This window comes from Bos mutus, chromosome 16 (assembly GCF_027580195.1).
Source record: "Bos mutus isolate GX-2022 chromosome 16, NWIPB_WYAK_1.1, whole genome shotgun sequence".
In the NCBI taxonomy this organism is placed as follows: Eukaryota; Metazoa; Chordata; class Mammalia; order Artiodactyla; family Bovidae; genus Bos; species Bos mutus.
The window spans coordinates 61,935,321-62,223,678 of NC_091632.1; the positions used below are offsets into that span (position 1 = coordinate 61,935,321).

The 288,358-nt window shown below is 40.0% G+C and overlaps 2 protein-coding genes across 8 annotated transcripts; both read right to left on the minus strand.

Annotated features, from left to right (window-relative positions):
- Positions 1 to 1,197: 1,197 nt before the first annotated feature.
- On the minus strand, positions 1,198 to 13,777 carry C16H1orf115 (chromosome 16 C1orf115 homolog). Its single transcript, XM_005905557.3, has 2 exons — positions 13,388 to 13,777; positions 1,198 to 3,667 (listed from the first exon to the last, which is right to left on the minus strand). The coding sequence occupies exons 1-2, from the start codon at positions 13,682 to 13,684 to the stop codon at positions 3,548 to 3,550; spliced, it is 417 nt and encodes a 138-aa protein (XP_005905619.2). The 5' UTR covers positions 13,685 to 13,777; the 3' UTR covers positions 1,198 to 3,547.
- A 21,203-nt stretch (positions 13,778 to 34,980) lies between these two features.
- MARK1 (microtubule affinity regulating kinase 1) lies at positions 34,981 to 175,073 on the minus strand. 7 transcript variants are annotated; one of them, XM_070385495.1, is made up of 18 exons: positions 174,671 to 174,990; positions 93,240 to 93,443; positions 91,929 to 91,982; positions 79,554 to 79,602; positions 78,386 to 78,451; positions 74,585 to 74,655; positions 69,965 to 70,021; positions 63,878 to 64,114; positions 63,671 to 63,790; positions 58,354 to 58,453; positions 57,206 to 57,318; positions 54,046 to 54,199; positions 53,547 to 53,740; positions 49,946 to 50,046; positions 48,326 to 48,490; positions 45,614 to 45,868; positions 39,456 to 39,500; positions 34,981 to 35,628 (listed from the first exon to the last, which is right to left on the minus strand). In XM_070385495.1, the coding sequence occupies exons 1-18, from the start codon at positions 174,719 to 174,721 to the stop codon at positions 35,274 to 35,276; spliced, it is 2,391 nt and encodes a 796-aa protein (XP_070241596.1). In that variant the 5' UTR covers positions 174,722 to 174,990; the 3' UTR covers positions 34,981 to 35,273. The 7 variants fall into 7 exon arrangements, 6 of the variants coding, with proteins under 6 accessions (XP_070241596.1, XP_070241597.1, XP_070241598.1 ...); XM_070385496.1 differs by having other exon boundaries at positions 45,614 to 45,865; positions 174,671 to 174,989; XM_070385497.1 differs by lacking the exon at positions 39,456 to 39,500 and having other exon boundaries at positions 174,671 to 174,993.
- Between the last annotated feature and the right edge of the window lie 113,285 nt (positions 175,074 to 288,358).

A 288,358-nucleotide genomic window follows, 5' to 3' on the forward strand; every position in this document is an offset into this window, starting at 1 on the left:
TTGTTGGGCCACGCATTATTAATTTTTCCCCATTTCCACCATGAGTGATCAGGGAGTTTGAGCTTTTCTTATTCAGGAACCATCTAGGCTTTTGGCAAAATCATGGAGCCTCTCAGATGCAGCCTATACAAGGATGCTGAGGGCATTTGTTTTAACTCTGTGTATAATTTGTATTGGGCTTTCCCGGTGTCTCAGCAATAAAGAATCCACCTGCAATGTGGGAGCTGCAGGAGACACTGGTTTGAATCCCTGGGTCGGGAAGATCCCCTGGAGGAGGGCATGGCATTATGAAATAAACTTACAGGAACATCTATAACCGTTTCACAACATTTTGGGGGATGATGGCATCACAAAGTTAAATTCAGTTCATCTCTGCTCTTGTAGAAGGATGGGGGAGGCATGGCAGGTGCAAAACCTGTCACAGCAGCTGCCTGAATCTAAAATTGCACTGATGGCTTCCCAGCCCCACAACCGCTTTCTGCTGAGGGCACTGCATGCCCAGGAATATTGGTGAATGCACAGGGAGGTGTGAGTTCAAATCCTGCTTCCGGGTGCTTCTTGGTCAGACACCAGTTGGAGCTTCTCCAACAAAGCACAGGTGGTGGGCAAGGGGCCAGTGTGGGTGATTCCAAGGCAACGGAGGACCTCTGGGATCTGGCTTCTGCTTTGTCCTAAGCCTCAGGGTGGGTTGACATGCGTGGCCCCTACCCTGCCTGGAAGTGTAATGACAGCTCGTCCGGATGCTCCGGTAGGGCTGAATGAGTATGCATGTTTCATGGGCTCATCAAGCACTGACACCTGGCTGACCCCAGGTTCCATTTTGGAGCCCACTGGCCCATGCAACCTGCAGCTGTCCCTGGCACCAGCATCTCCCAGTTCAGGCAGGTCAGTGACTACTTCAGAATCTTCTAGACTGTGGTAGAAAATGCAGATTCCTGGCCCCACTCTAGACTCTCTAAATCCAAATCGGAGGTTCTGGAAATCATTTTTAACCAACACATGAGCTGAGGCCCCTACATAGACACCTCTTCTACTGAGCTTCTGGAGAACTCACTCCCCCCAACCTTGAGTCCAGGGAGTCAGAGTCCCTATCCCTTCCCTTGGTCTTGGGGAGAAGCCTTGGGCTCCTGGTGGGGGCCCCAGGGACGTGTCCCTCACTCTCTGGGGTGGAGGAGAAAAACTTCACACGCAGAAACATTAGACAAATCAGGTCTTTTATTTACAGACTATGATGAAGAAAACATACAAAAGAAGCCTCTTGGTCAATCATGTAAAGGGAAAGCTCTAAAATTCAATTTTTAGTAGAGTGTGGATGCTGATATTAAAAAAAAAACAAAAACTGAAGAGAAAGAAAAGGCAGAAAAGTAAGCTGCAGCATGGGTACCCTGTCTTGGAGGAAATGACAACTCAGCTGAGTGCTTAGAACGGTTCATTTTCTGTGCACAGACCTTCACAGGGATGGTCCTGGAAAGTTTCAACTTTTGCAATTTCTGGGTTAATTCTTAACCAGAATTCCAAAACGTAGGGGCCAAATGTGTTTGGCCTTACAGTGTCTCTAACTTGGGGCTGGAGTGGGAAGCTCGCCCTTGGATGGGCCTTGGCCGCTCTTGTCCCTCCCAGGCCACACTTGAGGTCCCCCGAGAAACTCAACAGGGTTCTCTGGGTCAAGTCTGCAGCGCTGAGCCACCAGGAAGGTGTGCTCCCAACCCACGCAGGCTCCTTCCCCCATCTGCCTTTCCTGTGATCAGCAGTCCTGACTCTCTTCCCCACTAAACGAAGCTCTGCTTTTCTTTCCCCTGATGTCTCCTTTTCCCTGACTCCCAGTGTGGCAGGGCATGCTATAATTATCTTACATGTGTGAAAATGTGCCATTGGTGCTAACACAGGGCCATTTCTATTCTCTTTTCCTCACAAATATGAATGATGCAGGAATTAGGTCCCAGCTCACCTTCAATGATGAGCCTCCAGGATGTGAAGCAGAATCTAGCTTCACAGCTACAACAATCTCCCCTCCACTCATTCCTCTTTCTATCCATCTGTCTGTCTGTCTTCCAACTTTCTCCACTTCCTGGCTAGGTTTGATGGGTGAAGCGTGAGCAACTGAGCCTTCATTCCCCAGGAAAACTTCACAGGGCAACAAGTAGGTGTCATCACCGAACCTGCAGACTGGTTCATAATAACTATTTTGAACTGGAAATTATTATTCTGGAAACCAGGTCAGAACAGGGGCGTGTTATGGGGGTTGGCAGTGGGCACCTCCCTATCCAATGACTCAGTGGCAGTCCACAGATCATCCTCCAGGTCGAGGACTCTCACCCACCCCATCTTTTTGAATCCAGCTGAGATGATGTCAAATTGGGCAGCACAGGAGAGGAAAGTCTACTCCAAGGGCAGCCAATGTGAGCTCACGGGCCTCAGAGGGTCTGGAAGCATCAGCGTGGCACCACTGACCACGTAGCCTCCCCTCGCCCACATCCAGAGCCTAAGACTTTTCAACACTGATAACCCAGAGCTGGTCCCCGTGCTTCTACTTCTCTCATCCAGCATCCTCCTTCTGCTTCCTTCATACCCTCTCCTACTTTCTGGTTCCTTTTCTAAATCATACACTTCCTTTCTAGGTGTTTTTCTCTCAAGACAGAGCACCCGCTGTCGGTTTGATGCCAAGGATGACGGGGCTGATGGTACCTGGCAGCTGGGTCAGGAAGCCCATGACCTCAGCTGGCTATCTGCCTGCAGGCGGGTCTGGCCAGCCCCACACGCGGCCAGGCTGGAATGGTCTGGACTGGGCCTGGCCGCCCTTAGGAGCCCTCCCTCCCTCAAACAACCTGCACTTGAACTTGCTGATCCTCCTTCCCCCATCACCACCTGCACACTCATGTCAGAGAAGGTGAAAGTGACAAGCTTTCATCTACTTGAAACAGTCATGACACAGTGTCAGCATGGTTTTCAAAGCATCGGCGCCTTCAAAGAGATTTTTCTTTCCTCCTTCTTCTCAAGCCTGTAATTAAACTTCTGGTGGCAAAGGAGTGCAAAAAGGAGATGGGGGGATGACTTTAGGAACAAACAGTTCCTTGGGTACTCTCAGAACCGAGGCAGGCACGGCCTGGGAGCTCTGTCAGCCTGAGAACTTTCAGAATCGAGCAAATTGGCTCACTCCAAATCAAAATCCCCCACCTCCCACCCCATCCCTATTCACCACTCTGCTGCCCACCCAGAGCACTGGCTCCGGCCAAGTGTTTGCCTCTCAGCCACCCCCTGCCATCTTTCATGGGGAGCTCCGGTTTTAGCAAACTCTTGCTAATCCCAAACCCAACCTCAGCCTAATTCTCTGCAGGATTGTCCAGTAGGGCCACCTGTGTCCAAGAGATGTGGAAGCTCAGCAGATGGATGGGGATGACTCATCCATGACATTCATCCAGTTCAACCAAGACAGTTTTTTCTCTTCCGAGTATTCTGTGGGTTCAAGTCTGAAATGCTCCTGGGTTTGGACTGTTCCCAGAACAGAGGCTTCCGATTATTTTTGCAGGGTCCACCCAGGCAGCTCCCACTAGCGGACGAACGACACCACGCTGGTGGCCACGCCGAATGGGGCAGAGTAGGCGGCGGCGAATCCCTGCAGGCCGACCACGATGTAGCGGCATCCTTTGGTGATAACCTTCCCAACATTCTATTTTTTAGGAACAGAGGAGAAAAGCAAAGGGTTAGATGAGGCAACTTTGTGATCTTTCATGCATAATGGTGCCATACATACAGAGTCATCTCGCCTCACTTCCCCAGGGCAAATGAGCAAGTCAGCAATTTCCCACCTCTCTGGCACCCCACATGGAACCCCATCAGAAGAACACGCGGGGGATCAGAACAGACCTCAGCACCTTGACAAGGGCTTGCCAGCCCCACAAGTTTCCAGGTAATTCAAAGATCTTCTTGGAGACAACTGTGAAGCTGCTAGTTCTAAAACCAAACCAGGGGACTTCCCTAGTGATCCAGTGGCAGAGACTCCATGCTCCCAATGCTGGAGGCCTGGGTTCAGTCCCTGGTCAGGGAACTAGATCTCACATGTCACGACTAAGACCTGGCACAGCCTAATAAATATTTGTAAAATTTTAAACCAAACCGATAGTGTTGTATTATTTGAAACAAAGCCTACTGTCCTCTGTTACTGGATCGGAGGAGGGCTGGGTCAAGTCTTCCTTCATTCACCTGAGCTGAAAGCCACCCAGTCCTCCGTCTCAGCCCAGGACACGCCCCGTCTGACCCACATGTTGTGTCTCTAAAGTCTCCCGCAGCTCTGTCATTGTGCCCATGGTTTGGGGTTCCTGATACAACTCTACACTCCTTAATGGTAAGGGCTGGGCCTTACTTTCTTGGTATCCACTCTACCTCTTCCTTGTCTTCAAGGCTTGGTGCCAGTCAGAGGGTATCCAAGGGATTCAAGTGCAGTCGCAACAAAGGAATGAAGACCACCACCACCAGCTAATACTGACAGTGCTGCTGCCCCTCCCCCTTTCTCTCCCCACCCCCAACTTCTGTCTCCATGACGACGGCATTTGTGGAGGTGACCTGGATGTCACCATACATCTTGTCTGTCCGTCCTCAATGCTTCCAGCTCCAATGACCACTTAAAATCCCTGGTCACAATTGCAAGCCTCACTCTGACACCAACACCGCCTGACCAGCCTGGTCCATTGGTCCAGTAGGCTGACTGTCCCTCTCTCCCAGGTAGGATTTCTTACGTCTTCCTTTCTCCACAAGCCCCCAGGACACACGAACGCACACTGTGTCCATACCTTCATTAGATGATCCCACTTTATCTCTCACTGAAAGTCTCAGAAGTCACTGGGGAACCCAGTCATGCTCTACCACTGTCTACACCTGCCCTAACTTCTCCTCCCACCTAGCCATGTCCCAGGGGGAAAAAGTACCCCTACAGCCATTCCTTTGCTACTTGCTTTTAGTACCCTCTTCCCCTTCCCTCCAGCTTTCCCTTCTCCAACATCATCACCCTCTTCCTCCCCATTGGATCACCCCCCTTAGCTCACACATATGCTCAGCTGTCCCCTTAATTCCACGGCCTTCTCTAGGTCCTGCCCACATCACGCCAAACCAATGGAAAGAGTCATCTGCACACACTGCCTCTACTTCCCCCCTCCTTATTCTTTCGTCCTCTACTCTGACCCATCCAGGACGGATTGGCCATGGCCATCTGCCACCACCATGTTGTCTGAGCCAACGAGCACCTTTCTGTCTTCCCCCTGACTCTTGGCCGCTTTGGATACTTCATCAAACAGTCATTTTGATTTTTCCCTTACCTCACACGAAGCCCTTCTTCAGCTTTCTTTTCTATTTTTTAACATTTTTAAAATTGAAGTATAGTTGATTTACAGTGTTTCAGATATACAGCTGCTGCTGCTGCTAAGTCACTTCAGTCGTGTCTGACTCTGTGCGACCCCATAGACAGCAGCTCACCAGGCTCCCCCATCCCTGGGATTCTCCAGGGAAGAACACTGGAATGAGTTGCCATTTCCTTCTCCAGTGCATGAAAGTGAAAAGTGAAAGTGAAGCCACTCAGTTGTGTCTGACTCTTCATGACCCCATGGACTGCAGCCTACCAGGCTCCTCCGCCCATGGGATTTTCCAGGCAAGAGGACTGGAGTGGGGTAAATATATCTGTATATGTGTGTGCTGTGCTTAGTCACTTAGTTGTGTCCAATTCTTTGTGACCCCACAGACTGTAGTCTGCCAGGCTCTTCTGTCCATGGGGATTCTCCAGGCAATATATATATATATATGACAGGATCATTTGCTGTATGTCTGAAACATTGTAAAAAGGATATATTATATATCCATCTATATGTAGAGACTTTTTCAGATTTTTTCCATTATAGGTCATTATAAGATATTGAATATGGTTCCCTGTGTTATAGGGTAGGTTCTTGTTGTTTATCTATTTTATGTACAGTGGTGTATATGCTAATTCAAAATTTCTAACTTATCCCTCCTCCCCCTCTGGTAACCATAAGCTTGTTTTCTATGCCTGTGAGTTTATTTCTGTTTTGTAAATAAGTTCATTTGTTATCCCTCTTTTTTTTTTTTTTGGTTTCCACATATGAAAGTGAAAGTTGCTCAGTCGTGTCTGACTCTTTGCAACCCCATGGACTACACAGTCCATGGAATTCTCCAGACCAGAATACTGGAGTGGGTAGCCTTTCCCTTCTACAGGGGATGTTCCCAACCCGGGGATTGAACCCAGGTCTCCTGAATTGCAGGCGGATTCTTTACCAGCTGAGCCACAAAGGAAGGCCCACACATAAGTGGCATCATATGATATTTGACTCTGACTTATTTCACTTAGTATGATGATCTCTACATCCACACATGTTGCTGCAAATGGCATTATTTTGTTCTTTTTTTAATGGCCCTCCTCAGGTTTCTTCACTGGATTATTCCTTCAATCAAACTTTAAAATGTTATTCTTCAGTACTGTTCCTTATTTTTTATTTTAAAACATGTTTTGGCCTAGAATTTCTCCACAGGTGATGTCATCCATTTCCAATGACTTTGAGTATTTCCTGTATGCTGATAAATCCCAAATTTATATCTTTGGCTCCTACTCAAATATCTACCTCTCTATTTGAGGTCTCTACTTTTTGAGGACTCATGATTCCTCTGGCAAACACTCTTCCTTGCTGCAACAAATAGACAAATCTAACTTCGACTGGCTACTCGTATGTTCCTAGAGGCCTTTGGTTATTAGGCTTCAACAAGAGGGAAGCACCAGGGAGTTAAGTTTATTTGTGATTATACAGCTGGTAAGAGGCAGAGCTGAACTTCAATCCCAAAGAAATCTCATCTCAGGATCTGTGTCCTTCACTCCCACATACACTTCCCTTCTTTCACGAAGGCAGATGTAACCTTGCAGTTGCTTGTAGCTTGGGCATAAAGTCCACCCCCCGTCACTTACTTAACTTTCCTTGGCCTCAGTGTCTTCACCTATATAATATTTGGTGACCACCTCACTGGATAAAGAGGATTAAATGGGTTTATGCAAGGAAAGTACTTAGAACAGTTTTTTTAGTTGCTAAGTTGTGTCTGACTCTTCTGAGACCCTCATGGACTACAGCCCACCAGGCTTCTCTGTTCATGCGATTTCCCAGACAAGAATACTGGAGTGGGTAGCCATTTCCTTCTCCAGGAGATTTTCCCTACCCAGAGATTGAACCCTTATCTCTTGCATTGGCAGGCGGGTTCTTTACGAGCGAAGCCCACTAGAACACTGCCTGGCACCAAATCCGGCAGTACTGGAAAATAACCTCTGCTTCTTTTTACTTTATGGTAGTTTCGGTTTGTGGTAGTAATTTTAAAATCTAAGATATTTTGTTGTCTGTTCAGGGAAGTTTCTTAAGACTGTACTTTCCTATGATTTCTGGCTTATTTTGGCTTTCATCGACCTTGGGATAACAGAATGAGGTCCTGCTCGATACTGTATGCCCAGCATCCAGAAAGGGCCTGAGTGTTTCCTTTGGTTGATCTCAGGCCAAAGGAGGAGTTCTGAGAGATGAAAGTAATTTTGATGGCATTTTTAGACACTGATTCCTGGGACACTGTGTCATCAACTTCTCAGTGGGGTATTAGGGTGTGTGTCCGGGATAGAGAGGTGATGCTACTCAAAGATACATCTCTATAAATGTGTGATAAGATTCAGAGAATTTTACTTATCTGTTTGAAATAACCACAAAAGTTGTCCTCTAACAGTCCAGAGCACCCTTTATAAGGAAAGCACCTAGAATCACGGACTGCCTTCATTAAACTTGACATTATGGGTATTTGTACATCCACTTCCTTCTGCCTGCTATTTTTAAAAAAACTGCTTGTCACTTATCTTTGCCGTGAGAAAAAGATGTTACTAAAATAGCTCATTAGCTAGAACATAGTCAAAACACAGAACTTGAGAAATGTGATGCAAAGAAATGCAAAATATTACCATCGACCAATTCAGTGTCACTGGAGGGAGCGATTTTGCAATCTTTGATCTGAGTAGAGTTTTTTCAAACCAAATGATGTCTCAGAAGGGCAAAGGGGCCTGGGGGATCACAGGACAGTGTGGAGGGTTGGATAATGCCTTCTTCCGAGAGTCCGAATCCCCAGAATCTGTGTATAGGCCAACTCATTTGGCAAAAGGGACTTTGCAGACATCAGTTAATGAAGGATCTTGAATTGGAGGGACTACCATGGATTGTGGATTATCTAGGGGAGCCCGATCATTATAAGGATTCTTATATCTTTATTAATGTAAGGATCCAAATAAGAACAGCCAGTCTTATAAAAGTGATTCTGGAGGACTCAGAGAGAAGGCAATGCAGTGACAGAAGCAAAGGGACAGAGAGAAAGAGATCTGCAGATGCTATGCCAGTGGCCTTGGACGTGGAGCAGGGTGGCGGGGAGGGGGGCACCTCTAGAACCTGAAAAGAACAAAGAAACGGTTTTCCCCTGGAGCCTCCTGAAGGAATCAGCTTGCTGACGGAAGCTCAGAAAGGCCAATTTTGGACTTCTGGTCTCCAGAACTGTAGGAAAGCAAGTTTGTGTCGTCTTAAATCACTGTATTTGTGGTAATCTGTTACAGGGAATCTAATACAGGGAATGTGGCTTTTCTAGGGGTTCCCAGGCATTCAACTAATCCCCAAGGATGTCGGGGTCCAGTTTCCAAAAGGAAACCAGTTCTCAACAAAGGGCCTTTTCCCCGGAATATAAAATCCAGTCTTCACACCCCAGGCACAAAGCTGAGGTGGCTGGTCAGCTAAGTGTTAGTCGCTCAGTCATATCCAACTCTTTGCGATCCCATGGACTGACTGTATGTAGCCCATCAGGCTCCACTGTCCATGGGATTCTCCAGGCAAGAATACTGGAGTGGGTTGCCGTTTCCTTCTCCAGGGAGCTGATTTTTTTCCCCCTGAGATACAGCTCATTAAACAAAATCAGAAAAGAACCAGTCGTATGCGGCCTCTCCTCCATCTCTTAGAAAACAGTCAGCAGCAGTCATAGAACTGTCATCACATTCCAGGTGCACTCTGAGACCTCTGCGTGGATGAACTCATTCACTCCTTACCACAGCCCATGTGACAGAGAAACCAAGGCAGAAAGGAGAGCAGAGCCCAAGGGCACACAACCAGCAGGAGGCTGAGCACAGCTTGTACCTGGCAGTCCGGCTCCAGGCCCGTGTCCTAACCCCACATAGACATGGGGCCAATACCTTCTTGAGCTCAAGGTCATTCCACACCCTGTGTTTCCCCTCTCCTAACTCCCTTCAAGCAGCCCGATTAACAAAATTTAGTAACTTTTTAAACCTACACCTCTTCCTGTGGCTCCCAGAGGTGCCTGGGAAAGATGACCTCCTATTTGAACCTACGTTTGGGGTTTGGTGCCCTTAACCCGCTCCTGCCTCCATCCTAACTGCTTCTGCATAGGCAGAGGCCAGGAGAGGGTCCTGATGCCCAGCTCGGCTTCTCTCAAGCTGTGCAGCCTTGAACAAAGAGCTTAACTTCCTGAAACTCCAGTTTCCTTCACTGCATAATGGGAGTCTGTGGGCTTTCCAAGGTCGTTAAGAGGAGTCAGAGCTATGGCACGTTGTGTGTGCAATGGAGCACCCGGCAGACTGTAAGACCAAAGAAGTACTTCCGCCTCCTTCACTCAAAAAACAGGCACTTTCCCAGCAACCCAGGCTCCATCTGAATATTCTAGTACTTCAAAATCAACTGGGGCCCCTGACCACCAAGAGTCCTGGGCACCCAGCCTTCAGAGCCCAGAGCTTCCTGCCAGACACTGGACCCAGAACAGCCCTGGGGTGACCCTACTCAGGGCCACGGGTTAGCAGAGGGTAGGGGGCCTATCCTAGGACAGTTCACAAAAGCCAAACACCTTTCTGTACATAGAAGCAGGAGGGCTTCCTTGGTGGTCCAGTGCTTAAGAATCCGCCTTGCAATGCAGGGGAAACCGGTTCGATCCCTGGTCTAGGAAGATAACACACGCTGCGGAGTAAATAAGCCAGTACACCACAACTCCTGAAGCCCAACTGCCTTAGAGCCCATGCTCTGCAACAAGAGAAGTTACTGCAGTGAGAAGGTTTCAGATCACGACGAGAGAGGAGCTCCTTCTCACCAAATCTAGAGAGAAGCCTGAGCACAGCAACAAAGACCCAACACAGCCAAAAATAAAATTTTTTTTTTCCAAAAAAGAGAAGCAGGAAAGCACCTGCATGAAGGATTTGAGTGGCTAAAAGATAGAAAGGAACTTTCTTCGCCCTTCCATGGAACTATCTGCAGATCTCTTCTTACTCCCCTGACCGAAGTGAGATAAAATTTTGCCTGGTGACGAAAGCTGGCAAAATGTCACCTCCCAACATTTCTAGCTGAGCCTTGGCTAATGTCATGGATTTTCAACAAAGAGGGGTGGCTCATTTGCACCCTGGGAACTGAAGGGCAGAAAGGGCACATCCACCTCTAACGTGACAGTGTCCTCACCTGGCTTCCTGGTCTACTGAACCAGCGTGTGACCCTGCAAAGCTGTCACTGCCTCGATTCTGCTAGCGCTCTGCCCTGTACCCCATCCTTTTTCTATCTGGTGGAATTCTTTCTTGTTTGTTTGTTTGTTTTAGGTGAGGTGAAATTCACATAATGTAAAAATTAACCATTGTCAAGCAAACAACTCAGTGGCATTGAGCCCATTCAAAACGGTATGCAACCACCACTTCTATCTACTTCTAAATATTTTCATCAACCCCAAAGGCAAAGCCATACACATTAAGCAAGCAGTCACTCTGCATTTCTCCTTCCCTCCAGTCCCTGGCAAGCAACCATCTGCCTTCTGTCTCTCTTGATTTACCCATTCTGGATATTTTATATAAATGGAATCATATGCATGATATGTGACCCTGTATGTCTGGCTGCTTTCAACTAGCACCATGTTTTATCCATGTTGTAGCATGTACTTGATTCCTTTTCATGGCTGAATAATATTCCACCGTGTGTGTGTACTACATGTTGTTTACCCGCTTATCAATTGATGGACATTCGAGTTGTTGCCACTCTTTGGCTATTGCGATGCTGCTCTGAACACGTATACGTATATATCTGTTTGAGTACCTATTTTCAGTTCTTTTTTGGGTATACAGCTAGGAGTGGAATTACTGGAACTACCATTACATATGGTGCATGCATGCTCAGTTGTGTTCAACTCTTTGTAACTCCACGGACTTGTAGCCTGCCAGCCTCCTCTGTCTATAGAATTTTCCAGGCAAGAATACTGGAGCAGGTTGCCATTTCCTCCTCCAGGGGAACTTCCCAACCCAGGGATCGAATCCAAGTCTCCTTCATCTCTCGCATTGGCAGGCAGATTCTTTAGCACTGTGCCACCAACATACATATTCCTTTTCGGATTGTTTTTCATTAAAGAGCATTACAAGATATTGACTCTAGTTCCCTGTGCTTTATACAGTAGGTCCTTGTTGTGTATTTATACACTAGCCATATGTTAGTTCTGTGTTTAATTTTTTGAGGAAATGCTAAATTGTTTTCCACAGCAGCTGCCCCATTTTACATTTCCGCCAGCAACACACAAGAATTCTAATTTTCCACCTCCTTGCCAACACTTGCAATTTTCTGTTTGTTTTTCTAATAATCACGCTAGTGAATGTGAACTAGAACCTCATCATTAACCTGTGAAGTCCTGACTCATCCTTCTGTGCCCAGTTTCCATGTCACCATTGATCTGAAAAACTTGACTTTACAACCTTGTTCCTGAAGATAAAATGCCCAGGCTCTTTCCATGTAGCTCCAGGGCAGTGACCCATATGCCAGCATCTCCCCAGGAAGACTCTGCTAGGGCACAACTACATCATACCCATTTTAGATCTCTAGTGCTCAGCACAACGTCTGGCACATTGTTAGAACTCCCAAAGCATCTTCAGCTCAGCCAGCCTCTGAGCTGGGATTCACACATTTATCAGTTCACCAACTGAGGCAAACAATGATTTTTTTGGTGCTCAACTGGGAAAAAAAGGAAAAAGGATGATTCATCCTCTCATGACTCTAAGCCTGAAAGTCCCAATTTTATACTTTTTACTAATATAGATTTATTAATATACTTTGCCACTGCCTACTTGTTTACTGGTCCCAGAGCTGCTGACACACCTTTAAAGAAGATGACAAAGCTCAGTTGCTAGGTGTGGAGACTGGTCAGTTTCATGTACGATAAGAGATTGCTGGAGGACACAGATAACTGGAGGGACAAAAATGAGGTGGAGCCCTGCCCTTTGGCCAAGACAGAGTGAGCTCCTGTTGCCTCGTCCGGCTCCAGGGGCCTGAGGCAGCAGGAGCTTTAAGGGTTTACAGGCAGAAGAACTTGGGAACTGCTTTGGGGCTTTGATCATTGAGAAAGAAACTGCCATTGTATCCCATATTCATATTCTCTGTCTCTCCCCCTCCCCACCCCCACCCCCAGGCAAGTGACGGTGTGTTTGCAGAGAAACACACTGGGAGAAAAGTAGATTCAACGAGTGAATACTTAGGGACTGTTGCGCTCCCAGGCCCTGGAAATCACCTTGAGAATATTTAGGGGAATGCTGCTGCTAAGTCGCTTCAGTAGTGTCCGACTCCGTGCGCCCCATAGACGGCAGCCCACCAGGCTTCCCCGTCCCTGGGATTCCCCAGGCAAGAACACTGGAGTGGGTTGCCATTTCCTTCTCCAATGCATGGAAGTGAAAAGTGAAAGTGAAGCCGCTCAGTTGTGTCCAACTCCTAGCGACCCCATGGACTGCAGCCTACCAGGCTCCTCCGTCCATGGGATTTTCCAGGCAAGAGTACTACGCCAACAATTCTCAGCTAATGGGATGTCCTTGAGAGGATGTTGCTGGAAAACAGATAAACTGGGTTGTAACTCCTTGCTTTCCAACTGGGCTGTCTTCTACAAGTCACCAAAACACGCTAATTCCTCAGTGTTCCCATCTGTAAAATAGGGACACTGATTCCTGTCCTCCCGACTACACAGGGGAGTGGGAAGACACCCCTAGGACAAGAACCACCTGGTAATTGACCCTTGGGAATGTTATTCACCCGCCAGCATGGGGGAAGCCGGGGACCTGTGCGCAGGGAAACCTCTCGTTTAGTTCGATCCCTCTCCGCAGTCACTTTCGCCCCACTGCCCAGTTCACGGAGCCGTTTCGGGGCTCCAGGAAAGAATAGCGGGGGGCGGGAGGGCGGTGGCGGGCGCGGGAGCAGAAGGGGCGCAGGGCAGGGCAGAGAGGCTGAGAGCGTCAGGCTTGCAGGGATCGGACTCCAGCTCTCTGGCAGACGTCTGGGTGCCCAACCCAGGGCACTGGGGGCGGTGGAATGCCTACCTTGCCATACTTCTTCAGCTTCTTCCGGTACCTCTTCTTGGGCTTCTCGCTTGGCACCTGCTCCTCCAGCGGCTCGTAGCGCTCTGGGAGGACGGCGAGGTGCACCCTCCGTGCGCCCCGGGACCCCGGGCGCCGGGCGCTCGCCTCGCTCTCCGCCGCCTCCGCCCCGTTCTCCAGATGCTCCAGGATAGCGGCTGCCTCCTCGTCCCCCTCCGTCCGCCCTCGCCCCCGGGTCAGGGGCCCACAACGCGGGAGGCTGCTCGCCGCCTTGCTTCGGAGCCTGGCTCCCACCGTCATGATGCCGCGGGCCCTCCGGCTGAGGTCGGGGACACCAACCTTTGCTCCCAGCCCGCACCTCCAGCCGCGCCGCCCACCCCTGCCCAGCGAGACCAGGCCCAGCCCAGCCGGGCCAACCCGGACGGGGCGGGAGGACTTGGCATCGCAGCGCCCCCTGGCCGTGGGGCCTGGGATGGCGGTGGCTCCATCGAGCCTGGCCTTCGGCTGATCGGGTCCCAGCGGCCAGGATCCCAGCCACTGGGTGAGGGCTATCTCTAAAGGTTAATGGACAATTAACATGCAAAGCAAGTTCAACCGCACTTAACGAAAGAAGTGAACCCCAACTAGTGAGACTTCCTTTGCCCACGTGCAGACTGGCAGAGATGATGATAATGGTGATGATGATGGAAAAGATGATAGTAATAAAGATCGTGCGCGGGCTTCCCTGGTGGCTCAGACGGTAGAGTCCGCCTGCAATGCAGGACACCTGGGTTCGATCCCTGGGTCGGGAAGATCCCCTGGAGAAGGAAATGGCAACCCACTCCAGTATTCCTGCCTGGGAAATCCCATGGACAGAGGAGCCTGGCGAGCTACAGTCCATGGGGTCGCAAAGAGTCCGACACGACTGAGCGATATTCAGTGGTGGTGAGGATATGGTGAAAGGATGGTTATAATACAGTATTCAATGGAATGCAAACTAGAGATAGGCTATTGGAAAGGCAATCAGAAAATATTTATTGAGTTCTGAAAAACAGTTGTAACTCTCCAGGTGCCTATGCTAAGGAAACATTCAGAAGCACAAAGCAGTCGTGGATGGTGCTCATCACAGTCTGACGCCGGTGAAAAAGGGAAGCAAACCGACAGGGCTGGAAAAGTTAATTCTGGCGCAAGCATTTGACATCATATGAAGTAATCTTTAAAATCACAATTTTCAAGAATATCACTCTGGTAGACATGCATTCTCAGATTACTGTGCATCTCAATCTGTTTGGGATATCTTACTTTCTTATGTAGGTGAATACCTGTTAATTCTTGGAAATTTAGCAGTAAGTATAAAAACAATGTATTATCATTTCATTAATATTTTAATACTATCAAAATGTGTGATATGTTTAAGAACTGTTTGGATATACTGCTGCTGCTGCTGCTGCCTCACTTCAGTCGTGTCCGACTCTGTGCGACCCCACAGACAGCAGCCAACCAGGCTCCCCCTCCCTGGGATTCTCCAGGCAAGAACACTGGAGTGGGTTGCCATTTCCTTCTCCAATGCATGAAAGTGAAAAGTGAAAGTGAAGTCGCTCAGTGGATATACTGCTATAAGTATATAAAATAGTCATAATTTAACAAAGTAGAATATAAAAAATTAGTTTTGTGATTTCAACTTAAATTGTAAAATCAAATAATTTTAGACTGATAAGTTTAACTTGAAAGGAATATAAAAATAAATTAATTTACTATATTTATGAGTTACATAGTCCTGTACAAAGTTGAAGGACTTGAAAAGAAAATCACGTATATTAAGTTTATAAAAGTCACTTAAAATGTTTAAGATAATTAAATGAAGTGAATGATGAAAACCCATTACAGTGACTGTTAAATTTTACTAGGTTTGTAAATGAAATAAAACAGTACTGGAGGTTAAAAGATTATGGGAAGCTTGATCTATGGATTTGTAACTTAACTAAGATAACTATCAATTTATAAACAAAAACAGACTCTAATCGTCCCTTTTCTATGTGAAAAATGGGCTTCAGAGACCCTCCAACTCCCAACTACATAACAAATGGAGACATAGGAGAAATGTCCATGGAATGTGTTTTGTTTGTTTCCTGTGGGTTTTTTTTCTTTTCTTTTTTTTGCTGTACTGGGTCTCTGCTGCAGTACAGGAGCTTCTCTTGTTGCCTCACAGCATGTGGGATCTTCGTTCCCAGACCAGGGATCAAACCCACAACCCCTGCACTGGAAAGTGGAATCTTAGCCACTGGACCACCAGGGAAGTCCCCATATGGTGTGTTTTTGTCCAAACAAAATAATTTTCAAATATCACAACCACATTTAGCTTACCTGTTAAAACACTAGAGCAAATTTAAAAGTGATCCCCAGATTAAGTCTCTATAATCAGTGAGCAAACAGGACTCAAGGAGATGTAGTCAGAACCCATGTTATGTTGCTCACTATCATCTCTTTAGAAGTTATTCATAGTGGGGTGTGCTTCCCTTGTTTCTACATCCCTTGTTTCTACATGACAGTCTTATATATGTATACATATTTTTTTTCTAATCTCATAATCAAAATCCAAAGTTGCAAATATGTTCTCAATTTATATAATTTTAAATCTTACAATATCCAATTCCATGAAATACCCAGGGACTTGAATTTGATTTAAAATTAATCCTCTCTCCTCCCTCAGAGAAATTCAACACCTGCAGGGCTATACTTACTAGCAGAAGCAGCAAAAACAGCAGAAACAGGGCTTTCACCCTAATCTGCCTTTCAAAACTCTCAGGAGTGCCCCTGATTATAAGTTAACTTGTTAAATTCCTGCCAGTACTCAAAGGACTATGGAGGATGCCCATCTCCTAGCCTCTGCTCCCAGGAAAGGGAGTGGAAAGGGCTGAGAGCCCATCCTTAGGAATCTTTCCTTCCTGGTAATAATTCGGAACCTGCTAATAATTAGCCCAAGGGATAGCATGTTCCCAGGCAAGAATACTGGAGTGGGTAGCCATTCCCTTCTCCAGGGGACCTTCCCGACCCAGGGATTGAACCTGGGTCTCCTGAGTTGCAGGCAGATTCGTGAAAATGTATCATCGGTTATTGAGTTAAAATAAAAAATGCTTAAGCTATCTCAGAGTCTTAAAAACAATTGTTTATTTGAATTAACTTGCCTAAGATAGTTACAGATATTTAATTGAAAATCAAGTTTCCATATGTAGACCTATAAAGGTTTTATATCTTTTGTTTTGCAATAAATATATGAGTTTGGAAAGAAAGAGGGGCTTCCCTGGTGGCTCAGATAGTAAAAAATCTACCTGCAACAAGGGAGACCTGGGTTTGATCCCTGGGTGGGGAAGATCCCCTGGAGGAGGAAATGGCTACCCACTCCAGTATTCTTACCTGGGAAATCCCGCAGACAGAGGAGCCTGGTGGGCTACAGTTCATGGGGTCGCAAAGAGTCAGGCACGACTGAGCGAGTGAACAGCAACAATAACACTTCTGATTAGCCCAAACCTCAACTTCTGGGTCACCAGCGTCAAGAGGCCAAGGTGTTTGATCTTATAGGCACTGGGGCTGGAAGGGAACTGGCGCACAGCGTCAGCATTTGTTCACCCCTGGCTTCAACTCCAGCAAGGCTCTGGCATCCACCACGGTTGGAAAGTTTGAGAAAGTCCACGTGCTTCCCAGTGCAGCCCCTTTGCTGCTTTCTCAGCACAATTCTGGGGATAAGGGAACCATCACAGGGCCAAGTGACTTGTTTATTTTCTATTTGGGGCATTTCCAGATTCCAGTCTAGCTTGCCAGCCCCAGGTAACTAAAAGCTTGACTCTTTCCTCCTCACCCGCAGGCATCACTTCTCAGTGCCAAGCAGGCCCCTGTCTCTGGTCCCCCACACAGCTCAGTGACTTGCCCAGAAAATGCAGGCTGCACGCCTGCCTGCCCATCCGTGAGAGCTTGTCACTCTCTGGAGTTCCATTCACCAAGACTCCCCTGTATCCACCACCAGTGCATCATTCTACATCAGAATTCACCTGTGGACAAAGACTTAAAGTAGAACATGTAATAGTCAAAATCATCCTTCAACACTGTAATAAAATTGCATCTTATTTGGTTGGATTTATTCAAAAGCCACTGATGACTTGGAAAACTCCCAAGCTATTTGCACTGAATATTGATAACAGAAAAATGTATGTGTAGAGAAAAAAGTCAAAATTATGACCTTATGACTTAGAAGAATATTTCTGACTAAACCTGAAAAACCTGCACTGATATGCATTCTCCTTTGCCAACAGTGCATCATTCGAATATTTATATATAAATATAATATGCATAATACAAATATATGTATATACATTCTAATATAATAAATAACACCATTTTTCCTGGATGTGTATTAAAATATCTTAATAACTGGTACTGTATTTAGAAAACAGCAACACAGAAAACTATTTTGGCTTGTCTATAGTAAAACCAAATAATTAGTTTGATATAATAATACTTAGAACAAATGATGCATTTATTAGAAAGGAGGAAGAGGGAAGAAACACGAATATGGTAGGTGTAGGGAGCAGAGAAGATTATTAAAAAACTCTATTAGGATAGAATTTAGTACAATGAAAATTTAACTAGAGACATGAAACTGTAGATTCTAAACATATTAAGAGAAATTGAATAGGATGAATTTGTCATCATGGGCTTGTCTGGGTTTGTCCAGAATGTACATATATAAATCTTATACCTATAGCTGTGCCTAGAGTCATTGTAGGTGAGCCATAAAATGACTAAATGAAATTCTTGGTCAATACTCAGAAGACTGAAATAGTATGATTATTTCTATTTGTTTTAATGATATGAAGTTTTAAAACTGACTTATTTTTTGCCAGTGGCTGAATATAGCCCAAAGTAAAAAGCAGGAACTAAAATATTAAAAATTCAGAAATGTCAAATGCTGACCCTTTCAAACCGAAAAGAAATGGAAACATTTGGACAGAACTTCGCTAAACCCCAGAATGAGGAATTATTTCAGAGTTCTCTAAACCAAAGTAATTTTACTCTATAACCTCTGGTGTACTCTAAGTACAAAAGCAAGTACAAATACAAATTTTACTTTCATTTAGCAGTTTAATAATTACTATTCATACTGTATCACTATTTTGGATCTTTTTCCTTTTATTGGCAAGTAAAATAAATTAGTAATTCTGTTAGCTTTGTTATAAATCAAGAGCTTCACAGTGACAATTATATGTGTCCTTTATGATAAAAGAAAAGAAGGCATAATTATAGTTTAAATATAGAATTAAAATTTTAAATACTATGGTTGTGAAGTAATATAAGGACTAAACTAAAAATGCCTATGAATGTATTACACACGTGTGTGTCTGGAGAGATAGATTGGGAGGTGGACATTTTTTTCCATCTCTGTCTACTGAAATGGCCTATAGGTCATATCATCCTAGTAGCATAAAATCAGATAAGCACCTCTCGTGCCAATAGTTTGGTCTCAAATCAATTTCCATGGAAAGGTAATGGGGTTTAGGAAAAACTGGCTGATTGCATGCCTGGGATGAGGAAGGTGTAAGATGGGCTAGGGATATCTGCTAACTAGAAAGCAAAGACACATTTAAAAATTGTGCATTTTGGCTGGTGGCTCTGTGGATAAGAATCTGCCTGCCCGCTAGTGCAGGAGACACGGGTTCATTCCCTGATCCAGGAAGACCCCATATGCCACAGGCCTGTGCTCCACAATACGAGAAGCCACAGCGATGAGAGGCCTGCACAGCACAACTAGAGTAGGCCCCACTTGCTGCAAGTAAAGACCGTGAAACAACAAAGACCCAGTACAGCCAATATTAAGTAAATATTATTTTTAAAATTGTGCATTTTAGGTTACATGGGCTAGTAGGCTGCAAAGCCAGACTGCTTTTTAATCTCAACATGCACACACACACAAAACTAATGACCACAAATAAGTGAAAACAACTGAGTCAGTGAAAAACCATTGGCTCATCACAGTAGTCTAAGAGGAAAAATATGTGCAGTATAAAAGAATGTAGTTATAAAAGATATGGGGAGGGAGGTGGGAAGGGGATTCAGGATGGGGAACATGTGTACACCTGTGGCGGATTCATGTTGATGTATGGCAAAACCAATACAATATTGTAAAGTAATTAGCCTCCAATTAAAATAAATAAATTTAAAAAAAGATATGGGTTTTAAAAAAAATGGTATTTTAATATTCCTAGGGGTTTGACCCTGTTAGACTCACAAAATGTGAAAAGAATGCAGAATTCTATCAAGTTCCAGAAAATTTATGAAAGCATTACATTTTGATATGAAAGATCCAATGGAAGGTAACTGAGGTGTCTTTGCAGCCAGATTAAACAACCTGAGTGAATCAAAGGGCAAAATTCAACCGAAGCAGCAAAGGACTTTAGCCTCAAATCCATGAGAAGGCAGAAGAAATAAATATGCTCTTCGTTAAATCTAGAGAATGTGGGCCACGAGAACAAGCACTTTTCAGGGGCAATGGGATATCTGTTCTGCAGGCAGGTCCCTAGGATTCCAACCACTGTGGGTTGTAGGGCACAAGCACTGCATCCCAGACAGGGGGTTTCTCTGCCCTCTAGTGGTTCTCTCTGGTAATAACTGGAAAGTGAAAGTGAAAGTCGTGTCCGACTCTTTGCCACTCCATGGAGTGTATGCTGCTGCTAAATCCCTCTAGTCGTGTCCGACTCTGTGCGACCCCACAGACGGCAGCCCACCAGGCTCCCCCGTCCCTGGGATTCTCCAGGCAAGAACACTGGAGTGGGTAACTTATCCCTTCTCCAGTGGATCTTCCCAACCCAGGAATCGAACCGGGGTCTCCTGCATTGCAGGCGGATTCTTCACCAGCTGAGCTGTGAGAGAAGCCCAAATAACTGGAGCTAACAACAATTTCAATACGTCAAAATTTTTAAGGAAACGGTCTGGCATTTCTGTGCTTTGGTCTGGGAATATCCATTTAATATGGGGGCAGGGGTTATATCACCCTGACCTGAATCTTTGACTGACAAATGCATTATTACTCTGATGCAGCTCAATAGAACAAACTTATAAAGTTGGTTCCACAAATATAAAGGAATTCCTTTATATTCCTTTATAGAGAAATATAAAGAGGGACTACAGTCCGTGGGGTCGCAAAGAATTGGACACAATGGAGTGACTAACTTTATTCGGGTTTCCTTGCTGGCTCAGATGGTAAAGAATTGGTCTGCAATGCAGGAGACCTGGGTTTGATCCCTGGTTGGGGAATATCACCTGGAGAAGAGAATGGCTACCCACTGCAGTATTTTTGCCTGGAGAATTCCATGGACAGGGGAGCTTGGTGGGTTACAGTCCAAAAGAGTAGGACACAACTGAAGTGACTAACACTTTCACTTTTTTCAACTTTGTTGGTGAAGAATTTAGAAAACACTGGCAAAACAATAAGTTGGGATTCCAGAGCCCAGAGTGCTAAACCTTTCTGACCAGATTGGATGAAACCACTTACAACAACATCTTTGATCTCTGTTTCCTCATCAGAGAAATGAGGGTGTGAATGGAATGATTTCTCAGGCCACATCTGTCCATGATATTCTGGGAATACAATGTTTCAGTTCAGTTCAGTTCAGTTCAGTCGCTCAGTCATGTCCGACTCTTTGTGACACCATGAATCGCAGCACACCAGGCCTCCCTGTCCATCACCAACTCCCGGAGTTTACATAAATTCATGTCCATCGAGTCGGTTATGCCATCCAGCCATCTCATCCTCTGTCGTCCCCTTCTCCTCCTGCCCCCAATCCCTCCCAGCATCAGAGTCTTTTCCAATGAGTCAACTCTTCGCATGAGGTGGCCGAAGTACTGGAGTTTCAGCTTCAGCATCAGTCCTTCCAAAGAACACCCAGGACCTGTCTCCTTTAGGATGGACTGGTTGGATCTCCTTGCACTCCAAGGGACTCTCAAGAGTCTTCTCCAACACCACAGCTCAAAAGCATCAATTCTTTGGCGCTCAGCTTTCTGCACAGTCCAACTCTCACATCCATACACGACCACTGGAAAAACCATAGCCTTGACTAGGCGGACCTTTGTTGGCAAAGTAATGTCTCTGCTTTTGAATATGCTATCTAGGTTAGTCATAACTTTCCTTCCAAGGAGTAAGCGTCTTTTAATTTCACGGCTGCAGTGACCATCTGCAGTAATTTTGGAGCCCCCCAAAATAAAGTCTGACACTGTTTCCACTGTTTCCCCATCTATTTCCCATGAAGTGATGGGACCAGATGCCATGATCTTAGTTTTCTGAATGCTGAGCTTTAAGCCAACTTTTCCACTCTCCTCTTTCACTTTCATCAGGAGGCTTTTGAGTTCCTCTTCACTTTCTGCCATAAGGGTGGTGTCATCTGCATATCTGAGGTTATTGATATTTCTCCCAGCAATCTTGATTCCAGCTTGTGTTTCTTCTAGCCCAGTGTTTCTCATGATGTACTCTGGATAGAAGTTAAATAAAGCAGGGTGACAATATACAGCCTTGACGTACTCCTTTTCTATTTGGAACCAGTCTGTTGTTCCATGTCCAGTTCTAACTGTTGCCTCCTGACCTGCATATAGGTTTCTCAAGAGGCAGGTCAGGTGGTCTGGTATTCCCAACTCTTTCAGAATTTTCCACAGTTTATTGTGATCCACACAGTCAAAGGCTTTGGCATAGTCAATAAAGCAGAAATAGATGTTTTTCTGGAACTCTCTTGCTTTTTTGATGATCCAGTGGATGTTGGCCATTTGACCTCTGGTTCCTCTGCCTTTTCTAAAACCAGCTTGAACATCTGTAAGTTCACGGTTCACGTATTGCTGAAGCCTGACTTGGAGAATTTTGAGCATTACTTTACTAGCATGTGAGATGAGTGCAATTGTGTGGTAGTTTGAGCATTCTTTGGCATTGCTTTTCTTTGGGATTGGAATGAAAACGGACCTTTTCCAGTCCTGTGGCCACTGCTGAGTTTTCCAAATTTTCTGGCATATTGAGTGTAGCACTTTCACGGCATCATCTTTCAGGATTTGAAATAGCTCAACTGGAACTCCATCACCTCCACTAGCTTTGTTCGTAGTGATGCTTTCTAAGGCCCACTTGACTTCACATTCCAGGATGTCTGGCTCTAGGTGAATGATCACACCATTGTGATTATCTGAGTCGTGAAGATCTTTTTTGTACAGTTCTTCTGCGTATTCTTGCCTCCTCTTCTTAATATCTTCTGCTTCTGTTAGGTCCATACCATTTCTGTCCTTTATCGAGCTCATCTTTGCATGAAATGTTCCCTTGGTATCTCTAATTTTCTTGAAGAGATCTCTAGTCTTTCCCATTCTGTTGTTTTCCTCTATTTCTTTGCATTGATCGCTGAGGAAAATGGCTGTCTGAGGAGGCCTTACAAATTCAATGTTTACAAGAGTTTAAAAATCTGAACCAATTTCTGAGTCTGGATTTTTTAATAATTGCAAGAAAATAAACGTTTATTAAATCTCTGGATTGGAGATTTTTTTATGGTTGAATGATGAAAGCAATTGTAAAGGATAGGCTAGTAATTCAGAAGATAGCAGAAGGAAAGTAAAAGGCAAACAGCAAACTGAGAAATACTGGCAACAAATTAGAAAAATAATGACAGCAAACTTTCATTGTGTCTAAGATTTATTAGGGTCTTACAAAGAGCCAGGCATATTCTAAGAGCTCTATTTGGAAGGTGAATTTTCAATCACTGGATCACCAGGAAAGTACTGGGGGAATGCCTTTTTTAAAAAAAATTTTTAATTGAAGGATAATTGCTTTACAGGTTTTCTGTCATACATCAACAAGAATTGGTGCTGTCTTTTTAAAGAGAGAACAGAAACCATTTAGATGCTAGTAAATTTGAAAATGCCATTAGGGAAGAATCTCTAGCATCATGTTTTCTAGTTCTTGCCAGGTATTCTTGCCACAAATCAGTACACTTAAAGAAGAGGCAAAAGGTGATTTTAAGATGCAAAGTTACCTGAAAGTATACAATATGGAATTACCTGTCTTGAAAGGAAACACTGGAAGAGGCCTGCTAAATGAAGCCAATGGCATTAAATTATATATTCTGACTTTGGAAAACAATAATAATTAAGAACATGTAAGCCTACATGTTTTCCAAGGCAAACCATTCAATATCACAGTAATCCAAGTCTATGCCCCAACCAGTAACGCTGAAGAAGCTGAACGGTTCTATGAAGACCTACAAGACTTTTAGAAATAACACCCAAAAAAGATGTCCTTTGCATTATAAGGGACTGGAATGCAAAAGTAGGAAGTCAAGAAACACCTGGAGTAACAGGCAAATTTGGCCTTGGAATACGGAATGAAGCAGGCCAAAGGCTGATAGAGTTTTGCCAAGAGAACGCACTGGTCATGGCAAACACCCTCTTCCAACAACACAAGAGAAGACTCTACACATGGACATCACCAGATGGTCAACACTGAAATCAGATTGATTATATTCTTTGCAGCCAAAAATGGAGAAGCTCTATACAGTCAGCAAAAACAAGACTGGGAGCTGACTGTGGCTCAGATCATGAATTCCTTATTGCCAAATTCAGACTGAAATTGAAGAAAGTAGGGAAAACCACTAGATCACTCACGTATGACCTAAATCAAATGCCTTATGATTATACAGTGGAAGTGACAAATAGATTTAAGGGACTAGATCTGATAGACAGAGTGCCTGATGAACTATGGACAGAGGTTCATGACATTGTACAGGAGACAGGGATGAAGACCATCCCCAGGAAAAAAAGTGCAAAAAAGCAAAATGGCTGTCTGGAGAGGCCTTACAAATAGCTGTGAAAAGAAGAGAAGTGAAAAGCAAAGGAGAAAAGGAAAGATATAAGCATCTGAATGCAGAGTTCCAAAGAATAGCAAGAAGAGATAAGAAAGCCTTACTCAGAGAACAATGCAAAGAAACAGAGGAAAACAACAGAATGGGAAAGACTAGAGATCTCTTCAAGAAAATTAGAGATACCAAGGGAACATTTCATGCAAAGATGAGCTCGATAAAGGACAGAAATGGTATGGAACTAAGAGAGGCAGAAGATATTAAGAAGAGGTGGCAGGAATACACAGAAGAACTGTACAAAAAGATCTTCACGACACAGATAATCACGATGGTGTGATCACTGACCTAGAGCCAGACATCCTGGAATGTGAAGTCAAGTGGGCCTTAGAAAGCATCACTACGAACAAAGCTAGTGGAGGTGATGGAGTTCCAGTTGAGCTATTTCAAATCCTGAAAGATGATGCCGTGAAAGTGCTACACTCAATATGCCAGAAAATTTGGAAAACTCAGCAGTGGCCACAGGACTGGAAAAGGTCCGTTTTCATTCCAATCCCAAAGAAAGGCAATGCCAAAGAATGCTCAAACTACCACACAATTGCACTCATCTCACATGCTAGTAAAGTAATGCTCAAAATTCTCCAAGTCAGGCTTCAGCAATACGTGAACCGTGAACTTACAGATGTTCAAGCTGGTTTTAGAAAAGGCAGAGGAACCAGAGGTCAAATGGCCAACATCCACTGGATCATCAAAAAAGCAAGAGAGTTCCAGAAAAACATCTATTTCTGCTTTATTGACTATGCCAAAGCCTTTGACTGTGTGGATCACAATAAACTGTGGAAAATTCTGAAAGAGTTGGGAATACCAGACCACCTGACCTGCCTCTTGAGAAACCTATATGCAGGTCAGGAGGCAACAGTTAGAACTGGACATGGAACAACAGACTGGTTCCAAATAGAAAAAGGAGTACGTCAAGGCTGTATATTGTCACCCTGCTTATTTAACTTCTATCCAGAGTACATCATGAGAAACACTGGGCTAGAAGAAACACAAGCTGGAATCAAGATTGCTGGGAGAAATATCAATAACCTCAGATATGCAGATGACACCACCCTTATGGCAGAAAGTGAAGAGGAACTCAAAAGCCTCCTGATGAAAGTGAAAGAGGAGAGTGGAAAAGTTGGCTTAAAGCTCAGCATTCAGAAAACTAAGATCATGGCATCTGGTCCCATCACTTCATGGGAAATAGATGGGGAAACAGTGGAAACAGTGTCAGACTTTATTTTGGGGGGCTCCAAAATTACTGCAGATGGTCACTGCAGCCGTGAAATTAAAAGACGCTTACTCCTTGGAAGGAAAGTTATGACTAACCTAGATAGCATATTCAAAAGCAGAGACATTACTTTGCCAACAAAGGTCCGCCTAGTCAAGGCTATGGTTTTTCCAGTGGTCATGTATGGATGTGAGAGTTGGACTGTGAAGAAAGCTGAGCGCCAAAGAATTGATGCTTTTGAGCTGTGGTGTTGGAGAAGACTCTTGAGAGTCCTTTGGAGTGCAAGGAGATCCAACCAGTCCATTCTAAAGGAGATGGGTCCTGGGTGTTCTTTGGAAGGAATGATGCTAAAGCTAAAACTCCAGTACTTTGGGCACCTCATGCGAAGATTTGACTCATTGGAAAAGACTCTGATGCTAGGAGGGACTGGGGGCAGGAGGAGAAGGGGACGACAGAGGATGAGATGGCTAGATGGCATCACTGACTCGATGCACATGAGTCTGAGTGAACTCCGGGAGTTGCTGATGGACAGGGAGGCCTGGCGTGCTGCAATTCATGGGGTCGCAAAGAGTCGGACACGACTGAGGGACTGAACTGAACTGAAGCCTACAATGAAGACATGACTCCTATGAGCTAGGTTTATTTCTGCCCTTTCTGTTGTTGCTGCTCTTCTTTTTGCTTAATTGTAGTAAGATATTCATATACATGGAGAAGGTAATGGCAGTCCACTCCAGGACTCTTGCCTGGGAAATCTCATGGATACAGGAGCCCAGTAGGCTACAGTCAATGGGGTCATGACACGACTGAGCGACTTCACTTTCACTTTTCACTTTCATGCACTGGAGGAGGAAATGGCAACCCACTCCAGTGTTCTTGCCTGGAGAATCCCAGGGATGGGAGCCTGGTGGGCTGCCGTCTATGGGGTCGCAGAGTTGGACAGGACTGATGTGACTCAGCAGCAGCAGCAGCATGCATATACAACTGACCCTCTCAATCATTTATAGTCTAGAGTTCAATGTTGTTGAGTATATTCACGTTGCTGTGCAACCCAATCTCCAGAATTACTTTCATCTTACAGAAGTGAAACTTTATACCCATTAAGCAAGTCTCCACTTCCCCTTCCCCAGCCCCAATCACAATTTCATTTTCTGTCCCTATGAAGTTGACAGTGAACTGCATCACATAAGTGGAATCAAGCAGTATTTGTCTTTTTGGGACTGGCTTATTTCACTTTAGAGCATACTGCCTGTGTTTTCTTCTGGGAGTTTTATGGTTTCAGGTCTTAGCATTTAAATCTTTCATCAATTTTGAATTTATTTTTGTATATAGTATTAAGTAGTCCAGTTTGATTCTTTTGCATGTAGCTGTACAATTTTCCCAACACCATTAATGGAAGAGGCTGTTTTTTACCCATTGGTATGCCTCCTTAGTCATAAATTGACCACAAATATGTGGCTTTATTTCTGGGCTTTCTATTCTGTTCCATTGAGCCGAGTGCTTGTTCTTGTGGCAATACCATACTATTTTGATTACTGTAGATCTATAATATAGTTTGAAATCAGGGCACATGATACATCTAGTTTTGTTCTTCTTTCTCAAGATTGTTTTGGCTATTTAGGGTCTTTTGTGTCCCCATACAGATTTTGGAATTATTTGTTCCAGTTATGTGAAAAATGCCATTAGTATTTTGATAGGGATTGCACTGAATCTGTAGATTGCCTTGGATAGTATGGTCATTTTAGCAACATTAATTCTGCCAATTCATGAGCACAGTACATCTTGCCATTTGTTTGAGTCATCTTCTGTTTCTTTCTGCAAGGTCTTAAATGTCTTTACCTTCTTGCTTAATTTATTCCTATTTTATTCTTTCTGATGTAATTGTGAATGGGATAGTTTTCCTAATTTCTCTGATAGTTTGCTGTTAGTGTATAGGAATGCAAAAAATTTATGTATGTTAATTTTGTACCCTGCAACTTTATTGAATTCATTTATTAGTTAAAATCGTTTTTGGTGGCATTTTAAGGATTTTCTACGTATAGTATAATGCCATTTGCAAACAGTGCAAGGGGGCTTCCTTTCTCGTTCCTTAGAGAAAAAAAGTCAGGTTTTCACTGTAAAGTATGGTGTTAACTGTGGGCTTGTCATATATCACCTTTATTGTGTTGAGGTATGTCTCCCTCTGCGCACTTTCAGGAGAAATTTTACCATAAATGGAGGTTGAATTTTGTCAAAAGCATTTTCTTCATATACTGAGCACATGAGTTTTGTTCTTCAGTTTGTTAATATGGTATATCACATTGATTGATTTGTGGATATCAAACTATTCTTGCATCCTTGGGACAAAACTCACTTCATCATGGTGTATGAGCCCTTTAATGTATGGTTGAACTCACTTTGCTAATATTTTATTGAGGATTTTTGCATCTATGTTAATCATTGATTCATGCCTGTACTTTTTTTCTGTGGTGTTTTGTCTGGGTTTGGTATCAGGGTGATGCTGGGTTTATAGAATGAGTTCTGAAAATATTCCTTCCTCTTTGGTACATTGGAATGGTTTGAGAAGGATAGGTGTTAACTATTCTTGAAATGTTTGCTAGAATTCACTCGTGAAGCCCTCTTGTCCTGGACCTTCATTTATTGGGAGGTATTTTTTTAAATTATTGATTCAGTTTCAACACTGGTAATTGATCTGTTCATATTTCTATTTCTTCCTGATTCAGTCTTGGGAGATGGTGTTTCTAAAAATTCATCCTTTTTTATTCTAGGTTGTACATTTTTATTGGCATATATTTGTAGTAATTTTAGGATATTTTGTGTTTCTGTAGTGTTGGTTATAACTTCTTTCTCATTTCTGATTTTATTCAGGCCTTAATTTTTCTTGATGAGTCTGGTGAAAGGCTTATCAATTTTGTCTTTTCAAAGAACCAGCTCTTAGTTTCATTCTTTCCTATTTTTTTTTTTTTTTTTTTTTAGCCTCTGTTTGATTTCTTGTTCTTATTTTTCCCTTTTACTGTCTTTGGGGGTTGTTGTTGTTCAATGTTTTCTAGTTCTTTTAGGTGTAAGGTTCAGTTCAGTTTAGTCACTCACTCAGTCGTGTCCGACTCTTTGCGACCCTGTGGACTGCAGCACACCAGGCCTCCCTGTCCATCACCAACTCCCGGAGTTTACTTAAACTCCTGTCCATTGAGTTGGTGATGCCATCCAACCATCACATCCTCTGTCGTCCCCTTCTCCTCCTGCCCTCAATCTTTCCCAGCATCAGGGTCTTTTCCAATGAGTCAACTCTTTGCATCAGGTGGCCAAAGTATTGGAGTTTCAGCTTCACCATCAGTCCTTCCAATGATTGGTTGAAATTTTTCCTATTCCCTGAGGTAGGCCATTAACCTCCCTCTTAGAACTGTTTTGGCTGTGCTCCATAGATTTTGGATTGTTATGTTTCCATTTTTGTCTCCAGTTATTTTTAAATTTCCATTTTCATTTCTTCAGTGACCCATTGATTACTTAGTAGCATTTTTTTAGCCTCCACACATCTCTGTCTTTTGCAGTTTTTTTCTTGTAGTTGATTTCCAGTTTGACAGTGTTGTGGTTCAAAAAGACCACCTATATTTTCTTCTAGAAGTTTTATCATTTCAGGCCTGAGGTTCAATCTCTTTGCTCCTCAGGAGTAGCTAGGAGTTCAATAATGCTTGATTATGATTCACAGAGCCATGGAGTGGGACTTATTGGGGGTTGGTTACATATTTAGTTGTAGATTCAGTGTATCATTGGAAGTAGCCAAGTTCAGGATCCTCCCAGATCACCATCTTGAACAAGAACCAGCTTATCTATACTTTCTAAAATTTTGAACACATGCTGCTTTTGTAAGAATAAAAGTCTACTAACAGGATAGTGTATATGACTATTTTTATTGCTATTAAAAATTATTTTATAACTCCCAGATGGGGAAGTAACATTCAAGGGGACAGAAACAGTTCAACAGGTGAGATTTCCAAATTGCTATAAATGTCCTTTGCAAAACTGAGCCAAGAAATAACTGAGGCACCAAGACACTACCAAAACAGGTAAATGTTGGTCTCTAGAAAAATCTTTTGAGTAATGTAGGAAGTAATTACATTAAGAAGGAAAATGAAAGATAATTATTAGCAATTAGCATGGGTTCCCTAAGAAAACCTTGTACCAGATAACCTTTCCCTTCTTCCTTTTGTGCTTTTGTTATTATTATTAATGCATGTCATGGGAAGTACGTCTAAATTTAAGCTAAACATTTTGGAAAATCAAAACATGAGTAAGCCGAATAATAGATTACTCATAATTGGTTAAATGAAATACATGCATATTCATTTCTCCATGTGCTTGTGCTTCAAGCCCTTCCCAGCAAAGGATGTAGCTGGGAGAGATGAGAATGGGAAAGAAGGGTGTGCTTTGGGACATGGTCTTTTTTGTGCTTTGCATCTGGCCCTGCAAATATTTAGAGTTGGGGAGCCTCGTGGGCTGCCATCTATGGGGTTGCACAGAGTCAGACACGACTGAAGCGACTTAGCAGCAGCAGTAGGCTTGTCTTTGCAGCAGCAGTAGTAGCATGACCAGTTTTGGGGGACAGCTTAGCGTAGATTCAGCACTGTAAGAGTCTTTCAATCCATGATATTTTGATCCTTTGACCAAGTTTATTATTAGTTAATCTAGACATGGTAATAATTTCCTACACAAATTTCCATTAGAGTTGAAAATTTTGTATCAAGTGTGTATGGTGATATCAAATTTTAAAATATCTCACACAGAATAAATTAGCTACTGATGGCATAAAGAGAAAACAATAAACCCAATATAACTCAGGTTCCACCTTAATAAAATTAACATTTTGAGAATCCATAGTTAACTTTAGTTGGTTTTGTTTATATGTAAGTAGACATGGGCTGGACATTCTATATTTTAATTTTTTTGATTTCTCACAATAAACAGGTGTTAATTGATGGTTTTCTATTGTTTTACTTGCTTTACTATTTCTGTGACATCATCTAAGTTAAAACATGACTTACCTACAGATGATCTGAGATTAGTCTTCCTCAGCTTTTTTCAGTTTCATATTTTGAAGTGAATATCACTAAAATTTGACATTTTTTTCCCTTAGAAAATTAAGATCAAGATTGAAATGTCATTTCCATACATTTGGTCTATATTATCAAATGTAGTACTATCAAACCACTAAGGGTAAGCTAAGCAAGCAGCAATTATTTAGGAAATTTTACAGAACATGTCTATTTGCAATGATAATACAGTACAGCAGCAGTTATCTAAGTTTCTTTTTCTTAAAGACGATGTCGCTTACATACGATATTCCATATCTACAAATAGTTTTGGGGGATTTATTTCCAAAACATATAGTATATGCCAAGAGCACTGAAAAAAACTGAAATATGCACTGGCTGTACTATAATTTTTTCAGATAATTCCTCATCATATACCCTTTTACACATCTCTTGCTTTATACTCATGAACATGTACTGTTCTGTTGCATATACAGAAAATACAATGATGTTACAGATCAATGAGATGAATGAAAAAATTTTAATTTTTAACCATGCTGGCTTTAAAAAAATTAAAATGTGATGTAGACAGGTTTCTACATAAATGTGTCATCTAATTTTTTAAAAATAGTTCGGTTAGAACATTAATATTTGCATGCAGGAAAACTTTCGAGTGGAGGCTAGATATTATGACTATTACCATGTCAGGTGATTCTTGAGCTCTGTTCTGGAACATAGTTACTTAGAAATAGTTCTTCTGGACATTGCTTGCTAAACTTTGTTAAGCCAGGAACAACACTATTTAATCCGGGGTTAACTGGTTTCCACCGCTGAGGCAGTGACCCAGGAATGACAAGGTTTTTCACTACGGCTGGTTGGAGCAGGCACTACTTCTGTATGAGGTTTGAGGATCGTTCCAGTATTTCAGGTGGTCCTTTCATTGGTTTCGTGTAGTTTTCTCCACGTGTGTGCTGATCTCTGCTTATCTCTGGAGTTTTGGTATAGCTGTCTCCCTTCAGACTTTAGCTGCCTCAGTCTCCCTGGTCTCCCAGCTCTGACTCCTTAATGAGGGTGTACACCAGGTTCCACGTGGGCTTCCCCTCCCTGTATCACAGCCTGGAAACTCTCTCCAGGCAGACAGCTGGGTCAGTCACAAGGTTCATTTCACTTGTTTCCTCTTAGGGATCACTGTCCTTCATTGGCTGAAAATATGTCTTGAAAACACTCCATCAAAATGAAAACACCATCCGAATCGGTTGTTTCATGTTTTGTCTTTGTTTGTTTTCTTGTTTTAGGTGGAAGGATAACTCTAGTACTTATCCATGTTGGATGAATCATAAGCAAGCTGACAACTTGAATCATTATGCCAGGAAGCTCTCCCTGCACTCCACTCAGTAGAATATGGGCCACATTCTACTCATGCTATCCTGTTGATACAGCTTTAGAAATGTCTCTCAAATATACCCTCCTTTCAATGCTATGTTAACCATCTCTATCTAGACTATTTCATCCACGCTTTACAGCTAATAGCCTCTGCAAAGATCTTCCTGGCTCTATCTAGCCTTCAATCATCCCACAGATTTCTATTAGATACAGTTTTTTTTTTTTTTTAACTGCTGTTACCCCGGAACCTAGAATCTGATGTATATTGGTACTTGAAAAAATTGCCGAATTAATGAATTGCTCATTAATAGCTCAGGTATTTCCTGGGCTTCAAAAGCCCAAATTGCTTCCCTCTAATCATAGGTTCAAGCTGAGGCTGCCAATCAATGCTTTACATAATCTTCTATCCATCAACCTAGGTAAACCCTGTCACACCATAAAATAAGTGGTTCATTTCTAAAATGTGTCTTATAGTCTTACTAACTTAAAGCCTTTTCTCACATGTTCCTTCCATTCTTCTTGAATTTTATCCATCCTCAAATCCCTCAAATGCCCTTCTTTTCTCATGCTGATACAGAACCCACCCTTCTCTGAATTCTTACAGCATCTATTCTTTGTGCTTATTTGAGCACTTTCACTGTTTTCTATTTGGGCGTGTATTTTTGGTTTGGGTGTGTTTATATTTTGTCTTCCCAAATGGACCAAAATCTTGCAGAAGTAGGAAACCCCCTTTTACAACTCCTTTATACATTTTAAAGGAGTTAAATATCTATTGATCAATAGATATTTTTAAAGTGAAAGCAGAGATCCTGATGGACAGACACATAAAGTCACTTATTTACAGTAAATTGGTATCTCACTCCATCACATGTCCTTTTTGTTACCCACATTGTGAAATGGTACTGTTGGTGAAAATCACTTCACAATAAAGTATTTTGGGTTTTAAATCAAATCCCTTCTTGGATTATATTATCGAGTCAGGATTCTGAAGCATATTTCATCTTACTATTTATCAAATTATAAAATAATTTAATATTATTAAATTATTTTATAAAATATAAAAATTTTTATATTTAAAATATATAAAAATATATTTTTATCTCTATAAAATAATTTAATATTAGCAATGTTATATCAAATAATATTTAAACAGAAATGAAGGAAATCCTGATATCACATAGCCAGTGAACATAATCTGGTATTTATTTATGCAAACATACTATAAAACTCCTCTAAATCTTCAAAAAAAGTTATGTTGCCATATAAAATGGAAAAACCTAAAGTGAATATTAAGATTTCATTTTTAGCTCATTAAAAAGTACTGAAGTAAAATTCCTTGCTACAAACACAGAAGAGATAACCAGAGTGAGAAAATGTAAAAAAAAAAAAAATCAGTTTCTACTTTGGAGAAAGCATGTCTATTTTTCAAAAAATGTTTTAATTGATAGGAATTCCAATAAAAAGATTAAATTTTTTCTTGTCATGTCATAATGACATCTCAAAAACCTACATAGATTTTACCCTGTTAATTAAATTTAGCACACACAAAAGAAACTCCCCATACAGAAGACTTTTGCACTAGAAAACAGGTAATTCACATTCTGATAAAGAGCAAAAGACAAGTGCTTTATTATGAGAACTGTTCAAGTAAAATTTCAGTGTGCACCAGTGAAAGTGAATAAAGATTTGCATTTTTTTTTTTTGAATGAACATTAGGTTAAAAGGGGGCTACACAGTTGTTTTTTGTTTTTTTTGTTTCCAAACACCATCCTCTGCTAAGGCAAAAATACACTTCATTTTAGAACACAGCTGTTACAGAAGAAAGCTACATCACAGTACAGTACAGGTCACCCTAGTCTGGAAGCCATCATGGAATGGCACATCACCTACGCCTAGAGCTTTCTAATGCAGGCTAGAAGTACAGTATTTTGTCACAGCTTTATTTCTCTTTAAACTGATGAAATTGGAATACACTTTCTATTTCTCAGGAGTGTGCAGATGGGGCCCATATGCTGATATTACAGTAATTACAACATTAAATAACATTGCACAGTCAACCTCCAAGGCTAGTTCAGTAGAAAATAACAAGTATTAAAATGTACCTTTACTAGTGGTTTTACATCGCACTAATTATGAAAGAAAAGTAGGCAAATGCCCAATTACAAAGTTGCACATTATAGGCATAATGATGTGGAATAAATACAAGAAATCTGGCAAAATACTAAAACAGGTCACATGGGAACCAACTGAACAACCACATAAGCGTAAATCAATAATATACTATTATAAATAGCATGTTTTGCTCCAAAGTCTCTTATGTAATGACAGATAGTACTAAGTCAGGGGTGGATGGAGAGGCTTGGAGGGAGCATGAGGCAAACATTCCCAATGCCCATTAATTCCTGAGGTGGCATTATTTCTTAACTGATGCATTGTTCAACACTGTAAAGATGAGTTTGTGCTACGAAACAGTCCCAATATTATTATATTATACTTTCACAATTAATGTCATGGGATTTGGAAGGCAGCAAACCTAAGTGACACTTTACATGATAATAGCCAGGTAAAATATTGACTCTCTTTAATTTTGCCGCTCCAATTAGTAGTGGGCCAGGAAACACTTTCAAATTCAAAAGAAATTTTATGTAGATTTAACTCCTTCCCCAGGACTTCTTAGTTAGCTCAAGCAAAGCTATTATTATCTTCATGTACTTTATTTTAAAACCTCTAAGTGCCAACACTGTAAACATTTTGTATCTTCTCAACTAAATCTTGTCTGATAACAAGGATAAGAGCAAAGATAAGCAGAAGTAATTCTGTGTATAACAAAGCTGATCTATTTATCAGCTTCTGGTTCAAATTTAAATATGGTTTAAAAATAACTTTTAAAAGTCCATGCTACAATTGTAAAGACTAGTTTTCTGTGCACTTTTTAAACTCTGGACACAATTTTCAAAATTGCATGATGGAGATAAGAATTTTAAAAACCCACCAGAATGTAAATAACAGAAAGAACATTTTCAACTCAAAGCATCAAACGTACATTTACGTGCAGAAATCTAGACAACTATACAAGTTTTAAGCAATCATCTGTTTTATTATACAACTCTATAAACAGAAGATGAACAGAAATACACAATATACTTACCTGTACATGTGAACCTACTTTTTTAGCTACAGATATTTATTATAGTTCATACTGACTTTAATTTTATAGTTCATAACTATGTATAACCTTATTGCAATAAGGGCAAATTCTACATGGGGAGATTCACAGGCCAATCACATTAGGCATCACCAGTACATTCAAAAACTGTACCTCATATACGGGTGTATCTTCCCTGATCCTGTAAATTCGAGTGTCTTTACAGCTTAAGCTCATTTGCTATTTTAGATGCAATGTTTTTAAAGGCAATAGACGTCCCGGATATTCGCTTGAAGCGGACCCCGTTGAGGGACAGTCGTGGCAACTTGCAGACTTCCATCTCCCACTGCACGAGGCTATCCTGCCTGGCATCACCATGGACGCAGAAAAGCAAAAACCTCTCTTTCTGTTCATAATCACAGTTATTTGCATCTAACACTTTGCGGATTTCTCTCATCATGTCATTGGGGTCCATTGAACTAGTGGTCTTCATGCTCCACGTGAACCGCAGAGAACGTGGCTTGGAATCTTTACCCTCCTCCTTTTCTCTTTCTTTTGGTTCCCCTGTTGTACTTCTGGAATAAGAGGACAGAGCGGGGAGGGGGGAAAATGAAGACAAAAATTCCTGTCAGCAAAGACATCAAAACACACACAAAATATAAGCAGTCACAACCCAGTGACTAATAAAATGACCCAGTTTGTAGACTACCTTCAAGTAGATACAAAGATCTGTATCATCTTGCTATTACAAAAATCAGATTCCAGGATGCCATCTGTTTTGACTCATATTAATATCTTCCATTTAAAACAGCTTATTTTCTTAAATATATTTGTTTGTGGGAAATGTTTGCATCCGAAAGCAAACAACTTGATATTTTTCCTCCATATTTGTTTGAAAATGCAGATTCTCCATTTTCTATACATTTATACAAAATGGAGACCACAAGCAAGTTGTTTATAAACACACAGTTTTGAAATATAAAGAATAATTTTCCTTTTTTTTTTTTTTTTTTTTTTTTTTGCATAGGAGGTCTGGGGACCAGAAGAGTAGTAATGGCTACTGTGGGATTATTTGTACCTGATGATGTGGAGAAAGAATGTGGTTCTGCAGTGGGGTAACACGCAGGAGTGCAGACATCAGATTTCAATGTTCTGCTAAACATATCCTTAAAATAGTCTACAGGGCTCCAAGTGGCCTATTACACTCCAACTCCCACCCCTAACCCTCCATCTATTATTTTCCTCCTTACTGGCTTCCATACTGTTCTCTGAACATACGGGGTATGTTTTTGCCTTAAGGCTTTTACACAGGCTGTTCCCTCTGCCATAAATGCTTTTCCCTCAGATGGCTGCTCACTTTCTCCATGTGGTCTATAACAACTATGCCTACTCTGGCGCAGCCAATTATATACTATTTAGTTCATTTATTATATGTATCGTCTGTCTTCATCACTAGACTGTAAATTCCAATAGGGCAAGTTTTGTTGGTTTTGTTCACTGATGTATCTCATACATCTAGAACTGTGCTAAGCAAATAGCAAGAGACTGACTTAAATGAGTCAGCCTTACTGGATTTTCCTTATCGGAGGTCTCCCCCAATAAATAATACAGTATCAGAAAATCTACTTCAAATAATCAAAGAAAGGTAAAATTAATAATTATTTATGATTCAGAAGATGCTGTAATTAAATTTGTTGAGCAGTTTTGTTACAATTTTAAATTGCTAATCTAACTAACTTGTGTGTGATTTAAAGAAAAAAAGGATACAATTTTAAAGGAATTTATGTCCTACTATATAAATATTTTATGTCTGTATATAATTTTACATCAATATTATCACATAATATATATTCATGTATACCTTTATATTTATACATTTTTATGTATTCATTTACATATGTTTTCCTCCTCATTCTTAGATATTTCAACAGACAAACCTCTGCCAACTATGCCAACTTGAGAAAACTGGGAAAAGATTAAGTGTAGAATATAAATTTCCAAAGACTATCAAGCAACTATGGAGAGCATATCTCAGTGTCTTCTCTATTAATCTCTTTTATTTGTTCACTAAATCTAAGCTATGACATCACAGGTCTCTGGGTGTGTGTGCAGATCCAACCAGTCATTCACCAGGACCATATGCACAACATGGGCCATGGGATCAGTGTGCCAGGGTGGGGACATACCCAGGAGATCATGTGATTGGACACTCATTTTAAAAACAGAACTGACAACTGGGAAACTTAAATCACTTCTCCATGGTGAAAAGCGAAGACTAGAAATCAGATGTTTTACTCCAAGTCTAGTTTTCTTTCCATTCCATCAAGGAAACCTGGTGACCTTAAGACAATAGGCACATACAAGGTATTTTTCTACCTTTATCTCAAATGCATCACCACCGTTGTAACATTAACTGTACAAAGTGCCTGGACATACTAACATCAACAGTAATAGCTAACACCGACTTAGGAGGAGTACTTACTGTGAAGTGAAGTGAAAGTTGCTCAGTCATGTCTGACTCTTTGCGACCCCATGGACTATACAGTCCGTGGAATTCTCCAGGCCAGAATACTGGAGTGGGTAGCCTTTCCCTTCTCCAGGGGATCGTCCCAACCCAGGGATTGAACCAAAGTCTTCTGGATTGCAAGTGGATTCTTTACCACTGCTGAGCCACAAGGGAAGCCTAGGTACCAGGAATTGTTCTAGGTGCCTAATGTGTGTTAATAACTCATTTACCCCTTACAACAACCCTAGGAGGCAGTCAGAGTGAGGAAGCATGGGTGCCAAGAGTTAAAGTAACTTTCTTAAAGGTATACAGCGAGGTAAGTGGCACAGCATAGCTCACACCCATGAGGTCTGGCTCCAAGCCAGCGCTATTCACCACCATGAATAGGACAGAACCTCACTGTAACAGGTTGGGTCCCACCAGTGCTCCTTACTGCTTCTTCAACTGTAAAATGTCTACCTTTCACTGGGTTGTCATGAGGATTAAATGACCAGCTGGTACCTTACAGATAGTAGGTATCTAATAAGTTTGTTCAAAAGAAAAAAAAAAAAAAAGAGAGAGATAGAGATAGACATGTAGCCACATTAAAAAGATAAATGCATGCAGATTTAAATGCAGCATCAGTAGCCACTTGTGACCTTACATGCCATTAAATGTCTCAAGAGGAAAATCGAGTAGAGAGACAGGATGAGTTGCAAGAAGGGGGCTCAAGACTAAGTGACTCAGCGAGGGCAGGGCTAACCACAAGTCTGTATTTATTTAATAGGCAAAAGGAGGCTGAAAATTGTTCTGCCTCCCTCTGGCTCCCTATTAAGGTGACTTGGGTACCTAATCCCAAAAAAGAAACATTTCAACTATTATGACTAAACACATACACAGCACAGTTTGTAAAAAAGACTACATAGGGATGCTCAATAAAGCTTTTCCAAAGCTGATGGTGGTTTCTGATTTTGGCTGCATGGCACGTGGGATCTTAGTTCCCCAACCAGGGATTGAGCCTGCGAGATGTGCACTGGAAGTGCAGTATTAACTACTGAACCATCAGGGTTTCCAAAGCTCATGGTGCCTTGTTTTTCTAGTAATTTTAAAAGAAGAAATTAAATTGAGACTTGTAGCTGGTCAAATATAATCCCTGAATGAAGCCAGGCCTCTGTCCTACTGAGGAACTGCTTGTCAAGGTTCTAAGGTTTATGCGTTTACCCCTTCATGCTGGTGTACATTCAAAATAATCACACGTCTTCGTTTCTTAAACTTCCCATTTATAAATACAACACAAGCACTAACATGTCACTACCGTGGTCCACACCAGTGGCGCCAGTGCCCCTCCCTGCCAATCACAAGCCCTGGGGGTAGGGCCCAGCCACCCGTTTCATCCAGCCCTCCACCCTATTCTGACTGTGTGCAAGTCTGTGATGCATCACCAAAATGAATACACAAGCAGTATCAAGTGTCAAAAAAGCCATGAAATATGGCAGGGTGAGAGTTTTGAAATGTGGTCCACCAATGAATAGTCCCCTAAAATATATTTCTAGTATCACAGCTTCCTATGTATTTGGTTACCTCAATGTTCTGGGTTATTTGATTAATTTTATTTACATCATTTTTGTGAGAAAAGGATCGGTACATTTTAATCTATTAATTCTTCTGCATGTTTAAGACATGTTTTTTAATAGGACAGAAAGGCATACAGTTCAAAATAATGTTTAGGAAACACAAACAAAGTTAATAATAAATACTAGGCAACATTAGGAAAACCCATACCAATATAAAAACTATAAATGCACATTCTATCTAGTTATTAGTTCTCTCCATGTTTATTAAGTGCTGTTAAGTATTTCAAAAGAACGTCTTCACACACAGGGACCTAGCAGCGAAGTATTAATAGTGGCTCCTCACCTTGAGGTGTCGGCTCTGCCACTGGCTTCGCCTTCACTTGGATCCCTCAAAACAAAGTGAAGGTTGAGATTTAATGATAAAAGTGAAAAAAATTACCAAGAAAACCTGTATCTAAAATGATTTTAAAATTAACTTGTTGAGCAAATTTCTAGCATGAAAGATCTCTATTACTAGTCAGTCTAATATCACTTATGTTTTTCATCATAACCACACTTGACTATCATTTATTGAGCGTCTACTGGGTATTGTCAGAGAGGACATGCTAAGTGATGGTTTAGGATTTTTACGTAATCTTCCAATTTCCAGCTGTGACTTTAAAGTCATAATTTATCTTTTCACTTTTAGTTCAATCTAAAGTTAAAACTATTTAATATTTATCAGCAGCAAGATTTAACTTCATAATGGTTATTACCCATAACTGGAGTAGTCGCTCAATTCAGAAAAATATAAATTAACCTTGTAGTGAGAAATAAAGCTCAGCATATAAGTATTTCTGAAAATAAATACTAGTTTTTAAATATGCAAGTAACTTATTTCAGAAGTTATGCTAATGATTCATGCACATGATAAAATATTACAGCACACCAAACAGCCTATCCAAGCAGATGAGTCTAAAAACATGAATTCAATCTTAAAAGAAACACTGATCTTACCTGGATATCCACCTGTGAAATAAAACCAGAAAAACTCCACTAACTGTTCTTTTGTTGAATGTAATTTGTCATATTCAAAGGTAATTATCTACACAGGAGTATCAAGTTATAAACCAGCTGAAATATACTGAGATGACTTGTGATAGCAAAACAGTAAATAGCTGGGAAAAATCAACAACTTGAACCCTTAAGTTAACATTTTCTTAATGTTTTAACCATTCCAGAAACATTATTTATGTAAAATGAATGCAACAGGAATAAAATCAGTACCACTTTCCTCATCCCTCAAATTAGTAACAATGTCGTGTATCAGTACAACAAGCTCTAAAACTTCAACTGGTTAAAATATGAATGCCTTATATACTTCTCAGGGTCTTTAACTATAGGAATTTCGTGACAGATGTATTAGGTAAAAACCATTTTCCTATCTGAATTAAAAAGGATAATAAGATGTACTCTCACATTCAAACAGGTTTTCTTAAATTTCTATTTTTAATAACTGGCATCTTCCTTGGGAAGTATAACAAAAGTTCAAAGCTATTTACACAAACCTATTTTTACTACAGCACACTGAAATACAACACATTTTTGAGGAGGCCCAAATGAAGTGTGCAGTTTGAGTTACATGTAGATATACTGATAGATACTGAGGGGCAGTCTTTCAACTGGGCAAGAAAGATAATAATGCTGCTGATTCCTGCTGCTAAGATAAAATTCCTTTAACAGGAAGGGATCTATGTTGCACTGGACTTTTCTACGGCTGGCAGACTGCTGCCCAACTGTAAGCATTAGGAATGAAACACACCTTAGGCCCTACTTCCCTTGCAGCTAACTATTTGCAACTGACTCGTCACATCATTCCCCATATCCTGTTCGTGCCTGCCTGGATGCCACAAAGACATTGACTGGAAGAACTTCTGCTAGTTGGCAATGGTTTCAAATAGTGCATAAGTCAGCTCCAAGCAGCCATGGAGGGAGGCACCTGGGGATAGAGAAGTGCAGCTGGCTGTAACAGCACATGCGGTGTGTGTGGCATGGTTCTCCAATATTTAGAAGTTTAAACAAGCCACATACCTTATATATAATCAGCTGAACTAATCAGGTTATTCCCTATATAAGAACTATGAGGTTTGATATAATCTCCAGTCTATACAATAGGTATACAGAACTCCTTCAAAACAAATCATTCTAAACACTTGGAAATAGAACGTCTACGTCCTCCCCTGATGGATTATTCTAGTGTAAATCACTTTACTTAGAAAGTTCTTTCTTAAGCCCAGAAAACAACTCTTTCATGTGGTCATTCTGGTGTCCAGCTTCTTACTGGCCAAGGAGAACTACTAGCTGGCTTCTTCTTTGTGATAATGGTTTTAAAATACATGAATGATTAACTCTGAACTATTCTGTATCCTTCTTTTCTTAAAGCTTAATAATCCAAATTCCTTTACTTTTTCCCTATAACATCCTATTTTTATCCCCCATCTTTTGAAGGCTTTAGTAGCACATCGACTGAGTTGGTTCCTGAACCTGTGAGGTGTCTTGGCTTGTGAGTTGGGCATGTGCCAGCCCTGCCCCCAGCACATGGGGTGTGGTGTGGATCCCACGGAGGTGTCAGCGTGTCGCTCCATTTCTTCCAGCTTTAGGTAGAGTGAGGTGAGGAAGCCAAAGGGAACACAGAGAAAGGCCGGGCTTGAGCCCAGGACAAGCTTAAGAAGACAAGTGGGAAGGATGATAACTTGACAGTTGAGTTGAGAATATTAAATAAGCCACTGAAAAAGTTATCTAGTTTATCGCCAAGCCTTCAACACCCAAAGCTCAACAGGCTGCAAATGCATAAAGATCAGCTGCATGTCCAGTCTGTCTGTTGCTAAAGAGCTCAGTGGGTTCATCCCTGGGATGGAAATTCATTCTTGCCTGTCTTCCTGCATTAAGTCATCTGAAGCAGAATTAGATGGCCCCACCTTGAGCCACAAAATGCTACCCTTATGGCACTGTTGTGAACACAAATATATTTGTAAAGCCAAAACTGTTCATAGGGTGACAAGTGACCTCAGAGCAGAACTGAGCATTTTTTCTCTTCTCTAACCAAATCTGGAATTAATTAAAATATGTTAAAAGTCAAGACATTAAAAAACCCTATTGGACTTCCCTGGTGGTAAGTGGATAAAAATCCACTTGCCAATGCAAGGGACATGGGCTCAGTCCCCGGCCTGAAATTTCACATGCCTTGGAGCAACTAAGCTGTTGCACCACAACTAACAAGCCCCAACTCTACAGCCCACGAGCCACAGCTATTGAGCCCACTTGCTGCAACTACTGAAGCCCAGGTGCCCTAGAGCCTGTGCTCTGCAACAAGAGAAGCCACTGCAGGGAGAAGCCCGCACACCGCAAAGAAGAGTCTTCCCCGCTAGCCCCAACTAGAGAAAGCCTGCACAAAGGACCCAGCGTAGCAGAAAAAAACACAACACCCTCTAATTTCTGACAAACAACAGCAAACAACCTCCTCCCTCGCTTCTTTCTCTCTGCCCCCTCAAAGCCTCTACTAAATGACATTGTTCAAATGGGGATAAGGGCATGGTGGAACCTGAGAAACTTTCACACTAGCACCCCCCGCAGGCTGGCTCTGAGCACTCTTATTCCCTCAACCTTGTCCTCTCTTTCAGGACCTGTTTCCTTCAGAGCACTTATCAGAATGTTTAATAACTTTCTTTACTTTTTAAACTGTCTTCCACATTATTCATCTACTCATGCGATAAACATCTACTGAATGCTACACCACACGTCAGAGGAAGCATTCACTCTTCGGCAGGAGATTCAGCGTAGAACAGAGCAAACCAACCACAAGCCCCTGTTCTCACAGAGAGTGTCTTCTTAGGAGAGACACATGACAAACAATTAAGTCAAGGAAATCCACTATTTCACGTAGTATCAAGTGCTGTGGAGAAAAATAAAGCAGGAAGAGGGAGTGACAGCCCAGTAAAGACCTGAATGAGGTGTAGAAGCCAGCCACGCAGGTGTCAGGGGAGTACGAAATCCTGAACGGGTATGCCTGGTGCGCTCAAGGACAGTTGGGGGCCCTGAAAGGCTGGCGGGGAAAGGGGAGGAGTGGAGAAGATGGAGTCAGAGCAGGAAAGGGTGGCCAGACTACGGAGGCCACTGGGAGGGCTCTAAATTGTATTCTGAATGAGACAAAAAGCAAGCTGAGGATTTTACATCACGGACTTACATTGCTGAGGACAGAATAGGACAAGGGCAGAAGCTAGGGCACCTGTGAGGAGGTGGAAGACATACAGTGACTGAGACCGTGGAGGCAGTGCTGGGAGGGCTGGACGCCGCTAAATCCTGGAAATGCTGTGAAGACAGCGCCAAAACAACTGCTCACGGAATGACGTGTGGGATGAAGAGAGGAGGAGGAGGCAAGGATAATCCAGGCTCAGGGTCCGCAGTAACCGGAAGGACAGTGTCGCCATGACCTAAAACGGCACAGGCTGAGGGAGGCACAGGTTTGGGGAAGAGAAGCAAGAGCTGAATCCTGGACAGGTTCTGTTGGAGAGTCTATTTCACAACCAGGTGGAAAGGCCGAATAGACAACTGGATACAAGACTGTCCTTCAGAAGAGCGGTCTGGCTTAAAAATATAAACTGAGACTGTTAACATATGATGGAATTTAATGGCATGGGCCTGAATGAGATCACCAAGAGTAAGGAGAACCAGGTAAGACAATGGGTCCAAAAATCACGCCCTGAGGCAGGCAGGTCAGGGAAGGGCAGGGGGACCTAAAAGAACCAGCAAAGAGCCTCAGAAAGGACAGGGGGCCCAAGAAGGCAGAAGGCCAAGGGAGGAAAAGGTTTCAGCAGTATGGGGGGGTCATAAGACAATCAGGAACTGCCAGGAAAGGAGGGGCTGTAGCAACAGCACCTGGATGAGAGCCTGGCCCACGGGAGGTGTCCACCTTTGCTGAACGCCTACATGACAATCTCCATCCTAACTTCCCAATGATGATCTCTAAGGCATGTTCTGGCTCTGACAGCTGGTCCTGACTTCTTGTCCAGTGTTCCTTAGTATGTTTCTCTCTCTGATCTAAATTTTATTGCAAATAGAAATATTTTGCATGATACTTAATGTATAATTAGTAATCAAGCATTAAACTCAAAATCTATTTTCCTTCACTTTAAAATCAATTCTGGCTTAACCATAAGAACAAGTACTGTTTTTAAAAATGGATTTAAATTGCCAAATGCCAACTACTGATAATCTAACTGGTGCCCCACAGAGGGTCACCCAGCACTTTCCACGGTCGTGGTGACTGCTGGGGAGCTTTCAGGTCTTTATCACTGTGGTGTCGTAACCGCCCAAATGGTACAAAATCACTGTCTGATATGGTTAGAAACTGACTTTGCATAAGGGTATTTAAAATTACAAATGCAGCTGCGTGATCTTGGGCAAACCAATCCATGAATAGAGTCTATATACAGTTCCACAAAAAGGGAAGAGACTATAGACACTGCTTCTCTTTTCTACACCCGCTCTCTGAAACCCTAGGAACACTAAAAACATTGAAAATTAAGTATTTAAGTAATATTTTTTATAATAAGTATAATACTTTCTTACCCATAACTTCTTATTTGCTCAAATAGCTACCCAGTATGGAGATTTAACTTCTTCCCTAGTGGGAGCCATCAGGGCCTCGCCCACACGTCTCTTTCCATTCCCAGCTCATTCTGTACTGTGGCCGGTGGCAGACAGTCTGGTCCTTTTGGGGCTGAATCTTGAGGGCACAGATGCTGTCTCTTCATTTTTGAAACTTGCTCAGCACTGAGCACAGAGCTTTGTACATACGGGACTTTCGTGGGCCTTTAGCAGGACCTGATGGTGGACTAACTTACATCAACCTGCACTACGTGTGGCGCTCGTAGAATCACCGGTATTATATACTTACGTTACTTTTTAGAAAGGAGTACAATTTCACAATATTACTGAATTAGATTACTACACTTGTATTCCTTGTGTGTTTACTGTGCTGATGTTAAGATTTTACGATGTTAAATTACATAAGTAATATCTATGACTCCAGCACATTATAGGCTTTCTATAAGTCAGAATAAAAGGGGGACTACATGTGTATGTGTGTCATTAGTAAGCGATTTAAAAGTATTCTTAAGTACCATTTGAAGGACAAATGTAGTCACATTTAATTCCTTTTTCTAAACAGAGGCTTTTAACTAGGGAACATTTTTTGTTAGAACACACATTTTTTTATGTCAAGTTATGTTTCTCCTGCTCTATTTTACAGAATTTTTAAATTCTCATTTTGTTTTTTTTTTTCCTTAAGGAAAAAGACTATGTCCTCCATGATCTTTTTCTTCAAGTTTCTGTAAAAAGAGCATGTCTTAATGAAATGTTATAAACCCATTTTGGAAAAAAATCACTGTAGAGGTGAAAGAAAAAAAAAAAGCAAACATCCGTTACTCCCTAAAGGAAACAAAACTGTGCGTTGGTACTGACCTGCGGACGAATTTGGACGTTATTTTGCTTATTATACCAGTGGACGTGCCCCTCCTGGCGTGCGCGAAGGCCCCCGGCTCGTGAGACGGGGAGGCGGGCGGCCCGTTGTAGGCGGCGCTGCGGCGCTCGCGCAGCTGCTCCCCGTGGAAGGTGCTGCGGCTGGAGCTGCCGCGGGGGAAGCGGGTGCGGTCGGGCGTCGAGGCGCTAATACTGTGAGCAGATGGCGACGCAGCGGGCACGCGCTGGGTTGTGCTGCTGAGACACAGAAGATGCGTTACACAGGGTAACCACGGAGAACAGTTTTGCTGATGCTAAAAACTGTTAGAAAGTTGCCATGGCTACTTTTAATCGGCCCTGTTCTAGTCGTTCTGGTGACAGATGTGATGCATGTGTTCACTGTAATTACTGAGACACTATCATTTCAGACTAAATGCCTTTTATAAAAATTTCGTTACTGAAGATTAAGAAAGTACTGAAGCAATTTCTCCATCTTTTTTTTGATGTTCTTTCTCAAGCCTTCATCAAGCATAGTAGAAAAGCTTTTGCATACCTATATAAAAATAATATGTATGATACATATATTTAAAAAAACCTATTGAATTTTTGCCTAACTAAAAAATTTATGATATTTTGATTCAATTTGTTTGACTTGGTATGAATAGAATGCTAGATTTCTAATTTAAAAAATAGATAACACAACAAGCAACAAACATTTATTGAATAGCAGAAGAAACTATAGTATCTTGTAATAACCTATAATGGAAAATAATTTCAAAATTAATATGTGTATATGGATCACACTAAACTGTGGAAAATTCTGAAAGAGATGGGAATACCAGACCACCTGACCTGCCTCTTGAGAAACCTATAGGCAGTAAGGAAGCAACAGTTAGAACTGGACATGGAACAACAGACTGGTTTCAAACAGGAAAAGGAGTATGTCAAGGCTGTATATTGTCACCCTGCTTATTTAACTTCTATGCAGAGTACATCATGAGAAACGCTGGGCTGGAAGAAGCACAAGCTGGAATCAAGATTGTTGGGAGAAATATCAATAACCTCAGATATGCAGATGGCACCACCCTTATGGCAGAAAGTGAAGACGAATTAAAAAGCCTCTTGAAAGTGAAAGAGGAGAGTGAAAAAGTTGGCTTACAGCTCAACATTCAGAAAACGAAGATCATGGCATCTGGTCCCATCACTTCATGGGAAATAGATGGGGAAACATGGGGAAACAGTGGAAACAGTGTCAGACTTTATTTTTTGGGGCTCTAAAAATCACTGCAGACGGTGATTGCAGCCATGAAATTAAAAGATGGTTACTCCTTGGAAAGTTATGACCAATCTAGATAGCATATTGAAAAGCAGAGACATTACTTTGCCAACAAAGGTCCGTCTAGTCAAGGCTATGGTTTTTCCAGTGGTCATGTATGGATGTGAGAGTTGGACTGTGCAGAAAGCTGAGTGCCGAAGAATTGATGCTTTTGAACTGTGGTGTTGGAGAAGACTCCTGAGAGTCCCTTGGACTATCCAACCAGTCTATCCTAAAGGAGATCAGTCCTGGGTGTTCTTTGGAAGGACTGATGCTAAAGCTGAAACTCCAGTACTTTGGCCACCTCATGCGAAGAGCTGACTCATTGGAAAAGACTCTGATGCTGGGAGGGATTGAGGGCAGGAGGAGAAGGGGACGACAGAGGATGAGATGGCTGGATGGCATCACCGACTTGATGCACATGAGTTTGAGTGAACTCCGGGAGTTGGTGATGGACAGGGAGGCCTGGCGTGCTTTGATTCATGGGGTCGCAAAGAGTCAGACATGACTGAGCGACTGAAATGAACTGAACTGAACTGATGTATAACTGAATCACCTTGCTGTGCACCTGAAACATTTTAAGTCAACTATACTTCAATAAAATATATGTATTAAGAAAAAAAAAATTACTGAAACAGGGATATAAAGACATATATCATATATATATATATATTCCTGATACTGGAATTCAGTATCAGGAATACCAAACAAGGGGCATTGCATGCAATTTTTTGTCCCTCCACTGTTCTCTTAAACCAGTCAGCAATGTGGAACACAAATTTTATTGTTTATCAAAAGGCTTTGAATTGAGGCCTTATTTCCTATTTACAATTCACTCCTTTGTGACAGTAAATGCTACCAGATACCAACAATATGATTAACAAAGCTATCAAACATGTTTTTGAATTTGAGAATTCTTAACATGCAGAAATACCAGAAAATAATTTAGCTTTATAACTGAAAGGGATCTTCGAGATTATTTGTTTCACTGATAGGAAAATTAAAAGTTCTTCTTAAGTACCAGTGACTGGCTGGGGCCAAGAAGATTAATCAGGTCTCAACCCCCAGTCTTGTGGGTTGGAATGTTTCTGTTTGTTTTTAAACCATAAAAATTCATTTTATTTAAATGATAAATTAGGAACAACCCTTTATTTCATGGATGGGTTTAAAACAAAATCCTTGAAGAAAATTCCTCTAGAAAATGACTTAAATTATAAGCAACATTTCTGATAACAGCTGGAGGATGTAGCAAGTTTATGTTACAATTAACTTTACCTCTGCCCTATACACTGAGTCTTTTCAAAAAAGCTCTTAAAATGTGATGGCTATCAGGTATTTTTATATGGTGCTATATTTTTTAAAAACTCTTAATGACAAACGAAATGCAACCAGGATGTTACCCAGGCCTGTAAGCTTCAGAGCTGTCTTTAATGGTTGGCAGTGTGACTTTAATAGGATGGCCGGAAGCGGACATGGACTTCTGGTGGCGGGGTCGTGCTGAGGGCACAGCGGAGGCCACGGCGGAGCCTGCAGAGGACATGCTGCTCGCGGACATCTCTGTAAGGCTTTCAACGTAAGCCGGTTGAGAAGACCATGGAGATATAAAAAGAAAAGCTGTAGTTTACTAAAATTTAAGAATTAGATTTTTAAAAGTCTAATATCTTTCATGACAAACACTTAAATCAACAACAATGGTATTATTACTGACTAACAACAATATTTTTAAAAGTGTACAGGGTGAATTTATCACCACCTTCCATGGAAAAGATTTCACACACTCTTGTTCTCTATATGTGAATCTGATACCTATAACATTATTTTTATGGGTAAAATAATTATGACCAGAGACACCTCACACTTTCCAAAAAAAAAAAAAAGCACAGTTTGGAGTGATGTGTTGATGTGGCTCACTGCGCCCACTATTCAATAAGAATTCATAACTGTAGCAAAAATCCCCTCTCTTGAAACATCATCAAAATGCTTTTAGCTCAGTTTTAGGTTAAACTGCTACAGATTAAAGGAGCTGCAGATTAAGATTTAGTAAAGGGAAAAGAGTAAAATAGAAATCAATTCCTGACAACCTCTCTAGCCTAAAGGCTCTTATGTCCAAGGAAGATTCATTTACCTTTGTATGCCTCATAGTAACGATTACTTTAAGTGCCTATTAACTGAGAGGAAACAAGTGTAAGAATGGTCTGTCAAGTCTACTAAAATGACTAGGGATGGAACTAAACAGAATTTATTACAATAAACTCTGTCATTTTGTGATCTACTGATGAGCAGTCCTTACAACTCACGATGAAAAGAAGTCAAATTTTTTAAATAATAAAACATGATTTATCATTATTTGGAATAAAACACTCTGAGATCTGAGAACAGTGGGGTCTCAATGATCAGTTGAGATGGCCACATTTCTTTAGAGGAAAGGAAACATAGTCTTCTGTATTCATGTATAATGATTCATATATAATTCGTATATAATTCCTGTATTTGTACAGGGTGAGTGGGAAGGGAGAAGGTAAGAAGGAAGCAGCAGAGGTATAATAGAGTAAGAGTCAGGACTTCCCTGGTGATCCAGTGGCTAAAATTCCAAGCTCCCAATGCTGGGATCTCAGGTTCGATCCTTGGTCAGGGAACTAAGATCCCACATGCCACAACTAGGACCCGGTATAGTCAAATAAGTAAATAAAAATAAATACTTTTTATAAAAGAACAAGATTCAAGTAATGAAGATAAGATTGGGACACTGTGATAGGTTTTGCTATAGGGAACTATTTACTATTGGATTTTATTTAGAAAATCGTAGATTAAGAGAGTTACCTCCTATTTTCCCTAAATATTCTTTCATTGCTCCATTCTGCTAAACATGAGGAGGTGCCTTAGGAAGCATGGCTGGCTGCCATCTAACTAGCGATTCTGTTTCCTTTCCTCTTCACATGTTCAGCTACAGGAGTTGTACCAAGAGCACTACTAACGCAAAGCGATGACAACGGCAGTCCTACCTGCATGGTGACAGTTACCTGCTGTCTTTCCCGTTTTGCAACGCTGTGTATCGATCTGTGGTTCTTTCACAGACATACGTATTCCTTCTTGCCATGCTACCTCCAGGATACACATTGTTCTTTAAGGAGGGGAAAAAAAAAGACACACATTAAAAAATTTTAGCTGCAGCTGTGGAAAGTCAAAGAAATGAATTCAAACGGCAAGTAACTCCAGAAAAATCCATGGTGGAATTTTAACTTATCAGAATCTTATATTAATAAGCTCTACCTCCCACCTCTCTCTTGAAGGAGTAAAAGGCAGAGCATGGCAAGTGCCTCACCATATTTTAGCTGACTGTCCTGCAGAAGCAGTTGTTTGGAAGCAACAAAAGAGCTGGGCTTTATTCATGCCTCTGTATGCTGGTGATGGGGGTGGTGCACAGGTAGCTTGAGGGGACATGCACCAGCAACAGCCCTGCACTAAGTGTCACTTAGCTCCACACTAAGTTATCATCCCAAACAGGAACCCTGGGGCCCTGACAGTGGAAGGCCACTCGGAAGCCTGTGGGTGTCCATTCTGCACCTGCTTGGGAAACCCTCATAGCCACTGGCCATGTGAAGAGACCAAAACGTGTGCTGTGCCACCCAGGGGAATATTTCCTCTTTCCAACTACATAGATATACAGTGTTTTCTTTTAACTAATAAATCCCTAATTTTTGAACATGTAATTATTCCTTACTTTGCTTTTAGAGACTACTGAGGAGGTTTAACTGAAGATTAAAATTTAAGAGGAAATTAACTGGAAATTAAAAATTTAGAGGAAAAATCCTGGAAATAATAGAAAGGAGGAAAAAAATCCTGGGAAACTATAAAACTATAAAGAGATTACTAGAAGTCTGTAAAATTATCCCATGGGAACCAAATGTAGCAACTTAAGAATCCATCTTTGATCATTTCACTGTCTTGGCTGAATTGTCACACGAGTAACCTAATTTTAAACAAAAATCTAATGTTGAATAAACTCATTGTTGGATATGCTACCATACCTCCCCTTTAGAGACCTCCTAAATGTTTCTGGCTGTCTTCAGTTAACACTGCTTTCCTTCTCAAAGTGTGACAGGTGAAGCACTTCTTCAAAACTCAGCCTTCTGAGTCTGTGCTGCCACAGGCTCCTTCCCTGGGCTTGTCCCTTTCATGCCATTGATGCTAATACTAAGTGGCCACGAGAAAAATTTCTCAATCAGAATCTTTTGGCTTATGTTAAAAAAAAATAAGTGTGGCATAGTAAATCTGAATTTAAGCCAATGCCTTCTTTAAATGAAAAAAATTGTGCTCTGGACACCCACTATGCACGTGACCACTAGTGATTCTGAGGAAGCAAGTGTGCTGGTATATAACAGGACATAAATGTGGGGAAACAACAGTGAACAATGCAAGGCAGCATTTAACTAAGAGCTACATAATGTGGTCCGGTGATCAGAAAGGCTGATAAGGTAATTTTAGAGTATTCAGTTACAGGAGGCTCCAGGCGGAAGGCAGGACTCGAGATGATCTACAGAAATGCGATTTTCATAATGTGAGGAGGAACTTTAAGCAAGAGCACCACATAGAGACGGGTGGAAATCGCTGAGTATATTTATGGAAAATGAGACCAAGCTGAGTTGAAATGACAGGTACACAGCAGAACAGCATGCAATAAAAGGTGAAATTATTTCTTTCTGTTATATGATGTGATGACACTCTGGCAACCGTCTTCTAGTTGATATGTAAGTAAGAGGAAGTGATTTATCTGAAAAACTGCTTATAAAAATATATTAAACCCTATTGTAGTTACATCATTTCCAAACAGATCAGCTGGAATGTAAGTGGCTATATCCATTAATTCTTAAAGTGGTTATATATAGCTATTTCATAGACCAAAGGTAATGATCACACCACATATTTTTAAAACATATGGTTTCCATTACATGTATAAAACAATAGGTACTGGGGAGTTTAACCCATTTACAATTACGATTATGTTAGGCTTTCTGGTACCTTATTTCATGTTTCTATTTAAATCGCTTTTTTCTTTTTTCTCTCCTTCCCTACTTTCCATAAGCTAAATCACTTTTTTTTTCTTCTATTGGCTTAAAAGTTATACATTTTTTGTTCTTATATTTTTTGTCCTTATGTTTCTGAACTCATTTTTGCTTACTGCTACAGGTGTCCCTTGTTATTCAATGGGGATTAGCTCCAGGACCCTTGCAGATTCCATGATCTGTGGAAGCTCAAGTCTTTCATATAAAATGACTGAGTATAGTCAGCCCTCTGTGTATCCACAGGTCCCCTGTCCACAGATTCAACCAGTCACAGATGGAAATCAAGGGCTGACTGTACTGATTTCCTAAACCTCCCTCCCATCTTCCCTTTTAAGGCATATGCTTTTTCCTTTAATTTCTATCCCTATCTTCACTTCCTGGTATTGTCCAAAATTTTGATTCTGAATTTTCATTATTGTTTTCTTCTTTTTTGTGTATGTTATCACGATACATACTGTAATAAGTTAGCCGATTGCTTTCAACTTCCATATATTTTACAGAGTATTGTAGATACCTTTCTCTTCCTATAAGAATACTTGCTCAGACAGCAATGTTTTCAAGTGGGTCATTGTATCACAAGAGTTGAAATACTTTAGTCATGAGAATATTCTTCTTTACATATGGGGTTGCAAAGAGTCAGACACGACTGAGCAACTGAACTGAAATGACTGACATTTATATGACAGTTTGGTTGGGTATAAAATTCTGGGTTCAATGTGCTTTTGATACTTTAGAAAAAAAAATATTTTTTATCCATTTATCTCCTGCATCCATGTTGAGAAATCTGATGTCAGTGTGCATCTTGTTCCTTTTTAGGTCACCTCCTGTCTCATTCTGAAACCTTTAAAGTTTTTCCTCTTTGTTTTTGGTATCCATATATCCCACTTTAATGAGCCCAGGAATAAGTTTTCCTTCTGTCTTCTGTATGCCTTTTGAGTCCTTTTAATATGAAGTTTTCCATCACTTTTTTTAGTTATTATTTCTTCAAATATTTCTTCCCCTTCATTTTGCCCCTTTTCCTTTCTAAACTCACACCTCCTAAATGATACTAATTCTACTTCTATCCTTTGTACATCTTGGCTTTCCTTTATATTTTCTCTTCATTCTTTGCTGCTAAGGTAAGATCTTAAGGTAGATGTCTCAATCTATCTTCCAGCTCTCATTATCTAATTTCTATAGTTTTCTGTTTTAAGTAGATAATGTGAATTAACTCTGTAAATTAATTATTGCTATAGTCTGCCTTCACTGAACAGCTTATTTGTAAACGTAAAATTAAATGCACCAATGAAATATACTATCAAGTAAATATTACAAACATGAAAACTGAGGCAGGAAAGTTTAATGTACTTTCCTTGTGATAAGGTAAATGTTATTTAAAGAATTCATATTTTTTCGTTCTTAAACTACATTTATTAGAAGCTTGGCCCCCTTTGCATGTTCTTTAAATGTATGATTCACTTTAAATTTTGAAACTTGAAAAAAAATTTTAACCTTTAAATAAAAAATTTCAACAATAAATAACTACAGCATATTGCAATATGCCAGAATAATTACTCACACTTGGAATAGTTGAAGACTTTTTTCTTTCTGGCCCTACAAGAGGGCTTGCAGTCATTTCACTTTTTGATCCAACTGTTGTGCTGCCAAGTTTACGAGCCACATCTTTGTCCCAATCCTCTTTCTGTTCACTTTCCACGCTGTTAGCCTGAGGCCTTTTGGTGTATGATACAGCAGGAGGAATGGATGGACCAGCTGTAATTTTTAAAAAAGCAAAATTAACTGAAAAACAACTGACATATTTTCTTCTCACAAACAGAAACTTTTGTATTAAAAATAATCTTTGTTTGCATACTTTACACTTTGAGCTAAGATTAAACTTGATTACAAAAATTAGGTCAGCCCCTGAAAACAGGATTATATTAATCATTCAGTAATATAAATCTGTGATAACTGGGGATGACACAAGGACATAAACAAGTGAACTGTATAATGCTTAACAAAAAACGCAAGTTTGGGCAGACTTGGTTTGTCTTTGCACTTATTTGACTCTCCCCCACCATGATCACTAAAGCGTCGTTGCTTCTGGTTTGCCGAGATGCTCCGCTGGACCTTCAGGTGAGCAGGGGACTGCAGGGTGCTGTTGTTTAAGTCACTGCTGGGCCGGGACCTCTGACACAAGTTTCCACTGGATAACGATTCACCCCCTTCAAACTATATGAAGAAGAAAGACGACCAGCATTTTAAAACAAAACAAGTTCATAGAAACAAAATACACTCTTGATTTTCCAATTTATTCCAAGTCATACAAGGAGCAATCAGAAATAAGAAAATAAAGTTTGGATACAGAACTGAAACTTGGCAAACAGGAAGGGAGAGGACCAGCTAGAACATCCTTCCACAAGAACATGTCATCTTCTGTTATCTTGATCAATGGCTTTGGGTCCTTCTGGGTCCAAATAACAGCTACCAATTCTTGAATGGTTATTATATACTAGCTGCCATGCTGGAGGACTTCCCTGGTGGACTTCCCTGTAGGCTGTAGGGTCTGCCTACAATACGGGAGACTGGGCTCGATCCCTGGGTCGGGAAGATCCCCTGGAGAAGGAAATGGCAACCCACTCCAGTACTCTTGCCTGGAGGAGCCTGGTAGGCTACAGTCCATGCTGTCGCAAAGAGTCGGACACGACTGAGTGACTTCACTCAGCTGCCATGCTAAAGTTTCTGTATGTGTTACTTTCTTTAATCATTACAGCAAGCCTATGATCTATTAACCTGCACTTTTTAGATGTAAAAATTGAGGTTAAGAGATTCAAGAGACATCTTTGGGATTCAAACTCAGGTATAGTTGGGATTCAAACTTAGGGTGAAATCTAAAATTTTTACTTCATACACACATATATTTTTTGTTTTGTTTGGCTTTCTCCACCACATTCACAGAACAAAAAATGTGGTTTATTGGCTGTGACTCAGAAATTTCTTAGAACTAAGCATGGTAAACTGGGGATTGATACACTATCCTTCTCTCTATAACACCAAAGTATTTTGTTGCCAGTAACTTCTGACTGAATCACTGGCTTTCCAATGGGAAATCTAATATGCAAAGCTGCTAATGATAAAGAGCAGAGTAATACTGATAATGAAAATTTTAAAAGACGACAGCTAACACAAAGGACATAGTAATGTGCCAGAAAGTGTTCTGAGGACTTGAGAAGTATTAATTCATCTAAACTCTTTCAGTGATGCTAAGACACAGGTACCATTCAGTTCAGTCGCTCAGTCGTGTCTGACTCTGTGTGACCCCATGAACTGCAGCACGCCAGGCCTCCCTGTCCATCACCAACTCCCGGAGTCCACCCAAACCCATGTCCTTTGAAACGGTGATGCCATCCAACCATCTCATCCTCTGTCGTCCCCTTCTCCTCCTGCCTTCAATCTTTCCCAGCATCAGGGTCTTTTCAAATGAGTCAGCTCTTTGCATTAGGTGGCCAAAGTACTGGAGTTTCAACTTCAGCATCAGTCCTACCAATGAACACCCAGGACTGATCTCCTTTAGGATGCCATTACATCCTCATTTTATAGACCAGGAAACTGAAGCACAGAGAAATTAAGTAAATTGCCTAAGTCACACAGCTTGATAGTGGCTGTGCTAGGGTAGGAGATGGGTAGGAGTTCAAACCCAATGACCCTGGTTCCAAAGCTAAGGCTCTTGCTACTTATAGTAGGTTTACTAATTTATATCAATGCAATTCAAACTTCATTTTAATTCATGCACGGGCTAGGTTGTATGCTTATAAAACTTACATTAATAGGAAAATTAAAGATCTCAGGAGTAAAATCTAAAATCCAAGTAAAAACAGGTTGAAGTCTTTAGAAATAATTATTTATATTTCCCACTTCTTAAAATTCTCTTGGCTTGGCTTCTCTGACACCACTGCCTCAGCTCTTAGCATTTCTACTGAAGATCCCTTTCCTCTGCTGTAACAGTACCTACCTGAGAGGATTAGATGAATTTAAAAAGTCAAGTCCTTAAAACAGTTCCTGGCACATTACTAAGTGGTCCTCTGATGACAACTCACAAATCTATTAATGCTATTCAACTCATTCCCTTCAGATCCAGATCTTTATATCCAAATGACTACTGAACAGCTCCAACCAACAGGAAGTTCAAATTCAACCACCCCGAACTGAACAAGCCTCCCATCTTCCCCCTGAGATTCACTCTTTTCCTATCTTGACAAATACGTCTAACAAAACCAGTCACCTACACTACAAGTCTCAGGGTCCCTTCTCTCTCATTTCCAACAGGTTATCAAACACTGTAAATTCTGCCTTGGCTTGCTGTGGGTGTCTGTCCTCTTACATCCCAGAGTTTCCTGTGCAACCTCTCCTCAGAGCATATCCCACACCGTACCACACTATGGACTGATTCCCTCCCCTCCACACTGAGAGCAACCAGAGATCACAGACCTTCTAATCTTTCTATTCCAGTATGTGGCATAATTTCTGGAACGGAGCAGGTACAATAAATATCAGCTGAATGTACTGATTCACTAATAGTTACTATCTACTTATAAATAATTTAATCCTATTCTACAAAATGCCTCCCACCAACTGTCAAAGCTCTGGGCTATTCTTGATTCTCAATTTATACCTTTATATTTGCTGACCCAAAGGATCATTTGCTTTTATGGTTCAATAACCACTGGCATAGTGACTTCTTTACTCTCTCTCTCCCTAAGATAGATCTCGACTGGTCCTGAGACTTCCCGATTGATGTATAAAAACACTTGACCCACTACAAGGCAAAACATATCACAAGATGACTTTTTCCTGGGTTCCCACCTATATTTCATTTTAAATGCTGTATGTCCCTTTGTTTCAGTTACTGTGTATTCTGTGCACCTGGAATAACCATGTTGCCTTTGGAAGGGCTCTTGCATTTGGGGGATGCTGTTCTCAAGGACCTGACTGAACGGGGCCTCTCAGAGCTAAGCAAGATACTATGCCTACTCTTTCGAAACAATCTCTTCGTGTTTAGAAATAAGATTAGTTCATAACTTAGCACTGTGAATTTTGAATTCTAATAGATAAGATTGTTAGTGTTTTTATATTTTTTTCATACCACCTAGAATATATTTGCTGATATTATATCTATGCTTAAGCTGTAACTTAGCTTAAAAAATAATTCACATTAATGTGAAAAGGTGAAAAACTTACTTCAGGTGGTTTTCTACCTAAAAGAATATAAGTAGCCATGACTTCATCATATTTCTGATTTATTAAGGCATCATTTATCTCATCTCGTACAAAACCCATGGTGATCATGATATCTAGAAATAAAAAACAAAATGCAAAATTTCGAAAAACAAGTTTTAGTAAACAAACCAACAAAAATGGGCAAGTTTGTCCACATTAGATATGAAAACTAAGTTCTAACATTTTAAAGTGTAACTATAATATAAAAACTTCTGGACTACTAATATACAGACTCTGTGTAGTTAGATACTGCACATCCCCAATTTTTCAGGCAGAAACACTCTCATGAGCCAATATACTCCCGAGCCTACTCCATTTCTCTCTGCCTAGCACATTACTGAGCTGAGTTCCTTTGTCCAGATAGACATACTATCTGTCTGTGACATACACAGAATATCTTCTCTCTCTTGCAACACATACTCAGCCACTCATGGAGCAGTTTCTCTCATTGCTTGACAAATTTGTTTTCTGAACTGTAGGCAGGTTGATTCTTTGGAAGGCTTGAATTCCACAGTTCTGATCAGATTTCTAACTCCCTCAAATGCTCCTCCTTTGCCATTTTGCCCTCAAGCAAGACAGGAGCATGGCTGAGGTGACTCAGTTATGAGTTTCTGATGGCTTTGAGAAGGAAGAGGGAGGAGGTTCGAAGCGGACACTGACTGGGTGTGGAGGATGGACCCTGCTGAGTTAGTGGAAACCAAGAGGGGACCAAAGTGCTCCTCCTGCTAACTCAGTGCCTCTGTATTTTTGGTTAAAATACGTGCTATATTTTGCTGACATTTATCAGTCTGAACAGTGCTGATTCTTAAATCAGTCATTCCTCTTGTTAGGAACTGTTGAAAGAAAAGAATGAGGCTTATTTACATTGTTTCCATTTTTATATCACTGTTGCCAACAAATGTTTTAGATTATAATGTATGAGAACAAACTAAGGAACTTGAATTTTTCAATGTTTAGCATATATCTGCAGAAAGAAAAGATGACAACGTAAGCTTTTTTCAAATAAAAACTCCTTCCCATTTACATTTGAAACGCAATTTTGGTAGACTAAAGGACTCTGACTTTTAGCCTAGGGAGGACAGCACCTCTCACAATACTTAAATGCTTACCTATTCTTTTTGTGTCATTGAAATCTGGTTCAGGCTCAGCATATGGCTTTAGTTCTTCTTCTTCATGACCAACATTCATCCACCGATCTTTCATTATTTGCTAGGAAATAAACTCTACATTATGTTTGGCCAATCAGGACATTCAACCACTTATATTAGCTCATATTTTAGTAAATGTGAAATTTGCTAGTTTGATCAACAAGAATCATGTGACATTTTCAAACTAAAGTTACTGTTTCTAGTTTAATTAGCAGGCCAACAGAAGGTATAGGCCTGAGACATACTTGTATTAATGTATCTTATGACAACTATACCCATCATCCTGCACACTCACCAAATGAACTGACTCAAAATACACTGCCTGCTGCCTATGTTCCTCTAAAAGGAGTATTTTCACATTTGAAAATTTTAACATAAAAACCTACGGATTTTAACTTCTGCTTTGTATTTTTATAGTTAAGAATAATGAAGAGATTTTTCTCCTGGTCTTCTACCAAATATCTACCGTGCTGATTTTAAAATCATCTGCTATATTTTAAAATCCTCACTAAAACATTAGGAAAGAAGAGATCATAGGAGATGGAAATCAGGGTTAGTCAATGATGATAGCTTAGAGAATATGGGAAGAAAGGACAGTTAAGATTTAAACCTAGAACTAGGAATTATTAAGAATCAGTGTGAAAACAGGCACTGGTGTGCATTACCAGAGTCAAATTTAAGCCAACACTCAAACAACAGTCACCCCTGGGCTGTTAAAAAGCAACCTGGGAGAGGCAGTCTATGGAACGAGGAAACTATTGGCAAACTATATATCACATAAGGGGTTAATACTCAGAATATATAAACAACTTCTACAACTCAATAACAACAAAAAATTGCACAAAATAAAAAATGGGCAAAGGACCTGTATAGGTATATCTCCAAAGAATATATATAAGTAGCCAATAAGCATGTGATAAGAGGCTCAACATTACTGATCATCAGGGGAATCAAAATCACAGTGAGATATCACCTCATATCTGTTAGGATGACAACTGTCAAAAAAAAAAAAAGAAAAAAAAAGAAAATAACAAGTGTTGGTGAGAATATGAAGAAACTGAAACTGTTGTGCACTGTTGGTGTGACTGTAAAATGGTATTGTTACTATGGTAAATAGTATGGAGGCTCCTTAATATACTAAAAACGGAACAACTATCTGACCCAGCAATCCCACTTCTAGGTATATATCCAAAGTAACTGAAAACAGGATCTTGAAGAGCTATTTCATACCCATGTTCATTGCAACATTATTCACAACAGCCAAGATGTAGAAAGAGTCTAAATGTCTGATGGATGGATAAAGAAAATGAGATATGCACATACAGTGAAGTGTTACCCTTAGAAAAAAAGGACCTCTGAGGACACTGTTAAGAAAAATTAGCCAATCACAGGAAAACAAACACTGGATGATTCTACTTATATAAAGGATCCTTTAAGTAGATCCTTTATATAAGTAGAATCATGTTTTATTTAAAGGATTTTAATCCTTTATTTAAAGGATCTACTTATATAAAGGATGGTTTTAAATAAAACTCATAGAAACAGGAAGTAGAATGCTGTCTGCCTGCGTTAGGAGGAAGGAGCAATAGGGAGCTATTGTTCAATGGCCAATACACTGCACTAGACCAGGTGAACAAACTAATCCATTTCAGATTTCATTTCAGATACCTCAACACAAGAAACAAGAGGACAAACAAGACTCCGAAACTGAAGAAAGTTTACTTTAGCCATCACTGCCAGTGAACGGAGACGACTACTTGCTGAGAAACTCTAGCAAAATAATGGACACAGAATTATGAAGAATTAAACAAATTAAAAAAAAAAAAACCCCTACACAGAGGTCCACACATTAAAAGACTATGGACTTTAGATTGGCCAGATGAAAATAATATTTCTTAAATCGTTTTAGCCTTTGTAAAGTATACCCCATATGCATCCGAATTTGTACTCAGAAATTTTCATTTCAAAAATGGTTTTTATTATTGTTTTTTTGCTTTACTACCACTTGTACTAGGCAGACACAAGCAAGATTTTTAAAATTATCTTAGCTGAAAAAAATGTTAAAAGTAGAAAAATACTTCTTGAGGACTAAAAATGACAGAGAAAAAGCAGTAAGGAAGCGCTTTGCTTTAGGCTCAAACTGTTATTATTTTAAACATTTTGGTTAAGGGCTGGAAAAATTAAAGAAAATATACAAAGATGAGACAGCAGAAGAGTTTTTCATCTTCTTTCTAAAAAAAAAATTCAGACATACCAATATTCTAATAAATAGGGGAAAAAAAGTATACAGCATGAAACACAAATTCTTTTAAAATCATGTGTGATCCTGTCTCTCCCATTATGATCCCAATTAGGAAGAGCTGAAAGCATTCATATACACAGCCTAAGAAAGCTATATAACTATTTAGATCTAGAAACAATCAAAGGTCAAGCAAGGATAATATGAAATCAATTTCATTAATCTTGTTCTCATGGAGGATTAAGGCACATAACTTATAAGGCCCTAAGAAATACATAGTCACATCTAAGAAGCAACAGGAAGGTGTGTAAGTTAAATAAGAAGTTTAATAAGACAATAAGCAGATTATTTGAATCAAGATTCTTTAAATCAAATTTTAATATTAGCAAATTATATAGTCAGGAAAGACTAGCGTTTACTCAGTAATTCACGATACTCAAATAACACTGAAAAATAATACATCAAGTTCCATTTAAAAAAAAAATGGGAATTGGGAAATATTTCATATCAAAATGTACAAAGTTGATATAAGTCTATAAAGCTGATTAACCAGACTCCCTCAGTCAAGCAGTTAAAGGGATACAGAGAGCTTAGACATGAAGAAGCACCCTTAACCTATTCATTAAAAACACTGAGTATCATCTCTAATGAAAGAAACACAAATTAAGGTGATTATGACTGTATTACTACCATAAAGACACCAATTACTAGAAATTATTCTATCCAATACAGAAACAAGCTGTGGGGAACAGATACCCTCAAGTGCTTTAGGTCACATGCAATCTTTTGGCAATGCTACACAGGACCTAGCAAACTGCTTATTACCTTCTGACTCAGAAACTATGGGCATAGAGTATTTATCTAAGCATATATCCCGAAGGAAAAAAGTTTATCACATTAATTTTAGCAAAAACAATGAAAACAGTTCAAATATGCAACAAACAAGAAAACAGTTTAACTTTGATACATAAAGGGAAGGAGATCATTCTCATGATAAAGCAAAGAGTACAAACTATAAACGTTTAAGTTAAAAAAAAAAAAGAAGGCAATATGACATGAAAACATTACTGTATAAAAATTTGTTTACATACTGCAGACTGGTGTTTTGAAAATGGCTGTTTTTAAAAGTTCATAGATCTATTTTAATTGCAAAGTTGACAATAAAGTTCATCTGAAAATAAAAGTGAAGACTAATACAATTTTTAACATCATTGTTATTTCTAAGGGAGTTTCTTAGGATTTGGGAAAAGAAATCTTTTATTTAAATTGGTATCAGGTTTCTCTGGAAAGTCAGTTCTGGGAATTGTGAAACAGAACAGCCTTTGTATAGTGATATCTGCAATATTATGGTAGCATTTCCAATGTAGACTCATGGTTCCATAGCTGGAAAATGCAGTTTTGATAAGCTGAAACAGGAGGTTTCAGACTATACTCAAATACATCAAGTTGAACTTCTGATGAGCAAATGTTTTCATAATAATAATTTGGATTTTTAATTCTACTCAGAGAATTCTAATACTGTAATCCTTCACATTTTAATGTTAAGGATAAAAGAGTTAAATATTTGGCCATTACTGTAAATGAATCATCGTTAAGACACCAAGTACATCTTATCAACTGTACACAGAGATTTTAACATCTATTCCCCTTAAATAATTTTTGTTGGTCTTTTTGCTCTGCTGATTAGCTGAGCTGATGCCTCAACTCTGGAGATTTTTTTTATTAAGTGACATGCATATAAATTTGACTCCAGTGATAAAAATGGGTCACAAAGCAGGATTAAGAGAAGTTTTTTGTCCCTATAAAATTTTAGAACTGATGAGTGTCCACAATTTTAACTATTTCACTTAATTTTCTATTATAATGGTTGAAAGTAAGTTTAGAAGAGCAGTAATATGAAAGTGGGCTTTTTTACTGCATAGATTTATCTATTAAAACATTATTAACATGTTGCTTGACCCCCAAAGGAAAAAAAAAAAAAACAGAAAAAAATTATAGGAAGGAACTAATCACATTTAAACAAATAATTCAGTAAAAAACATCTGATGACTGATTCACTGATATAAAGCATTTAACTTCCCAGTGGAAGCCACCATCCCTTAACTTCCATCCAAACATACTGTATCTTTCAGTGAAAAGTACTGTGGTAATAAAGTTACAAAGCCCAAACTAACCTGAGAGCTCTGTACACACGGATGGCTCACTATAAGGCTGTCTCCTAACCAGCATGGAGTCCGTGTCAGAAAGCCCCATTGCTACACTAAAAAAGTACAGTTTAAATGAGGTTAATTCTCTGAATTTTCTACCCTATCTATTAAGGCAAATAAATGAAGACAAAAAAGTACTAGAGAACAATACATGCTGAATCTCTGAAATTACTTTAGTACAGGTGAAAATATTCTTGAAAACAGATGGGCAAAATACTTAATAAGTTGTTCAGATTACAGCACCAGAAGGAGAAAATATTAGATCTTTTTGGTTACATGAGCCTCTGACATCAGTGGGTGCAACATACTTAATACTTTTATAATAGCACCTACTATTATAAATATCTCACATATATGGAATGTATTAGGCAACAAAACAGTGTGGTAAGAAATGAAATACCTGTTTCCAACATGCTCTAGTTATTAAATATATCAAATTTTTCGTACTGATGTTGAGAGGGTTATACTGAATATTTTACTATCAGATACAGTCATGGAGTATTCACTGGATTCAAATTTCACTATCTTCTTTCATCCTTGAAATATTTGTACTTCCTAAATACAAGGTTAGGTTTTCCTTCTTCTTCAACTACGTCAATCTTATCCCTATTTTGATGTTGTTCGAATACTTCATTGCAGGATGAAGAAGAAATGAGAATCTCTAGAGAAACCCACTGCACAACTTTTGAGTAGTGAAAGCATCATGTGACTTTCTCTAGCTTGAACAAAAGACAAATGAGATGATCCGGCAATTTTACTAAAAACACACGGGTCACTTCCTCGAATATTTTAATTGTCAAACTTTAAATATAGGGTGGAAAAAATTACTTACTTCTAAGCTGCCTCTCTTAATTGGATTCAGCACTAATAATTTCTTCAAAAGGTTTTCACAGTCTGTGGACATATAGAAGGGAATACGGTACTTCCCTCGTAAGACCCGCTCCCGCAGTTCCTTAGAAAGAAAAAGAAAGCCTTTACTGCTGGCTGATGAAATCAAGGTGATTGGGGATAGAACATTAATATCGAATTTAGCCAATACCTTTAAATTCTGGCCGTCAAAAGGCAAGGAGCCACTGACTAACGTGTAGAGAATGACGCCGAGGCTCCACACGTCCACTTCAGGCCCATCATACTTCTTCCCTTGGAAAAGCTCAGGAGCGGCATAAGGTGGGCTTCCACAAAATGTGTCCAACTTGTTCCCGACTGTAAATTCATTACTAAAACCAAAGTCAGCAATTTTAATATTCATATCAGCATCAAGGAGAAGGTTTTCAGCCTAAGAAGAAAATAATAAAAAGGACAATGTAAAGAGCCTACATAAAATAAAATGTTCATTATAATTGTTCAGATCTTAAACATGTATTCTTGTCTCTCTTTTTAAGATTATGTGAATTTTTTATTATTTAAAAACTTTTCCAAGCTTCAATGAGGTATGATTGACAAATAAAAATTGAATATATTTAGGCTTTACAGCATTACTTTTTAAAAGGGTATACAAAGCAATAATTTAATAAACCTAAACATTGTGAAATGATTACCATAATCTAGTTAATTAACACATCTATTTTCTCACAGTTACTTTTTAAAAATTTGTTATTAATTCTTATTGGAGTTTAGTTGCTTTACAGTTCTGTGTTAGCTTCTGCTGTACAGCAAAGTGAATCATTTATACGCATACATATATCTGCTCTTTTCTGGATTTCTGTCCCATTTAGGTCAGCACAGCACACTGAGTAGGGTTCTCTGTGCTATATAGTAGGTTCTCTTTAGTTATCTATTTTACACATAATAGTGTATATATGTCGGTCTCAATCGCCTAATTTCTTGTCTTACATTTTTAATATAACATCAAACTGAGAAGCCCAGTAGAGTACTTCAATATCTAACTGTTCAGAATTACATCTATATAGGACTGAATTTTAACACTATCATTTCATGGCAATCAGATGGTGTATAAACATGGAACAGTGACAGACTTTATTTTCCTGGACTGCAAACACTGCAGATGGTGACTGCAGCCATGAAAGTAAAACGCACCTGGAAGAAAAGCTATGACAAACCTAGAGAGTGTATTAAAAAGCAGAGACGTCACTTTGCCAATAAAGGTCCATATAATCAAAGCTATGGTTTTTCCAGTAATCTTGGACGTGAGATTTGGACCACAGAGAAGGCTGAGTGCTGAAGAACTGATGCTTTCAAACTGTGGTGCTGGAGAAGACTCTTGAGAGTCCCTTGGACTGCAAGGAGATCCAACCAGTCAATCCTAAAGGAAATCAACCCTGAATATTCACTGGAAGGACTGATGCTAAAGCTGAAATTCCAATACTTTGGCCACCTGACCCAAAGAACTGACTCACTGGAAAAGACCCTGATGCTTGAAAGACTGAAGACAGGAGGAGAAGGGGACGACAGAGGATGAGATGGTTGAATAGCATCGCTGACTCTGATGGTCATGAGTTTGAGTAAGCTCCAGGAGTTGGTGATGGACAAGAAGCCTGGCATGCTGCAGTTCATGGGGTTGCAAAGAGTCAGACAGGACTGAACGACTGAACAACAACGACAAAGACTGAATTTTAGCACTCTATAGGAAGGTTTTATTTATATGCATATATGTAACTGTTTGGGCTTCACAGGTATTGCTAGTTGTAAAGAATCCACTTGCCAATGTAGGAGATGTAAGAGACGCAGGTTCAATCCCTGGGTCGGGAAGATCCCCTGGAGGAGGGCATCTGGTCCCGTCACTTCATGGCAAATAGATGGGGAAACAGTGGCTGACTTTATTTTTCTGGGCTCCAAAATCACTGCAGATGGTGACTGCAGCCATGAAATTAAAAGACGCTTACTCCTTGGAAGGAAAGTTATGACCAACCTAGCTAACATATTCAAAAGCAGAGACATTACTTTGCCAACAAAGGTCCATCTAGTCAAGGCTATGGTTTTTCCAGTGGTCATGTATGGATGTGAGAGTTGAACTATAAAGAAAGCTGAGCACCAAAGAATTGATGCTTTTGAACTGTGGTGTTGGAGAAGACTCTTGAGAGTCCCTTGGACTGCAAGGAGATCCAACCAGTCCATCCTAAAGGAGATCAGTCCTGGGTGTTCATTGGTAGGACTGATGCTGAAGCTGAAACTCCAATACTTGGCCACCTGATGCAAAGAGCTGACTCACTGGAAAAGACCCTGATGCTGGGAAAGATTGAGGGCAGGAGGAGAAGGGGATGACAGAGGATGAGATGGTAGGATGGCATCACCGATTCAAAGGACATGGATTTGGGTGAACTCTGGGAGTTGGTGATGGACAGGGAGGCCTGGCGTGCTGCAATTCATGGGGTCGCAAAGAGTCGGACACGACTGAGCGAGTGAACTGAACTGAACATGATAATTTGATATACATACACACAGTGAAATGATTACTAAAGTTAATTAACATATTTTCTCACATTTACCTTTTTTTTGGGTATTAATGATGGGAACACCTGAAATCTACTCTCTAAGCAAACTTCCAGTACTTAATACAGTATTACTAACTTTTGGGGGGTGGGGCCATACTGCACGGCATGTGAGATCTTAGTTCCCTGACTAGGCATCCAACCTGTGCCCCTCGCATTGGAACCTTGGAGTTTTAACCACTGGACCACCAAGGAAGTTACCAATTATTAAGTTTTTGGATTATATATCAAAAGCTCAGGCAACCAAAGCAAACATAAACAAGTGAGACTATATCAAACTAAAAAGCTTCTGCACAGCAAAGGAAACCATCAACAAAATGAAAAGAAAACATACAGAATGGGAGAAAATATTTGCAAACCACATATCTGAAAGGGGTTAATATTTAAAATATGTAAGAAACTCATGTGACTCAATAACCAAAAAACCAAACCACCAGATTAAAAAATTGGCAAAACATCTACATAGACATTTTACCAAAGAAGACATACAAACAGTCAACAGGTATATGAAAAGTTGCTCAACATCACTAATCATCAGAGAAATGCAAATCAAAATGCAAATCAAAACAATGAGGTATTATCTCACAACTTGATAGCTATATGAAAAAAATAAAAGATAAGTGTCATCAATAATGTGAGGAACTAGAACACTGTGTTCTGCTGGGAGGGCTGTAAATCGGTAAAGCCATTCTACAAAACAGTACAGAGGTTCTTCAAAAGCTGAAACTAGAACTACCCCATGATCCAGCCATCTGCCTTCTCAGTCTACCTAAAGAAAATGAAATCAGTTCCTCCAAGAGGTATCTGCCCTCCCATGTTCATTGCCACCATCATTTCTTGACTAACACACATAACTTAGTCTTAAGTATGCTGCTGCTGCTGCTGCTGCTGCTAAGTCGCTTCAGTCGTGTCCGACTCTGTGCGACCCCATAGACGGCCTCCTACCAGGCTCCTCTGTCTCTGGGATTCTCCAGGCAAGAACACTGGAGTGGGTTGCCATTTCCCTCTCCAATGCATGAAAGTGAAAAGTGAAAGTGAAGTCGCTCAGTCGTGTCCGACTCTTAGCGACCTCATGGACCGCAGCCTACCAGGCTCCTCTGTCCATGGGATTTTCCAGGCAAGAGTACTGGAGTGGGATGCCATTCACATGCATTTGATATTCCTAGTAGTAATAGTGTTAGTCGCTTAGTTGTGTCCAACTCTTTTGAGACTGCGTGCACTGTAGTCTGCCAAAGTCCTCTGTCCATGGGATTCTGGACAAGAATACTGGAGCAGGTAGTCACTGCCTTCTCCAGGTGATCTTCCCAAATGAGGGATCACACTCAGGTCCTCCTGCATTGCAGGTGTATTCTTTACCAACTGAGCCAACAGGGATTCATAAAAACATTAAAATTTTCCTAATATTCTCTGAATTCCAATGTAACGATGAGCACTGGCTCTAACATCAGACAAACCTGGATTTGTACCCTGACCTTGCTTCTGATGGAATGGGGCCTCTGGCATTTTTAATTAGGGACAAAGTTACATATTTATGTATTAAGAGAAGCTAATTAACAGAATCAAATCCTCTTACCCTTTAATGCTAGATAACCTCTCATTCACATTTTCTTCATTTGCTCAGTGAAAATACTTTAAGAAAATATTCCTATGATTTATGTCAGAGTGTTTTGCCTTGGTTCTCTTCTAGGAGTTTTATGGTGTCATGCCTTGTATTTAGATCTTTAAACCATTTGGAGTTTGTATTTGTATACGGTGTGAGACAGTGGTCTAATTTCACTGACTTAAATGTAGCTGTCAAGCTTTCCCAACACCACTTGATGAAGAGACTGCCTTTTCTCCACTGTATACTCTTGCCTCCTCTGTCTTTGCCATAGATTAATTGTAGGTGTGTGGGTTTGTTTCTGGGCTCTTGATTCTGTTCCACTGATCTATGTGTCTGCTTTTATGCCAATACTAAGCTGTTTTGATTACTGTAACTGTGTGGTATCATCTGAAGTCTGGGAGGGCTATCCCTCCAGCTTTGTTCTGTATTCTCAAGATTGCTTTGGCAATTCTAGGTCTTCTGTGGTCCTATATAAATTTGAGGATTATTTGTTCTAGTTCTGTGAAAACTGTCATGGAAGTTTTCATAGGAATTACGTTACATTTGTAGATTGCTTTGAGGAATGTGGCATTTTACCAATATTAATTCTTCCAATCCAAGAGTATGTGGTTATCTTTCCATTTCTTTGGATCATCTTCAATTTTCTTTATCAATATTTTACAGTTTGCAGTGTTATAGATGCATATAGGTCTTTTACCTCCTTAGTTAAGTTTATTCCCCCAGGCAAAAGATATAAAAGCAAAAATAAATAAAATAAATGGGATCTAATCAAACTTCAAAGCTTTTGCACAGCAAAGGAAACCATGAACAAAACAAAAAGAGAATCAAGGAATGGGATAAACTATTTGCAATTTTTTTAACTTTTTATTAACAAGGGGTTACTATTCAAAATATATCAACAGCTCATACAACTCAATAGTACAAAAAACCAACAGGCCAATCAAAAAATGGGCAGACAACCTAAATAGTCACTTCTCCAAAGAAGACACACACAATGGCCAACAGGCACATGAAAAGATGCTCAACACTGCTAATTATTAGGAAAATGTATACAAATGTGTATCAAAAGCACAATGAGGTTATCACTTCACTGTGGGCAGAATGGCTATCATCAAAAAGACTACAATTAATAAACGCTTTAAAGGGTGTGAAGAAAAGAGAACCCTCCTACACTGTTGGTGGGAATGTAAACTGGCGCATCGGCTGTGGAGAAGAGTAAGGAGGTTCCTTAAAAAACTAAAAAATAGAGCTACCACATTACCCAGCAATCCCACTCTTGGGCATATATCCAGAAAACACAAAAACTCAATTTGAAAAGATACATGCAAACCAATGTTCATAACAGCACTACTTACAACAGCCAAGATACAGAAACAACCCATGTGTCCATCAACAGATAACTGGCTTAAGAAGATGCAGGTGTGTGTGTGTGTGTGTGTGTGTGTGTGTGTGTACTTACACAATGGAATATTACTTCACCATAAAAAGGACTGAAATAATGCCATGGCAGCAATATGGATGGACTAGAGAATACCATACTAAGTGAAGTAAGTCAGACAAAGAAACACAAATATTATATAATATCATTTATATGTGGAATCTAAAAATAATACAAATGAATCTATATACAAAATAGAAACAGACTCATAGATACAGAAAACAAACTTATGGTTACCAAAGGGAAAAGGAAGAGAGGAGGGATAAATTAGGAGTATGGGATTACCAGATACAAAATACCATACATAAAATAGATAAGCAAAAAGGATTTACTGTATAGCACAGGGAACTACATTCAATACCTATAATGGAAAAGAACCTGAAAAAAAAAAATATGTATAATATATAACTGAATCACTGTACACTTGAAACTAACATAACACTGTAAGCCAACTATACTTCAATTTTTAAAAAAGAAAGAAAATATACTGCCTTTTATAAAAAGCTGCTGTAAAAATTAAATAAAAACTACTTTTCTTCTATAATGTTTGGCACAATCATGCAATCCAAAAAATAGCTCTAACTATCAAATATCTGTTAATAATAAGAAATTTTTGTTATTAAACCAGTTGCTTACCTTAAGATCACGGTGAACAATACACTTTTGATGACAATACTGTACAGCAGATACAATCTGAAATAAATATTTGGATAAAAGATTCAAAATTATAGTAAAAGCATCCATTTTTCCCAATTATTATTCCAATTAGAAAGTTAATACTTGGATTTCAAAGTTACATTTAGTAATTTCACTGTTCCTTTAGTTCAGAAAACCATATGTACTAAAGTGATGAAATTCTCACTTTTAAATTCAGACAATGTGGAAAAGTAGTGTTCTTTTGCTAAAATATACTAAATATTTATCAGAGTGCATGCAGATTTTTCCTATAGGTTGTCACATTTCTCTGTTTACGCAATCAAATGCATCCTTCACAGACTTGGGTCAAATGGTTCACTCCACTGTTGGAATAAGAATCTTGGCACACATGAGTCAGCATTTCAAGACAGTTGGCTCAAGTTCAAAATGCAAACCTCTATTTTAGGAATTCCATTAAATGTACTCAAGGCATGTTTCTCAGGGAGGTCAACTGACTTCAGAATTTATCAACAGGGCATTTAGCAATACTGTATTTTTGTCTGTTCATATATTACAAAGCAAAGGGAAAATTTTTGAGCCTTAAAAGGAAACCTAATTTTCAAAAGAAAAGGGATAAAAACGAAATATAATTTTAAACCTGTCACTAATTCAGCTGGGCAAAGTATTCTACCCTTGTAACCAGATTCTGTATGCAGTCTTAATTTCTATTACCTAGGGCTCTTTGGGGATAAGTGCTAAACAGGAAAGAATCCAATGGCTTAAGGGCCAAAGATACAAGTGAGAAATAGGTTATAAGCAAATCTATAATAGTTATATACTTTATTACATAAAATACAGAAATGAAAACTATCTGATAGCAATCAGGTAAGAGCTACTTTGTACATATATGTATGGCCATTTTAGCACAGCAGAACATTCAGGTCTGTGGAGTCAGTTAAATGTAAACACAGTCTGAATGTTGAGTATTGGTTAGGCATTTACAAATGGGGACAGAAATGAGATTTTTAAAAGTCTAAAGGTGATGTGAGGTATGATCACGCTAATAGGATACTGGTTAGGGAAAAAAAAAAAAAACTTCGAAGTAGTACAAGTGAAGCTGATATTTCAGTATTATAAAATTATTCTAATGTATATTAAAATGGTTCAAAGACAGAGAAGACATGAATTCAAAACAAAATCAACATACAATGAGTAAGATGTAATTCTATTAAAGTCAGTTTGATCCAACAGTTTATTGAGTACCTGCTATGTGCAAGAAAATGTGCTAGTTGCAAGGGGAACACAAAAATGAACAATACATGTGCACCCTGTCCTTAAGGAGTTTACAGTCTGATTAGGAGGAAAAAATATGTATATGAGTAACTATATATATAACAAGGCAGAATCATAGAAGCAGATGTACAAAGAAGAGAAGGAATCATAAAAATAAAGAATAATTTCCAGTTGGTAGGTGATACTAACATTTGACCTAAGCCAACATGAAGGACAGAAATATTTTAAAATGTGGAGGCTTGGGGATGGGGATGTAAGGGGTAAGGGGGTGAAATGCCTACTGTGAAGGCAACACAGTGTATCTGGAAAGTAGGTTGGAAAATGGTAATACTGGGAGTTAAACCTGGATAGACAAGTTGGTAAAAGTCTCTAAATTCCAAACTAAGCAGGTGCTACAGAACCATGATATGTTTTTGAGCAGAACAACTGTGAATGATTATAATCAATTTGAAGTGTGAGTCCCCCCAAAACAGCAGGACCCTACAAGTAATATGTAGGTTCATTTTCTTAAGCAATATACCTCAAACTGTAATATCTAATTTTCACCAAAATATGTTCATTAGTTAAGAGATATACATTTACATGTAAATATTAATTCAACTTACTGAATACATTATATAGGCCATAGGACGTTCATACTATAAAGCTATTTTTGTATCATAGATGACAGAACTTTGCTGATAACATTATGTTTTTCAAGTCACCTTCTCTTGATACAGTAAAGAAGGCATGCTACAGGTAATGATTTGGTTACCAAACATGAACTTCACCTTAGACAGGATAGTTTCTATGAAAGCAGTTCTATAGGCACTTCTGGAATAAAAATCTCCTGCGTCTTAAAGACTTAAGAAGGGAAAGATAATTTATAATACCACCACACTGATCTAGTAGGATACAATTTCTACAATGAAAGAAGCTCTGGCTTCTGACTCACTCACTGTAAGAATCCCCATCCACAAATCCAAGTTTTACTGCATTAATCTATGGCCAGACCCTCCCATCTCAAACCTTCTGTACCTCCACAAATGCAATGTATGAACTTCTTTATGATCCTTTAGTTACGGATCTCAAAAACATGATTGACAATCAGTCCCGCACTGACCCTAAGACAAGACATGTCAATATTTTGCCATGAGGTGCAATTGTGGGGTTTGCTTTGCAATTATTTATAAGTGAGTCAGGAATTCCCAAGCTTCAAGTCATAGCCTTGATATTGAGAGGGCTGAATCAACATTATGATTTTCTTGCAGGCCTTCAAATCTTAAGGGAATGCAGAGGTACTGTAGGAGCAATAGCTGCTAAATTGGTCCTAAATTGTCGTAGTGTCTTTGCTATACTTCATGGTAGAGTCAAGGACATACATGGATAGGTGTGTATATACCCTTAATAATATAGTATATTCCCCTTCACTGTTAAACTCTTAAAAGTAATTGCATGACATACAGACCAAATAAAAATAAAATAAATATACATTAACTAGAGTTTTAATTAAACCTATAAAGAAAAATAAACTTAGCAAAAATAAATATAAAAACAAAAACAACTTTTTGACAAATAACTACAAAATTGTGTGTGTTTTCATTGTTTTTAAAAATGTGAGTTGGTTATCTATTTAATTTGGGGGGAACACATATAGATAGTAAAATACATTTAATATTTATAATAGAGAATTATTCTTTAAACTTCCATTGTTTTACATTTTAAATAGAATTCATTTCATATTCAACCTCTGATCTCATTTTAAAGTAATCCAGATTTCACTTAAAAAAAAAAGAGCCACTTAATAATTACTTGGATCTTTATGAAAATATCTATATCCCAGCCTCCTATCCTGCTCATACCTGTCAATAAAGATGAGTAAGCTCTTTAAAACAGCAGGCATTTTCACATTCTCTAATTCCATATAGTACCCAGCACAATTTTCAACCACAGTATGTTTTTAATAGTAAATAAATAAAACCAACCAACTAAAAAGAAGAGTGAGCAGTGACAGTCCTTCAAATACCGATTTAGATTTCAATGGAAATATCTAATGTCAATTGGAATTTTCTTCCTAGTTGGCTACTAAAGCTAGAGTTGATGGAGAGAACGACGACATTTGAAGTGATGATTGTAGTTCCTTACTTAAGTAAACCTGGACTTGCAACCCAGCGTAGCAAAGAATTTAACAGTATGTGGCTGATCGCTGTCCAGCTTCTTAAGGTTGCGTCCTCATTACCAGCTGTCTTTAGATTCAGCTATTTTAAGTCAAATGCTTATAAGATCCATTTCAAATATAATGAATGGCTGTGTATATCTTTGGTCTAAAGTATTTTATATATTGTGTTCCAAAAAATAATGATTCTGTGAGATATTAATAATAGATGTTTCCCAAAATAAGCTCACTCCATGATTAATTCGGAGAGTGCTCGGAGAGTCAAAAAGGTATTTTCCTCCCATCTTCCTCAGGACTGCTATACTTGTTTATATGTTAACATATATGTAAAAATCTCACAGTGGAACATTTCATATTAGTATGACCCACTCTTACTGATTATAGGATCACTTTAATTGCAGAATCATGCTTACGGAAGAGATACTGAACTATTTTTAAGTGAGTATTTTAAATTCACTAAGGCAAAGTTTGGATATAGTAAGCTATCTGTTGACACTTCAGTAAATTTTATGAACAATTTACAATTTATTAATCTGGCATTGCTACAGTGATTTTTAAAGTATGTTAATTTTAATTACTTCATTCCTAAAAATTAGAAACAAAAGCTTAGATGAACTTAAATTGCTTTTTCTTATTTTATCATTTATGTAACAAATCATAATCAAGTCGACCTGGAAATACCAATATCTTACCATATTCTTCACACTGGCAAGGTTCCTTCCCTACTCGACTAAATAAAATTGATCATAGTCTTTAAACCTACAAAAATAGGAGTTCCAAAAGCAAGATATCTTTAATTACTTAAAAAAATACAAAAACCTTCTTAAACAGTACACAGTTATGTTGTACACATAAAGGTAATAATACTTAATAATAATTCCTGGATAAATGTTTAAGTATTTATTTTCTATCTCACTCTAGGTCTCTACTTCCAAGACTATCAAAGAGTTATTAATAAGAGTCTCAACTATAAACATTTTACTATTTATATGATCTAAAAATAACCAAATATAACTATTTTACAAGTTTATTTTTCAGTTTTCCATCTTAAAAAAGAAAGTATGAATTTTTCTTTTTAAAGTACCATGTACTCTGAATTCTGGTTTGTGATACTGTCCATTGTACATCACTAAAAATATCAGCAAAACAAAGTTGAAAACTACTTTCCATACCTGCCTAAATTTTGCACGGGCCTCTTTTTCTTTCATTCTTCCATGGGCAACTAAGTAATCAAATACTTCACCTGAATCAGAAAGGTAAAGCAGGCAGTAAAATATACATAGATTTTCAGTTAACAATATATGCATCGTCAAGTTTTTGCCTTGTTTTTAAAGAAGCTTTTGGCCCACACTTTTCTGATAGTTCTATATAAATTATAACTATTACATGATAGAAAAAAAGGGGAAAAGACATATAAAACCGAATATTGGTAGCAGCTTATGAATCAGCAAAACTCCTTTAATTAAAAAATCATAAAAACATTAAGAAAACTTTCTTCTTTCCAGTACTATGTGAAAATACAGTCAACTCTTTATTATCCATTCAAATAAAGGGAAGCCACAGCACGGGCAACCAAAAATTACATTTGGCTCTGTATTTGGGGCTTACATTTCAAATAAAATACCAAAAGTCATATTATGTTGGCTCACTCTCTTAAAGTCTACTGATCATTTAATCTTGGTCAAATTCCACCTCTATCTCCATCCACACTGATTTCATTCTTATCCTTCATATTTTGATCATGTTCATTCTCATGATACTCATTTCACCTGCACTGGTACTTAACTCCTTACTATACAGAATGAAACCATCCTTGTCTGCATCTCCTATTACCCTAGAGGAGCTGCAACCTTCTTGAATGCTGTCATCACACCCATACTTTACCTGCATGCCCATCCCCATGACAGGACACAAAGTGGATAGACATTACAAATTTGTTGAAAGAATTTAAAGATACTAGAAACTGTAAAAATTTTCTAATAGATTCTTTACATGTAAGTTTTTTTTCATTTTTCTCTAATTAATAATAATAAACCTAATGTTCAGTTACATTATGAAAGATAAAATACCTCAGTATAAGGGATAAAAATTTTATATCCTTATAATTTGTACCATATAGACATATATGTATATTAAAAACTCACCAAGTGTCTTGCAGAGTTCTTATAAAGTACAGCAAAGTGGTTAAAAACTCAGGTTTTAGAATCAGACTAATTTTGGTATGAATCCTGATTTAGCCCTAAGTTGCTATGGGGAGATATTAGGAAGATTTCTTAACTATGTTAAGACCCCGTTTCTCCCTATTGTCTATCTCACATGGCTATTGTAAGGATTAATGAAATAATGCACGTGCTTAGCACAGTGACTGGCATATAGTAAGCACTCAATAAATTATATATTTGTATCTAGGTATACAGATATATTACATATACATATATGCAATATCAATCCTAGGACATAAGTAAAATGTTAAAAATCAAAATGCAACGATGTATGTATGTCAGATGAAACTAATACATCTACAATGTTAGCAGATTATATAAAGCATACTTAAATGATTAAATGGGATGATAAAAACAGAGAAATGAATAGATGCTCTAGTTGACCCATCATAGCAGTTAACTCTAGATATGTGAATTTAGGCTGGGAAAGATAAAATATATACAGCAGGGGTTCAAAAATCTGGACTGCCCTCAAGTTCTGCCTGGAATGTCCATACCCCAGATGTTTACATGACCCAGTCTTTTACTGATTATATATTACATGTTTATGATACGCTTCCCCAACTAGAATGTCATCTTTTTGATGGCAATGACGTTGCATCTGTTCATCCACGTGTTGTTCTCACCTTGAATATCACCTAGTACATAGTAAACATTTAATAAATAACGTTTGCATGAACAACAGGAGAAATACACATACCATTGTGGATTAGCCCTGATGCCTACTTTTAATAGGTTCCTTTGAACAAAACATGGTTCATATAGGAGTTCCCTGCCCTTCTAATCACTGAAGATCTTTTGCCCCATGAATGAACCAGAGTCAAGAGATGTACTCCTCAAAGAGGCCGTTTTTCATGCTAAGTTTCTAGTGTGCATGTCAGATTCAATCCTAAAATATCTATAAATTTTAGAGGAAACATATTGTTTTATTTTCCAGAGTCATCTTGTCATTTATAGGTTTAAAAGGCAAGAGGTCGATTCTAGATTTACTGCTACAGAACTGAGATGGTTTTGTTACAGTACCACTGACTGGCAAGACTCAAAGGAAACCTATCATCAGGAATAAGAATTAAGTAAGAGACCACCTGGTTTGGGATGAGCTGAAGTACATACCCCTCTATCCTACACTATACCCCACTGCCCTCCAGTGCTACTGAAGGAGAGCAGTGAGGACCCCAGGTGCTGCCTATTACTCCAGCCATTGCTCCTCTTCATTAGCACCAATAGAGAGTTGACTGTACTTACCATTAATTGTTAGAGCAGTACGCACATTAGTATTAACCCAGCCTTGTGGTGGACCTTCATAAAAATTGAACAATGCCCATCTATCTTTAGCTGTCTGTAAGTTCTCGTATCAAAGCCATGTCTAGCCCTTCTCTTGAGACTAGATCACTAAAAAAAGTTTAACTGAACTATAAACACACAGGGTTCCCATACTGATGAACTGTTAATTTACATCTAACTAAAGAAGAGTTTAGTGAAGAAAGAATTCATTATGTGGTATTTGAAGGTTCATTAATTTTATTATAGACTAACATTTTATGCAAGTTTGCATGACAATTAATATTTTTAAAAATCCTATGATAATAAAAAACATTAATGATTCAGGTTTTTGGTTTATGTAAAAAACTTACATGAAGTATTTTTAGGGTTTTAAAAAAGTGATGCAAAAACCCAAATCTATTAAAAAACTAAAAAGTAATTAAAATATTTAGTATTTGTAGTAAATTTTTTAAAAATCTAACAGACACTATAAAAATACATAGTCTAAATGTTGTAGATTAAAATAAATCGTCTTTATTCAAGTTACAGAAAATCAGATCATAAAAATCTACATCCTTTTTTAGCTAAAAGGATTCAAAACTAGACTCAACACTGTTTTCCTACTAATTAGCAAAAAAAGGTTAATTAGACAAGTTGGTTTAAATAATTTCCAATGCCCTCCTTCTTTAATTGTTTAAATTCTATGATTCCTTAAAACCTTCAAGATCCTCTTTTTACTTATTAAATTATTTAACTCCATAAATTTTAAACCTGTTTCTGAGAAAGTTAAGGCTTATGCCTAAAAGAACAGTGATTCTACGGCAATGTATCTCTCATTTGAGGAAAGTGCAGGAAATGAAAATGATTTTCTAATAATCAGTGTTTATTTTGATGCTAGACAGTCAAAATAAACATTGTATTCTACTAGAAGTATATCTTACCATTCCCCTGTCAACTCAGTATTCTAATTTATAAAATACATAGATCAATATTTGTTTAAATTGAAACATTTTATAGATTATCTTGAAGATGTATGTATATTGAGAATCTGTGATATGCGATCAGTTAAACAAAAATGTGACCTAGAACAGGCTTTTACTATAAACATTACTAAAAACATTTGGGTTTGAGATTTCCTATTTATAGCCAAGAGAAAACAGTATTAGAAAATAATAATAATAATATAATATTAAGATGAATGTTTCATAGATTACATTCATAGATAACATTCATAGATAACAATGCAAATTTAATTTTGAAAAATATCCCTAAGTAATTTTTAAATAAGCCAAAGTCCAATTTTTAAATGTAGGATCAATAGGTCTTAAAATCAAACAATGAATTTTCCTAAAGACACCAATGAAAGGCATTTTAATAAAACTACAGATTCATTAACAAAATAAAGACATAGATATTATAATGAGCTTTCAGGTATTAATAATTCAACATGTCTCATCAAAGGTAACTTTTCAATCCTCTCATCCTTACCCCCACTCGCGTATTCCATGACTAAATAGAGAGTCTTCTCTGTTTCAATAACTTCAAACAATTTTACTGAAAAAAGAAATTAGAGATATAACTCTGTAATTGTGAGCATACTAGATATATTTTAAGAAAATTTAAAGTAACACTAAACCAAAGGAAAAGTTGAGCATTTACTAAATATTACTACTTACAATTTAAAGTTTAAAAGTTTTCCCAAGGATTATTACTACCATGGTAGATAACTATCACAAAATGATTTGGAACCAACTGCTGGGTCAAAAGAGAGTTAAGTTTCTAGGATTAAAAAGCTTATCCCCTTTCAAATTAGAATAAGGTAATAAAAAGGAAAATCTTAAAATCAGAATAATAAAATTTAGTGAATGCTTAAAAAGATACTATTATCATAACGATTCAATCAAAAATGTTAAATAATCTTTGGTACAGAAATAAAAAATTTTATAATTATGTGATATTTTAAAGTTTCTGATTAAAATCTACTAAATTATCAGACTTATGTAGTTGAAATTATATACCAAAGGGAACTGCATTTGTATCTCTAATTAAACATAAGATTTTTTTAGTGAGCAAGAAACACACTTCAAGAATAAACAGATTAAAAGAATAATTGCTTTTTACTTCTTATAATCCAATGACTTTGAGTAATATGTTGTAAATTAATTTACAAATAAATTTGTCTGTAAATATGCGGGGAAAATAGAATTTATGGAAATAAGTTCACTAAAATTGAAATAAAATCTTTATTTTCTTTAAAATTCAAACTAGTTATTTTGCCTATGGACTATGAACAAACCCAAGTCCAAACTGCCAAAATATCTGGAATTACTTCTTATCCATATCTAAATGGCATGCAATCTTTAGAGAGATTTAGTAAGGAGACATAAGAAACACCTGTATACAGCAACTCCAAGTCATATGTATTATTTTAGTGAACAGTAGAAGATAGCAAGGTAGTAGAAAAATACAATTTGTAGCCTTCAGTTAACTTCTTTATAATATTTTTACCCAAAGTAACACTTTCTGAGATTATTACTTAGGTTATCACTTTTCTTCTTTTTATACAGAACATCCTTAAAACTGTATCATTTTAAATAGCCTCAATAGTATTTAAGGAAAATATTTTATCATTAATTGTGGAATATAAATTTCATACCTATGTTAGGGTGATTCAATATCTTCATTATTCGTACTTCTCGAAACAACTGTGAAAGGAAACAGGAAACATTTCTGCTAAAAAAGAATACTCAACAGAGAACCAATCAAAACATCTATTTGAAGAAATTTATCTTCTTGTAAGACACTATAGGATTTATTTCACAATTCCAACTCTACTAAGACTTGGCTTCCAGGACAACGTTAACTAATTGAACTCAAATGGTTCTGTGTGTGTGTGTGAATATACCATATACAATAAAAAAAATTCAAATACTCATTACTAGGAATAAAAGAAAAATACTATGGAAATGAAACTAAATGTACATTCTTATGACTTTTATCCAAAAACAACGTTCTTAGGAGGTGGGGGGGCCTGACTCTTTATCTCTACTGGTTGATCACACTATAAGCAATTATGAATAAAGGTATATAAACCATTAAGCTTTTGTGTGGACATAAATTTTCAATTCACTTGGGTAAATATCAAAGAAGATGATTGCTGGGTGGTATAGTGGAGTAGGTTTAGTTTTATAAGAATCCAACAAACTACCCTCCAAACTGGCTGCACCATTTTGCATTCCCATCAGCAGCTGAGAGCTCCTGTTGTTTCACATCCTTGCCACCATTCAGTGTTGTCACTGTTCTGGATTTTCACCATTTTATAGGTGTGCAGGAAGCCCCAATAGCTCAAGAGGCAAATAATCCACCTGCAATGCAGGAGATGCAGGAGACTTTGGTTTGATCTGAGTCAGGAAGATCCCCTGGAGAAGGAAACAGCAACTCACTCCAGTATTCTTGTCTGGGAAATCCCATGGACAGAGGAGCCTGGCAGGTTATAGCTCATAGGGTCGCAGAGCTGGATGTGCCTGAGCACACACATGCAATGCAATGGGTGTGAAGTGATATCTGTTGTTTTAATTTATTCTAGTTAAAGCAATAATATACAGCCATCGGGTTCCTACATCTCAAAGATGTCTAGAATATATTGTTCTATGGATAGTTTCCTCTTCTTCAGGTGGATTTCTTTTTAAATTTATTGAAATATGGTTAATTTAAAAAGTCGTATTAGTTTCAGGTGTTCAGCAAAGTGATTCATATATGAACATATCCATATATGTTCATTTTTAGACTCTTTTCCATTATAGGTTATTACAGGATATTGACTACAGTCCCTGTGTTATACAGTCGGTCCTCGTTGGTTACCTATTTTATCCTTTAATAGTTTTTGACAAGGAGTGAGAAAAAAACAAAAACAAGCAACAGCATAAATGTGTGTATAAGCTGGGTATGTGCTGGCTTAAAGTGACAGGCAGCTATGGACAGAAGAGCAGCTGCTGCTGGAAGAAGTAATGATGGGGGTTTTAAGTGCTTAATTGACTTGGAACAATGAAGTGCCAGAATCATGCCCTGCCAATCACCCTTATTTCTAAAGAAACACTTAAATTGTCACCAGATTTGTCATTAACCTTCCAAACCTAGAGAATTTGGGTCAACTTAACAGGAGTAGCACATGGATTCAGTAAAGGTTTATGATGCTCTTCTTCATGATTCCCCATAATCCCTTCTTAAACTCTAATATTCCAGTTGGTTGCACAGAAGAGAGACTGGACAATGTCGAAGTCTTCTGCACCAGTCACTTGAGTCAAAGGGAGCAGAAGAGGGAGAGACAGTGAGTTCCTTACACATATGTGATTTTTTCACTCAGAACACATCCTTATTAGCAAAGACGCCAATCTTATCCATGCTTGCTCTTCCTTAGTAAAGGGGGAGAGAGAGAGGTGAGGGAGAAAGGAGAGCTGAACATTTAGACCAAGTTAAGAAGGTTACCCTGAGATGGAGAAATGTTGTAAAAATCACTGCACGCCTGTGTACTACAAGAGACACAGGAGATGTGGGTTCAATCCCTGGGTTGGGAAGAACCCCTGGAAAAGGAAATGGCAACCCACTAGTCAAAACTATGGTTTTTCCAGTAGTCATGTACAGATGTGATAGCTGGACCATAAAGAAGGCTGAGAACTGAAAAATTGATGCTTCTGAATGGTGGTGCTGGAGAAGACTCTTGAGAGTCCCTTGGACTGCAAGGAGATCCAACCAGTCCATTCTAAAGGAAATCAGTCCTAGGTGTTCATTGAAAGGACTGACGCTGAAGCAGAAGCACCAATACTTTGGCCACCTGATGTGAAGAACTGACTCATTGGAAGAGACCCTGATGCTGGGCAAGATTGAAGGTGGGAGGAGAAGGGAGCGACAGAGGATGAGATGGTTGGATGGAATTGCCGACTCGATGGACATGAGTTTGAACAAACTCCAGGAGACAGTTAAGGACGGGAAGGCCTAGCATGCTGCAGTACACGGGGTCTCAAAGAGTCAGACACGACAGAGTGACTGAACAACAACAACCAGTATTCTTGCCTGCAAAACGCCATGGACAGAGGAGTCTGGTGGGCTATACAGTCCATGAAGTTGCCAAGAGTCAAGATATGACTGAGCGAACTAAGCATCATATATCCAGGCCAAGTAAGGACAACAGAAGTCTGCCATTGTTTTAGACCAGCATTTATATGAGCTTTCCCACCTTTAAAAATTTCAGTGTGATTAAAACGCACATGAGAATTAACCAGGAAAAAAACAGAAGTTCATGAACATATTAAATAGTCCCACATTACTATTTGAGTTTCTGATTCTAATTTCTAGTCCTAATTTTCCTCTTGAAACTGTGACATCATGATGTTCCTAACATATACAAATTTAGCAGGAGAGCTCTGGATTCACTAATACCTTTCAAACTATTGGTTCAGCTTTTCTGTCGGCAGAGAACTAAGGCCAGGGTTTTAAGACTGTGTGTTGAATTAGAGAAGTAAGTGCTGAGCGAGGCTTGAGACGGATGGGTCTTCCATGACGGAAGGGCAGGCACTTCACTGTCTGGACTTTGTGACAGTTGTTCTAGTTGTTCAGAGGCTTCTGTGGTTTCCTCCTGGGTTCTTGACTGTTTTAGATAACGGAAGTTAGTGAACAAGCCTCAGTTCTGTGCAGAGGTATTCACTTTTCAGTTCAGTCCTTCCTGGTTAGAGGTAAGGATCAGGATTAGGCAAACTCCATTAGTGTTAATCAATACATATTTGTCTTATTTATTTCTTCTCTCAACTACTCTGTTCCTTCCAACCTCTTCCATTCCTTCTGCTTATTATTACTTTTTTTTTTTTTTTCCGAGAGACAAAATTTAATATATGCACACGGTTTTATATGGGGATGGTGGAAAAGTCTATTCTATTTATTAGTAGTCAAGTGGACATGGCTAAGACAATGGTCATCCTATTTATTCTCAAAGCATCATAGTCAGGGACCAGTCAAACTGCCATCATCATCTCTACCAGACCTGCTCACTGTGCTGTCCTGGGACCTGTCAATGTCAAAGGACTTCTTCATCATCTCTGTATTCTTGGGCAGATAGAGAAGAACTCTGGCCACGGAGAAATTGACAAAGGCAGTGGTCAACCTTGTTCCCCCCAAGGAGAGCTCTTCCAGGCTGTCATCAGAGTCACAGTATGCTGGGCTCATAAGAGGAGGCTGACATGCATATCTTCTTGGCCTTTTAACACAGCTTTCTTGGCCTTTCAGGTATTTTGCTCTGATTTGGGTTTGAGGAGGGGCAGAAGCCCTTCTTTGCCTTTACCTCAAACCTTGTAAAAATTCAACTGTATCTTTCACAGCAGTTTACTGGCCTATTAACGTGAAGTGTGGGTGCTGCTGTACCCTGTAGGTGATGTTCAGATCTAAGGGAAAGGGCTTTGTATACACCTTCTCAGAGACACCAGTCATTGAGGGATTTTATATACAATGTGCCTATATTAACAGAACCCTACAGATTAAACTCTCAGCTTTTTAATTTCTAGCATTACCATTTCATTCCTCTTTTACTTCAGACATTATTATTAGGACATCAAATATCTTATGAAGTTATTCCTAGTACCAGTATTAAAACACAGGCTAACTTAAGCTCTCCCCATGAAATACTTCAGAAAAAGAAATCTGAATATACTTAAATTAGTATATATTAGATGATTTCTAAATAAAAAACACAAAATGCTTAGTATTACTTCTAAACTTGACAACTTGTCATCAATTATTAAATGCAAAATAATAGGCTCTGCCACTTTGCCTAAATTTTACCTTCATATATGAATGATAACTTTTCTTTTTATGAACTGGTACTAATTTTATAGTGCTATAGTCTTTCCCAAGGGCTTGTATGGATACAACTGTGGGCTCAAGTTGCTGTTAAGTAAATACAATTATTTGAGACATCAAATCAAATAATTTCATAGAGAAGATACTAAACATTAAATAGATTAAATCTGAAAAAATGTCCAATCTCACTAGGCAGAAATCATGAAAATCAAAAGAAGATACCTTCCACGAGATTGGCAAAAATTAAGAAATCTGATAATATAAAGTGCTGACAACAATGTGGAGCAAAAGTAAATCTCATACAAAGTTAGCAGAAGTAGATATTGGTGTAGCCACTTAAGAGCAATTTGACATTATTTAATAAATTTGAGGATATGCATGCCCTTTAACCTTGCAATTCTACTTGGAGAGATATATACCCTTCTTTACTTCTTTAGAAAAATAAGTACACAACAATAAACATTGCTGCATTGTCTGTAACAGCAAAAACAAAAAGCTAACTAGGAAAAAAAAAAAAGGAAACACTAAAACAACAGGAACAATCTAAATATAAACAGAAAGATGGACTAACTGGTAGATATCTACTAAGAGAATGGGTAAACCAGCTTATTTGTACAATGGCATTAGTAACAGTGAAAATAAGTGAGCTAGACTATACACACTAACATGGATAAAACTGTAAGACAAGCTAAATGGAAACAAGTAAGCTGCAGAAGAATAAAAAGCTTAAAATAAATAATATATAGTATTTTATGTAAAGATACACATGTGAAAAATTTTTAAACAAATGAATGGGAATAAGAAAGACCAAATTCAGAATAGAAGTTATTTCTAGGTAGAAGGACAGGAATAGAGCCAAGAAATGACACACAGGGCTTCAACTGTATCTCTAGTTTTATCTTATAAAAAAAGATCAGAAAAAAAAAAAAAAGATCAGAAATGAAACATTTCAGCCCAATAAATAAATATCATGAGAAAGCAACTTTTTTTAAAATGGTAAAGATGTTTTGAAGTCTCCATCCAAAAATTAAAGATAGACTAGTGTACTATATCAACAAACTTCCCAACTTAGAAAAGCCAGGAGTATGACTCTTAAAATAACTGTGAAAATATTACATAGTTCTTGAGAATACAGAAATAGATGTACACTTTTCAGCCAAAAAAGTCTGAGAAATTAGAACAGAGGTCTTCAGAATCAGAGGCAGAAATACACGCATCAAAAGCAAAATCCAAATAGTACTATTCAAGCAAAACTAAAGCGATGTTTTATGAATAACTCTTGGTTCTGGGTGCTTAATTTTAAGAAGGGCAGGAGGATTTAACACCTGTTGTGGAGATAGGAAAGGTTTCCCTGAAGAAATTACTCTTAAGGCTGAAATGTGAGAAGTGAGCAAGAAGTGGAGATAGGAAAGGTTTCCCTGAAGAAATTACTCTTAAGGCTGAAGTGTGAGAAGTGAGCAAGAATTAAGTGAAGTGAAAATCGCTCCGTTGTATCTGACTCTTTGCAATCCCATGGACTGTAGTCCATGGAATTCTCCAGAACAGAATACTGGAGTGGGTAGCCTTTCCTAACCTCCAGGGATCCAACCCAGGGATCAAACCCAGGTCTCCAACATTGCAGGCAGATTCTTTACCAACTGAGCTATCAGGGAAGCCCAAAGGGAGTGGTAAAAGCTTAAGAACAGGGTGGGTGAAAAGCTGCAAAGGCCTGATGGCTGAAACAGTATGAATAGCACCAGATGAAAGAAAGGCAGCAGAATCAGAGGAGGAGGGGATGAGAAGAGTGGGGAGAAGCTAGGGAGAGTTGGGGGACCATGAGATGAAAAAAGAAGGTAGGATCTGAACACCATGTTAATGAACTTGATTTCCAAACTACAAAAAATGGAATGCCATCTAAAAGTTTAAACAGAAAGACAATATAATCAGACAGGTTCTGCATCCTTGATGACTTTTTAAAGGGTTTATATATGTGTGAGTGAGTGACTGAGTGTGTGTGGGGGAGGGTAGGGGGTGTTGGGGGGGATGCAAAGTGCAGAAAACCTAGGTGGAAAGCTACTGGGGTAGTCCAAGGAAGAGATAACAGCAGCGGTGTCGAGAGGATCGGGATGAGAAAGACATTTAAGAAATAAAATCAGATGTCCATCAGCCAATGAATAGATAAGAAAGCTATGGTACATATACACAATGGAGTATTACTCAGCCATTAAAAAGAATACATTTGAATCAGTTCTAATCAGGTGGATGAAACTGGAGCCTATTATACAAAGTGAAGTAAGCCAGAAGGAAAAACACCAATACAGTATACTAACGCATATATATGGAATTTAGAAAGATGGTAACAATAACCCTGTGTACGAGACAGCAAAAGAGACACTGATGTATAGAACAGTCTTATGGACTCTGTGGGAGAGGGAGAGGGTGGGAAGATTTGGGAGAATGGCATTGAAACATGTAAAATATCATGTATGAAACGAGATGCCAGTCCAGGTTCAATGCACGATACTGGATGCTTGGGGCTAGTGCACTGGGATGACCCAGAGGGATGGTATGGGGAGGGAGGAGGGAGGAGGGCTCAGGATGGGGAACACATGTATACCTGTGGTGGATTCATTTTGATATTTGGCAAAACTAATACACCTATGTAAAGTTTAAAAATAAAATAAAATTAAAAAAAAAAAAAGAAATAAAATCAGAACAATTCAAGGACTGAGATGGTGAGGAGGAGGGAGAGGGAGGAGCCAAGGATAGTTCTGAGGCTTCTGGCCTGCACAATTTGGGGACAGTGTCACTCACTGAGACAGGACACTGGAAGAGCAACAGGAGGGCAACATACTGAGCAGGCGGGGGGAGGTCATGAGTTCAGCTTTGGATATAAGTTTGGGTTATCTTTGAGGGATTACAAGCAAATGTAGGAGGGGTTCTGAGTTGAAGAAATAAATCTGTGTTTGCTTATAGGTGACCATTTAAACCAGAGTCACCCTTGAGACAGCCTTGGAAGAGAACACTGAGAGTCCTAGGACCATGCCTTGTGAAACTCCAACACTGAGCGGCAAACAAAAAGGAATATGACTCCATTTAAAGGAAAGAGAAAAGGGGGAGCCAAAAACACAGAGGAAAACATAAGGGAAATATAATCTTCATTCAATACATATTTGCTATATTAAGAATTAATTAATTAACACATGTATTGGACTCAATGACATGCAGCTTTAATCGTAAGGCAGTTTCCATTTCTAGCTTTACTTTTTTTTCCCCCTTATTTCTATTAAGTTTAAAAAATCCTAAATTATAATCACAGATTGACCAGTGAAAGGAACAAAGGAAATACTGGGAGGTATGTCAGAGACATTCAGATTAATTAGAGTACCCAACCTTACAAAAGCAGTTCTTTACAAAGCTTATGTACTGCTCTCAGACAGATTCTAGGCTATTGATCTAATCATACTAAAAAGTCAGAAGACTAGAAATTTCAATCTGAAGGATAATAGCAAATGGTTCTTAATATACTCTTTGGATATGCTTACTCTGGAAAGTAGTCTTCATATCTGGATGTAACATTTGTACGTTAAACCTGCCTATAATATGTTATTGAACTCTTTGTCCAATAACTGAAGGCTAAAACAGGGTTTAGAAAAGTCAGAGTTTTGGTCAGTGAACTCCCTGAAATACAGTTTGGTCTTTCCAAAAAGGAGTCGCCCCAGTGGTTCAGCAGTCAAGAATCCGCCTGCAAGGCAGGAGATGTGGGAGATGCGGGTCTGATCCCTGGATCACAAAGATCCCCTGGAGAAGGAAATGGCAACCCACTCCAATATTCTTGCCTAGGAAATTCCAGGGACAGAGAAGCCATCCAGGGGGTCGCCAAAGAGTTAGATACAACTTAGCGATTAAACAAGAGCAACTCTCCAAAAAATCTGGTTATCTTTAACATTTCAACTGTTGATATTTTAGTTAGACATTAACATTATTAGTATCACCTTTTAAAAGAAACTTGTTTAGAAACTAACACAATATTGTAAAGTAATTATCCTTCAATTAAAAATAAATTTAAAAAGAAACTTGTTTCAGTGTGAAAGATACACTTCCCAATTCACACTGTGGGCTACACAGACATCTCCCAATAGCCAAGATTTTATGATAGTCCCTGTTTCCAGCATTCCTTTAAAATCAAATCAAGGTCAGAGATATGTTACCAACCAAAAATTTCATGGAGAATGAAGCAGTGAGTGACTCGGCATTAGGTATGATCCTATGTATTCACACAGCAGTATCACTCCTTGCAGGTGTTTGAACTTATATATATAAATTCAGTAATGATTCAAAGACAACTTTTGCAGTCTACAACCAGCTTACTAAACACTAATTCTTCTCTTATGACTTAGGTTTTCATTTATCCACGAAAGAACTGGTCAAGACTTTTTCTTCAAATCATCTACACACATGGAAAGAACTGTACACAAGAAGTACTCAGCACGTAAGTGGTTTTTGCAGCTACGAAGTGACATATGTGAGAGAGCAAGCATATGTGAGAGTAATTGGTTTTCAGCCTATGTTCAACAGGGAGATTTGTTAAGGAGTATTGCCAAGGAGCTTCTGCTTTCTTCTTGATCCAAAATATTTGTCAATAATTATAGGATTGCCTTTAAAAGTTTGGTTTTTTGATTTGTTAAAAGAAATATAATTCTGAATTGCTCCCATGATTCTGTCTTCCTCTCTACTTTTACTGACCAAATTCATCAACATGATACAGATTATTTTGAAGATATTCTGGAAAACTTAACTACCTTACCAGAGAGGTCTCTGGGCTTCATCTGAAAACTCACTGAAGTATAAATGGCTTAGGTTACCATTTGACAATGTTTTTACACAACAGATAACACACTAGCAGTAAATGAATTATTCATTCAATAAGTTTGACTCCTAGATGTTAATTATCGAAACTTTTTATACTTGCCCTGCTTGTGCAGAATCACTGTCATAAGGATTCCTATTCTATGTAACTGGGATGCAGCACTTCTCATTATTAATGAGTTTTAGTAGTCTTGTTTCTGTTTTCATTGCAGGTTTTACTACTCAGCAGATGACTTCTGAACCACTGTGCTATTTTTGTGATTTTGAAATATAATAAAACACAGTAAAACAATAAAAGATGCAAATTAATCAGTAATATACAGAAGATAAACTGCACCCTGATGATTGTGAGCTGAGACAAACTAACAAAAACTTTGTCAATCTGTTATAAATTAATATGTCCAAGTTTCAAAACTTGGTGGAATTTCAGAGAAAACAACTAATCTTGCATTTCAAGTAAGTGAACTATGAATAAAACTGCTTCATCGTTCTGCTTTTTCTCCATCAGTTACAGGCTGCTTAAAAGATCCCCAGGGAATCACTAGTGTAGTTCATAGACCCTACTCTAAAAAACCACTAATACGTGAGGCGGGAGTCATACTTCAAAGAGGAACAAGTAAATATAACATCTATGCTAAACAGTCTTAAACTATGAAAACGTATTAAACTGGATTCCATTAACTTAAAATATGTAATACAAATAATACAAGATATTACGTGAGCAATGTTGAAACTAAAGATGCTAACAATTCCAAAGACCAAACTGTTTTTAAGAACTCTATATTTCAGAAGTTTGGAACAGGTAGGGTATCAAATGTAGATTACTTTCATCTATCACCAATGTTGGCAAAGGAAAGTAATATTCCCTATTAATATGCTATACAAAAAGGAATAAACAAGAAGGACCAGCTTAAATTCACATCAAGTTCAGAACAAGACTTAACCAAATACTTTTGGGTTGAGATGAGATTAAAATGAATCCTTACTGCAAATATGTGCTGTCATAATCTGCCTTTTAAGAAGCACACCTAAGGCACGGAAAGCCATTTTGCTATTTTTTTACTATTACTTGACTGTCAGTGCTAAGGGGGAAAAAATGATTAATTTTAATTCCGTGTTTTATATTTTTATTTCTTAGATATGACTGACTGGCATATGAGGTGCTCCTAGCATTCACTGAGTAAGGCCAAATGTTGAATATTCTACAATGCATGAAAACAAAGCAAGCCTTGATCTGTTCTTTCCTAAATCTTTTAACAAAAAGCGAAGCTATGAACATAAATAAAAATTATTCTGAGAACAACAAAATACACATGGTGTACTGGCTACATTTAGTAAATTTCAATCTTTGCTTTTATTTTCACAGATTTAAGAAAACAAAATTGCCATCATTTTTTATATGCCCGTTTGGAAAAGCAACCCTTTATCAGCAAGATTAGCAGAATTTAGCAGAATCTATAACAGAAATTACATCACCAAGTATATTTTTAATCTGAATAACAGTTCAGCTTCACGTCTGCATGTCTGCTGCATGTTTCAACAAGGGTGACTTTGGTTCCACAACTTTCTCTGGGCCCCTCTGGGAAAGACAGAGTGGGGGTCACACTGCCCTGCATCCAACAAGCACAACAGGCCTGGACTAGTTCTACATGTCACTCAAAATCACATAATTTACCAGAGTATCACACAGAGTAACCTCGGAAAAGAGAAAAGGCTAGCTGGGCCATGAACAGGGCCTCTGGGCTGTTATGCAGTCTCTGTGTTTTAAAGGGATTCCCAGGAGAGGGGTGGGCAAAAATTTGCCCCACTGTGGCTCTAACACAGGAAGAAACAGCATCTTTGGATAATTTGTCTGCCCAAGGAAGATGCCTTTTTATAACTCATACCACTAAGTCATGATTAGCTGAGAGACAGGTACTGGAAGTTTCTCCCAAAAAACATCCAACAAGGTATATATCACCTCACTCTCACAGAGAAAAAAAAAAATCCAGCAAACCTTTCATGTTCATACAGATGAGAAATACCAATACTATGAAAAGCTATACTGGTTGGCAAATTTAAAAGGAATCTCAGTAAGTAAAAAGACAGATCCAAATCTCTTAAGTAGAAATATATAAAATAAACTGAGTTATCTGGTACTGAGACAAGTGGAAAGTCTTGATTATCACTGACTCAAATTTTTCATTTAATGTTAGAATCACAACAGGTATAGTTATACACACCACACTAAAACTTTCTTATAGAATTCTGTTTTAGAAATCCAGTTATTTACACCACACTTACATATGTGACCACGATCCCATTATATTCTCATAAAAATAATAATGTACTTTATACATAATCACACATATATACCTTATATACTACACAGTGAGCTATATATAAACAACATATATGGCACAAATGCTAAAATATTTGCTTCATTTTCAAAGTACTAAAATGTGTATCTGAGAAAGTTTTCCCAAATAATTAATGAAGCAACATGAACCAGCTTTACTAAATTTACCAGGTCAATTCCCATTCTACTTGCTTTTTTTGGTCCCTATGCTGTTTTATGGAGAAGGAGATGGCACCCCACTCCAGTACTCTTGCCTGGAAAATCCCATGGATGGAGGAGCCTGGTAGGCTGTAGTCCGTGGGGTCGCTAAGAGTTGGACACGACTGAGCGACTTCATTTTCACTTTTCACTTTCTTGCATTGGAGAAGGAAATGGCTACTCACTCCAGTGTTCTTGCCTGGAGAATCCCAGGGACGGGGGAGCCTGGTGGGCTGCTGTCTATGGGGTCGCACAGAGTCGGACACAACTGAAGCGACTTAGCAGCAGCAGCAGCAGCATGCTGTTTTATATGTTCACCCTTTGAAGAAATGTTCATATCTTCTACTGTAAGTTAGCTTATAGTAACTTCTACTCTAAGTTAGCTTACAGTAACTTCTACAGTAATCTTCTACTGTAGTTTTTGTGGAGGAAGGAAGAGAAGCAACTGAAGCAATAGCAAACCCACCTATTGACAACAGTATCTCATAAGTTGATTAGAATGAAGCAGAATCCTAAGTACTTCAAAATATCTGATACAAAAAGTTTTATCCTACTGTATTAAAAGACATAAGTTCCTTTGACACGGTAAATGCATTTGAGGAGTAGATATTTTTCAAACATTTGATAAATACTTAAATACTAACAAATGTATATATTATGTTGATATCAAGTCTTTTCTTCATATACTGATGAAATGTAGAATTGTACCTAATGGGAAATTTAGAATAACTGATTCTACAAGTATCATATATTGATTATAAACCCATATTATAATTACTTACTATTAAAATAATTAAATACCTTTTGTAGACTGGTAGGATTTAGCTGAGTTTTGTCTATTATTTTCACAGCAACCTGAAAAAGAGAATTATTAAATTTTAATTAGAGAATACATACCTTAAAGAATAAAATTTATAAAGAAAACATCTTTTGTTTCATCCTAATTAGATATAGCTATACTGGGGGTTAACATAATTGGATGGTAAAGTTTTGATAACTAGACAGCCTTAGAATATATTCTATTGACCCAAGTCTGTAACCTATTTGATTCTAAGTCAGTGAAATTACACCTTTGTTAAGTTCTTCCAAGGTTCCCCTTTTAAAGTAAAAATCATTTGTACTTTAATATTTGACTCATGATCTTGATAAGTCATAATTATCAGAAGAGAGAGGCTTATAAACTTTTAGTAAGTTAAGTAATATGTGGGGAGAGAGACTGGACACCCAAACTTACAGCAAACTAACGAAACAGGTTTAAACATCCTCTAAATCTTTGTCTAATATAACCTGTGTCCTAATAGCTCCTGGAGTCAAAATAGAGAAGACTAAATTTAACCATAAGTGACAATAATATTATGTATAAAACAAAATGGAAACTTAGCAAAAATGTTTTATGACACATTTTTCATAATGTCCTAATTGGATCCAATCATGTAATGTAGAGTGTTAGATGTTTAACTATTTTGAGTCTTTAATATACAAATTATTAAATATATTATTATTAAACATATATTTTACTATGTAAATATACCTACTTTGAAACACACAGGATTTTAGAAACCTGATTCTCTTATTATCTGAGAAAAACATCTATAACACTTGCTCAATATAATCTCTAAATAGATTAAAAATTAGTGGCTAATTTCCTATGCATTTATACCTAATTTACTTCAAGTAGTAGTTTTTAGAATTTATTTTTTATTCAGGTAACAATGGCTTTTAACACTATGTAAGTTTCATGTGTACAACCTCAGATTTCTATTCCTATATACAGTACAGCTTAAGTAGTAATTAATAAGAAGTTATCCTAGCCCTGTTCCTGGGGTTGGGTAGCAAGGGTAATCTGAAATGTTTATGGAAATCATATAATGAAAAGACAGAAGGCTAAGAAAACCTCATGTGCAGCACATCTGATTTATAAGAGATGCTAATACGTATGGACAATTTTTCTGTGCTAGGTATAACTCTACCTATGTACATTTCATTCACACATACCCCAATGTTTACTATATTACAACTGTTAATTTATTTCCAGAATCAACTATAGGAAAGCTTTTTAGTAAGACTCTGGAGAGGTCCAAGTAAGTATTAAAAGGCATCGTGAAAACTTACCTCTCTACCGGTTAGTACATGCCTTGCCAATTTCACTTTGGCAAAATTTCCCTTCCCTATTGTCTTTTGTAAACGGTAATTTCCAATGTGAGGCTGTTCGTCTGTTGCTGACGTAATGGAGTTTCTACACCGAGGGATGTTCTGTCTGCTACTTGATTTGGTTGGCTGGATATGGGGTTCAGTATATCCATCCACAGATGTATGCTAAGAAAAAGGTTAGAAGATTTCATCATTAATTAAACTATATAATTAAAGGACAGTTCAAATAACACTACAAACAATTTTCATTAATAATTCATAACCTAGAGGGGTAGGATGGGGTAGGAGGTGGGAGGCAGGCTCCAAACAGAGGGGACATATATAAACCTATGGCTGATACATGTTGATGTATGGCAGAAACCAGCACAGTATTGTAATTATTCTTCAATTAAAAATAAAGAGGAAAAAATTAATTCATCTCTAATGAAAACAGATCGCACTACACCATTTCTGGGCATTCTGTTTGCAATTTCTACTTGACTTTAGTTCCCTTTGCCAGGGGGAATATAATCATTTAAAATGAAACGTTCTGCATAGCTTTAGACATATGCTTTTGCTTTTAAAAAGATATAAATGGTGAGATGGCCAGGAGCCCCACAGATGATTACTCTCCTAAGGGTGTTACCCGTGTAGGCTGAGATGCCAATCCAGATCCAGATTGCTTCCTTACAATGGTAGAATGTCTTCAGTACCAAGACAACTTCACGAGTACAGCTCTGTTTCTCTAAACCAGTCCAGCTACTTGTCCTGGTCACTCTTTCATTTGCTGGGCACATAACTTTGGCCACCTAACCAAGCCGTTTCCCACGACAGGTACACCTTTAATCAACTCCCTCTCAGCCCCTCACCCAGTTTCCCATGCCCAAGAAGGAGCCATCGACAGCCCTGCTGGATCCATGCCTTTACATCCACTGCCTTCTTCCTCCTTGCCGTTCTCAAGGCAGAGACGTCACTTTGTCTCAGCGTCTCACGCTGGCTCACAATCACAGTAATTGACCGTGTTACCCTGGGGCTCAGCACCTCAAGTCCCAGGTAAGGCTGCCTAAGGAACCCTGTTACCCCAGCTCTGAGTGTCCCTGCTCTTGGCTAGTTTTGTCTGTTTTCCGAAGTAAATGAAATTTGTAGCATTTTCTGTAAAAATGTAGAATTATGCATGACAAACATAACATCATTATCTGACATCTTAAAAATAGCTGAAGATGAGTACAACAAATTAACAAAAGAAGTGGGCAGCTTTATTTGCAAAGTAATTCAGACATACATGTTGTCCAAACTATACCACCAAAAGCATGTCTAAAAAATTATGATCAGAAATTTCTTAAAGGCAACTTTGAAGACGACTCCATTTACTAATTTCATCCAAAGCAGGACTCAAGATCATTTTTCTATTAGTTTTTACTTTTGATATTTTTTAAAAACTTGGCTCAGGAGTAAAGGATTTTCTGTGTCTCACACACACTTGCAGCCATTTTGAGTTAAGAGTCACGCTGGGGTATCTTCACAGCAAACTGTACTTCCATGTGATTCGATCCACTGCATTGTCATACACTCACTTCTTTGTGTCTGCCACCTTACCATGAGCAACTTGAGGACAGGCATGTTTTCTTCCCACTTTTATACACTTACCACACTGCAGAGTGCCAGAATATAGGAAAAGTTCAATGAACCAATAGTTCTCAAAGTGCTGTCCTTGGGCTAGCAACATCAGCATCATCTGGGAACATGCTAGAAATGCAAATTCTCTGACCCTGTTCCAGACCTACTGAACAGGAAACTCTGGGGGTGGAACCCAGTAAGGAGTATTTTAGCCAGTCCTCCAGGTGATTCTGATGCAGGCAAATTTGAAAACTACTGCAATAAATAATGTAAGTAGGCAGTAATCACAAAGTCACTGGTTCTTAGCGACTTTTCTATTATCTGAGCATAAACAAGAGATTTTAATTAAAATCATTTTCTCAGAGTCAACAGATCACTATAGTAATTCCTACTATTCCTAAATAGTACTTCTGTACCTGAACTTGTCCAGCAGGGACTATGGACTTCTTTATCATTCAAAATTGAGTTTTATCTCCTCCTCAACAAAGTGCTCTGTCTTTCACAAAGCAGAACTGATTACCCCTCTTTTTTGTTGCTATCTTTATATCCAGGAAAAATTTCTACTATTGGACTATCACACCATCTTCTTAAGTATTGGTCTATGGTCAATGTTCATTGTTAGACCTAAATCTCCCTAAACTCTAGAAATTAATATGGATTGCTAGTTAGTGTGTGCTCAGTCGTGTCCAACTCTTTGCGACCCCATGGACTGCACCATGCCAGAATTCTCTGTCCATCACCAACGCCTGGAGCTTACTCAAACTCATGTCCATCAAGTCAGTGATGCCATCCAACAATCCCATCCTCTGTCATCCCCTCCTCCTACCGCCTTCAATCTTTTCCAGCATCAGGGTCTTTTCAAATCAAATCAGTTCTTCACATCAGGTGGCCAAAGGATTAGAGTTTCAGCTTTAGCATCAGTCCTTCCAATGAATATTCAGGACTGATTTCCTTTAGGATTGACTGGTTGGATCTCCTTGCAGGCCAAGGGACTCTCAAGAGTCTTCTTCAACACCACAGTTCAAAAGCATCAAATCTTCGGCACTCAGCTTTCTTTATAGTCCAACTCTCACATCCATATATGACTACTGGAAAAACCAAAGCTTTGACTAGATACCCTTGGTTGGCAAAGTAATGTCTCTGCTTTTGAATATGCTGTCTAGGTTGGTCATAACTTTTCTTCCCAGGAGCAAGCGTCTTTGAATTTCATGGCTGCAGTCACCATCTGCAGTGATTTTGGAGCCCCCAAAACATAAAGTCTGACACTGTTTCCACTGTTTCCCCATCTATTTGCCATGAAGTGATGGAACTAGATGCCATGATCTTCATTTTCTGAATGTTGAGTTTTAAGCCAATTTTTTCACTCTCCTCTTTCAATTTCATCAAGAGGCTCTTTAGTTCTTCTTCACTTTCTGCCATAAGGGTGGTGTCATCGGCATATCTGAGGTTATTGATATTTATCCCAGCAATCTTGATTCCAGCTTGTGCTTCATCCAGTCCAGCATTTCTTTTGAGGTACTCTGGATATAAGTTAAATAAGCAGAGTGACAATATACAGCCTCAACGTACTCCTTTTCCTATCTGGAACCAGTCTGCTGTTCCATGTCCAGTTCTAACTGCTGCTTCTTAACTTGCATACAGATTTCTCAGCAGGCAGGTCAGGTGGTCTGGTATGCCCATCTCTTTCAGAATTCTCCACAGTTTGTTGTGATCCACACAGTCAAAGGCTTTGGCATAATCAACAAAGCAGAAATAGATGTTTTTCTGGAACTCTCTTGCTTTTTTGATGATCCACTGGATGTTGGCCATTTGATCTCTGGTTCCTCTGCTTTTTCTAAAACCAGCTTGAACATCTGGAGGTTGGTGGTACTACTGAAGCCTGGCTTGGAGAATTTTGGGCATTACTTTGCTGGCATGTGAGATGAGTGCAATTGTGTGGCAGTTTGAGCGTTCTTTGGCATTGCCTTTCTTTGGGAGTGGAATAAAAACTGATTATTTTTCAGTCTTGTGGCACTGCTGAGTTTTCCAAATTTGCTGACATATTGAGTGCAGCACTTTCACAGCATCATCTTTGAGGATCTGGAACAGCTCAACTGGAATTCTATCACCTCTAGTAGCTCTGTAGTGATGCTTCCTAAGGCCCACTTGACTTCTCATTCCAGGATGTCTGGCTTCTAGGTGAGTGATCACATCATCGTGGTTATCTGGGTCATGAAGATCTTTTTTGTACAGTTCTTCTGTGTATTCTTGTCACCTCTTCTTAGTATCTTCTGCTTCTGTTAGGTCCATCCCATTTCTGTTTTATCGAGCCCATCTTTGCATGAAATGTTCCCTTGGTATCTCTCATTTTCTTGAGGAGATCTCTAGTCTTTCCCATTTTGTTGTTTTCCTCTATTTCTTTGCACTGATTGCTGAGGAAGGCTTTCTTATCTCTCCTTGCTATTCTTTGGAATTTGGCATTCAAATAGGTAAATTCTTCCTTTTCTCCTTTGCCTTTTGCTTCTCTTCTATTCACAGCTAATTTGTAAGGCCTCCTCAGACAACTATTTTGCCTTTTTGCTTTTCTTTTTCTTGGGGATGATCTTGATTACTGCCTCCTGTACAATGTCACGAACCTCTGTCCATAATTCTTCAGGCAGTCTATCAGATCTAATCCCTTGAATCCATTCGTCACTTCCATTGTATAATTATAAGGGGTTAGATTTAGGTTATACTTGAATGGTCTAGTGGTTTTCCCTACTTTCTTCTAAGTCTGAATTTGGCAATGCACTCTCAAAAATGACAGATCTCTGTTCATTTCCAAGGCAAACCATTCAATATCCAGTAATCCAAGTCTATGTCCCAACCTGTAATGCTGAAGAAGTTGAAGTTGAACAGTTCTATGAAGACCTACAAGATCTAGAACTACTATCCAAAAAAATGTCCTTTTCATTATAGGGGACTGGAATACAAAAGTAAGAAGTCAAGAAACACCTGGAGTAACAAGCAAATTTGGCCTTGGAGTACAGAATGAAGCAGGGCAAAGGCTAATATAGTTTTGCCAAGAGAACATGCTGGTCACAGCAAACACCCTCTTCCAACAATATAAGAGAAGACTCTACAGATGGACATCACTAAATGGTCAATACCAAATATGGTGTTAGGCACAAAAAAAGACAAAACAAATACAAATCAGCCAAGTAAAGAAACTTATGTTCCCTGTGCTCCTGACACCTATACTTGGGATGACTTAAGAGGAATGATGTCTTGCTGTCCAGATCTCTTAACAGCAGAATGAGTTAAGATATTTGAGTTATATCTCAATGCTGGTTGCAGAGCATATTCTGACTATAAACCAAACTGGTAGACTGAATTATTAGCTCCAAATTTTGACATCCTTTGCCATGTAACTTTCCAATGTCCTCCTACTGAGGGCAGAATATAGTTTTACACTCTTTGGGCATCCAGTCATATGATTTGCTTTGGCCAATAAAATGAGTTCAAAATGGTGGTATAAGCCAGTCCCATATTAGTCATCAAGAGGCTCTGCTGTGTTTCAACTTGCTCTCTCACATTTCTGCCATCTCCATGAGAAGGGCATGTCCAGGTTGAACCAGAAGGAAGACGAGAAACACACTGAGCAGAGCCACTCCCAGCTGAGGTCAGATTAACTCAACAGATCCCCAGATAACCCCGTGACTCATAAGAAACAACATATGCTTGTGAGTTTGAACCACTGGGTGTTGGGATGACTTGTTACCGAGCAATACAATAGCTGATACATAAGAGCTACTTTCTAATTAAGAGGTCATAAAGGAAAAATGAATAATTAGGAGATTCTTATCAGACATGTTCAACTTTTAGCTAAGCTACCAACAAAAGAGAGGGCAGTATAATCAGTTCCCTAAGGAGAAACTCTCGATCAGGTAACTTATCAATATTTAGGGGCAGCATTCTTGACTGTTCTGTATATCCTCAACAAGAATGGTGAGACACAGAGGTCAGCAAAGTTTTCTATAAAAAGCTAGACAATAAATATTTCAGGTTTTGCAGACTCCACTGTCCCTGTTGGGTATTCATTTTTAAAGAAAATTTCTTAGCGCAGGGCCATATAAAAACATATCCAAAAGCTGCATTTGGCCTATAGGATGCAGTTGGCCAACCGCTACTGTAAAACGTCATGGTTTGAAAAGCAGGACTAAATTGCTTCTGGCCAATGCTACCAACAGAGAAGGAGATTCTAGGAAAATATAGGTATGGCAGTGTCTGTACTTAGAGAGGAGAGGAGGGGAGAGAGGGATCTTACAAAAATACTATTCTTTCTTATCCCACTCCTAGAATTGGAAAAGGTAATATATTCTCCAAAATCCTTTTTAAAAATGAGATCTCCTAACTTTCAACATTAAGCATGACCCTTTTTAGGAGCCATCCAACTTTCTCAGAATGCATTTAGAGGAGTCTTAAATTAGAAATTATAATGGAATATAAAGCACATTTTTTATATTATGATGCTAATTATAAAACACCCACCTAAACAAATATTCCTTCCCTCAAACCCCCATTTTTCCTTAGGAGTGCCATAGCACCACTCAGCAGCAGAATCTTTCCTTAAAGGAACTTTCTGAAGAGTAATTTGAGATAACTGATCTCACTCCATGCTGATCAATATATTAACTCTCAAACAGGAGGCCTAGAAAAAAATGTTTATCCAGCATGGGCTGAAGTCATGCTGTGCTGTGTGTGCTTAGTCACTCAACTGTGTCCAACTCTGATCCCATGGACTGTAGCCTGCCAGGATCCTCTGTCCACTGGGATTCTTCAGGCAAGAATACTGGAGTGGGCTGCCATGCCCTCGTCGGGCTGAAGTCATAGTTAAGTTTAATTAAGAACTGTCTCAGCTGTACAAGATATTATGCAAGCTCAATAATATAATGGCTATAAATTCTAGTCCCTCATCTTTAGCTGAAAATACAAATTCAGATTTTATTTTCTTTCTTCAAGTTGTCCACTCAATCCAGTAGACACTGAATTCCTTCATTTTTCTGCAGCAGTGGCAACATGAACCTAAATCTGGGCTTGAGATGTACTGTATTCAAAGTAATTACAGGTAGCGATTTCATTAGCTCTTCAAGAAACTAATCCCATGGATTATCAGACTTAGAATTCCTGAATAATAATAGAATTTTCCCTGCTTTCAATACCAACTGAAATGAAATTTTTCTACTCACTAGCTATGCATCCTTGGGCAAGTTGTTTAATCTTTATGTGCATGTTTCCTCCTCTATTAAAGGAACTAATAATAAAGCCTGCTGCTGCTGCTAAGTCACTTCAGTCATGTCTGACTCTGTTCGATCCCAGAGACGGCAGCCCACCAGGCTCCCCCGTCCCTGGGATTCTCCAGGCAAGAACACTGGAGTGGGTTGCCATTTCCTTCTCCAATGCATGAAAGTGAAAAGTGAAAGTGAAGTCGCTCATGTCGTGTCTGACTCCCAGCGACCCCATGGACTGCAACCTACCAGGCTCCTCCGTCCATGGGATTTTCCTACCTCATAGCTATTCTGAGCATTACATAAAATAATTTCTGTAAAGGTGCTCAGAATAGCACATAGTAAGAACCATACAAGTGCTTGTTGATTCAGTTCAGTTCAGTCGTTCAGTCGTGTCCAACTCTTTGTGACCCCATGAACCACAGCACAACAGGCCTCCCTGTCCATCACCAACTCCTGGAGTCCACCCAAACCCATGTCCATCGAGTCAATGATGCCATCCAACCATCTCATCCTCTGTTGTCCCCTTCTCCTCCTGCCCTCAATCTTCCCCAGCATCAGGGTCCTTTCCAACGAGTCAGCTCTTCACATCAGATGGCCAAAGTATTCAAGTTTCAGCTTCAACATCAGTCCTTCCAATGAACACCCAGGACTGATCTCCTTTAGGATGGATTGGTTGGATCTCCTTGCAGTCCAAGGGACTCTCAAGAGTCTTCTCCAACACCACACTTCAAAAGCATCCATTCTTCAGTGCTCAGCTTTCTTTATAGTCCAACTCTCACATCCATACATGACTACTGGAAAAACCACAGCCTTGACTAGACGGACCTTTGTTAGCAAAGTAATGTCTCTGCTTTTTAATATGCTGTCTAGGTTGGTCATAACCAAAGAAACAAAAAAACCCCATCTCCTAGGCCAGAAAACCAATCCCAAATTTCTGCCATTTCCCTGAGTGTTTGTTGCCTGCAGTGACTTCTGGTTGCAGGCAGTCAGGTTGCCTGTAACCTGACTGTGTAGAAACTGTACTAGTTTCGGTACAGTCAGGTTTCTTGTCTCTTAAGCAACAGAAACCAACTTAGGCTAAGTTAAAAAAAAAAAAAAAGGAATTTTTCTTAAGTCTATTGGTAGCCTGAAAAAAAATTCTGAAGGATAAAACTTGTGTTCAAGTGGAAGAAGACAAGACTATGCAAATAGCCAAAATAAAATAACTATACTTGGTAATATGGGGTAAAAAGGAAATAAAATGAGGAGATGTGACAAGAGTGTCTAGGGAGGGAGTTGGGGTGAATGCTACTAATGGACTAGATGTAATAAATGATGTTTGAGCTGGACCCAACAGATGGCAATGAGCTAGAGAAACAGGAGAAGAGTATTTCAGGCAGTGAAATGAATAAACAGAAAAACCCCAAGGTGAGAGTACACTTTGTAACGTCAAAGAAGAAAGGTACCTAAGAAAATGGTATATTAAATGGAGGATCTTTTTCAAAGGCCTACACGTTGAAAATTCAGTTGTCCAACTGAATACTACTGGAATTCAAACTGTTAAAGTTATGGATATAGAGCCCCTGCACACTGAATCATACCAGTGTCAGATTTAGAGGGCAAAAGATGGTGTAGCTTGGCTAACCTATTAGGTAATGAATGAATACATGAATACATGAATGAATCAATTGACAAATACATGATAAAGAAAGAATATTCCTGAGAAGTTATATATCATATATTAGACCTGAAGCTGGGGATGTCACAACTCACTTCCCAGGACTCTAGAACATGCCACTTTGCACACCATAACTACTCTTTAGTCAGTTGATATTAGCAGCAATACAGGCCACAACAATTTAGAAACAATAACCAAATTTCTATTTCTCAAAGTCATTTTTAAAAAAAAGTAGGGAAGTTATGGTTCTAATAATGGATGAATAGTTGTATCTGATTAATCTACCAGTAAATAAGAATACAATCTCCAGACAAAATATTAAAAACAACTGTTTGGTGGCCCTGAAGAGCTACAGAAAGAAGCCAAAAACTGGAAGGAGACTGATCTTTGTAAAAAGGGAACCACATAGGGTGAAATTTTTAGTTTCCACCTGGGGGGCAAACTCTGATCCACCAAGCTCCCAGTGACTGAAATTCAAGCAGAGCAACAGTCTTACTGGCTTAAGGAGTCAGAGGATGGAGCTGATGGCTAAAAAAAAGAATTGATCTAAGAGTGAAAAAGGAAACTCTGATGAAAATAAAGCTATGGAGAATAAAACTCTAAAGTCCTCACACAAACTACAGGTCCCTTGCTGAGCCCTAAACCAAATGTGAGCAAGAGAAACTCCAAAAAACATGTCAGAAGGAGACAGATAGAAGGTTAGGGAAACTGTAGATTTGCCTATTGAGCGCTACTGGAAAGGCTGAATTTGAAGACTGAGTTAAGCCAAATTAACTTCCTGTCAAATCAACACTTTTCAGAGGAAGATAAATAAATCCAGAGACTCTGTTTAGTACTATCAACAATATCCTATATACAATCAAAATTTACTAAGTACATGATGGAACAGAAAAATGAGACTGTCAAGAGAAACAGCAGTCAACAGAAATAGACACCAAGATGTTCTAGAAGTTGGACTCAACAGGCAAGAACTTTAAAGCAGTTATGATAACTGTTTCTAAAAGTAAAGGATAATATGATTAGAAGAAACAAACATGGGAAATATCAGAAGAGAAATGGAAACTATAGTTAAAAAGAAGTAAATGGAAATTCTAGAACTGAATTGTATAAGTTTTTAAAAACTCAATTCACTGGGCAGGTGTATAGCAGACTGCAAAAGAGAAAGGGTCAACAAACTTGAAGACAGATGAATAAAAATTAGACAATCTGAAGAAGTGAGAATATCAATTAGTCAATCTAAAGAACTAGGGAGATTAAACAAAAATGCAGAGAGCCCCATGATCTGTGGGTCAATAACACACACTAACTCATGTGTAAATGGGGTACTAGAGAAGGAATAAGAAGGAAAGAAGGGAGAAAAAATTACTACATGCAATAATGGTCATGTAATTCCCCCAAACTATGAACACCAAGTCAGATAAGTTTGAAGAAAAACAAAAGGAGGTACATCACAAAGTCTAACTACTAAAAAAATATGTATAGATGGGTGAAGTGGGGTGGGGAACCTTAAGAGGAGTTAGGGGAAAACAACAATACATACAAAGGAGTGACAGCGCAAATGGTAGCTCACTTCTTGGAGAAGGCAATGGCACCCCACTCCAGTACTCTTGCCTGGAACATCCCATGGACAGAGGAGCCTGCTGGGCTGCAGTCCATGGGGTTGCTAAGAGTTGGACACGACTGACTGACTTCATTTTCACTTTTAACCTTCATGCATTGGAGAAGGAAATGGCAACCCACTTCAATGTTCTTGCCTGGAGAATCCCAGGGACGGGGGAGCCTGGTGGGCTGCCATCTATGGGGTCGCACAGAGTCAGACACGACTGAAGCGACTCAGCAGCAGCAGCTCACTTCTTATCAGAAACAATGGCCGTCAGGTGACAATGAAAGATTTTTGATGTACTGCAGAAAAAAATAAACGCAACCCAAAATCCTTTACACGATGAAAATATTCTTTTAAAAAAGACAATTACTGTAAATCAATAATACCTGAATAAAAATTGTAATAAAAAATGAAGACAAAATAAAGATGAACGAGAACTGAAAGAATCTGCTGCCAGAAGACATATGCTATATGAAATGCTAAGGATAATTTTTCCAGCTAAAAGAAAGTAAACATAGATAGTAATCTAAACCTACAGAAAGGAAAAAAGAGCTCTTGAAATGATAAATATGTGAGAAATATAAATAATACATATTTTTTCATCTTTCTTTAAAAGAAATATGACTATATAAAGCAAAAAAGGTAATACCATATTGTGGAGTTTATGAGAAGTAATGTATGTGAAAAAAAAAAGCACAAAGATCAGGGAAATTAAAAGATTCTTTTAAGAGTCTTAATTTTATCTGAACTGTTGCAATATCACCCTATGTGGATTGCAGTAATATATGGGTGCATTCTGTAATCTCTAGAACAACCAATGGGGAGAAAAGGCATTGAAAAAGATACAGAAGAATAGGTAAATCAACAGAGGAATTAGAATGAAATACTAGGGCTTCCCTGGTGGCTCAGTGGTAAAGAATCCACCTGCCAATACACAAGACAGAGGTTCCATCCCTGGTCCACAAAGATCCCACATGCCGCAAAGCCCATGCATCACAACTATTGAGCCTGTGCTCCAGAGTCAGGGAACCACAACTACTGAAGCCCACGAGCTCTAGAGCCTGTGCTTGGCAACAAGAGCAGCCACTGCAACGAGAAGCCCACACTGCAAGGAAGAGGGGTCCCTACTCACCGCAACTAGAGAAAAGCCTGCTCAGCAATAAAATAAATAAATAAAATTATTTTTTAAATGGAATACTAAAACTTAACTGATTGATTCAAAAGCAGAGAAGAACAAAAGAAGAGAGGAACACCACCAAAGATAACAACAAAAGAAAAAAATTAAAGACTTACCAAACATTAATAATTATATTTAATGTAAACAAGAATTTCAATTCAAAGACGGGATTAAATGAGCTTTTAAATTAAAAGATGTACTTTAATTATGAATATACAGATAGGTTGAAACTAAAACTATGAGAAAAGAAATACTAATGCAAACAGTAATAAGCAAAAGAGAGCTAAAGAAGCTATAATAATGTCAGACAAAGACTTCAAAACAAGCAGTACTAACAAAATAAAGACACACAGTTGATAATGATAAAAGGATCAACTCTAAGGAAGACATAACTATCCTAAATATGTATGTGCCTAATAACTGAGTTTCAGTGAACAGAAACTAATAGCAAAGGGCAAAAATCCACAAATCCACAACTATGACTGGAGGTTTTAACAACACTCTCTCAACAGTTTAAAGAACTTCACTCAAAACCGAGGATGAGTAAGGAAGATTTGAACACACTATTAATTTGAGGTAGATTACAGATTTCTTAAACCACATGAATCACAGTCTCCAAGGCAAGAACCCTACTCCAGATTTTTTAAGCTTTAAGTATCAAATTACCTTCCTGGAAAACTGCATATAGACATTAACAACTGTGGCTTGTCAAAGAACGACTTAAAGAACAGCTACATGTCATACAAAAGCATGACTGAAAATATCATTAATAATGACGATGCCTATTTCACAAGGATCAGGCAATAAATGAGTTTAATTGTCAGAAAAATTCTCTCAAATGGTACGCTTCCTTTATTGTATTATCACATAATGACGCCTCCCTCCTTCCACAATTTTAGTGTTTCAAGATGAAATTTCTTTTTTAAATAGCACAATGGTGAGTTGCTTCAGGGAAAGCAGTAGTTTTAAGTGTCAAAAAACTTACACATCAGAAAAAGAATACTTACTACAAATGGAAGGTTGTGCATTCTCTTCCTATAGCACGTGAGAGACATACCTCAGAGACACTATGGGTTCGGTCCCAGCCAAGTACAATAAAGTACTGCAATGAAGCAAGCCAGCATCCTCCAAACTCTATCTTTTTGCTGGTGAAGGGTTTGAAAGAGTTCAAGAATTAATAAAATGTGAAACAGAGACAGGACGTAAGCAAATGCTACTGGAAAAATGACGCCATTGGTCTTGCTTGATTCAAGAGTTGCCACAAACCTTCTATGTGTTAAAAAACACATTATCTGTGAAGCAAAATAAAGCAAAGTACAATGAGAGAGATATGCCTGTACATTCTTCTAGACAACAATTACTTTACGACACAATAGCCTTTTCTTTGGAAACTATCTCCTTTTAAGCTGTGATCTTCAAAGTCACCAAGCATGGTTTCTTTTACATTTATCATTCAAATAGTGGGTGTTGCATGAATAGACCCACTAAACATGTTACAGTTTACATATCTCACCTAAAATATAAATTTAAAAACTCAACTTTATCTTATACATTAAAGATGTACATTTCTTTTATACATCGCATTATTGCAATGAGATGACAGATCTGACAAAATAGTCATGTATCAATTTTTAGAAAGATAAACCACAAAAATGAAAACCAACAAAGATAACCAAATAGTTATTAAATTATCACCAAAACTTTCCAGTAGCTACCAAGCTATGCACTGCATGAACCCAGAGGGCAAAAGGTGCACAGCGTAGTGATCCTACCTGTCTGTAACAAGTAACTGTATAATTTTACAAACTTTCTTACTGTAAGAGACCTCTGATCTTTTTTTAGGAACCGGAAGTTGGTTTGACTTTTAAATACCTCAAATGTACGGTGCTGATGAAGAAAGGCGGCCAATACAGTCACAGGCACGCCTTGTTTCCCTGTGCTCTGTTTACTGTGCTTCATGAATCCTATGATTTTTTAAAAAATTGAAGCTTTGTGGTAACTTTGCATTGAGTAAGTCTACTGACACCATTTTTTCCCTCCCAGTATGTGCTCACAGTGTGTCTCTGTGTCACACTTTGGTAATTCTAGCAATATGTCAAACTTCATCATTATTATTATATTGACTGTACTGATCTGTGACAGTGATCTTTGATGTTATTACCACAAGAAAATTACGAACTCGCTGAAAGCTGAGAGTTAGTATATCTTAGTAATGAAATATTTTTTAAATAAGGTATGCACAATTTTTAAAGACATAATGCCATTGCACACTTAAAAGACTACAGTGTAGTATAAACATAACTTTATATGCACTGGGAAACCAAAATATTCATGTGCTTGCTTAACTGCAGTGGCCTGGAACCAAACCTTCAATATCTCTGAGGTCTGCCTGTACTATACAGAGGTCCAAGAAACCTAAAGAAAATCTTCACCACTATTCAACAACATACTAAAGAACTATCATTACAGTCATTTAGGTATATGACCTAAAAAGGCAAACTTAATTCTATATAAGAAAAACATTACAACTTACCACTTCAATTTGAAAAACAGAGTAACTCTGAGTGATAATCCATAAAAACACAAACAAGACAAGAGCTCATGAAAAACTCAACATTAGAGTAGTGCTAGATAGACCAGTAGTGCTTTTGAAGAAGAAAAACAAAGCGGAAAGATTTACTTGTATCATTTTTCCACTGTTGACCTGAATATAAACCTAGAAAATGCAAGTAAATAATAAAATACCTTCTGGAAGTACTACTTGAGTTCAAAAAAGTTACAAGAGAGAAAGCATCCTTAACAATCAATTAGATTCTGAGTCATTCGGTGAACTCTGAACTCATCCTTTTATATTCAGCTTATGCATTTCCTCCCAGGAAAAGCCATACACCATATCAGAACTTCTATTCCAAACCCCTCTACTTAGCTGAGTTCTGTGCCCATTTTGGTCTTTCTACAGTTATTTCTAGCAGTGCATTGCCCTAAATTTTAAAGTCAATTTTCACTAAAATGATACATGATGCTTCACCAGTAGCTCAGCTGGTAAAGAATCCAACTGCCAATGCAGGAGATGTAAGAGATATGGGTTCAATATATGGGTCGGGAAGATTCCCCTGGAGAAAGAAATGGCAACCTGGTCCAGTATTCCTGCCTAGAAAATTTCACAGACAGAGAAGCCTGGAGGGCTACAGTCCATGAGTTGCAGAGTCGGGCGCAAGTGAGCATGTAAGCAAAATGATACATGCATATGGTCAAAAATGTCAACTAACTCTAACAGGTTATGAACAAAAAATATCAGTGCCCTGTACCACCCTTTAAGATGTCAAGCCTGCTCCCCAGAACCCTCTCTTTTTGCTTTTTCTTCTAAAATTGGCTTAAATGTTTCTAAACAAAATGCTTTCATTGCTAATTCAAGGAGTTCATCATTAGAAACCAAGTAGTATACTATGATGTTTCTACCAAACTTTCTGTCAGCTTCATTGTGGAATAAGTAACACACAATGAAATTCACCAAATTTAAGCATACGACTTGTGACAAACAGGTAAAGTCATGAAACACAGTAACAAATATGTAAAACATCTCATCAAAATAAAAACATCCCTGTGCCCCTTTGCTGTCAAAGCCCTCCTCTCACTGATCTGCTTTCTAATACTATACTCTTAATGTTTTTAGAATGCTAGACAAATAGATGATATCATACAGAGGTTTTTGTTTGTTTTACTTTTTAAAAATTTATGGGTAAAAGTCAAGGTGTAGTGAACTGGCAGAAGGTAGAAAGTGAGGAATGGAGGCTGCTAGGGCAGTTAATGACGCTGATAAGTCTGTCTGTGAATCAGAGGCAGGAGGATGACAAATGGAAAAGGAAAAAAGGTGTGGAAATAAAGGATGTTATTGTTCATTTGCTTGTTCTACGATGGAGGAGACTTGAGCATGTTTAAATCCCAAAGGAAGGACCCAGTGGAGAGGGAGGCACTGATGAGACAAGAGACGGAAAAGATAAGGAAAGTTCCCGGGGAGGTGGACAGTGAGAAGATTCAGGGCACATATGGAGAGATTGCCCTTATGCAGGAAGAAAGACATCACTTCTCCCGTAAAAAGTAGAAAGGAAGAGAAGTTAGATCTAGATGTAGAAAGGTGCACACATTCGATGGTAGGAAGCTAAGGGAGTTCAAATCTGATAGCGCTTCCTTTCTCTAGGTGATTGGAGGCAAGGTCACCTTCTAAGAGTGAAGAGAGGTTTGCAGAGAGTAAAAAAAGATTGGAAATACTCCATTTAGAAAAACGAAAAATGAGTTAACCAAAGCAACCTGGTAGGGCTGCTGGGCAATACCGACAGACTGCTTGGTATCGACGACCATGAATGTATTATGGCTCTCATCTGTCCAGTTTTGTCATTTTTTTCCCCAGCAGTACTCAACGGCCCACACACAGATTACTGAGGAAGCAGATCAATGAGTTAACTCTGGCCTGGAGGTTGTCAAACAAGTACCATCAAAGAGAAAGTAGCAAGACAAGACAAGTTAGGTTACTGCAAGTTACTGAGATGATGGGTCAAAAATCTAAGCTGGATAAAGAAGAAACAGAAGACAAAAACAAACAACCACTGTTGGATAGGGAGTAGTAGCCAATATAGCAGAGGGCCCAATGAGATCAGAGAATAAATGCGCCAAGACTAGCTGAGAAAACCATTAGATGGCCAAGCACTTGTAGTCAGAAACCCAGGTGATTAGACTGGTGATAACTGGAAGGACCGGAGAAGACAATGGCAACCCACTCCAGTGTTCTTGCCTGGAGAATCCCAGGGACAAGGGAGCCTGGTGGGCTGCCGTCTATGGGGTCACACAGAGTCGGATACAACTGAAGTGACACAGCAGCAGCAGCAGCAGCAACTGGAAGGACAGTAACCAGATGCCTTAAGTATAGAATGCCTTGTAAAAGAAGGCATCACCAAGAACTATTTTGCGTATTTTTCATTCTTTTTTTAACATGTGCCTATTCCATTTTTTAAAATGTTTTAGAGAACTGCATTAAATATAACAGCTTCATTATTAGAAATTATTTTTAATTACCTATAATCATTACTGGTTACATTATTCATGGTAGTTTCTTACATCCTACAATTCCCTTTCTTTGGTTCACTTTTTCTAGTTGGTGAATGTTTTTTCAGATAGGTGTGTAGGTGATACACTTTCTAAATTATTATGGCTAATTTTCTTTGATTTCTATAAATCATAACTCACTTGGATACAGAATAAGATACAAAGAAACATTTTCCCACTTATTTCTGGATTGTTCCAGAAGGCTATATTTTATAGAATTATGACTTACTAACAACCAGAAAATTATTACAATTAAATGGTGACCCATGAATGACAAAATAAAAGTGACAAAATGTTTACAAAATTTTATCTAAGGAACACATTAAAATCCAAAGAAGTTGTGAGATGCCAACATCAATGTTCAGTTCAATTCAGTCACTCAATCGTGTCCAACTCTTTGCAACCCCATGGACTACAGCACGCCAGGCTTCCCTGTCCGTCACCAACTCCTGGAGCTTACTCAAACTCATGTCCATTGAGTCAGTGATGCTATTCAACCATTTCATCCTCTGATGTTCCTTTCTCTTCCTGTCTTCAATCTTTCCCAGCATCAGGGTCTTTTCAAATGAGTCAGTTCTTTGCATCAGGTGGACAAAGTATTGGAGCTTCAGCTTCAGCATCAGTCCTTCCAATGAATATTCAGAACTGATTTCCTTTAGGATGGACTGGTTGGATCTCCTTGCTGTCCAAGGGATTCTCAAGAGTCTTCTCCAACACCACAGATCAAAAGCATCAATTCTTTGGTGCTCAGCTTTCTTTATGGTCCAACTCTCACATCCATACATGACTACTGGAAAAACCATAGTTTTGATTAGACAGACCTTTGTCAGCAAAGTGATGTCTCTGCTTTTTAATATGCTATCTAGTTTTGTCATAGCTTTTCTTCCAAGGAGCAAGCAATTTTTCATTTTATGGCTGCAGTCACCATCTGCAGTGATTTTGGAGCCCCCCAAAAGAGTCTGACGCTGTTTCCACTGTTTCCCCATCTATTTGCCATGAAGTGATGGGACCAGATGCCATGATCTTTGTTTCCTGAATGTTGAGTTTTAAGCCAGCTTTTTCACTCTCCTCTTTCACTTTCATCAAGAGGCTCTATAGTTCCTCTTTGTTTTCTGCCATATGAGTGGTATCGTCTGCATGTCTGAGGTTTGATATTTCTCCTGGCAATCTTGATTCCAGCTTGTACTTCATCCAGTCCAGCATTTCACATGACATATTTTGCATATAAGTTAAATAAGCAAGGTGACAATGTACAGCCTTGACCTACACCTTACCCAATTTGGAACCAGTGTGTTGTTCCATGTCTGGTTCTAACTGTTGCTTCTTGACCTACATACAGATTTCTCAGGAGGGAGATAGGATGTTCTGATATTCCCAGCTCTTTAAGAGTCCTCAACAGCTTGTTGTGATCCACACAGTGAAAGGCTTTAGCACAGTTGATGAAACAGATGTGTTTCTGGAATTCCCTTGCTTTGTTTCCCCTCCCCGCCCCCCATCTCTGGTTCCTCTGCCTTTTCTAAATTCAGCTTGTACATCTGGAAGTTCTCGGTTCATGTACTGTTGAAGCTAGCATGTGAAATGACTGCAATTGTGTGGTAGTTTGAATATTCTTTGGTATTGCCCTTCTTCAGGATTGGAATGAAAGCTGAACTTTTCCAGTCCTGTGGCCACTGCTGAGTTTTCCAAATTTGCTGGTATATTAGGTGCAGCACTTTCACAGCATAGTCTTTTAGGATTTGAAATAGCTCAACTGGAATTCCATCTCTACTAGCTTTGTTTGTAATGATACTTCCTAAAGCCCATTTTACTTCACACTCCAGGATGTCTAGCTCTAGAGGAGTGATCACACCATCGTGGTTATCTGCGTCATTAAGATTTTTTTTCTATGGTTCTTCTGTGTTTTCTTGTCACCTCTTTTTAATATCTTCTGCTTCTCTTAGGTCCATAAGGTTTCTGTCCTTTATTGTACCTATCTTTGCATGAAATGTTCCTTGGTATCTCTAATTTTCTTGAAGAGATCTCTAGTCTTTCCCATTCTATTGTTTTCCTTTATTTCTTTACACTGTTCACTAAGGAAGGCTTTCTTATCTCTCCTTGCTAATCTTGGAATTCTGCACTTCAGATCAGATCAGATCAGATCAGTTGCTCAGTCCTGTCCAACTATTTGCGACCCCATGAATCCCAGCACGCCAGGCCTCCCTGCTGCCGCTGAGTCACTTCAGTCATGTCTGACTCTGTGCGACCCCATAGACGGCAGCCCAACAGGCTCCTCCGTCCCTGGGATTCTCCAGGCAAGAACACGGGAGTGGGTTGCCATTTCCTTCTCCAATGCATGAAAGTGAAAAGTGAAAGTGAAGTCGCTCAGTCCTGTCTGACCCTCAGCGACCCCATGGACTGCAGCCTACGAGGCTCCTCCGTCCATGGGATTTTCCAGGCAAGAGTACTGGAGTGGGGTACCACTGCCTTCTCCGCAGGCCTCCCTGTCCATCACCAACTCCCGGAGTTCACCCAGACTCACATCCATCGAGTCATTGATGCCATCCAGCCATCTCATCCTCTGTCGTCCCCTTCTCCTCTTGCCCCCAATCCCTCCCAGCATCAGAGTCTTTTCCAATGAATCACCTCTTCGCATGAGGTGGCCAAAGTATTGGAGTTTCAGCTTTAGCATCATTGCTTCCAAAGAAATCCCAGGACTGATCTTCAGAATGGACTGGTTGGATCCCCTTGCAGTCCAAGGGACTCGCAAGAGTCTTCTCCAACACCACAGTTCAAAAGCATCAATTCTTCGGCGCTCAGCCTTCTTCACAGTCCAACTCTCACATCCATACATGACCACAGGAAAAACCATACCTTGACTAGACAGACCTTTGTTGGCAAAGTAATGTCTCTGCTTTTGAATATGCTATCTAGGCTGGTTATAACTTTCCTTCCAAGGAGTAAGTGTCTTTTAATTTCATGGCTGCAGTCACTATCTGCAGTGATTTTGGAGCCCAGAAAAATAAAGTCTGACACTGTTTCCACTGTTTCCCCATCTATTTCCCATGAAGTGATGGGACCAGATGCCATGATCTTAGTTTTCTGAATGCTGAGCTTTAAGCCAACTTTTTCACTCTCCTCCTTCACTTTCATCAAGAGGCTTTTGAGTTCCTCTTCACTTTCTGCCATAAGGGTGGTGTCATCTGCATATCTGAGGTGATTGATATTTCTCCTGCCAATCTTGATTCCAGCTTGTGTTTCTTCCAGTCCAGTGTTTCTCACGATGTACCCTGCATATAAGTTAAATAAGCAGAGTGACAATATACAGCCTTGACGTACTCCTTTTCCTATTTGGAACCAGTCTGTTGTTCCATGTCCAGTTCTAACTGTTGCTTCCTGACCTGCATACAGGTTTCTCAAGAGGCAGATCAGGTGGTCTCGTATTCCCATCTCTTTCAGAATTTTCCACAGTTTATTGTGATGCACACAGTCAAAGGCTTTGGCATAGTCAAGAAAACAGAAATAGATGTTTTTCTGGAACTCTCTTGCTTTTTCCATGATCCAGCAGATGTTGGCAAGTTGATCTCTGGTTCCTCTGCCTTTTCTAAAACCAGCTTGAACATCAGGAATTTCACGGTTCACATATTGCTGAAGCCTGACTTGGAGAATTTTGAGCATTACTTTACTAGCGTGTGAGATGAGTGCAATTGTGCGGTAGTTTGAGCACTCTTTGGCATTGCCTTTCTTTGGGATTGGAATGAAAACTGACCTTTTCCAGTCCTGTGGCCACTGCTGAGTTTTCCGAATTTGCTGGCATACTGAGTGCAGCACTTTCACGGCATCATCTTTCAGGATTTGGAATAGCTCAACTGGAACTCCATCACCTCCACTAGCTTTGTTCATAGTGATGCTTTCTAAGGCTCACTTGACTTCACATTCCAGGATGTCTGGCTCTAGGTCAGTGATCACACCATCATGATTATCTGGGTCGTGAAGATCTTTTTTATACAGTTCTTATGTGTATTCTTGCCATCTCTTCTTAATGTCTTCTGCTTCTGTTAGGTCCATACTATTTCTGTCCTTTAGCGAGCCCATCTTTGCATGAAATGTTCCTTTGGTATCTCTGATTTTCTGGAAGAAATCTCTAGTCTTTCCCATTCTGTTGTTTTCCTCTATTTCTTTGCATTCATTGCTGAAGAAGGCTTTCTTATCTCTTCTTGCTATTCTTTGGAACTATGCATTCAGATGCTTATACCTTTCCTTTTCTCCTTTGCTTTTCGCTTCTCTTCTTTTCACAGCTATTTGTATCTGACAGAATGTGGTCCACTGGAGAAGGGAATGGCAAACCACTTCAGTATTCTTGCCTTGAGAACCCCACGAACAGTATGAAAAGGCAAAATGATAGGATACTGAAAGAGGAACTCCCCAGGTCAGTAGGTGCCCAATATGCTATTGGAGATCAGTGGAGAAATAACTCCAGAAAGAATGAAGGGATGGAGCCAAAGCAAAAACAATACCCAGCTGTGGATGTGACTGGTGATAGAAGCAAGGTCTGATGCTGTAAAGAGCAATATTGCATAGGAACCTGGAATGTCAGGTCCATGAATCAAGGCAAATTGGAAGTAGTCAAACAAGAGATGGCAAGAGTGAATGTCGACATTCTAGGAATCAGCGAACTGAAATGGACTGGAATGGGTGAATTTAACTCAGATGACCATTATATCTACTACTGCGGGCAGGAATCCCTCAGAAGAAATGGAGTGGCCATCATGGTCAACAAAAGAGTCCGAAATGCAGTACTTGGATGCAATCTCAAAAATGACAGAATGATCTCTGTTCGTTTCCAAGGCAAATCATTCAATATCACAGTAATCCAAGTCTATGCCCCAACCAGTAACGCTGAAGAAGCTGAATTTGATCGGTTCTATGAAGACCTACAAGACCTTTTAGAACTAACATCCAAAAAAGATGTCCTTTTCATTATAGGGGACTGGAATGCAAAAGTAGGAAGTCAAGAAACACCTGGAGTAACAGGCAAATTTGGCCTTGGAATATGGAATGAAGCAGGGCATAGACTAATAGAGTTTTGCCAAGAAAATGCACTGGTCATAGCAAACATCCTCTTCCAACAACACAAGAGAAGTCTCTATACATGGACATCACCAGATGGTCAATACCGAAATCAGATTGATTATATTCTTTGCAGCCAAAGATGGAGAAGCTCTATACAGTCAGCAAAAACAAGACCAGGAGCTGACTGTGGCTCAGACCATGAACTCCTTATTGCCAAATTCAGACTGAAATTGAAGAAAGTAGGGAAAACCACTAGACCATTCAGGTATGACCTAAATCAAATCCCTTATGATTATACAGTGGAAGTGAGAAATAGATTTAAGGGCCTAGATCTGATACACAGAGTGCCTGATGAACTATGGAATGAGGTTCGTGACATTGTACAGGAGACAAGGATCAAGACCATCCCCATGGAAAAGAAATTCTGCATTTAGATGGGTATATCTTTCCTTTTCTCCTTTGCCTTCTGCTTCTCTTCTTTTCTCAGCTATTTGTAAGGCCTCCTCAGACAACCATTTTGTCTTTTTGCATTTCTTTTTTCTTAGGGATGGTTTTGATTACCACCTCCTATACAAAGTTATGAACCTCTGTCCCTAGTCCTTCAGGGACTCTACCAGATCTGATCCCTTGAATCTATTTGTGTAATCAATCGTAAAGGATTTGATTTAGGTTACACCAGAATGGGCCAGTGGTTTTCCCTACTTTCTTCAATTTAATTCTGAATTTTGAAATAAGGAGTTCATGTTCTGAGCCACATTGAGCTCCTGGTCTTGTTTTTGCTACTCTATAGAGCATCTCCACCTTCAGCTGCAAATATAATCAATCTGATTTCGGTACTGACCATCTGGTGATGTTCACGTGTAGAGTTGTTTCTTGTGTTGTTGGAAGAGGGTATTTGCTATGACCAGCGCATTCTCTTGGAAAAACTCTGGTTTTTTGTGTGTGTTTATTGCTCAGTCGTGTCCAACTCTTTGTGACCCCATGGACTGTGTAGCCTGTCAGGCTTCTCTGTCCATGGAATTCTCCAGGCAAGAATACTAGAGTAGGTAGCCATTTCTTTTTCCAGGGGATCTTCCTGATTCAGGGATTGAACCTGGGTCTCCTGCATTATAGGCAGATTCTTTACTGTCTGAGCCACCAGGGAAGCCAAGTGGTCTTGGAGGGCACTCACCAAGACGCAGAGGATAGAAGCAGTGACCCCACAGAGACTGAATTAAAACCACCTGCTAGTGCTAGAGAGCGTACTGTGGAGGCATAGGTCGGCAGGGTCTCACCAGGAGACTGGGACACTGGCAGCAGCAGGTGGGGAAGGTCCCCCTGGCTCTTGGAGCTCACTATTAATCCTGCCATAGAGCCTGTAGAGTCCAGGGCTGGGTCACCTCAGGCCAAACAACTCCCAGGGAGGGAGTACAGCCCCACCCATCAGCAGATAATTGGATTAAAGCTTCACCAAGCAAGGCCCTGCTCACCAGAGCAAGACCCAGTTTTCCTTCAGTCCCTTCCATAAGTAAGCTTACACAAGCCTCTTAGCCTCATCTGTCAGGGGGCAAACAGAAGAAGCAAAAAGAAGCACATTCCCATAGGTTAAAACAAAAATCACATTATAGAAAGTTAATCAGGATGAAAAAGCAGAAAGTTATGTCCCAGATGAAGGGACAAGATAAAATCACAGGAAAACAACAAAATGAAGTGGAGATAGGCCACCTTCCAGAAAAAGAATTCACAATAATGTTCGTGAAGATGATCCAGGATCTCAGGAAAAACATGGAAAAGATGCAACAAATGTTTACCAGTGACCTACAAGAACTAAAGAACAAACAAACAGATATGAATAATACACTAGAAGGAATCAACAGCAGAAGAACTGAGGCAGAAGAACAGATAAATGACCTGGAGGACAGAATAGTAGAAATCACTGTCACAGAACAGAGTATAAAAAACGAATGAAAAGAAATGAAGACAGTCTAAGAGACCTCTGGGACAACATTAAACACACCAACATTCTCATTATAAGGATCCCAGAAGGAGAAGAGAGAGAAAGGGCTGGAAAAAATGTTTGAAGAGGGAATAGCTGGAAATTTCCTGAACATGGGAAAGGAAATAGTCAACCAAGTCCAGGAAGTTTATCCCAAATAGGATAAACCCAAGGAGGAACACACCAAGACACAGTCATCAAACTGACCAAAATTAAAGACAAAGATAAAATACTGAAAGCAACAAAGGAAAAATGACAAATAACATACAAGGGAACTCCCATCAGGCTATTGGCTGATTTCTCAACAGAAACTCTACAAGCCAGAAGGGAATGGCATGATACATTTTAAGTGATGAAAGGAAAGAACCTTCAACCAAGAATACTCTATCCAGCAATAATAGTCTCATTCAGATGGAGAAATCAAAAGCTTTCCAGACAAGTGAAAGTTAAGAAAATTCAGCACCATCAAACCAGCTTTATGACAAATACTAAAGGAACTTCTCTAGGCGGAAAACACATGAAAAGGAGAAGACCTACAGAAAATAAACCCCAAACAAGTAAGAAAATGGTAATAGGATCATACATATCAATAATTACCTTAAATATAAACAGATTATCACCAACCAAAAGACACAGACTGGCTGGGCAAATGAAAACATGTGCATGCATGCACTTCCACTTACTACACCACTCTGCTTGACCACTCCACCAAATTGTATATAATTATTTTATATTGTTAGGTTAATCATGTTCACATTATGGCTTGCAATTATAATTATCTTTTATTTTTTGTCTGGTTATTGATTGTGAAAACGGATAAACATCTATTACTATCGTGATTATGCAAGTATTACTCACTTAATACCATTGTATCATGACTGGTCAGCAGAAAAATAATAGAACTCTGTATCACCAAAGCTACAATTTAATAGAAAAACTTGTAATCACTTTTTAAAATCCAGATGCCTAACAGAATTATCTTGAAATTTTTTGAAAAATACAAATGCTTAGGTATTGCTTTTCTCGTCTGGAGCTTCAAATATGTTTCTAATGAGCATTCATGTTTAAAAACTGGACTATATGATGATCTTTTACTTTTATCTGGTTTGTTTCACTTTTTCCATTTCATATTCAGTGCTCCCATTTCATTTAGTTCATGTTTTCCAATGTCCCCATCTCTCTTTTTTTTTTTTTATGTTTTCTCAAGCTCTTATCAAATGTAGTAGAAATGCTTTTGTATACATATACATAGTGAATTTGCTGAGTCGTGTCTGACTCTGTGATCCCATGGACTGTAGCCTACCAAGCTCCTCTGTCCATGGAATTTTCCAGGCAAGAGTACTGCAGTGGGTTGCCATTTCCTTCTCCAGAGGATCTTCCTGACCCAGGTATCAAACCCAGGTCTCCTACATTGCAGGCAGACACTTTACCATCTGAGCCACCAGGGAATTTCCCATATATACATAAATGATATGTATAATGTATATATTTTAGAAAACAGGAATTTTTGCCTAACTAAAAAATTTATGACATTTTGATTCCACTTGTTAGACTTAGTATGAATAGAATGCTACATTCCTAATTACAGTAAACAAAGGTTTACTGTCTAGCACAGGGAACTACAGTCAATATCTTGTGATAATCTATGATGGAAAATCGTTTCAAAAATAACATACGTGTATGTGTATAACTGACTTACTATGCTGTGCACCTGAAACACTGTAAGTCAACTATACTTCAATAAAATATATATATTAATAAAAATAAATAAAGCTACCACTAAAAAAAGATATTCTGCATTTGCAGATTGGACAAATTAACACTGTTAAAATGCCTATGTTACTGAAAGCAATCTACAGATTCAATGAAATTCTATCAAAATTCCAAGGACATTTTTCACATAACTAGTATAAAATGTTCTAAAATCTATATGGAATCTCAAAAGACCCCAAAGAGCCAAAGCAAACCTAAGAAAAAGAACAAAGTTGGAGGTATTGCACTGCCTGATCTCACACTATATTACAAAATCATAGTAATCAAAACAGCTTGGTGTTGGCAGAGAAGGAAATACAGAGATCAAAGTAACAGAAGAAAAACCAGAAATAAACCCACACATATATGAACATTAATTTATGACAATGAAGCATAGAACATAGAGAAAGGACAGTCTCTGCAATAAGTGGTGCTGGGAAAATCGGGAGAGCCACATGCAAAGAAAATGAAACTAGCCCATTAGTGTACACCATACACACAAAGCAACTCAAAATGGATTAAAGACTTGAATTTAAGACCTAAAACCATAATACTCCTAGAAGAAAATATAGGCAGTATGTTCTTTGACACTGGTCTTAGCAATATGTTTCTAGATATACCTCCTCAGGCAAGGAAAACAAAAGCAAAAATAAACAAATGAGGATTACATCAAACTAAAAGCTTCTGAACAGTAAAGGAAACCGCCCACAAAACAAAAGACAACCTAATGAATGGGAGAAAATATCTGCAAACAATATATTCAATAATGGGTTATATCCAAAATATACAAAGAAATCACACACAAAAACAACCCCATTAAGAAATGGGCAGAGGAGTTGAACATTTTTCCAAAGAAGACATATAGATTGTCAACAGGCACTTGGAAAGATGGTCAAAATCACTAATTATCAGGAAAATGCAAAACAATATAATGAACTATCACCTCATGTCTGTCAGGATGGCTATTACCAAAAAGGCAAGAAATAGCAAGCACTGATAGGGATGTGGAGAAAAGGGAACCTTTGAACCCTATTGGTGGGGATATAAACTGGTGCAGCTACTGTGGAAAACATGGAGATGCCTTTCAAAAATTAAAAACAGTACTACATGATCCAGCAACCCCACTCCTGGGAATATATCCAAAGAAACAAAAACACGAACTCAAAACGATATGTGCACTCCCATGTTTGTAACAGGATTATTTATAAGAGCCAAGGCATGGAAACACCCTACGAGTCCATCAGTAGATGAATGGATAAAGAAACTGCAGTTTCTATACGCAGTGGGATAAGTGTTCAGTCATAGAAAAGAATGAAATCTTGCCATTTGTGGCAACATGGATGGATCTTGAGAGTATCGTGAAATTGAAAGATAAATACAGTATGATTTTCACTTAAATGTGAAATATAAAAAATAAAATGAACAAACAGAACCAAACAAAAACAGATACATAGACACAGAGAAGAGAGTAGCTGTTACCAGAGGGGAAGGATGGGAAGGCGGGGAGAAAGTGGGTAAAGGGGATCAACTGTATGGTGACAGACAGAAACCAAACTTTTAGTGGTGAGCATGTGTGTGCTATACAGAAGCAGATGTATAACACTGTACACGTGAAACCTACATGTTATAAACCAGAATCACCTCAATAAAAAAGTAATCTAAAATTAAAAAACAAAAAACCCTCTCCTCAAACCCAAGTAAAAAGAGAAATAATAAACCAAGAAGATACTTGTAACATGGGCAGGCAAATGGTTCATTTTTTAAATACTAAAACCTCTGGCAAATCATTAAAAAAAAAATTCAAAGAGAAAATGAAAATAAACAAAGGATAGGTACAAACAGTTCATGGAAAGGACAAATACATCATTTTTGAATGTGTTAATATTTTTCATATAAAATTCATAACAAGTCAAATACAAATTTGTTAAGCTACAATGAAACACTATTCCTCATTTCTCAGATTAGAATTTGACAGCATTAGCTGCTAAAGCTATAGTAGAAATAGGCACACTTATATAGCACAGATGAATGAAAACTAATACAGTCTCTATATAAAGGAACTTGGTCATACCTATCAAAGAAATTCCTACAATTAGACTAGAAATCTTACTTCTAGTAATTTATTCCATACACATGATCACTAATGAGTCAGAAAGACGAGAGCAAAGTAATGTATTACAGCACTTTCTGTAACAGCAAAAGCTAAAACAAGCATCAGTGTTCATCAATAGGGAACTGGTTATGTATGTATGTATGGTAGGTCTGTTTTTATATGTGTGTGTACCCATGTACAACCATCCCCAAGCTTTGATAAGAAAAGAAGATCTCCAGGAGATTACATACGTGACCTAAATGTAAGTAGTTCTTACTTCAGGTAGAAACTAGGGTATCAGGAAAAAGAAATAGAGGGACCACTTTCTTTTTCTAATGTATCTTTTAAAATACTTGAAAAGTTATTTTATAATATTATGTAAATACATTAACTCTTCAATATAATGAAACAAGTTATTTTTTTAAGTTTATCTAAGAGAATGGGCCAGGAATGGGGGAACCAGCATTTACTGAATGTCCACTAGGTACCACACATTCAGTTCAGTTCAGTTCAGTCACTCAGTTGTGTCCGACTCTTTGTGACCCCATGAACTGCAGCATGCCAGGCCTCCCTGTCCATCACCAACTCCTGGAGTTCACTCAAATTCACATCCATCAAGTCGGTGATGCCATCCAGTTAACTGGTTGAATAATTTACCTAAATTCAATCCAATAACAAATTCCATTATTGGGATTAAAAACTCAGGTGCAATAAACTATAAATTAGTAGACAGAGAGACATTTTTTAAAATTATAATTTGAAGTAAAGCTTTTGGGGGCAAATGGTAAGTAACAGTACTTTGTATAACTTCTTCAGTATAACCCCTTGGTAGAAAATATGAAAGAACCAAGTTAGAGTATAATAATGTAACCACAGCCCCATTCCTCAAACTTTAGATTAAAAAATGGTAAGTGAATAGTTTCAGAAGGGCCTTATTAATAATCTCTAACTAGGAGGGCTGATGATCAGATGCATAGGCAGACCACAGAAGAAATGGCAGGTGTAGTTGATATTGAAAAGAACCATGTGGTAAGATCATTTTAACTTTCTCCAACTCAGCTTCCTCACTAGCAAAAAGGGTTTTAAATCTGCTCATTCAGGACAGAATGACCAAAATCAATGGAGTATTCCTTACAGGTTACATATGACTCTAAAACCCCTAAAATTCAGTAAAACTGTCCTAAAAAAATACACCTTAACTGGGCAATAGCACCCCACTCCAGTACTCTTGCCTGGAAAATCCCATGGACGGAGGAGCCTGGTAGGCTGCAGTCCATGGGGCCGCTAAGAGTCGGACAAGACTGAGCGACTTCATTTTGACTTTTCACTTTCATGCATTGGAGAAGGAAATGGCAACCCACTCCAGTGCTCTTGCCTAGAGAATCCCAGGGATGGGGGAGCCTGGTGGGCTGCCGTCTATGGGGTCGCACAGTCGGACAAGACTGAAGTGACTCAGTAGTAGCAGAGGTTACCTGACCCCACTTGCCCCAACCTCCACCCACAATCTTAATCCCCTTACCACTCATCACTTCTCTCAAGCTACTAAGAACTAAAAAGAGAATATGAACCCATGTATACTTAAACCTAGCTGTCAGATCAAGTGCTACTTCCACTAAAGGGGGAAATAAGTCAAGGAGGATCCACATACATCATTCTTGGGCAAATAGCAAGCCTAGATAAAATTCCCCATTTGGAGGATGAACTATTAAGTAAAAGATTCCTGCACTGTCCCTATGCTTAGATACTGGAGGAAGGCGGGGGTGGGGGAACTATGAAGAAATCATGAAGAATTACTCTAGGACACAGGAAAGGAGAAAAAAAAAACACCAAACACTTTAATTAAACCTTCTCTACAACATATATACACATTTGCTTATATTTGCAAAAGAACACTAAGATAAACTGAAAATTAAGGAAAATGGTTACCTATAGGGGAGGGAGGGAACAAGAATGAGAGGAAGTAAGACGGTGCTGAATATACCTTGCTGCTGCTGCTGCTGCTAAGTCACTTCAGTCGTGTCTGACTCTGTGCGACCCCATAGATGGCAGCCCACCAGGCTCCTCTGTCCCTGGAATTCTCCAGGCAAGAACACTGGAGTGGGTTGCCATTTCCTTCTCCAATGCAGGAAAGTGAAAAGTGAAGTCACTGAGTCATGCCCGACTCTTAGAGACCCCATGGATTGCAGCCCACCAGGCTCCTCCATCCATGGGATTCTCCAGACAAGAGTACACAGCTTCAATTTAGAAACCACGTGAATATTTTAAACACTGGACAAACAAAATCAACACTAAAAGTAAAAAGTAATCTTGAAATATTTAAAACAAAACAAACGAACTTAACAATATGTCAAATTGGTAAAACAAAATGAAAAACATTATTTTAAGGACTTTAGAACTCTGTTTTGACTATGTTCTTCGTGGAATAACATTTTTAGGCAAAGAACAGTTAAATACCATTTAGTAGTCTGATGAACAGTGATATTTTTTGGAGACTATATTTTATATATGAACATACGCATATATAAAGCAAGTAAGTAATTACGTATTCATGTTATTTAAAAATGTCATCATAAAATCAATGTAAAATCATGTAATATTAAATCTGAAGTGCTAATATCAGTATGAACTCATGCTTTTTTACTTTAGCAAAATGCCTACTTCCTGATAACACAGATAACCGAGTTACAATGGCACTCTCATTTAAAAAAATTGGCTGATTTCAGGTCTGGGTGGGGCGGGCAGGAGATTTACAAGATAAACCCCGGACATCTTGTGCCAGTAGCAAAAAAGCTGGCAATTATTAAAATGAAGTTGTATCAAAAGGACACAGGAGCCAGTCTGATCAGGCTCCCAGTGTCCCTCAGCGGTCTATTACAAAGCAGAGCTGAAAGTGAAACCCAGGGAGTGTACCTCCAGGAGTCACATTCTTAACCACTATTCTACACCACCTCTCACACAAGAAAAATCCAATGAAGAGGGGAGGGGGAAATGAGATAAAAACCAGAGACCAGAACAGAGAGAAAATATCTTGCCTCACATACCTCTTGAAAGAGTTGATCCCTCCTTCCTTCCCCCTTAAGTTCCTTCTTTACTTGGTTTTCACGTATTCCTCCCGCCTGACTGCACCTTTTCAGAGTTTGCTGTTTGCTTCTCTTCTCCTCCACTTCCTAATACTGAAAGCCCCTGGAATTCAGATCTTAGTATTCCTGTCTTCTCTGTCCACACTATACTAACTCCCTTGGTGATCCTATTCAGCCTCATAGCTTGAAATAACTAGTATATGCAGACAGCTCCTAAGTTTCTATCTCCATTTATCTCTCCCAACTCTAGACTGCCACCTCGACATGTCCATATAGATGTTTATTGGTATTCCAGCCTCAGCTTGTCCCAAATTGACCTCTATCCCCCATACAAAACCTGCCCCAACACAGCCTTCTTCATCCCAGTGAAGACAAATCCACCCTTTCTGGTGCTCAGACCCAAACTCTAGGGTCATCTTAGCTTGGACCTTTCCAACCCTACCCAACTCTCTCATCCTACATTCATTGTCAGGAAATCCTATTGGTTCTACCTTAAAATATATCCAGAATCCAGCCACTCCCACCATCCCTACTGCAACCACTCAAGTCTGAAGCTACCTAGATTACTGCATTAGCTTCCTAACAGGTCACTGTTTCCAAATTTACCCCATTCTACTCAGAGTAAAACTCCAAGTCCTTATAACAGCCCTACAAATTCTGGCCCCTTATTACCTCTCTGAATTCACTTGCTACCACCCCTCCTTTTCCACTCCCCTTGCTCAGCCAGTGTGGGCTCACAGCTGCTCCTCAAACATGGGGGCACACATGTTTAGGATGACCTTTGGTCTAGCTATTCCCTTTGCCCAGAACATTCTTCTCTCAGACACCTGTCTGGTCAACTTCCTTAGCAATCTTTCCCCAAATCTCACCCTCTCAGGGAGGCTCATTCAGATCTATCTGATACCACATTTCCCCTGCTGTACTTACTTATTAATGTATTAGCTTTCCCTCCACCCCCCTCCACCCACTGTAAGAAGACAGGTATTAGTCTAGTTTGTTCACTATTGTATCTAAAGTGCCTGACAATGTACAACATCAAGCAGCACTAAGCAGGTTCAAATAAAATAATTTAACAAAGCTAAATCTATCATATCATCAGAGCATAAGTGGGTTATTTAAAATTATTCAAAAGAAAGACTTTTACACTGGGGGAGCGTTAGTCACTCAGTTGTGTCCAACTCTGTGACTCCATGGACTGTAGCCTACCAGACTCCTTTGTCCATGGGATTCTCCAAAGGTACGCCTAAATTCACCTCTACGCTGCCTGTAAGAGACACTTTTAACACAAATGGAGTAAAAAAGTTAAAAGTAACAGAATGTACCAAAACACCAGGTAAACACAAACTGAAAGAAAGTAGGAGTCATGTGGGCATTAAGAAAACAAGCTTCAAAACTAGACAGACCTAGGATCTAAGTGTCGTTACAACACTTAACAGCTCTGTGACCTTTGGGAAGTTACTTCACTAAGCCTCAGCTGAGTCATCTATAAAATGGCAGTATTACCTATACCTCAAAGGGTTTTTAATGAGAATTACATGAAACAAAGCATTTAACATGTTGTCTGGCATATAATCAACACTGGAACATGCTGTAATGACCTTGTTATATACTAAAATGGAACAAATATCTTTCAGTGTTTCTATAAAAAAATAACAGTCTTGGTAAGAGTTGTTTTAAAACAGGAGGAAACACCAGAGCAACAATTCTAGCTTTTAGGCAGCTATTCAGGTTTCTGAAGAGGCCTAAAGAAGCATTCAATACTAAAAGGCTTACTTTACAAGAGCCTACCCTAACTATCCTTCCTTCTCTCTCAAGTAAAGCACAAATATTTATTATGCCCTGTTAGAGGCTTCTTACAAACTTTACGAGGTAGCAACCCTACACTACTCAAAAAAACTTAGCATACAAATAAACTCCCAAATGTGAGAAACGCAAGGTGACATTTATAAGACAGACTTACTGCAACAAAACATTTATAATAATAAAAGGCCAGAAACAACTTAAATAGCCATCAGTAGGAAACATGGTTAAACATATCTATATAGTAGAGTACTAAGCAATTTTATAAAGCAGACCTTTATGTAGTGATATGGGATAACCTCCAGGATATAGTCTTAAAACAAATCAAGGGCTGCCCCGTGTGTAAAGTCTGGTGGGAGGACATGTATTTTTGCTCATATTAATAAAATATCTCTAGAAAAAACTTATGAGGACGAGGGACTAGACAAGCAAAAGGCATACTTTTTTGAACTTTTAAAAATTTTCACTCATTTGAATGCATCACCTGTCATTAAAAATATTTAAGTAAAAAGACTATTGAATAAGTTAGTTTCTATCAGTGACAAGCAAGGTAAATTCTGCCTGAATATTCATAACATTAACTGAATACATCCTACATGTTGATGTTTTTACCTTCAATTTTAGGATCTGATATCAAAAGCAAAGGCAACAAAGCAAAAACAAACAAACTGGACTACATCAAACTAAAAACCATATTTACTGAGCATGGCAAGCACAGTGCATTTATCAATATAACACTCGTATCACTTCCTCTTTCAAAACGAAATAAAATAAATCCCTAGCAATGGTTTGCAAGGAGTAACATGCTTGATCAGTAACAGTTTTAAGCACAACTAGTTGGTGTACAGATGAAGATCCAGACTAGAAAATGCTAGTGGTTAGAGCTATCGTGAAATGGTGTGCTCAAGATTATCCATTAACAGACCAATGAAGAATAAACAGCTTACATTTATGTTTTCAATGGTGGTTCTCTCCTCTGGCTGCTCCTCACTCTTTTTGTCCTAACTCTACTATGACCAGAATACATTGGCATCTACTCATAATCCCTGAAAACAGGAATAACATTACTACCAGTTCAATAATAGAAACAGTAGCCATCATTTATTTAATATTGACCATGTCCTCTGTGATGAGTGCTTAATTAGACATGATTTTATTTAGTCCTTAGGGTAAACTTGAGAAGTGGATTACATGACCCACTTTATAGATAAGAAACTAGAAACTTAGCAAGCAAAACAAACCGGTGGGCCACACACCTAGCAAATGGCAGCTGCAGGATTCAAGGCCAGGTCCAGCTCACACTAAAGCCTATGCTCTCCACTAGAAGGCTAAGTTACCTCCCTAAATGTTCCTCCTATCCCAACATTAACTGTATCTGAAAATAGCAAAAGCAGTCCTTCTGAACCCTTTCAGAGGTGAGCACTTAGAACACACATCCTTATCAGCTTTCATTCATCTGCAGGGCAGGCTCTGCCAGAGGCCTATGATTGTCCAGTCTTGCCAATAGTTAAAAACAAGACAGGGAGAGGAAGAGAGCAAAGAATGAGAATTCTTAAGGGTGTGGACAACGAGAAATCCCATTTGTACTGCTCACTGGCCACAAGACCTGGGCCGTTTCCTTGACCGGAGCTTCTGGGCTGGGGAGGCCTTCCCTCCACCCACTCCCAGTATAATCTGTTGCTCCAAATGCCCGTCTTTGCAGCAGACACAAGACCAAGGTCTCCCCATGTACCCCGCCCTCACAGAATAATGCAAGTAAAAGCACACTTTCATCTTTCAGCATTTCCGTCTATACCTACAAAACCCTGAGGAAAGCGTCAACAAACTGAGATCATGGACCAGTTTACCAAAGAGGGTATCAAAGTAGTGCTCTCAACTTCATCATCAGAATTTTGGTGGCTCCCAGAATAACTTCTCTATTGTGGCACCACCGGAAATCAGTCATTAGCTAATCAAAGATATTCACAGGCTCCAAGTGATGGTTACGGCTAAGAAAACTGATCATCTATTTTACAGTTTAAATGCTCAGTTAGAGAGGAATGGGAAAATATCTGACAGATGTGATTAAAATGTAGTAATTTAATTTCCCCCTTAAATTCCAGTCATTTTTCACGTCAACTATTCTATTCAAGAACTGCTGTAAACAATGTCTTACTGAGATATAAAAGTAGAATGGTACACACTTGGAATTTCATAATCTTTTACATAAAATAGGTTATCTTTGTACCGGCCTAAATTATAATAAGGAATGTTCCTCCCTCAAAAAATACAGAAGGAGAAAAAAAGAGAGGTAATCTTGTAAAGAAGAGAATGACAATTAAGAAAATAAAGAGGAAATTATTTTGGAGGATTCCCCTTTTAGAATTTGAATAAACTCTTCTTAAAAATGAAAAAAATAGTATGACTTCAAGATGAAAAAAAAACAGTATGACAGGACGAAATCTGTAAACCACAACATTACATTGTTGAGTTTAACGAACATTAATCGAGAACCTACAACTGCTGAAGAAACATGACTATAAGTGAACTGAAGTCAAAGTCGCTCAGTCGTATCCAACTCTTTGCGACCCCATACAGTCCATGGAATCGTTCAGGCTAGAATACTGGAGTGGGTTGCCAGTCCCTTCTCCAGGGGATCTTCCCAGCCCAGGGATGGAACCCAGGTCTCCTGCTTGGCAGGCAGATTCTTTAAAACTGGGAAGCCACCTGAGAAGCCCCCATGATTATAAGAAATGACTCTAAATATAAGAAGTTAGCGGGAAAAATACAAACAGTTTTGATATGAGACAGCAATTAATTAGTAACAGGTATACACAGGGTACCATTTTTCTACCCACTAGAGCTGTTTCCCAGCATCAGACAGTTATTCTCAGTAAATCTTCTTTCATCCCTCTTGTACCATATGAGACCTATTCAGAAAGTATATACAGGAAATAATTTGCATATACATCTGGTCTTTCACCTTTCTAGCAATTATCACTATAATTAATTAATTGTACATCTCCAAGGAGATGCTGATAGGCTTCTCTCTGATCCAGCAAAATATCTTGTACAAGGTATCTGGCCTACTTTCACGTGTGAAATGAACAAGCAAACATCCAAAAATATAAGACCTGAGACGGGGCTTCCTGCATGCAGTCTCTGATCCTCGTTAGATTACACACAGCCTTCAGTTAAACAGAGTTTCAAACTCTACACCACAAAAAGAAGTTACAGGCCAAGGAATCATAAACGAAAAGACTCTAAAGCACTTGTATTAAATTAAAATTACAGAGAACAGAGAGAAATTAAATCCACAGGCTACTTAAAGGCCATTTAATGCAATAGTTTCTACTCTGTCCCTCAGCAAACTAATGTTTTTAATGAATAAGCATGTAATCCATTTTCATTTGGCAGCCCTTCTCTTTTCTACTGCTGTCCTCAAACAGAAGTGCTGATTTACAATGAAATGGCCCAAAGGAAGACAGTGCGTGAAGGAGGAGAGCAGTAAGTCTGGAGAAAGAGGGTTATCAGTTTTTAAAGCAAAAAAATGGCTGAGTTCAAAGAAAATATTTCCACGGAAAACATGATTGATGATTCAGGTCCACAAACTCTAGCACAGTGATTAAGGGAAATGGGTCTGGAGTGGGGCTGCCTGGCTTGAATCCTGGCCCTGGGACTTACCAGCTGTGCCACCTTGGGCAAGTACTTGCCTTGGGAAATAGGGTGATAACAGGACCTGTTTCAAAGCGCCATGTTCAACCATCTCCCACCAGCACTGAGGGCCTTCTCCAACCACCAGGTCTGAGATTCTCCCACCAGTTTCTCCCCATTCTTTAACTCTCCATTATTACCTTCATATCACTTACTACTATCTAAAATCATTTTAAAAGTTACTTGTTTTCAATATGACCTCCCCATTAAAAGTATAAAAAGAAATCTTGTCTGTCTTACTTCCACAGCCCTGGTGCCTAGAAGCAGTGCACAATACACACAAGTAGAAACCTGATAAATATCTGCTGAGTCAATGGACGAATAACACACAACACAGGAGATGTATGTTGTAAGCATTCAATAAATGGCTTCCAACATTATCTAGGTAATGAATTCAGGTAAATAATTCAGGCTTTGGTGTTATATCTTGAAATAATTATCCTCGTAGTCTTTGCAGATCTTATTTACTATTCACCAAAACCAAGAATTATACTAATTTACAGCTTGAAAGGATTTTTCCCTTCCACTATTAGGTGCTGCCTTTGGAGTAGATTACTTTATGAAATTCATCTCAGACATTTATTGAGCAATATGCTATGACCTGCATTCCATAGATACAGCAATGAAAGACAGTCCTACCCAGTCAAGAAGTTGATATCTTAGTTTTGCGCCTATCTCTGGCCTGCTTAAATGCAGTATGAGGAGGAGACGAGGATTTGTGCAGAAAGTAATTGGACTGGGCTAAGTGGGAGTCTGTAAAGGTCCCAACCATTTAATGGAAATCATCAGATGATTCTAATGTGGAACTTCAAATTCCTTAATTCATTATGCTAAAATTCTCCCTTAGCTACCGTTTTTGTTGATAACAGTATCACCAAGAGACAAACTAGGTTACTGCCGAGGTCCTCAAATGAGCAAGGCAGGTGTTTCTGAAATACTCCCCAACAGATGGAAGTTTACATAGGTCCTCAGCAAACTAAGGACTGCATATTTGTGTATGTATGTGAATGAATATACATTGTCGGTGTAAGACTGCCAAACGCTCTCTCTTAAAAGGACTATTCTCTATTTTGAGGCTCTGCCCTTCTACTTATTTATAGTTAGCTGTCCTTTCTTTTAAGTAATTATGTTGGTAACTCATGGTGAGTTTTTTTCCCATTTACTTGACAAATAAAAAAGTTCTTATTTTTGCTTATTTAAAAAAAAAATTATCAGTGAAATTCTGAAATCTAGAACATTTAGAAGCAAACAGAACCCAATTAACAGCTGCCTGGCCAAACTCCAAATGCAGAATGCTGGATCTTTTATTTGTTAACACACTGTCTCTTCACTCACCCAAGCCCAGTTTTCTTTAACCAGTTGTCTATAACCATTGCCTATAGTTTGTCTAAGGACTTTCCAGGTGACACTAATGGTAAAGAACCAACCCATTGCCAATGTAAGAGATGTAAGAGACACAGGTTCCATCCCTGGGTCAGGATGATCCCATGGAAAAGGGAATGGCAACCCACTATAGTATTCTTGCCTGGGGAATCCCATGGATAGAGGAGCCTGGTGGGCTACAGTCCATAGGGTCACAAAGAGTTGGACACGAATGAAGCAACTTGGCACACAAAGCACATACCTTCTATATTTTCAGGGTAAATAGAGGGGGAAAAAAATGGAAAATCACTGCAGATGGTGACTGTGGCCATGAAATTGAAAGACGCTTGCTCCTTGAAAGGAAAGCTATGATAAACCTAGACAGCAGATTAAAAAGCAAAGACATCACTCTGCAGACAAAGGTCTGTACAATCAAAGCTACGGTTTTTCCAGTAGTCATGTATGAATGTGAGAGTTGAACCAAAAAGAAGGTTGAGTGCCAAAGAATTGATGCTTTCGAACTGTGGTGCTGGAGAAGACTCTTTTGAGAGTCCCTTGGACTGCAAAGGAGATCAAACCAGTCAATCCTAAAGGAAATCAAACCTCACTATTCATTGGAAGGACTGATGCTAAAGTTGAAGCTCCAATACTTTGGCAACTTGACTCACTGGAAAAGACCCTGATGCTGGGAAAGATTGAAGCCAAAAAGAAAAGAGGGTGGTAGAGGATGAGATGGTTAGAAAACATCACCAACTCAATGGACATGAGTTTCAGTAGACTCTGGGAGATAGTGAAGGACAAGGAGACCTGGCATACTGCGATTCATTGGGTCGCAAAACAGTGGACACAATTTAGCAAATGAGCAACAACATTGTCTATACTATTTGAGCAGATCTAAATTATAACTCAATTTATAAACAACTTATAGACAATTTATAAACAATTTATAGACAATATAAACACAATTTTCCTCATCATTTACGTGTCTAAGAGTAGAATGGCATGGACCTTCCCAGAAAATTCTTAGATCTTATGATGCACTGATATAAACACTATACTCAAACTATATTCTTGACTTTGTGACTTTTTAATTTTTCATGTATCCTAAGTCTTGTAATAGATGTGTTGAGAGCATTTAGAGCATTGATTTGAAATAATTAGCTCTTGTCCCCAGAATATTCAAATAGTCTTGTGCTGGAATATTCAGTTTTCTTCAACCTCAAAACCTCTAGTCCACTGACCTTTCCTCATTCACCACCATACATCCCGGTCATGTCTTCATGTATCTCCTCACTCAGGCAATATGCTATGATTCTCTACTGTACCTGCTCCTTTACAAAATTCCTTGACTCCTCTGCTTTTCAGTACCTCTTTCACATTTGCCTGGCAAACCCTCATTGCTGTGAAACTCAATCATGCTCCAACTCAATACCCGCTCAACGTCATTCAACATCGTTAAGAGACACATTTACAAGTGGTATACCCAATTCACTTACATTTTTGGCCACAAATCCCAAATGAGGACTCAATATCATCTGACAATCCTTTATACTTTGAGAACACTAATTTTACCCTTTAAAACCCTCATTTCACACCTTCTCCTCCCTCCTCTTATATCCCCACTCACCAAAGGATGTTTTGTTTTATAGTTCATTAATAATACAGAGACAATTCGAGAGCTACTCAGTGTTTTACCCACATCAAAACTACGACCTATCCACAACTTTTGTGAAATGTCCTTCCTGTTGCCAGAAAACCAACTCACCTTCCATACTGCTGCTGCTGCTAAGTTGCTTCAGTCGTGTCCGACTCTGTGCGACCCCATAGATGGCATCCCACCAGGCTCCCCCGTCCCTGAGATTTTCCAGGCAAGAACACTGGAGTGGGTTGCTATTTCCTTCTCCAATGCATGAAAGTGAAAAGTGAGAGTGAAGTCGCTCAGCCGTGTCTGACCCTCAGCGACCCCATGGACTGCAGCCTACCAGGCCCCTCCGTCCATGGGATTTTCCAGGCAAGACTACTGGAGTGGGTTGCCATTGTCTTCTCCGACCTTCCATACTATGGGTCCCATTTAACGTTACCTTTTCAGAGGTTTTGTTCCTAAACTTACTCTTGTTCACCTGAGTCATCAGTTTTCAAACAGACTGTCCAATATCACATAAACATATTCCTGCATCTGATTTTAAAAGAGGAAATTGTCCTGTAACTATATGCCCCTTCTAACTCTACTTCCTATACATAAAAATGTTAAGTCATTCAGCTGTGTCTGACTCTTTGCAATCCCATGGACTGTAGCCATCAGGCTCCTCTGTCCATGGAATTCTCCATCAAGAATACTAGAGCGGGTAGTCATTCCCTTCTCTCTGGGATCTTTGTGACCCAGGGATCAAACCCAGATCTCTTACATTACAGGGAGGCTCTTCACTATCTGAGCCACCAGGGAAGCCCTCTCTACACATAAAAATAGTTATCAAAAGAAGCTTTTGTGACGGCTGGTAAATTACTGCTGTCACTTCCCAATCTTTGCTTCAACCCACTCCAAGCAGAATTGTCTTCACCATTTCACTGGGACTAGTTTTGTCAATGGTACTCGTCACTTCTATGTTGAAAAACCCAACAGCTGCATTTGACACAGCTGCCTGCTCTTTCTTTATTCTCTTGGCTTCTGCAACACAACTCCAGATTTTCTGCCTAGCCTACTAACAGTTACTTCAGTGCCCTTTGTTCCTCTTCTCATGTACCACGGCCCTGTCCTAAACATATTCTATTCATCTTTTCAAAGAACCAGTTTTTGGTGTCACTGATGTTTCCTGTTTTTGTTTTTCCATTTCCTTACATGCTGTGATTCATGGGGTTGCAAAGAGTCTGACATGACTGAGCGACTGATCTGATCTGATCACCTGCTCTAATTTTCATTATTTTCTTCCTTCTACGTTCCTTATGTTTACCTGTTAAATTTAAGTTGTAAAATTCAACTTACATCGGGGTTTTTTTCCTAATTAATTCTTAGTCCCTTGTTTTCTATTATGTGTATTCAAAGCAGCAAATTTACATCTTAACTGTACTTTAGCTGAACTACTCTCAGTTCAGTTCAGTCGCTCAGTCATGTCTGACTCTGCGACCCCGTGAATCGCAGCATGCCAGGCCTCCCTGTCCATCACCAACTCCTGGAGTTCACTCAGACTCATGTCCATCCAGTCAGTGATGCCATCCAGCCATCTCATCCTCTGTCATCCCCTTCTCCTCCTGCCCCCAATTCTGCTCAGCATCAGAGTCTTTTCCAATGAGTCAGCTCTTCGCATGAGGGGGCCAAAGTACTGGAGTTTCAGCTTTAGCATCATTCCTTCCAAAGAAATCCCAGGGCTGATCTCTTTCAGAATGGACTGGTTGGATCTCCTTGCAGTCCAAGGGACTCTCAAGAGTCTTCTCCAATACCACACTTTAAAAGCATCAATTCTTCAGGGCTCAGCCTTCTTCACAGTCCAACTCTCACATCCATACATGACCACAGGAAAAACCATAGCCTTGACTAGACGGACCTTTGTTGGCAAAGTAATGTCTCTGCTTTTGAATATGCTATCTAGATTGGTCATAACTTTCCTTCCAAGGAGTAAGCGTCTTTTAATTTCACAGCTGCAGTCACCATCTGCAGTGATTTTGGAGCCCAGAAAAATAAAGTCTGACACTGTTTCCACTGTTTCCCCATCTATTTCCCATAAAGTGATGGGACCAGATGCCATGATCTTCATTTTCTGAATGTTGAGCTTTAAGCCAACTTTTTCACTCTCCAGTTTCACTTTCACCAAGAGGCTTTTTAGTTCCTCTTCACTTTCTGCCATAAGGGGGGTGTCATCTGCATATCTGAGGTTATTGATATTTCTCCTGGCAATCTTGATTCCAGCTTGTGTTTCTTCCAGTCCAGCAATACGTTCAAAAACAGGATATTCTGTTTTGAGTATACATTCTGTACATGTCCACTGAATAAAACTTATTTTACTTGTTCCAATATTCCTTATCTTTATTTTTTAATTTTACTTATTTTATTATTTACTTATTATTCTTAACAGAGAAGCCAACACTGCTTCCAGTTGAGAGGAGCCTATGCTCATGCAGGCATGCTCAGTCACTGTCATGTTGGACTCTTGAGACCCCATGAGCTGTATACTGTCAGGCTTCTCTGTCCATGGAATTCTCCAGGCAAGAATACTGGAGTGGGTAGCCATTCCCTTCTCCAGGGGATCTTCCTGACCCAGGGATCAAATCTATGTCTCCTGCATTGTAGGTGGATTATTTACCATTCGAACCATGAGGTTCATCTTTAATTTGCCAGTTTAATTACCTTTTTCAACATTTTATTCACATTAAACTTTAAAATTTTTCACTTTTTAATTGCTGGAGTTAGATTTTATTATTTTTTATATAAGAAGAGAAAAAACTATATATATATTTTAAATGGGGAGCTTAATCCCCTTATATCTATCCTAGGATCATTCTATCAATTTTTTTCTTTTTCTTTCTTCTATTGGATTTAGTTTAATTTCCTTCCCACTACAAGCTAGTATACATTCCATTTCTTTTATTTAAAATTTAAAATGCACAATATGCCTTAAATTTTTAAATAATCCATTTTACATCCTCCTCCCCAGTAAACCAAGGTCTCAGAAGTTTTCACTCCAATTTCCCCTGTTATTCTTATCTAGCATTTTTGTTCATTTTTTCCCAGCATCCTAAAATAAACAATTACCCTTTGTTTGTGTTATAGTCCATATTTGTATTGATCAACCTGAAATTGTTTGCTTATTGTAATTTCTTACATTTGCTGAGAAAGACAACATACTTCTGTTAAATCTGTTGAGATATGTTTTGTGGACTAGTGTGTGATCTACCCTAGAGAACTCATCCATGTGCACTTGAAAAGAATCTGTATTCTGCTGATCTGGGATGTTATATCCTGTAGATATCTATCAAGTCCAACTGGTCCACTGTGTCATTTAAGATCACTGTTTTCCTACCAGTTTTCTGCCTGGATGATCTCTCCCCCTTGATGTATGTGTGATGTTAAAGTCTCACTATTATTGTATTATTATTAGTTTTCCCCTTTATGTCTGTTAGTATTTGCTTTATATATTTAGGTGCTTGTGTACTGGGTGCATATACGTTAGTAAGTGTAACATCCTCTTCTTGTACTGAGTGCTGTGCTGTGCCTATGTTCTTTTCTAGGAGTTTTATAATTTCAGGCCATACAATTAGGTCTTTACCCCATTTTTAGTTTATTTTTATATAGAGTAGGAGGTGATGTTCTTTTTCATGTAGCTGTCCAGTATTCCCAGCACCACTTATTGAAGAGATTCCATTTTCGCCATTGAATATTCTTGTCTCCTTTGTCACAGATTAACTGTCATAGATTAACATACAAGCATGGGTTTATTTCTGGGGGCTCTAGTCTGTTCCATTTATCTCTACATCGGGTTTTGTGCCAGTCAAAACATATGGGTAGAAAAATCTGTCTTTATTTGTCTGAAAATACCTTTATTTTGTCCTTGCTCTTAAAGGACTGTCTAAGAAGATAATTTGTGGTTTATGATTATTCTGTCATATTAAAGAGATTATATCAATTTTATATATTTCCCAGGTGGCTCAGAGGTTAAAGCGTCTGCCCCCAATGCGGGAGACCTGGTTCGATCCCTGGGTCAGGAAGATCCCCTGGAGAAGGAAATGGTAACCCACTCCAGTATTCTTGCCTGGAGAATCCCATGGACAGAGAAGCCTGGTAGGCTACAGTCCATGGGGTAGCAAAGAGTCAGATACGACTGAGCGACTTCACTGCTGATGAAAAACTTACTGTTCATTTAAGTAACAACTTCAGAAATCATGTTTCCTCTTGACTGCTATTCAGATTCTCTATTTTCAGTTAGCAATTCCACTGGGTATGGATTTCTCTATTCTGGTAGGTATTCAGTGTGTACCAATCTAAAGACACGTTATGTCCTCAACTGTGGATCACTCTCAACCATCATCTTTTCAAAAACAGCTTCTCAAGGATTTCCTTATCTCCTTCTCAAGTGTCTATTAAAGGTACAGTGTACTTTTTCATTCTATGCTCCATATTTGTTAATCACTCTTCAGTACTCTCAATGTCCATTTCTTCATGTTTCACTCTAAATCATCTCCTCAGATGTATATATGAGTCTTCAAGGCTATTTTCAATTAGGTATATTTTGCTGCTTTTTTAAACTGAAGTTTAGCTGATTTACAATATTATATAGTTTCAGGTGTACAGCAAAGTGATTCAGTATTTTTACACATTACACTCCATTAAAAGTTATTACAACATAATAGCTATAAATCCCTGCACTATACAATATATCCTTGTTGCTTATCTATTTTATACGTAGTAGCTTGTACCTTATAACCCCCTACTCCTAATCTGCCCCTCCCCCTTCCCTCTCCCCTCCAGCAACCACTAGTTCGTTTTCTGAGAGTCTATTTCTGTTTTCCTAAATATATGTGTTTGTATCATATTTTAGATTTCATATATAAGTGACATCACATAGTACTTGTCTTTGTCTGTTTGACTTATTTCACTAACTGTAATATTCTCAAGGTCTAACCATGCTGTTGCAAACAGAATTTCCTTCTTTTTTAAGGCTGAGTAACACTGACTACATATATGCTACATTTTCTTTATTCAGTCATCTCTTGATGGACACTAACTAAGGTTACTTCTATATCTTGGCTACTGTAAATAGTGCTGCTATGAACACTGGTGTATATGTCTCTTTTTGAATTAGTGTTTTCTTTTTTTCTGGATATACATACAGGAATGGAATTACTGGGTCATACTGTAGCTCTATTTTTAGTTTTTTTGACTAATCTCCATACTGTTCCAAAGTGGCTACATCAATTTACATTCCCACCATTAAGCGTACAAAGGTTTTCTTTTCTCTACATCCTCTCCAACATTTATTATTTGTTGGCTTTTTGATGAAAATCACTCTGACAGGTGTGAGGTGAGGTGATAATTCATTGTTTTGATTTGCATTACTCTAACAATGAGCAATGTTAAACATCTTTTCATGTGCCTGTTAGCCATGTAAATTCTTCTTTGGTAAAATGTCTATTCAGGTCTTTTGACCATTTTATAATTGGTTTGCTTTTGAGATATTGAGTTGTATGAGCTATTTATATATTTTGACCTATCAGACATATCAAGAGCAAATATTTTTTCCCATCCAACAGATTGTCCTTTTTATTGGTGGTTTCCTTTGTTGTGCAAAACTCTTAAGTTTAATTAGGCCTCATTTGTTTACTTTTGGTTTTCTTTTCCTTTGGGAGCCAAATCCAAATAAAATTGCTATAATTTATGTCACAGAGTGCTGTTACTATGTTTTCTTCTAGGAGCTTTACAATTTCAGGTTGCACAGTTAGGTCTTTAATCCATTTTGAGTTTACTTTTATATAGAGTGGGAGGTGATGTTCTGATCTTTCACATGTAGCTGTCCTGTATTCCCAGCACCACTTATTGAAGAGATTCCATTTTTGCCATTGTATATTCTTGTCTCCTTTGTCATAGATTAACATATGTGTATGGGTTTAATTCCATTGATCTCTAAGTCTGGTTTTGTGCCAGTACCAAGCTGTTTTGATTACTGTAGCTTTATAGTATAGTTTGAAATCTGAAAGCGCGGTACCTCCAACTTTGCTCTTTCTTCTCAAGACTGCTTTAGCAATTCATGGCCTTTGTGGTTCCATATGAATTCTAGGATTATCTGTTTAGTTCTGTGAAAAATGTCATGGGTACTTTTACAGAGACTGCATTAAATCTGAAAACTGCTTTGAGTAGTGTGGTCATTTAACAATATTAATTCTTATAATTCAAAAGCATGGGGTATCTTTCCACTTCTTTGTATCATCTTCAATTACCTTTATGAATGTTTCATACTTCCCAGAAGATAGGTCTTTCATCTCCTTGGTTAAGCTTATTATCTCCTAGGTATTTTATTCTTTTTGATGCGATTTTTAAGCAGGATTGCTCTCTACTTTCTCTCTTTGATAGCTTGCTATTAATGTATAGAACAGCAGCATATTTCTGTATATCAATATTGCATCCTTCAACTTTGTTGAATTCACTTATTAGTTCTAATAGTTTTAGGGTAGATACTTTAGAGTTTCCTATATATAGTTATCATATCATTGCAAATAGTGAATTTTACTTCTTCCCAATCTTTTTTTTTTTCCTCATGTGACTGCTGTAGCGAGTTCTACCATTTAAATAGAACTGGCAAGAGTGAGCATCCCCATCTTGTTCCTGAATTTAGAGGAAAGGCTTTCAGCTTTTCACTGTTGAGTATAACATTGGCTATGACCTTTATTATGTTGAGATATGTCCCCTCTATACCCACTTTGATGTGAGTTTTTTATCATAAATGGATGTTGAATTTTGTCAAATGGTTTTTCTGCATCTATTGAGAGGATCATGTGGCTTTTTACCATTCCTTTTGTTAATGGTGTATTACACTTATGACTTGCAAATATTGAACTATCCTTGCATCTCTGGAGTAAAGCCACCTAGATCATGGCATATGATACTTTTTTTGTACATTGGTGAACTAATATTATGTATTTTTATATCAATGGCCTATAATTTTCTTTTTTTGTAGTGTTTTTGTCTGGTTTTGGTATCAGGTAATGGTGGTCTCATAAAATCAATTTGGGAGTATTTCCTCCTCTGCAGTGATTTTGGAATATTTTGAGAAGGATTGGTATTAACCCTTCTTTATACATTTGGGAGAATTTTCCAGTGAAGCCATCCAGTCATGGACCTTAGTTAGCTGGTAGTTTTTTTTTTTTTTTTAATTACAAATTCTATTTTACTAGTAGTGATCATTCTCTTCAAATTGTCTGTTTCTTCTTGATTCAGTCTTGGCAAGCTGTATGTTTCTAGAAACGTGTACATTTCTTCTAGGTTGTCCAACTTATTGGCATATAACTGTTCATAGTATTCTCTTACAATATTTTGTATCTCTGTGGTATCAGTTGTTAGCTTTCCTCTCTTATTTCTTATTATGTTTACTTGGGTCCCCTATCTTTCATTCTTGATTAGCCTGGCTAAAGGTTTATCAATTTTGTTTATCTTTTCAAAAAATCAACTCTTGGTTTCACTGATGTTTCCTGGTTGTTGTTTTTTTTTTAATCTCTACCTAACTTTTTTTCCTCTTTGATTTATTATTGCCTCCTTTCTGCTGACTTTGGGTTTTGTTTAATTCTTCTTTTTCTAATTCTTTTAGGTAGTAGTTTAGGTCATTTGGGATTTTTTTCTTGTTTTTTTAGGAAGACCTATATCACTATAAATTTCCCTCTTAGAACTGCTTTTGCTGTATCCCACAGATTTGGAGTGCTGTGTCTTCAAGTCAAGTCATTTATCTTGAGATATTTCTGACTTCCTTCCTGATTTCTTTTTTACCTTTTTAGTAACATGCTGTTCAGTCTCCATGTGTTTGTGCTTCTCTCATTTTCCTTTAACTGCAATTGATTTGTGGTTTCATCCTGCTGTGGTTGGAAAAAATGTTTCATCTAATTTCTATCCTCTTAAATTTGTTGAGATTTGCTTTGTGGCCTAGCATGTGATCTACCCTAGAGAACTCATCCATGTACACTTGAAAAGAATTTATATTCTGCTGATTTGGGATGTTATATCCTACAGATATCTATCAAGTCCAACTGGTCCACTATATCATTTAAGATCACCGTTTCCTACCAGTTTTCTGCCTGGATGATCTCTCCCTTGGTGTAAGTGGGATGTCGAAGTCTCACTATTATTGTATTATTGTCAGCTTTTCCTTTTATGTCTGTTAGTATTTGCTTTATATATTTAGGTGCTTATGTACTGGGTGCATATATGTTAGTAAGTGTAATATCCTCTTCTTGTATTGACTCCTTTATCATTATATAAAGGCCTTCTCTGTCTTTTGTTATAGCCTTTTTTTTAAAAGTCTATTTTGTCTGATACGAACATTGCTATCCCTGCTTTCTTGTCAATTCTGTTTGCATGAAGTAACATTTTTCATCCCATCACTTTCAGCCTGTATATGTATTTGGCCTAAAGTAGATCACTTGTAGGAAGCATATTGAAGTTTATTGTTTTTTCATCCAATCAGTCACCCTATGCCTTTTGTTTGGAGCACTTAATCCAGTAACATTTAAAGTAATTAGTAACAAATATGTGCCATCTTTTAACTTGTTTTCCAATTGTTTGTATAGATTTTATCTGTTCATTTACTATTCAAAAATGAACAGCAGTTCGTTTATATATTAGTTCATTTACTAAACAAAAACTATTTTGTTTCTTCCCTTGTGATTTGGTGACTTTGTTTGTGTTCTATCTCCTATCCATATAAAGGTGCTGGAATCACATTTCACAATGTGTACACATTAAGGGCTGTCATGCTGTCAATTTGTGCTTTCCTTTTGGCTTTTATTTTCATTCCTTCCTCCTTTAAAGCTCAGTAGTAAATATACTTAAAAAGTTATATTTAAGCCAATTCATGTTTTTGTAGCAAGAAGGAAGGAACCATGTCAATTCCTTCTACCAGAATATTGGTACTCCCCGTATTCACGTTTATGGGCTTCCTTGGTAGCTCAGATGGTAAAGAATCTGCTTGCAATGAAGGAGACGTGGCTTCAGAAAATCCCCTGGAAGAAGAAATGGCAACCTAACCCCAGTATACTTGCCTGGAGAATTCCATGGACAGAGGAGCCTGGTGGGCTACAGTCCATGGGGTCACAAAGAGTCAGACACAACTGAGAGACTAACACTTTCTTTCTTCACTTTCTACACATTTTCCCTAGGCGAATTTACTGTCCTGTGACTTTCAATATTAGCTATACCACATGACTCCCAAACTTTTATCTCCAACAGTTCCCCTTTGAATTTTAGACATATTTTCTGACAAAGAACTTCTACAGAATACATTATTTTTTAAAAACTCCTATAAATCAAAACAAAAACACAATTGACCCAATTTTTTAAATAATCAAAAGACTTGTACATACACATCATAAAAAAAATATACAAATGGACAATAAGAACACTAAAAAAGTATACATCATTGTTATAATGAATTGTAAATTGAAAATCATAAGGAGATTCTATTAAACATCCACCAGAATGCCTAAAATAAAAATGACTGACAACATCAAATGTTGGTGAAAAATCATCAGAACTCACACATTGCTGGTAAGAGTGTAAAATGGTACAATCATTTTGGAAAATATCTTGTCAATTTCTTAAAAAGTTAAAAATATACCTTTGCTACAATTTAACAATTCCAATCATATGTTCTCCCCCAGAAAAAATAAAAATATAAGTTAAAAAAAGATGTGTACAAGACAGCTCATAAGAGCTTTGTTTTTAATAAGCCCACGTGGAAACAATCCAAATGCTTGTCAGTAGTGGAACGGATGAACACATAGTGGTAGTTTTACACCAAAGAATACTATTCTGCAATGAAAAGGAATTACTGGCTGATATGCACACAACATGGATAAATCTCACAGACAAACGAATGAAATAAGGAAACCTGGGGAACAAAAAAAGAATCACTGTTTGATTCACTTAAGTTCTGGAACAGGCAAACCAAATCTATAATAATAAAGAGGAGAGTGTGCTGATTAGAAAAAAGCTGAAGTGAAATTTCTGGAATAATGGAAATGTTCTTTATCTTGATTGAGCTGGTTTATACTTTTATCAAAATTCACTAAACTCTACCCCCAAAAATCTGTGTATTTGTGTTTGCAAATATTAACTTAAACAACTACCCATCATCCTTTTACTTAACTATAACTTAAATGCCTGGTTTTCACTTGATCATTAGATGCTTATTCATTAATGAGAGCTAAAACACACCACAAAGTTGAATATTGAATATACATACCAAGTTGTTCTAAGTAAACATATACTAAAATATTTAGATTTTCAGCCATGTTTTAGAAGGGGGGAAACTTTTTCAGAAGCATCTCACTTGCCAAAGCTACCATTCTGAATACTGTCCAAAATTTATAGAGTAAAACATCTCTTACGGGTTTTCTAAATAAACTGCATACTCTCACTTTCTTGCAAGTATAGTCATCAAAAGCCACAATCTATCAAAAGCTATCACCAATTAACATTCTGATCAAAAAAAGCTCAAACCATCAGAAGCTTTGTCGGTCACACACAAAGCCACACACTAACCCTGGCCAGGGTGCTGAGCTGCACAAAGTCAGGGCACAACTTTCATATTCCAGTCCATGTCAATGGTACCTCTGGACTTGTACACAGCCACCCTCAATAGCTCTGATGTCAGCTATTCCAAATAGGTAAATAAACTGAGGCAACAATAGATATCACTATATGCAAGCAATATACATCAGCCCAAGGTCAATATCAGTAATAACAACTTTTCTGTACTCAACTTGTGGTGGTTTTGTACCATCATTTTAACTAAGCTGTGATGTTTCCCACAAATTCCCTTCCCTCTATGTTTCTGAGTTATTATTGGCCATGAGAAACTTGTACAAGATTTGTAAAGCCAAAGTGTTACATTCTGGTTCTAAGTCAGGTGCTTTTGTAGCTCACATTGTGACTTGAATTAAAATATAGTTACAGCTTTCAAACAATTCCCAGACTTGAGTGCTTTCAAGACCTAAAGCCCCTCGAATGAAGGGAAAGATAGGTCTACAAGAAAGACAATATTACTTATCCCCAAATGCATACTGTAAATCCTCCTCCTAGCTTTCCCCCAAATGGAGCTGTGTCAGTATGACACAGCTAGTTTACTAGTATGACTATGAACTGGTGATGTGGAGTTAAAAAAAAAAAAAAATACAAACTGTCTCCAAATTAACAATAACTCCTCAAAACCTAAAACTCCACTGTGTTCTACCAGTCAGAGCTGGGGCTTAAGGAAATCAGATGATCAATGACCTTTAGAACTGGGCTCACTTCACAGAAGAACCAGGTCCCCAGATGGGTCCTGTGGTTATTTCCCCAGTTCTGGGATACACAGTTGGAATACACAAACTCAGCACCTGCCAGAACCTAAACACTGGCTCCCAGGCCTGTGAATTAATATGAGGGCCATTAGTCTGAGGAAGGGCAAGTGGAAATTATTAGAATTATGCAGTCTTATCAAAACAGTAAACCAAAGCAATCCTGGCTCCTTGAAGGACTGCAGAGATTAGTGACAGCACAGAGATGCAGGGATAGTAATCCCCCAACACATCCATTCCCACCCCATCTTCATTCAACTCAGTTATTTGGTCTCAGCAAAACACAGATACATTCTGAAAAATGACTAAGTTATCAAAACTTAATTGGTTGGTAATTCCAATTCCAATCACTATTCTAGAAGTGATTTCCCTGCTGAATCGATCAACATACCCTCTGGTACTGAGCGTGCAGCTACTGAGCTGATGAATGCTTTTTTTCTCTATACATCTTAGAATATTTGAAGCAGCTTGTTGCTCCATTCACTATGCTACTTTGGAGATATTTCAAACCTCCAGCCTTATCTCGTAATCTAGTCCACACTTTCTCAATCTTGGCACTACAGACATTTGGGGCCAGATCATTCTTTGCTGTAGGGGACTGTCCTGTGCATCACAGGACGCTTAACAGCATCCCTGGGTCTCTACTCACTAGATGACTAGCAGCTCCCCCCGCCACACACACACACACACACACACACACACTTATGACAACCAAAAATGCCTGCAGGCATGGCTGAATGTCCTCTGCCAACTGCCCACAATTGAGAATCACTGATCTAGTCCATAGGGACCTTATCTTTCTTTCCAAAGGATATCTCACTGGTCTGTTACATGGATGATGTCATGCTGACTGGATCTGGTAAGCAGGAATTAACTACTCTGATACTTTGATTAAGGTATGTGTAAGCCAGAGAAAATAAATTCCACAAAAATCCAAGGGCCTGTCTCCTCAGTGAAACTTCTAACAGTTTAATCATCTGGGATGTGTCGAGATACCTTCTTCAGAGTAAAGAACAAATTGCTGCACCTGGCCTCCCCAATTTTTAAGAAAGGGAAGCCATGGACATGGAATGAAGGCAACACATATACTTCATTTTCATTACAGGCAGTCCAAAAGCTTGCCAGTTGTGTACTGGGGCCAGAAAAGCAGGACTTTGTAGGAGATATAAGGCTGTTGTCAACCTGCCCTGCCACTGGAACTCAGAAGACTCACCAGTACAAGAAGCATCTGTGACCAAGAGAGGTCAAGTACTGAGTGTCTGGCAGGCCCCTACATGTGAATCACGGTGCAGACTTTCAAGACTTTGAAGCAAAACTATGCCACCCTCTGCAAATAACTATTCTCTTTGGGGGAAACTGCTTCTGACTTGATACTGGGCCCCAGGAGAGACTGAATAGTTGATCATTCAACATGAGCTTCCCATTATGACTTGGGTATTGTCCAACTCATCAAGCCGAAAATTTGGGCATGTACAGCAACATTCCACTATTAGATGGAAGCAGTGTATATTAAATAAGGCTTGAGCGGATACTGAATACACAAGCTGCATCCACATAGCTGAAGTGTCCCTGGCCCATACTCCGGATTCCCTGCTTATTCTCTATATTTATTCTAAACCCACACCTATGGCCTCACGGGACACTTCCTATGGCCACTTGATAGAGGAAGAAAAATAAATCCACATCCAGTTCACACTCGTTTCTGCACAATATTCTGGTACCACCCAAAAGTGGACAGCTGTAGCACTACAGCCACTTTGTGATGGCACTAAAGGAAGAGTAGCAAAAAGAAAATTCCCCATGGGTGGAACTTTAAGCAGGGAACCTGGTTGCTTCCGCTGCCTAGAAAGAGAGTGTGTAGATTCTACAGAGATTCGCACACTGGTGCTCGTTGTTTGGCTGAATAATCAAGGACCTGGAAGGAACATGATTTGAAAATTAATGACAAGGAAGAAGTATGCTAATAGATACCCCTAAATGAGCACAGCATGTGGAGAGTTGTACCATGTGAAAGCTCACCAAGGATTACTCATGTGATTGGTATCAGTCAGCCTCTTTCTCTAGTCAACCATCTTCCTGGCAACACAGACTAACATTCACCAAGGCTAATCTGCCAAGTGCAAAGAGTAACACTGAGGTCCTCAAATGACACCACAATTCCCAGAAGGATCAAGTACAGGTAGCCTGGTAGCAGGTTGATTATATGGCTGATTATCATATACTATACGATTATACTTTCATCATAGAAGGGGGCAGTGCTTTGCTCTCACTAGAATAAATATTTGTTGTAGATATGAATTTGCCTTTCTTGTCCATAATGTTTATGCTAAAACCTCCATGAGGAGGTTTACAGAATCTATTTTTTGCCATCATGGTATATTCCACACAGCACTGCTTCTAAGCAAAGAACTTGTTTTATAGCAAATGAAGCAAGACAGTGGGCTCAAGTTTGAAGAATTCACTGGTCTTATTATGTTCCCAATATCCTGAAGCAGCTGGCTTGATAAACCAGTGGAATGGCCTTTTTTAAAGATTCTCTTATGATGCCAGATGGGTGACACTTCGCAGAGCTAGGGTAACATCTTCCAGGATGCAATATGTACTCTGAATCAGTGACTATTATATGGTGCTATTTACTCCATAGTCAAGAGTTCACAGGTCCAGGAATCAAGAGACAGAAATGAGAGGAGCTCTTCTTTCAATTACCCTTAGTGATCCACCTGTGAATTTCTTTCTTTCTTGTCTCTACAACTTTGGGTTCTGCTACCAGAGAAGTCTTAGCACCTAAGGGAGGAATGCTTCCACCAGATGTCATAGTAATGATCCATTAAACTGCAAGTTGAGACTGCTTCGTGGCAGTGAATCAGTAGGCAAAGAAGGTTATTATACTAGCTAGGGCGACTGATCCTGACTACCAAGGGGAAACTGGGTTGCTATTATGCAAAGGCTTGAAGAGGAGTATATCCAAATGCAGAAGCTCCTCTGGGGCACCTCTTATTACTCTCATGTCCTGAGATTAAGTCAATGGAAAATTACAATAACCCAATACAAGTAAGGCTTCTGATGGCCCAGACTCTTCAGAAATGAAGTCCTGGGTTACCTCACCAGGCAAGAAATTGTAATCAACTGAAGTGTTTACTGAGGGCAAAGGGAATATGGAATTAGTAGTAGAAGAAAGTAATTATAAACACCACCTATCTCCACGTGACTAGCTATAAAACAAGGACTGTAATACTTATGAATATTTCTTCCTTATTTTACTATAAATATATCTGCCTATATATCAACCAATTATTTCTTCCTTTTTATTCCCCTTCCCCATTCCCCTAGCTTTTTATATGAATACTGAAGTTACAAGGTATAAAAGGAGAATGTGACTCAGAAGAGAAGTGAACACTACCCAAAGAGGGATAAAGATACTTCATGTCTATCTTCTTTTAAAGAGAGGGTTAACATGTTTTGGTCTACCTATGAGAGCTGTGTCATATTAGGCAAAAGCATAATTTGCTACTATCTTGGCTTCCCTGGTGGCTCAGAGGTTAAAGCGTCTGCCTGGAATGTGGGAGACCGGGGTTCAATCCCTGGGTCGGGAAGATCCCCTGGAGAAGGAAATGGCAATCCACTCCAATACTCTTGCCTGGAGAATCCCGTGGAGGGAGGAGCCTGGTAGGCTATAGTCCATGGGGTCGCAAAGAGTCGGACACAACTGAGTGACTTCACTTTCACTTTATTTGGAAGTTAAGTATGGCTAAGATTGGTGTGGCCACATCCCATACTTAAAAGGGATGTCCAAGGTGACATGGGACAGGCTGTGGTGGCTTCTGGTATGTGAACTTAGCTAGGTTAGAGTTATATTTCCCTTCCCTCTATGGTCCTGGGTTAGTGTTCCTAGTGTTTAGTTGCTAAGTCATGTCCGACTCTTTATAACCGTTAGCCCACCTGGCTCCTCTGTCCATGGGATTTCCCAGGCAAGAATACCGGAGTGGGTTGCCATTTCCTTCTCCAGGGGATCTTCCCAACCTAGGGATCAAACTCACGTCTCCTGTATGTCCTGCATTGCAGGCGGATTCTTTACACACTGAGCCATGATCTGGGTTAGTACTGGCACATTTATTTGCTCTGAAGGTCCCTGTAGGGCCTTCAGACACAGCTGTGAGAGAATCTGCTGGCCTGCCTGTGGGCATGGAACAGCAGCCAGGCTTTCGCAGCTCCTTCAGCCCCAGGACCACGCTCTTCAGCTGCTCTGAGTACTGAGCCAGGTGGCTGTGCAGCTCTACATGAAGGGTGTCAGCTCCCTGCAGGCCACCCTCCTTAGAGGCTGGAAGGCAGTGAGAGACACACAAGCTCCAGTCTGTCCTCAGAGACGCCAACATGTCTTGTTCTCCCCTACTTTCACATTCGTCTTTCCTTCCTGACTGGAAAGCCTTGTAATTTCAGCCTCTTAATACCAGACTCCAAAGCAGCAACCATATATAAAACACTTAGCCAGTTCTCACAACTCCGTAATTTTAATGCCATAGCAAAAGCCTTGGAGAAGACAATGGCAACCCATTCCAGTACTCTTGCCTGGAAAATCCCATGGACAGAGGAGCCTGGTGGGCTGCAGTCCATGGGGTCGCTAAGAGTTGGACACGACTGAACGACTTCACTCTCACTTTTCACTTTCCTGCATTGGAGAAGGAAATGACAACCCACTCCAGTGTTCTTGTCTGGAGAATCCCAGGGACGGGGGAGCCTGGTGGGCTGCAGTCCATGGGGTCGCACAGAGTCGGACATGACTAAAGTGACTTAGCAGCAGCAGTAGCAGCAAAAGCCTTAATCTGTATCATTCATAGGATCCTGCTTCCCAGATTGAATTCAGATGTAATAATATAGGTAAGATTGGCATAGTCTTACTTGTGAAAGGCAGTCAAACATGGACATATATTCCTTAATTTAAGTCACTATTATGTAAACTTCACAAAGGTGAAATTAATTCCTCTGAAGAGAAAATAGCTATCAAGCATTACTTTTAGAAAGATAAATGTTATTTCCTTAAAAGAGAAGGAAGACAATACAGAATGAGAAGAAGAACTCAGAACTTCACCAAAATCTTGCTCATCACGCCATTACCCATCATTTCTAAGGGCCAAAATATAAGTATCACAATTCAAAAAAGACAATGGAAGAACATTATATTCCAGCATACATGATGTCACCATCAAAATTATCTTCAACTTGTAAATGCCTGACTTAAAACCTGCCTTTAAATTTGGGTTCAGTAAAATCAATGCAGTCTCAAAAGAGAGATTCCATTAGCATGTTTAAAGCAGTAAGCAATGTGAGGATATTTGCACTCAGTCTGCAGAATGAGTGGATTGACATGAAGAAAATGGTAAGCATGGGAAAAAGGGAAGCCCAAACACCAGTAAGTTTAATTGTGTATCTTCAACACTGTGGGGTAGAAGAAAGAATACATCCTGATGAGCAACTGTGACTCTTCTTGTCACCTTGGTTTTGTTTCTTTGGTACCATTACTGAACACCTAACTATTGCCAAGTACGTAATGTGTATCTAATAACTTAAACCTGACAATCTAATCAATAGATAAGCATTTTATTCATTTTACAGATAAGGAAATATGCCTAATATTATACACCTTTGTTGTTCAGTCGCTAAGTCATGTCCGACTCTGCAACTCCATGGACTGCAGCACGCCAGGCTTCCCTGTCCTTCACTATCTCCCAGATTTTGCTCAAACTCAAGTCCACCGAGTTGGTGATGCCATGCAACACCTTATAAATGACTAAGCTGGAGATAAGCCACCCCAAGGATGTCTTGTCTACAGAATGTATGCTCTTAAGCATTACACGTATCACAGGTGTGTCCACTGCCACTGAGAACACTGATGTCAGCACACGCCTATCCTTCTCTGTGCCCTGCTCCAATTCCTTGTTTACCAGCTACCTGCACATAATTCAGACTTCCATCTGGCTTTCTTATACTTAATAGAAGCATTTCAATGAGCCAGAACGTTATCCTTCACACTGTAAATTTAATGTATTAAAATTTACCACAATTATTACTTTTTTGGTATAAAAAGGAATAAATCCATGACCTAAAATACAGAAATTCTAGTTGAAATCATGTATAATCCAGTAGTTAAGGTAAGCACTTAAAACTTTGGCATACTCACTTCCTTTACCTAAATGTCATAGTAGTAGTAGTAATGGTGGTAGTAGTAGCAGCTACATTACACAGCTTCTACTAAATGCTTGGCACTGTTCTAAGGGCATGATATACATCCAATCATTTAAACCTCACAACAACCCTAGAAGATGGTCACTATTGTTATTCTATTTTACAGATAAAGAAACTGAAACATAAAGAAATGAAGTGTCTTCCCAAGGTCACAGAGCTAGTAAATGGCAAAGCTTGGATTTGAATATGCCCTAAATTCTGGAATGACATTGCTTTTGTATCTGAGCTGGGGTATACAGAGGTGATTTCCCCCTCTTCAGAAGGTGGATGGGGGAGGGGGGGGGTTGGGAGTGGGGCGGGGGGTGTTGGCCTGGCCTGTGTCTTATTTCCAGAGACACTCCTCCCTGAGACACTCCCCTAAACCCCAGGACACTCCCCTGGGAGGGTTTTCACTATAACTTGCCAGAAGACCTTACAAGCTGACACAACTGAATCACCAGGGGATACAAGAAAACATGGGCCTAAATTATATCTAAAAATACAGTATACTGTTTTAGAAACTTCCTAGTTCTTTCAAGTCCCCCAAGTACAAAAATCATACAGCAAACTCATGTCAGAAATGACAATGGATGTTTGTTCTTTAAAACATTAAAATACTCCAGTAGTCAATGCTTTAGTCTAAGACTTTCAGTTTAGATATATTTACTAAGCTAACAAAATTCCATAATTTTCCTGAATATAATAAGCTAATAATCATATCAACTTAAATGTCAATACACTTTCTGAATAAACCTTTTAAATTATAGCAAAATTTTAACTGATGACTTATGAACATGAACATGAAGGGTAGGGAGAAATAATCTTCAAAACACCTCAGAAATTCATTTTTAAAATGACCAGAATTTAAAAGGCAAATACCTTATCTACAGAGCACCGCCTCAGATTCTTAAAGTACTTCATCATTTTCCAGAGTGCCATCAAGTAGCTACTAGGTGTACAGGACTATGTGCCAAAGGACTTCTGGACAGGGTGTATTTTGCTGACATATTCTTGCTATTTAATATGACACAGCAACAATTCTGAAAGGTTCTGAAAGCCAACTATACCAGCACCACTGCCTGACTGATACGGTAATCGGGAGTGGGGATCTCAGTCTCTAGGAGTTTGTAGCACTGCATACAGAACAGACTTAAAGAAATCTCAGTACAGTGTGAAAGGGCTGTCCTTTAAGGGCACACAAGGGAGAATCCACGGCGTGATACTCAACTTCACCAGAAGAGAGGGCACTGTCTCCTGCCTGACACACTCTTCCCTCCTTGGTTCTACCCCTCCTGGAGAGGAAGGGAAGGTAGAAGAAAAAGGTGGAAGTACTCAACCAAGGTGGCAGCAACCTTTTCAAGGCTTTCCTCCTTAGCATGTTTTTTGGCCACTGGTCTTTAAGAACTTACTGAAGAATCAATCCCCATGTTTAAACATGTGGCCACTGTCACAGAACTTATTTCCCTCTAGCTTTGGTATTTAAGCAGCAAACAGAAAGAATCTAGAGTGGCCAGAAGGACCAATGGCATGACTTAGTAGTGCTATTCAGTCAACAAATAATTTCTGTAGTGAAAAAGGAAGTACCAAAATTCACGTGTGTGCTCAGTCGCTAAGTCATGTCCAGCTCTTGGAAACCCCACCAGGCCACCTCTATCCATGGGATTCCCCAGGCAAGAATACTGGAATGGGTTGCCATACCCTCCTTCAGGGGATCTTCCTGGTATACCAACGAGTGCCAGCAGAAAGGGTAAATGACTTACCCAAGATAACTAGCTAGTGACTCATTAGAAGCTAAACAATGTTCCCCTTTAGGTCAACTCTATTCACTACTAATAAAAATCACAGACAGGGTGTCATGAACAGATAATGAGTTACCTACCTCAAGCATTTGCTAAATCCTTGTCCTAAGCCCTTTACATCACCCTATTCTTCTGCCCTAAGTCTAGAGAGGCTCTACTTTCTGACCTACTCATTTTTTTAAGGCGACTCTGGGATTCTTTAACCTTATTCTCAATACCTACTACCATAGTGAAATGTGTATGGGATTTCACTATAAAATGTGAGTCTTTTCTTAACTAGTGTCAAAGAAATAACTATCTCAATACTTGTTATAACAGCAGGAAGAGTTCATTGAAGATTACTGTACAGGGATATTACAACAGGGGAGGGAGATCACCTCTGAATGCAGCAAAGACATCTGGAGATTTACAGCCAAGGGGCACAGGGAGGGTGCCAGTGGCAAAAAAATTACTACAAGGAAACATCAAGGGTAGGGGGATTCTTGCTAAACTAGCCTAACAGGATTCTTACAGGTCAAGAACTTGGACATCAAACATAGGGGATAAGAAATTTGATTAGATACCAGGGTGGTCAGATAGCAAGAGTTGGGGATTCTCACTTAACTGACGTCACTGAACTCTGCTGAGACTGGGCTGTGCAGGCTCTGCAAGGATAGGACAGACAGGGAGGCTGAGTTGAAAAGAAGGTTCAAAGGAGCCTAACTGAAGTTTGATCAAGGACCAAGATGGACTGGCATTTCTCCTTTACCAAACTCTTCTCCCAGTAGGCCAAATTAAGTCTCCTATTATAAACTTTTTATAAGTCCCCTATTAAAAGCTCTTTCAAGAGCCATGAGAAGGCAGGGCATGCAATTTAAAAACTGGAATGTTTCTAAAACACGCCAGCATACCCAGAATACAAATCTAATCATGCTGACCCTTTACTTGCATCACCCAAGGGCCAGCAGTGTCCCCAGGACCACTTCCTGCTGACGCAGGCTGCAGGGCTCTCACTAAATGTGGCCATTTCCGGGCTACTGTTTGCCTCCTCTGACTCCACGTACATAATGCTCCTTCAGCCCAATATTCTCTTCCTCCCATCAACTCAATCTTCCACAGAGCTGGCTGTTAGCAAAGGATGACTTACCTTCGAGCCTTTGTTCAAAGGCTATTAACTTTCCTTAAGTACTGCCTCCCGCTTTCCCCCACCCTCTTTCAGTCTGTGTTCTGACCACTCAGACGACAAGGAGCTGTAACTTCCTACTGCACTTGTTTGTCTCTATGACTCTCTCTCTCCAGGCTCTGAGTCCCTCCAGAGCAGGGAACAGGTTTCATTTGCCTTTGTATCTCGATTATCTACAGCTGAGCTGAAATAAACAGTAAAGGAAATAAAGAAAACCTTCTTCTGAAACTGTGAAAGCAGCACCGTTGGTCCCCAAAGGAAAGGTACTTGATACCGCGTGCTCATTCAGTCAGTCACGTCCAACTCTTTTCCACCCCATGGACTGTAGCCCACCAGGCTAGTCTGTCCACGGAATTTCCAGGCAAGAATACTGGAGTGGGTTGCCATTTCCTACTCTGGGTGATTATCCCAACCCAGGGATCAAACCTGTGTCTCCTGCATCTCCTGCACTGGCAAGGCAGATTCTTTACCATCACGCTACCTGGGAAGCCCAAAGGAAAGGTAGTCATGATTTAAAGTTTCAAAATAAACCTGACACTATATACCTTACAGGTAGTTCTTTAAGATTTTGGCCCATTTCTCAGCTTCTAACTTGTTTACAGCCTGAACTAAACTCATAGAAGCCAAAACAATATTAACTAGTACTTCCTCAGAAGAAAGAGGCAGCCTACAATCAAAGGCACTGTACAGGTAACTCCTTGATGTTGGCACCTTCCCTCTCAAATAGCTAGGCGATAGGAAGAAAACAAAATTCCTCATTATCCCCTCCTTCCACCTACAAACGCCACATTGTACCTTATTATTTTCAAGCAAGACAATTCCAGTATTTTCTACTGCTGTCATCATCTACCAAAAGGACTGATTCATCATGTCTCTTATCCCACTTGCTTTAGTAACCAAAGATAATTTTCTTTCCACTTTAGTCAAAAGATGGGACTTATTACACAGTAACCATCATCATCCTCATCATCATAACTCAGTGTTTTACAAAGTCTAGGTGGTAGATATCAGTATCAGAATTACTTGGGCTCTACCCTAGAGAAACTGAGTAAGAATATGGACTGAGAGAGAGCAGGGGTTAGGGAATGAGAATTTGAAATGGTTGCCCCAGCTGGTCTGTAAACTCACTATATTTGAAAAAAAAAATAACCCTGATTTATCAAAATGCTGAGGGCCAAAAAATGTGCCAAATACTATGGTAGGTAACATACAACACACACAAGTAATTTGGAAGTAATCACTAACTCAGAAAACTTTCAGTTGAGTTAGGAAGATAAAATTATACACAGAGGAACTGTAGTCTTAACCTTTATGATACAGAATGGCCTTCAAAATTTAGATCAAGTGCTCAATCTTTAAAATCTTCAGGCACAGACCACTTTAAGAATACTGACACAAATTATATATGTATTACTTTACTAACAGAACTTGTACATAAAAAACATAACATAAAACAGGTGAAAGGTTCTTGGAAATACACTAAAACTTTAGTGTAGAGCAAACTTTATAGTAATTAATAAACTATTACTAATATTATACAATATAAACGTGTTTCCTGATTTTTAAAATTTTGGTTTAACAATTGGTGATACAGAGACTGAAGGACTGATTGTAAGTTATGCTACGCTATGCTAAGTCACTTCAGTCATGTCCGACTCTGTGTGACACCATAGATGGTAGCCTACCAGGTTCCCCCGTCCCTGGGATTCTCCAGGCAAGAACACTGGAGTGGGTTGCCATTTCCTTCTCCAATGCATGAAAGTGAAAAGTGAAAGTGAAGTCGCTCAGTGGTGTCCGACTCTTAGCAACACCATGGAGCCTACCAGGCTCCTCCGTCCATGGGATTTTCCAGGCAAGAGTACTGGAGTGGGGTGCCATTGCCTTCTCCAGATTGTAAGTTAAGCTTATGTCAATATTTAATTTCAATGACTATCAGGGACTTTAAAAAAGTACCCCATACAAATAAAAGCAGCTCATTTCTGGTTACATTTATTTATTTATAAAGTCCACATTTCAATCCATCCACCAATTATGTGAAAAATTTTTATAAAAGTAATTTAGGAGACACCTACCTGATGACAATCGGCTGTTCTTGAAAAGTAACTATTTTAATAATTGTAACAAACGGCTTCCACAGTTTACTAAGATTTTTTTTTATCTACAAGACTTATAAACAGCTTGGAATCCACATTTTAAAGTATACAGATATGAGTATTTCAGATACACACAGTTTAGGGTAATATATTATAGGAGTATAAACATTTCTGAACTCCCATTTTCAAAAAACTTATTCCAGCCTTTCTGCAGTATAACAGGCAAGATCCTGTAGTAGGTCCTCCAAGATAAAGGACACTTTTTAAAATGCATTGTTGAGCTTGAATGGGGTAAAAGAAACATCTAAGAAAAAAACAAAACAAACAAATATATAAAAAACAAATTCCAGCTAAAAGCTACTACAAAAGCCAGCATTGCTATAGGGTCAAACACTAAGCCTTGGACCCACTACAAGGAGGGAGAGTTGAACCTAAAACACCCTCATTGAGCCAGGACCCCTATTAGGAGACTGAAGTGTAACCAGGTCAGTAGGGGCTCCCATTAGGGGCAATCACAAACACAAACCCCCTGCAGAGGAAATCATCCTCAATTTAGTCTCCCAACTTTCACACAGACAAAAATCAGGCAAATATGAGTTCATCAGCAAAGATCAGCAAATACAGAAGAAAAAAGTCACAGTGAGTAAGTAGACACAAACAAGAGCACTAAATCCCCAGGGACTTGAGACACTGGAATATCCAGATACAGAATGTAAGTAACTATGTATTAGATGTTTAAGAAAATGTAGATTAAATCACAAAAGTAAGCAAAGATGAAAAGAATATTTAAAAAGCCAGACTGACCTAAGAGAAAACCTCAGAACTGGTAGAGACGAAAAGCTGAATTAATAAAACTAAAAATTCAACAGATGGGGAAAGAGAAGAGTGGAGCATACATCCAACACTGGCTTTTCAGAGGATCGCCCAAGGGACTGGTTTCCATCCAGCTCCACTCAGGTGCTGATGGGAACTGGCATATGCTAGATGCCGAGTGGCCGCTGAGAACAAAAAGACTTGTTCAGTGTGTTGTGCTGCTTCAGAGAAACCATGGTACAGCAGACAGACACCAGAGGGAGCAAAAGATTGCAAGCTGCCACCTTAAAAAAAAATAAAAAGTCCTAAAATTTTTCTAATCAGGAGTCTACCCAGACAAGTGAAAAAGACAACTACAGAAAAGATTTGAGAGCTCTGAGAATCTCCAGCTGAGGTGAACGGTGAAACTCCTTCCTTGTATCAAGACAGTACAGAAAGATTAGGAGAGGTAGCCATTTTTAAATTGTGTGAGTAACAACACAAAACTACAAGGAACATGAAAAGAAAATTAAGAAAACAAACAAAAAACACCATGATCCAAGCAAGGAAAGAAAGAAAGTCTCTAGAAATCAAGCCTAAAGAAACAGTTACATGTACTACCTGACAAAGGGTTCAAAACAACTGGCATAAAGATGCTCAAAGAGCTTATGAAAATGATGCATGAAGAAAATAAGAATTCCAACAAAGATACAGAATCAGACAGAAGTTCTGCAGCTGAAGAATGCAATAACTAAACTGAAAACCTCATTAAAGAGGTTCACCAATCCTTGATCAAGCAGAATAAAGAATAAGCAAACTTGAAGACACGTTGCTTGCAATTATCTAGTCAAAATAAATTTCCTGGTAGCTCAGTGGGAAAGAATCCGCCTGCAATGCAGGAGACATGGGTTTGATCCCTGGGTCAGGAAGACTCCCTGGAGAAGGAAATGGCAACCTACTCCACCATTCTTGCCTGGGAAATCGCATGGACAAAGGAGCCTGGAGGACTGCAGTCCACAGACTCGAAAAAGAGTTGGACATGACTTAGTGACTAAACAACAAAATAACAACAACAACAAATAAAACAGAGTGAAGAAAGTCTAAAGTAAAAATGGGATGCCTATGGTATTTATAAGCACCAATATCTAGATTATGTGGCTCAGTGGTAAAAATTCCACCCAGCAATGCAGGAGATGCAGGACACACAGGTTTGACCCCTGAGTTGGGAAGATCCACCAGAGGAGGAAACGGCAACCCACTCCAGTATTCTTGCCTGAAAGATCCCATGGACAAAGGAGCCTGGTGGGCTCCATGGGTCAGAAAGAGTCAGACACGACTGAGGAACTGAGCATATACACACATCTACACTATGGGAGTCCCAGAAGATAAGAAAGAACAAAGTGTAATGTAAAAGAGGAAAAATTCCCAAATATGGAGAAGGAAACAGACACCCAGATTCAAGAAACCCGAGAGAACTGAAAGAGCGTGGACAAACCCAAAGACGTCCACACCAAGACACATTATAATCCAATTCTCAAAAGTCACAGACAGAAGTTTTAAAGCAGCACGAAAAAAGGGACTTGCCACACACAAATGAACCCCCAAAAACCTAGCAGTAGATTTCCCAGTAGAAAACTGGCAGACTCGGGGGGGAAAGCAATAATACATTCAAACAGGGGAAAGGGGGAAAAGAACAACCACCAGCCAACTAAGAATGCTGTATCTAGAACTGTCCTTCAAAATGAAGGAAAGACAAATTTTCAAAGATAAAAGCTAAGGGAGTTTATCACCACTAGACCTCTCTTACAATAAATGTTAAGGTAAATCATTCAAACTAAAACAAAAAGACACTAAATAGGAACAGGAGAAGTATCATACATAAATGCACATGCACGGAATCTATAACAATGGTACTGATGAACCAGTAGAGAATGGACTTGTGGAAAGGGGACATGGGGAAAGGAGAGGGTGGGATGAACTGAGAAAGTATCACTGACAAATACACAATACCATGTGTAAAACAGATAGATAGTGGAAAGTTACTAATAACACAGGGAGTCCAGCCTGGTGTTTTGTGATGACCTAGAGGAGTGGGACAAGGGGCAGGGAGGCAGGCTCAAGAAGGAGGAGATATGTATATATAATAAGACAGATTCATGTTACTGTATAGCAGAAACCAACACTGCTGCTGCTAAGTCACTTCAGTCATGTCCAACTCTGTGTGACCCCACAGACAGCAGCCCACCAGGCTCTCCCGTCCCTGGGATTCTCTAGGCAAGAACACTGGAGTGGGTTGCCATTTCCTATTCCAATGCATGAAAGTAAAAAGCAAAAGTGAAGTCGCTCAGTTGTGTCCAACCCTCAGTGACCCCATGGACTGCAGCCCACCAGGCTCCTCCATCCACGGGATTCTCCAGGTAAGAGTACTGGAGTGGGGTGCCATTGCCTTCTCCAGAAACCAACACACTGTACTCCTATTTTCCACCAATTGAAATAAATAGTAACAAGGAAGCATATAAATATATAGTCTGTCAGTAAAGAGAAATACATAGGTAAATACAAAATTCTGTAATACTGTAATGATGGTGCATAACGCACTTTCTAATACATTAAAAAAGAAGTATGTTAAAAACTAACTAAAAATGTATGGTACTGGACACACAATATAAAAAGACAAATCTGCACAATCAATAGTATAAAGTATTGAGGTGGGAGCAATAAAAGTGCAGAATTTTTGTATGAAATTGAAGTTATCAATTAAAAACAGACTGCTACAACTATGAAGTATTTTAGGGAAGTCCCATGGTAACCACAAAGAAAATACAAAAGATAAACACACATAGAAAAATAGAAAGGAATAAAGCATGTCACTACAAAAAAATAAATCAAAATACATATAAAGACAGCAAGAGATGTTGAGACCAAAAAAAGAAAAATAAGGCAAAACACAACAAAATAGCAACAGCAAAGTCTTCCCTATCAATAACTACTTTAGATATAAATAAATTAAACTCCCTGATCAAGTCAGAGTGGCTAAAAAAAAAATCCCAACTAGATGCTGTCTAAACGAGCCTCAACTGAGATTTAAGGACACATATATGCTTCAAGTAAAATCATGACAGAAGATATCCATGCAAATGGTAACCAGCAGACAAAATAACTTTAAGTCAAAAACTGTTGCAAGAGACACAGAAGGACATTATATAATGATAAAAAGGTCAATTCACCAGGAAGATGTAACAATTATTTATAGACTCAACTTCAGAGCACTTAAATACAAAGCAAACACTGACAGAAATGAGGGGAGAAATACACAGCAACGCAACAACAATAGATTTGACCACCACACTTTCAATAATGGACAAAACCCCAACAGAAGATCGAGAAAGAAACAAAAGACTTAAACAGCACTATACACTAGATGAAGAGAACTGAAATAGAACATTTTACTCAACAGCAGAATACACATTCTTCTCAAAAGCACACGTATGTCTCCAGGTGACAAAAAGAGTCTTAACAAATAGAAGAATATTAAAACCATACCAAATATCTTATCCAAATTGATGGTATAAAATTATAAATTAATAACAGGAAGAAAAAAATGGAACACTCACATGTATGTGGAAATTAACACAGTCTTGGACAACCAATAGATCAAGAAGGAAATCGAAGAGGAAATTAGAAATATATCTTGCGACAAATTAAAACATATAAAAATGTATGGGACACAGAAATAACAGTACTAAGAGGGGCATTTATAGCAATAAATGCCTGGATTTAAATATATATGTATATAATAATCTAACTATATTTCAAGGAACTAAGAGAAAGAAACCTAAGCCCAAAGCTAGCAGAAAGAAATTAAAGCTAAAAGAATAGTGGAAATAAATGAAATGGAGAATTAAAAAAAAAAATAGAGAAAGTCAACAAATGACTTTTTGTAAAGATCAACCAATGACTTTTTTTTTTTAACCTTGGCTAACTAAAAAAGAGAGAAGACACAAATAAAATTAGAAACGAAAAAGACCATTCAACTGATACCACAGAAATATAAAGGAACATAAAAGACTGTTATAAACAATTACACACCAATAATAACCTAGAGGAAATGAAGAAATCCCTACAAACACAATCTACCAAGACTGAATCATAATGAAACAAAATCTAGGGATATAGGTAACTAGAAAGGAGATTGAATCAGTAACCAAAAACCTGCCAACAAAGAAAAGCCTGGTACCAGATGGCTTTTTTGGTGAATTCCATAAAACATATAAACAACTTATACCCATCCTTCTCAAACTCATCCAAAAACTGAAGAGAGGGAAATGCCTCCTAACTCGTTGTATGAGACCAGCACTACCCTAACACCAAAGCCAGAAAAAGACACTACAATAAAGGGAAATTAAAGGCCAAGAACCCTGGTGAATAAAAATGCAAAAATCCTAAGCAACATATTAGCAAATCAAATTTAAAAGCCTATTAAAAGATCATACACTATGACTAAGTTTGATTTATCCCCAAGATACAAAGATGAGTCAACATATGATAATCAGTGTAATACACCACACAAGACAGAGGATAAAAACACATGATCATCTCTACTGATGCAGAAAAGGCACTTGACAAAATTCATACTCCTTTCATGATAAAAAATCTCAACTCTCTAGGAACAGGAAAATTACCTCAACATTACCTGGTGGCTCAGGGGTAAAGAATGCACTTGCGAAGCAGGAGACATGGGGTCAGTCCCTGGGTTGGGAAGATCCCATGGAGGAGGAAATGGCAACCCATCCCAGTAATCTTGCCCAGAAAATCCCATAGACAAAGGAGCCTGGAGGGCTAGCATTCACAGGGTTGCAAGAGTCAGACATGACTGAGTGACTGAACAATAACAACAAATAATAGCCACATATGAAAAGTCCACAGTTAACATCATACTCAGTGAAAGTCCTCTAAAATTAGGAATAAGGCAAGGATACCCACTCTTGCCTCTTATATTCAACACCATACACTTGTCTCTCGGTATGCTTAGGAAACAGCTTCCAGGACCCCTCCCTCCACAGCTACCAAAATCCAGATGCTCAAGTCCCTTATATAAAAGGCAGAGTATTTGTATATGACCTACACACATTCTTCCATATACTTTTATCATCTCTAGATTATTATTAAGTACTGTAATAGCACAATGTATATAAAAACTACATAAATAGCTCAATGCACAGCAAATTCAACTTTTGCTTTATGAAAATCTGTAATTTTATTTTTAAAATATTCTTAATCTACAACTGATTAAACCCATAGGTGCAAAACCTGCAGATATAGAAGGCTGCTGTACTGAAAGTCCTAGCCAAAGCAATTAGGCAAGAAAAGTAAATACAGATAAGTAAGTGGGACTACTAAATACAAAAATAAGTAAATGGGACTACATCAAATTAAGAAGCTTCTGTACAGCAAAGGAAACAATCAACTGAGTGAAAAGGCAGCATACGGAATGAAAGGAAAGATCTGCAAACCATATATGTGAAAAAGGGTTAACAGCCAAAATATTTCAGAAACTGTTACCACAGCAAAAAAAAAAAAAAAAAAGTGATTTTTTTTTTTAATTTGAGTAGATATTTCTCCAAAGATATATAAATAGCCAATGGGTATATGAAAAGATGCTTGACATCACTAATGATTAGGATTAGGAAAATGCCGTCAGGAAAATTCGTATCAAAACCACAATGAGGAATCGCTTCATGTGTTACAATGTGTTTATCAAAAACCAATACCAGGACTTCCCTGGTGGTCCAATGGGAATGCCACTGTCTGCCAATGCAGGGAACACAAGTTCTATCCCTGGTCTGGGAAGATTCCACTTGCCACGGGTCAGGGAAGCCCATGTGCCATAACTGCTGAAGCTCCCATGCTCTAGAGCTCACATTCCACAGCAAGAGAAGCCACCACAATGAGAAGCCTGTGCACTGCACTAGTGAGAAGCCCCTGCTTACACAGCTGCAGAAAGTGGCACACAGCAACAAAGACTCAGAGCAGCAAAATAATAAATAAGAAATAAACAATGTTTTAAACTTTATTCTTTAAAAAAAGAAAATAACAAGTAATGACAAGGATGTGAAGAAACTGGAACCCTTGTGCACTGTTAGAGGGACTGTAAAATGGTGCAGAGAACAGTGTAGACATGCCTCAAAAAGTTAAAAATAGAACTACCACATGACCCAGCAATCTCACTTTTAGGTATTTATTCAAAATAATTGGAATCAGTATCTCAAAGAGATATTTGCAGCATTACTCACAATCAGATCAGATCAGATCAGTCGCTCAGTCCTGTCCGACTCTTTGCAACCCCATGAATCGCACCACGCCAGGCCTCCCTGTCCATCACCAACTCCCGGAGTTCACTCAGACTCACGTCCATTGAGTCAGTGATGCCATCCAGCCATCTCATCCTCTGTTGTCCCCTTCTCCTCCTGCCCCCAATCCCTCCCAGCATCAGAGTCTTTTCCAATGAGTCAACTCTTCGCATGAGGTGGACAAAGTACTGGAGTTTCAGCTTCAGCATCAGTCCTTCCAAAGAAATCCCAGGGCTGATCTCCTTCAGAATGGACTGGTTGGATCTCCTTGCAGTCCAAGGGACTCTCAAGAGTCTTCTCCAACACCACAGTTCAAAAGCATCAATTCTTCAGCACTCAGCCTTCTTCACAGTCCAACTCTCACATCCATACATGACCACAGGAAAAACCATAGCCTTGACTAGACGAACCTTTGTTGGCAAAGTAATGTCTCTGCTTTTGCATATGCTATCTAGGTTGATCATAACTTTCTTTCCAAGGAGTAAGCGTCTTTTAATTTCATGGCTACAGTCACCATCTGCAGTGATTTTGGAGCCCCCCAAAATAAAGTCTGACACTGTTTACACTATTTCCCCATCTATTTCCCATGAAGTGATGGGACCGGATGCCATGATCTTCATTTTCTGAATGCTGAGCTTTGAGCCAACTTTTTCATTCTCCACTTTCACCTTCATCAAGAGGCTTTTTAGTTCCTCTTCACTTTCTGCCATAAGGGTGGTGTCATCTGCATATCTGAGGTTATTGATATGTCTCCCGGCAATCTTGATTCCAGCTTGTGTTTCTTCCAGTCCAGTGTTTCTCATGATGTATTCTGCATATAAGTTAAATAAACAGGGTGACAATAGACAGCCTTGACGAACTCCTTTTCCTATTTGGAACCAGTCTGTTGTTCCATGTCCAGTTCTAACTGTTGCTTCCTGACCTGCACACAGATTTCTCAAGAGGCAGATCAGGTGGTCTGGTATTCCCATCTCTTCCAGAATTTTCCACAGTTTATTGTGATGCACACAGTCAAAGGCTTTGGCATAGTCAATAAAGCAGAAATAGATGTTTTTCTGGAACTCTCTTGCTTTTTCCATGATCCAGTGGATGTTGGCAATTTGATCTCTGGTTCCTCTGCCTTTTCTAAAACCAGCTTGAACATCAGGAAGTTCACGGTTCACATATTGCTGAAGCCTGGCTTGGAGAATTTTGAGCATTACTTTACTAGCATGTGAGATGAGTGCAATTGTGCGGTAGTTTGAGCATTCTTTGGCATTGCCTTTCTTTGGGATTGGAATGAAAACTGAGCTGACTGTGGCTCAGACCATGAACACCTTATTGCTAAATTCAGACTTAAATTGAAGAAAATAGGGAAAACCACTAGACCATTCAGGTATGACCTAAATCAAATCCCTTATGATTATACAGTGGAAGTGAGAAATAGATTTAAGGGCCTAGATCGGATAGAGAGAGTGCCTGATGAACTATGGAGTGAGGTTTGTGACATTGTACAGGAGACAGGGATCAAGACCATCCCCATGGAAAAGAAATGCAAAAAAGCAAAATGGCTGTCTGGGGAGGCCTTACAAATAGCTGTGAAAAGAAGAGAAGCGAAAAGCAAAGGAGAAAAGGAAAGATATAAACATCTGAATGCAGAGTTCCAAAGAATAGCAAGAAGAGATAAGAAAGCCTTCTTCAGCGATCAATGCAAAGAAATAGAGGAAAACAACAGAATGGGAAAGACTAGAGATCTCTTCAAGAAAATCAGAGATACCAAAGGAACATTTCATGCAAAGATGGGCTCAATAAACGACAGAAATGGTATGGACCTAACAGAAGCAGAAGACACTAAGAAGAGATGGCAAGAATACACAGAACTGTACAAAAAAAGATCTTCACAACCCAGATAAGCACGATGGTGTGATCACTGACCTAGAGCCAGACATCCTGGAATGTGAAGTCAAGTGGGCCTTAGAAAGCATCACTACGAACAAAGCTAGTGGAGGTGATGGAATTCCAGTTGAGCTATTTCAAATCCTGAAAGATGATGCTGTGAAACTGCTGCACTCAATATGCCAGCAAATTTGGAAAATTACTCACAATAGCCAAGATATGAAAATAACCCAAATGTCCATCAGTATCTAAGTGTATAAAGAAAATGTGCAATACACATTCAATGGAGTATTTTCAACCATAAAAAGGAAGGGAATTCTGTTATATGCTACAACATGGATGCACTTAGAGGACACTATTCTAAATTAGTCACAGAATGAATAATACTGCATGAGTTCAGCTGGGCCAAAATGGCAGAGTAGAAAGACCCTAAGCTCTACTCATCTTAAGAACACACCAAGATCACAATGATCTGCACAACAACCATCAGTGAAAAAGATCAGAAACCCACCAGAAAATTTACAACTAAAGGCATAAAAAAGGAAATGCAACAAGACAGGTAGGGTCTATGGACTTGAAACCTAGTTAAGTCCCATAATCCCAGATGGGTGACTCACAAATGAGAATCATTGCCGAAGTTCTCCCATAGGAGTTAGAGGTCTGTGTCACATATCATGCTCCCCAGCCCCAGGTCTCATACCAAGAAGACAAGCCCCCAGAGAATTTGGCTTTGAAGGCCAGCAGGGCATAATTTCAGGAGCCACACAGGACTGGGGGAAGTAGAGAATTCACCATTAAAGGGCACAGACAAAATTTCACACACTTCAGGACCCAGGACAAAAGCAGTTATTTGATAGAAGCCTGGACTAGACCTACTTGCTGACCTTGGAGAGTCTCCTAGAGAGGCAGGGGGTGGCTGCAGCTCACACGAGGGATGGCTTTTACCTCATGAATGCTTGTGTTGGCAGGTGCCATTATAAGATCCTCCCTCTAACTCATTAGTACCAAGGCTTGCCCCCACTCCCAACAGCCTGTAGGCACCAGTGCTGGAAGGCCTCTAAGTAACTAACTGGCAAGGAACACAGCCCCACCCAACAGCAGACAGACTGCTAAAAAGACCTCCTGAGTCCACAACAGCTATAAGCACACCTCAAGACATGGCCCTGTTCACCAGAGGGCCCAGGACCCAGATCCACCCATCAGCTCCAAAATCTCATATCCCAACTCCCCTGACTTCCAGGAGGCCTGCTTTAGCCTCTAGAGCAGCCTCACCAACCAGGGGACAGACACTAGATGTAAGAAAACCATAATCCAATAGCCTATAGGTCCAGCCTGCCCACAGCAGTCCAGACCCTGACCGGAGACCAGTTGGACCACCACCCTGCCCACTAGCAGGCCAAGTTCAGGACAGCCCGACCTCATATTCAACTCAGTCAGGAACCAGACCCTCAACGGGTGACCTGACACCACCTCTGGGATCCCTAGGCCCTGCAACCAGACTCCAGGGTTGAATGCTGTCTGCCAGCAGTCCAGCATCAACCCCAGGACCTGGCTTCACCCACCAGTGGGCAAGCAACAGCCCCACAATCTTCTGGATTATGACTCTGTCCAGCAATGAGCCAGTATAAGCTCTGGGGAACCTAGGGATTCCACAAACAGCCACTTCACGACAGTGCCGCTAACCTGCAGCCAGCAGCCTTTCCACGAGGCAGGGTCTAGCAAACTACTGGACTGGGAGCCAACCAACACTATGAGACTGCCCATACAGCCCACAACAACAGAAGGGTCCATGCAGCCCTCACAGGAGGAACTCCTAGAGCACACAGCTTCGGTGATGAGGACTTCATTCCTGGGACGCACAGGAAGTCTTCAACAAAAGGCCACTTCTCCAGGACTGAAAAATGTAGCCAACCTCCCAGATACAAAAAATAAATAAATAAAACATAACTTAGGCAAAATGTGGTGACAGAGGAACGAGATAAAACTCTTGACAAAGGAACAAGATAAAACCAGAAGAACTACTACCTGAATTAGAGGTAAGTAATCTACCCAAGAGAACTCAGAAAAGAATGGATGCACAGAGAGAAGTTAGACGTTTTTAACAAAGAGTTATAAAACATAAAGAACAACCAAACAGCAATGAAAAACATGATAACAGAAATGAAAAATACAGTAAAGAGAATCAACAGTAAACTAAACGATAAGAGGAGCAGATTAGCGAGCTATAAGACAGAGTAGGGGAAATCACTGATGCTGAAGAGAAAAAAAGGAAAAAGAATGAAAAGAAATGAGGATAGTTCAAGGGACTTCTGGGACAACATCAAGCACACTAATACTCACATTATAGGGGTCCCAGAAGAGAAAAGGGGTAGAGAATTTATCCAAAAACAGCATAGCTGAAAACTTTGCTAGCCTTGGAAAAGAAACATATATCCAAGTCCACAAGGCACAGAGTTTCATAGGGGATTAACCCAAAGAGGAACACACAAAGACACATAGTAGTTAAAACGACAAAAATTAAAGAAAAAGAGTACTAAAAGCAACAAGGGAAAAGCAACAAACAATATAAGAGGGAACTCCCATAAAGCTATCAGCTGACTTCTCAGCAGAAACCCTGCAGCCAGGACGGAGTGACACAATATATTGAAGGTAATGAAAAGCAAAAGCCCACAGCCAAAAATACTCTACCCAACAAGGCTCCTGTTCAGATGTGATGGAGAGATTAAAAGCTTTACAGATGAGCAAAAGCTAAGAGTTTAGCACGTCCAAACCACTTTTACAACAAATGTTAAAGGAATTTCTCCAGGCAAGAAAAGAAAAGGCCACAACTAGAAACATGAAAATCATGAAACGAAAAAGCTCATCAGTAGAGGCAAATATAAAGGTTGGAAATCATCCACACACAAAGCTAGCAGGAGGTTTAAAACATGAAAGCAGTAAAGCCATCTATATTCACAATAAGGAGTTAATCTAGAAAATAACTAGATATATATATACATTATGATATCAAAAAAAGTAACTTTGAGAGAAGGAGTACAAAGGCAGAGTTTTAAAACTGCATTTACAATTAAGAGACCAGCAAATTATAACAATCATGGGGGTGTGTGTGTGTATAGCTAGATGAAAACCTCATGATAACCACAAACCAAAAAATTTTAATAGATATACACAAAATGTGTATATCTATTTTGTGTCATCAAATCACACACACAAAAAAAGAAAGTGGGGAAAGAGCTATAAAAAGAACCCAAAACAAGTGACAAAATGGCAGGAAGAACATACACATCAGTAACTGTCTTAAATTTAAATGGACTAAATGTTCCAGTCAAAAGAAATAGAATAGCTAAATGGAAAAAAAACAAGAACTGTTTACACGCTGTCTACAAGAGACTCACTTCAAATATAAAGACACTCACAGAACGAAAATGAAAGGATGAAAAAAGGCATTCCATGCAAATGGAAATTTAAAGAAAGCTAGGACAGCAATGCTTACACCAGACAAACTGACTTTAAAATAGAGATTATTATGAGACAAAGAAGGGCACTACCTAATGATCAAGGGGTCTATCCAACATGAAGATATAATCATTGTAAATATATAAGCACTCAATGTAGGAGAACCTAAATACTTTGAGCAAATATTAAATGACACAAAGGGAAATCAACCGTAACACAGTAATATTAGGGGACTTTAAAACCCCACTGACATTAATAGATAGATCATCTAGATAGAAAATCAATAAGGAAACATTGGCCTTAAATGACACAACAGACCAAAAGCAGGTCACATGTTAGGCTACAAAACAAGCCTCGGTAAATTTAAGAAAACTGAAATTCTACCAAGCATCTCTTTCGACCACATTATGAGACCGGAAATCAACTATGAGGGAAAAAAACTGCAACACAAACATGCGGAGGCTAACAATATGCTACTAAACAATCAACAGATCACTGAAGAAATCAAAAGGAAATAAAGCATCTCAGAAAACAATAAAAATCTCAAATAACAAACCTAACCTTACACCCAAAGCAACTAGAGAAAGAACAAAGCCCAGAGTTAGAAGAAAGAAAGAAATCATAAAGAAAAGAGTAGAAATAAATGAGACGCAAAGAAAATAACAGAAAAGATCCATGAAACTAAAATCTGATTCTTTGACAAGATAAAGCTGATAAACTTTTAGCTAGACTCATTGAGGAAAAAAAGGGAGAGGACACGAATCCATCAAATTAGAAATGAAAAAGGAGACACTACATCTGACACCACAGAATACAAAGGAGCATAAGAGCCTACTAAAGGCAACCACGCGCCAACAAAATGGAGGACCTGGAAGAGACGAACAAATGTTTAGGAAGGTACAGCTTTCCAAGATGGAACCAGGAAGATGCAGAAATACGAACAAATCAATCACAAGTAATGAAACTGAAACTGTGATTTAAAAGGAATATAAATTGGTACAACCAGTATGGAGAACAGTATGAAGATTCTTAAAAAAAACTAAAAAGAATATCATATGCTCCCAATCACTGCAGATGGTAACTGCAGCCATGAAATTAAAAGATGCTTACTCCTTGGATTATGACCAACCTAGAGAGCATATTAAAAAGCAGAGACATTACTTTGTCAACAAGGGTCCATCTAGTCAAGGCTATGGTTTTTCCAGTAGTCATGTATGCATGTGAGAGTGGGACTGTAAAGAAAGCTGAGCGCCGAAGAATTGATGCTTTTGAACTGTGGTGTTGGAGAAGACTCTTGAGAGTCCCTTGGACTGCAAGGAGATCCAACCAGTCCATTCAGAGGGAAATCAGTCCTGAGTGTTCACTGGAAGGACTGATGTTGAAGCTGAAACTCCAATACTTTGGCCACCTGATGTGAAGGGCTGACTCACTTGAAAAGACCCAGATGCTGGGAAAGAATGAGGGCGGGAGGAGAAGGGGATGACGAAGGATGAGATGGTTGGATGGCATCACGGACTCAATTTTCATGAGTTTGGGTGGACTCCAGGAGTTGGCAATGGACAGGGAGGCCTGGCGTGCTGTGGTCCATGCAGTAGCAAAGAGTTGGACATGACTAAGTGACTAAACTGACTGACTGATGATCCAGCAATCCCACTCCTGGGCATATATCCACAGAAAACCATAATTTGAGAAGATACATGCACCTCACTTTTCACTGCAGCACTATTCACAACAGCTAGGATATGGAAGTGCATATATATACACTATGTATAAAACTGATAACTACTGAGAATCTACTATATAGCTCAGGGAACTCTACTCAGTGCTCTGTGGTGACCTAAATGGGAAGGAAATCCAAAAAAGAGGGGATATATATGTATAGCTGATTTACCTTGCTGTATAGCAGAAACTATTAATAACACAACATTGTAAAGTAACTATACTTCACTAAAGATTAATTACAGGAAAAAAACTAAAAATAGAGTTACCACATGATCCAGCAATCCCACTCTTGGGTATATATCTAAAGAAGATGCAAACTTTAATTCGAAAAAGATACATGTAGCCCAATTTTCACAGGAGCCAAGACATGGAAGAAAACCTAAACAGCAATCAACAAATGAATGGCTAGAGACGATGGAGTATATACGCACGGTAGAATATTACTCAGGCATAAAAGAAGAATAAAATAATGCCATTTGCAGCAGCAACATGGATGAACCTAGAGATTATCACACCAAGTGAAGAAGTCAGACAGAGAAAGACAAGTATCATACAGTATCATTTATATGTGGAATCTAAAAAAAATGATATAAACAAACTTATTACAAAACAGAAACAGATTCACAGACACAGAAAACAAACTTACAGTTACCAAAGGAGAAAGAGGGGAAGGGAGAGATAAATTAGGAGTCTGGGACTAACAGATACATACTACTATATACAGAACAGCTAAACAAGGACTTACTGTATAGCACAAGTAACAATAACCTATCATGTAAAAGAATCTGGAAAATATATATGTGTATGTGTCATATATGTACATACATATAAAACTGACTCACTTTGGTATACACCTGAAGCTAACACAATATTATAAATCAATTGTATTTCAATTAAAAAAATAAAAAGTAGTTAAGACATGGGAGAACTAAGGTCCAACATAATCTAATCAGAGTACCAAAATAAAATTCTAAAGAGACCAGAAGCAAGGCCATGTTTAAAAAAAATAATAGTTGATAAGTATCCTAGTTTTTAATTAAAAAAATAGGAATTCAAAGACAGGGGATGCAAACAGGAAGAAAAGAAATCAATACTTAAATACACTGTAGTGAAAGTATAACACTTAAGAAAAAGAGAATCTTAAAAAAAGAGGGAGAGAAAAGACACCAACATACTGGCAGATGACTTCTGAACAGAAGCAATGGTGATAAGTAGACAATGGAAAGCAACTCAGAATTGGAGACTGAGCAAGGCTATCTTTCAAGAAACGGGCAAAATATATTTCTACATTTAAAAAAAAGTTTATGACAATTATCACCAAAAGATATCTATAAACAAAAGGGAAAATGACCTCCAAAGGAAAACCTGAGATGGAAAAGAAATGGCAAAGGAACAGTCATTTTAAAATATGTGGCTGATTCTAAACAACCTAAGATTTAGAGGAGGAGGGGAGGGAGAGGAGGAGGAGAGTTAATATTAGCATTGAGGTCAGAAGGAAGATGATAGAAGGCAAAGACATTTTTTTTCTCACAATGGATGGTCCTGCATACCCACTCTGGAAACCAATGGTATGGACTATACATACACAGATGTTCAGTTACAGCAGACAGCAATGTTGGCTACAATCATTTCAAAAGGCTTCTTAAAGAAAGTTTGGGACAACAAAGGTTTCTTTGAGCAAAGGTTCAGGAATCAGATGAGCATGGCATACCCTGTTCTTCCTCTAATTATCTCATATCATCATGAATGTCCTTTTAAAATCTCTGAGACAGAAACAAAACAAAAACCTGAAGAAGCAATAGCATGAGCACAGCAACGGTAGAAGACATCAGAGATTGGTTATGACCTTGGGCAGGTCACTTCACTGAGGGCTTTGTAGTATGTTCCCTTCCCACTGTTACTAATATATTCTGATGACAAAGGAAAAAATTCAAACGGGGAATATTATAGGACTGCTCTCCTATATATTACTGCCAGTCATTGTGCTGGCACTGGAGATACACAACAAAGGAGACAAAGTAAATCAGCAATTAGAAGGCAATGTGATAGGTCCCGTGACACGTGATGTACGCACATGGTACTGGTAAAACCCAACACAGTGGCAAAAGCATGCTTCTCTCCTGCCTTTTCACATAATTAACAGTTATTCCCATTAGGCAAACTACTGACATCCACCTTAGTAGTACCATACGGTCACCATACTGAATTTCGGATTTTTGAAAAGAATCATCATCAAGAGTTTTGTTATTAAAAGTTTCAAGATAAATTTATCCAAAGTCCATTTTACAAGACCCCAAGAAGGAATCAAGTTAATTTCCTTCGTACTGATCAAAATTTCACAACAGAAAGCTAGCTGGGACACTTTGGATCCATAGCAATCAGCAAAATTAGTTTTCCTAAAACATGAAAAAAAAGTGTTTCCTAAAACATATTTCAGGAAAATTGATTAGAAAATTTGTGCAGAAAAATTGTTTCTTAAAACATGAAAAAAAAAATTGTTTCATTTAAAAGCACAAAAGAGTAATGGCAATAAATTCTCTATATCCATGCTGCAATTATCCAAGTATAATCTAACAGAGGTAAAATAAGGAAATATCCATTCAAATACCCATTCTCTTTGTGGATTTATTTACAACCTAAAATCAAACACAGTTTGCATAAATTAATTCTACAATACTCAACATATGTTTTCTACTTCACTAGGAAGTATTCATTGCCTTTAAAGTTAATCATCAGTTGTTCTATTGTATTTAGCCATTTGAGGCCTATTAACAATGCACATACAAACCCTTCATCTAAGAAAATACTTCTGAAAAAACACACAGAATGTTCTCAAAGAAAAGCAATTCTTTCTCATTCTACTATACACGAGTAGTAAAGAGGAGAATATTTACTACTAATGTTAACAGTGCTGTAACATCAGTCTTCTGAATTGTTTTTTATATAATATTGTTTACTTATATACCCTCAATATATATTAGTGAAAGGCAGATACTACATATTCCCAAAGATACCAAATCCATTCATGTATAACTAAAATGTTTATAACAAGTGCAAATGATAATAAAATTCAAAGGTTCTTTAACTATTTTGTTTAAATTATTTTTAGCAATCATAAAAAGGTGTTTAGTTATGTCCTTAATATTCCAAAAGGCTTACCAGCATTTGATAGTCACGCGAATGTAAATTTTTCACAATCTTTTTTTTTTAATGTCAATTTCACTTAAAACAGCTACAAACAAATGTTCATTTTGATTACCATACTGGTATTTGTATATTAGCTAACAAGTAGATTTGTTGCTTTATCTCACTGATGAGAAGTAAGCAAGAATGAGTAATGACATTTACTACCAACCAGAGAATAGACAGAGACACGAATGGTGATTCAATAGCCATCACTGGTGATCCTGCTGATTAAAAACCTATAGCACCTATAAAACAATTCAGCCATATTTACACACAGCTTTCTACTGTACATTATTTCTTTGGGACTCTATTTACCTTCCTTCTTAAGTTCCTTGAGGGGAGAGGCCTTGTCTTAAATGTTAATATTACCTCCGCATCCGTTGTAGCTCAAAAACAAAACTGAGTGCATACTTGCTGATAAATTAACAGCTATAGTACAACAGATACTTTCCATGGCAATCAGGAGAAAGTCAGGATGTGGGTAAAGGCAGCCTAAGAGAGTAGAGTTACGCACAATGGAACCAATAACAAGGGACAAGATCATAAAAGCAACTTAGAAAAACCATGTCCAGAAACAGAGCAGATGAGTTTACATAGCATATTCACTTTCAGAAGCAAAATGTAGTACACTGCTATTGCTTAACTGAACTCCCCCCTTTCTCTGGTTTACATGTGATGCTGCATTTTGTACTATTCCCTGACAGATATCTGTATAATGCTATCTCATGTCTGTATAAAGCAGACATCAGACTCTGGAAGAAGCTGTTCTAGTCACAGTCCAAAAGAAAATAAGAACAATGTATTTTTCCACCTATCTCAGGTTAAAAACACAGTGTTTTGCTCATAAAAGCAAAGGTCATCATTTGCCTACTTTTCATTCATACTGAATGACACTGTTTTTTGAAGATTTTCTATTAGAAAAATCCTGTACCACCTTGGCTTTAAAACCAGCTTTAACCCAATTTTAGGTCTTTTCCTGTCATCTTCTTCAATCTCCCAACCAAAATTATGTATCAATTATATTTTTAAAAACAGGCTTTTAAAAAACAGTTATGTTGTAAACTAAGTTATAATTTACGGTGTCAGCAGCTTTGCACTGTATCTTTACCATTTGAAATGCAGGACACTAAACAGCACATAAGCATACTCTGAAATTTCCTGGATCTTCGACAGTCTCTTACCAGAATTTCGTCTCCCTTCTATCAAGTTTCTGCGTTCCTCTACGCTCCAAGATTAAATAAACTGTTTATACACCTCCCTCCAACACTCTGGCGGTGAGTTTGTATGTTTTCTCTCTTGCATCTTTTGTCTAAGAATGCCAAAGCCCTTCATTATTTTATTTTACCAACCCTATGAAGCCTCTCCAACCAAGAGCTGGAGAGTCATGGAGTTGACTTGACAGAGATTGGACAGCAGGCCAAAACTTAGTACCCCTCTAAGGGGTACTCAAAACCGGTCAGAAACATCAGCCAAGGTCCTCTTTACAGGTCATGAGGGCTTTAAACAAACAAAAGAAAAAAAATTATTTTTTTTAAACCCTTTGCCACAAAGGAACTCATGCATTCACACACAATTGTACTTTTCAGAACATGGAAATACAACTGATTTGGTTCTTTCGGTTTTCAGAAGTTTAAACACTGGGGACAACGGCAGCGAGATGAAAACTCCCGAAGGCAATTTGATCAAAGGCACAGAAAATCCTTCCCTCAAAGAAATGCACCTTGTGACACTCCAAGGAGGAGGAGAGGTATTTAAAGTAAAACCTGCCCTGAATTATTACCACTGACTTGAGGAAGAGAAGTAAAAAGCCATTGGCTTCACTGGGCTTTTAAACATTGTGCCGTCACCCTGGGACCACAGAAGCGGGTGGTGAAATTCTTCTACTCATTTCTATGGAAGAGTATCATACAGCAGTATAAACTCACACCCCAACACACACTCACACACACACACACACACACACACACCCGTCTCTACTCCCCTTCTCGTCCCTTCCATTCCCGACCGTTCCCCTTTGGTGCCCAAGACCCAACTGTGGACCTAATGTGATAAAAAGCAAAGTCATGGGCAATGCAGGGGGGTGGGGTGCAAAGGACCGAAAGAGCCAGAAAAGCAAGGGGAGAAGAGGCAGTCGGCCGGCTCGTCTGTGATCATAAAGCAAACATTCGGGTGGGGAATACGGAATGCCGAGTGGAAATAAAGCCCGCCGGGATGCCCACTCTGCCATCTCCTTGTGCCTCTCTGCCCTCCATCACCCCCATCCTTCTCCCGGAGGATCACCTCCGCGGGGAGGGCGCCACCGACGGCGCCCCCCAACCCTCACCCTTCAGAGCAAAGCAGCGAAATGGGGCTGGAAAGGAGGACAGGGGCTGAGCCGGGGGGCGAGGGTCACGCCGGGCTCCGGGTGGAGACCCTGCGGCGGGTGGCCGCCCTGAGGACCCCGGGCGGCCCACGCGGAAGGTGAGGCGGCGGTCGGGGGGCAGCGCCCGGCCCCACCGCTGCCGGGGAGGCTCCGGCTACTCACGTTCTCCGTGTCCCGCTCGTTCACCGTCGGCAATGGCGTCCGGGCCGACATTTTGTGCGGGCGGCGGGGTCGGGCCGGGGTCTCGCGGGCCGGGCCGGGCCCGGGCTTGCTGCGGGCCCCGGGGGCGAGAGGCAGGGGTTGCGGCCGCTTTGCGCGAAGCCGGGGCCGGGCCGGGGAGAGCGGCTCCCGCAGGCCGCGGGCGGTGCAACAAGCGGCCGCGGCGGGGGAACGGGGGGGACAGAGGACGCGGAGGAAGAGGAGGGGGAGCCGTTTCCCGCGGCGGCGCCGCCGGGGGGACGCGGGCCGGGGCGAGGGAGGGCTCCGGGCGAGGGCGGTTGCCCGGCGCGGGCCGGGCGGCGAGGCCGGCGGGACGCGACGCCTAGGCTGGGAGGCGGGGCGGGAGCCGGAGAGGGGCGGTGAGGGGGGGGGCGGGGTCCGGGCCCCGCTAGGCTCTCCGGGCCATAGCCGAAGGCGAAGCGGCGCCGCAAATCACTGCCTGGCTCGTCCCGCCGAGCGCGGCCGGGAGCCGGGAGCCGCGGCCCTGACAGCACCGCCCGCGCCGCGCCCCCACGCCCCGCCTCAGGTGAGCGGCGCCGCCCGGCCGAGCCGCAGCCACGCGCCCGGGGCCCAGCGCGGCGGCGCCCCCGCGCCCCCGGCGCGTCAGCCCAGACTCAGAGTCCCGCGCGGTCTCCGCCGCCGCCGCCGCCGCCGCCGCCGCCGCGCCTGAACCGGGAGGTGCGGCCCGAGCCGGCTGCGCGAGGAACGGCGGGCGCGGCACGCTGCGCCCAGAGGCACTTGGCGGCCGCCGCCGGGTGGGCGGGCGCCAGCCGAGGGGGGCCTCTCCATTCATTCCCTCATTAGGGATGCGGGGCCGCCTCCTCCTCCTCCTTCCGCGCTCCATCGCCCGTCTGTCCCCGTGTTTATTTTTGTTTCTCGCCCCCACCCGCGGAGTACGGTAGTCTTTCAGAGCTTCTGGTGGATTTAATTTTTGATTAGTGTTTGGGTTTTGCCGGGGCGGAGGGGGTGGGGAGGTGAGAGGGCGCTGATGCAATTGAGTGGTCCTTTTTTGTCCGTTTCATTGCGGGGGTGGGGGGAGAATGGGCATGATCCTACGCTGGATCCTATCTGCTATCTCGGGACTTCTCCTATTCTTAATTCATCGCCTCCTTCGCCGTTCTCCAGCTTTCTCGGTTTCTGTCCTCCCCCCAGCCCTCTCGGTCCCCCTCTCCCGGGAGCCGTTGGGTTCAGGGTCACCCTAATAGTTGGGAAGAGGGCATAAAATCTCCCCTAAAAGCGCCAGCAGCCTCGGAGGCGGTGCTGCGGAGTCTGTGCGATGGGCTCCGGCCAGACGGCTCGCCGATGTGTCGGGACAGGATGGCCTCCTAGGGAACTCGGCCGGCGGAAGAGGTCGCCAGGCGCCCACCGCGGCACCCCCGGAGTGGCTGAGACCCGGGAGTCAGGACGTCTACTCTGGCTGATCGTCACTTCCTGGGACGCAAGGAAGTGTCACTTAGGCGAGCTTGTTTAGGGAGGGCGGAGAGCTGGCTCTGATTTGTCCTGTCCTACCTCCTCCAGGTGGTTTTATCACCCTGCCACCCACCTGCCACGTCTTACATCCTGCAGACCCACCTCTGTAACGCGTTACCCAGGGCCCATTAGCCCCTAAAAAGCAATGCTGCTTCTATCTAATTTGAAAGCTTACATTTTGCACACTCAGCCTCTAGGACAAAAACCATACCATTTCCCTATTCCTCGTCTTTCCAGTATGTCTTTTTCACATTCTTTCATGACTGGAAGATAAAAGGAGCAGGAGATAGAAGGGGATAAATCCAGTTTTTTGAGCTACTTTCTCAAACCCAATGGGAATCTTAAGATGATGGGAAATCCCTCCTTTCTCCTGAAGTTCATCCATTTGCACCAGATGGTTTTTACCCTGACTCATTAAAGGTTGTTTCTGAAAACTTAACACTTGACCCTTAAAACATGGTACAAAAGACTTAAAAATACCAGGCACGGAGGTCCTCTGAGGAAAAAAATCTCACCCAGCATATAAATTTGTTTCTAGACCATCAACTATGTATTTGTTTCTTTAACATTTTATTTGTAGACACATCTCAATTTCACAAAGCCAGTAAAAAAGTCACAGGATCCCTTAGGTGTTCATCACCATTCCTCAAACAGAATTCAGGCTTCAGAACTACAAGGCTGCATACTAAAAAATGGTGTACAATTGGGAATGCCAAGCTTTCTCAGTCCTTCTGCAGAGGTCCTGAATCATCAAGATGTACTGAAGTTGCCAAGATAGAAGCTTGTACTTTTCTGATCAACTACAGCCACTGCTACAATCCACGATGCAGCCACTCAAGAGTACCTTATGTGGCAATAGTACCCTGTTACTGCTACTGCTAAGTCACTTCAGTCATGTCCGACTCTGTGCAACCCCATAGACCTGTTAACCTGAGAGGAAACAAGCATCTGTGAAAGTGTGTTCAACCCCATTGGATTATGAATCAGTCCTTGAACTGGTAGCTTGGATGTTGTTTTTTCAGTGTCCACTCACATGTTATCTATCCGTGTGTTGACCCAGACAGGCATATTTCTTCCCATTTTACAAAATTCCACTCAACTGGCTTATTCAAAATCATGGATGCACCAGGTTAATGGTGTACAGAAAAAAAGATAACTGGAATATATGGTACAGTCCAATCTTGCAGTGGTCATAAGATCAACAGCCCTCCCCTGACCCTATAAGGTCATTATACATCTGAGATATGATACATCTGGCCTAATAGCTTCTAAAATTTTGACGTACACATTCAAAGTCTTGGGTAATATTCCATTGTATGTATATGCTACATCTTCCTTCCAATGGACTATTACTCAGCCATAAAAAGGAATGAGATTGAGCCATTCATAGAGACATGGATGGACCTGGAGTCTGTCATACAGAGTGAAGTAAGTCAGAAAGAGAAAAACAAATATCGTTTATTAATGAATGAATGTGTAATCTGGGAAAATGGTGCAGATGAACCTAGGCGCAGGAATGGAGATGCAGATGTGGAGAACGGATGTGTGAACAAGGGTGGGAGGATGAATTGGGAGACTGGGATGGACATATGTGCATTTCTTGTGTGCTGCTTAGTGGGAACGTGCTGTATGGTGCAGGGAACTCAGCTTGGTGCTGTGTAATGACCTAGGTGAGTGGGGTGGAGAGAGGGAGGTTCAAGAGGAAAGGGATATATGTATATATGTGGCTGATTCACTTCATTGTACAGCAGAAATTAACACAACAGTGTAAACAACTGTACTTCAATAAAAAAATTTTTTACATTAAAAAACTGTTTTAAAAGTCTTCAGTAAATCCCTTAGCTATATTTGCTACATTGTGCTCACATGTTGAAACTTACTGAATATTACATACTATAATGAGGGATACTTATTTTTTTAATCAACCCATAAAGGTGGCTGTATAGCAGTGGAACTACTTTCAAAGACAGTTGTTACTAGATGGATAACTCCAATCCGTAATTATGGTTAACAAAATAGACTAGAAACAATTCTATCCAAAAATGGCATTCAAACAATCCTATTCATACCCACAGTTTTAGGCTTGGTACATAAATTTCACTTTACTAGGGTTAGAAAAAAGTCATTGTGTCTTTTAAAAGACATCACTTTCCTGACAAAAGTCTGTATAGTCAAAGCTATGGTTTTTCCAATAGTCATGTACAGATGTGAGAGTTGGACCATCAAGAAAGCTGAGCACCATAGAACTGATGTTTTTGAACTGTGGTGTTGGATAAGACTCTTGAGAGTCCCTTGGACTGCAAGGAGATCAAACCAGTCAATCCTAAAGGAAATCAGTCCTGAATATTCATTGAAAGAACTGATGCTGAAGCTCCAATATTTTGGCCACCTGATGCAAAGAACCGACTCATTGGAAAAGACCCTGATGCTGGGAAAGACTGAAGGCAGGAGGAGAGGGGATGACAGAGGATGAGATGGTTGGATGACATCACTAACTCAATGGACATGAGTTTGAGGAAACTCCCAGTGATAGTGTTGGACAGAGAAGCCTGGTGTGCTGCAGTCCATGGGGTCACAAAGAGTTGGTCATGACTTAGTGACTGAAAAACAACTACAAAATTAGGTGTATACTACAATGTGAGCTCACCCCTCCTTAAAATGGCATGAGGCAGTACCCTGATTGAATGAAAACTCTTTAGCCATAGTCCTTAATAGTGAGACTGCTCATAAGCAAATTTTTGTGTGTCACATGTATAGCTTCTTGTGCTAGTGACTATGAAGAAATAACCAAAGGAATATCTTAAGGCTTTTAGTAATTTTCCTTAGGATTATTAACTAAATGGGGCATGTTTAATGTAGAGATTTCTAACCTCTAAGGTGTTAGGATAATACAGGTTTCAGAAAAAAATTGGAACAATGCAAAGACAGAAGAAAAATTTAAAATATATATGAGGTGCTAAACCCACACTGAAATGTGCTGAATGAGCACTGTCTTCCAGCAGCTCTATGGAGCAGAATTCTCTAGAACTACATTGTTGTATACAGCAGGTACTAACTACAGGCAGCTACTGAGCTCTTGACTGGTTGCTCCTGTGACTGAGGAACTAACTTTTTCATTTGATATCACTTCAAATCATTTGAAAACTGATATTTGAATCAGTTATTGGAACATTTTAAATTATGTTGGGTAAAACTTGGGTAAATGAATCTATCTTTGCAACTATAGATATTCTTAAATCTAAATACAGATTTAGATAAATTTAGAAAATTTATCATCTGGATTGAGATGTGCTTGAATATAAAATGCATGCTGATTTTTAAATACTTAGGGGAAAAGTGTAAGGTATCACTTTAATAGATTTTATATTGATTATATATCAAAACCATAATATATGACATGGGTTAAATAAAATACATTATTAAAATTAATTTCAGCTGTTTCTTTTTACTTTTTCAAACGTGGATACTGAAAAACATAAAATTATGTATGTGACTTAAATCATATTGGTCAGCATTTCTCCATAAAGTAAAAAATGAGAATAAAGAGATTTAATTGCTGAAGAATCAAAGGCCTTGATTAGAAGTTGTTAACAATTTGTTCTTTGACTCAACAAACACTTACTAAGTGCTGCTCTACCACATGCCAAGCACTGAACTGCTCAAAGGATGTATTCTTCAACTAATAGTTACTGGCAGTTAGCATTATAATATTCTTTTTACAGAGCTAAATAAAAAACATGGTGAATTCATACAAATGTTCACAGATAATAGTCATTTATGACCAATTTATCAAATGTGACAGATTCAGCAGAACTTATAACAAATTCAGAAAACTGTACATTTTTTATCATGTGCTTTAAATGTATCCAGTGTCTGATAGACTTGACCAATCAATCAGTAACTGTTTGTTGAGGGCATACTTTGTTTCAATAGGCTACAAAGCTGTCTCCAATCTCTCATTTAACCCACAACAAGGAAACTACAAGATGGGAGGTTTTGTAAAGCACCCAAGAGTTATCCCAGCTAAAGAGAAACATGGTTAGTTCCTTTCATAAAATAAACTGGATCCTGATTGCTCTCCTATGGTTAACAAAGTAAGTTTTTATTGCATGTCAACAAACACGACTCAAAATGGTGAATCACTGAAATGGAAAAGGGTCTCAAAAGATATATTTTATCTTATAAACTGTCTTTGTTATTTAGGTTGGGCCACTCTGCACATTGCAAACACAGTTACTGTCAAGGTGACATTTACTCTCCTTCCGCTCCGCACAAGGACTCTAGGCTCAGCAATATTTCACTGTTTGGAATTCCCCACATGTGGCATATTGCTTTATTCCTCTGCACCTTTGTCATCTGTTCTCGCTTTTTGGAATATTCTCCCCTCTTTTCTGCCTGATGGAATTCAAGTTGAATTTTAAAAACCATCTTTTGGAAGGCTTCCCTGACATACTTACTCCTCCCCATACCACAGAGTTAATTAATCTCCCCCAGGCCCACTATCTCTGGGCTTTCCTGGTGGCTCAGATGGTAAAGAATCTGCCTACAATGCAGGAGACTTGGGCTTGATCCCTGGGTCAGGAAGATCCCCTGGAGAAGGGAATGGCAACCCACTCCAGTATTCTTGCCTGGAGAATCCCATGGACAGAGGAGCCTGGCAGCCTACAGTCCATGGGATCGCAATGAGTCAGACATGACCGAGTGTCACCCACTGTCTATACCTTGCCCAGTCTTCTACTGTTGGTCCGTTTGAGCTGTGTGTACCTGACTGGTCCCCCAACCAACTGTGAGCTGAGTCAAGGAGGGGAAAATGTCCTATTTAACTTTTCACCCAACGCCTAGCAGCAGTACCTAGAAATTAGTAGATACTCAATTTCCTAAATGACTTTTACTGAGTTGTCTCCTGTTGTAAATTTTCCAGAACTTCCACATTCTTCTGTTTCTTTTTTTTTTTTTAATTTTGTTTTATTTTTAAACTTTACAATATTGTATTGGTTTTGCCAAACATCAAAATGAATCCGCCACAGATATACATGTATTACATGGAAATTGAAAAGATGTTACAGCAGAATGGTTCAAGTTTACAACCAGGGACTTCAGGGATACCCAAGAGTTCACACAGTATACAAAATATCTTCCTAAATAAATGTTACTGATTGCGTAGCAAAGAGACTGTTCTATCTCCTGTAGAGCAGTTGCTTAAAGCAGTGCTGCTAATTTTACTATTTTGTGATTTTACTGTAATCATTCATTTTTATCCATACAGAAGAGTTGCTGCTCACTGATATTTCAATAAAACAGTCTTTTAAATGAGTATCTTCATAAACCAAGGTGTACTAACAGTAAGTCTTAGGAGGAAGTACTTAAAGGTAGGCTGAAAAATTAAAAGTGGAATAACACAATGACAGAGTGCTGAAAGCAATAAAGCTGGCAAATCAACTCCAGGGAGGAGTCATCAGCGATCAGGTGGCTCTTTCTAAGCAAAAACAGCAGACTGAGCACCACAGCATCACTTGGCAGTGCAAACTGGAAGAGCGAAATGACTACTGGAGATGAGTGATGCAAGAGTCTTTAGCATCATCAAAAAAAAAAACAAAAAAAAAAACATGAAAATCGGCCTTAATAGCATCATCTTCAAGTCAAGGGACATTGGTTATGTATAGACTCATACAAGTGTGGATACACCCAAACTGTTGTACTTTTCAAACTGTAGTTTTATAATGTCACATAGGAAGCTAAACAATCTTTCAAAGTCTTAAGGTAGCCACCCAAAAACAAGAGTTTGGTCATCTTTCACTTGGCCTTTACAACTACAAACTGACACATAATGTAATTCAACATCCATTTAAGCAACCTGTAATTTGATTAGCTGACTTCATGGATAGTACACTGGATGAATGGTTCCTTTAAATTCTTATACTTATTTTCTGAGTATAAAAATATCAGTTCTGTAGCTTCTTTCCATAAACTCTACTTAATTTACTCAATCCCTTCCAACTGTTTTTGCCATATTAAATGTTACATTACTTACACTTTGATGATTTTCTTTCCTTCCTACTTAAATATGGACACCACTTGTTATTTCGCTTTTCTTTCATTCATTCATTCATTCATTAAAAAATACTGAGCCCCGCTAATGCCAGGCACTATATCAAGCTCTTCAGAAAGAGCAGTAGATAAAATACACAAAAGACCCCATCCACAGGAAGTTAACATCTGGCTAGGCACTTTCAGTGTCTACACAGTTCAAAAGCAGAGGCTTCCATAAACAAATAACATTTTCTGAAACTATGCATTGGTTGTTTTGCGCTTTTAACAAACATAAGCTCCCAGGTCTAATTTATTTTTTTAAGTAATGAATTTCAGTAGTTAGATCTTTTCTTCAATCCAAAGGTAATTGCTTTCTCTCTTAATACTTTGGCCTTTCTCCAGTAAGCTTTTGTATAAACGGCTTCAACTGGTTCCACGAGTAGTGTGGGTACTTTAAAATCATAATAAAGATGCCTTCATGACCAGGTGGCTTGTATTTGATCTACATTTTGTAATGTTATCCTTTATTATCTTGACACCAGCATGTTTACCACATTTCATCATTAGGGACTGCTTTATCTTCAATCACTGGTAGTTCGTTTTTTTCCTTTTTCTATTAGCCCCAGATAGTGTCAGTATTTTAGTTCAGCAAGAATCATATAATAGACAGGAATCTGCATTTATAACCATTTTAGCAGAATTTTTTTCAGATAAAGAAATGGTTTTGGAAATTTCCTGTCAGTCCTAAGAAATAAAGCCCCACTACTCATTTTAATGAAACATTCTATTTTCCTATGCAGCTCTTACAGTAATGATGATAAGGAGGCTCTGTGGGCGTTTTTTTCCAGTGCCTAGAATATGGGGATAACTCAACAGTGATTGGAGAAATGAATCATCAGTTTTATAACTTCTCTGAATTTAAACATATGTTTTAAGATCCTAGATTTCTTTCAGACAACTTTGGTATATTGCCACTCATACATGAAGGAACCAGTTTAGGTTTCCCTCAATCTTTTCAAACTATCTCTTCATAGTCACCCCTTAGGCCCTTCCATCGCTTAATAGGTCAGTTGCCAAGGATCCAGATGAAATTTTACCACTCTTTGCCAGTATCTTTCTTTTCTAGTTCTAAAACAAGTATCCGAATTCTTAAAGTTAGAAATGCCTCTTTTTAAAGGCATCACAGCCATGAAATATGCATCTTAGAAGACTACCATGGCTAGAATCCAAGTTTACTTTTATGTGAAAAAAATGTATTTCCTTTGTAATATTTTCAGTCGTTCTTGCTGCCTTCTTATCTCATATTAAATCTTAATTCCACTTTAACACCATGCTACAAATCCATTGCACGTTTCTGAGTGTTTAATGTCTACTATGTGCTCTGTGCTATACACGCTAAGAGGAGATATACCAAAGTCTGACACTGACATGTTAAAAATAATTTTTACATGAATATAGCAAGGCTTACGTAGCATAAGTAGAGTTGATAATTCCAAGTGGTCACTCTGAAGAAGTCTGTAGTGCTGTGATGTCACACATTAGGAACCCCTCTTTTGTAACTGCCTCTGGAGCCTGTGACACAAGCTATTGTGTATTCTCAGTGGTGGTAAGTCGTCGTCTTTGAAGGGTTTATTTTAATGAAGAGTCATTCAGAACAAACTCCATGGCATAGTATGGGTGATTCAATTGGATAATCTCACATTTGATCAAACATTAGAAATGTAATGTTTGCAAAATATTTCTTGTAGTCTTCAAGCTGGATCATGTTTTAAAGAAGTGTTTAAAGCGTTGAAAGATAACAGCCTCTTTGGAATAAGTATAGAAGCTTTAAAAGTGACTATTTTAAGACGTGTTCTCATTGTTTTTTCATTGTTTTCAGAATCACTTCTGCTTGTGGTTAAGTGGCTCATAAAGTTAAGGAACATGAACACTTGATAGAATGACGTGAGAAGTTGAATAACAAATACAGTGTTAATTGCTAAGTGCCCAATGGGTACAAGAGGCAGTGTTTACAGATGGCCAAGAAACATATGAAAAGGTACTCAGCACCACTAACCATCAGAGAAATGCACATCAAAATCACAAGATATCACCTCACACCTGTTAGGATGATCAAAATTATCAAAAGACAAGAAATTATCAAAAGACAAGAAATCACAAGTGCTGGTGAGGATATGGAGAAGAGGAAACCCTGTGCACTGTTGGTGGAAATGTAAATTTGGTGACTATTATGGAAAACAGTATGGAGATACCCCATAAAATCAAAAACAGAACTACTGCATGATCCAGCAATTTCACTTCTGTATGTATATCAGGAGAAAGTGAAAACACTAATTGACATATATATGTGTGTGTGTGTATATATATATAATACACTGAAGTGAAGTGAATTTGCTCAGTCGTGTCCGACTCTGCGACCCTGTGGACTGTAGCTTACCAGGCTCCTCAGTCTATGGAATTTTCCAGGCAAGAGTACTAGAGTGGGTTGCCATTTCCTTCTCTAGGAGATCTTCCCAACCCAGGGATTGAACCCAGGTGTCCCGCATTGCAGGCAGATGATTTACCGTCTGAGCCACCAGGGAAGCCAATATAATACACCGCTGCTGCTACTGCTGTTGCTAAGTCGCTTCAGTCGTGTCCGACTCTGTGCAACCCCATAGACGGTAGACCACCAGGCTCCCCTGTCCTTGGGATTCTCCAGGCAAGAACACTGGAATGGGTTGCCATTTCCTTCTCCAATGCATGAAAGTGAGAAGTGAAAGTGAAGTCGCTCAGTAGTGTTAGACTCCTAGCGACCCCATGGACTGCAGCCCACCAGGCTCCTCTGTCCATGGGATTTTCCAGGCAAGAGTACTGGAGTGGGGTGCCATTGCCTTCTCCGAATATAATACACTACCATGTGTAAAATAGATAGATTATGGAAGCTGCTATAAAGCACAGGAAGCTCAGCTTAGTGCTCTGTGATGACCTAGAGGGGTGGGGTGGGTTGGGAGGGAGGTCCAAAAGAGAAGGGATATATGTATACATATAGCTGATTTACTTAATTGTATAGCAGAAACTAATACAACATTGTAAAGCAATTATATTTGAATAAAAATTATATGTACCCCCATATTTATTGCAGCAGTATTTACAATAGCCAAAACATGAAAACAATCTAAGTGTCCACCAATGGATGAATGGATAAAGAAACTGTGGGAATATATATATATATATAATGCAATATTATCTAGCCATTAAAAAGAATGGAAACTTGCCATTTGCAATAACATGAACGGACCTTGAGGGCATTATGTTACGTGAAAAAAGTCAGACAGAGAAAGACAAATACCATATGATCTCACTTACATGTGAAATCTTAAAAAAGAAAAAACTTCACATACACAGAGAACAGATTGATTGTTGCCAGAGGCGAGGGGTGACAGAGGGCAAAGTAGATAAAAGTGGTCAAAAGTTACAAACTCCCAGCTAAAACTAAATAAGTCATGGGAAAGTAAGTACAGCATGGTGACTGTAGTCAATAACACTACATTAATAATATGATAATCACATATATCCTAGTTACTAAGAGAGTAGATCTTAAAAATTTTTTGTAACTCTGTAAAGTGATAGATGTTAATGAGATTTATTGTGGTTATCATTTCCCAATGTATACAAATATCGTATTATTATGGTATATACCTGAAACTAATATTATATGTCAACTATATCTCAATAAAAATAGAATAAGCCAATGTTTTTGTGTATTTTCTAAACTTGTTTCTTTGCGTTATCTCATGTAATCCACACTGAAAGTCTGATAAGCAGACAAAAATTCTTAGTTTATTCCCCAAAGGAGAAACCAAGTCTCCAAAGGTGAAATGACTGCCTGGTAGCACACATTTCACAACAAACATCTGAAAACCTGGATCCTCCAGCCCCAAATCAAGGCCTCTTTTCATTCATTTCTGAGTCTCTTGCTTGTATACCCAGGCATCTTCCTGAGGATTGCTGACTCCCACACCCATCTCCCTCATTTCCCTTCCGTTATACTCACCCTAAAAACCACTGTTAGCCTTCTGAAAATGAGAACATCAGTGCAGCTGAGACATGGAGGTGAGTGTTAGGGACAGGAATATATGTGAATAGCTGAGTTTACCTTCTTACACATAAAGTAAAAGCAAGTCTGGCCCTACAGGCAGGATCCATGCCAAAACTATATTATGTAGCTTCTTTGATGTTCTTATATGGACATCAGATTAGAATGAAAACCAAGAGCAAACAAGAATTAGGAAAGAAATAATGAAAAGATGTAACTTACAGCCTGGAGAGTATGTGTGTGTGTATAAGGGGGTGTGATTATGGAAAGGACAGTTCAGTTCGGTTCAGTCTCTCAATCAGGTCCAGCTCTTTGCGACCCCATGGACTGCAGCACATATATCCTAGTTACAGGCTTCACTGTCCATCACCAACTCCCAGAACCTCCTCAAACTCATCTCCATCGAGTCGGCGATGCCATCCAATCATCTCATCTTCTGTTGTCCCCTTCTCCTCCTGCCTTCAATCTTTTTCAGCATCAGGGTCTTTTCTAATGAGTCAGCTCTTCACATCAGATGGCCAAAGTATTGGAGTTTCAGCTTCAGCATCAGTCCTTCCAATAAATATTCAGGAGTAATTTCCATTGGTCTTCCCTTGTGGCTCAGTTGGTAAAGAATCCACCTGCACTCAGGATACCTGGGTTTGATCCCTGGGTTGGGAAGATCCCTTGGAGAAGGGAAAGGCTACCCAATTCAGTATTCTGGCCCGGAGAATTCCATGGACTGTATAGGCCAAGGGATCACAAAGAGTCAAACACAACTGAGTGACTTTCACTCACTCCTTCAGGATTGGCTATTTTTATTTCCTTGCAGTCCAAGGGACTCTCAAGAGTCTTCTCCAACACCACAGTTCAAAAGCATCAATTCTTCGTCATTCAGCTTTCTATATAGTCCAACTCACATCCATACATGACCACTGGAAAAACCATAGCCTTGACTAGACAGACTTTTGTCGGCAAAGTAATATCTCTGCTTTGTAATATGCTGTCTAGGTTGGTCATAGCTTTTCTTCCAAGGAGCATGCATCTTTTAATTTCATGGCTGCAGTCACCATCTGCAGTGATTTTGGAGTCCAAGAAAATAAAGTCTGTCATTCTTTCCCCATCTATGTGCCATGAAGTGATGGGATGGGAGGCCATGATCTTAGTTTTTTAATGTTGAATTTTAAGCCTATGTATAGAGATGGAGAAAGAGGAGTTGCCTGGGCGAGGGTTGTGAGAGAGCTTGTGGACTAATTATATAGTTAAAGGTATTAGATTTTTTTAAATTTTATTTTATCTCAGAGTATACTTGATTTACAATATTGTGTTAGTTTCAGGTGTACAGTAAAGTGATTCAGTTATACGAACCCAAGTGTTCTGCATTGCAGGCAGATTCTTTACTGTCTGAACCACCAGGGAAGCTATATACATATACATATAACCATTCTTTTTCAGATTCTTTTCCCATAGGTTATTACAGAATATCAAGTAGAGTTCCCTGTGCTATACAGTAGGTCTTTGTTGATTATCTTGTTGATTTATCTATTTTATACATAGTAGTCTATATACAGTAGTATGTGCTGTGCTGTGCTTAGTCACTCAGTCATGTCTAACTCTGCAACCCCATGGGTTGTAGCCTGCCAGGCTCCTCTGTCCATGGGGATTCTCCAGGAAAGAATACTGGAATGTGTTGCCGTGTCCTCCTCCAGGGGATTTTCCCAACCTAGGAATCAAACCAGGTCTCCTGCATTGCAGGTGGATTCTTTACCAGCTGAGCTACCAGGGAAACCCAGCGGTGTGTATATGTTAATCCCAAACTCCTAATTTATCCTCCCCCACCATCTTTCTGCTTTGGTAACTGTAAGTTTATTTTCAAAGCCTGTGAGATCTTTACTGTCAGTGGGAGTAGGCAACTATCAAGTGTAAATAACTCCAAGTGTATTCAATTGGTACACACTTATGAAAAGACAGGCTCCCACAGGGCAAAGGTTGTGGATATGAACTCCTGTCTAGCAGTTACAGTAGGTGGATGTTTGAGAAAATGTCTGGAACTGGTACAATGAAGAAAGGGCAGGCAGGGTGGGCTGACTCTCAGAAGACTGAGGAAACTTTCAGTCCTCTTTGTCAATTGAACTAAAAGATATAAATTGCCAGAAGTACGAATAACAATAACTTTCATGTAGACTGGGCTGGCTTTGCGGGCACACAACCCATGCAGTCACACAGGGCCCTACTCATGAGGACCTGGGCTTGAACCTGAGCTTAAGTTAATCCTTTGCTCCCACCACCTTGAAATTCTGAATAATTTTTAAATGAGGGACTTGCCCTGAGCCCACAATTCATGCAGCCAGTCCTTCTTGCCAAATTATTTTGAGGATTAAACAAATTAATACATGTAAGATACATTAAATAGTTCTAAACACCATAACTGCCTCTCAGTAATGTTATTTATTGTTTCTTCTTCCTCTTCTTTTAATTGAATGAAAGACTCTTTAAATTCTATAGTGCTTTACATTATTATCATTATTATTATTATTAATTACTATTATTAGCTATGCTCCTGGAATACGGGGAAACCAGGCAATGACCTCAGTCCAGCAAGTGTCACTAAATTCATAACCACCTTCCTCAAAGGATAAACCATAAATGGAAGACTGGGTGTGTCCTAATGCCAGTGTCAGACTAAATGACCATCTATCCAGCCCAGGAAAGTAAATGTGGGCCATTTCTAGTAAGCAAACCACAACAGCAACAAAACAACCAGCCATCAGGAAGTGAGAGCTCCCATCGTGTGCCTTGTATACTAGAATCTGCAGAAATAGAAGGCTTCTATTATTTAACAACCTACTGAACACCCGGCAGTTTCCATTTATTGTTTTGTTTAATCTCCACAGGAGCCCTATGCGACTTGTCCAGAGTCATGCACGCCATTACAGAATATGTCAGACTCCACTGTGCCCAGATGCCAGCAGAAGGAATTGTCCCTACTTTCAAGGAGCTCATACTTGAGTCAGTTAGACCAAGACCCCTACTCTCATCTCCACTCACCCGGATCTACCACCAGGATCTGAACACACACACACGCCACAAAATGAAAAGCAATTATAAAGGAAAATAACTGCATAGGAAGATAGTATGCAAGGCACCTGTTAGGGCCATGAGGAAACAGCTAAGTGGGTCAGAGTTACATGGGGCTCATTAAAAATGTCTTTCTTTTTTTTTTTTTTATAGCAGAATATCTTTATTAAGGATTTCTTCAACAAAATACAAAAAGCACAAAACATATAGGGAAAGGTTAATAAATTTGACATTAAACTTAAAAATTTGTCTAAAATGCATAACCTAATTTTAATCAAATATCTAGACTTAAAAAAAAATAAATAAATAAAAATGTCTTTCTGGGGAGCAGAGCTTTAAGCTGCATTTTAAAAGACAAAAAGACCAATATACGAGAAGAGGTGTGAATCAGGCATTCTGTGAAGAGCAAGTGATGGGCAACAGCACGGAGACAAGAATGAGCATGCTGGGGATAGGAGATGACAAGCAGATTTGTCGGACAGCCACAGAGTTTTCAGCAGTCCGGAAAAATCATTCATGTGCAAAAATATTTAAGGACTCAACTCTGTGTGCTTATACGTGAAAGTCAGTCTTTCCCTGAATAGAACCACGAGCTTCTACTGAGCCAGCTTTAAAATAATGCTGGGAACCATCGCTTGCTCTTTTTAATTCCTTAACAGTTTTGTCCCAGGGGGACTGTTCAATCCTCCTTGTCTTTGGGCTGCTCTGAATTCTAACAGAACTCACTCCCTTGGGTCTATTAGACCCAAAAATAGAAAAATCACAAAACTCTCTCTTTCCCTGAGTAAATACAATTTCAATTTAAAATTGAAATGTATTATTGTGTGTTTTCTGACATTCTTTCCCCAAATAAGACCACAACTATTTGTACTGCAAGACTATTTTGCAGTTCGACATGTGGAAACTCATTTCACTAAGATAGCTTCATGCATTACTGAAGAAATGTTTGCTTTGCTCTGCTGCCTGTTATTTTTATAGACCATTTCTTCGTGATAGCAAGAACTTTAAATGATAAACAATACATGAACACTGTCCTGACTCCCCAGAATCTCCTCTGGGGAAAAAGCAGGGTCTGGATGTTAAGCCATACCAGATGGATGGAATGATCGGAACTCTCGGTCTGATTTCTGGTTTCAGTGTGCCACACTGAATGTATGATCCTGTTCAGTTACACAGATAATGTAACTGTGTAGCTGTTTGTTCCCTGGGTCTCAGTTTTGCTACCTATTAAATGGAGAGAGCCATTTTCACTTCATAATAAATGCTTCTAAAATATGTCCAAAGCCCTAGTGAGGTACAATAGAAAAATCACACACACACCCAAACATGCACACATAGGCTTTAAAGTACTGACTCCCTTCTATTTATGGTAAAAATTCAAAATCTCCATGACGTCATGTTCCCAGAATAGAGCACTCCTCATCCACCTCAGCCTCTCAGAAGACGACCAAAGTGCCACTGGAAATCATATTCACGGAGGCGAGGCCCGGTTCTGAGGGAGGTGTTCACTGCTCTGGTCTTTGCATCACTCTCCTAGGCTTCTGAACTCATGTCTTATTGCTCTAGAACAGTGCTTTTCAAACGAATTACACTCAAGAGCCAGGTTTCCCTCTCCCCCCCGTTGTAGCCACGCGTTCTGGAAAACAAACTCACTCAGAAGGACGATGCGGATAGTGGAGTGCAGTTTATTACACCGGCGGGCCCGAAGCAGAGTCTCCTCTTGGCCAAGGACCCCGACCAGTTTTTGTGAAAACCTTATATACCCTAAGTGTAAGTGCCCAAACCCACCTCCCCCAATTCCCTGCAACTAGTCTGAACTAAGGAAAAAGAAAGATACAATCAAAGTTAACCCGTGATTCTAAGGCCTTAAGCCTAGGAAGTTAACAGTGGACAATTATCAATAGGCCTGTGGTCACACCCCAATAAGCTTAATAGAATGTATGATTCTATTCGGTTACACAGATAACTAGGGTATTTTTTTAGGCAACAGAGAGCCCTGGGGTTCTTCCTTCCAGGGGCCTGGTTTTCCAGTTGGTATGTCATTTCCATAGATACTGGGCACAGTCTGACCCAAGATGGAATCCTGCTTTCAAGATAGGACCTGTTCTGTTTCCTCCTTCACCCCAATTTCAAATCTGTCCCAGCTGACACTTTTGTAAAAATACATGTTATTCATAGAAATACTAATATTTTAAAATTAGACACATACAATAAAAGGTTAAATATTATTAGACCCCAGACATATAATCACTGTAAAATTCTAGATGTTTCTAAGCATTCTCAACATGTACTTAGCGTGTTACTGAGAGACGATGAACACTTCTGGATGTGGCACTTGTGAAGGGAACGACTGTGTTTTGAGGTGCACTGCTCTAAAGCACCCTCCTGAGAACTCAAATATTGCCTGCCATATCAGTAAATAAAGAGTGTTGTGGCCATCAAGCCATCACATTGCAGCTGGCCCTCTGCCCTGAGGGAACTCAGGATGGAAGCAGGATTTACCCCCCACCTGGCAGTCAGCCATGGCAGCCACCTCCCAACAGTGTACCCAGAGGAGAATCAGGATGAGAAAACACAGGATCCCGGCTGCTCCATAGCTGAGCATAGCTCATAGCTCATAGCATAGCTCATAGCATAGCTCATATGCTCCATAGCATATCAAACGTATGATTTCAGTGAGTCCAGACTTTGTGTCTTCCATTATGTAGAAAAGTGCTGAATTCTTTTAACTTGAATTATCAGGTTTTATTAACAGTAATCCTTTGATGCACTGACTACCTGGTCTTTCACTGCAGAAACTTCTATATATCCTAACATCCCTCCTTGCCTCTTCAGGATAGCTTTCTCAGCATTATCTGAGATGCTGTGTCCTGGGCTTGAAGTCCTCAGAAAGTGCACCATATAGAACATAACTCTCAACTTTAGGTTGTGCTTTTTTTTTCAGTTGGCATTCCCAAACTCTCTTTCCTCTCCTCTCTCCTGTGCCCTCCCAGAAACTCTTCTTAACACTGAAGCATGACTATGCACAGAGGAGTTTTCAGTTAGTACTGGGAGGTAGAGCATCTTCTCAGCTTTTGTCTCCATTTCAAGTGCAGAGATACATCTGAGTCATTCCTTAATTAAACAGCTATTACCGAGCCCAAGCTCACTCTGCTTGCTGCACGAGAGGCCAATAAATCCGAGGGACAAAGTGTTGAGGCAAGGAATATAACATTATTCATAAAGCCAGCTGACTGAGACTAATGTCTCAAATTAACTCTCTTCCCAGGATCTGGATGCCAGGTTCTTTTATGGATCAGAGATGTGGGGAGGTGAGAAAACAAAGTAAAAACTCATTTAATCTTGCAAGTATCTCCTAGAATGGCAAGCATCATGCAAGGAATGTGTTAATTTCTTCCTTCTTGCCATCTACAGCAGAACAGGGTTCTGAACAAAGGCACTTTAGCTTAACAGTCAGGCAGAGGGGCTGGATTCTCAGAGGCAGGCCTTTATGTGTGATTATAATAACAAAAGTGGACAAAGAAAAAGATCAAGCATGGAAGAGTAAAAATTGACTCTTCCTTATTACACAGCCTTCTTGGAAAGAAAGCTAAATATTCTAGGCTTGCCCAAACAACTCCAAAGTCACATGCCATTTCTGGGCTACCTTGGGGATTCCTGAGACATGCCATGAAGGTGCTTAGTCACAGTCTAAAGCTAGATCTTTCACGTCCTAATTCCTGACCCAGAGTCAGAGGGGCCCAAGAGAGTCAGGCTCTGCAGAAGTCCTCCTCCTTCCTACGCTTTGTATTAATGACCTCTGCCACCTTTGGTGGGCTTCCCTAGTGGCTCAGACGGTACGGTGTCTGCCTACAGTGTGGGAGACCTGGGTTCGATCCCTGGGGCAGGAAGATCCTCTGGAGAAGGAAATGGCAACCCACTCCAGTACTCTTGCCTGGAAAATCCCATGGATGGAGGAGCGTAGTAAGCTACAGTCCATGGGGTCGCAAAGAGTCGGACACGACTGAGCGACTTCACCTTACTTTCACTTTCCTCATAGCTCAGTTGTTACAAAATCCGCCTGCAATGCAGCAGACCCTGGTTCGACTCCTGGGTTGGGAAGATCCACTGGAGAAGGGATAGACTACCCACTTCAGTATTCTTGGGCTCCCCTTGTGGCTCAGCTGGAAAAGAATGTGCCTGCAATGCGGGAGACCTAGGTTTGATCCCTGGGTTGGGAAGACCACCTGGAGAAGGGAACAGCTACCCACTCCAGTATTCTGGCCTTTGGTAATTACCTCTTCTCCAAAAAAAAAAAAAAAGATTTTTCCCATCAGCCATTCTTATCCTCTGGCAGCATTTTTCTCTAATGACCACATTCCTGTGATATCAGATAATCATAAAAAAAAAGAACTGCCAATGGGTATCAGTCTTTATGACTGTAAGATGAAAAGACCAAGCCCTCCCCACCATGACATCATGACAGGAGGTTGCCCACTCTTTACTCTTGCTTCTGATAGAGTTGCAATTAAATGAACGGTTGTTTATCTAGAGTTCTGAGACAGAGGAAGATCCAAAAACTCCCTGAAAAGACATGAGAAAGTATGTGTGCTTGTGACTTTTTCTATAAGATGAAGCCTTCGTGTTAATCAGATTACAAGAGTTGCATTTAAAAAAGTTAAAACCTCTAACTTAAGCAATCGTAAATGATTTTCTACAGTATTAACCTCAAGCCTTATATAATATTTCCTCTCCATCTAGACACCGTATTTTCCAAAGTACAAGTTGTGATCTGTACTATGAATCACTATGGACATTAAAAAATGAATTAAAATGAATGAAATAATCACCAGTCATAATCATCACCAGCCTCACATGTATTCAGGGTCTGTACTATTTCATGACACTTTTATCATGTATGTGTATGAGATCTTGTAAAATATATTTCTTACACAGTAGGGCCAACATGGGTTGAAAGTTGCAGATGTAGAGATTTAGTCCTCAGACTTGCATATATATAAGAATCATCTGGGCAGTGACTTAAAATGCATATTCCCAGACCCTTTCCACACAAGACCTGCTTACTAGAAATCTGCTGGTGGGCAAGCACCTCAGGTGACCTTAATAGAGGTAGATTATGAGCTTACGGTAACTATTACAATGCTGATATGAGTTGATTGGAAATTCCTTAGGGTGATTTGTTCTATAGTTAGGTGGTTTGAAAGAAGAACCATAGTGTATATGCTGCTGCTGCTGCTGCTAAGTCGCTTCAGTCATGTCCGACTCTGTGTGACCCCATAGATGGCAGCCCACTAGGCTGCCCTGTCCCTGGGATTCTCCAGGCAAGAGCACTGGAGTGGGTTGCCATTTCCTTCTCCAATGCATGAAAGTGAAAAGTGAAAGTGAAGTCGCTCAGTAGTGTCCGACTCCTAGCGACCCCATGGACTGCAGCCTACCAGGCTCCTCTGTCCATGGGATTTTCCAGGCAAGAGTACTGGAGTGGGGTGCCATTGTATTGGGTTGCAAAAAGTTCGTTTGAGTTTTTCCATAAGATAGTATGGAAAACCTGAACGAACTTTTTGGCCAGCCCAACAGAACCACAGGCTCATTTCTGTGTCTTAGATGTGTCTTAGACATGGGGGAGGAGGGATCACAGATGGTCCTTTCAGCCGCAGCACCTGGGAGTGTGAGGGGAAAGCAACCTCTTGGCCCCTTGACTCCAGGAACTTCGCAGCAGCAAGATGAAAGCCCATCCCCTTGATCTGTCAGTACAAGTTCAGTAAAGCACTTGCAAGATCTAATTCTCAGAACTTCATGTGAAGTAGAAATCAAGTATGGTTAACATAGGTTTAGAGATGAAGAAATAACATGTAGAAAAACTCACTCGTAACCTCTGGGCCACTTATCTACATGCTTCCATCATTATCTCTCTGCTCCTGATTCCCCAAATGACACTCCCACCAAGGTCATTCATTTCTGACCTAGCTCCAAGGAAATTTAAGTATATTTCTACTTAAAAGCCTTCATCTCAAATGGGCTTGAAACCAAAGTTTGCGTCTTTGTTCCTCAGCATGGCTTCTCTTTCAGACTTTGCATTTTGTTTCAGTACCCCATCCCAAGACCTCAGGTTTCTCTCCAGCTTATTCCTACATACACCTTTCACACATAATACACATTGTTTGTATTATAATTATGCATAGGCTCCTCTATTGACCCTACTGAATTCAAGTTTCTAGAGGGCAGGAGCTGTGATTTATTCTTTTATAAATGCCCTATCAGCATAAGTCCATCCTCCATTTCCATAGAGATAGAGGGTGGAGGGCACACACAGTAAGCCCTGCCTTGAGCATTTCCACCTCCTCTTCCTTGCTGCTTGTTCAGGTTGCCAAGCAAGGCTCTGGTTACCCCACTGACTGCAACAACTAAATGCTGCTTAATTCTTGAGACTTAATCCAAAAGTCACCATTTGCAATTCTTGTATTTCCATTAAGAAATATTTGCCTGGAGGGAAGATAAACTAGGAATTTGGGGTTAATATATACATACACTACTATAGAAAATAGATAAACAATAAGGATCTACTGTACAACACAGGGAACTATATTCAATATCTTGTCCTAACTTATAATGGAAAAGAACCCCAAAAAAGAATAGATATATATAGATAACTGAATCACTTTGCTGTACACTTGAAGCTAACACAGCATCATAAATTAACTATTCATCAATCTTTTTTTAAAAAGAATAGGCTGAATGACAGAGGAAAAAAGAAATATTTTCCTGGGATGGAGTTGAGATGTGTAGGACTTCTACTTACGTCATTGGATAACAAAGTAACGCAATTTGAAAGTACTTAAAATTTAAGCAGGGCTTCCCTAATAGCTCAGTTGGTAAAGAATCTGCCTGCAATGCAGGAGACCCCAGTTTGATTCCTATGTTGGGAAGATCCACTGGAGAAGGAATAGGCTACCCACTCCAGTATTCTGGCCTGGAGAATTTCTTGCATGACTTTGCAGGATGTCTTGATATCTAGCAACTACTCTGATATATCAATCCGTCCACAGACTGAAGATAGTATGTCAATCAATCACACGTTAGGTCAGGCTCTGGCACACTATTTCAAGGCGTAATTTTTCAAGATCTTAAAACCAAGTTGAGAGAATTGTCTATGAAATTAGAAACATATTGGAGGGTCCTGACATTGTATAACTGGCTATAAATTTCAGAGATAGTTACACAGTTATAAGATTAATATGTGCACGAATGACTGAAGGAAGGCTGCTTGTAGGTGGGCCTGGGATTGAATTCTGAAGGATGAAAAGAGTTTACAAAGATAGAAGGGGGAAATCACAAAGTAGAGGGCTTCCCAGGTGTCTCAGTGGTAAAGAATCTGCCTGCCAATGCAGGAGACACAAGTTCAATCTCTGGGTTGGGAAGATCTCCTGGAGGAAGAAATGGCAACCCACTCCAGAATTCTTGCCTGGAAAATCCCATGGACAGAGGAACACGGTGGACTACAGTCCATGGCGTAGCAAAGAGTTGGACATAACTGAGTGACAGAGAAAGCACACAAAAGGCATAAACAAGGTAAGCTTGAGTCCAGCACATATGGAAGTTCAGTTCAGTTCAGTTGCTCAGTTGTGTCTTACTCTTTGCGACCCCATGGACTGCAGCATGCCAGGCTTCCCTGTCCATCACCAATTCCTGGAGTTTACTCAAACTCATGTCCATTGAGTACCATCCAACCATCTCATTCTCCGTTGTCCCCTTCTCCTCCTGCCCTTAATCTTTCCCAGCATCAGGGTCTTTTCCAATGAGTCAGCTCTTCACATCAGGTAGCCAAAGTACTGGAGTTTCAGCATCAGCATCAGTCCTTCCAATGAATATTCAGGAATGATTTCCTTTAGGATGGACTAGTTGGATCTCCTTGCAGTTCAAGGGACTCTCAAGAGTCTTCTCCAATACCACACTTCAAAAGCATTAATTCTTTGGTGCTCATCTCTCTTTATAGTCCAACTCTCACATCCATACATGACTACTGGAAAAACCATAGCTTTGACTAGACAGACTTTTGTTGGCAAAGTAATGTCTCTGCTTTTTAATACGCTGTCTGGATTGGTCATAACTTTTCTTCCAAGGAGCAAGCGTCTTTTCATTTCCTGGCTGCAGTCACCATCTGCAGTGATTTTGGAGCCCCAAAAAATAAAGTCTGTCATTGTTTCCATTGTCTCCCCATCTATTTGCCATGAAGTGATGGGACCAGATGCCATGATCTTCGTTTTCTGAATGTTGAGTTTTAAGGGAGCTTTTTCACCCTCCTCTTTCACTTTCATCAAGAGGCTCTTTAGTTTTTCTTCACTTTCTGTCATAAGGGTGGTGTCATCTGCATATCTGAGGTTATTGATATTTCTTCTGGCAATCTTGATTCCAGCTTGTGCTTCATCCAGCCCAGTGTTTCTCATGATGTACTCTGCATATAAGTTAAATAAGCAGGGTGACAATATACAGCCTTGAAGTACTGCTTTCCCAATTTGGAATCAGTGCATTGTTCCATGTTCAGTTCTAACTGTTGCTTCTTGACCTGCATACAGATTTCCAGTGGTCTGGTATTCCCATCTCTTGAAGAATTTTCCACAGTTTGTTGTGATCCACACAGTCAAAAGCTTTGGTGTAGTCAATAAAGCAGAAGTAGATGTTTTTCTGGAACTCTCTTGCTTTTTCAATGATCTAACGGATGTTGGCCTTTTGATCGGATGTGTGGAAGATGAAGGGAGAAGGCAGTGGCAACCCACTCCAGTATTCTTGCCTGGAAAATCCCATGGACGGAGGAGCCTGGTAGGCTGTAGTCCATGGGGTCTCTGGGAGTCAGACATAACTGAGCAACTTCACTTTCACTTTTCACTTTCATGCATTAGAGAAGGAGATATCAATCCACTCCAGTATTCTTGCCTGGAGAATCCCAGGGACGGGGGAGCCTGGTGGGCTGTGGTCTATGGGGTCACACAGAGTCGGACATGACTGAAGCGACTTAGCAGCAGCAGCAGCAGCAGCAGCATGGAAGGTAAGTAAGAAAATCAGCTTGTCTGAAGATAGGAGTTTATATTTGGGAACAAAAAGCACTTTAGTTTGTATGTTTACGTCAGCCTGGAACATCGAAGTCTTGAAATGATGAATGGACTTTGAATTTAATCAAATAGGCAACAAAGAGCAAACTCCTTTCAAGGAAGCGATTGCAAGAGCACAGGTGTAAGTATCTGTCATTGGTGCATATGATGATGGGGAAGATGAGAATGATGGGGTGTTGAGGGGATGGAAGCTTTGCCATAGTCTATATGGGAGACAGTGAGAGGCTAGGCAGCAGTAGAGGCAGACGCATGGAGGGAAAAAAAGAGGAAGGAATCTGAGTTGTTGAAAAGACTTAATTCAGTTTACAAGTATTCACTGAATGCCTACTGAGTGCAAGAGCTTCTGCTATGCTCTAAGATATTAATGGCAAACAAAGTGCACATGGCCCTACTCGCCCAGAGTGTGCCTCCTAGTCAGGGAGGTGGACAATTCGAGAAGCAGACAATCACGGTACAGCATTACAAGATTCTGGTGGGAAGACAGAGGAATCACGTCCATGAGCACGTACAGAATGACTCCCAACCCTAAGGGGCAAAAAGTCAGGGAAGACATCTAAATAAAATAACACTTGATATAGGAAAGTGCGAAGGTAATCACAACCCACTCCAGTATTCTTGCCTGGAGAATCCCATGGACAGAGGAGCCTGGTGGGCTACAGTCCATGGGTCACAAAGAGTCAGACACGACTGAAGCGACCGAGCACATAGAAAGTGAAAGTGAAGTTGCTCAGTCCTGTCCGACCTCTTTGTGACCCCATGGACTGTAGCTTGCCAGATTCCTCCATCCATGGAATTCTCCAGGCAAGAATACTGGACTGGGTTGCCATTTTCTTCTCCAGGGGATCTTCCCAACCCAGCGATCAAACTCAGGTCTCCTACATTGCAGGCAGATTCTTTACCTTCTGAGCCATCAGGGAATCCCTTTCCTTTAATACTGACTGGTTGGATCTCCTTGCAGCCCAAGGAACTCTCAAGAGTCTTCTCTAACTAAGAAGCTCAGGGGCCACTAGAATTGATGATGGCCTCATTCTTTAATAAAGGGAATACACAGGAAGGGAGGGCTTTCCAGGTGGTGCTAGTGGTAAAGAACCCACCTGCCAATACTGGAGACTGTCACAGGATTTATTACAGTGTCTTGTAACTATGGATTTTCTGTTAGTCTCACCTATTGAACCGCATGTGTCTTAGGGGTTGTGATCGTGTCATTTTGGTATAGTAGCTTCTAGTCTAGTACATGGCACAAAAAAGACAGCACATGTAAATAATAAATTAGTAAATATGTGATAACAAGATAGAGCCTTCGAGTCGGAAAAAAGGACCCTGATCTTGCTGTTAAAGAGCTACTGGCAGAAGCAATCTCGCATGTGTCCAAAGTGTGAACAGCAATAGCCTGTGCAAGAGCCCAGTGCAATCAGAGAAACCCTCAACTTGCAAACCTTTATGGCTTTCTGGGTGGAAGACCTCAGAGAGCAATTGTTTCCACTTGTCACTTCAAACACACACACACACACAAAATGTCACCAGATTCCCAGGGCCCAGTGCTGTTGACAAGCCCCATAATGAAGACTTCCTCTCCTACCTATGAGGTCCAAAGACAGAACAGTTAAGAAAGGAACGTGGCCTTGCTTTTCTCTATGCTCTTACATAAGGTTTTCTGGCATTTCCTATCACGAGATTTTAGTCCAAGGTCACAGGAGGGAGATTGCTGGATGCAGAATTCAGGTTTTCTACCCCCAGAGCAGCTGATTCTAACATTCTTCAAAATGAGCTCCAGGCTTACCTCCTGCAAGAAGCATTTGAAGGCCTGCTGCACAATCACATTAAAATGCCCTCCACCTTGTTCTCTGCAAAGTGCAGGCTTCTATAATAACATTTATTACTGTGGTCAGAAGAGGGACTGACTGGTCTGTTTTCCTCTCCCAAGCTAGGAGCAGTGGAAAGCCAGAACACTGTCTCATATCCAAAGCCAAGGACTGGGCTGCACAGACTTTACATCATTTCTCTCCCTGTTCTTTCCTGGGGGGCATGGGGTGGGGTGTAAATATCCTAGGAGGTCCCTCCTCCTTCTACTGGTCTACATTTTTGGTGAAATCTGTGATTGGATGTCCCACTGCTGCTGGTAGCAGAAACATTTTCATGTCATATTTCCATGTTAAGATAAAGACAATAAGGAAGATGGGCTTCCCAGGTGGTACAATAGTAAAGAATCTGCCTGCCAACAGAGGAAGCCAATATTTGGTTTCCTTTAATCATCGGGCAGCTTCCTGGATGGCTCAGACAGTAAAGAATCTGCCTGCAATGCGGGAGACCTGGGTTTGACCCCTGGGCTGGGAAGATGCCCTGGAGAAGGAAATGGCAACCCACTCCAATATTCTTGGCTGAAGAATTCCAGAGACAGAGGAGTCTGGTGGGCTACAGTCCGTGGGGTTGCAAAAGAGCTGGACGTGACTTAGTGACTAAACAACAACAAATGAGGAAGATCGCCTAAATAAACTTCAAGAGCCCCTCCAGCTCCAAAAATCTAAAATGTCATTTGATGCCACCTTCCTTTCTCTCTCCTGCGCCAAGCCCTGCTTCTACACAAGAGAAGCCACAGGAGAGAACACAGAGCTGCCCTCAGCTCCACAGACATCTGAAGGCTGATGTTATAAATGCTCCCTGGGACCTCCTAACAGCTGGGAGGGCTGAACTGCTGTCAATTCAGAGACAGGCCAGCTGCTATCCTGGGATGAAGGATCACGGGCAGAAGATGCTCAAACAACTGTTATAGATTTTACCGACTTAGGAGAGACTAGAATCGAAATGATAATTGGTGAAGACATCTTAGAGGTCACTAGTGAATAGGAGAAAGCTCTCTGACTTTCTATAATAGCAGTCTCTGCCTGAGTGGGATAATAACCTTGAGGAGGGTGGCTTGAAAGATGAATTCATATGGGGAGAACGTCTGGGAACGCCTCTAAATAGCAGCTTCTAGCTTTTTAGAAACAGTGCTGTAATGAGAGTGAATGTTTCTCTTCAAAAGGCTCTTTGCTACCCCATTAAGGTAGCCAAATAGCTGTACCCCCATTTCATCAAGAAATAAACCTCCTAAATTAACAAATAAGCCCAAGTCATTAGTGGGTATTTTCAATAATGAACGTATGTTTCTTAGCAGAGTAGAGAGATTCTAGAAGGTAGTTTCTCCTTCCTGATTGCAAGTGACCTTAAAGGCACTCTTAAATAATAAATGTCCATTAAATAGTCTTGAAATAATTGCATTTAAACCAATATTATGATCCTATATAACCACATGTGACATCATAACGGAGCAAGAAGAAAGTGCTCTGTATTGCAGATATTAGCCAATAACAGAGGAGGTTTTGTGAGAAGGATTAACTTTCAGGGCATCAAAAGACCCCAAGTGTTCCCAAAATATGGCATCCCTACCCTGCGGCATCAATCTCTTCTTCTCCCATCAAAAGAACTAGAAACCAGATCATACCTGTGAGAAAGCTGTTCAAAATGTCACTCTTAAATGGCAGGTTTGTGACTCAGCAGAGACTTTATCTAGCCTCCATCACAAATGCAAGTTTTTCCAATTACCTTGGAAGATAGAGAAAATCTGCTAATATTTATCAACACCCTAGCGAATCAAGGAAGTGAGCTGTAGAAATACAGGATATCGTTTTATATTGATACGTCTGTTAGTAGATTTTCTTTGCACATTACTTATGTTTATCATCAATATGACCTGAGTTTTTATGTACACATCCAAGTGTTTCAATGCAGTGATAAAAAACTAGACAGAGAAGCAGTCCACTTTTTCAGGTCTAGATTCCAAATCAAGACAGAGAGAGAGAGAAACTTTCTTCTCAAAATTAAAAATTCTAATAAACATTCTTGGTATTCAGTAGGAGCGTTCTTATGCTTCTCCGGAAAAACAAGAAAGTAAAATGTTTAGGGAGAAACCATGTATGTCGTGACACTATAGAAAGTCCTGCAAAGGATTCAAAGTGAAGAACCTGTGGCAAGTATAACCAAACAAGAACACTATTATAAATACACCAGTGGCCTTGGCGATGGGCTAGGTGGGCACAGACTACGTGATGCTAGATGAAGCCCTACCTTAAAGGATTAGGGCTAGGGCAAACGTGCCCGTGAGCTCCTGCTATGCATTCTGAGATAAAGATGCACTATATGCAAAGAGTACATGTCCTTTGAAAGAAAATCTGTCCCTTGCTTTCATAAGGATGGTCTTCCCACCTTGGTCAGTAATTCTTAAACTTCTGATACAGTTAGAGAAGGTGGGATGATCAGGCAGGGGTCAAGTCAAGAAAAGACGTCAGTAGCTTTTTCTTTCATATTTTCAAGTTATCTCCACCTCAGCCCTACACACTTACAGGAGTCCGGAACACTTTGTGGACTTGGACTTATTAGTATTGACTCTAATTTCAAGGCAGGGGCTCCCCGAAATGGCAGTGAAACATCAATACCCAATAATATGTCCAACATTACTTGAAAGACGGGAGGAATGAGTGGAATTTAGACTGTGTCAGAGACCGAGCTGATGGAAGAAAAGAACGGGAAAGTCCCCATCCTCCAATCCCCAGGGGTGTGCCTCCATCATTCCTCACAAAGGAAAGGGAGGGAGTGGGCAACACCTCCCAGAAGCACTGCTCCTCCCAAATGGGTGGAAGTCCCCATGGAGGCGTTAGTCTATGTTGGAAGTAGTTAAAATGATGTGACCACTCAACAGAATAGCAGGCTCTTTTTATACATTGGTACAATTTGACAAGTCTGTGAGGTAACTTTTCTACATTTTTTAAATTGACTTTTTAAAAAATAATAATTTTTTTTGGAGTATAGCTGCTTTACAATGTTGTGTTAGGTTTCTGTTGTACAGCAAAGTGAATCAGCTATGTGTGTATATATATATATGTGTGTGTGTGTGTGTGTGTGTGTGTGTATTCCCTCTTTTTTAGATTTCGTTCCCATTTAGGTCACCACAGAGCACTGAGAAGGTTCCCTGAGCTATCCAGTAGGTTCTCATTAGTTATCCATTTTATACATGTTAATGTATATATATCAATCCCAATCCTCTAATTCATCTCACCTTTGCTTTTCTTTCTACAAACTATGGCTGATGAAATGGTTGAAATCCATGTGGTCGTGGTCACCAGGCATGGAGATAACCTCGGACTACCCACTCCAGTGTTCTTGCCTGGAGAATCCCAGGGACGGGGGAGCCTGGTGGGCTGCCATCTCTGGGGTCACACAGAGTCAGACACGACTGAAGCAACTTAGCAGCAGCGGCAGCAGCTGACTTCTAGTCCCACATCTATGGGACAAGAAACTCTGAGGGTGATTATTCAGATTAACTAGGGAAAATTTTCAAAATACCCTTTTCACTGCATAGTCTCTGATTCAGTGTACTTTGAAAACCCAGGAGACTGTGATATTCACCCCAAGTTAGTTATCATTCATCATCAAGAAGACATTCTCAGTTTCGAGTAAGAAGTGACCCAGGACAGAGCCAACCATGACAGGAATGAGGACTAGCAGCCATTTAATTTCATATATCTCAGTCTTCACATCTGTAAAATGGAGATGGATGTGGTATTTGTTTCATGGGATAGCTATGAGCATGAAATGAATAAATCATGGTAGTGCATATAATACGGTGCCTGGCTCCTTTATATTCTTGATAAATACTAGTTGTTGTTGCCTTTGTCTAGCTCTGAAGCTGCCTAAGTAGAAATTGGAGATTGCAGTAAGGTTGTTTGAATGGGACTTGCCTGGAAAAGGGCCAGAGAAGACAGGAGGAAAAAAAAACATACAGTGCTTTTAAAAGTCCAGAGAAGAGCTGGTCATTCTCCTGGGGTCAATCTTTGAGGATTAGTATTTTATTAACCCACTTAGGGTACATCATGCGAAATGCCAAGCTGGATGAAGCACAAGCTGGAATCAAGATTGCCAGGAGAAATATCAATAACCTCAGATACGTAGACGACACCACCCTTATAGCAGAAAGTGAGAAACTAAAGAGCCTCTTGATGAAAGTGAAAGAGGAGAGTGAAAAAGTTGGCTTAAAATTCAACATTCAGAAAACTAAGATCATGGCATCCAGTCCCATCACTTCATGGCAAATAGATGGAGAAACAGTGGAAACAGTGTCAGACTTTATTTTCTTGGGCTCCAAAATCACTGCAGATGGTGACCGCAGCCATGAAATTAAAAGATGCTTGCTTCTTGGAAGAAAAATTATGACCGACCTAGACAGCGTATTAAAAAGCAGAGACATTACTTTGCCAACAAAGGTCCGTCTAGTCAAAGCTATGGTTTTTCCAGTAGTCATGTATGGATATGAGTGTTGGACTATAAAGAGAGATGAGCACCAAAGAATTGATGGTTTTGAAGTGTGGTGTTGGAGAAGACTCTTGAGAGTCCCTTGAACTGCAAGGAGATCCAACTAGTCCATCCTAAAGGAAATCATTCCTGAATATTCATTGGAAGGATTGATGCTGAAGCTGAAACTCCAATACTTTGGCCACCTGATGTGAAGAACCGACTCATTTGAAAAGACCCTGATGCTGGGAAAGATTGAAGGCAGAAGGAGAAGGGTAGACAGAGGATGAGATGGTTGGATGGCATCATTGACACGATGGACATGAATTTGAGTAGGCTCCGGGAGTTGGTGATGAACAGGGAAGCCTGGCTTGCTGCAGTCCATGGGGTCACAAAGAGTCGAACACAACTGAGCGACTGAACTGAACTGAACTGAAAGCAAGATCATTATATATCCATAATGTATCAGTTTATGTCATCCAAAAAAAATCAGTATTTACTCAAAAATAAAAAAGAAAAAGAAAAATAACTTACCTATAATTCAGATTTTGCTTGGAAACTCCTGACATACATTTCTAATAAAAAGTGAAACATTCTCAGCATTAGTATTTAAATTCGAACTCAGATCTCCTGTCAGGGCAGTGTATTTGTTATGTATAACTGCGTAACAAATAACCACAACCTTAGTGGCTTAAGACAACACACATCTATTATCTCAGGGTTGAATTCTCAAGGGCTGACAATTCAGGCACAGCTTTCCTGGGTCCTCTGATTCTGAATCCCTCACTCTGAGATTGATTGAGATGCCTACTAGAACTGAAGTTTATATGAAGGCTTTACTGGGGAAGGATGTGCTTCTAAGCCCACGTGGTTGTTGGTAGGATTTAGTTCCTTATTAGCTCAGGCCAAGGCCACTGTCCTCATCCCTTGTCATTTGGGCTTCTTTAATATGTCAGCTTTCTTCATTAAAGCCAGCAAGAGAGAGATTCTGCTAGAAAGACAGAAGTCATGGTCACATGTAACCTAATCATAGAAGTAGCATCCCATCACCTTTGTTATTCTCTTCTGGTTAGAAGTAAGCCACAAGACTTCCCGGGTGGCCCAACAGTTAGGAATTCACCTTGCAGTGCCGGGAGCATGGGATTGATTCCTGCTTGGGCAACTAAGATCCGACATGCCGCTAGGTAAATAAGCCTGCAAGCCATGACTAGAGAAGCCCATACACCGCACCAAGGACTCAACACAGCCAAAATTAAAAAAAAAAAAAAGTGAATCACAAGTCCCACCACACTTAAGGGGAGGGGATTACACAAGAGTATGAATCCCAGGAAGCAGGGGTCATTGGCGTCCCTCTTAGAGTTGACCTGCCATTGACACATTCCCCAAACTAAGTTCCCTGAAACCCTATTATGTCTCAAGACATTAACTATACTCTGGAAACAAAATAAACCGAACCAATACTAATGATTATTTTTCATCTAGATGTTCTTAGGGAAATGCAAAATATACTTTTATATAATGACACCATGTATTATCTGCCATACTCAAGAAAATTTTCCTTGAAAGATTAATACTTGATACAAGAATGTAAAATGTACACCCTCTATGTTGATGCAAAGCTGAAGCTCCATTGATTCCAGGTTGATCCATGCTGTTTATTCAATGATGATGTATGCTATGTATCTTGTTTTACACTTTCAACATTAATTAATATTTAATGTTTCTGATATATTAAATATTTATATTACACAAACTCATTCTCCACAGATCCGTACTGAAGAGAAGGATGTTTTCAAACAAAAAGGAGAATCTTGAGCTTCTCAGACTGTGCCACAATCAAATAATCAAAAATAAGAGCACATCAAAATGAAGGCTACACCTTTTCTTTCTAAAAATGCCTAGAGCCAAGCTGTCTGAAATAAAACAATGAATTTTTCTGGAATAATCTGAGTCAAGAATACCAAGATTTTGCATAACATGTGATTCCTTTCTCCGTAACACATGTACACAACATGGAAATTTTGCAGTAAAAAGAAAATATAGATTTAATGCTGCACTTCACATTTGCATTTAAGTCAACAATATTCTTACAATTAAGGCAACTTATGAAAAAACAACAATAAAAACCAAACACTATTTTCATTGAAAAGTGTGTAGTTTTAATGTCACATTTTATATTGACATATAAAATACGTTCTTAAATGTTTCCATTGTTCATTGTCCAATACATTGTTCTTAATGTATTCCATTAAAAAAAATTTTTGTGACAATTTTTATGTAAGTAACAAAATATGTAATCTGACATCCTCTTTCCCTTGTCAAACCTTCTGAAGAAAATCCTACGCTTAATGTTTAATTCCTTGTACCTTTGTTGTATTGTTGGGCTAAAAAGGTGGTAGAAACCATGAGAAGGTCAGTGTATTCCTAGAAAAAGATCATACAAAAAAAGAATGACACAGAAATTTAGAGACAGAGAGAGGTCATCAGAACTTTTAAAGGCAGAGAAGAGAGCAAGAGGCAGCATTCGTAAATAGTGGTTTTTGTGTTGAGAAGGATGGACAAAAACATTCTAGTTTTTCTTTTTGCTTTGCGGTATAATCCTCTCTTTTGCTATCCCCTCAAGGTAACCTTCAACAGTAATCATGATTAGTCTTTAAGACTTTTGAAGCCAGGTTTATGAATGTGTTCCTTTTAGCTGTGTCACTATGCTGGGGTGGCCTTCCAGTGGGCACACAGAAAGCGGCCTGTCTTCACAGCATCCTCTGTGTTTGTCCTGTGCCATTATGGACAACACTCCCAATTGCCACAGTTGGAAACCCACTCAACAGAGCATGAATGTGCAAGGTTGACTTTACTGAAGATTTCACGGTGGAGACCAAGGAGATGTTTCCTTTGCGTCATGGATAACTTCATTATGAGATGTCCCCTGGGACATCTCTCCCCAGGACGGTCTTCTTGTCTCTGTTTCTCCATCTGCTTTTTTTCCTCCTTCCTCCTCTGGTATACCCCTCTAGCTCTTCCAGACCTGCCTACCAGTACCCTACATGGCAAACAAAACACCCTCCTTAGAAATCCATGTAGGACTATGCAGAAATGTTTTTCATTGTCATGTAAAGTTAAAATAAACACAGATCCTGTTTTACTCATTTATTATAGCAATTGTTCTATCAGTCATTATGATATGAATATAAACCCCATTACAAGTCTGCATTACATCTCTTGACCTATCAATACATTTGAATTTGAAAGGGCTTTTGCTGTCTCAGTGGTCTGGGAAAATTTACAGTATGATGTCCAGTGGGAAGTGGCATCCTGAAATCCAGGTTAGACAGGAGGGTCTGGGCAAAACCTGGGTAAAGTTGTTGGCTCAGAAGGATAAGTCACTTGGAGAGGGAGTGGCTTAAGTTCATTCATTCACTAAGCATTAGTTGTACACTTATCCTGAGTCAGATATGGAGCTGGGGCTATGAAAAGAACCAAGGTGGATGTGGTCGAGAAGTCTATAGTCTAGTGACAGAGATGAGTAATTAAACAAACGACTTGAATATAATGTGGTAGGTGACAGGGGAAGTACAGCGTGAAATAGACCAGCTGTTGACACCCCCTGACCATTTATCCACAACAAATAGAAAAGAGGTGGGGAGGGGAGTAGGAGGGGCTGTTGAGCAGAGGTAACAGCAAGTACCAAGGTGAGCAAGCAAAGGAAGCTTGCGCAGCTTGAAGTGTGTCAGAAAAAGGGCTCATTTTGACTCTGACGTGGGCTCTGAGTGGGGCAGGCTAGGTAGAGTTCAAAAGATGCTGGAGAGTTTAACAAAAATACATGTATTATCTTTTTTTTTTTTTACTTTGGGATATGAATTTTTTTTTACCTTTCAAATTTTATGTTTGCTCATGGAATGAATTGAAATCTAGTGTGTAATTTCAGATCAGACACAATGACGACTGTATTATTTTTGTTTTAAGAAGTATAAATATATTATAAGTTAGAAATTAACAATTAACCAGTCAGTGAAATTGACCTATATATAAGAAAATGTATCCAATAGCTAATACTTCGGAGAAGGCAATGGCAACCCACTCCAGTACTCTTGCCTGGAAAATCCCACGGACAGAGGAGCCTGGTAGGCTGCTGTCTATGGGGTCGCATAGAGTTGGACACGACTGAGCGACTCATTTTTCACTTTTCATGCATTGGAGAAGGAAATGGCAACCCACTCCAGTGTTCTTGCCTGGAGAATCCCAGGGATGGCGGAGCCTGGTGGGCTGCCATCTATGGGGTTGCACAGAGTCAGACACGACTGAAGTGCCTTAGCACCAGCAGCAGCAGCAGCTAATACTTTAATTTGTACCCATTTTATAGCAATATTTACTTCCAAGACTTCTAAATTTGTTCCTGCCTTTTAGATAATTATTTCTCATCTCTGAATGCTCTCCTGTAAATTCTGGAAACTGAAGAATGCATTTGTAGATAAGACATTAACTTGCGTTTACTAACTGTAGCTTTTGAGTTCGTTTTTTGTTTTTTGTTTTTTTTTCTCTCTTTGTGGTTTGCTACTTGAACTATTCTTTACAGCCTTTATATTCACGGGATTCTTTCATATGGTGATTACAAGATTGACAGCTATTAAGTATGATGGTAAGTGAAAATAATATACTTTGATAGGGTGTTCAAAAAGCAGAGTGCTGTGTTTACATCCACCTTTCCTTCTATGGTTTGACCAGTATTATCAAAATACATGCATTTTCTTGATACAAAAGAAATTAATTTCATGTTAAGAATTTTTTCTGAGAATATCTTAAGCAACCTTCAAAATAGTAGCAAAAAGGCTGGTATATTACAAATTGATTTTGAAATTCTTTCCCTTAAACTGAATATGATGCTCTTTGGAGGTGAAAACAATTAAACACAGGACCAGCTGGATAACCAGGAATAGCCGCATCTTGGGGTTACATTAGAAAATATCTCTCCAGAGTGCCCACCGTTCATGAAATGTGCAAAAAACAGTGCTAAAGATTCCTGTGATAAGAAGAGATGTAAAGGGCATTGTTAGAACCTAGACATGAGGCATGGAATTAAATGTGAGTGGCTGGGTAAGCCTTACTGGGGAGGTGATGTTTCACATCAGGGAAGATGGTTTCTCTTTGCCCTTTCTCCCTTTCCCCTATTGCCTGATTATTTCTATTCACCCAGGATTTCTGGGGCCATGTGCTCAATTACCACACCAATGTAGTAATTAGGTAAAAAGACTCTGAAATAAAAGCATTCTGGATATGAGTTTGTAGTTCAAAGAAGAGGAACTTGTTCTTTTTCACTTGGTTTTTAAAATTTTATTTTATTGAAATTTAGTTGATTTACAACTTTGTGTTAGTTTTACATGTACAGCAAAGTGATTTAGTTATATATATACACACGTGTGTGTGTATACACCTATTCTTTTAAATATTCTTTTCCATTATAGCTTATTACAGAATATTGAATATAGTTCCCTGTGCTGTGTAGTAGGACCTTGTTATTTATCCATTCTATATACAATAGTTTGTATCTGTTAATCTGCTAAGTTCAAACTTCCAATCCATCCCTCCTGCCCTTTGTCAACCACAAGCCTGTCCTCCATGTCTGTTTCTCTTTTGTAGATAAATTCATTTGTGTCCGATTTTAGATTCCCCTTATACGTGGTGTCATATGGGATCTGTCTTTCTCATTCTGACTTACTTCACTTAGTATGATGATGTCTGGGTCCATCCATGTTGCTACAAATGGCATTATTTCGTTCTTTTTTATGATCGAGTAATATCCCATTGTATATATGTACCACATCTTCTTTATCCATTTATCTGTCGATGGACAATTCCATGTCTTGCCTATTGTGAAGACTGCTGCTCGGAACAGAGTTGTGCGTGTATCTTTTTGAATTATAGCCTTGAAGGAGTTTTTTCTTGCTCACAGTCACTTTCTCTGTCTTGAGCCCCTTTCCATTGCCATGCCTTCCCCCTGACTTATTGACTTCTTTGTCAATGGAGATCTCCCCTGACCAACAGGCAATGCAATGGTAATCTAGATGGTTTCTAAATACTCAGGCATTCCCCGCCCCAGCACAGGAATTAATGTCCAGATGAGACAGAGGTCAGCTAACCAGGAAAGACCCTCAGAAAGACAGGGAAGGAGCTTCCCTGGTGGTCCAGTGGCTAAGACTCTGCACTCTCAGTGCAGGAGCCAGGGTTCGATTTCTAGTCAGAGAACTAGATCCCAGATGCTGCAACTAAGAGTTTGCATGCTGCAATTAAAGATCCTGCATGCAACAACCAAGATCTGTTGCAACCAAAAAAATGAATTAAAAAAAAAAAAAAAAAAGAAAGACAGGGAGACAGAGACTAAAAGACACAAGTTTAACTGACAAGGACAGGGACACCCACACCACTGTATGAGGGGAAATGTACTGTCTTGGACGGCATTTGTCCTAAACAACTTGACAAATTTTTTAAAACTTGATATCTAAATGGAGAATGGCAATAAATATTTGAGGTAGAGAAGTCAAATCAAATGATGCTTTTTTTCTTCTCATGCATCTTATAGTCACTCTGAGAACAGACAGCCCTTTGACTGTTGAATAGGAAAATTTGGATATTCTAGGTAGGCTTAATTATCTGCAGTAGTTATCTTTTTCATTCATTTGTTCATTTATACAACAAAAATATATATAACACTTCCTATATCTCATACACTGTGAAACCAAAATATAAATAAAATGAAGTGAGCCTAATGAGGGAATCAGCAAGTACAGTATAATGATTTAAGTACAATATAAGTTTCAGGAAGGATGGGGACCATATTTGTATTCAAAATTCCATTCTTAATGCAACACATGACATATAAGAGGTATGTGTCAAATGTGTGTGTCTAATGTACATGCATAGCTTGGAAGCAGGACATATAATCAGATAGGGTGGGAGAATGAGGAATGTCCATCTGAGCTTGGAGACCATGTCTAGAGTGGCACCATTCTCCTTGATGGTGTGAATTTATGCAGCAGGGTTCAACTGCTTGATTTTCAATGAGATCATTGGATAATTTGGATCATAATAAGTTCCAGAAAGCAAAACATACAGGAGCAGAAAGGCCAAGGGCCCTCCTGGAAGCAGTTGAAGCAATGAAGCATAAAGTCTAGAATGAATAGAGAAGGAATGAAGCTCAAAGAAAATGAAAAAATGGTCAGTGAACCAGAAACTTCATGAGGTTTCAAGATTGGAGAACGGGGCTTAAAATGAAGAAACAGGACAAAGAGGGGGATGTGTATGTATAAAAATGGGAAATGGAGCCATGGAGGATTATGTCAGTTTCCAGTGGATATGCAGAAGTAGTTGTAGTTCAGTTGCTCAGTCGTGTCTGACTCTGCGACCCCATGGACCGCAGTACACTAGGCTTCCCTGTCCTTCACTATCTCCTGAAGTTCACTCAAATTCATGTCCATTGAATCAGTGATGCCATCCAGCCATCTCATCCTCTGTCATCCCCTTCTCCTCCTGCTTTACAATCTTTCCCAGCATCAGGTGGCCAAAGTATTGGAGCTTCAGCTTCCGCATCAGTCCTTCCAATGAATATCCAGGATTGATTTCCATTTAAGAAAAGAAGGTCAAAGCAATATGTAACACTTGGGCGGTGGTTGGGTCACCTTTGTTGTGTTGCACAATGGCAATAGTGGCAATGGAGGGGAAGAGCCCCAGGCCAAAGACATCATGGGAGCACTGGCAGGGAAGTCAGTAAGTGCGCATCCGAGAGGGAGAGCCCAGGTGGAATATTCAGGACCAATTTCCTTTAGGAATCACTGGTTTGATCTCCTTGCTGTCCAGGGGACTCTCAAGAGTCTTCTCCAACACCACAGTTCAAAAGCGTCAGTTCTTCAGTGCTCAGCCTTCTTTATGGTCTGACTCTCACATCCATACATGACTACTGGAAAATCCAGTAGCTTTGACTATACGGATCTTGTAGGCAAAGTAATGTCTGCTTTTTAATATGCTGTCTAGGTTGGTCATAGCTTTTCTTCTGAGGAGCAAGCCTCTTTTAATTTCATGACTGCAGCCACCATCTGCAGTGATTTTGGAGCCAAAGAGAATAAAGTCTTTCACTGTTTCCATTGTTTCCCCATTTTTTGCCCTGAAGTGATGGAACCAGATGCCATGATCTTAGTTTTTTGAATGTTGAATTTTAAGCCAACTTTTTCACTCTCTTCTTTCACTTTCATCAAGAGGCTCTTTAGTTCTTCGCTTTCCGTCATAAGGGTGGTGTCATCTGCATATCTGAGGTTACTGATATTTCTGAGGTTACTGATAATCTTGATTCCAGCATGTGCTTCTTCCAGCCCAGTATTTCACATGGTGTACTCTGCATATAAGTTAAATAAGCAGGATGACCATATACAGCCTTAACGTACTCTTTTCCTGATTTGGAATCAGTCTGTTGTTTTATGTCCAGTTATGTTTCTTCTTGACCTTCATACAGATTTCTCAGGAGGCAGGTAAGGTGGTCCGGTATTCCCATCTCTTGAAGAATTTTCCAGTTTGTTGTGATCAACAGTCAAAGTCTTTAGCATAGTCAATGAAGCAGAAGTAGATGTTTTTCTGAAAATCTCTTGAGTTTTCTGTGATCCAGCGGATGTTGGCAATATGATCTCTGGTTCCTCTGCCTCTTCTAAATCCAGCTTGAACATCCGGAAGTTCATGATTCACCTACTGCTGAAGCCTAGCCTGGAGAATTTTGAGCATTACTTTACTAGCGTGTAACATGAGTGCAATTGTGCAGTAGTTTGAACATTCTTTGGCATTGCCTTTCTTATGGATTGGCATGAAAACTGACATATTCCAGTCCCGTGGCCACTGCTAAGTTTTCCAAATTTGTGGGCATATTGAATGCAGCACTTAAACAGCATCGTCTTTGAGGATTTGAAATAGCTCAACTGGAATTCCATCACCTCCACTAGCTTTGTTCAAGTGATGCTTCCTAAGGCCCACTTGACTTCACATTCCAGGATATCTGGCTCTAGATGTGTGATCACACCATCGTGGTTATCTGGGTCATGAAGATCTTTTTTGTATAGTTCTTCTGTATATTCTTGCCACCTCTTCTTAATATCTTCTGCTTCTATTAGGTCCATACCATTTATGTCCTTAATTGTGCCCCTTTTCCCATGAAATGTTCCCTTGGTATCTCTAATTTTCTTTAAGAGATATCCAGCCTTTCCCATTCTATTGTTTTCCTCTATTTCTTTGCATTGATCTCTGAGGAAGGCTTTCTTATCTCTCCTTGCTATTCTTTGGAACTCTGCATTCAAATGGGTATATATTTCTTTTTCTCCTTTGCCTTTAGCTTCTCTTCTTTTCTCAGCTATTTGTAAGGCCTCCCAGGCAACCATTTTGCCTTTTTGCATTTTTTTTTTCTTGTGGATGGTCTTGATCACTGCCTCCTGTACAATGTTACGAACCTCTGTCCATAGTTCTTCTTCAGGCACTCTATCTATCAGATCTAATCCCTTGAATCTATTTGTCACTTCCACTGTATAATCATAAGGGATTTTATTTAGGTCATACCTGAATGGTCTAGCGGTTTTCCCTACTTTTTTCAATGTAATTGAGCCTCAAAAAGCTCCAATTTATAAAGATATAATTTATCTGATCCACTTGAAAGTTTTCTTCCTCGAGGTAAATTAACAAATTAGCATTCTGATTTAGATAGAAGTCTTTTGAGAGTTTGTTTAGCCAGTGAAGCTCCCCTGAGCCTGAACGACTCTGGGCTTATGAATAAATCAAGTCTATGGACCCCAAAGTGGAAGGTCACACCTGAGAACTCAGGGACTGCACCCTTTGCCCTATGAGAGTCTAGCTCACTTCCTCTGATATTTTAGAATTAATATTCTGATGTCAATACACGATGTCTGTGACGTATCATTGTGTGGAAGTAAAATTATGTCTGTGTGGCATAGTTTACTATTACTGCATAACAAATTAACACAAAGCTTGAAACAATACACACTTATTGTCTCAGAGTCCCTGTGGGTCAGAAATCTGAACATGGCTTAACTAGTTCTAATACTACAGACCCTTTCACAGACAACAATCAAGGTGTCAACTGGGAGTAGCTGTCTTCGGGTCTTAAGAATCTATTTCCCATCCCCTAGGGTTGTTGGCAGAATTGAGGCCACTGTGGACTGTTGGACCTAGGTTCTCAGTTTCTGGCTGGCTCTTCCTTCAGTTCCCTGCCCCATGGGCCTCTTCAACCTGGCAGCTTGCATCATCAAAACCAGCAAAAATCTGTTAGAGAAGTAATTAACTTTTGAAACATAATCATGGACATCCATCATATTTGTCAGATGCTATTGGCTAGAAGAGAGTCCATATTCAACAGACGGGGTTTGCATAAAAGTGTACAGAGATCATTGGCAACGAGCTTAGCACATACCTAGCAAGCTGTGTATCATTCTAAAGGGGTGTGTAGGTCAATTAGGGTACAAGCTAGGCTGCTACAACAAAGAGGTGCATATACAGTCTTAAAGGCTAGAAACTGAGTGCTCTCTTTCTCTCTCTCTCTCATTATAGACCAGATGTCCGCAGTCAGTCCAAGGTTGAGAAGTGGCTGTGCCTCTCCAAGGACCAAGGACCAAGGACCCAGGCTTCTTTTCTCCTGTTGCTCAATCTTCCTGCAAGATGCTGTTCTAGTCTGATGGTCACAACTGGTTCATACTTCATCCTCAATCTAATTTCTGGGAATGAAAAAGAGGAGATAAGGATGGAATCAAATTTATCTTAAGGATGTGATACATCAGAGGAGTTGCACTGGTCCCTCCTACTCACATCTCATGGGTGGGAACTGGGGCCCATGGCCATAGCTATGAGGAGGCTGAGAAATGTAGTTTTCTGTTGGTCAGCCATGTGCCTGTCAGAACTTGAGAGGAAGTTTCCTATTAAATAAAGAGAAGAGAATGGACACTGGAGAGGAATAAGTGGTCTCCACCAAAGTGCCCAAGAATGACAAGAGGGTTGAACCTTTACCTTGTTACTTTCAGGTCACACAGCAGATGTTTATTCCTCGCAACCCTGACATTCTCTTTGGAGCTCTGATAGTTACCTAGAAAATTCTGTATGTGGACTGGCATAGCTCCCAATTCTAGTTGAGCAATTTCAAGCTTCACTAAAATACTAATTGCAGCCCAAATGAGGGTTAGTTCAAATGTGGTGTTTTCCCAAAGTAGAAAGAAAAATTAGGTGCTTTGCAGATGACCTCAATGCTGTATGGCTGTATTTTGTTATTAAAATATCCTAAATGATAAAATCCAAACATATAACATATTAAAATTACTGGGTAATTGCTAATAAAGAGAAGGATTCTTAACTTTTTATACATTTGATCATCATAGTCCTTTAAATCAAGAGGGCTCCTAGTACATTTCACTTATTGTAAAAGGTTATAATGTATTTAAAAAGAAAAACTCTATTCCCCTATTGACACAAAGCAAGTTGGTGCCTGATAAGTTCTATTAGAAAGACAAGCACTGATTAGGTTTTGATTGCCATGTTGTCTGCGTCATTTCCAGACACTGACAGTGGATGATTTCCAGCTGACACAGTGAAACCCAGAACAATGCCTAGTGTTTCTGAATTTTAATTAGTTTTAAAACTTTCCTTTATTGCATTATTTGATAGTGCCAACTCTGTGGACAGAGGAGCCTGGGGGGCTACAGTCCATGGGGTTGCAAAGAGTCAGACATGACTGAATGGCTAATACTTTCATTTTCATGGCTAATGAGGGGCTTCCCAAGTGGTGCTAATAGTAAAGAAACTGCCTGCCAACACAGGAGACATAAGAGATGCAGGTTTGATCCCTGGAGGAAGGCATGGCAATTCACTTCAGTATTCTTGCCTGGAGAATCCCAAGGACAGAGGAGCCTGGTGGGTTACAGTCCATAGTGTCACATAGAGTTGGACACAAGTGAAGCAACTTAGCACACACACATAGCTAATGAATTCTCATTGATTTATCCATCTTGAAAACTGTTAGGAGAACCACTAACCAGTGTCCAGAGAGGCAGATAGGGTCCACTAGAAAGTTAGGAGAAGTCCCCGAGCTGCATTTTTGAAAGCTATCAAGTTTTTTCTTTAAATAATTACCTTAGTCTGATGGCATTTTGCCAGAAGTATTAAGAAATTCAGATGCATCTCTTGTCTTTCACTCAGTTATTGACAGTTTACAGCTATGTTTCAGATTTTTTTAAAGCAGAATACAGTTAGAATAATTCATCCGGTTTACTTTTCCACCTTCTAGTGAAGGAGTCCCAGTGTGGATTCCAAGGAACTGTTTGTGGAGTTTCTTGACACTCTTGAAATTATATGTAAAATTTGTGTTCATGTGCAAAGACTTTGACATCAAAGACTAAGAGAGTCTTTGACACTAAAAAGGTTAAGGGCAATTATTTCAGTGGCTGGATAACACAGTGATGAAATAAGACTGAAAAAATAATAGAAATAACAACCATCACTTATTGAGCAATTCCTACCTGTCAGGTATTATGTTGAACTCTTTATATAAAATATATCATTTCATCCTCACAGCAATCCTATAAAGGATGCTGTAATACCCCCATTTAACAGAAAGAGAGAGAAAGTCTGGCATGTTTTGGGAGCATCAACCAAATAAGGAGTTGGACTGCACAGTGGGAAGGGAGAGGAGTAAGATTATAAAGCTGTGAAGTTAGTAGAAAAGAGAAGCTCACGTAGCTAGACTGTCACTCGGCTAATAAATGAGAGAAGCCCAATTTGAACTCAAGGTGATCTCACTCCAAAGCCTGTGCCTCCAATTTCCATGTCTGAACCTCCTGTTGTGGAAACAGGAGTGGGTAGAACCTGCTTTATGCTGATGTACAATAATCTACACCCAGAGAACAGTTCAAAGACGGGGCAAAGGTTTGGGCTTATTGTTTAGTTTTAAAGTTGGGGGTTATTCATCATTTGTTTATCCATCCATTCATTCATCTGTGTCTTGAATATTTATTGAGCACCTCATGGGCACTAATCATGTTGCTAAATGCTAGGACCTCAAGATCAAAAGTCATGTCCCTCTTCCCAAGGGAGCTTACAAATTAATGGAGACATGGATTTGCTAACCCTCCATGACAGAAGAATGTGAAGGAACTGAAATGAATTTATGAACAAACTACAATAAGAACATAGGAGAAGAGATACTTAAATCTCCCTAGAGGGGCCAGAGATCCTTTAAAAGGTGAGAAACCCTAGAAATGAGAATTGTAAAGAGAGTCGCTTTTAGGAAGATAAGCTGAGCAATGTGCAGATGAGAGAGAAGGAGGGGAAAAAGAATATACAATGTATTTGCGGAATTTCGCATGGTTTGACGTTACAAAAGCATGAAGAGTGAAGAGGAGGCGGAGGTAGGTTGAGGCACAGTTACAAGACTGACAATCAGGCCTGGCTGTGTAGACCCTGGGATGGCAGGCTCCATCGAGGATGAAGTATTGCTGGCATTGTGTGAGCAGCAGAGAGACAGGGTTCTATCTTTGCTTTAGAAGGTTCACTCTGACAGCCCCGGGGAGGAAGGGCGGAGGGGGACTGAGATCAAAGCCTGCATAGCTTCTAGGAGACTACGGAGCCACACAGGTAACCAGACGACGTCGTCCTGGACTAGAACAGAGGCAGCAGAATGGATTCAAGAGACAATTGGCATGTAGATTCGGTAGGCCTTGGTGGTTGATGGATTACGGAGGGCGAGGGAGAGGCCAAAGGCTAACATCATTCCTAAGGGTGTGACTTGAACAACTGGCAGATGATGGTGCTGACAATCACAGGCTGGGAACACAGCAAGAGAAAGGGAATAGGTAAGAGTTCACACTGGGACTTGTTGAGTTAGAGGCACCTGCGAGACATCCCAGGGGAGACATCCCAAAGGCAATTCCTTCCTGTGGCACAGAAGGCCTGTGGCTTCCCATGTGGCACTAGTGGTAAAGAATCTGCCTACAATATAGGAGACACAGGTTTGATCTCTGAGTTGGGAAGATCCCCTGGAGCAGAAAATGGCAACCAGTATTCTTGCCTAGGAAATCCTATGGACAGAGGAGTCTGATGGGTGCATGGGTCTCAAAAGAGTCAGATATGCCTAAGCACACGGTTGTTTACAGAAGGTGTGAACCTCAAGGCTGCTCAGTAGTCTGCAGTGGATTCAGGGAGAAAGGGCGTCCTTTCTGTGTGTTTCTTTGCCAATAAGGCCACCAAGGCTGCTTTTGGTCTGAGTCCCAGGCTGTCCTGAGAATTAGCTCCTTTAAGATCTGATTATATCTAACCCTTTTTATTTACAGTGCCTCCAAACCACTCCGTAGAACCCAGGAGAACCTCATCTCTTTCCCTCTAGTCGACATGTGTAATCCCTTCCCTCTTCCTTTATCCAGAACCCTGGGATCCCTATGCATATGGGCAAGAAAAAACACGCATCTTTATCAGTTTTTTTGTTTGTTTTTAAAATATTTTATTTGTTTATTTATTTGACGGGGCTTAGTAATGGCATGTGGGACCTAGTTCCCTGACCAGGGATCAAACCCAGGTCCCCTGCATTGGGACCTCGGAGTCTTAGCCACTGGACCACCCTGGAAGTCCCTTATATCAGGTTTAAGGTGAGGAGATTACCACATCCCCAGTCTCCATTCATGGGCTCTTTTCTCTGCTACCCATATGTGTGAATAAAGTCTAGAGTGAGAGTGAAAATGTTGATAATGATTAGCTCTATGTGGTGGGATGACGGATAGTTTTTACACCTTTTTGTGCTCAGTCGCTTCAGTCGTGTCCAACTCTTTGCGACCTATGGACTGCAGCCTGCCAGGCTCCTCTGTCCGTGGGATGCTCCAGGCACGAATACTGGAGTGGGTATCTTTTTACTCACCTTGATTTGAAAAGTTGCTATTGATGTCAAAATAGAACTTTTAAGAGCTGCAGACTTTGTAATCTTCCATTCCGTCATTTCTACTGCCCGTGCCTGAGGCTGCTCTGTGATCAGGCACAGAGCCTGCACCTGGATGCCACCCATGGATCCTGCCCGTCCCAGTTTTCATCTCCGCTCAGCCCCTGCCCTGCGATCAGCTGGAAATCACACGGCCAGTGAAAGACAGAACCCATGTAAAAGAGAACTGATTGCTGTGAGCATTAACCGAATTGTAGGGCATGTGACAAGGGAACTGTAGCAGGCTGTAATCAGAGGAGAGAGAGAGCTCTAGTTCTCATCGCTGTGACATCACCGCTCATTGAATGGAAACCATGGCAATGAGTTAACAATGTGAAATAGTAGTCTCCTGAATGCGGCAACAAAGAGGAAGGTGGAACAATGGAAAGGTAGCTGGAAGGAACACGTCAGCCAGGACAAGTGTGAAACCCTGGATCCCGGTGTAATTTAAACTGGGCCGTGGGGGGAAGGTGACTTAGGGTACAGTGGGCCACTGCCCAGGGCATTACTCACCTGGTACCTGTCTGGTGACACCCTGGCCTCAATAGGAATATTGCCTGACACCATAGAAATGCTAGAAATGCTGTCCTCTGATTCAGTACTCATCCTTGCGGAGGTTAAAAATTAACCGGGGCCTTTACACAGCCCCCACGCACACCTTCGGACTTCAGAAATGTCTCCTCACTGAGGCCTCTTTGGCCTGCTGGCACCACACCCTTTGTGTAATTCTTTTTTATTGTTTCACAGCCAACAGCAACACTCCTTCTGAATGGTGACTGCGTCTACTGGAAAGGCCTCCTGGGGGCCCAGGGCTGGCTCCAGCCCAGTGTTGCAGGGCCCTGGAGGGTTGTGATGGCCCTCAGAAGTGAGCAGCTCTTTAGTGACCTGACTTCTGGAATTTACCTGGACTGTCTCCAGCTTCCCAGACTCTCTCTGAAGGGAGTTTGCTTCCTCGGGGCTATTATTTAACATTTTTACTGAAGTAGAGTTGATTTACAGTGTTGTACTAATGTCTGCAAAGTGACTCATTTATACATATATATACATTCCTTATCACATTATTTTCCATTACATTTTATCACAAGATATTGAATATAGTTACCTGTGCTACGCAGTAGGACCTTGTCGGTTATCCATTCTGTATATACTAATTTGCGTCTGCAAATCTCAAACTCCCAGTCCTTCCCTCCTCCACCTGCTCCTCCTACCCTTTGGCAACTGCAAGTCTATTCTCCTGAGTCTGTTTCGTAGCTGAGTTCGTTTGTGTCCTGTTTTAGAGTCCACATGTAAGTGATATCCTATGGTATTTGTCTTTCTCTTTCTGACTGACTTTGCTTAGCATGAGAATTTCTAGGCCCATCCATGTCACTGCATTGTTTCATTCTTACCATGGCTGAGTAGTATTCCTGAGGCCCATTTTTACCTCTGGGAGAGTGCCAGGATTGGGTGAGTACAGGGAAAGTCTCTCCAGTTCTTCAAATACTCCAGCCATGAATTAGCTCAGGCCTAAAATGCCATAGTTAGAGTCCTTCTCGTCCTTTGATCATCGTTAAAACTCAAATCACTCTACAAATAGAGGTCTGATGGGTGCGTGGAAACAATAATACTCTCTGTGTCTTAATCCAGGCCCTGTAGGTTCTGCCTCTTACATAAAGTTCTCCAGATTTCTTAGCCATAATGATCTTCTCCATTTCTCAATTTCTACAGGGTCTATCTTTGTGCACAAAGCACCCTAGCTCCTCCTGATACACATTTGGGGTTGTTTTCTAGTTCAGTGATTCTCAAGGCAGGGCAGGTTTGCCCTCCAGGGGACATTTGGCAATGTGGGGAGACACTTTTGACTGTTATAACCTGGGAGGGTGGTACTGTCGTCTTGCGAGTAGATTACGTGAGTGACACCGCGAAACTTCCTGCAAGACCCAGGATGGCCCCTACAGCAGAGTTATCCAGCCCAGCATGGCAACAGTGCCAAGGCCCAGAGAACCTGCTTCTGTCCATGGATGACGTATTAAGCCTTATCAGTTATCTACATCGTAGTGTGAATGACTTTAGGAGACCTTCCATGAGAGCAGTGTGAATGGGCTGAAGCTGAATAATCTGGGTACCGGTAGTGGTGGAGGGTGGTGAGGGTGGATGGAGAGACTTCAAACGTGAAAGAGGAAATTGAAAGAGAAATTCAGAATTTTCAGAGGAAATATCACTTTCCTTGGGGCAGTCACTAAAGAATTTGTTAATTTGGTTTTTTTCTTCTAGTGCTGTTTGTTAATCAGAGTGTACATCAAAATCCTCAGGGAGTTTTTTCAAAATAAAAATGCTTGAGTCCCATCTTTGAATCTTGTTTAGAGTTGGGTCTGGATATATGTTTTTTATTTTATTTTATTTTGGCTGTTTGGCTTGTGGAATCTTAGTTCCCCGACAAGGCATTGAGCCCAGGCCCTCAGTAGTGAGAGCACAGAGTCCTAACCGCTGGACAGCAAGGGAATTCCCGGGATATTTGTTTTTAGAGGACTCCTCAGGATATGTACCTTTGCTTTCAAACCAGTGTGCTAAAGAACATTAGCCAGTATGACCACCGTTCTAGACTTTCTTCCTTGTTTTGAAAAAAAATTTTATTGAAGTGTAGTTGATTTACAGTGCTGTGTCAATTTCAACTGTACAGCAAAATGATTCCATTTTATATACATATATATATATATATACATATACCCACTCTTTTTTTTCAAATTCTTTTCCCATATAGACCATTAGAGAATCTTGAGTAGAGTTCCTTGTGCTATACAGTAGGTTCTTATTAGTTATCCAATTTTATATGCAGTTGGCACCCCACTCCAGTACTCTTGCCTGGAAAATCCCATGGATGGAGGAGCCTGGTGGGCCACAATCCATGGGGTCACTAAGAGTTGGACAAGACTCAGCGACTTCGCTTCACTTTTCACTTTCCTACATTGGAGAAGACAATGGCAACCCACTCCAGTGTTCTTGCCTGGAGAATCTCAGGGACGGGGGAGCCTCATGGGCTGCCGTCTATGGCGTCGCACAGAGTCGGACACGACTGGCGCGACTTGGCAGCAGCAGCAGCAGTGTGTGTATATGTCAGTCCAGGCCCTCTATTCACTCTCCCCTCTTCCCTGTTCCAACCTTTCTTTCCCAATCACAGAGTTTCCACTTTGAAAGAACTAACCATTTTAAAGAAGAATTTGAGATTTTTTTAATTTATTGCCTCCCATCAACACTGGGGGCTTCCCCGGTGGCTTGGTGGTAAAAAACCTGCCTGCCAATGATGCAGGAGACGCAGGTTTGATCCCTGGGTTGGGAGGACCCACCAGAGAAGGAAATGACAACCCATCCCAGTAATCTTGCCTGGGAAATTCCATGGACAGGAGAGTCTGATGGGCTACAGTTCATGGGGTCGCAAAAGAGTCAGACGTGACTTAAAGACTAAGCAACAACACTGGAATTACATCTTTCTTTTTTAAAATTGAGGTATAACTGACATAAAATTGCTTTAGTTTCTGGTGTACAACATAAAGACTTGATATTTGTATACATTGTGAAATGATCACAATAAGTCTAGTTATCATCTGTCACCATACATAGTTACAAAATACTTTTTTCTTGTGATGAGGACTTTTAATATTGACTCTCTTAGCAAGTTTCAAATACGTGATACAGTATTATTAACTATTGTCACCATGCTGCGCATTACACCCCTGTGATTTGTTTACTTTGTCAGTGGAAGTCTGTAACTTTAATCCCCCTTCACTCATCTCACCCATCCCCAAAGCCCCTCCCCTCTGGCAACCACCCATCTGTTCTCTGTATCTATGAATTTGGTTTTTGTTTGTTTTGTTTTTTAGACTCCAAATGACCTAATGATTCCTAATGTATTTTAATATACTATTAGAGAAATGCAGAAGGCTAACTTATAAAGTAAGGTTGTTATAAAATAACAAAAGCTGACTGGAATGTGTCATTTGTAAAATATCAGTTTTCATTTATGCATAATAAACATATGGCTAAAAAGAATATTGAGGGCACACTCTAAATTTTTAAGTTGTGCGTATGATTTTCAAAATTGAATTAATAAAATCACAAAGTGAAAGTGAACGTTGCTCAGTTGTGTCTGACTCTTTGAAACTCCATGGACTGTAGAGCCCATGGAATTCTCCAGGCCAGGATACTGGAGTAGGTGGCCTTTCCCTTCTGCAGGCGATCTTCCCAACCCAGGGATCGAACCCAGGTCTCCCGCATTGCAGGCAGATTCTTTACCAGCTGAACCACCAGGAAAACCCAGGACCATCTCATCTCCACTGTTTCTATTATCAGGCCCTAAACCAGAGGTGGTATACTGTCTGCATCCTGAAGATTGGAGATGCATGAGAGGAAAAGCGGCTACATTGAGCTCTTTATAGATTTTTCATTGTGCAGGGAATCTGAATTTCAAAACAAATCACTTGTCTTTTTCTTTATTTTTGGCTGTGCTGGGTCTTCTTTGCTGCACAGGCTTTTCTCTAGTTGTGGCGAGCGGGGGCTACTCTCTAGTTGAGGTGTGCGTGGGTTTCTCATCGAGGTGGCTTCTCTTGTTGCAAAGCGTGGGCTCTAGCGATGCCACAACTGCATCACTAATACTTGTGGCGCACTGGCTTGGTTGCTCTACAGCATGTAGGATCTTCCTGGATCCGGGATCGAGCGTGTGTCCCCTGCATTGGTAGACAGGTTCTTTACCACTGAGCCACCAGGGAAGCCCCCTCACTTGTTTCTTTAAAAATATATTTTTTTTACAAAATTTACTCACTCATTCTATCAGTCAACAGCTGTATTTGAAACTGCTTGCCCATCATTTTTTATACCATGTGTACTTGAGACAATGATGTTATAAAAAATGTCTTCCTTGGGGAGATTACAGTCTCTTACGGGCACAGACCAAAGCACAAACCATGTAAATATGAAAACCAAACAGAGTGAAAGAGAAAATATTCTGGACTCTGTCCACCAAGTCATTAATTTCCTTTTGGTCCCAATTTCCTTGTCTGTTTTAAATAGCCTTCAGAACCCCTACCAGCCTTCCAGTTCTCTGAATCTGTCCTGCTGTGGGTAATCTGAGTGCCTGGGTCCTCAATGACAGAGCCATAGTCACAGAAGGATGTCACATTGTTGATCAGTTTCTCGTTCATGTCCAACTCTTTGCAACCCCATGGACTACAGCACACCAGGCTTCCCTGTCCTTCACCATCTCCTGGAGCCTGCTCAAACTCATGTTTATTGAGCCAGTGATGCCATCCAACCATCTCATCCTCTGCTGTCCCCTTCTCCTCCTGTCTTCAATCTTTCCAGGCATCAGGGTCTTTTCCAAAGAGCTGGTTCTTTGCATCAGGTGGCCAAAGTATTAGGACTTCAGCTTTAGCATCTGTCCTTCCAATAAATATTCAGGGTTGATTTCTTTTGGGATTGACTGCTTTGATCTCCTTGCAATCCAAGGACTCTCAAGAGTTTTCTCCAGCACCACAATTCAAAAGCATCAGTTCTTTGGCTCTCAGCCTTCTTTATGGTGCAACTTTCACGTCCATACATGACTACTGGAAAAACCATAGCTTTGACTAGATGGACCTTTGTTGGCAAAGTAATGTCTCTGCTTTTTAATATGCTGTCTAGGTTGATCATAGCTTTTCTTCCAAGGAGCAAGCATCTTTTTATTTCATGGCTGTAGTCATCATTTGTAGTGATTTTGGAGCCCAAGAAAATAGTCTGTCACTGTTTCCACTGTTTTCCCACCTATTTACCATGAAGAGATGGGACCAGATGCCATGATCTTCATTTTTTTTTTAATCTTGAGTTTTAAGCCAGCTTTTTCACTCTCCTTTTTACTTTCATCAAGAGGCTCTTTAGTTTCTCTTTGCTTTCTGCCATTATTGTGGTGTCACTGGCATATCTGAGATTATTGATATTTCTCCCAGAAAACTTGATTCCAGCTTGTGCTTTATCCAGCCCGGCATTTCACATGATGTACTCTGCATATAAGTTAAATAAACAGGGTGACAACATACAGCCTTGACGTACTCCTTTCCCAGTTTTGAACCAGTCTATTGTTCCATGTCCGGCTCTAACTGTTGCTTCTTGACCTGCATGAAGTGAAGTGAAGTCACTCAGTCATGCCCGACTCTTTGAGACCCCATGGACAGTGGCCTGCACCAAGCTCCTCGGTCTATGGGATTTTCTAGGCAAGAGTACTAGAATGGGTTGCTGTTTCCTTCCCCAGGGAATCTTCCTGACCCAGGGATCGAATCCAGGTCTCCCACATTGTAGACAGACGCTTTACCGTCTGAGCTACCAGAGAAGTCCCTTGACCTGAATACAGGATGTCATACAAGGGAAGGATGTCATATGAGGGAAAGATGTCATATAAGGGAATAAAACCTGCTTCAGGGAGATCACCTGCAAGGCTCACCTGTAGATATCAACCTCTGTCAGCCCTCTAACCAAATGCCTTGACCCTGGTGGTTCCTGAGTCGGTCTGTCATGAACAAGGCATAGTCCTTCAACCTTAGTCCACCCACAGGTGGGGTTTGGACTTAATTCCTACAGCTGCTTTGAACAGACCTATGGTCTTTGTTTACTGTAAGCACCTGCACTTCTAAACAATTCCAGCCTGCCTGCCCAGCCCAGTATTAACTCAATCTGAATGTCTCGGCTTGCCTTTTGCTTTGTTTTCTTTCGTTTGTTCACTCAACAAATATTTATTGGGTACTTGTTCATATCAGGCAGTGTCCTTCCTTCTGGATGCAGATGTAAAGAAAAGAAGGTCCTGCCTCCCAGAGCCCACAGTCCAGCTCTACCTGCCTGTGGGCTTTGAGCCCAGCCTGAGGCATCCTGGGGTCCTGATACCATCTCAGTCTCTGTCACTCCCTGTCTCTCAGACCCCTTCTTTGGGCTGGGATCTTGCAGTGAAGGAAGTAAAAGTCTAGAACCTGATGTTCTGAGCTCTGGTTGCCTCTCCTCACCTGTGAACTGGCCCTCTGCTGATATGAATACTTGTCCACATCTTGTACTTGCCTGGTCTTCTCTTTTCTTCTGGATCTTCTGCACGGATCTCTCCATCTCTTTGTGATGAGTCGACCTCACCCCTCTCTAGCCTTGACTGCTTCCATCAGCTCACCATAATGTTCTTTTTTTTTTTTTTTTAATTTACTAGGTTGCACCGAGTCTTATTTGTGGCATGTGGAATCTTTAGCTGTGGCAGGGGAACACTTAGTTGTATCATGTGGGATCTAGTTTCCTGACCAGGGATCAAGCCCAGATCCCCTGCACTGGAGTGCAGTGTCTTGGCCACTGGACCACCAGGGATGTCCCACCATGCTGTTCTTGAGGTGCCAGCTTTGGCCAATTCTCCCTGAATCATGGTGGAATGGAAGAATCAAGTCACCCTCACTGTCCTGGTCACAATTGTTGAATATTTTTATTCAATGCGCTCTTGGAGCATCTTGCTTGAGACGTGTCACAATTAAAAACAGGAGCCGCTTAAGCAGATGAGTGTGCGGTTGATACAGTAGTGGAGCCTTAATGGTACTGAAGTAATCAACTAAGAGAGTTTCCCACCAAACACCTGCATCTAGAGCCATACTTTGTGAAAACTGAGTAATGGAAAGCGTTCGGCCAAGACTCAGCAGTTTGCTCCTCTGCAGTCATGCTGCCAGTGCAAGGATGGTGCTGGTGACAACCAAGGCCTGCTTGCCTGGGAATCACGACTCCAGACACTTCTCTGTCTTTCTGCTTCCCCTCCCCCAACCCCATCCCAGGAGGAGTTTACTAGGCAGCACATCCGTGCTTCTCTTTAGCTGGGGCTAGGACTCTACTCTCTTGGAGCAGGCAATGGCACCCCACTCCAGTACTCTTGCCTGGCAAATACCATGGACGGAGGAGCCTGGTGGGCTGAAGTCCATGGGGTGGATAGGAGTCGGACACGACTGAGCGACTTCACTTTCACTTTTCACTTCCATGCATTGGAGAAGAAAATGGCAACCCACTCCAGTGTTCTTGCCAGGAGAATCGCAGGGATGGGGGGGCCTGGTGGGCTGCCATCTATGGGGTCACACAGAGTCAGACACGACTGAAGCGACTTAGCAGCAGTAGCAGCAGGACTCTACTCTGGAACCTGTAAGATGATCTTGCAAACATATGAGCCAGTCTTCCCTCTCCAGCCTCCTCTGTGCCCCATGTCCCCTAGAGCCAGGAGCAGGAAGACTGGGCAAGCCAGGCCACGAGGGGGATGTGTTTACCTGGAGTCAGCCACCCAGCCATCAAATCTAACCCCAAATACACTGTCCGCAAAAGGACGGGCTCAGTTTTCTTTAAGGAGCCTCTAAAGCCGCTGCTTCTGAGCCCGAGGAATTCCAAAGGAAAGTTGCAGTGGAAATTGTCCCGATCAATGCAGTGGGCTGTAAATAATGTGCTAAAGGCATTGAGCGTGCTGTCACCAGCTCTCCTTCTCGTGTCTTTCAATGCACAATGGTCCTGCCCCCTCCCAGATGGGTAGAAGCTCAAGTCATAGGCTGCTAATTCATGTTTCCTTCTTTACTGCTGAAAATTACTCCAAAGACACAAGAAATTATTTAACAGTCTTTACAAAACCACCTCCCTCAGTTCGCAAAGTATATTCTAAATTCTGACTCATTCCTGGGCATCCCAGAGAGTGAGGGAAGCAAGATGTAACTGTAACTAAATGGCCATTGGTATCATGTCTCTTTCTCCCTCATAGACAAAATAAGACAAACTACACCAGCCTGCTGCTGCTGCTAAGTCGCTTCAGTCGTGTCTGACTCTGTGCGATCCCATAGACAGCAGCCCACCAGGCTCCCCCATCCCTGGGATTCTCTAGGCAAGAATACTGGAGTGGGTTGCCATTTCCTTCTCCAATGAATGAAAGTGAAAAGTGAAAGTGAAGTCACTCAGTCGTGTCCAACTCTTCTCGACCCCAAGGACTGTAGCCTACCAGGCTCCTCTGTCCATGGGATTTTCCAGGCAAGAGTACTGGAGTGGGTTGCCATTTCCTTTCCCAACACCAGCCTATTACACATTAATAACTAAGAAGAGCTTTGAGATTGCCGATGGGTGGAAGCTGACCCTTCCTGGGCCCTCCCAGGGGCTGGGGCTTCCACTGACACTTGACCCAGGCCAGGTACTCTGCCTGCATGCCCCTCTAATCCTCATACCTGCCCTGTGAATTAGGTATCATCCCCAAGTTTCAAACGAGGAAATCGCATTTCAAAGAGCCTAAGAATTTGCTCTGGCTTCCTCATTTGGTAAACTGAGCTGAAATTCTAACCCAGAGGCTTGTGACTTCAAAGGCTAATAGCTAAAATAGTTTGATTCCCTCTAAAATCTGGGTATGTACATTTGTAGATTCATATAGTCAATGCATTATTCTTGAGCACCTACTATATGCCAGATGTTTGTGATAAACTAATGAACAAATTAAACAAAACTTCTGAGCCTCATAGAGTTTACACTCTAGTGAGTGGAGTACAGAGAGAAGTGGGTACATAATTCTTTTTGCCTGAAATTCCAAAATGGGTATTGCTGGAGAAAACACAAATAGACAATATGAAAATTGCCTCAGGAAGAAGGCAATATTCCTAAATGGAGCTAAATTGATTGCAGTGATCAAAGCCAGGAAATTCTGCTGTGAAGATTAACCGTGTAAGTAATGGATTTCCATTTGTGAAGGCATCTGTTGAAATTCTGGATCAGTCAGCTATGGAATGGTGTGCATACCTTAAATCTTATTAAAAAGATTAGATGTCTGTTGAAGATCTTTTTTTGCAATAACATGCAAAGGTCTACATTTCTATACTCATTTCATAGATAAGGAAACTAACTTTTCAGGGGATGAATTGCTATGAACCACTCAAAGGTAATTCCTGTAAGAATAAAATGCAGTCCTGAGTGGTAAGTAAAACAATGGATTTACCAGCAGAAATGAGTACAGAACATTTTAAAATATTTATTTTTGGCTGTGCTGGGTCTTCCTTGCTGCACACCGGGCTTCCTCTAGTTTTGGGGAGCAGGGCCTACTCTTTCTGTCGGTGGTTTGGATCAGGTGCGCATGCGCAGGAGTTGGGGTGCACTGGCTCTGTTGCTCTGCGGCATGTGGGATATTCCTAGACCATGGATCAAACCCAAGTCCCCTCCATTGGCAGGTGGATTCTTAACCACTGGACCACCAGGGAAGTCCCTACAGGACATGTTTGTAACCTTCTGTGCTTCAAACAATTGGGATCAGAGGTTATCTATGTGAAAATCCTATAAAAGTTAGACTTGTCTTCTGAAAGCTGTGACTTCCCACTAGAAAAGATACTTCTTTTTAAAACTGAATTACAGCTGATTTACAGCATCATATAATTTCAGGTGTATAGCATAGTGATCAATGTTTTTATAGATAACACTCCATTTAGGACACTTCTGATGATAAAAGGATTCCTAGAAGGTCAGCCAGTGTGTCTGTACTGTTCAGCGTAGAAAAGACAGACAACTCAGCACCCAGAATACGAATCTGTAGCTACACACACGGGTAAAATGAAGAACTGACCCATTACCTGGACCACATAGCTTTACTTCACAAGCGTACATTAGTTGTTTAGTTGCTGAGTTGTGTCCGACACTTTTGTGACCCTATGAACTGTAACCCAACCAGGCTCCTCTGTCCATGGGATTTCCCCAGCAAAAATACTGGAATGGGTTGCCATTTCCTTCTCCAAAAGTGTTAGGGGGAATATTTTGGCGATAATTTCACTTTGAGATGTTGAGGTGAGTATTTACAAACAAGTGGTACCAAGAGTCATTCAAATCCTGACCCTGCCACTTACTTAATAGCTGTGTGATTTTGGATAAATTACTTAATATCTGTGTCTCAGTTTTCCCATCTGTAAAGTAAAGATAACAATGGTACCTATTTTATAGGGTCTTTTAAGGGCTCACTGAATTTATGTATGAGAAACATTTAGTTGATTCATGTCTGACACTCGAGTCAGTACACACCACTGTGAGAGATGTTATTATAATTTAGGATGGTGTGTCTATATGGACTGATGTAAGAACATTCTGAAACAGCCCATTTGCTTTAATAGCATTTGAAATTTCTTTTCTCCAATGATCAACAATTTCCTACCACGCCTGAAAGATCACGAGATGGCTGACAAGGCTTCTTGGTCTGTCTCAACAGCAAAATCTGAAGCAAACGACCACGCAGTCCAGCAGGTTGCCAAGCACACCGTCATCCACTTAAGTGACTGAATATTGCACTTACCTTGGCCAGTTTGACTGTCCTGTCTAGACATAATCTAACAGTGGCTGACATCTTATCATGGTACAGACCCACAAGTGATGAGGCTTCAAAAGGGGCAAAAGAACTAGGTATTAATGAGGGGAACTCAATACCAACATGAAAACAAATGGTAAAAAACCTTTTCTATTAATACGGGGTAAGTTTAGTGGGGTAAATGTGGGGGTAAGTTTGAAGCCACAATGTGAGTTCAGTTCAGTTCTGTTCAGTTGCTCAGTCGTGTCTGACTCTTTGCCACCCCATGAACTGCAGCACGCCAGGCCTCCCTGTCCATCACCAACTCCTGGAGCTCACTCAGACTCACGTTCATCGAGTCAGTGATGCCATCCATCCATCTCATCCTCTGTCGTCCCCTTCTCCTCCTGCCCTCAATCCCTCCCAGCATCAGAGTCTTTTCCAATGAGTCAACTCTTCGCCTGAAGTGGCCAGAGTACTGGAGTTTCAGCTTTAGCATCATTCCTTCCAAAGAAATCCCAGGGCTGATCTCCTTCAGAATGTGAGTTAAGAAAGAACATTACACAAGATCCTAATGATCCAGAGTTTCCATTTGGGAAGAAAACAAAGATACAAAATATTTAATTCCTCAAGGGAGATGATTATCTTTGGCAACCTTCTGACTGATTTGTCAAAATGCAACAAACCAAAAGATGAATCCAGTGAGATTCCATGGTTGTTATAAATGGGACAAGTTACAAATTGTGAGTCTGGGTGGTATCTCTTACATGTACTTGGACAAGCCTGTGGGTGTCTTCAGGGCAAAGAAGGAAACTGATCGCTGTTGTTTCTTACATGTCATAGTCTGTGTTCCAATGAATGACTTTGATATTCCCCTGTGACAAAGAGAAAAAAAGATCTCTTGAGCACCTTCACCCTGGACATGTAGCTGTTGAACAAAATCTTTACTTGTCTCTGAGGAGTAGCTACTCTTTCCAGTTAGAAATCCATGTGAGCAGTTATTTGATGAAGATGCTTCTTGTAGCCTCAAAATAAAATATGTACATTTGGCTGCCCCATGCCTCTGCAGGGAAAGGAAAGCAAATTTTCCCTCCTCACATCACCAGTGAAGGAGTCTCTCCAAGAGGTTTTATTGCTCAGTATTTCATTGGAAAACTGGTGAAGTGGGCTAAAGGTCTGTAAGAAGAATGGAATAGACAATAAGAGGTTATGTACTTTCTATAAAGTATATAAGTGTAAAGTAAAAATTTTTTAATTAACCTTTTAATCTCAGCAGAACAAATATTTTTCTTATGCATCATAATATTTCAAACTGAAATATTTGGGGGCTTGCATTGTCTGCAAAATTTCCTCAACTAACATCTTCAATTTGCTAAGAGAAAGTCTAGTTTTAAAATGTATGCAAAACTTCCTAGATTTATTCCTAGATTTCTTTCTCTTCCATCTCTTTTTTTCTAAAGAAATTTTAACCTCTCTTGTGGGCTTTGGACTTATTTAATCAAAGGACAGCTGAAGATTTTATTACCTTCCTGATGATGCTATTTGACTATTGTTTGTTTTTTTGTTTTTTAATACAAAGAACAGTTTTCATTCCAATCCCAAAGAAAGGCAATGCCAAAGAATGCTCAAACTACTGCACAATTGCACTCATCTCACACGATAGTAAAGTAATGCTCAAAATTCTCCAAGCCAGGCTTCAGCAATATGTGAACCATGAACTTCCTGATGTTCAAGCTGGTTTTAGAAAAGGCAGAGGAACCAGAGATCAAATTGCCAACCTCTGCTGGATCATGGAAAAAGCAAGAGAGTTCCAGAAAAGCATCTATTTCTGCTTTATTGACTATGCCAAAGCCTTTGACTGTGTGGATCACAATAAACTGTGGAAAATTCTGAAAGTGATGAGAGTACCAGACCACCTGATCTGCCTCTTGAGAAATCTGTATGCAGGTCAGGAAGCAACAGTTAGAACTGGACATGGAACAAAAGACTGGTTGCAAATAGGAAAAGGAGTTCATCAAGGCTGTATATTGTCACCCTGCTTATTTAACTTATATGCAGAGTACATCATGAGAAACGCTGGACTGGAAGAAACACAAGCTGGAATCAAGATTGCCAGGAGAAATATCAATAACCTCAGATATGCAGATGACACCACCCTTATGGCAGAAAGTGAAGACAAACTAAAAAGCCTCTTGATGAAAGTGAAAGAGGAGAGTGAAAAAGTTGGCTTAAACCTCAACATTCAGAAAATGAAGATCATGGCATCCGGTCCTCTCACTTCATGGGAAATAGATGGGGAAACAGTGGAAACAGTGTCAGACTTTATTTTTCTGGGCTCCAAAATCACTGCAGATGGTGACTTCAGCCATGAAATTAAAAGATGCTTACTCCTTGGAAGGAAAGTTATGACCAACCTAGATAGCATATTCAAAAGCAGAAATATTACTTTGCCAACAAAGGTCCGTCTAATCAAGGCTGTGGTTTTTCCTGTGGTCATGTATGGATGTGAGAGTTGGACTGTGAAGAAGGCTGAGCACCCAAGAATTGATGCTTTTGAACTGTGGTGTTGGAGAAGACTCTTGAGAGTCCCTTGGACTGCAAGGAGATCCAACCAGTCCATTCTGAAGGAGATCAGCCCTGGGATTTCTTTGGAAGGACTGATGCTGAAGCTGAAACTCCAGTACTTTGTCCACCTCATGCGAAGACTTGACTCATTGGAAAAGACCCTGATGCTGGGAGGGATTGGGGGCAGGAGGAGAAGGGGATGACAGAGGATGAGATGGCTGGATGGCATCACTGACACGATGGACATGAGTCTGAGTGAACTCTGGGAGTTGGTGATGGACAGGGAGGCCTGGTGTGCTGCGATTCATGGGGTCGCAAAGAGTCGGACATGACTGAGGGACTGATCTGATCTGATCATAAGGCATGAATGGAGTTTGCTGCTACCAGCAATAAATGGAACTGGGAGAAGAAAGGCAGAACTCAGTTCAGTTCAGTTGCTCAGTCGTGCCCTACTCTTTACGACCCCATGAATCGCAGCACGCCAGGCCTCCCTGTCCATCACCAACTCCCGGAGTTCACTCAGACTCATGTCCATCGTGTCAGTGATGCCATCCAGCCATCTCATCCTCTGTCATCCCCTTCTCCTCCTGCCCCCAATCCCTCCCAGCATCAGGGTCTTTTCCAATGGGTCAACTCTTCGCATGAGGTAGCCAAAGTACTGGAGTTTCAGCTTCAGCATCATTCCTTCCAAAGAAATCCCAGGGCTGATCTCTTTCAAAATGGACTGGTTGGATCTCCTTGCAGTCCAAAGGACTCTCAAGAGTCTTCTCCAACACCACAGTTCAAAAGCATCAATTCTCGGGTGCTCAGCTTTCTTCACAGTCCAACTCTCACATCCATACATGACCACAGGAAAAACCATAGCCTTGACTAGACGGGCCTTTGTTGGCAAAGTAATGTCTCTGCTTTTGAATATGCTATCTAGGTTGGTCATAACTTTCCTTCCAAGGAGTAAGCATCTTTTAATTTCATGGCTGCAGTCACCATCTGCAGTGATTTTGGAGCCCAGAAAAATAAAGTCTGACACTGTTTCCACTGTTTCCCCATCTATTCCCCATGAAGCGATGGGACCGGATGCCATGATCTTCGTTTTCCGCATCTTGAGCTTTAAGCCAACTTTTTCACTCTCCTCTTTCACTTTCATCAAGAGGCTTTTTAGTTTGTCTTCACTTTCTGCCATAAGGGTGGTGTCATCTGCATATCTGAGGTTATTGATATTTCTCCTGGCAATCTTGATTCCAGCTTGTGTTTCTTCCAGTCCAGCGTTTCTCATGATGTACTCTGCATATAAGTTAAATAAGCAGGGTGACAATATACAGCCTTGACGAACTCCTTTTCCTATTTGCAACCAGTCTTTTGTTCCATGTCCAGTTCTAACTGTTGCTTCCTGACCTGCATACAGATTTCTCAAGAGGCAGGTCAGGTGGTCTGGTACTCCCATCTCTTTCAGAATTTTCCACAATTTATTGTGATCCACACAGTCAAAGGCTTTGGTATAGTCAATAAAGCAGAAATAGATGCTTTTCTGGAACTCTCTTGCTTTTTCCATGATCCAGCAGAGGTTGGCAATTTGATCTCTGGTTCCTCTGCCTTTTCTAAAACCAGCTTGAACATCAGGAAGTTCACAGTTCCAATTAAGAGAGCAGGAGTATAAAACCAGATCATGGAGGGACTTCCCCGGTGGCCCAGTGGCTGAGACTCCATTCTCCAGTACAGGGGGCCTGGGTTCTATTCCTGGTCAGGGAACTAGATCTCACATGTAGCAATTAAGACCCAAAACAGCCAAATAAATACAAATTAAAAACAACAGATTGTAAAGCAAAAGGACAGAAAGAGTAGGAGTAAAGGAGATGCAAGTCCCCTGATGGGTGTTAGAGAGCTCCTAACACCTGGCCTGCCTCTGCTCCAAGTTGTCATAGGATGCAGAGTTAGACATATGGATCACACATATTCATGTTCTGTACCACACATATTCAGATTCAGATTCATGTTCTGAACTGGCATAGACTGACCAAAACTGTCTCAGGAAACATCTGCCTTTCACCAGGACAACAGTTTAAAATTAAGTCAGTGTTTGGTCAAGAAAGCAGTTAATTTAGTACAGAAATGTCAGACTGGTTGTTTGAAATTCCTAAATCAATCCATTCAAAGTGAAGGAAATGATAGCCTGCATAAACTGTCTAAATAGGTGTTAGGTCCAGTAATCCTGATGAAAGAGCTATGAAATTTATTTGAAAAGCAATAAAGTATACACAAATGTCAGATATTATTATTATGCCATAATTTTCCTGCACTTCCATTATTGATTCATTTATGTTAGTATCACATTTCCAGTTTAGGCAAGAAAGCCTAAACTGCCATATTCTAGAAAATGTACATTTTGGTATCCACACTACTTTTATTTAGCATGCAAATAAAAGTGTATCAATTGCCCTTATTGACAGTAGCAGATTTCTTAGGATCTTTGATCTGCATGCAAACTAATTGGCCTTGAATCCATTCTAACAACATTTTAATTATTCACTAGTTCACTAGTTAATACTTAAGAGCAACTTCAACTTTAAAATGTCAATAAGAGCATGTCCTGACTTGTTTAATACCCATATAATAATTTCATACAATATTCATATCAACCTAAATTTTCTCTGATCTTTATAAATCAGTCTAAAATATTTTTATATTCAGAAAATAACATTAAAATTCTAACAATTGTAACATCCTTTGCATGTTAAATATGCAGATTTTCTGAGCATCTTGTTTATTAAATATTTTATTGACAAAGTTTGCTTTCTTAACAGAGAAGGTGATGGCACCCTACTCCAGTACTCTTGCCTGGAAAATCCCATGGACAGAGGAGCCTGGTAGGCTGCAATCCATGGGGTCTCGAAGAGTCAGACACGACTGAGTGACTTCACTTTCACTTTTCACTTTAATGCATTGGAGAAGGCAATGGCAACCCACTCCAGTACTCTTGCCTGGAGAATCCCATAGATGGAGGAGCCTGGTAGGCTGCAGTCCATGGGGTGGCTAAGAGTCAGACAGGACTGAGCGACTTCACTTTCACTTTGCTTTCTTAAAAAAAGATTTTTTTCTTTAGGCCATCTTTACAATTTGTTACAATATTGCTTCTGCTTTATGGTTTGTTTTGGCCATGAGGCACATGGGATCTTAAGCTCCTTGACCAGAGATTGAACCCACACCCCCGTGCATTGAAAGGCAAGGTGTTAACCACTGGACCACCAGGGAAGCTGTTTTTTCATTTAGTCTGAGACTACCTGGTATCAGTTTTTAAGAGTCAGTTGAAAAAAATCAGTAAAAAGTCTGGCTCCTATTTGTGCATAGAACTATACCATGGGGAGTATAAAGTGAGCCTGCCAGGCTCCTCTGTCTGTGGGATTCTCCAGGCAAGAATACTGGAGTGGGTTGCCATTCCCTTCTCCAGGGGATCTTCCAAACCCAGGGATCGAACCTAGGTCTCTCACATTTCAGGCAGATTCTTTACCATCTGAGCCACCAGGGAAGCCCTGGTATATATACCAGTATGTATACTGGTATAAAGTATACAGATGTGGTAAAACCACATTCTCTCAGTGCACTGTTCATATCCCCATGGAACCCTTTACTGCAACCACTGAATGCAGGTAGCAACTGGAAACAAAACAAACAAAAGACAGAAAGGCACCAGACCGTAAGAGAACATGTGTCTGTCCTGGGTTGGGCTCTCCAGATGAGGGTATCTGTAAAAAGTGCTTTGGGGAGTGGAGAAATAGGGCTAAAGGGAAATCCTATAGAAGGTAACTTTAGCTCAGTATTTTTTTTTTTTTTTTTGGTTTACAAAATAATTTGTACAATTTTTTTTTTCCCTTACACAGAAGGAACAATGAAACCTAACTGATGAGTACTGAACAGGCACTCTCTTTGAATAGTTACCAAATAAAATACATGCATGTAGAAATGTACAATTTTAGACTTACTAGTAACAGAGTTTCTACCAATATTCCTAGTGGTCTTATCAAATTCGCCTATAATACTATCTGGCCCTGTTGTTTTTGTGAGGGTGTAGCTCTTTGACAATTTTCTCATTTCTTCTACAAAAATCTGATTGTTTAGATTTTCTAACTCTTCTGGAATCATTTATGGTAAATTTGTAAAATTTCTAGAAAGTTTTTCATTTTTATCTAGGTTTCTAAATCATTTGCATATATCTCAGTCATCTTTAATGTTTCTTTTAATGCAGTTATTTCCCCTTTATCATTTAAAACTTTGTGTATCTGTACTTTCTCTACATGTTTCTTAAAAGTCTCTTAGAATTTTGGTTGGGGCCGGGGGGCGGAATTCATTTTCCAGTGTTGAATGTTATGTGTTAAATTTTCTTGTAACATGAAATTCTTAACCAATGACCAAACACAAAGCCAGGTGTAAATAACAACTTAGTTTATAATAAAAGTGACATTTAAACTGGGAAAATGGACAGTTTGTCAAATTATGTTGAATGAAATAACTATTGATATATTTGTAATGAATCTTCATATCTAAGTACCACTTACTGGAATAAACTCCAGATAAATTCAGAGTTACTCTTAAAATGTATGTCAGAACAAAACATTGTAGAATATTTCTCCAACTTTAGGATAAGGAAATAATTTCCAAAAAAAAAAAAAAAAGGCCAGAAAAACCATAAAGGAAAATACTGGTAAATTTGTCTGATTAAAAATTTTAGTACAGCAAAAGACACCATGAGTAAAATTGTTACATGACAGGGAGAAAACATTGCTACACGTTTAAAGGACTAATAATTAGTATCTAGTGTATATTGAAAGTGAAAGTGCTCAGTGGTGTCCAACTTTGTGACCCTGTGGACTATAACAGTCCATGAAATTCTCCAGGCCAGAATACTAGAGTGGGTAGCCTCTCCCTTCTCCAGGGGATCTTTCCAACCCAAGGATCAAACCCATCTCCCACATTGCAGGCAGATTCTTTACCAGCTGAGCCACAGGGGAAGCCCAAGAATAGTGAAGTGGGTAGCCTATCCCTTCTCCAGTGGATTTTCCTGACCCAGAAATCGAACCAGGGTCTCCTGCATTGCAGGCAGATTCTTTATCAACTGAGCTATCAGGAAATCTCCTAGTGTATATTGAATTCCTACAAATTAATAAGGAAATCTCAAAAAAACTATTTAAAAGAAGGCAAAAGATATTTTTAAAATTTACAGAAGATAAATGATAAGTAATGAAATATATTCAAATTTGCTGTCATCTGAAATATACAAATTAAAATAATAGTATACCAATTTTTGCCTATTAGATTGTTAAAAATTAAAATAAATGGAAGTATCAAATATTTAACCAGGAACTAATGCATAATATATATGGGTTAATATATATAATACATATATGGGTAGCTCAGATGGTAAAGAATCTGTCTGCAATGCAGGAGACCTGGTTTATCCCTGGAAGATTCCCTGGAGGAGGGCATGGCAACCCACTCAAGTATTCTTGCCTGGAGAATCCCCATGGACAGAGGAGGCAGGAGGTTTATAGTCCATGAGCTCGCAAAGAGTTGTACACGACTGAGTGACCAAGCACCCAATGCATAATATAAAATATGTGGGGGGTGGGGAGTGAATCTGGAAGAACAATTTTAAAAAATGCATATAACCTTTGATTCAGCAATTTTTCCACCCTAAAAATGTACTCACATATTTCCACAAGATGTTCAATATCAGTTATATAGGGATGTGGTGTTACACTGTGTATTGTATCCATAATATGAAATACTGGTAGTCATTAGAAGGAGGTAGAAAGAGCTTCATGCAGTGATGTATAGAGCTCTACAAGACCTATTGTTAGGTGAAGAAGGAAGTTGAAGAATGGTTTGTCTATATATTATGATTACATGTGTGTAACACAACCAACCAAGATTGAATTTGTGTAGTGTGTAATATATATATGTCTGTGTGCTTTTTTTTTTAAAGATGAGAAGGTTGTTCACCAAAACGTTGACATTTTCTCCTCTAAGTAAACGAATCAGATTGGGAAGCACAAAGATATTCACATTTCCATCCCTTTATTTTTTGTATTTTACAATATTTGAATCATTTACAATAAGAATGTATTTACATTTTAGTAGCATCATTTTTTAAAGACAGTAAGTATTAAAAAAAGTAGATGGTATGGGCCTGCCTATTTGTATATCGGGGCATATGTTGGGGGTGGGTATGATGAGGAACAATTACTTGTGACCCATTTTTACTCAATCAGGAGACTCTTCCATAATTCGGTGAAATACTCTGTAGTCCAGAGCAGATCCTTCAATAAGAAACAAATGTTTAAATCCTTTCTCTCTTCTCTCTTTCACACACATATACACACAAATCCACATATTAATTTATTCCCTAGGTGTTTGTTGAGTATGGACCTACTTCTAATTCTGTTTTAAGTGTGATGACACTTTCTCATCACCCTGTGCAGGTAAAAATATGCATTTTCTCAAACTTTCTGGGTCACCATGCCAGCTTGTAGGACAACATCGCTCTGCTGCTGTCATTAAGGAGAGATGCCTTCGGGCAATTTTAGGCAAGCAGTTTTTTTCCCATCCCAAATCTCCCTCAAGTTCCAACTGCTTAGATGGGGCTGAAAGAAGTAGGGTTAGGGCAAGGGAGAGGTCAGGGGGTATCTATATGATGGTGTGTGTAGTTGTAATATGTGATTTATAATAAATGTATTTGGTCTTTGTTCCAAATTTTGGTACAGAGCTCCTAAAACCTTTGGAATAACCTAACTGAAGAGAGTGCAAAATGTCTTTTATTAAGTTAATGAGACTACTCTGGGACTGTATATAAGGGTGGGAGCTGAACGCCAGCAGAACCAACTACATGATTAAAGGATTAGGACTTTCAGTACCACCCCTTAACCTCCAGAGTGCAAAGAGGGGCTGGAGGGTAAATCCATCACCAATGGCCAATGATTTAATCAGTTGTGCCTATGTAATGAAGCATCCACAAAACCGCAAGAAGGTCAAGTTTGCGGAGAGCTTCTGGGTTGGTGAACATGAGGAAATTTGAGGACAGTGGCAAAGGGAAGGGCATGGAAGCCCCACACATTTTCCCTGTGCTTATGCATTTCTTCCATCTAGCTGGACTTGAGTGATACCCTTTTATAATCACCTGGTGAATCTAGTAAGTAAAATGTTTCTCTGAGTTCTGCACCACAGTAGCAAATTAATGGTCCAAGAAGCTGGGGGAGAGTGTGGGGGGGGACAGGAGGTGTTCATAGAACTCTGATCTACAGCCTGTGGATCTTGAATAGAGATGATAGCCTAGACTTACAAGTGGCATCTTAAGTGAGGGTGGGGGACAGTCTTGTAGGACTGAACTCTTAAACTGTGGGGTCTGGGACCTCCCTGGTGGTCCAGCGGTTAAGAATCTCCCTGCTGATGCAGGGACATGGATTTGATCCCTGATCTGGGAAGAACCCACATGCCGCGGGGCAAGGAAGCCTGTGCACCACAACTGCTGAAGCCTGCTCACCTACAGCCTGCTACAAGAGAACCCACCACAGTGAGAAGCCGGTTAGAAGAGTAGCCACCGTTCTCTGCAGCTGGAGAAAGCCTGTGCTCAGCAACGAAGACCCAGCACAGCCCCCCAAAATAAATAAATATTCTGAAAAATGGACAAAAGATGTGGGATCTGACACTATCTCTGATAGTGAGTTGAGCTGTAGGACAACCAACTGGTCTCTGAGAATTGATTGGTGGGAACCCCTTCACACTCTGGAATTGGAGGTGCCATGTCACAGTAGTACAGCCATGCCACTTTGGCTGCAGAAAAAAACCGGCCAGATATATGTTTATGCATTGCTTTTTTTGTGGAGGGTAGCTAGTGGATTATCACAAGAAGGAAGTGGGAAATGGGACAAATCATCCCAAAGTGTCATCCACAGGTGTGTGGCTTAGAGAGCAAAGACCATATAAGCAAAAGGACATACAGACTCGAGAAGCAACGTCCTTGCGTTAGGAGGCCCAGTGTCATCCTTTTACCATGAAACTTTCAGACGACTGCTGCCCCACCCTCAGGGCCTTTGCCCAGCATCAGCTGGGGCACTGGACTGGCCCGCCCTCACGTAAGCACATACTGTGCACTGCCTGCCACTGCCCCTGCCTGTGCATCTCTACATTCAACTGATCAGATGTGGGATCTCAAAACTGTATCCAGTGCACTGGGTTCTCAGTTTTCTGACCCCCAACTTGTCCCTTTTATTTATTTATTTTAGAATTTCCTCTCTTTTTTTTGTCCCTCTCTTTTGATAACAGTGCATCTTTTCAGATGACGGCATCATGGGAAAGAGTAGCCTTTCAGTCCTTATCACTTGACTCTAGGCTGAAAAGCCATTGAAATCAAGTTCAAACACATCTTTATGATCGTAAATTCATTAATGTCAATAACCAAACTCACTGTTTGCTTGTATTTGTAACTTCAAGAAATTATTCTCGGAACTTTACCAGCACACGATGTTCTGTTTTGATTGGCTCAATCTGATTTCTTTCAGCTCTGAAACAAATTCTCTGCATTGAGACAGCCTCATTGCTAACCACAAAAAGATCATTTCATTCATAAGTGGAGTGTATTTCTGCATGTGTGCCTTACTTTTGCACAATGGTTATATAGTGCTTGACTTGCAGCGAGGGAAACCATTTTACACTTATTTTCATTCAACTACATTACATGAGAAAAAGAAGATTCTATTAATACTATGTCTTATGGCAGAAAGTGAAGAGGAACTAAAAAGCCTCTTGATGAAAGTGAAAGAGAAGAGTGAAAAAGTTGACTTAAAGCTCAACATTCAGAAAACTAAGATCATGGCATCTGGTCCCATCACTTCATGGCAAATAGATGGGGAAACAGTGGAAACAGTGTCAGGCTTTATTTTGGGGGGCTCCAAAATCACTGCAGATGGTGACTTCAGCCATGAAATTAAAAGACGCTTACTCCTTGGAAGGAAAGTTATGACCAACCTAGATAGCATATTTGAAAGCAGAGGCATTACTTTGCCAAGAAAGGTCCGTCTAGTCAAGGCTATGGTTTTTCCAGTAGTCATGTATGGATGTGAGAGTTGGACTATAAAGAAAGCTGAGCACTGAAGAATTTATGTTTTTGAACTGTGGTGTTGGAGAAGACTCTTGAGAGTCCTCTGGACTACAAGGAGGTCCAACAAGTCCATCCTAAAGGAGATCAGCCCTGGGATTTCTTTGGAAAGAATGATGCTGAAGCTGAAACTCCAGTACTTTGGCCACCTCATGAAAAGAGTTGACTCACTGGAAAAGACTCTGATGCTGGGAGGGATTGGGGGCAGGAGGAGAAGGGGACGACAGAGGGTGAGACGGCTGGATGGCATCACTGACTCGATGGACGTGAGTCTGAGTGAACTCCGGGAGTTGGTGATGGACAGGGAGGCCTGGCGTGCTGCGATTCATGGGGTCGCAAAGAATTGGACACAACTGAGTGACTGAACTGAACTGGTCAAAATTTCAAGACAGCCCTTGATCAGAGATGTATTTACAAAATAGCCTGCTCCTGGCACTTTGACTAGAGGCAGCATTTGTTATTGTTGTTTAGTTTCTAAGTCAGTTCAGTTCAGTTCAGTCACTCAATCGTGTCCGACTCTTTGCGACCCCATGAATCACAGCACGCCAGGCCTCCCTGTCCATCACCAACTCCCAGAGTTCACTCAGACTCACATCCATCGAGTCAGTGATGCCATCCAGCCATCTCATCCTCTGTCGTCCCCTTCTCCTCCTGCCCCCAATCCCTCCCACCATCAGAGTCTTTTCCAGTGAGTCAACTCTTCGCATGAGGTGGCCAAAGTACTGGAGTTTCAGCTTTAGCGTCATTCCTTCCAAAGAAATCCCAGGGCTGATCTCCTTCAGAATGGACTGGTTGTATCTCCTTGCAGTCCAAGGGACTCTCAAGAGTCTTCTCCAACACCACAGTTCAAAAGCATCAATTCTTCATGTCTGACTCTTTTGCAACCCCATGGACTGTAGCCCATCAGGCTCCTCTGTCCATGGGATTTCCCAGGCAAGAATACCAGAGGGGTTTGCCATTTCCTTCTTTGAGGGGGGATCTTCCTGACCCAGGGATCCAACCTGAATCTCCTACATTGGCAGGTGAGCCATCAGGGAAGCTCATAAATTAACCCAGTTCTAGCAAATAAGATGCAATGGCAAAACTGTAACGGGATTAGCAGAAGTATTTCCATTCACTTGATGGAATGTGAATATACGATGATGCATTTGGAAGAGGTTTGGCATTTTTCTGTGGTATTGGATGTGCAAATGCAATAAGCTCCCCTGTAACTCCACCTTGACTTGATTTGTTTTTCCATATTCGTGCCCAATAGTCTCAAAGAAGTTATAAAACATCCATGTGAAGTGAACCATATCATAATGGGCCTAAGCAATAGATGGTAAGGTGGGTCTGACCAGGGAAATCTGGATTAGAAAACCTAATACTATAGAGGATAACCCTAAAGTTCAAAAGCTGTCGATGGATCCTTCTATGGACATACAAGTGATGAACATCCAAACATTATATTTTAATTTATTTAGGGGATGCATATTATTGAGTTATTTATATTCTTCAGTTCATAGCACATTATCGTCAGTGATCTCAGCAAAATCTTTCCTCTTTATGTTTTATTTCATTCAGTCAATAAATATTTATGAAGTACATGCTATGTGCCAGGTACTATTCTAGGCAGTGGTGCTACAATCATGAACAAAACAAAGCAAAACAAAATCTTTGCTCTTGTGGTATTTACTTTCTAGCAGGGTTAGATAGACAATAAATAATAAAATAGTAAATTATACAGTATGATGGAAAGTGGTGCATGGTATGGAAAACTTGATAGAATACTTCCCAAATAAGAAGTAAATGAATGCAAATCCTAAGATCTGAGTGCTGGAGAGGCAGGAAACTTAGCTTCCAATTGCAACCACAGAATTGGCTACATAAGACAGTGCTTAATTCCTAGGACAGAAGAACATAAAAGAGAAAAAGTGAATACAAAGGTAGAAACTTGGAAAGACATGTTCTGTTTCAGTAATTCTTAGAATTCCAAAATATTTTAGCAGTACACCTAACCCAACTCTTCAATAATCTTAAAAGGATATTGCTTAATTGCTGCCTAAATTACTTTCAGATAATCTTAGAAGGGCATTGCTTAATCACTGACTACAGTTACTATCTTTTATACCATAATGCATTTTTTTTTTCTGTTCTGAAAACCAGACAACTTTAACCAGATCTTAGGCTTAAATTCCAGACCACCCTGCCAAACATGAAAAAGACCTATTTCAACTATTGCTAAATGCAATGTTGACAGAAATGCAGAATGGTAAGCCTCTACTCCAAAATAAGGCGCCCCTTATATCTCCAGCATGCCTGGGAACCAACACTCATTCGAAGGTCCTATCTTATCTGTCTCCCCCACTACCTGTGAACTCCTTGAAAGCAGGAACTGTGTTTTATTTGTTTTGGATGATTTGGAATCTAGCTCAGTGCTAGCATATAATGATCAATTTTAAAATATTTAAAGATTGAGTATTAAAGACAGCATATTAAAAAGCAGAGACATTACTTTGCCAACAAGGTCCATCTAGTCAAAGCTCTGGTTTTTCCAGTAGTCATTTATGGATGTGAGAGTTGGACCATAAAGAAGACTGAGTGCTGAAGAATTGATGCTTTTAAACTGTGGTGCTGGAGAAGACTCTTGAGAGTTGGACTATAAGGAGATCAAACCAGTCAATCCTAAAGGAAATCCACCTTGAATATTCATTGAAAGGACTGATGCTGAAGCTGAAGCTCCAATACTTTGGCCACCTGATGTGAAGAGCTGACTCATTAGAAAAGACCCTGATGCTGGGAAAGATTGAAGGCAGGAGGAGAAGGGGACAACAGAGGATGAGATGGTTGGATGGCATCACTGACTCACTGGGCATGAATTTGAGCAAACTCTGGGAGATGGTGAAGTACTGGGCAGCCTTGCGTGCTGCGGTCCATGGGGTTGCAAAGAGTTGGACATGACTGAACAACAACAAAAAAGAATGAACAAATGAACATTTTATGATGGTGTTGGGCTTGTTTTCATAGTGATATGTTATGTTACTGAAGGGGTTGCTTAAGAGTTGAAATGTCTTATTAAAAATAGAAATACACAAATATTTTATATGGCCTCTGCATATCAGATCTTTAAATCTCTGGTTTTTAAAGGTGATTCTTTTAATAGTTTGCTCTTGGAGTCCATGCCTATCTTGTCTTTCCTGCTCAGCTGTAAACAGGAAAGAGCTTCATCCTCAGTGTCTGACCCTACCGGATTACTGACTCAATCCTGGCTGATGCTGGCGACTCATTTATATCAGTGTGTGTTTGTGCGTTGAGGTGAGATGAAATGGAAGTGAGGTGATGGTGGAAGGGGAAGATGTGAAATTAGTCTAATGGTATGGGATGTGACTGGAGAAGGCAATGGCACCCCACTCCAGTACTCTTGCCTGGAAAATCCCATGGACGGAGGAGCCTGGTAGGCTGCAGTCCATGGGGTCGCTAAGAGTCAGAGATGACTGAGCAACTTCACTTTCACTTTTCACTTTCCTGCATTGGAGAAGGAAATGGCATCCCACTCCAGTGTTCTTGCCTGGAGAATCCCAGGGATGGGGGAGCCTGGTGGGCTGCCGTCTATGGGATCACACAGTCAGACAGGACTCAAGCGACTTAGCAGCAGCAGCAGCATGGGATGTGACTGGGGTGAACTAAGAGTGTCTCTCTGTCCACCAAGATATTGTCTGTTTGGTTCATATAGCTGAACTTCTGGTTAGAGTCTGTAGGAGATGCTATGATATGTCATCCACATCCTCCCTTCAGGACTGCCTTCAACCAAAGGGACCTGCCTCACCCAAGATTATAACCCTTTGTGGGCTGTCCATACCCAAGGGCTGATCATTGTGGGATCTGGCCCCTTGCCTCATTTGGGACATCTCTAAATGGTCATGAAAGCTTCAGAGTTCGCTGTGGGATTTGGATCAGACCTCTGTTGTCATTTAGTCACTAAATTGTGTCTGACTCTTTGCAACCCCATGGACTGAAGCCTGCCAGGTGCCTCTGTCCAGGCAAGAATACTGGAGTGGGTTGCCATTTCCTACTTCAAGGGTCTTCCTGACCCACAGATTGAACCCATGTTTCTCGATTGGCACTTTACCACTGAACCACCTGGGAAGCCCTGGATGAGACCTTTATTGCAATGGTATTACAATTGTACTTCTCCCTCTGATGAATCCTGCTTCCCTCATATTCTTACAGGTGTTGTTCCTAAGATATTCCCCCCAAAACTTCCTGCCTGCAAATCTCCACCTCCATTTGTTTTCTTGGAAACTTATCCCATGAAAGAGTACCACTTCTATTCCAGACTCTGCCCCAGGTTAAAAGCTTGTTTCAAATTTTGGCCCTCTCGCTGATGATCAGAATTCTTGTGAAGACCTTACCTGTCCCCTCCCACAGATAGTTGGATCCTACTCACCGTACCTTTAGCAGATGGACCAATAGACCATTTGAAAAATGTAAAACCACCACCTGTAAGTTTTTTAAAATGTAATTTTCCGATAGGTTCTACAATTGAGCCACTTTTAGTAACAAAACTGATCAATTAAGCACTTTGGATGCTGTGATTTGATCTGCTATGTACTAGTTTTGGGTTTGATTGGCATTCTGGATTAAAACAAATTACAACTAAATTTATAATCATTTCCCCTTCATGATGACCATATCTACATTCCTTTGTTGAGCTCACAAGGATGGTAACATCTAACTTTCTCTACTATATTGCATTGACATGTATTCATATACAGTATAATATTTTTTAAAATATTTTTATTATATTTACCTGGCTTCACCAGGCCCTAGCTGTGGCATGTGAGACCTTTGATCTTTGTTGCTACATTCATGATTTTTTTTTTTTTCTTTTAGTTGCAGCATGTGAGATCTAGTTCCTTCAGCAGGGACCAAACCTGGGCAGCTTGCATTGGGAGCGTAGAGCCACTGCACCACTGGAGAAATCCCTCCAATATAACATTTTGAGATAACCCAATGTCTCTATCTTCCTTCCCATAGAGTGTTCCCCAAAAAAGATCTAGAAAGTTCTTACTCTGTCATTTAGGATATCAAGTATGTGTTTTGTCATAGATAAATATATAAGAATAAGAGGTCTAAGACATCAGAGTTTTCACATAAACAAATTGTTCTTGGCAAATAAATAAAATGTTAGTTTAAGTCTTTTCACTTAAACCCAATTTTAGGAACTTATGAGACAGGATCACAAAGACAAATGTATGATAATATTTGTCACCATATTCCTTTATACTAAATAACATTGAAAAAAATAAATGAAGTTACTTGAAGGAAACTGGTTCTTCAACAGAAGATTGAATAAATAATATTATGGTACATCCATAAAAGCAGCCATGAAAAATATGGCATAAGGGTACATTTTATTAATATGAGTAGAAGTTCATATTGTAAAGCTGAAAGAAATTGGGGTTACTGAACAACATTAAAGACAATTCATTTACGTAAAATATCAATATATCTGGCATGGACATATGCTGAGATAACTAGAAAGACGGTCACTAACATGCAACAAATTATTTTTTCTTAGTAGTAGATTTAGACTGACTTACATGGACATGACTGAGCGACTTCCCTTTCACTTTTCACTTTCATGCATTGGAGAAGGAAATGGCAACCCACTCCAGTGTTCTTGCCTGGAGAATCCCAGGGACGGGGGAGCCTGGTGGGCTGCCGTCTATTGGGCCGCACAGAGTTGGACACGACTGAAGCGACTTAGCAGCAGCAGCAGCACACTTTTCAGAATTGCTTGAATTTTTACCATATATATTCAAGAAGAATAAAATTATCTTACTCTGTGCTTTTCTTCCTAACCATCCTCCCAAATCTTTTTTACATCCTCTCAAAAGAATAGGAAGCAAAATTATGCTCATAGCAGCCAAAGGGTGGAAGCAACCCAACTGTCCTTCAATGAATGAACAGTAAACAAAATGTATATGTATGTATATGTAGTGGAATATTATTAAGCTTTAAAAGAGAAGGAAAGTCTGACACAAGCTACTGTATGTATGAACCTTAAAGATATTATGCTAAGTGAAATAAGCCAGTCACAAAAGAACAATACTGTTTCATTCAACTCATTTCAAGTACTTAGAGTGGTCAAATTCAGAGAGACAGAAAATAGATCAGTGGTTACCAGGAGCTGGGGTGAGAGAAATAAGAAGGTATTGTTCGATGGGTGCAGAGCTTCAGTTTTGCAAGATGAAACAAGTCCTGGAGATGGATGGTGGTGACAGTTGCATAACAGTGTGAATGTCCTTAATGCAACTGAACTGTACACTTAAGAATAGTTAGGATGGTAAATTTTATGTTATGTGTGCTATGCTAAGTCACTACAGTCGTGTCCAACTCTGTGTGACCCCATAGATGGCAGTGCCCCAGGCTCCCCCATCCCTGGGATTCTCCAGGCAAGAACACTGGAGTGGGTTGCCATTTCCTTCTCCAATGCAGGAAAGTGAAAAGTCAAAGTGAAGTCGCTCAGTCGTGTCCGACTCTTAGCAACCCCATGGACTGCAGCCAGCAGGCTCCTCCATCCATGGGATTTTCCAGGCAAGAGTACTGGAGTGGGGTGCCATTGCCTTCTCCAAGTGTTATGTGTATTTTATCACAATTTTTTAAATTGAGGAATTTTAACAAAAAAAAAAAAGAAGAAGAAGAAGAAGAGGATTTGAGTTTTACCATTTATATGTCTCTGGAGTATCCAAAGATGCTTAGAGCACCATATTTCTGGGGAGTGGAGGGGAAAGGATGAACTTTGGTGGCTCATGGAGGGAACATTTTATAGTATTCTTCTTAGTTACAGTGGAGGCAGGAATAATGACAGGCTTGTGAAGTATATAAGAGGAGAAAAGTACCCCTTATAAATCTTGTGATGATCATTCCCCACTTTGAACTACTACAGGATGATGGTCCAATTCAACATATTTACAGCTACTCTAAGACTTTCTTTTTTTTTTTTTTAAGATTTTCTTGATGTTGGTGATGTCTTTGGAGTTTACACCCAAGGGACACATCTCACATTTAAGGAGACAGATGGGGGAAAATGGAGCATAAAAAGCACCTTTTGTGGCAAAGGAAGAGAGAGTATCCAAAAACTGGATCTAAATACTTGAAAATTTTACTTTTTGATTTCAAATTCCAGGATCCTGGAATGTGGCAGAATGTGGCAGCCCTGGTGGTGGCAGAAACTAACCGTGTCCCTCTAGCAAGGACCTGCACTTGCCCAGCAGAGCCCCGCTCACTAAAACACCAGCTTCTCTGATCCCTGCTTTTGCAAAGAGTCATCCAAATGACCTTGTAGGTATTTATTCTTTCTTCTGCTTTCAAAACAAAAATCTCTTCTTTTTTTCCACCCTCAAGAACAATTCCAACCTGCTCACCTGGAATGAGTCTGGTTTCCCTGACTGGTTGGTGCTTCCTGTTGCCTGGACCAGAGAAGAGAATGATCAGGCAATTTGCCTTCCTTTAGTGCTTTCCGTGTGATAGGCACACCATGCTGGTGTATCACAAGTCTTCACAGCAGAGGAGACTGGAATCGTTAATGCGGAGTCTTCGGAAGGCAATCACGTCTGTTTTTATAAGAAAGGAGGTCATTGGTCAAGGTCAAGTGATGTTGAAAGGCAAGAACTTTGAAGTCTAGTAGTCAAAAGTGTCTTTTTAAAAAAATAATTCTAGGTAGGAGTGAGAACAAACGGAACAGGGATTTGGAGCTGGGCCACCCTGGAAAGCCTCTGCCGTAATACCACAATATTCTGATAATTCAAGCAGATACTTGCACCCAGCGTTCATAGGAGCACTGCTTACACTAGGGAAGACATGGAAACAACCTACATGTCCACAAACAGGTGAAGAGATAGGAACTTACCTGGCAGTCCAGTTGTTAAGACTCTGAACTCCCAGTACAGGGGGCACAAGTTCAGCTGGGCTCCAACTCCCAATACAGGGAGCACAAAGTGGGGAATTAAGATCCCAAATGCTGCAGAGCAATGCCAAAAACAGGGGGAAAAAGTTGATGGATAAAGAAGATATGGTGTATATATATACATATATATTGGTTGATACTGGAGTGGGTAAACTTTCCCTTCTCCAGGGGATCTTCCCAACTCAGGGATCGAACCCAGGTCTCCTGCATGCAGGCAGATTCTTTAACAGCTGAGCCACAAAGGAAGTGCGCACACACACACACACACACACTGGAATAGTAGCCATAAAAAAGAATGAAATAATGCTTTTGCAGCAACATGGATGGACCTAGAGATTGTCATACTAAGTGAAGTAAAAGTCAGACAGAGAAAGACAAATACCATGTGATGCTGGCAGGCTATGGTCCCTGGGGTCACAAAAAAGTCAGACACAACTTAGCAGCTAAACAGGAACATTCCGTATAATGGAATCTAAAAAATGATACAGATGAACTTATTTACAAAACAAAAACACAGACATAGAAAACAAACTTACAGTTATCGAAGGGAAGAGGGGGTGGATAATTCAGGAGTTTGGAATTAAAATACACATACTACTATATATAAAATAGATGAATAACAAGGACCTACCATATAGCTCAGGGAATTATATCAATATGTTTTAATTATCTATAATGGAAAAAAATCTGAAAATGTATGTATTTATATATATAACTGAATCACTTTGCTGTACACCTGAAACTAATACAACATTGTAAATCAACTATACTTCAATAAAAAAATTTTAATAATATTTTGAAGGTTTGAGAGAATTCTGACTGATTTGTAAAATTCAACTAACATGGTCTCACTATAGACCTTGGGCTATGCCAACAAGGGGACCAGATATTTAAGAACCACAAGCAAAGAAACTAGAATTTGTTAAATTAAACTTAAATTTGCTATATCAGTTACTCACTGAGAATTACCAAGTGGAGAAAATTTATGAAATAATGATGTAAATCTATGAAATTTTTGTTTTATTCACTTAATTCTGCCAAGTTTTTGATAGCTTTTCTGTAAATTTTGGACTCAGTCTCTGCTTCAGACTCTCTGACCCATGACTTGTTCATGAGTTCAGCTGCTACTTAATCCTCTTTTTTTCATAAAAATAAAAACTGTTCATTGCCTTTTCCATATCAAAGAGATTTTCTGTTATGCCTGAATGAGGAATATTTCTCTTAATAAAAAATATACATACATACATACATACATTCATATATATGTACATATATATATATTATATATATAATTTGGGATTATGTTATCCCAACTGATTGCCAATACTGTCTATTGTTAACTGTTTCTGTCACTGTCTCTTTTTCAGAAGCAAGTTCCCATCAGCCTAACAAGAACAGTTAGTCCCATTTTAAATAGACTCACAGATCCCTTCAGAAGAAAGTCTGCTAAACACAGGCACTGTTGGAGAGGTCAAAGGTGACATTTCTTGTCCTCGATTGAGGAGTATCCCCAGACACGCAAACAGCAACAAATTTGCCAGGCAGGGGATGATAAAGGTCAAAAGCACAGCAGAGAAAAGAGATCCCAATCCCTGCAGGGACTCAGAAAAGGCCTAAGGCAGAAAGTGACATTGGAACTAGGTCCCCAAGGGTGGATAGGATTTCAATGAGCAGAGATGGAAAGAAGGGCATTCCAGACTGCTGGGAAGTATAAACAAAAGAGAGGAAGCAGGAGCCAGGGCGTGTTCAGGAACAGCTAATGGTTCAGTCTGGCCCAAATGCAGGGTATGTGTTGGGAATCAGTGAGAAACATGGCAAGAAAAACAGGGTAAGTTTGCAGATGATCCATCAACCGGTTATGAAGAGAATGAGGACTCTCGAGTGGTTTTAGGAAAGGAATATTGAAATGTGACTGAAATATGAAAATGAATTGACTGCTTCATACCATGTTTGTTGGGAAGCTAGGATGTGAGAAAGATGACTGGCAACTTAGAATGAGCTCCCATCCAAGCATTGAGAGGAAGGAGGCCATCCTTCACATGAGTGCAAGGATCTGCTACCCGAGACGCGTGCTTCTACTGTGGGGCAGAGCTACGAATCCGCTCTGATCACAAAACTGTGGTCATTGGTTTCACCTCCAGGCTCACTGAACAGTCTCACCATGTCATTTTTACAATGCTTCTTCATTGCCTGTAAAAGAAAACCCAGGGACTGCCCTGGTGATCTAGTGGTTAAGAATTCGCCTGCCAGTGCAGAGCACATGGGTTTGATCCCTGGTCCAAGAAGATCCCACATGCTGAGGAACAACTAAGCCTTCACACTTGTGTGCCACAGCTACTGAAGCCCACGCTTTAGAGCCCATGCTCTGCAACAAGAGAAGCCACTTCAAGGAGTAAGCCTGTGCATCGCAACTAGAGAGAAGCCCCTGCTCAGGGCAACTAGAGAAAGCCTGCAGGTAGCAATGAAGACCCAGTGCAGCTAATAATAGAATAATAATAATAAAGATAGAGGCTTTCTGGGAAAGATATTATAAATAAAGATATTTGTCTTTCTGGGACAGTCTGAGTATGAACATCCCTGTATGGACAGGGAGGTCCCATGGTGGCAAGGACCCAGGCTATTTTTATTCGTGTTGCTCTTCCTTCTCAACACACATGCAGAACCTCTGAAGAACAGAAAGTGTCAAAAACCAACAGATAAGTGAATATGTTACTCTCTTAAACAAGAATATGATATCATGAAAAGAAACAATCAGAAAACAGTTAAAGATCTTTTTAAATTGAAGTATAGTGTTGATTTACAATCTTAGTTTAGGTGTTAGGTGTCAACATAGTGATTCAATATTTTTAAATATTATACTCCATTTAAAGTTATTAAAAATAATGGCATGTTTCCCTGTGCTGTACAGAATATCCTTGTTGCTTATTTATTTTATGCATAGTAGCTGTGTTTCTTAATCCCGTATTCCTCCATGTCCCTTCCCTCTTCCTTCTCTTTATGGGTAACCACTAGTTTATTTTCTAGATCTGTGAGTCTGTTTTTGTTTTATTATATACATTCATTTATTTTTACCAGATTCCATATATAAACGGTAAAAGAGTATTTGTCTTTCTCCCTGATTTATTTTGCTAAGCATGATACCTTCTAAGTCCATCGAATATGAAAAAATTTTGTCAATATAATAACTGGAAATAAAACCAAGAAAATCTCTTGGAAAAAATAGCAGAAGGACTGTCTGAAAGATCTGATTCAGTGTCAGGCGTATACAAATCTTAAGGAAAAGCTGGACAGAGGAAATGAAGGGAAGAAAATCTTTAAAGGAGCAATACATTAAAAAATTTTTTAAGTTAAATAAGAAATAGTTTTTTATAGGGAAAATGTCCACTGACTACCAGGTCAACTGATGGGAACTATAAAAGCCCTCACACTTCAATCCAATGACATGAAATTTCAGGACAGCAAAGGCCAAAGAGAGATATTAAGTCTTTCAGAGAAAAATAAAACAAGTCACCTAAAAAGGAATGAAACACTGGATGTTCAAATGGTGGTAGTTTACTTGTTAAGTCATGCCTGACTCTTTGTGATCTCATGGACTGTAGCCCTCCAAGCTCCTCCATCCATGGGATTTTCTAGGCAGGAATACACTGGAGTGGGTTGACATTCCTTTCTCCAGGGGATCTTCCCACCCCCAGCATTGAACCTGCATCACCTGCTTGGCAGGCAGATTCTTTATTGAACTGAGACACCTGGGAAGCCCCATGGATGTTCAAATATGTGTCTTTAAAATAGTTTTTTAATCTGAAGTCTGTATACATGACATTATTAGGCAACTGTGAGAGTAGAAAGTATTTTTGAAGATACAAAGCTGCATCCTTTCTTAGGAAATTATTGGGCTGGCCAAAAACTTTGTTTGGGGTTTTCTGTGCCATCTTAAAAACCCAAAGGAAAATTTTGGCCAACCCAATACTCACTGACAGTCTCAGCAAGTGGAAGTAAACCAAGAAAGAGATGATGTGGACTCCAGAGAATACAACTCAGGAAGGCAGATGAAACTTCTAAGATGTCAGCTGGGAGTTAGCCTAAATTAACCTGGAAACTCCAGGAGGAGGCAGGTCTCTGGAAAAAGATACTACAGAGTAGATAAAATGAGGTAAAGACTGGAAAACTTGAATGTATGATAAATTACAAGAAAAGGGAACAGAGAACTAGAAAGTCTAGGAAAAACATAGAGCTCTCCAAAAAAAGTCATAGATCAAATATTAAGCAAACAAGACCATCTAGGAGATTTTAAGCAACTGATGCACTGTAAAAAAAGAATAACTATTTGACCATGAAGCTAGGACCAATTTTATTTAATTAGTTCATGGAAAGTAAATGTTAACAATTTTGACACAATGTTAAAGAAGAAAGATTTGACCAGAGTGTGGGATGAAAAGGGGAGAGAGAAAAAATAATAGAAAAGATAGAGAATAAAATACCTTCATGTTATGAATTGGAAAATCTAGCAATCCTATGTGAAGCGGACATAACAGGAAATAGAAATCTCAGTGTATTAAATAATCAGGTGTGAAGGTTTAGTTTAGAAGAACTAAAAACAACCAAACATTGGTATGAAGACAAGGAGAGGAAATGGAGTTATGTTGTTAAGTTAAACATTCAACTTTCATACTGAGGAGTCAACAAATGTGTTATGTAAATAAATCAAGAAAAAGGAGCTCAAGCACATAATTTAGATGTTCGGATTTATCCAAAGAACCAAAAGCAGAAACAATTTAAAAATCTTGTTTCAGGGAAATAGGATTGTGGGTAGAAAGGAGTGGAGAAGGAAACCATAGCTTTTCACCAGAATCTCTTTCATTTGTTTTTCAAATGTGAAACAGTAGTCCTGGTCCAAACGTGATGGCACCTTGGAGGGCCTTGCCCCCTTATCTAGGACATCTCTGGCTGCTGGTGCTTCCCGAGAATTTCCTGAGCCTGCTAGCACTCCAGATTAATTCACCTGTCAGATGCAGTTGAGAAAGGCTGCAGCTTGCAACTGTCCACAAAAGGAAAGAGTATAGCAAAATGCAAAATAAGACACAGACCACCCCATCTCAAGGGCTTCCCTGGTGGTTCAGTGATAAAGAATCTGCTTGCCAATTCAGGAGACGTGGGTTTGATTTCTGAGACGGGAAGATGCCCTGGAGAAGGAAATGACAACCCACTCCAATAGTCTTTCTTGCCTGGGAAATCCCATGGTCAGAGGAGTCTGGTGGGCAAGAGTCCATGGGGTCACAAAGAGTTGAACATGACCTACAGACTAAACAACAACAACCGCATCTCAAGAATCCAATTCTAGTTCTTTCAAACCAACCCACACCCTGACCCTTCTTTCTATTCAGGCTCTATCCAGCTCCACTCCTCTTGGTTTGGTGTCTTTAAAAATGACTTTTCCCAGGCATTTGACCTTGATCCTGATCCTGGAACTTGCTGACTCAAAGTGCTTGAGTCTGTGAACTTGACCTCCTAGTAGTAAACAGCCCTCTTCATCTTCAACAAACAACACATCAGCACCTTCTTCTTCTATAGAGGATAAAAGACAATGCCCAAAAATATCTGAGTTCCCTTTTCAGGGTCTATCATATTCTCCATGAACTCCCTCTCCTCTTTATCTTACATGGCAGCTGGGTCACTTTTCTATGAGGTTACCCTATAGCTTTTCTGGTGCCTGCCTTTCCCATATTCTGCCTTCTGGATGCCATGTGAATTCTCTTTCTCCTCGCTTTATCCCTTCGGCATCTTAAGAGGTAGCCTCGGTCCAGCTCCAGCTCCACTTTCCCGCAGGTGGATCCTCTCCTTATTTATCCTTTTCCTGCTTTCCACCCCTTCCTCCCACTGGGTTGTCCCATTGCTGGCCTCTCTTCCTGCCTGATTCTTAAGCATAAAACCAGCAGAAATATGTAAATAGCATTCAGGCAAAGAAAAGAGTTGTCAAAAGGCAAGACATGATTAATTGCCAGATGTATTGTGCAGATGATAATTGCCTTAGGAATTCAGAGGAGACATGATGAGAGCATGCTAATGAACCGTTTCTTTTCCTCACTAACAGTTCTCCCACTTGACTGTTGTCTCTTTCATCATCACAGTGATTCTCAAAATGTGGTCCCTGGACCAACAGCATCAGCATCTCCTTGTTACAATTTGTTAGAAAGGCAAATGCTTGCGTCTCTCCCCAGAACTGCGAAGTTAGCGGTTCTGGGAATAAAGTCCAATAGCCTGTGTTTTATTTAACAAATTCTCCAGGTGATTCTGATGAACACCTTAGTTTGAAAACCACAGGCCAAACTCTTCTGGCCAATAGTGGTTTGAGATAAAAGAAGCAGCGATGATTTTTGTGAGCTAAAATCATCAATAAATTATTCAGTACTTCACAGCTTAGGGATCTGTATTGCATATCTACCACAGATTAATCTTGCCACTCAAATCCTACCACTTCCCAGGGCCCTAATGAGATCCACCCCTTGGCACTTTCTACATGGAATTCCATTCCCGTAACTCTAAATACTTGAAGACAAAAATCAAAGTCCATTTCAGATCTTTAAAGAAAACACACATCAAAGGTAGAGCTGAGATTCCACCTCCTCTCTGAAATTTCCCATTATTTTATTGTTCATGGAAAAAGAACAACATAACAAGTAGTTAGAGGCAGCTTGGCCCCCACAAGCACCATGCTTACATAGAAGCTCACTGAATCCTTGTAACGACCTTGGATGGATGGTTCTACTACCCTTCACCATTCTCAACCAGATTCACTGTTTCCCGCACATGCTTAATACTCTGATGCTCTCTGTGTGCTCATATTAAGGGATCCCAGATGAAGAACGGAAACTTTATTTTGGCATCTATCCTTCCAGTTAAGCATGTAACTGCCATGGGGAATTAGGAGGAAAACCTTTGGATGCATATTGGATTCAGTGACTAGATTAGGAAATTGTAACAGGGTTTGCAGAGGGAAAACCCCCACAGGCTAGCTAGCTATCTATTTCAATGAATTGGATCACATGATTATGGAAGCTAACAAGTTCAAAACTGGCACAGTGGACTGGCAGAATGTTAACCCACTAGAGCTGATGTTTTAGTTCAAGTCTAAGCTAGTCTGCTTTTGAGCCTGGAAGAACTAACATTGCAGATGAATTCTGAGGGCAGTCTTCTGGAGAATTATGTCTTAGGAGGCATATTTTTTGGGCGTACGGTTCAGGCCTTCAACTGATTGGATGAGGCCCACCCACATTATGGAACTGATTTAAATGTTAATATCATCCAAAACACTATCACAGAAAAACGGCAAAAATGTTTGACCAAGTATCTGTGCCCATAAAATTAAGCATCACAGAAACATCCAAGATTAGGCCGGAATAAGAAAGCAAGTTGGACAAGTAGGATCCAGTGCTGACTTATCCTGAAGGGCTATGTCTATCTTGTTCACTAATTTTTCTTGTTGACCAACAGGGTCCACAGCAACCTGAGAATAAATATTATAACAACTGAGAATAAATATTGGTTGAGTGAATGAAACAAATATTCATTCAAAATGAATGAGAGCTTCCGTATATCCAACAAACAGAGATGTGAAAAATGTTTTTAACGCTTTTCTTTTAATGTCTAAGGAATAGACATTAAATAGACATTCCTCTAATGTCTAAGGAATAGTCATCCTCTGGACCTGAAATGTATTCCCATCTCCATAAACTCTAGTGGGACCTGAGAAATGGATGGAAAAGTCCAACTGGTTAGTTTCAGATTGCTCTTTGGAGAATGGAGGCAAGAAACTTTCCTACCCTCCTATGTCTTTGGGAGCAACCAATCAAGTGCTGTGATCCACAGTTTGGCTTCATTTGGTAATTCAGATACTTAATCACACAGTACCACACACAGCAATGACCTAGTTCTATTGGAGAACTCTTTCAGCTTCATAGAGATATTGACAGGTTCTGCCTCCTGGATCAAATTACAATAATATTTGATAACCAACTATTCTCCAAACAAGGAGAAGCTGATTCCTAGAGTTTCATCTTTTAAAGCATTTCATCTCAAAAGTGGTGCACACAAATTATCTGGAAGGCCTACTAAATTATAGACTTTTGGTCTCTACCACCAGAAATTCAGTAAACCTGGAATGAATCTGCTTTTTTACCAAGCAGCCCCAGGAGATACTGACATAGGAGATATATCCCACACACACCCGACAGACATAAAGGAGAATGTTTACCTACTTCTTTCATTTAAGGATCAACTTCTTTCATTTAAGGATCAACTTAATTCACAAAGAAAATGTTCATATACCCTGGGAAACTTCTTATTATTTGATACTGTACCTTATATGAACACCTTATTGCAAAATTCAGAGTTGAATTGAAGAAAATGGGGAAAACCATTAGATCATTCAGATATGACCTAAATCAAATCCCTTATAATTATACAGTGGAAGTGACACTAGATTCAAGAGATTAGATCTGATAGACAGAGTGCCTGAAGAACTATGGATGAAGGATCGTGACATTGTGCAGGAGACAGTGATCAAGAACATTTCCAAGAAAAAGAAAAGCAAAAAGGCAAAATGGTTGTCTGAGGAGGCCTTACAAATAGCTGAGAAAAGAAGAGAAACTAAAGGCAAAGGAGAAAAGGAAAGATATACCTATTTGAATGCAGAGTACCAAAGACTAGCAAGGAGAGATAAGAAAGCCTTCCTCAGTGATCAGTGCAAAAAAATAGAGGGAAACAGTAGAACAGGAAAGACTAGAGATCTCTTCAAGAAAGTTAGAGATACCAAGGGAACATTTCATGCAAAGATGGGCACAATAAAAAATGAAAATGGTATGGACCTAGCAGAAGCAGAAGGCATTAAGAAGAGGTGGCAAGAATACACAGAAGAACTATACAAAAAGGTCTTCATGACCCAAATAATCACGATGGTGTGATCACCCACCTAGAGCCAGACATCCTGGAATGTGAAGTCAAGTGGGCCTTAGGCAGCATCACTATGAACAAAGCTACGGGAGGTGATGGAATTTCAGTTGTGCTATTTCAAATCCTAAAAGATGATGCTGTGAAAGTGCTTCACTCAATATGCCAGCAAATTTGGAAGACGCAGCAGTGGCCACAGGAATGGAAAAGGTCCGTTTTCATTCCAATCCCAAAGAAAGGCAATGCCAAAGAATGCTCAAACTACCTCACAATTGCACTCATCTCACACACTAGCAAAGTAATGCTCAAAATTCTCCAAGCCAGGCTTCAGCAATACATGAACCATGAACTTCCAAATGTTTAAGCTGGATTTAGAAAAAGCAGAGGAACCAGAGATCAAATTGCCAACATCCAGTGGATCATCGAAAAAGCAAGAGAGTTGTAGAAAAACTTCTACTTCTGCTTTATTAACTATGCCAAACTCTGTGACTATGTGTATCACAACAAACTGAGGAAAATTCTTCAAGATATGGGAATACCAGATCACCTGATCTACCTCCTGAGAAATCTGTATGCAGGTCACGAAGCAACAGTTAGAACCAAACATGGAGCAACAGACTGTTTCCAAATCGGGAAAGAAGTACGTCAAGGCTGTATATTGTCACCCTGCTTATTTAACTTACATGCAGAGTGCATCATGCGAAATGCTGAGCTGGATGAAGCACAAGCTGGAAACAAGACTCCTGGGAGAAAAATCAATAACCTCAGATATGCAGAAGACACCACCCTTATGACAGAAAGTGAAGATTTAAAGAGCCTCTTGATGGAAGTGAAAGAGGAGAGTAAAAAAGTTGGCTTAAAAGTCAACGTTCAGAAAACTAAGATCATGGCATCTGGTCCCATCATTTCATGGGAAGTAGATGGGGAAACAATGGAAGCAGTGACAGACTTTATTTTTTTGGCTCCTAAATCACTGCAGATGGTGACTGCAGCCATGAAATTAAAAGACGCTTACTCCTCAGAAGAAAAGCTGTGACCAACCTAGATGGCATATTAAAAAGCAGAGACATTACTTTGCCAACAAAGGTCCATCTAGTCAAAGCTATGGTTTTTCCAGTAGTCATATATGGATGTGAGAGTTGGACCATAAAGAAAGCCGAGCACTGAAGAATTGATGCTTTTGTACTGTAGTGTTGGAGAAGACTCCTGAGAGTCCCTTGGACTGCAAGGAGATCCAACCAGTCCATCCTAAAGGAAATCAGTCCTGAATATTCATTGGAAAGACTGATGTTGAAGCTGAAACTCCAATACTTTGGCCACCAGATGTGAAGATCTGACTCATTTGAAAATACCCTGATGCTGTGGAAGATTGAAGGTGGGAGGAGAAGGGTAGACAGAGGATGAGATGGTTGGATGGCATCACCAACTCAATGCACATGAGTTTGAGTAAGCTCCGGGAGTTGGTGATGAACAGGGAAGCCTGGCGTGCTGCAGTCCATGGGGTTGCAGAGTTGGACACGACCGAGCAACTGAACTAACTGTATTTTATATTTTTTGTTAACATTATTAACATTATAATTATATTATATTAATATTATCTTCCATTTGAGTAAGCTTTACTATTTATAAAGCACACTCCAGTGTTCTTGCCTGGAGAATCCCAGAGGCAGGGGAGCCTGGCGGGCTACTGTCTCTGGGGTCACACAGAGTCGGACACGACTGAAGCGACTTAGCAGTAGCAGCAATATTTATATATTAAAAGGCTTCCCTGGTGGCTCAGTTCACTTGTGAAGAAGCCTCTTGCAAATACAGGAGATGCAGGAGACTGCCACAGTTCAATCCCTGGATCAGGAAGATCCCCTGAAGGAGGAAATGGCAAACCACTCCAGTATTCTTGCCTGGGGAATCCCATAGACAGAGGAGCCTGGTAGGCTATAGTCCATGGGGTCACAGAGAGTTGGACACGATTGAGCGACTGAGCACATCCACACGTGCTATTTATGTATTATGTTGTTTGATCCACTCAATCGTCCTTTATAAAGTAGGCAGAGAGAGGTATAATTATCCACATTAGACTGATGAGAAACTGAGATTTAGAAAGATTAAGCGGCTACCAGATTGCTCAAGTAGTAAGTGTCTTAAAGATGACAATTTTTTGAGGACAAAAATTATCTTTTTGTGGTCCCAAGAGTGGATATGAGTCAAACGCTGGCACTTCTTTTTCACACTTGAATATCATCTGTACATTGTAATCTGAAGGCAGTCTTCTGGAGAATTATTTCTTGGGAGTCTGTTTTTTGGGGGGTACTGTTCAGGCCTTCAACCAATTGGATGAGTACTAGAGCCTTCAAAAGGAGAGTGCAAAATCCCTTCTTGGAAAATTAACCAAGACAGCTCCTCTCCCACTCTCCCAGTCTTAATCCTGGCAGTGCACTTTGCCTGCTTCTTAGAGGTTTCCATCAGGATTGTTCTCATCATTTTCTGCTGCTTCTTTTTACTCTTTAAGGCTTTGGTGGTTCTAACGTCTGTATGAACCGTTGTGATAACAGTGGTCTTATTTCTCCCAACTCCAGAAGACACTTTAGCCTTCCTCCTCCAAATACCCTTCAGGACTTCTCTTTAGAATTCAGCTTTGCCCCTAGTTCAAAGTCTGCCTTTGTCCTACCCAGATGGCAGCTAGCATGCTCTAGAAAAATTAAAAATTCACCTAATAGGAAATAGAATTTTTTTAGCAGAAAACACAGCTGTGTCATCTTTTGCTTGCATGAGTATAGGCTCTTATAGGCCAACTTCCCTGTAAAAATCCTATTGTTTGCCTGGTTTCCCACTGTAATTACTATTAGCTCCCCTTTCACTCTCAGAAGTGTCTCAGATTACACAATAAACTGAATGGCCATCCTACTCAGATGACATCTCTCCATGGGAATTCAACATATATGTTTTAGAATAACTGGTAGCATTTGGTGCCTCTCAGCATTAGTTAGGTAATGTTAATCAGGAAGCTTATTAAAAATAGATTTCAAGCGCCTCTGCTCCCCTCCCCACAGAAAACTACAGAAACAGCATTTTTATTTTTAAAAACGCATTTTATTGTATATTGGAGTAGAGCTGATGAGCAATGTTGTGATAGTTTCAGAGGGACAGCAAAGGGACTCAGCCACACATTCACATGTATCCCTTCTCCCCCAGGCTCCCCTCCCATCCAGGCTGCCACATAAACATTGAGCGGAGTTCCCTGTGCTATACAGTATGTCCTTGTTGGTTATCCATTTTAAATATAGCGGGTATACGTATCCATCTCAAACTCCCTAACTATCCCTCCCCGTCATCTCTCCCCTCTGGCAACCATAAGTACGTTCTCTGCATGTCAGTGAAACAGCATTTTTAGAGTAGAGATAAAGCATCTGTATTTTGAGTATGTTCCCCAGTGATTCTGATCATGTTCTTCTACAGACTTTGGGGCTTACTCTTCTGGAGTATTTCTGCTCTATCCCCTTGGTAGCTTCATGACCTTGGGCAGATTCTTCAGTTGCTCTAAATCTAATTTCACCTGTGAGGATAGGCAAGCTGCTATAAAAAGCACCCAGAGAATCTCAGTGACTTAACACAACATAGGTTTATTTCTCATTTGTGCCATGGTCCAGCACAGGCTGGATGGCGTTTCCGCCTCACACAGGAAATCAGGTCTAGATTCCTTCCATCAGGTGCCACCAACCCCTGCAGAGTTTCCTGCTGGATCCTATGAGCCAAGCTGGAGAATGAGAGAAAAGAGAGGACAAGGAGCATCATGCAGGACTGTCAGGGCCAGACCTGGAATGGTACACACGACATCCATAGTCTATTGGCTTAAACATAGGAACATGGTTGCCCCTAACCATAAAAGATGACAGAAATGCCATGTCTCTGTATATCCAGGAGAAAAGTAAGGGATTGGATTTGGTCCCTGCCACAGACCCCTATTCTGGTCATCAAATGTTTGCTGATGCTTAGTCCTTTACATAGACAGTCCGCAGGAGACAACCCAAATCCTAGGCCCTTCCAGTGCCTGCTGCTAGTTTCCATCCAGGATTGCCAAGGGATGCACAATCCTCCCCATCAAGTCCAGATGCTACCCTCTTCTTGTCTAGAGATCTGGGCATGCATGCCTGCTCAGTCACTCAGTTGAGTCATGTCTGACTCTTTGCAGTGCTATGGACTATAGCTGACCAGGCTCCTCTGTCCATGGGATTTCCTAGACAAGAATACTGGAGTGGGTTGCCATTTCCTCCTGCAAGGGATCTTCCTGACCCAGGGATCCACAAGCATCTTCTGCAGCTCTGGCATTGGCAGACAGATTCTTTACCACTGAGCCACCTGGGAAGCCCCTAGAAATTTTAACTTTAGATCAAGAAGACAACTTATATTTCCCTTCCCCAATGCCCACCCAATATACAGTGATGGGTTAAGGGAACGGTATTCTCAAAAGAAATCCCACGTGGCTCAGACGGTAAAGCGCCTGCCTACAATGCGGGAGACCTGGGTTCAATCCCTGGGTCAGGAAGTTCCCCTGGAGAAGGCAATGGCACCCCACTCCAGTATTCTTGCCTGGAAAATCCCATGGACGGAGGAGCCCGGTAGGCTACAGGCCATGGGGTTGCAAAGAGTCGGACATGACTGAGCGACTTCACTTCAGAAAGCAAACGCTCAGCATTTGACTATGACTAGAAGGGCAGGAAAAGGTTCCCTTCCTTGAGGTTAGAGATGTGTTTTCATTAGACCTTAATTTGGCTTTCTGGGAAGCATTACTTTGTCCCTCATTCTCTGGTGCTTGACTTACACTTTGTGGTGTTTTTCCCCAGTTGATAATCTCTCTGTCCTTGGCTTAAGAGAGCACTGGGGTATAGGTCTTAGAAGTTTTATAGGAGTCCATCTCCTACTGAAGCAGATTTTGAGGCCCAGTGGCTGTTTTACAACTGGGAAAGTTCTTGCCACCAGTTAGTTGCGTGTGCTCGTAGCCACTCCCAAAGTTCTTTCCTGATATAATCCTCAAGTCTGATTTCTAGCTTTCCTGGTTTGCCTCCACCATTTCCCCCTATCCCCCACTCTCTGCCTTTCTCTCCTTAATGGTGACCACCCTGAACTCATCTGAAACAACATGAAGGAAAGAGTCACATCTAACCTGATTTGGTCAAAAGCCTAAGTCACTTTGTTCAGTTGAGGGATGTTACTAGATCTTTGTCACTCAATCCTTTTCTAAGAGTCTTAACTTTGGGAATCTAGAAGCAGTTAGTTTTCCCAAACCTGATGCCCTGAGTTCCTGGACTCATCCTCTCTCCTTCCACTGTAACTTGTAAACTGGCTAGTTGATTTGATTCCTATGTTGTTTTTTGTTGTTGATGGTGTTTACTTGTTCGTTTTGTCATACCTTGTCAAAGATAGCCAATAATAGCCACACTTCCACTAACACTTTGATATATTCCAATTATTTTTCTTGGCGTTACAGTTCAAATATACATTAATTGTCTTCCAAATTAAAGAAGCTGACAGTTTTACCAAATATTTCACTATATAACATAATCACATTTCTGGGCTTTGGTGTCAGTTTCTTTGCTACCCATTACCCAACTGCTAAGCCAGTGTCATCTATTTTTGGGTTTTGTTTAGGCACAACCCCTACTTCAAAGCACCAATATAAGTATACGGGCATACTAAGTCGCTCAGTTGTGTCCAACTCTTGCAACCCTGTGGACTATAGCCCTCCAGGCTCCTCTGTCCATGGGATTATCCAGGCAAGAATACTGGACTGGGTTGCCATGCCCTCTTGATCCAAGGATCTTCCTAACCCAAAGATCCAACTCGTGTCTCTTAGGTCTTCTGCATTGGCAGGGGAGTTCTTTACTACTAGCGACACTTGGGAAATGCAATACAATATGTTAGTCACTCAGTCGTGTCCGACTCTTTGTGACTCCATGGACTGCAGCCTATTAGGCTCCTCTGTCCACGGAATTCTCCAGGCAAGAATACTGGAGTGGGTTACCATTTCTTTCTCCAGGGGGTCTTCCCAACCTTGGGATCAAACCTGGGTCTCCTGCATTGCAGGTGGATTCTTTACCATCGGAGCCACCAGGGAAGCCATCAATACAAGTATGGTGGTGGTGGTTTAGTAGCTAAGTATATGTGCTATCTAATATAACAAAATAACCAAAATAGACTTTTATTTCTTGCTTATGTCACCAAGGTATACTCTGCTCCACACACATGTTCAGGTACCCAGGCTCCTTTTGTTAAATGGTTCTAATGTTCCCTTAGTGCCTTTATGCTCTCTCTGGATCCTTTTTATCTGCTCAGCAGATAAGGGGTGAGAAGCAGCCTGGAGGATTAGGTGGGAGATTTTAATGGGTCAATAGTTTATATGCTTATACCCATATTCTCCTAGCTATACCTGACTGCAAGAATGCCTGGGATATACAGTCAGGGAGAAAAGAGAAGTTATTTGATAACTTGTAACTGGCCAGCCTTTGTTTGCCTTATCTGTGAAATGGGGATAATCATAATATCTACCTCATAAGATTGTTGCGGGATTACATAAAATAATTGATGGAAAAAACAGTCTGGCATAGACTCACAGTAAATAACCAACATATACTATTTTTTCCATCATTATTATGCATATTTTCAGTATTGGCCAAAGTTAAATATTCTCTGTGAGATGTTTCTACCTAACTTGAAATGATTAAGCTCTCAACTGTCCAACCTCCTCAGGAAGAGACAAAATCCACCCGAGGTGAATTCCTGCCTCAGAAATCAGGCTCTTCTAGGGAATTCACAGATAAAAGACATTAAACTCTTTTTATAAAGAGGGTCACACTGGTGAAGACACCCCACAGTAAGTCATTGTGTGAGAGGACAAAACAGCAGGAAATGGACCTCACTGTGGTCAAGAGTAACGGTATAGATGTCTGGAGAGAAGGTACAAACTCCTGAAATTCTGAGCTAGCAATCACCACTGAGAACAGAGAGCAATCTACAAGTATGTGAGTCTTGAGCCCCCACTGTGTGTCTGGACCTTGACCGAGGGTCAGAGGAGAAGGGCAGGCACACAGCTGCAATGGATCCCAAGAGCCTGGGACCCATGACATTCATTTCTGATTGTTTGGAAGACGTTTCTCCAAAACATTATCAATAATGGCTTGTTTCCCTAGGTTCACTCACAAAAGCCTATTTTACAATCAGAGTTCATTTTAAAAAGTTCTTATTAATGTAGTGGTAAGAGTCTACATTCCTGGTTTTCAGTTATCGTTTTTTGGCTTGACAGCCATATGGCATTTTGAAAAATCACTCAACCTTCAGATTCTGTTTATACTTACTAAAGGGAATAATGCTGTGATGGGTTTTGTACTATGTCAGCTTAGCTAAGCTGGAACTATGTTTCCCTGAATTTCCTTCTCTGCACAGTTTTGGATTGCCATGAGCCCCGAGAGACATTGATTTGGAAGATGGAAGTGAACCAGATGCCACGTTCTTAAGCTCAGAATTAGGGGCAAGATACCAGGTGCCATTGTAGCTCATGTAATTTGTCTCTGATCTCATTTTGATGATCCAGAGTCACAGACAGGCTTGCAGCTGCTGTAGCCCTAACTGAGTCTTCCTTTCGTTTTTCCAGCTACTTAGTCAGTTGCATGTGTGGCTTTGTTATGGAAGTTTCCAACTTCTCCTGGAGATCATCTGCATCGTCAAAGCTGAGGGGTTAGAAAGAGTTTAAGACCAAGGCAGAGAAAATTCAGCCACTGAAATGCCATGTAATGTCAGCATCCCATGGTTAATATCATCCTCTTCTTCACTCTGACCACCTGAAGCCTCCAATCTGATGCTTCATTCTCCTATTTTGAACAAAAGTCAGATTCACAACTTTACCCCACCCCTCTGGGCTGTGAAGCCACACGTATTAGGCTTTTCAAGAGCTTATCTGTCTAGTAGCTTTAAAAAATAGTCATAAAAGCTCATCTTCTGTGCTGGTCTCCCTTATTCAATATTTTATTTTTCTCACTGAGATGCTGGCTGTCTGGTATTACAAAGGCCCAGAGTGAGACTTACTCTCATAGAAAATTAGACTGAGACTATTTGGGGCATTTTATCACTGGAGCTGGAATGGGTGGGAGCTCTTTAGTGGTGAATAGAATGCTGTCTGCAGAGAGAAGATACTAGTGAGACCATGGATGTGCAGAAGGTAAAGCAGGAGGAAAGCAGGGATGTGAAAGAGGGAGTGCCTTTGGGAGAATTTTCTTTCTGCTTTCCTTATCTCACAGTAGACCCATCACCAAACATTCTGTCCAAAAATGGGTGAGTTGGTTTCCTGTGGCTACCATATGAATGACCACAAGCTATTTGTATCATTTTTTTTTAGATTCCGGATAGAAGTAATATCATGTAATATTTGTCTTTCTCTGACTTACTTCACTTAATATGATAATCTTTAGGTTCATCCATGTTGCTGCAAATGGCATTTTTTCATTTTTTTATGGCTGAGGAATATTCAGTTGTATATATGTACCACATCTTCTTTATCTGTTTCTCTGTTGATGGACATTCAGTTTGCTTCCATGTTTTGGCAATTGTAAACAGTCTGAAATGAGCACCAAGGTGCACACATTTTTCAAATTATGGTTTTCTCCAGATGTATATCCAGGAGTGGGATTGCTGGATCATATGGTAGCTCTATCTTTAGTTTTTAAGGAACCCCCCCATACTGTTTTCCATAGAGGTTGTACGAATTTACATTCCCACCGTCAGCATAGGAGGGCTCCCTTTTCTCCACACCATCTCCAGCATTTGCTGTTTGTAGACTTTTTGATGATGGCCATTCTGACTGCTTTGAGGTGATACTTCATTGTAGCTTTGAATTCCATTTCTCTGATAATTAGTGATGTTGAACATCTCTGCATGTGCTTTTTGGCCATCTGTATATCTTCTTTGGAGAAATGTCTATTTAGACCTTCTGCCCATTTTTGATTAGGTTACTTGTTTTTTTGCATAGAGCTGCATGAGTTGTTTAAAGTCCAACAACCCATGATGTCAGGGTAAGAATTCTCTGATAGACTGTGAAGCATAGAGGTATATTCCATTTATTAAATCTCTTTTGTGAACATTATTAAGAGTCCTTATGATGGAGAAATATGTGATTATTCTGTAGAGTGTATTTTTTCCAAATTTCTGACTCTAGCTAGTGTAAAAACCTACATAACTAGAAGATTCTTCAACACATAGGTTATACATAATGAATAAAACATCAGGCAATAAGGAAGCAGATAGTACTAACAGCCTCCAAAATCAGGATCATCTGCACATTTTTCTCTATTCATCCTCCCATTCTTTCTCCTCTAACACCTACAAAAGAATTTGAGTCACTTATTTTCCATCTTCCTTCTTGCCTATAATCTCCAAAGATTTGCAATATTGCCATATACTGGAATAATATTTCTTTCAAAAAACTGCCAAGAAGCTCATTATGTTAGTCTCTATCAAAGGGATGGGTTTTTGTTTTTGTTTTTTTTTCCCTACTTCTAACCGTGCTTCATTTTCCTTGCCTTCCTGTCTCTGGAAACAATTCTTAAGAAATAAATAAGCAAACAATGGAACACACTGAGAAGAAGTAATGAGGAAAACATGTTAACAAAAATGTGAATGCAACTTAGAAGATGAGACTGTATTTAAATATAGCCTGCTGATTAAGGTTTAGTGTTTGTTCTTTTTTTTTTTTGAGCAGTTTATAAAGACATTTGCTGGTAACACAGATGTGCCAACAGGCTTCTCAAGTAAATATTGACTTCAGTTGACAAAGCCTGACATTTTCTCTGGTTTTTCTGACACTAGCAAGACACTTGCTTCATAGTATGTGCGGGAAGGTAGAGGGTAAATAAGCAAGCAGATGGTTACTGACTCTACAGGAAAAATGGGCAGTAGTCCACAGAGAACACAGCTCCCACAGCCGTGGTTCCCAAACCTGGGGCAGAAGATAGAAAATACATACAGGTTCCCAGCCAGGTTTTAATTCAGAAAGTTAAGTGATTGCCCAGGCATCTGTATATTTAAGCTTTGATATACAGGCAGGTTTGGAATTACAGCCCTAAAGGCTTCTATCTAGCACTGTTATAACTACTGGCCCAGCACCTACGTCAGCAGAGCTCTTGGGGGCCAAGATGGAATAAGATGTGAAGGATGCACTAACCTTATGTTCTACAGAGAAGGTCCCTCAAGGTTATGGTTGAAGCACATGGCCACTGTGTCTATTTCTTGCATAAAGAGTGGAATTTATCCCATGGGCTGCCAATTTGGCACCCATTTGGAGCATTAAATTCACTTAGCAAGTCAGAAAGGGAAGCTTTTTAAAAACACCGTTTCAGTTAGGATAAATTTCAACTATGGCTTATACTCTCTTTTTTTAAAATTAATTTATTTTTAATTGAAGGATAATTGCTTTACAATATTGTGTTGGTTTTTGCCATATATCAACATGAATCAGCCTTAGGTATACCAATGTCCCCTTCCTCTTGAACCTCCTTCCCACCTCCTTTCTTTACTGCAGATAGCTGTGACTACTCAGACCTGAATAAGGGCATCTAACTACACCTTATGTTTTAAATATCACAGATCTAAATAGTCTTTTGAAGATCAGTCAGTCAACCCTACTCAGGAAATGCCAACCACAGTGAGAATAATGGATAAGCCACTGCAGTTCATCAGACATGGGTTTGAACACATCGACTTACTTCTTACTGGCTGTGACTGTGGGCACAAATACTTCATACCAGTTCTTCAGTGTCTTGCTCTGTAAAATGGAGGTAACCACAAGACTTATCATACAGGGTTATCAATAAGTTATAATAACATGTAATACGTGTAAAGCTCCTGCTGCTGCTGCTGCTGCTAAGTCACTTCAGTCGTGTCCAACTCTGTGCGACCCCATAGACGACAGCCCACCAGGCTCCTCCATCCCTGAGATTCTCCAGGCAAGAATACTGGAGTAGGTTGCCATTTCCTTGTCCATGTAAAGTTCCTATACTATTTTTAAATGTTTCAATTTTATATTGGAGTATAGTTGATTAACAATATTGCATTCATTTCAAGCATATGGTGAAGTGATTCAGTTATACATGTATCTATTTTATATATATATGTGTGTGTGTATATATATATATACACACACATTATTTTCCCATTTAGGTTATTACAAAATATTGAGCAGAGATCCCTGTGCTATACAGTAGGTCCCTGTGGGTTATCTATTTTAAATATAGCAGTGTATACATGTCAATACCAAAATTCCAATCTGTTCCTCCCTGCCACCCTTCCCCCTTGGTACCTATAAGTTTGTTCTCGAAGTCCATGAATTTGTTTCTTTTTTGTAGGTAAGTTCATTTGTATCAATTTTTTTAGATTCTGCATATAATTGATGTCATATGGTATCTGTCTTTCTCTGGCTGATTTACTTCACTTATGATAACCTCCATGTCCATCCATGTTACTGCAAATGGCATTATTTCACTCTTTCTTAATGGCTGAGCAACATTCTATTGTATATACATATATAAGAAGAAGACCCACATCTTTATCCATTCATCTGTCGATAGGCATTTGAGTTGCTTCCATGTCTTAACTATTGCAAACAGTGCTGCAATGAATACTGGAATGCATGTTTACTTTTGAACTATGTTTTTTTTTTTTTTTCCAGATATATGCCCAGAAGTGGGATGACTGGATCATATGTTAGCTCTATTCTTAGTTTTTTAAGGAGCCTCCATACTGTTCTCCATAGTGGCTGTGCAATTTACATTCCCACCAACAGTGTAGGAGGGTTCCCTTTTCTCCACACCCTCTCCAGCATTTAAAACTCCTATATCATTATCTGGTTCATATTAAGCAATAAAAGTATAAGCTATTAAAAGTGTTATTATTGGTATTATATCTGGCAGATAGCCAATACTCAATACATCATGATGATGATCATGATGGTGTCAACTGAGGTTATTCCTTCAGCCCACCATCTCCACCACCACCACCTCTGAGGACCTCAAAGAGAAGCAATTAGACATACTGCTCTTCAGAGTCAAGTTCATATATGATGGATTGTGAAATAACTCAGGGCAGAGAGGGAGCCAACAATCTTCCCTCTGCATAATAAAGCTGATGAAAGTATTTCACAAGAAAGAGAGTCAAAGTTATGTCAATGGGAGGAACAACAACATCTCTTTGCAGATCAAAAAGAGCAAAGTCAAATCTTCAGTTCACCAAGGGCATCTAGCTACTGTCTGGAGAAGAAACTCTGGCGCTTCTGCCTCCTCATACATGAGACTAGATCCTGAAGGACAAGCAAACACAAGGGTGGTCCCCCACCCATTCATCATTGACATTCAGTGATGAAGGCTGTGGAATTTTTAAGACCTGAGACTGAGCTTGGAACTTAAAGATTTCCAAATGAGAGGGAATTCTAAAGGCAGATGAAAGTACTAGAAGTGGAAAGGAATGAAAGAGTAAGAATTCTTAGTAGAGGGAGATGAGTAGAAAGTTTAGGATCAAGAGAAGTCTGCAAGGCACCCTCACATTGCCTGGGAAATATCAAGGTAAGCCTTTCCCAGCAGGCCTAGGCAGTGAGACTTTGACCTTTGTGTGATCCAGAGAAGCCAATGAAATAACCTGGGGGAGAATGCCAATTCTTCCTCCATCTTTCAAGATTCTAAAGTGTGTGTATTGTGGTGGGGGTGGGGGATTATACACGTATCCAAATAGTTATGGAATACCAGCTGGGTGTCCCTACAACTCATGTCCATCCTGACACTGTCGACCTGGAGACAGTTAAGGGCTCAGTCCCACATTTTCAGATGCCATTCTCAAGTCCAGGCTGTTACCTGGGCTTCTGACTAACCAGCTGTGGAGTTCCCACAACCTCCTCCTCAGGTCCCATTAATTTGGTGGAATGGCTCAACTCAGAGAAACATTTTACTTATGGAAAAGATGCATAGGGCAAGGTATGAGAAAAAGGCATATAACTTCCATGCCCTCCCCACTTACCACATGCTTACCACTCTCCATAAATCTCCACATATTCACCAACATGGAAGCTCTCCAAATCCGAACCCTTTGAGTTTTTATGGAGGATTCATTATATAGGCACGATTGATTAAATTGTTGGCCATTGGCAACTGATTAAACCCCCAGTCTGTCTCTCTTCCCCAGGGTCAGGGGTTGGGACTAAATGTTCCAACTTTTGAATCACATGGTTCCTTTTTCTGGCGACTGGCCCCAACCTTAGCTGCAGTCCAAATATCACCTCATTAACATAACAAAAGGCACAAGCCCGGCTTTATGGCTCTTATCAGGAAATTCCAAGTGTTTTAGGAGCTCTGTACCAGAAATGGGGATGAAGACCACACATACTTTTCTTATTATAAATTGCAATCCTCTTCCCCACTCTACAGAACTTTGGTCAACTAAAGCCCTTCATTAAAAATTGTTTCATACTGAAAAGGGAATCCTCCTATACTGTTGGTAGAAATATAAGTTGGTACAGCCACTATGGAAAACAGTACGGAGAATCCTCAGAAAACTAAAAATAGAGTTGCCATATGACCCAGCAATTCCCGAGGCATATATCTGAACAAAACTATAATTCAAAAAGATACATGCACTCCTATGTTCATAGCAGCATTGTTTACAATAATGGAGATATGGAAACAATCTAATTGTCCATCAACAGATGGATAATGAAGATGAATATATATATACATATGTATGTATAATGGAATATTACTCAGCAATGAAAAGAATACCATTTGCAGCAACATGGTTAGACCTGGAGATTATCATACTAGGTGAAGTAAGTCAGAAAGAGGAAGACAAATACCATATGCTATCACTTATAAATGTAATCTAAAATATGACACAAATAAACTTATCTACAAAACAGAAACAGAATCACAGGTGTAGAGAACAGAATTGTGGTTGCCAAGAGGGAGGGAGGTGGTAGAGGAACAGAGTGGGTATTTGGAGTTAGCAGGTTCAACCTATCACATATAGAATGGATAAATAACAAGGTCCTACAGAGTAGCACAGGGAGCTACACTCAATATTCTGTGATAAACCATAATATAATAATATAATAACCATATATAATATATAATATGTGATAAGCCATCATATAATATAAACCAAAATATAGAAACAATTAAAAAAAGAATGTATATACATGTGTAACTGAGTCACTTTGCTGTATAGCAGAAATTAACAAAATATTGTAAATCAACTGTATGTCAATAAAAAAATTTTTTTAATGTCTCATAACTTTATTGAAGTCCAGTGTGGCGTTACCTCAGGAAGAGTCATAAAGGACAGTGTTTCCTGTTTCATGGGTTCCACCCCCCAACTATGGCTCAGAGGACAGCAAGAAGTAACAGTTCACAGCCTGTCATCCCGCACTACCCTGAATGATCAAAAAGGATAGCTGGAGACACCACTGTGAACAGAAAAGGGAGGGGCTTACTTATATCAGTAGTTGATTGATAGTTGTTTTGATAGATGCTAGGAGTCGGACACGACTGAGTGACTTCACCTTACTTTTCACTTTCATGCATTCGAGGAGGAAATGGCAACCCACGCCAGTGTTCTTGCCTGGAGAATCCCAGAGACGGGGGAGCCTGGTGGGCTGCCGTCTACGGGGTCGCACAGAGTCGGACACGACTGAAGCGACTTAGCAGCAGCATGGGACCTAAGGGCTTCCCAGGTGGCACTAGTGGTAAAGAACCTGCTCACCAGTGCAGGAGGCACAAGAAAAATGTGTTCAATCCCTGGGTGGGGAAGATTCCCTGGAGGTGGGCAGGGCAACCCACTCCAGTATTCTTGCCTATATCCACGGGCTACACTCCATGCGGTCGCAAAACATTGAACAGGACTGGAGCAACTGAGCATGCACACACGCATGGGACCTAAAGGCAGCACAAAGTATGTTACATGCAAAACTTTTCAGGGTTCAAATAATTAAAGCTTTGAACATATTACCAAAAGCGTTTGTTAATTTCCCATTTCAGGAACACTTTTAAATACGTAGACCATCATCTCGCACAGTTTCATTTTTAATTTTGCTTACATGTAAGAAGCTACCCTCAGATTTTTTAGGTTAAGCTCCTTGTGCTTATATATTACCAGCATGGGGAAAAAAAGCCATATAAAACGTGACAATAGTCAAAATAGGTTCATATCAATTTTACCCTCAAAACCTGCTATGAGCAAATGAAAACACTGGGATTCACAAAATTTAACATAACCTGGGTCACAAAGCTCCTGTAGAATTTTGACTTATCCAAGGCTCCTGACCTTAGTCTCACACCTGTTCTCTGGGTCATTCTGAGCCGCACTGTAGGGAGGGGTCAGTAGTGATTCAAAGTTACTTCCTTGACTAGAGATACTTCTAGGAGAAAGGAGCATTGAACACAAACGTCCCTATGTAGTTTTAATACATTTGAATTAAAACATAAAAATTCAGCTTATCATACAAATAATGTTTTTTTATGTTTCTGTTTTGTTTTTTCGCTCAAAGTGTTATTGAACTCCTTTAGGTACTCAAATATTCCCCAACTCCCTTCTGTGAAGAACACTGAGCTAAATGCTATGATGGAAGGCAGAGGTGGTCTGTCTCATAGAAGGATGGATGTTTGGCTTTTGCACAAGGACACAGGGGCCAGGACAGTAAATCAGAGTTTATTTCAGCTGAGGTCCCCTTGTTCCTGGACAGGGGAAAAAAGTACAGTTAAACAGATAGGATTATTTTGTATCATGGTCAAAAGTAGAATTCAAACTTTGATATTCAAGACAGCTTGAAAGGCAGAAAGTACCACCCAGGTTCCAACATGAAGACTGGACTAACTTGGTCAGCAAAGCAGGCTTTAGCCACTGAGGATCACTGAACCCATGTTGCTCTGATTCTACCACAAGACTTAAACCAGTGACCCCTGAGATCTACTTGGTCAAAATATTTTTTAAAGTAGGACCTGCCCATAGCATCCATTTTACTTCCTCAGCATCAGGCTGGGTTCCCACCCTTATTATTAACATCTGGTGGTACTACTATATCTACAGAAGTTTTGTAAGTGTGTGTGTATGTAACAGAGAAAAACAAAGGTGACTCCATACTGGATTCATTCCTTTATATTCTATTGCTACAAGTTAATCACTGAAGGGATGTTGCCTGTAGCTTAAAGTATACACAATGACCCATCTCTGAGAACTCTGCCTCCCATACTTGAGCTTAAACTGAAATGCCTTTGTTTAGCTCACAGGAAACATCAGATGTGGACCAGGCCCACCTATAAATGGCTGCAAGAAAGAAGAGATTAACACATCCCCTTTGATTCTGGTCAGAACCAGGAAATATTTGCCACGACTTGTCTCCTTTTTTAACTTTATCTCCTTACCTCCCCCTCTTTGTTTTATAAAAGACACAAGCATCCAAACCCAGGCAAGATGGTACTTTGGGACACTGGTCTACCGTCTTCCTGGTCATCTGGTTTTCTTTATAAAGGTCGCTATTCCTTGCCCCCCAAATCCATCTCTTGATCTACTGGCCTGTTGTATGGCGAGCAGTATGAGCTTGAACTCAGTAGCATGTGTGAGGGAGAGAGAAATAGAGACAGAGAATGAAGGAGAGATGATCTCTCACTCAGCACTGCACCCCCTGCCCCCAGTCTCTGCAGCGCTTCGAACTCTAGGGCCTGAGACTCACAGAGAATCCCAAATTTCAGTCCTTATTCCTTAGTCTTCATAGATATACTACACACTTTGAAGTGCTGAGTTAGTTTGTAAGAAACTGAAATAGAAGAATTGTGTAGAAGAGTAATGAGAAAGAAAATTTCAAAGATAAGGTTTGGGCCAAATTCTGAGAACTGGAATGATAGGCCAAGGGAAGTTTTTGAGAAACATAGTGTTTTGTTTTTTTTTTTCTTTTCTTTTAGAAACACATTTTAGAAACTATCTGGGTGTTTAGCTTCTGTAAACCAAAGATATATGCAGCCAACTGCTCTTCAGCCAATGATTTTGACAGCATTTAAACATTGTCTTTGTACATTTGCCACAATTTATGCAAAGAATGCATTTCCTGAAAGTTATGTTTAAGTTACATGTTGCAAATCAAATCACATTTTAAATGTACTCAGGGACCTTGCTATTTAAAGAGCATTTTGTCTACTGAACACATGTGCATATGAGTGTGTGTGTGTGTGTATACTAAATTCATCTTGGCTTACAAATTGGATAAAACTGTGGCTTACTCACCCACTAAATTTACCGTTTTTAAAACTCTTGATTTTCTGTTGTTTTCAAGGAGTTCAATGGCCTGATATAGAAAAAAACAAAAAAACTACTGCCCTAATTATTTGCCTAACTTTCAGACAGGAAAACGCCAGTTCATTGTCATTTACTTCATGCCCACAATAAGTATCTGAGGTGTCAGAATGTCTGGTGACAGTGTGTTTTATTTTTAAGAGTATAAGAGGGAGGAGGGAAAGAACTTCTTGGAATCTTCCCAAAGTCTATGTGAAATGCTGTTTGTCTGTTTTGAAGGACACGGTGAGCTGGTGAAACCAGGGAGGGGAGGAAGAGACTGTTCAAGGCAATGGCCTGCTGGCGGGAGGAGGAGGTTGCTAAATCCAGCTTGGAGGAACTCCACACATCAAAGAACTGGTTTGCTGAAGCTCCACTCCCAGGCCTTTCTGAATCACTCAGCTCAGCCAGACACAATAAGCCTGTTGCTTGAACTACCCAGCCCATGTCTCCAGTTTCCCCTTTTGCTTTGTCAGCAGGAACCTTATCCATGTGCATATAAGCACTGCTCACATTTGCATGCAAGAGCCATCTGTTTATTTTGCACAGGCTGGCTGAGACCTTCTCTGAATATTTTTCTGGTCATCTTGATCTTGAACAACCCTTTAACTACTCCCATCTCAAGGCTCTTTCTCACAAGACTTTCTGTTCTGGGATAATGTGTCCCAGGGCAGAGATTAGGACTATGCCAGGGAGATAAAAATGTTGCCAGAGCAGTGGTGGGACCATGCCCATCCCACCTGCCCTGGCTCTGCTTGTTTACAAGCTCCCCACTTGGCCACACCACCTCCCTCTCCATGCATATTCATCATGCATCACAAACCATGACCGAATGTGGGGGCAGGGGTCATTCAGCCAATCATAACTGTACAACTGGAGACTATTTATCAACCCTGAAACAAATTCATATCAAACTAGAGGTTATATTGATGAGACGTTTAAATATTCATTTAATTCAGCTCAATGACTAAAGAATTCCATTAATTACCTAAAATTCTGTCTATTGGTTTGACTGCTGTTTTACAAAGTTAACTGACTCTTTAGTTCATGTTGATATATCCTGTGAGTAGCTTCTTCTCAAAAGTAGACTATTTCCCTGCTCAAGCTCAACGTGTCCTTGGAGAGTTCAGGGAAACTAAGGAAAGGACCTCAAGACCTTATGGAAAGAGCAAATGCGGAGAGGGTTGGCTTAGAAGAACGGTTCATATTTTTGATTTTTGCATATTGCACTTGTAATCACAGAGTCTAAGAATACTGACATGTGATGAGGAGTGGGATTTCATGCACAAAGCAGGAATAAAAGTAACTAAAATTTCACACTGGAGTAATTATAATATCACATTCTTTTCCAATATTATTCCCTCATTGGCATTCATTCAAATAAATCCCTCAGTAAAAGCCACTTATACCAATACTGTATAAGAAAAGAAGCCTGACCTTCTAATAATTTCCAGATGGTCTCACATAATTCATAACAATTGAACACTTATTAAGTGCAGGTATTGTATTAAGGATTTTGAAAATGTTACCTTGTTTAATTAATCATTATTTCCTTTCACCTACTAACTTTAGGCTTTTTCTGTTTCTAGTTCCTATAAATTTAAAGTTTGGTGGTTTATTTGAAATCTTTCACATTTTTTGAGATAAGCCTGTATTACTATCAGCTTCCATCTTAGAACAGCTTTTGCTGTATCCCATAGATTTTAAATGTTACATTTCCAGTTTCATTTTTCTCAACATGTATTTTATTTCCCCTTTGATTCCTTCATTATCCCATTGGTTTTAGTACCAAGTTGTTTAGTCTTCACCACCCATGTCTTTTCCAGTTTTCTTCTTGTTGATTTCTATTTTTATACCATTGAAGCTAGAAAAGCTGCTTGATATGCCTTTATTATTTGTTTATCTTTTCCAGTGATATTTTTACATTCACATATTTTCTTACTATTGATTAATCAGTGCTTTTTCTTTTTGACTTAGAGAAGTCTCTTTAACATGTCTTGTAGGATTGGATTGGTGGTGATGAACTCCTTTATTGTTATTTAGTTGCTAAGCTGTGTCTGACTGTTTGCAACCCCATGAACCACAGCACACCAGGCTTCCCTGTCTTTCACTATCTCCCAGAGCGTGCTCAAATTCATGTCCATTGAGTCAATGATGTCATCCAACTATTTCATCCTCTGTTGCCCTCTTCTCCTTTTGCCTTCAATCTTTCCCAGCATCGGGGACTTTTCCAATGAGCCAGCTCTTCGCATCAGGTGGCCAAATATTGAAACTTCAGCTTCAGCATCAGTCCTTCCAATGAATATTCAGGACTGATTTCCTTTAGGTTTGACTGGTTGGATCTCCATGTTGTCCAAGGGACTCCCAAGAGTCTTCTCCAACACCACAGTTCAAAAGCATCAATTCTTCAGTGTTCAGCTTTCTTTATGGTCCAACTCTCATATCCATATATGACTCCTGGAAAAACCATAGCTTTGAATAGACCAACTTTTGTTGGTAAAGTAATATCTCTGTTTTTTAATATGCTTTCTAGGTTTGTCATAGCTTTTTTCCCAAGGAGCAAGCGTCTTGCTTACCTGGAAAGCTCTTATTCTCTTCTTCAATTCTGAATGATAACCTTGTCATGCAGAGAATTTGTGGCTGGAAATTTTTTTCTTTTTGGCATTTTGAACATGTCCTGCCACTCCCTCTACCCATAAAGTTTCTGCTGAAAAACCTACTGATGGACTTACAGGGTTTCTCTTGTACATAATAAATTGCTTTTCTCTTGCTTTTAAAGTTCCTTCATTATGCTTAGCTTTTGCTACTTTAAGTATAATGTGTCTCAGTGTATTTCTCTTCAGATTCATCTTATTTGGAACTCTAGGCTTCCTGGACCTGGATGTCTGTTTCCCTCCCCACACTAGGGAATTTTCCAGCCATTATTTCTTCAAGTAATTTTTCAGACCCTTTCTCTCTCTTTTCTTTATGGGATCCCTGTAAAATGAATGTTATTCTGCTTGAAAGTCCTGGAGATCCCCTAATGTATTCTCATTTCTTTCAGTTCAGTTCATCGCTCAGTCGTGTCTGACTCTTTGTGATCCCGTGAACCACAGCACGCCAGGTCTCCCTGTCCATCACCAACTCCCAGAGTCCACCCAAACCTATATCCATCAAGTCGGTGATGCCATCCAGCCCTCTCATCCTCTGTCGTCCCATTATCCTCCTGCCCTCAATCTTTCCCAGCATCAGGCTCTTTTCAAATGAGTCAGCTCTTCGCATCTGGTGGCCAAAGTATTGGAATTTCAGCTTCAACATCAGTCCTTCCAATGAACACCCAGGACTGATCTCCTTTAGGATGGACTGGTTGGATCTCCTTGCAGTCCAAGGGACTCTCAAGAGTCTTCTCCAACATCACACTTCAAAAGCATCAATTCTTCAGTGCTCAGCTTTCTTCATAGTCCAAGTCTCACATCCATACACAACCACTGGAAAAGCCATAGCCTTGACTAGACGGACCTTTGTTGGCAAAGTAATGTCTCTGCTTTTTAATATGCTGTCTAGGGTGGTCATAACTTTCCTTCCAAGGAGCAAGCGTCTTTTAATTTCATGGCTGAAGTCACCATCTGCAGTGAATTTGGAGCCAGAAAAATAAAGTCTGACACTGTTCCCACTGTTTCCCCATCTATATCCCATGAAGTGATGGGACCAGATGCCATGATCTTCGTTTACTGAATGTTGAGCTTTAAGCCAACTTTTTCACTCTTCTCTTTCACTTTCATCAAGAGGCTCTTTAGCTCCTCTACTTTCTGCCATAAGGGTGGTGACATCTGCATATCTGAGGTTATTGATATTTCTCCCAGCAATCTTGATTCCAGCTTGTGCTTCTTCCAGTCCAGCATTTCTCATGATGTACTCTGCATATAAGTTAAATAAGCAGAATGACAATATATAGCCTTGACGTATTCCTTTTCCTATTTGGAACCAGTCTGTTGTTCTATGTCCAGTTCTAACTGTTGCTTCCTGACCTGCATACAGGTTTCTCAAGAAGCAGGTCAGGTGGTCTGGTATTCCCATCTCCTGAAGAATTTTCCACAGTTTATTGTGATCCACACAGTCAAAGGCTTTGGCATAGTCAATAAAGCAGAAATAGATGTTTTTCTGGAAATCTCTCCCTTTTTCCATGATCCACTGGATGTTGGCAATTTGATCTCTGGTTCCTCTGCCTTTTCTAAAACCAGCTTGAACATCAGGAAGTTCACGGTTCATGTATTGCTGAAGCCTGGCTTGGAGAATTTTAAGCATTACTTTACTAGCGTGTAACATGAGTACAATTGTGTGGTAGTTTGAGCATTCTTTGGCATTGCCTTTCTTTGGGATTGGAGTCCAGTCCTGTGGCCACTGCTGAGTTTTCCAAATTTGCTGGTATATTGAGTGCAGCATTTTCACAGCATCATCTTTCAGGATTTGAAATAGTTCATCTGAAATTCCATCACCTCCACTAGCTTTGTTCGTAGTGATGCTTTCTAAGGCCCACTTGACTTCACATTCCAGAATGTCTGGCTCTAGGTGAGTGATCACAGCATCGTGATTATCTGGGTCATGAAAATCTTTTTTGTACAGTTCTTCCGTGTATTCTTGCCACCTCTTCTTAATCTCTTCTGCTTCTGTTAGGTTCCTACCATTTCTGTCCTTTATTGTGCCCATCTTTGCATGAAATGTTCCCTTGGTATCTCTGATTTTCTTAAAGAGATCTCTAGTCTTTCCAATTCTATTGTTTTCCTCTATTTCTTTGCATTGATCGCTGAAGAAGGCTTTCTTATCTCTTCTTGCTATTCTTTGGAACTCTGCATTCAAATGGGTATATCTTTCCTTTTCTCCTTTGCTTTTCACTTCCCTTCTTTTCACAGCTATTTGTAAGGTCTCCTCAGACAGCCATTTTGCTTTTTTGCATCTCTTTTTCTTGCGGATAATCTTGATTCCTGTCTCCTGTACAATGTCACGAACCTCCATCCATAGTTCATCAGGCACTCTATCAGATCTAGTCCCTTAAATCTATTTCACTTCCACTGTATAGTCATAAGGGATTTGATTTAGGTAATACCTGAATGGTCTAGTGGTTTTCTCCAATTTCTTCAGTTAGTCTGAATTTGGCAATAAGGAGTTCATGATCCAAGCTACAGTCAGCTCCCGGTCTTGTTTTTGTTGACTGTATACAGCGTCTCCATCTTTGGCTGCAAAGAATATAATCCGTCTGATTTCAGTGTTGACCATCTGGTGATGACCATGTGTAGTCTTCTCTTGTGTTGTTGGAAGAGGGTGTTTGTTATGACCAGTGCCTTCTCTTGGCAGAACTCTATTAGCCTTTGTCCTGCTTCATTCTGTATTCCAAGGCCAAATTTGCCTGTTACTCCAGGTGTTTCTTGACTTCCTACTTTTGCATTCCAGTCCCCTATAATGAAAAGGACATCTTTTTTTGGGTATTAGTTCTAGAAGGTCATGTAGGTCTTAATAGAACTGTTCAACTTCAGCTTCTTCAGCGTTACTGGTCACGGCATAGACTAGGATTACCATGATATTGAATGGTTTGCCTTGGAAATGAACAGAGATCATTCTGTTGTTTTTGAGATTGCATCCAAGTACTGCATTTCAGACTCTTTTGTTGACTATGATAGCTACTCCACTTCTTCTTAGGGATTCCTGCCCACAGTAGTAGGTATAATGGTCATCTGATTTAAATTCTCCCATTCCAGTCCATCTTCGTTCACTGATTCCTAGAATGTCGATGTTCACTCTTGTCATCTCCTGTTTGACCACTTCCAATTTGCCTTGATTCATGGACCTAACATTCCAGGTTCCCATGCAATATTGCTCTTTACAGCATTGAACCTTGCTTCTATCACCAGTCCCATTCACAACTGGGTGGTGTTGTTGCTTTGGCTCCATCCCTTCATTCTTTCTGGAGTTATTTCTCCACTGATCTCCAGTAGCATATTGGGCACCTACCGACCTGGGAGTTCATCTTTCAGTGTCCTATCTTTTTGCCTTTTCATACTGTTCATGGGGTTCTCAAGGCAAGAATACTGAAGTGGTTTGCCATTCCCTTCTCCAGTGGACACATTCTGTCAGACCCTCCACCATGACTCACCCATCTTGGGTGGCCCCATACGGCACGGCTTAGTTTCATTGAATTAGACAAGGCTGTGGTCCATGTGATCAGACTGGCTAGTTGTCTGTGACTGTCGTTTCAGTCTGTCTGCCCTCCGATCCCCTCTCTCACTTCTTTAATTTTTTTTTTTTTTCATTTTGCTGCTCTGTCTGGGGATTTTCCATTTCTTTGTCTTTTGGCTCACTGATTCATGCTTCTATTTCATCCATTCTGCTGTGAATTCTTCTAATGTATTTTTCAATTAAGTTATAACTTCCTTCTTTCCACTTATTTATGGCTGCACTAGATCTTCATTGCTGCATGAGGGCTTTCTCTAGTTGCAGCAAGCAGGGGCCCCTCTTCATTGTATTGTATGGGCTTCTCATTATGTTGATTTCTCCTGTTGCAGAGCATGAGCTCTGGGCACATGGACTTTAATAGTAGCTGGAGCACTCCGGCTCAGTAGTTGTGATGCACGGGCCCAGTTGTTCATTAGCATGTGGAATTATCCCTAGAGCAGGGATCAAATCCATGCCCCCTGCATTGGCTGGTGGATTCTTAAGCACTGGACCACCAAGGACGTCCTATAACTTCCTTCTTATATTTTCTATCGTTTGGAGGTTCTCTCTGTGTTCATCCATTCTTCTCCTAAGATCAGTGAACATTTTTATGACTGATACTTTGAATTCTTTATCAGATAAGTTGCTTATCTTTGTTTCACTTAAGTCTTTTTCTGGGGACTTTCTTTGTTCTTTGGTTTGGAATCAATACCTCTGTCTCCTCATTTGGCGTACCTATGTGTGTTTGTCTGTAACAGGCAAATGGCTCCCTCCTCTAGTCTTGAAGAAGTGGTCTTGTGTAGATGTTTCATGTGACTCGGAAATAAAAGCCACCAGAGCCAGGCATTCTTTGGACATCCTTTACATGGGCTGCATGTACCTACTATCTTTAGTAGGGCCACAGGATGAACAGGGCACAGGAAGTTTGCCTGATCCATTTGCAGCTCAGCTGCTGTAAGGGGAGGGTTCAGCTTAAGGTTCCTATCCAGTCCAAGGCATAGATCCTGCCTGATTGCTATGCCAAGTTGGGTGGGACATCTTTGTACTAACAGGATAGAAGGAAGACACCAAAAAATTAAGCCTGTCTTCTCTGTCACAAGCGAGCTAGGATGATCACAGAAATGACATCCATCAGCACTATCATTTCCAGATAAGGTCTCAGGAAGTTTCTGCCTCTCCAGCAGTCACTTTAAGCCCTTACAATCCAGTTGCTTTTCAGACTATTGCTTTTGGGCTGGATCTCAGGGCAAGTGGGTCTTCAGATCAACCTTTTAAGAGTTGGTTCTGTATTCCCTGCAGTTCTATCACTAATCCCTCTGTTTCCATGTTGGCCCCAAGGATCAGAGTGTCTGACATGAGGCACTATCTGTTCACTACTCAAGGAAAGTGAAAACTGAAAGTGTCCTCAATTGTATCCAACTCTGTGAGACCCCATGGAGCCTACCAGGCTCCTCTATTCATGGAATTCTCCAGGCAACAGTACTGGAGTGGGTAGCCATTCTCTTCTCCAGGGGATCTTCCTGAGTTCCTTATTTTGGGAAGGCCCTCTTGGCTGTAGGTTGCCACACCTGAGGTGGGGTCCTGGTGAGGACTTATCACTACCTCTCCTCTCATCTCAATGTGTCTTGTTTGTCTTTTATTTTGGAGGTGTTGATCTTCCGCTTCTCAGGATTTTGAGAAAAATCCTGAGATTTTTCTGTATGTAAATCTCAGCTCTGTCCAATCATAGAGATAAGCAAGTGACCAAGAAAGCCATTTAGAATCTCAATCCCGAGAATCTGAATTCTGAGTGGAGACACATTTGACGACTCAAAAGAAGTTAAGAGTGGAGTTGTCAGAGCTGAGAACTCTAAAGATACAAGAGATTTAATGTCACTGCCAAGATCCCTGAAACTGCCCTAGATCTTCTCTTTTGCAAAGGCTGGGTTTCAGCTCTTCCTTTGACTCCATGTTTCCTTCCGACAAGTTCCTTTTGGGAATGCTTGTGGAGGTGGTTTCTATTCCTTGCAACCCAAGAACAGCAACTGATACACTTAAAGGTGTTCAGTAAGTGCTTAGATCTCACAGATACTCAGTGGCAAAGTTGGGCTTTTAACTCCAACCTGTATGACTACAAAATCCCACAAGTAGCCATTAGTTACGCTGATTCATTTACCCTGTCTCATTTATCTCATGGCTTTTATCTTGTAGCAACAGGCTTTGTAATTTTTACCTTTCTGTTTAAGACTTTGGCCAGTTTCTTGTTAGTAGACTACCTCAACCAATATCAGGGTTGTTTTGCTGTTTCTTTGTTTCTCCCAGAGAGCACCTGAGTAGTGTTAGCTGAACAAGTTATTTCAACTAATAACTAATGCGTGTCTGCCTCCTCATCTCTTTATGACATAAAGGGGAAAGTAGGATCATATAATTAGACAGCCTTCAAAGGAGGAAGGATACAGGTAATTGGAGGGTCCTCTTTTCTCTGAGCAGAGGTGATGGAAGACAGTCAGGTGAACTTGAGCTCCCAAGGCACAAACAAACTGCCCAAAGACCCAAAGGAAGACAGTGCAGGGCCTTGCAGATGATTCCAGTAGTTTTCAAACTTATGCTCACACTACCATGCTAACATATTTTGAGCATGCACCTCCCAATATAGTATATTATTTTTGTAAATGATAAACATTTACTACTGAACCATTCCATAATGTTATAAAATATATACCAAAAAAATCTAAGGAATACATTAACAAGCATAAACACAAGTTATAATATTTTATTTCTGCATCTGCACAATTATTTTCTGCACCTCCTAGGGTACCCAAACCTACCTTGGATACCACTGAATTAGAAGTCAAAGAAAGGATTCTCTGTAATAAGTCTAGATAAATTATTTCGGATCATGATTTTTGCTGAAGGATTTTTAAAGGCCCTCCTCTACACCCAAGATCAGTGTATAAAAATAGTGTTTGTTCATAGTGCCAATTTAGCACTTATCATATTACATTAATTCATTTTTATGTGTATTTTCCCATCAGACTATGACATTCTTAAGGGCAGGGTTGGTGTCATATTTATCTTTGCATTCTCTATCACAGTTATAGCACAATAGGTGCCTAATAAACAGCTTTTTAACAGAAACCCACTCCCTCTCCTTCATGTCAGTTGGGCCTGGGCCGCCACTGGGATGGTCACTGAGGCCCTCTGGGTAGGGTCCCAAGCTCAGCAGCTTCACTCTGAGCCCATTCTTGCTGTTCAACAGTAAATAATCAACATGTTTTAAAGCACAAACAAATGCAAAGAACTGAATATCAAGAAATTAGCCTGAGACCTCAGAGAAGCTGCTGCTGCTAAGTCACTTCAGTCGTGTCCAACTCTGTGCGACCCCACAGACGACAGCCCACCAGGCTCCTCTGTCCCGGGGATTCTCCAGGCAAGAATACTGGAGTGGGTTGCCATTTCCTTCTCTCCTCTATGAAATAAATAGCCACATCTTAAAAGCTCTGTTTGTTTCAAATACTGATCTCTATTGGAGGGATGGGCAAGGTTTCCAATATGGAAAACCTTCAGTTTACTGTGCAGTGGAAAAAGACTCTCATATGTGTCTCCGGGTTGGGTTGTGAAAGAGCTCCACGTGGCATTAGGATCCCTTCACGGTGAATTTCAGTGCCTGCCTCTGTAGTTCTTCAGTCTGGAGGCACTTAGGTTTTGCAATCAAGGTCTTTAATTGTGCTCAGGTCAGGAAATCATGCATGTGTTTCTCCCTTTCTCTAATCCCTGGACTCTATATTATCAGAGCTTATGGATGGGGTGTAGGTTGCCTCTTGGATTTTTCTGAAATGATGCAATTCAGTCTTATTTGAGGTCCCAAAAGAAGCCTGGGAAAATTCACAATGTCAAGTTTTTCTCTTTCCCTGAGGAGGAAGTGGAATTCCATTCCTTTGTCCCTGCTCTTTCCCCACTCCCGCCCCAGCGCCCCACCCCCAGAGGACAGAGTTGTGTACCAGAACAACTGACCAAGTAAGGTCCTGCACTCACACCCTCAGGGAGGGAAAAAAATTTATCAGATTTCCAGGGCTAAAGAGATTTTTATCTGTTCAACTTCAAGGACTGTTCCCCCACACATTTTCATATGACGTAACAAAGGAATATCAGACCACATCCTCCCTATGGTGAAAGAGGTGGAGCCTTAGGCAGGAAGGATGAGAAAAAGACAAAAGCAAACAGAGAGCTGGTAAGGAACTAAAAATGTCACTCTTGGAATCCTCACCAAATGGAGTATTTAACCTGAGATAGGGGCTATTTCTTTTGAGATAAGATGTTAATACTGACTCCAGAAGGCTCTCTTCTGGAGGCTAGAGCTGTACAAGTCTTGACTCAGAGTCTTCGGACAGGACACACAGCCTGGGTAGATTTATGCAAGTCCCCTCTCCTCCTGCACAAATGCTGCCTCAGCTGTTTGTGGCGGGCACTTTCAGATGCAAATGTGACGCTGGTCACTGGATGCTAATCTCAGTTGCTTTTCTCCTTGGTCCTCTGTCCAGGAGAGCATCGGCCAGAACACCAATATTACTGCACAACATGCCGTGTCACGGCTCTGTGCCTACTGCACTTAAAAAAAAAAAGAAAGAAAGACAGAAAAAAAGTCTTCATAGCATTTCCCCCTCCGACAGAGCCAATTAGTTATGGGCTTTCTCGAAGCTTAGTGCTATTCAGTAAAAACCAACCACACGGAACCCCCAACCCCTCCCCTCCCTGTACCTCTCAAAGAAATTCACAATGGACAAACCAAGGGCGTGTCTTTCCCGGGTCAGATTTTTTTCTCTCCGAATCTGTGGACAAAAATATTACTGTAGCATTTGTGCACCTGAATCTGGAAGAGGAGAAACTGTTCACCCGAGTACGTTTTGAAATTCTCTCCTTGAACTGGGTTTGTTCCCATCATGGCAGGATTTGCAACGTGAGATTGAGTGGTCTTCAGGGTTGTCAGCAAAATAATATCAGCCCTTTGTGGAGGGGTGACAGACCATACAAAGAGTGCGGCTTGTTTTATCTGCCCATGCTGGCGGCCAACTTTGTAAAAAAACAAACTCAGTTTAAATATTTTCCCACAGAATGTCTGCTAATTAAAGAAAATGTATATAGCATAGACAAGCCAAACAATTGCACCACTTAGAGGTAACCAC

Excerpts from the sequence above, each read along its gene's own strand:
- C16H1orf115 (XM_005905557.3), bottom strand. The coding sequence starts at position 13,684 with ATGACGGTGGGAGCCAGGCTCCGAAGCAAGGCGGCGAGCAGCCTCCCG. Across the intron at positions 3,668-13,387 it reads AGCTGAAGAAGTATGGCAAG|AATGTTGGGAAGGTTATCAC; the intron begins GTAGGCATTCCA and ends CCTAAAAAATAG.
- MARK1 (XM_070385495.1), bottom strand. The coding sequence starts at position 174,721 with ATGTCGGCCCGGACGCCATTGCCGACGGTGAACGAGCGGGACACGGAG. Across the intron at positions 54,200-57,205 it reads TAGGTAGAAAACCACCTGAA|TTTGAAGGGGGTGAATCGTT; the intron begins GTAAGTTTTTCA and ends TTCTTCATATAG. Across the intron at positions 53,741-54,045 it reads ACGACGCTTTAGTGATCATG|CTGGTCCATCCATTCCTCCT; the intron begins GTGGGGGAGAGT and ends TAAAAATTACAG.